This window comes from Pelophylax lessonae (genome assembly GCF_965119305.1).
Source record: "Pelophylax lessonae genome assembly, chromosome: 2".
Taxonomy (NCBI): domain Eukaryota; kingdom Metazoa; phylum Chordata; class Amphibia; order Anura; family Ranidae; genus Pelophylax; species Pelophylax lessonae.
The window spans coordinates 445,100,726-445,389,083 of NC_138769.1; the positions used below are offsets into that span (position 1 = coordinate 445,100,726).

General features: G+C 44.3%; 2 protein-coding genes across 4 annotated transcripts; both read left to right on the forward strand.

The window, feature by feature from the left end:
* The first annotated feature begins 18,797 nt into the window (after positions 1-18,797).
* On the forward strand, positions 18,798-165,649 carry LOC309547230 (interleukin-1 receptor type 1-like). The gene is made up of 10 exons (XM_082247045.1): positions 18,798-18,937; positions 64,106-64,178; positions 111,728-111,953; positions 113,410-113,593; positions 121,309-121,477; positions 128,786-128,851; positions 132,289-132,349; positions 150,072-150,220; positions 156,930-157,073; positions 165,435-165,649. Exons 1-10 carry the CDS (start codon positions 18,908-18,910, stop codon positions 165,632-165,634), a joined length of 1,302 nt encoding a protein of 433 aa, XP_082103171.1. The 5' UTR covers positions 18,798-18,907; the 3' UTR covers positions 165,635-165,649.
* Positions 165,650-240,516: 74,867 nt separating this feature from the next.
* Positions 240,517-274,146, forward strand: LOC309548607 (uncharacterized protein). Of its 3 annotated transcripts, XM_082248581.1 has the most exons (6): positions 240,517-240,586; positions 253,630-253,695; positions 257,264-257,393; positions 262,979-263,130; positions 269,996-270,105; positions 273,928-274,146. In XM_082248581.1, exons 1-5 carry the CDS (start codon positions 240,523-240,525, stop codon positions 270,094-270,096), a joined length of 513 nt encoding a protein of 170 aa, XP_082104707.1. In that variant the 5' UTR covers positions 240,517-240,522; the 3' UTR covers positions 270,097-270,105; positions 273,928-274,146. The 3 variants fall into 3 exon arrangements, with proteins under 3 accessions (XP_082104707.1, XP_082104708.1, XP_082104709.1); XM_082248582.1 differs by lacking the exon at positions 269,996-270,105; XM_082248583.1 differs by lacking the exon at positions 253,630-253,695.
* Positions 274,147-288,358: the final 14,212 nt, after the last annotated feature.

Here is a 288,358-nt window from a genome sequence, read left to right on the forward strand (position 1 = left end):
GCTGGTTGGGACAAAACTCAGTGAGGGCTTATCTGCCCTTTATCCTCGTGGAGAGATATCACTTTAATTGCTTTTCCATTACCTAGTAACACTTTAGAATAGGAAGAAGGGAACAACTCTGTAACAGGGGCATAAACAACAGTTAAATTCTTACACATGTTGTAACCCTAGATAGATAGGGTAGATTTTTGTTTAAAGATGTGAAAATTGCTTCTTTCTACTTTTTTATATTTCTATTGGTACTTCCTTTTTTTTTTTACTGCTGAACATGTGTCTTTGTATTAGCATCCACAAATTAGTAAATTTTAGTTTCAAAGACAAGGTTTTGTGGCATGGGGACATTGTATTATACAGCATGTACTAAGCAGGTTTTCATATATACCCATAGTGCAGCCTTAGTTGTGCTTTGTTGCTAAGTAGTGTTGAGCGAACACGGACTGTATTATTCTTGTTCGTACCGAATAATTGGTTTTTTGTTACCCGAACACGGACACGGACACGAACACTTTACTGTATATTCGGGTAAAAATCCGTGTTCGGTCGTTTTATTTCCGGGTTTTGTATGCATTGGCGCGCTTTTCATGGCGGGCTTTCAACAGCCAATCAACAAGCGTTTAACTGGTGTGCCTTAAGCCATCCCAGCCATGCCTACAAATGTATTAGTAGCTGTGATTGGCCATCTGAAGCATGTGACCAAGTCTTTATAAGTTCGAGACCAAGTGCCGCTGCGTCATTCTGTTGTGTAGTACAGGGACAGAGCACACATCATACGTGCTGGCTGCTGATTAGGGACAGACAGGCAAAAATCATTTGTGTCCAAATAGAATTGAGGGACAGGTCGGAGTGTTTTAGGCAGGGCGAGTTGTAGGGCATTTTAGGTCGAGGCTGCTGATTTTTAGGGTCAGTGTTCTACAATCGATTTTGCTGTGTGTGGGGGGGGGGGGGGTTTGCAGTGACCGATCTTATCAATCCTTTTAGGGAGAGGCTGCTGATTTTTAGGGTCAGTGTTCTACAATCGATTTTGCTGTGTGGGGGGGTTTGCAGTGACCGATCTTATCAATCCTTTTAGGGAGGGGCTGCTGAGTTTTAGAGTCAGTGTTCTACAATCGATTTTGCTGTGTGGGGGGGGGGGTTTGCAGTGACCGATCTTATCAATCCTTTTAGGGAGAGGCTGCTGATTTTTAGGGTCAGTGTTCTACAATCGATTTTGCTGTGTGGGGGGGGGGGGGATTTGCAGTGAACGATCTTATCAATCCTTTTAGGGAGAGTCTGGAGATAGGCAGGTGTCAGTGGTCCACATCGATTTTGCTGTGTGTGGGGGTGCAGTGAACACAATCTTTTTGCCCACTGAGGAGGAGGGAGAAAAGTCTTTTTTTACCAGACAGTCACTTGTGTGCAGCGTTTTTCCTTCAGTGCTGTGCTGACTGATAATACACTGCTGTGTTCACACATGTGCTATTATTGAGTAATTTAAAAAGTTTTACACTCTTTTCTATTCCGCTATTCAATCTACACCTTTGGGTATAAACAATTAAATTGCGGGATAGTCTGTGTCGGTACGTGTGAGATACACCTTTCCAATTTTTGTGGTGCATCTCATACTTCGGAGGATTTGAGGGTGCTGCCTGTTCTGAACTCCTCCTATTCCTCATCCTGCCTTTGGGGGTACAAAAAATAGTAATTGGGGCCTAGTCTGGTTCTGTACGTGTGAGATACATAAATCTTTTTATTGATAATATTTTCTATTCCGCTATTCAATCTACACCTTTGGGTATAAACAATTAAATTGCGGGATAGTCTGTGTCGGTACGTGTGAGAAACACCTTTCCAATTTTTGGGGTGCATCTCATACTTCCGAGGATTTGAGGGTGCTGCCTGTTCTGAACTCCTCCTACTCCTCATCCTGCCTTTGGGGGTACAAAAAATAGTAATTGGGGCCTAGTCTGGTTCTGTACGTGTGAGATACATACACCTTTTTTTTGATAATATTTTCTATTCCTTTATTCAATCTACACCTTTGGGTATAAACAATTAAATTGCGGGATAGTCTGTGTCGGTACGTGTGAGATACACCTTTCCAATTTTTGGGGTGCATCTCATACTTCCGAGGATTTGAGGGTGCTGCCTGTTCTGAACTCCTCCTACTCCTCATCCTGCCTTTGGGGGTACAAAAAATAGTAATTGGGGCCTAGTCTGGTTCTGTACGTGTGAGATACATACACCTTTTTTTTGATAATATTTTCTATTCCTTTATTCAATCTACACCTTTGGGTATAAACAATTAAATTGTGGGATAGTCTGTGTCGGTACGTGTGAGATACACCTTTCCAATTTTTGGGGTGCATCTCATACTTCCGAGGATTTGAGGGTGCTGCCTGTTCTGAACTCCTCCTACTCCTCATCCTGCCTTTGGGGGTACAAAAAATAGTAATTGGGGCCTAGTCTGGTTCTGTACGTATGAGATACATACACCTTTTTTTTGATAATATTTTCTATTCCTTTATTCAATCTACACCTTTGGGTATAAACAATTAAATTGCGGGATAGTCTGTGTCGGTACGTGTGAGATACACCTTTCCAATTTTTGGGGTGCATCTCATACTTCCGAGGATTTGAGGGTGCTGCCTGTTCTGAACTCCTCCTTACTCCTCATCCTGCCTTTGGGGGTACAAAAAATAGTAATTGGGGCCTAGTCTGGTTCTGTACGTGTGAGATACATACAACTTTTGATATCATATTTTCTATTCCGCTATTCAATCTACACCTTTGGGTATAAACAATTAAATTGCGGGATAGTCTGTGTCGGTACGTGTGAGATACACCTTTCCAATTTTTGGGGTGCATCTCATACTTCCGAGGATTTGAGGGTGCTGCCTGTTCTGAGCTCCTCCTACTCCTCATCCTGCCTTTGGGGGTACAAAAAATAGTAATTTGGGCCTAGTCTGGTTCTGTACGTGTGAGATACATACACCTTTTTGATATCATATTTTCTATTCCGCTATTCAATCTACACCTTTGGGTATAAACAATTAAATTGCGGGATAGTCTGTATCGGTACGTGTGAGATACACCTTTCCAATTTTTGGGGTGCATCTCATACTTCCGAGGATTTGAGGGTGCTGCCTGTTCCGAACTCCTCCTACTCCTCATCCTGCCTTTGGGGGGTACAAAAAATAGTAATTGGGGCCTAGTCTGGTTCTGTACGTGTCGGATACATACACCTTTTTTTTGATAATATTTTCTATTCCGCTATTCAATCTACACCTTTGGGTATAAACAATTAAATTGCGGGATAGTCTGTGTCGGTACGTGTGAGATACACCTTTCCAATTTTTGGGGTGCATCTCATACTTCTGAGGATTTGAGGGTGCTGCCTGTTCCGCACTCCTCCTACTCCTCATCCTGCCTTTGGGGGTACAAAAAATAGTAATTTGGGCCTAGTCTGGGTCTGTACATGTGAGATACATACACCTTTTTGATATCATATTTTCTATTCCGCTATTCAATCTACACCTTTGGGTATAAACAATTAAATTGCGGGATAGTCTGTGTCGGTACGTGTGAGATACACCTTTCCAATTGTTGGGGTGCATCTCATACTTCCGAGGATTTGAGGGTGCTGCCTGTTCCAAACTCCTCCTACTCCTCATCCTGCCTTTGGGGGTACAAAAAATAGTAATTGGGGCCTAGTCTGGGTCTGTACGTGTGAGATACATACACCTTTTGATATCATATTTTCTATTCCGCTATTCAATCTACACCTTTGGGTATAAACAATTAAATTGCGGGATAGTCTGTGTCGGTACGTGTGAGATACACCTTTCCAATTTTTGGGGTGCATCTCATACTTATGAGGATTTCAGGGTGCTGCCTGTTCTGAACTCCTCCTAATCCTCATCCTGCCTTTGGGGGTACAAAAAATAGTAATTGGGACCTAGTCTGGTTCTGTACGTGTGAGATACATACACCTTTTTTTTGATAATATTTTCTATTCCGCTATTCAATCTACACCTTTGGGTATAAACAATTAAATTGCGGGATAGTCTGTGTCGGTACGTGTGAGATACACCTTTCCAATTTTTGGGGTGCATCTCATACTTCCGAGGATTTGAGGGTGCTGCCTGTTCCGAACTCCTCCTACTCCTCATCCTGCCTTTGGGGGGTACAAAAAATAGTAATTGGGGCCTAGTCTGGTTCTGTACGTGTCGGATACATACACCTTTTTTTTGATAATATTTTCTATTCCGCTATTCAATCAAAACCTTTGGGTATAAACAATTAAATTGCGGGATAGTCTGTGTCGGTACGTGTGAGATACACCTTTCCAATTTTTGGGGTGCATCTCATACTTCCGAGGATTTGAGGGTGCTGCCTGTTCTGAACTCCTCCTAATCCTCATCCTGCCTTTGGGGGTACAAAAAATAGTAATTGGGGCCTAGTCTGGTTCTGTACGTGTGAGATACATACACCTTTTTTTTGATAATATTTTCTATTCCGCTATTCAATCTACACCTTTGGGTATAAACAATTAAATTGCGGGATAGTCTGTGTCGGTACGTGTGAGATACACCTTTCCAATTTTTGGGGTGCATCTCATACTTCCGAGGATTTGAGGGTGCTGCCTGTTCCGAACTCCTCCTACTCCTCATCCTGCCTTTGGGGGGTACAAAAAATAGTAATTGGGGCCTAGTCTGGTTCTGTACGTGTCGGATACATACACCTTTTTTTTGATAATATTTTCTATTCCGCTATTCAATCAAAACCTTTGGGTATAAACAATTAAATTGCGGGATAGTCTGTGTCGGTACGTGTGAGATACACCTTTCCAATTTTTGGGGTGCATCTCATACTTCCGAGGATTTGAGGGTGCTGCCTGTTCCGAACTCCTCCTAATCCTCATCCTGCCTTTGGGGGTACAAAAAATAGTAATTGGGGCCTAGTCTGGTTCTGTATGTGTGAGATACATACACCTTTTTTTTGATAATATTTTCTATTCCGCTATTCAATCAAAACCTTTGGGTAGAAACAATTAAATTGCGGGATAGTCTGTGTCGGTACGTGTGAGATACACCTTTCCAATTTTTGGGGTGCATCTCATACTTCCGAGGATTTGAGGGTGCTGCCTGTTCCGAACTCCTCCTACTCCTTATCCTGCCTTTGGGGATACAAAAAATAGTAATTTGGGCCTAGTCTGGGTCTGTACGTGTGAGATACATACACCTTTTTGATATCATATTTTCTATTCCGCTATTCAATCTACACCTTTGGGTATAAACAATTAAATTGCGGGATAGTCTGTGTCGGTACGTGTGAGATACACCTTTCCAATTTTTGGGGTGCATCTCATACTTATGAGGATTTCAGGGTGCTGCCTGTTCTGAACTCCTCCTAATCCTCATCCTGCCTTTGGGGGTACAAAAAATAGTAATTGGGACCTAGTCTGGTTCTGTACGTGTGAGATACATACACCTTTTTTTTGATAATATTTTCTATTCCGCTATTCAATCTACACCTTTGGGTATAAACAATTAAATTGCGGGATAGTCTGTGTCGGTACGTGTGAGATACACCTTTCCAATTTTTGGGGTGCATCTCATACTTCCGAGGATTTGAGGGTGCTGCCTGTTCCGAACTCCTCCTACTCCTCATCCTGCCTTTGGGGGGTACAAAAAATAGTAATTGGGGCCTAGTCTGGTTCTGTACGTGTCGGATACATACACCTTTTTTTTGATAATATTTTCTATTCCGCTATTCAATCAAAACCTTTGGGTATAAACAATTAAATTGCGGGATAGTCTGTGTCGGTACGTGTGAGATACACCTTTCCAATTTTTGGGGTGCATCTCATACTTCCGAGGATTTGAGGGTGCTGCCTGTTCTGAACTCCTCCTAATCCTCATCCTGCCTTTGGGGGTACAAAAAATAGTAATTGGGGCCTAGTCTGGTTCTGTACGTGTGAGATACATACACCTTTTTTTTGATAATATTTTCTATTCCGCTATTCAATCTACACCTTTGGGTATAAACAATTAAATTGCGGGATAGTCTGTGTCGGTACGTGTGAGATACACCTTTCCAATTTTTGGGGTGCATCTCATACTTCCGAGGATTTGAGGGTGCTGCCTGTTCCGAACTCCTCCTACTCCTCATCCTGCCTTTGGGGGGTACAAAAAATAGTAATTGGGGCCTAGTCTGGTTCTGTACGTGTCGGATACATACACCTTTTTTTTGATAATATTTTCTATTCCGCTATTCAATCAAAACCTTTGGGTATAAACAATTAAATTGCGGGATAGTCTGTGTCGGTACGTGTGAGATACACCTTTCCAATTTTTGGGGTGCATCTCATACTTCCGAGGATTTGAGGGTGCTGCCTGTTCCGAACTCCTCCTAATCCTCATCCTGCCTTTGGGGGTACAAAAAATAGTAATTGGGGCCTAGTCTGGTTCTGTATGTGTGAGATACATACACCTTTTTTTTGATAATATTTTCTATTCCGCTATTCAATCAAAACCTTTGGGTAGAAACAATTAAATTGCGGGATAGTCTGTGTCGGTACGTGTGAGATACACCTTTCCAATTTTTGGGGTGCATCTCATACTTCCGAGGATTTGAGGGTGCTGCCTGTTCCGAACTCCTCCTACTCCTTATCCTGCCTTTGGGGATACAAAAAATAGTAATTTGGGCCTAGTCTGGGTCTGTACGTGTGAGATACATACACCTTTTTGATATCATATTTTCTATTCCGCTATTCAATCTACACCTTTGGGTATAAACAATTAAATTGCGGGATAGTCTGTGTCGGTACGTGTGAGATACACCTTTCCAATTTTTGGGGCGCATCTCATACTGCCGAGGATTTGAGGGTGCTTCAGTCTGCCTCCTGCCTGTTCCGAACTCCTCCTACTCCTCATCCTGCCTTTAGGGTACAAAAAATTGTAATCGGGGCCTAGTTTGTGTTTGTACGTGTGAGATACACCGTTTTGTAAAATTTGTCCTATTCCGCTATTCAATATTCACCCTGTTTGAGTGTAAAAAATTAAATTGCGGGATAGTCTGTATCGGTACATGTGAGATACACCTTTTTAAATTTGTTTGGCCCATCTCCTTCTACCCCCTAGGATTGCAGGGCGGTTCAGTTTGCCTCCTGTTCCCAACTCCTCCTACTCCTCTTCCTTATCCTGCCTTTAGGGTACAAAAAATTGTAATCGGGGGCCTAGTTTGTGTTTGTACGTGTGAGATACACCGTTTTGTAAAATTTGTTCTATTCCGCTATTCGATATACACCCTGTTTGAGTGTAAAAAATTAAATTGCGGGATAGTCTGTATCGGTACATGTGAGATACACCTTTTTAAATTTGTTTGGCGCATCTCCTTCTACCGCCGAGGATTGCAGGGCGCTTTAGTTTGCCTCCTGTTCCCAACTCCTCCTACTCCTCTTCCTTATCCTGCCTTTAGGGTACAAAAAATTGTAATCGGGGCCTAGTCTGTGTTTGTACGTGTGAGATACACCGTATTATAAAAGTTTTCCTATTCCGCTATTCAATATACACCCTTTTGGAGTGTAAAAAATTAAATTACGGCATAGTCTGTATCGGTACGTGTGAGATACACCTTTTAAATTTGTTTGTCGCAATTCCTTCCACCGCCAAGGATTGCAGGGCGCTTCAGTTTGCCTCCTGTTCCCAACTCCTCCTACTCCTCTTCCTCATCCTCCCTTTAGGGTACAAAAAATTTTAATCGTGGCCTAGTCTGTGTTTGTACGTGTGAGATACACCGTTTTTTATCCTTTTTCCTATTCCGCTATTCAATATACACACTTTTGGGGTAAAAAACATTAAATTGCGGCATAGTTTGCATATTTGACTGTGAGATACACCAGTGTGATACTGTTGTTGTTGTTTTGTTCCGCTATTCAATAAACACCTTTCTAGGGCAAGATCATAAATTACAGAAATATGAGGAGACCGTCAAATAGGGGCCGTGGCCTGGGTCGTGGTGCTGCTGGTAGAGCTCCTGTTGCAAGGAGAGGACGTGGTCGATCTGTGCCAGCTACACGCACAAGTGAAACACCTTTCTCAAGTGTGAGTAGGCGACAGAACCTGCAGCAGTATTTGGTAGGGCATCATACGCCTCTAGAAGTGATGAGGCCAGAACAAGTAGAGGCGATAGTAGATTGGTTTGCTGCTGACAGTGCCTCCAGTTCCTTCACATTGTCTACCACCCAGTCTACTGCAGAAAGGTCAGAGTTGGCACCTGCAGCCGATGTCCAACCGTCTTTCACCTCACACCCTTGCAAATCAGGCAAGCAGTCTGAGCCCCAAGTCATGCAGCAGTCTCTTCTTCTTTTTGAGGACTCTGTCAGCAGGGTTTCCCAGGGCCATCCACCTAGCCCTGATGTAGTGCAGCGATGCCCAACCACTTATTTCTCAAGATGAGTACATGGAAGGACCATCGCAGCACGTCTCCGATGATGACGAAATGCAGGTGCCAACTGCTGCGGCACTCAGAATTGTGGAGACCGACAAGGAGGGCAGGGGTGAAGACTGGGTGGAAGATGATGTGGAGGACGATGAGGTCCTCGACCCCACATGGAATGAACGTCATGCAGGTGACCTGAGTAGTTTGGAGGAAGAGGCGGTGGTCGCACAGAGCCACCAGCACAGCAGAAGAGGGAGCAGGGTGCAGAAGCGGAGCGCCCGTGCCCTAGACACTACGCCCGCTACTGCCCAACGCAGCAAGGGAACGAGTGCACCAAAGCCAACTAGAAGGAGTTCTCAAGCGTGGAAGTTCTTCAGAAAACGTGCTGATGACAGGACACGAGTGGTTTGCGCCCTGTGCAATCAGAGCCTGAAGCGAGGCATAAACCTTCTCAACCTGAGCACAATCTGCATGATCAGGCATCTAAGTGCAAAGCACGAGCTGCAGTGGAGTAGACACCTTCAAAACCAAGAAACGTCTCTGGCTCATCCTGCTTCCTCTTCTGCTGCAGTCTCGGCCGCTCCATCCACATCTGTAGTGATACCGGCACCTGCCACCCCGCAAACAGACGATCTGTCAGCAACACCACCACCTGGGTCACCAACCATCTCCACAATGTCCCGTGGAAGCGTTCAGCTTTCCATCTCCCAAACACTTGAGAGGAAGAGGAAGTACCCCCCTACCCACCCGCGATCCCTGGCCCTGAATGCCAGCATTTCAAAATTTTTGGCCTTTGAAATGCTGTCATTCCGTCTGGTGGAGACGCACAGTTTTAAAAACCTTATGTCAGTGGCTGTCCCACAGTACGTCATGCCCAGCCGCCACTACTTTTCCAGGCAAGCCATCCCTTCCCTGCACAACCAAGTGGGGGAAAAAATCAGGTGTGCACTGCACAATGCCATCTGTGCCAAGGTCCACCTAACTACCGATACGTGGACCAGTAAGCACGGTCAGGGGTGTTATATCTCCCTAACGGCACACTGGGTCAATGCAGCCTGAGGCGGATAGCAATTTGGCGCATGTCCTTCCACCACCGAGGATTACAGGGCGCTTCAGTTTGCCTCCTGTTCCTAACTCCTCCTACTCCGCTTCCTCATCCTCTATCGCCTCCTCATCCGGTCAGCGTAACACCTTCACCACCAACTTCAGCACGGCTAGGGGTAAACGACAGCAGGCAGTTTTAAAACTTGCCTGTTTGGGGGAAAAAACCACACACCGCGCAGGAGTTGTGGAGGAGCATGGAACAGCAGACAAATGAGTGGTTGCTGCCAGCGAGCCTCAAGCGCGGCCTGGTGGTGTGCGATAACGGGCGAAATCTCATAGCAGCTCTGGGCCTAGCCGGTTTGACGCACATCCCTTGCCTGGCGCCATAGGCGTGCGCAGCCTATGGCATTAGGGTGTGCACCTCAAACCAAAGCTCAAACACATGTGCGTGTGTATATATGTGTGCGTGTGTATATATGGGTGTGTGTGTATGTATGTATATATATATATATATATATATATATGAATATATACACACACTTTTATAAGTAAATGTAAACAAACATTTTAAGCGGTATTTAAGTGTGCCCCCATCAATGCACAGTGACCAGCGTGCCCCCATATATGCACAGTGACCAGCGTGCCCCCTTCAAGGCAGAGTAACCAGCGTGCCCCCTTCAAGGCGGAGTGACCAGCGTGCCCCCTTCAATGCGGAGTGACCAGCGTGCCCCCTTCAAGGCAGAGTGACCAGCGTGCCCCCTTCAAGGCAGAGTGACCAGCGTGCCCCCTTCAAGGCAGAGTGACCAGCGTGCCCCCTTCAAGGCAGAGTGACCAGCGTGCCCCCTGCAAGGCGGAGTGACCAGCGTGCCCCCTTCAAGGCGGAGTGACCAGCATGCCCCCTTCAAGGCGGAGTGACCAGCGTGCCCCCTTCAAGGCGGAGTGACCAGCGTGCCCCCTTCAAGGCGGAGTGACCAGCGTGCCCCCTTCAAGGCTGAGTGACCAGCGTGCCCCCTTCAAGGCGGAGTGACCAGCGTGCCCCCTTCAAGGCGGAGTGACCAGCGTGCCCCCTTCAATGCGGAGTGACCAGCGCCCCCCTTTAATGCGGAGTGACCAGCGTGCCCCCTTCAATGCGGAGTGACCAGCGTGCCCCCTTCAATGCGGAGTGACCAGCGTGCCCCCTTCAATGCGGAGTGACCAGCGTGTCCCCATCAATGCAGAGTGACTAGTGTGCCCCCTTTAATGCAGAGTGACTAATGTGCCCCCTTTAATGCAGAGTGACTAGTGTGCCCCCTTTAATGCAGAGTGACTAGTGTGCCCCTTTTAATGCAGAGTGACCAAGGTGCCCCCTTTAATGCAGAGTGACCAGCTGCCCCCATCAATGCTGAGTGACCAGTGCCAGTGATCTGTAAAAAAAAAAATAATAACAATAATTCCACACAACTCACTTCAGGCTCTCTCTCTGGCCTCTCTCCCCCTCCTTATTGCAGAATGCTGATGGGTGATGGATGATTGCTTGCTGAGTCTGACTCGCCGTGCGGCCGGCTTGCTCGTTCTCTGCTCTGCCTCCTCCTGAGTCCTGCCTGGTTCTCTCCCGCGCTGACTGCGCTGGGCGGCCGCTGCACAGGCAGTCCCTCCCCCAGCCCCAGACCCGACAGTCCCTCTCCGGCACGCCTGATTCAGTCTGGAGCTGAGCAGCGCCAAATGAGTCAGCCCAGGGGCAGAAGAGAGCCGCAGCCAGCAGAGCAGACTCAGCGGCGGGCGGCGGACATGGCGGGCACGAGGGTGATTAGGGTGTGCCTGGGCACACCCGGCACACCCCGTGCGCACGCCTATGCCTGGCGCATGTGCTGAATTTGGTGGTGCAGAGGTTCCTTAAAAATTACCCCGATATGTCAGAGCTGCTGCATAAAGTGCGGGCCGTCTGTGCGCACTTTCGGTGTTCTCACCCTGCTGCTGCTCGCCTGTCAGCGCTGCAGCGTAACTTCGGCCTTCCCGCTCACCGCCTCATATGTGACGTGCCCACAAGGTGGAACTCCACCTTGCACACGCTGGAAAGACTGTGCGAGCAGCAGCAGGCCATAGTGGAGTTTCAGCTGCAGCACGCACGCGTGAGTCGCTCTGCGGAACAGCACCACTTCACCACCAATAACTGGGCCTCCATGCGAGACCTGTGTGCCTTGTTGCGCTGTTTTGAGTACTCCACCAACATGGCCAGTGCCGATGACGCCGTTGTCAGCTTAACTATCCCACTTCTATGCCTCCTTCAAAAAACAATTCGGGCGATGATGGAAGAGGATGTGGCACAGGATGAGGAGGAGGAGGAGGAGGATGAATTTCCAAGGCTTTCGGGGCAGTCATTCGCAAGGGGCTCCGAGGGTGGGTTCCTGCACACACAAACGCCAGGGACACAATTGTCCAGCAGGGGCACAGTTCTGGAGGATGAGGAGGATGAGGAGGAGGAGGTGGAGGAGGAGATGGAACCATGTTCACAGCAGGGTGGCACCCAGGCCAGCTCATGGCCATCAGTGGTGCGTGGCTGGGGGATACAGAGGACACAGACGATACACCTCCCACAGAGGACAGCCTTTCGTTGCCTCTGGGCAGCCTGGCACACATGAGCGATTACATGCTGCAGTGTCTCCACAACGACCGCCAAGTTGCCCACATTCTAACTTGTGCTGATTACTGGGTGGCCACGCTGCTGGATCCCCGTTACAAGGACAACGTACTGTCCTTAATTCACTCACTGGAGCGCGATCGCAAGATGCGCGAGTACAAGCGCACGCTGGTAGACGCGATGCTGCTGGCATTACCACCTGACAGCGGGGCCACAGTGGAAGCACAAGGCCAAGGCAGAGGAGGAGGAGGAGGAGGAGGAGGAAGAGGTCGCCAACGCAGCCAAGGCACCGCCATCACCTCAGAAGGCAGGGTTAGCATGGCCGAAATGTGGAAAATCTTTGTCAGCACGCCACAACAAACAGCAGCACCAGCAGCTCATATGGAACGTCTTAGCAGGAGGCAGCATTTCACCAACATGGTGGAGCAGTATGTGTGCACACGCCTACATGTAGTGAATGACGGGTCTGCCCCCTTCAACTTCTGGGTCTCCAAATTGGCCACATGGCCTGAGCTTGCCCTTTACGCCTTGGAGGTGCTGGCGTGCCCTGCAGCCAGTGTATTATCTGAACGGGTATTTAGCACGGCTGGGGGCGTTATCACAGACAAGCGCAGCCGCCTGTCCAGAGACAATGTGGACAAGCTCACGTTCATTAAAATGAACCAGGCATGGATCCCACGGGACTTTTCCGTACCTTGTGCAGAATAGCGATGGATACCGACCTTACCCAGCCATTGTTCTATTTTTGCTCTTTCTCACTCTTTTGGGGTGTACCCTCATTTAAAATTTCTGAAAAAAAGCAGTGTTGGCTACCCCGTCCTCCTCAGGGCCAGATTAACGTAGGGGCTATTGGAGCTGCAGCTCCAGGCCCCTACCTTAATATAGGCCCCGGGTTGGCCATATTCACTGTTACCGCTCTTCTGTCACTTGTAAACACAGAAGTCTGGCTTCTATGCTCGCTTCCCCAGGCAGCTCCCTCAGAACTTCCCCACACAGCACGAAGGCCGGACAAGGAGGGACAGTTGCCGATGCATGGATGTGTTTATGGGCTTCAGAGACATGTTGAATTAGGCATGCATGGCTGCACCCTTCCTCCTCTGGGTGCATGCCAAGGCACGGCCCTTAAGGCCCTTCAAAATCCTCAGCACCAAGCCCATGATGCTCTGAATCCGGCCCTGGTCCTCCTCCACCGCTGCTTCCACCTACACCGCCCATAGGTGTACGCAGCCTATTTTATTAGGGTGTGCACCCCAAAGTTTAAATACACATGCATGTGTTTGCCTACATGTACATGGCCCCGATACATTACTCTCCCTGCTGGCAAAGTGAAATAGAGCAGAGAAGGTCCGAGGGAGATCTTTCCCATCTCCTCACTGGCAAACAGAGCGATAATGCTAATGTGCCCTAGGTGATTAGGGTGTGCCCAGGTACACCCGGCACACCCTGTGCGCACGCCTATGACACCGCCACATCCACCACCACCTCACCCTCCCTCGGGGTTACTGCTTTTGGCTCTGAAATTTAACCCCGAGCCACACTCGGGAATACCGCTAAGGAGGTTAAACCCACAAGTTCTGTTTTTTTTTTTTTACCAGCCAGAAAACGCCCCTGCCAAAAAAACACTGATAAAAGCCTATTTGTGTATGGACACATAGGATAACATGCTGGGGAGTTCACTAGCTGCAGAAAAATGCCTGAAGCCAAAAACAGCAGCTGTAAAAATATCTAGTGTGCATGAGGCCTAAGAGAAAACACACAGCAGAATAAACTGCTATTCCACGTTTATCATTGAACTCTGCAAAAATGGTCAAAAACCATCACTGACAAATCCTGACCTGTCACTGTTTGTTGTTAAAGGGAACGCTTTGCTAATTGGGAATTATAGTTCTTTCATATACAGATGTACTACTACAGAGGTGGCAGAAAATGTACCAGAATGCAAAGGACCAGTTTTTCTGAATTGTGTTCTTGGACACAATGATGCTCCTAAAGAGGTTGAGTCACACAAGCATATATTTCTTGCCAAAAGCAAACAAAAAATTCTGCATGTACCACTTTAGTAAAGCTTATTTCAAATACATTTATGGGCTAAAGAGTCATCAATGCATGTACGCTCCCGAAACCGGGCTGTGTGCAATTAGGCCCCATGCACACGGGGCTTTAGAAAAAACGTGTGTCAAAGCTAGTTCTGACGCCGGGAAAAAGCAGCTGTAAAAACGTGCTTTCAGTAGCTTTTTCCATTGGCGTTATTGCACGTTATGCCACATTGCTTTTAGCAGCGTTTGTTTCTGCCTCCATTGAGTTCCCCCTCAAGATTCTCAGCAAGTCGCCCGCAAGTCGGATCCGACTTCCATTCAAATCAATAGGCTCCCATAGGGAACCATTGATTTTGAATGGAAGAAAAAAAAAATGTATAACGTGGCTTAACGCATGTTAAGCCACGTTATAGCAACGTTATTCAGCCTTCAGCAGCGTCAGGCGTTTTTAACTCAGAACGCGCAGGTCGTGGGTTCTTGTTGCAGCTTAAAAACGCCTAGGCCACTTACAGCTCAAAAACGTCTGTGTGTGCATGAGGCCATAGAATAACATGGAGGGGCGTTTTTAGGCTGCAAAAAGAAAACGCCTGACGCTACTTACAGCGGCGTTAAAAACACCCCGTGTGCATGGGGCCTTATAGACACACACAGCGTCAGAAAGTAACGCCACCACTCCCTCCTCACAGGAGTTTGACTGACAGCAGCAGGAGTCTATGGCTTCCGATGCCCACAGTGACTCCTGTGAGACCAGGAAGAGAGGAGAGCTGCAGCCGAGACAGTGCTGGAGCCATGAGAGAAGCTAGGTAAGTGTTTAGTGACTGGGGTGAGTAGGACAGGCAGCGGGACATTTTTTACCTTAATGTAGAGAATGTATAATGGTAAATAACATTTTGACTTTAACCACTTTAATTCCCCCTGCACATAATCACCAACCTTAGCACCTTTATGACCCAGTCACACTACTCCCCTTACCCAGTTATCCTTGGCCTGCTCAACTTCTCAGTATAGAGCTGCATCATTTGTCCTCCTCATATGTCATCAAGTGTATTGTCTGGGCTCACTCTCTTTTTGGTTGAATCTCATACAGGGGCAGGAAACATCCCAAATCCGAAGTAATGTGTAAACAAAAAAACCCTGTACATGAAGGGATAGACATAGTCAGGGCCGTCTTTAACGCAGGGCAAAAGGGGCGGCTGCCCAGGGCCCAGTCATTGTTGGGGGCCCAAAGCAGCTGCCCCTTGAACCCGCCAGAGTTCGGCCATCTCAGGCGCTGGTCACATGCTGGCTGCTTGCTACTGTCACATGTAAATACAGAAGCGCTGTATTTACAGGTGACAGTCCTCCTCAACCGGCGGCCGCTCTGATCCCTCTCGGGTACACACTGATCTATGAGAGCAGAGGAGGAAGGGGGCGGGGAAACTGCTTCTGGAACCAGAAGGCTGCACAGACATTGGACAACATGCTGTGAGTAGCATTTGGGACAGAGGAAAACTCTGGGAGGGGAGCCTTGTTTTTGGGGGGAGTGGAGCTCTGAACTGAAATCGGGGGTGGAAGGAGGGGAGGGGAGCTCTGTACTGGAATCTGAGGCACTCTGCACCTACCTCCACTTTGCACCTACCTCTACTCTGCACTTACCTCCACTCTGCACTCTGCACCTACCTCCACTCCACCTATATCACCCCCTGCACTCTGCACCTACCTCCACACCACCTATCTCACCCCTGCACTCTGCACCTACCTCCACTCTGCACCTATATCCACTAACAATAAAAAGAAGCAACCAGGGCAAGAAGAGCAAAGAAAAGAGGAAAAGGAAAGAGGAGGGAAGGGAAGAATTGCTGCAACATTCAATATCCCCAGCGAGGACCTAACAGCTTAGGCATGAGGAAGATCAGGGAAGATCTGTACAAGGTGGGTCCTCCCTAAAATGTCATAACTCCCATACTCGGTTATGTGCTTCAAATTTATCGTAAAATCTAGCTGTCAGTTTTTCCATAAGTTCCAACGTCTGTAAATTCATTTTTAATAATTCAAGCAAACTCCCCATCTATTCATGACTCCATGTTTTATTTTGATGAGAAATCACTTTGCAAAACACCCCCTAGAATCTCTTGCCATGGCCATCTTGAGTAAGGGTAGATAATTCATGTAGCATACACCTGGAATCCATCTGCCCTTAGATAGGCATGCAGGCAGTAGGGTGTGCTTAGCTGAAACAACCCTTCAATCCCCTCCTTTAGACTTCTTGGATGTACAACATCACTTATATAGAAATCAGAAGGAGCTGAAGAAGAGTTTAAAACAAGTAAATGTGATATACTTTCCTGTCTGTTTACTAATGCTAGCAGAATGAGGATTAAAAATTAGTCAATGCTGACTGAGAGAGTGAAGTTCCACTTGAATATTATTCTGAGCAGTCTCTGAAACATGAAGTTTAATCTTATTGTCATAGTTATTGGCAATAACAACACACAATGGGGTGTACAAAGTCATCCTCTCATGCTGCCACCTTCATTACACCAGCCCACGTTTGTTATCTAGTGAGTCTAAATCAGTCTTTCTCAACCTTTTTAATATGGCGCAACCCTCAAAATAACTTTCTTGTCTCAGGGAACCCCTGCTAATAATAACTATATCTACAGCTCATCCTGCATTTGGGCTGGTTCATGCCAGATGCAGTCCAGTGCATTTTTCATCTGCATAAAAAACGCATGGACAAGGTTTCTATGCATTCCCGTGGCCCTAGTTCACACCAGTGCAGTGAGTTTCAGCACAGTCAACAAAAATAAAACATGCATTTTTCCTGTATGGAAGGCATTCACAGCAGAACGCGGTGCTGGAAATCCACGTTCTGTGCGAGTTTCTCATACCACGTTAAAAACGCACTACAGTTGCGATCCTCAGTGGGTGTCAATGTTAAGGTAACAGCACCCCAAATGCAGGTTGCAAAGGCAGTGCGTTTGCCTACACCGGATCACATGGAACAGAAGTACCATGCGATCCAGTTGCAATGAGTTTCCAAAAGTAGTGCAAGTACTACTTTTGGTGCAGTGTGATTTGAGGCGGTTAAATGAATGGGCTCAAAGTGCACCACACTGAACCACATATAAGTCGAGCAGGAATGCGTGGTGCATCCCCATGCTTTTACTGGTGAGAATAGGCCCTGAGACAAAGAAAAAAAATGCACCAGAAGCCATAAAAAATGCACTGAAACGCATCACAAATGCACCAGAAAGCAAAAAAAATGTGCATGTAAAAATGCACCTGGAATGCAGAAGTGGCATGAACCAGCCCTAAGGCCTGGTTCACATCTATGCAGGTTGAAGTTGATGCATTTTCCTGGTGAGCTTTTTCATACACACTTTTAATGCATTTTACATTTTTGGGATATATATGGAAAAAGAACCCCCATTGGTGGGACTTTAAATGGCAACCACAGGGAGACAAGATATCACTTCTAAAACCATGTTGTAAAATAAAAGTACAAACAATCTTTATTAGTTACAATAATAGCTACAATAATATTATTGTAACTAAGATAGACCTTTTATTGTAACCATAAAAGATTGTTCGTACTTTTATTTTACAACATGGTTGTAACCAGCAACAATGCAGCAGAAACGCATAAAAAACACAAGCACTGCGTTTTTTTATACATTTCCATTGCCTATGGAATGGAAAATGCAAATTTCTGCAGGAAAAAAAGTCCCTTAGGGCTCTTTCACACGGGCGGTCCGATCAGATCCGCCTATCAGTTTTTTAGGCGGATCTGATCGGATCCTCCATGCAGCTCTATGGGGCAGCGGGTGTCAGCGGAGGTCACCTCCGCTGACACCCGCTGCCATCCGCATCCGATCCTGTGCTGAAATCTGGACGGATGGAAACCCTATTTTTCCATCCGTTCAGTAATCGGAGCGGAGCGGATCTGATGAGAGCGGACAAGCGGTCCGCTCTCCTCCGATCCCCCATAGAGGGCAGCGGGTGCTGAGACACCTCCCTCTCCGCTCTGCAAGCGGAGACGGAGCTGTCATCCGCCCGGCTCAGCGGGGATCGTGGATCGATCCCCGCTGAGCAACACGGATCCGCCTGCGGAGGCGGACCGTGTGAAAGAAGCCTTACCCTTTCCAAAAAACGCACCGGTGGAAAACACACAGGTGTGAATGTAACCCATAAGAAACCATGTATGTTATATTGACTGTTGTGTGTTTCTGCAAAACTGAAAATGCACTGAAAAACGCATAGCTATGAATAGTGTGATAAACAGGGCCCTCTGATTCCTCCTGTATTGAATTGTGTTGTTACCTTACTGTTTGCCCTAACCTTGTAAAGTGCTGTGCAAACTGTTGGTGCTATATAAAAATAATAATAATAAAGGGAAGAAGGCTCCTTACATTTTGGTCATTGGGAAGATACAGATTGATAAATAGATCATTGGTGTCAGTGGTTACTCATTACTCATGTGAGAGGCAGAAGGTGCTCATTGCCCAGGGAACCCCAATAAAGCTCTGAAGGAACCCTGCTTGGGAAATGCTGCTCTACAGAGTTATTAGCAATCTTCTGGAACGTGGACGGTTAATTCTCTTGGCATGCGACTGCTTACAGTCCAAGCCCTGGAAATGCTGGGAAATAAATCTGTACAAACATGTTGAGGGATGTTGAAATCTCCAGCCTCTCCTCCCTCGCAGGAAGAGAAGTATTTCCAGCACTGAGGCCGGACATGAACACGGAGTACAGGAACAGTGCTGAGCACTGACACTACAGGGATGTCCGCTCTGCCCAGGGCCAGCTGATGACACCGATGTCCCAGCACATCCAGGAGGTATATATTACTACATCTATGTACCATGATATAGGAGAGGAGGGGGGGATGTGCTGACATATCTACACACTACTCACCTATTCTATAACTACTGCATTGTACAGGAGAATATCTCATCTGTGCTCATACTTCTCTTATTAGAATGTTTTATTCTTTTCTTCCTTTCCGCTCCTTTTCTATTGTTTTTTTTTCTTTTCTTTTGTTTTCTTCCTTTTCTCTCCTTTATTTTCTTCCCTTTCTCTCCATTTATTTTCTTTTTGTCCCTTTCTCTCCATTTCTTTTCTTCCTTTCCTTTCCTCTCCTTTTCTTTTCTATTGTTTTCTCTTCTTTTCTTTTCTTCCATTTCTCTCCTTTATTTTTCTTCCCTTTCTCCCCTTTTCTTTTCTTTTTGCCCCTTTCCCTATACTTCATCTCTTTCCTTTTCTTTTCTTTCTTTCCTATTGTTTTATTTTCTTTTCTTCCATTCCTCTCTATTTCTTCTTTTCTCCTTTACTTTTCTTCCCTTTCTCTCCATTTTCTTTTCTTTTTGTCCCTTTCTATCCATTTCTTTTCCTTTATTTTCTTCCTTTCCTCACCATTTTCTTTTTTATTATTTTCTTTTCTTCCATATCTCTCCATTTCTTCTTTTCTCTCCTTTACTTTTTTTTTTTTTTACCTTTCTCTCCTTTTCTTTTCTTTTTTTCCTTTCTCTCCATTTCTTTTCTTTTTTTTTACTCTCCTTTTCTTTTTTCTTTATTTTATTTTCTTCATTTTCTTTCTTCCTTTCCTTTCTTTCTTTCTTTCTTTCTTTCTTTCTTTCTTTCTTTCTTTCTTTCTTTCTTTCTTTCTTTCTTTCTTTCTTTCTTTCTTTCTTTCTTTCTTTCTTTCTTTCTTTCTTTCTTCTTGGTATGATCTTTATTATTATTATACAGGATTTATATAGCGCCAACAGTTTGCGCAGCGCTTTACAACGTTAGGGCAAATAGTAAAATTACAATACAGGAGGAATCAGAGGGCCCTGCTCGTTAGAGCTTACAATCTAAATGTTTGCATCAGAGGCGTAACTAGCACCTTCAGGGCCCTGGTGCAAGAAACCAAGAAGGGCCCCCCGACCTCCGGTCCTCGGTCCTTCCCTCCAAGCCCAGAGCCCTTCCCACTGGTCCCAGGAACCTTTATGGTGTCGCAGTGGATCCCTTGCACATGTTGTGCAGCGGACCTCCTTCCTGCAGTCTTGGGCCCCGCCATGGTGGTGGAAGGCCAGGGCCTAGTCGCAAGTGCCACCTGGTAGTTCCGCCAGTGGTGTCAATGTCGACTGTGAATAGTGTCAGTCAGGAGAGCAGTGGATGTGGTCAGTAGAGCAGTGGACGTGGTCAGTAGAGCAGTGGACATGGTCAGTAGAGCAGTGGACATGGTCAGTACAGCAGTGGACATGGTTAGTACAGCAGTGGACATGGTCAGTATGGCATTGGACATGGTCAGTATGGCAGTAAATGTGGTCAGTAGGGCAGTGGACATGGTCAATATGGCAGTGGACATGGTCAATATGGCAGTGGACATGGTCAATATGGCAGTGGACATGGTCAATATGGCAGTGGACATGGTCAGTAGCAGTAGAGCAGTGGACATGGTTAGTACAGCATTGGACATGGTCAGTATGGCAGTAGATGTTGTCAATATGGCAGTAAATGTGGTCAGTAGGGCAGTGGACATGGTCAATATGGCAGTGGACATGGTCAATATGGCAGTGGACATGGTCAATATGGCAGTGGACATGGTCAATATGGCAGTGGACATGGTCAGTAGAGCAGTGGACATGGTTAGTACAGCATTGGACATGGTCAGTATGGCAGTAGACGTTGTCAATATGGCAGTAAATCTGGTCAGTAGGGCAGTGGACATGGTCAATATGGCAGTGGACATGGTCAGTAGGGCAGTGGACATGGTCAGTAGGGCAGTGGACATGGTCAGTAGGGCAGTGGACATGGTCAGTATGGTAGTAGACATAGTCAGTAGGACAGTAGACATTGTCAGTAGGGCAGTGGACATGGTTAGTATGGCAGTGGAAAGGTCAGTATGGCAGTAGACATGGTCAGTAGGGCAGTAGACATGGTCAGTAGGGCAGTGGAAAGGTCACTATGGCAGAAGACATGGTCAGTAGGGCAGTAGCCATAGTCAGTAGGACAGTAGACATTGTCAGTAGGGCAGTGGAAAGGTCAGTATGGCAGTAGACATGGTGAGTAGGGCAGTAGACATGGTCAGTAGGGCAGTAGACATGGTCAGTATGGCAGTGGAAAGGTCACTATGGCAGAAGACATGGTCAGTAGGGCAGTAGCCATAGTCAGTAGGACAGTAGACATTGTCAGTAGGGCAGTGGAAAGGTCAGTATGGCAGTAGACATGGTGAGTAGGGCAGTAGACATGGTCAGTATGGCAGTGGAAAGGTCACTATGGCAGAAGACATGGTCAGTAGGGCAGTAGACATAGTCAGTAGGGCAGTAGACATAGTCAGTAGGGCAGTAGACATGGTCATTAGAGCAGTGGACGTGGTCAGTATGGCAGTGGACGTGGTCAGTATGGCAGTGGTTGGGGCCAGAAGTTTTACATTTTTGTTATTTTGTTTTTTTTTTTATTATTTTTTACCATTTTATTTTACATTTTTATTTTTTTGTTTTTACAATTTTATTTTTAATTTTTTTTACAATTTTTTAGGAGCTCCATTTTTGGAGCTTTACTGAGATATCAGGGGGAGAGGGGATGCCGGTAGTGCTGTGGGGGAGTGGGGGATTTTGAGCTCCTCGTTCTCCACCAACATCCTCCCACTAAACTTGCCACACACAGTTACTGTACACCTTCTGTATTAGGGTGCCTCAATCTGGGTGAGGGAGCACAGGGGGCACCTTCAGAAGGGGGGGCGGTGTGATGTGGAGGGGGAGCGTGGAGGACAGTATGAGGGGGCAGTGTGATTTTAGGGGGTAAGTGAGTTGGGAGGGGCCAATGCGGCTGGAGGGTGGGGCAGTGTGACCGGAGAGAAGCAATGTGATGGGAAGGGAGCAGTGTGATGGGAGGGGGGGCAGTGAAGGGCAGTATGGGGGGGCAGTGTGACAGGAAGGGGCAGTATAGGGGGGACAGCATAAAGGAGGGGGGCAGTGGGGGGCAGTATGGGGGGACAGCATGATGGGAGGGGGGCAGTGGAGGGCAGTATAGGGGACAGTGTGCCAGGGGGGCAGCATGATGGGAGGGAGGCAGTGGAGGGAAGTATAGGGGGACAGTGTGCCAGTATGGGGGGGCAGCATGATGGAAGGGGGACAGCATGATGGGAGGGGGGCATTGGAGGGCAGTATAGGGGGACAGTGTGCCAGGAGGAGGTAGTGGAGGGCAGTATAGGGGGACAGTGTGCCAGGAGGGGGCAGTGGAGGGCAGTATAGGGGGACAGTGTGCAAGGAGGGGGCAGTATAGGGGGACAGTGTGCCAGGTGGGGTCAGTATAGGGGGACAGTGTGCCAGGTGGGGTCAGTATAGGGGGACAGTGTGCCAGGTGGGGGCAGTATAGGGGGACATTGTGCCAGGTGGGGGCAGTATAGGGGGACAGTGTGCCAGGTGGGGACAGTGTGCCGGATGGGGGCAGTATAGGGGGACAGTGTGCCAGGTGGGGGCAGTATAGGGGGACAGTGTGCCAGGTGGGGGCAGTATAGGGGGACAGTGTGTCAGGTGGGGGCAGTATAGGGGGACAGTGTGCCAGGTGGGGGCAGTATAGGGGGACAGTGTGCCAGGTGGGGGCAGTATAGGGGGACAGTGTGCCAGGTGGGGGCAGTATGGGGGGACAGTGTGCCAGGTGGGGGCAGTATAGGGGGACAGTGTGTCAGGTGGGGGCAGTATGGGGGGACAGTGTGTCAGGTGGGGGCAGTATAGGGGGACAATGTGCCAGGTGGGGGCAGTATAGGGGGACAGTGTGTCAGGTGGGGGCAGTATGGGGGGACAGTGTGTCAGGTGGGGGAGGTATAGGGGGACAGTGTGTCAGGTGGGGGCAGTATGGGGGGACAGTGTGCCAGGTGGGGGACAGTATAGGGGGACAGTGTGCCAGGTGGGGACAGTGTGCCAGGTGGGGGCAGTATAGGGGGACAGTGTGTCAGGTGGGGGCAGTATAGGGGGACAGTGTGTCAGGTGGGGGCAGTATAGGGGGACAGTGTGCCAGGTGGGGGCAGTATGGGGGACAGTGTGCCAGGTGGGGGCAGTATAGGGGGACAGTGTGTCAGGTGGGGGCAGTATAGGGAGACAGTGTGTCAGGTGGGGGCAGTATGGGGGGACAGTGTGCAAGGTGGGGGCAGTATAGGGGGACAGTGTGTCAGGTGGGGGCAGTATGGGGGGACAGTGTGTCAGGTGGGGGCAGTATAGGGGGACAGTGTGCCAGGTGGGGGCAGTATAGGGGGACAGTGTGTCAGGTGGGGGCAGTATGGGGGGGACAGTGTGTCAGGTGGGGGCAGTATAGGGGGGCAGTGTGTCAGGTGGGGGCAGTATGGGGGGGACAGTGTGTCAGGTGGGGGCAGTATGGGGGGACAGTGTGTCAGGTGGGGGCAGTATAGGGGGACAGTGTGTCAGGTGGGGGCAGTATAGGGGGACAGTGTGCCAGGTGGGGGCAGTATAGGGGGACAGTGTGTCAGATGGGGGCAGTATGGGGGGACAGTGTGTCAGGTGGGGGCAGTATGGGGGGACAGTGTGTCAGGTGGGGGCAGTATGGGGGGACAGTGTGTCAGATGGGGGGACAGTGTGCCAGGTGGGGGCAGTATAGGGGGACAGTGTGCCAGGTGGGGGCAGTATGGGGGGACAGTGTGCCAGGTGGGGGCAGTATAGGGGGAAAGTGTGTCAGGTGGGGGCAGTATGGGGGGACAGTGTGCCAGGTGGGGGCAGTATGGGGGGACAGTGTGTCAGGTGAGGGCAGTATAGGGGGACAGTGTGTCAGATGGGGGACAGTGTGCCAGGTGGGGGCAGTATAGGGGGACAGTGTGCCAGGTGGGGGCAGTATGGTAGGGACAGTGTGCCAGGTGAGGGCAGTATAGGGGGAAAGTGTGTCAGGTGGGGGCAGTATGGGGGGACAGTGTGCCAGGTGGGGGCAGTATGGGGGGACAGTGTGCCAGGTGGGGGCAGTATGGGGGGGACAGTGTGCCAGGTGGGGGCAGTATGGGGGGGACAGTGTGCCAGGTGGGGGCAGTATAGGGGGAAAGTGTGTCAGGTGGGGGCAGTATGGGGGGACAGTGTGTCAGGTGAGGGCAGTATAGGGGGACAGTGTGCCAGGTGGGGGCAGTATGGGGGGACAGTGTGTCAGGTGAGGGCAGTATAGGGGGACAGTGTGCCAGGTGGGGGCAGTATAGGGGGAAAGTGTGTCAGGTGGGGGCAGTATGGGGGGACAGTGTGCCAGGTGGGGGCAGTATGGGGGGACAGTGTGTCAGGTGGGGGCAGTATGGGGGGACAGTGTGTCAGGTGGGGGCAGTATGGGGGGACAGTGTGTCAGGTGAGGGCAGTATAGGGGGACAGTGTGCCAGGTGGGGGCAGTATGGGGGGACAGTGTGTCAGGTGAGGGCAGTATAGGGGGACAGTGTGCCAGGTGGGGGCAGTATAGGGGGAAAGTGTGTCAGGTGGGGGCAGTATGGGGGGACAGTGTGCCAGGTGGGGGCAGTATGGGGGGACAGTGTGTCAGGTGGGGGCAGTATGGGGGGACAGTGTGTCAGGTGGGGGCAGTATAGGGGGAGCACTGCAGCATGATGGCAGAGGGGCAGTATGGGGCCGGGGGGGGGGGGGAGAAGAGTGATAGCACGACACCTGGAACTCGCTGGGCAGTGTGGGGCCTCGGGACAGGGAGAATTTCTCCTACCTTGCCCAGTGCTAGGAACAGCCATAAGTCAGTCAAGAAGCGGGAGCCGGAGTCGGGGGGCGGAGCTGGGAGGCGGTCCCAGGTACGGATGACTGCTTATCACCGGCGTCCACCCCTGCCTCACTGCATCAGCCTCCTCTGTATATTGGAGGATCGGCAGGGCTGAGGGCGGTGCAGGCAGACACAGACTGCTTTTTAGAAGACTAAAACAGCCAGGCAGCCTCCTCTTAGCAACCGCCCGGCCGCTGTAGACACCTCCCCCTCCCTCCCTGCGCAGTGCAGCACAACGATCGGGGAGGGCAGCCACAATACTAGCCACTAGCCAGAACAGTTAGGTGGACGGACGGGCCCCTCACGCCGCGGTAAGGGAACGGGGGCTGGCGGGCCCCCCCTCAGGTGGCGGAACTCCAGGGCCCGGTCGCAAGCGCGACCGCTGCGACCCTGATAGTTCCGCTACTGGTTTGCATACATAAGTTGGTCTGGTTTGGTCCAGTGTTGGTATGCATATCTCATACCTGAATGATCGCTGGGGAAGCTGACATTCACTGTAGTAATTGCCACTATTTGGGTTTTCTTACATTCACAGGCAGTAAAAACAGGCTCTTTAAGCTGCATTAAACTCCATTTTTTTCTTAGTTTAGCACCAGTTGGTTTATGCCATAATATGCAAGTATACACCGCATATTAGCACATTATGACAAATTTACCTGTCAAACAAAGCCCTACAACTCAGAGCAGTCATCACTCAGGGAGCATCCATCTTCGCTCATCTTCTTTCCAGGATTGCACTCTCCAGGCAATTTGAATGGCGGGGTGATGATTATGTCACGCCCAGGCATTGGTCCAGGAATTTCCATGACGGCACGGCGCTCTCTGCAATCACCTTTCACGTTGCCACCTCCCGGCCCTTTAGGAAGTTCTAAATGCTAGGAGGTGGGCTGTCATAGCTGTCACATGATTGGAAAGCTCCCGATTGCATTTATGCGGCCTCTCTGTGTTATAGCCCACCCACCAAGAGGCTGCAAATATGTATACAGCTGGCGGGAAGAGGTTAAAGAGGTTGTAAACTCCCGTGAGGAAAAAAAAAAACCTGCAACACAAAGGCATAATGAGCTAGTAAGCATCGCATACTACCTCATTATGAAATACTTACCTTAGAACGAAGCCCTGCAGCGGCGCCCGCATGCTGCCGGCACAGCCGGCATCTTCCCCTAGGCTTTTGCGGGCTCCGGCGCTGTGATTGGCTAGAGCCGTAATAACGTCACTCCTGCGCGTGTGGGAGCCGCTGGTCACGGCACAGGCCCTGAAGGAACGGCACGGGCAGTCGTTCCTTCAGAGCACATGCGCCAATGAAGTAATCGGCACAGTATACAGTAAATATCTCCTATACCTATAGGTATTTACAGTACCTATAGGTAAGCCTTAAAATAACTTTTAATAAAAGTTTTGTACGCACCACTGGCAGTGTTGTAGTTGGTCTCAATCTCTGTTAGTTTTACTGTGCACCATGGTCTGTATATGAATGCTGGAAAAAATATAAATAAAGGCATATGAAATAAAAAAGGAATCTCTATATTGAATATCATAATTACATGTACTACCCAAATACAATTATCAGGAAATAATATTTTTTTCAGTAGTGGTCCTGTAACTAAGCTTTGTTTATTCTTTTTCTCTAAGAATACATTCATTTATCTGACTAAGACCCGGTTCACACTTCTGCGAGTGCCGGGTTCGCATGTAATGTCGGAGCGCACTGCTCCGACATTACATGCGATCAGCTGTGCGGTGCGAGTTTAGCCATACAGTTTGTATGGCTAAATTCGCATCGCACCCGGTGCAAACACGCACAGGAGGCATTTTTGCAGCCGCATCAGGATCGGATCGCACAGCGGTTCACACTTGTGCGATCCCATCCTGTGCGAACTGCACGATCGCACTGCGATATGCGATCAAACTGGGGGTGTCGTTAAGATTACATTGACACCCCCAGCGTATCGCATATGGCAGTGTGAACTGCCGGGGGTGCGTGTGCGATGCGGGAAAAGGCTGCGAATTCGCAGCCTTCCCGCATCGCATATATGTGAACCGAGCCTAAATTGTAGCCATCTTTCTAATAAATTCTCCAAATACTTTGAAGGGATTGTTTGCACATGTAATATCAGGTGCGTCAGTCACATGTGTTTTAGACATAGTGGGCTCAGGTCATGAAATGGTATTTACCACTTTAAGCTTAGCTTTTATAATAGCCGCATAGCGTTTTTACAAATATCTTTGTAATTCATCAAAAAATGCTCATAAAATAAGACATGCATTATTCCTTCGAAACGTGCATTCATATCGCCGCGACTCATGGCAGCGATTATAAAAAAACTTTCCTGCACTACTTTTGACTGATTTCATTGCGACTTGCATAGACTTCTGTTAAATTAAGTTGAAAGCCACAATTTCAAAGCTGCACTGGTGTGAACCAGGGCTTATAGTTCAAAAAGCAGATAATCACTACTAAAAGGGGTTAATTTATATTAAAAAAAAAATAATAATAATTATATATTAAGGAGGGGGGGGGGGGACTTATAAATCTTTTGTATTAAAGTAGTAGTAAGGGCTAAGGCCGGGTTCACACACATGCGGCCGTGGGTTCGTGTCTGGGGTCCAGGGCCCTCCTGTTCACCAATTCAGGTGCGCATCAGGTCTGACTTTTTACCTGAATTCGCACCTGAATCGGACCCAAAGACATACAGGACTCTTTTTGAATGTGGCTTGCAGCCACCACGGAGCTGTGTGAACAAACACCTGTCGAGCAAATTGGATGTGGGGAAACCCGCAATCCAATTTGCATGATAGAACCAAGCCTGAGACTCTTTTGTATGGATATAATCATTTTAAATATAAAATGATTTACATATAATGCACAATACTGGTAAGCTTTTACTTTAAATGCAATTGTAATGCCTTAATTTACTTTCAGTCTATCAGCCTCCAGCTTCTCTGGGTTCAGATGCTGACCTTGCCTGCACCTTAAAGTGATTGTAAACGTTGACATTTTTTTTCTTAAATAACAAACCTGTCATACTTACCTGCTCTGTGCAATGGTTTTGCACAGAGCATCCCCCATCCTCATCTTCTGGGGTCCTCCTGTCTTCAAAGTTCCCCTATAACAAGCTGCAAAGTATAGAACAAAGTGCCCCTATAGCAAGGTAAAATAACTTCTGCCTTTAGAATCACTTTCAGTCACTTCCGTCTCTTGCCCAGGACTACATATCCCATGATGCATTGCTCCTTACACATTCACAAGCTCTCAGGCACTTACTGACATGTATGGACGGTGTACTGAGCTGTATGTGTGCTGCACTGTATTTTCTGATATGTAAACGAATAATGCATTCTAGGGATCGACTGATTATCGGCAATGCCGATATATCGGGGGACCGATATGCACTTTTCCCGATATATCGGAATCGGCCCCTGAGGCTACCGATATTGCCGATATTTTGGAAAGTGCTGTACAGGAGTGATGCCTGCAGCTAGAGACATCACCCCGGTACGGCTGTCTTGTAATGACAACCGATGCAGCTGAGAAGCCGCTAAGCTGTCATTACAAGGAGCGGGAGGGGACACCCCCCCTCCCACTGCCTTCCGCGGCTCGCCCGGGTCTCCCGTTCCACCGGGAGACCCAGGCATCCTACCTCCATGGCCGCCGAAGAGAAGACCCGATCAAAGCCGCATTCGGCTCTGATCTGGTCTCCATGTAAGAACCCGGAAGTGATGTCATGACATCACTTCCGGGTATTCGGCGCCAGATTTAAAAAAATGACACCATTCAAAACACCATTCAAAACAATGAATGCTTTTAAGTCCAGAGGAGGGGTTTGGGGTCTTTTAGACCCCCAAATCCCTCCACAACTGTACCTGTGAAAAAAAAAATATTTTTTAAATGTCCGAAAATATCGGCCAATATCAGCCGATACCGATATCTGATGACCAAAATATCGGTATCAGCACTAAAAAAGCGATATCGGTCGATCACTAATGCCTTCTGTATGCAGGCCAACTAATCATTTGTTCAGCTAATAGATAATGAAAATAGTTGGCAACTATTTTTATAATTGATCAGTGGCGGCCCGTGCATAGGGGATGCCAGGGCGCCGCCCCCCTTAAAAAAGAAAAAAAAAAGACAAAAATGAACAATAAAGTTCTAAAAAAAAAAAAAAAATGGGTTCGCCGTCCTATGTGGTGGCTAAAGGGGGGGTGGGGTTTACGACCCAGAAAGGCGCCGATTGGTTGCCTTCTTGGGGCGTAACCTAGGCGCAGGAAAGAGCGCTTGGCCACCCCCACCTTTGGATATCCTGGCTGTGATTGGTCCAGTCTCCAGCCTGGACCAATCATCATCCAGGACATCCGATCCCCGACGTCACAATGGGGGCGGTGCGTGCGTCAGTCACTCACCGTCACCGCCGCTCGGAGGATGAGGGAGAAGCCGCTCACCTTCCCGCCGCCGCCGCCGCAGAGAGTACGAACTGGATCGAGGAGGGAAGAATCCGCCGCCGCCAGGTAAGTGCATAAAATTGAAGGGAGCACGCACGCTGGTCTCTGCATTGATTGGGGGACAATGCTGTGGGCACTCTGCAATCATTGGGGTACAATGCTGTGGGCACTCTGCATTTATTGGGGTACAATGCTGTGGGCACTCTGCATTTATTGGGGTACAATGCTGTGGCACTCTGCATTTATTGGGGTACAATGCTGTGGCACTCTGCAATCATTGGGGTACAATTCTGTGGCACTCTGCAATCATTGGGGTACAATGCTTTGGGCACTCTGCATTTATTGGGGTACAATGCTGTGGGCACTCTGCAATCATTGGGGTACAATGCTGTGAGCTCTCTGCATTTATTGGGGTACAATGCTGTGGGCACTCTGCATTTATTGGGGTACAATGCTGTGGCACTCTGCAATCATTGGGGTACAATTATGTGGCACTCTGCAATCATTGGGGTACAATGCTGTGGGCACTGCAATCATTGGGGTACAATGCTGTGGCACTCTGCAATCATTGGGATACAATTCTGTGGCACTCTGCAATCATGGGGGTACAATGCTGTGGGCACTCTGCAATCATTGGGGTACAATGCTGTGGGCACTCTGCATTTATTGGGGTACAATGCTGTGGGCACTCTGTATTGGGGTACAATGCTGTGGGCACTCTGCATTTATTGGGGTACAATGCTGTGGCACTCTGCAATCATTGGGGTACAATTCTGTGGCACTCTGCAATCATTGGGGTACAATTCTGTGGCACTCTGCAATCATTGGGGTACAATGCTGTGGGCACTCTGCAATCATTGGGGTACAATGCTGTGGCACTCTGCAATCATTGGGGGACAATGCTGTGGGCACTCTGCAATCATTGGGGGGACAATGCTATGGGCACTCTGCAATCATTGGGGACAATGCTGCGGCGCTCTGCATTGAAAGGGGCATGCACGCTGAACTCTGCATTTGGGGGCACAGCACAGTGTTCATTGCATTGAAGGGGGCAGAGCACAGTGTTTATTGCATTGAAGGGGGCACAGCACAGTGTTTATTGCATTGAAGGGGGCACGGCACAGTGTTTATTGCATTGAAGGGGTCACAGCACAGTGTTCATTGCATTGAAGGGGTCACAGCACATTGTTCATTGCATTGAAGGGGGCACAGCACAGTGTTTATTGCATTGAAGGGGACACAGCACAGTGTTCATTGCATCGAAGGGGGCACAGCACAGTGTTTATTGCATTGAAGGGGGCACAGCACAGTGTTTATTGCATTGAAGGGGTCACAGCACAGTGTTCATTGCATTGAAGGGGTCACAGCACATTGTTTATTGCATTGAAGGGGTCACAGCACAGTGTTTATTGCATTGAAGGGGGCACAGCACAGTGTTTATTGCATTGAAGGGGGCACAGCACAGTGTTCATTGCATTGAAGGGGGCACAGCACAGTGTTCATTGCATTGAAGGGGGCACAGCACATTGTTCATTGTATTGAAGGGGGCACAGCACAGTGTTTATTGCATTGAAGGGGGCACAGCACAGTGTTTATTGCATTGAAGGGGGCACAGCACAGTGTTTATTGCATTGAAGGGGGCACAGCACAGTGTTCATTGCATTGAAGGGGGCACAGCACAGTGTTCATTGCATTGAAGGGGGCACAGCACAGTGTTTATTGCATTGAAGGGGGCACAGCACAGTGTTTATTGCATTGAAGGGGGCACAGCACAGTGTTCATTGCATTAAAGGGGGCACAGCACAGTGTTTATTGCATTGAAGGGGGCACAGCACAGTGTTCATTGCATTGAAGGGGGCACAGCACAGTGTTCATTGATGAAGGGATAATGTACTCGCGCCTAGGTATTTTGTTAGATATTACAGGAAGCAGCAAGTAGTCAAAAACACTATCTAAGATAGATAGTGATCTCAAGTATGAAATTGATAAAAATACTGCGCTACCCTGGTATTAATTTAGCAATGAAAGGTGCACATGCAAACGTGTAAACAATGCTTACATATTAACTTATTGCTGATATAAATAATGTATATTATTATATATATTGCTGATATAAATAATATAATAATAGAATAAATCAATAAATATTTATACAAAAACCACTGTGATGAGAGCAAATATGTAGTGAACCTTTAAAGTGCACGTGCAAACGTGTGAACTATAAATATTAAATAGTAAATAAGCTTTGCAATAAATAAAATAGTATATATAATAATACAAAAAGTCCAATGTAGAAAATAGTCCGTGAAGTTCACTTCACGGACTATTTTCTACATTGGACTTTTTGTATTATTATATATACTATTTTATTTATTGCAAAGCTTATTAACTATTTAATATTTATAGTTCACAGTGTTCATTGCATTGAAGGGGGCACGCACGCTGGTCACTGCATTGAAAGGGGGCATGTACCATCTCCTGTACCATGACCTGTGCCATGCCTATACCATATCTGTGCCATGCCTATACCATATCTGTGCCATGCCTATACCATATCTGTGCCATGCCTATACCATCTCCTGTACCATCACCTATGTCATGCCTATACCATCACCTGTGCCATGCCTGTACCATGACTTCAAAGTCACGCAATTTTTTTACTGCGTTTTTTGGCGCGAAGCAATACCTATTACATTTTTCTTTTTGCGCCCCCCCCCAAAAAATTTTGAGCACCAGCCGCCACTGTAATTGATTGTATCAATTTAGTGTAGTTTCAGCCGTACACTGATCAGTATTTTAGTGCATAACATTACTTCTTTTCCAGTGGACACTTCTGAGGGACTGTAAAAATGAAAAAGCAATGGTGGAGCGTCTGGAGGAAAAGCCCAATCAATGTCCTGGACCTTGTAGAAAAAAATGGCCATTTTAGTCCCCGTTCACACATGAGCGATTTTCTGCTTGAAGCTTGTAGCTCTACAACACTCAACAAGCCAAATCCCAATAATTTCAATGGCCCCTGTTCACATCTTAACGTTCTGTCACCTGAAACAAAACAACTGTCACTCAAAAAAGTACATGAGCTTCTTTTTGGCAGATTACAAGCTTTTTTGGCCCATACACTTTAATAGAAACGCATGACTTGAGCGATTTACAAGCGTTTTACGAGCATTTTTCTGCTCAATAGCAGCTCTCCACCCCTAATTTCCTCTCCCTCTCCTCCCCCTAGTGCTTTCTATTGGCTAATCAAAAACACCTCAAGCTGTAAAACGCTTGTAATACACTTCTAAAATGCTTTAAGCCTAGGTTCACAGTGAATGAGGGTTTGAAATCGTGCGAGCTCAGCTGAGCTCACATGATTTCAAACCGGCATTTCAGTCCGACTTCAGGGGCGATTTGAGAGACATCTGTGCGGGTTCATGCACAGATATCTATTGAAATCGCCCCTGAAGTCACCAAAAGTAGTGCAGGAACTACTTTTTGGAATCGGTGCAGTGCCGCAAAGTCAGCGTCGCACCGATTCAGACGGTGCCGTTGCCGACAATAGGCTCTGATTTGGCATGTGATTTGACATGTCAAATTGGCCCGATATGAATGAGGGCTCAAAAAGGTTGTAAAAAGCTGCAAAAAAAACACCAGTAAATCAATACGCTCAGGTGTGAATGGAGTCTTAGACTTCCATGCCCTACTTAACTTTACTGAATCCACTTTAATACTGTTTTATGCAGTATTTACAGCTCCTTTTTTTGCTTTTTGAGGTAAGTACTGTATTAGGGATAGTGAATTGACATTTTCAATACTGCATGTAATATTTGAAAAAAATGTGTTGCGTGACCCACATGGTGGCACGGTGTGAGGTATTTTGAAATATTATGTGCAAGGTTCGTTGTAAAAAAAGTCACAGATTGTACCCAATGATTGCAGTGACCATAGTTTTTAACCACTTGCCGACCACTTACTGTATATATATATATATATATATATATATATATATATATATATATATACGGCAGCAGAGTGGCTCCTACAGGCAAAACCACGTATCAGTACGTTGGTTGCCTGGTGGCAGCTAGGGGGTGAGCGTGCGCCGCTGCCGGCGCGCTCCCGCCCCCGATCGTCAGCGGGGAAGCCGATGCATGTGTCAGGCGGCTCGGATTGCCACCTGACACTCGCCATCGTTCCCCGCTGAGTAAACACAGCCGACCGTCCTTCTCCCTGAAATGAACCTTCTATATAGGATCACGTCTCTTTGGTCATCTCAGAAGCCACGCCCCCCCCACAGTTAGAATCACTCCCCTAGGGTCACATTTAACCCCTTGACCACCTATACTGTTAACCCCTTCTCTGCCAGTGTCATTAATACAATAACATATTGCATATTTTTAGCACTGATTACTATAGTAATGTCACTGGTACCTCTAAAAGTGTCAAAAATGTTAGTTAGGAGTCCGATCTGTCCACCGCAATGTCGCAGTCCCGCAAAAAATCGCAGATCGCCGCTATTACTAATAGAAAAAAAAAACAATAAAAATGACATAAATCTTTCCCATAGTTAGTAGACCCAATAACTTTTGCGCAAACCAATCAAAATACGCTTATTAAACGCTTATATTAAAATATGTAGCAGAAAACAAATTGGCCTAAAATGTTAAAAAATTTTAATTTTTAAATTTTTTGTTTTGAGAATGTCATATAAAAGAATGTGAAAAATATTGTTTTTTCTGTTTATAGCGCAAAAAATAAAAATCGCACAGGTGATCAAATACTACCAAAAGAAAGCTCTATTTGTGGAAGAAAGGGGTACATCGTCACACGACTGCGCAATTCTCCGTTAAAGTAACGCAGTGCAGAATCGCAAAATAGGGCCTGGTCATTAAGGGGGCAAATCCTTCCGGTCTTAAAGTGGAGTTCCACCCTAATTTTATACTTACCTCCATCTTCTCGCTCCGGGTCACCTGAAAAAGAAATGGATAATCGCATTTTTTTTTTTTTTTTACTTACCTCGTAGCGAAGAAAATATACTTACCTTACTTCCTTCTTCCTCCTTCCTCGGCCGCGGCCCGTCGTCACTTCCTGGCTCTGCAATGATTCCTGGGAGCTGAACGTCATCGCTCCCAGGAATCATTGCGCCTGCACCGGCCCCGACGTCAGTTCCGGGGCGCGCGCGTTATCCCCTTCTAAACAGCTTCTGGGCATTACCAGAAACTGCGGAGGGATGACGCGCGCGCACCGGAAGTGACGGCGGGGCCGGCGCAGGGCATCGTGGGACCGAAGAAGGCGGAAGAGGACGCCGAAGGGGATCTCGCTGGCTTCAGGCTGCCCACATCTGAGATGGCAGCGCTGGACAAGACGTTTTCAAGGTAAGTATTTGTCCTAACAGGTAAGTGCAACCCGGGACAGATCAGAGGCTAGCCATTGTGGAATGCACTAGCCCTGACTGTCCTGGGGTATTTAAAAAAAAAAAAAAATCCAGGGTGGAACTCCGCTTTAAAGTGGTTAAATGAGGAAGTGGCATATGTGCCCCTCAGGTGTCCATGAGGTGATTACCACTCAGCAAGCTTCTGAGCTCTGAAGTGCTGAGTGTTAGGAAATTTTTTTTTTTTTCACAGAAACAATTTTGATTGTTAGCTAAGGACAGATAATTCAATGTTGAAATTGTTTGAAGAATTCATGAAAAGTCGGTAGTTTCTGAACTCAGTTCAAGGTTCAGAAGAGGAGCCTGTCAGTGGAATAGCAAATAAGAAGGCGGTATGCCAGGTACTAATACTATACTATTCAATCCAAAAGGAGTACAAAAAAATGTTTTACATCGCTAAAGCCCAATTCCATCCTACCTTTCACTTTAAATAGTTAATTTGGCCAGTAGTTTGGCCTAAACAAGCAATTTAAAGTGAAATTAATGTTGGAGTTGGGCTTTAACAATCCCATTGTACTCATTTTGGATTAAATTGAGTGGTAATAATATACATAATTTCCAAATATGAATAGGAAAATGTGCCACCTACTGCCTGGGGCACTAAAGTATTTATTGTATGCACATATCATATAAAATAAATAGGAAAATCCCAATTTCTGACGCACATGCCGCATTTTACAGAGACATAGATTGTGATTCATTGCCTATTTAGAGCTATAGGATAAATTTCGCAACCTGCTTTATTTTGTTGGCATACTGCCTATAGTTAATTGGGCTCATAGTTTCCAATTGACACTGTACTTACTAACAAGCGGTGCTGCCTACAGATTGATGCTTATGCATTCCATAGGGGTGAATGAGAACATGATCCAATATATGAATCCAATGTATGAATCCTTTCATACATGATCCAATTTTCTTGGATTTTCCTGCGGCAGGACTGGTGAGTCCATTTTAAATATTTACACAGCAAACAAAAACCTTAAAAGGTTAAGGCTACATTCACACCTGAGCGTAGCGTTTTCGCGCGTTTTTTACCGCGATTTTACCGCAATTTTTACCGCGATTTACAGACGTTTTTACAGGCGTTTTTTGTGCAGGCGTTTTTAGATTGAATAGAAACCAATGGAAAACGCCTGTAATCTGCCCAAAAAGAAGCTCATGTACTTTTTTGAGCATTGGGCGTTTTGCTTACAGCGTCAAAACGCTCAGATGTGAACAGGGGCCATTGAAATTAATAGGATTTGTCTTGTTGGGCGTTTTGAGAGCTGATCCTAGAGCAGAAAAACTCCCCAAAAACGCCCCAAAACGCCTAGATGTGAACGGAGCCTAAAAATTGCAAAATTGTAAATATTTTATGCACTGTTCCCTTTAATAAGATTACAGAGACTTGTGCCAAGTGTATTTCTGCTTGTAATACATTGTAGCAGGTTTATGCAAAGTATGTTTAAAGTATGTTTAAAGCATGTTACACTGTTTCTTACTCTGAGCTAATTACCTGAAAGGTATCAACTGTGACAAAAAAGATTCAGCCTAAACTGCTCTCTCCCCCATTTGTTTGTTGTATTAGCCCTGGCGCATAAGCGCTCGCCTCTGCTGGATCGTGTGTCTCGTGTCTATGGCGTAGGCCAATTCGTGCACGCGGGGGAATCTTCGCATTTAAGTACAGGCGTACGCCACATGGTGGGCGCGTTGTAACGCAATTTGGCGTGTACATGGACGCCACGCACCACTCCGCACATGCATAAAAGGGCACGTTCTGCAAGGAACTGTTTCCAACACACAAGCCTCTGTCACAGGCTGAAAGGGGACACAGAGCAGCAGCAGCAGCAGCAGCAGCAACTGGGTTGCGTGAGTCACTGTGGGTGTATGTTACTGGCACAAGGTCCTGTATCTTAGGTAATCAGTGTTGTGTGCATTAGGCTGTATAAACTTGGCACAGACCTTGAGTACACTTTAAAGGTAGTACCTCAAGTTTGTCTTGCTATAAAGCAATGTCTGCCCGAAAAAGGGATGGAGGGAGTTGGAAAGGACACTGTGATGCCACCATCAGGCCCTGAAGGTCCTAGTCGTGCGTCCACTGTGTCTACTCCTCCTGATAAGCCAGAGGCAATTAGCCAACCTGAGCCATTACGGTTGTTAGGCATAGTAGGTACTCCGTGTACTTCTGCCACAGCCTATGTTACCAACGACGATTTGGCATCGGCATTAGCCAGCCTAGAGGGTAGGATTGCTGACATGATTGCAGCACCACATGGAGGAAAGAAGCGGGTTAGATCCCCCTCTCCTGAGCTGCCCCCTGAATCAGTTCAGGATTGGGCAGAGGATGTGGAAGATGTAGCTGAGGGTGACCCTATAGAAGGTCAATCTGAAATTTCCACTTCTGGGGAGTCAGAGTCAGAGGAATCTCTATCAGCCTCTCAATCCCAGAGATTGTTTATCCAATCTCTTGCTGAGATGGTCCGGGCTGAGTTTAAACTCCCGCCCCTAGAGACAACTGAAACCTCTTTTTCCTCTCTAGGCTCATTGTTCCCTCCTCAGAGTTCTTGGTCATTTCCCATGCATCCACTCTTGGAGCAAGAGGTGTATAATGACTGGGATCATCCGGATAGGATGTTTCTTCCTCCTAAAAGGTTTTCATTGTTGTATGCTATGGAGGATATACGTTTTCTAAGAGATGGAAAATTCCCACTGTGAAAGCAGCCATATCTTCGGTTAACAATAATTGAACCTGTCCTGCAGATAATGCCTAGGTTTTTAAAAATCCAGCAGATAAAAAGTTGGAATCTTTATTTGAAAGCCACCTTTGCGGTTGCAGGTTCTCCAGTTCAACCAGCAGCAGCAGCCATAGGAGTGTGTCAGTCTTTGAAAGACCGAATAATGCGAGTGGCCAAGACAGTTCCTTCTCAAGGAGAGTCTGTGGAAGATCTGTCAGATCTACCTCGCACTTTGTGTTTCCCAGTAGATGCTCTTACGGACTCCATAAGGCAAATGTCATGGTTTGCTCTGATGACAGTGCATATGCGCAGAATCCTTTGGTTAAAGAGCTGGTTTGCGCAATTAACATGTAAAAAATGACTGGCTAGCTTCCCCTTTCAGAGAGAACGCCTTTTTGGTGATGATCTGGATAAGTATATCCAAACAATCTCGGGGGGGGGGGGGAGTACATTTCTACCTGTAAAGAGGAAGAGCAGGTGTCCTTCCTATAAGATCCCCAGTTCTGCATCCGGGCCCAAGCCTTCGGAGCAAGGTCAGAAAAATCCCTGGGCCCAGAGATCAGCCAAGTCTTCCTCTAAGCCCTCTCAGTGAGGGGGCATCCCCACTGGGTGGGGGGAAGGCTCTTGCAGTTCTCAGGGGCATGGGTGGTGTTAATTCAAGACAACTGGGTTGTCTCCACCATTTCACAGGGATACAAGCTGGAATTTTGGGTGTTCCCGTATCCTCGGTTTGTGAGGTCAAGTATACCAACAGATCCCCTAAAAGAAAGCTCTCTCTTTCAGGCATTGGACCAGCTGAGATCTCAGAGGGTGATAACCGAGGTTCCAGAAAATGAAAGGTTCAAGGGTTTTTACTCAAACCTATTCGTAATCCCCAATTTAAATGCGGATGTGAGACCTATTTTGGATCTCAAGGTGCTGAATCAGTTTGTGAACGTTCGTTCTTTCCGCATGGAATCAATTTGTTCAGTCGTAGCCTCCATGCAGGGATAGGATTTTCTAGCATCCATAGACATCAAGGATGGATATCTTCATGTGCCTATATTTCAGACCCATCAAAGGTTTCTTTCGTTTTGCAATTGGAAACCATAATTTGCACTTTGTGGCCCTGCCCTGCTGAAAATGAAAATAAATTTGACATGTTATATAGTTGAAGCGATAGTAAACCCAAAAGCAAACATTTAACATATTGCAGGTTTTTTGGTGTCCACATTCGAGGCAATTCCCTATGTTCAATTCCATGCCAGACCCTTGCAGAACAACGTTCTGTCTGCGTGGAATGGAAAAGTTCAGTCTTTGGACTGGTCCATATCTCTGCTACCAAGAGTACCAAGAGTCTGCATTGGTGGTTGTTGACCAGAACTCTGGAGAAGGGAAAATCCTTTCTTCCAGTGACCTGGAAGATGGTGACTACAGATGCCAGTCTCTCCAGCTGGGGAGCAGTTCTGGAGGAAGCCGCAGTCCAGGGGAAATGGTCTTGGGTAGAGAGTCGTCTCCCCATCAACAATTTGGAAATTCATGCAGTCAGTCGGGCTCTGAAATTCTGGATGCCCAGACCTCGGGGGTCACCGTGTCAGGGTGCAATCCGACAATTCCACGGCCGTGGCTTATGTCAACCGTCAAGGAGGCACAGGGAATTGATCAGCCCAGAAAGAGGTGGATATTATCCTGTCTTGGGCAGAGAAGTTTGTGCCATGCCTGACAGCAGTGTTTATTCCAGGAATAGAGAACTGGCAGGCAGATTTCTTGAGCCATCAACAGATGTTTCCGGGGGAATGGTCTTTACATCCCGAGATTTTTCAAATGATCTGCCTACGCTGGGGGGGTCCCAGATGTAGATCTGTTGGCATCCAGGTTCAACAAAAAATTGGAGAGATTTGTGTCCAGGACCAGTGATCCACTCGCAGTCGGAGTGGATGCTTTGGTGACTCCTTGGGAGGAGTATTCCCTGATCTATGCCTTTCCTCCAGTACAGCTGATATCGCGTTTTTTTTGCGCAGGATCCAACTGGAGGGGAAACCAGTAATTCTGGTAGCTGCGGCTTGGCCAAAGAGGATTTGGTATGCACAAATCCAGAGGTTGGCAGTGATGAGGCCCTGGGTTCTTCCACTGCTTCCGGACTTGCTCTCTCAAGGTACGATATTCCACCCTGCTGTACAGTCTCTAAATTTGATGGCTTGGTTATTGAAGCCTTAATCTTGGAAGAGCAGGGTGTATCTGGCCCTGCAGTTCATACACTGATAAACGCCAGAAAGCCAGTCTCTAGAAATATTTATTACAGGGTATGGAAATCCTACATTGCCTGGTGTGAAGCCAGGAAATGGCATCCTTGCACATATATTATTGGGAGAATTCCATTCTTCCTGCAAGCAGGGGTAGATGTGAAAATAGCCCTGAGCACGATTAAAGGGCAGATTTCAGCTTTATTGTTTTTTTTTTTCAGGAACCGATCGCTTCCCATTTGTGGTTCAAACCTTCGTCTGGGGAATATTGCGTTTGCTTCCACTAGTGAAGCCACCATTGTGTCCTTGGGACTTCAATTTGGTGTTGGCAGTTTTGCAAAAACAGCCTTTTGAACCTCTGGGACAGGCTCCCCTGGTCTTTTTGACCAAGAAACTGGTCTTTTTGATTGCGATAACTTCGACTAGATGGGTATCGGAACTAGCAGCTCTTTCAAAGAGCCATTCTTGATATTTTATCAAGATAGGGTGATTTTACATCCTCACCCAGATTTTTGCCCAAGGTAGTGTCCGCATTTCATTTGAATCAGGACATTATACTACCTTCTTTTTTCCAGATCCTCACTCAGAGGAGGAAAGGTTATTGAATTGTCTTGATGTAATGCATGCACTTAAATTTTATTTACAGGAAACAGCTCAGATTCGTGAGAGCTTGTTTGTGCTGCCAGAAGGCCCCAGGAAGGGGTTGGCAGTATCTAAAATCTATGATTTCCTGTTGGATTTTCCAGGTTAGTACCCAGGTGTATTGTTTAGTAGTAAAGGTTCCACCTTTTCCTGTAAAGGCATATTCTACCAGAGGAGTAGGTGCCTCTTGGGCACATCGCTATCAAACCTCTATGACTCAGATTTGCAAGACCGCGACCTGGTCGTTGGTGCATATGTCCACTCATTTCTATAGAGTGGATGTTGGGACCAAAGAGGAGTCTGCTTTTGGCTGCAGTGTACTGCAGGCGGTGGTGTAATCCTTCTGTTAAGGGTCAGATGGCGGTATTTTTTGGTGTCCCTGTCCCCTCAGATGCATTGCTTTGGGATGTCCCATATGTTATGATTTATGGCGCTGTGTCCCGTGATGTATGAAAAGAAAAATGGATTTTTGATTCATACGTATCTGTAAAATCCATTTCTTGAAGTACATCATGGGACACAAAGGTCCCTCCCCTCTTCTATGGGGACTTTTATTGCTTGCTACAAAACTGAGGTACTTCCTGTATGGGAGAGGTTATATAGGGGGTCATCAATTCTGATCATTGGTTGCCAGTGTCCTTCACTTATAGGTGGCTATTAGGGTTGAGCGAACACGGACTGTATTATTCGTGTTCGTACCGAATAATTGGATTTTTGTTACTCAAACACGGACCCGAAAACTTTACTGTATATTCGGGTAAAAATCCGTGTTCGGTCGTTTTATTTCCGGGTTTTGCATGCTTTGGCGCGCTTTTCATGGCGGGCTTTCAACAGCCAGTCAACAAGCGTTTAACTGGTGTGCCATCCCAGCCATGCCTACAAATGTATCAGTAGCTGTGATTGGCCGTCTGAAGCATGTGACCAAGTCTCTATAAGTTCGAGGCAGCGCCGCTGCGGCATCATTCTGCTGTTTAGTTCAGGGAGAGAGCACACATCAACGTGCTGGCTGCTGATTAGGGACAGACAGGAAAAAAAAAAACAGGCAGGGCGAGTTGTAGGCATTTTAGGGAGAGAGTCTGCTGATTTTTAGGGTCAGTGTGTTCTACAAACTACAATAGATATTGCTGTGTGGGGTGGGGTTTGCAGTGACCGATCTACGATCTTAGCAATCCTTTTAGGGACAGAGTCTGCTGATTTTTAGGGTCAGACAGTGTGTTCTACAAACTACAATCGATATTGCTGTGTGGGGTGGGGTTTGTAGTGACCGATCTACGATCTTAGCAATCCTTTTAGGGACAGAGTCTGCTTATTTTTAGGGTCAGTGTGTTCTACAAACTACAATCGATATTGCTGTGTGGGGTGGGGTTTGCAGTGACCGATCTACGATCTTATCAATCCTTTTAGGGAGAGAGTCTGCAAATTTTTAGGGTCAGTGTGTTCTACAAACTACAATCGATATTGCTGTGTGGGGTGGGGTTTGCAGTGACCGATCTACGATCTTATCAATCCTTTTAGGGAGAGAGTCTGCTGATTTTTAGGGTCAGTGTGTTCTACAAACTACAATCGATATTGCTGTGTGGGGTGGGATAGGAGATAGGCAGGTGTCAGTGGTCCACATCCATTTTGCTGTGTGTGGGCTGCAGTGAACACAATCTTTTTGGGCTGCAGTAAACACAATCTTTTTGGGGTGCAGTGAACACAATCTTTTTTGGGGTACAGTGAACACAATCTTTTTGGGGTACAGTGAACACAATCTTTTTGGGGTGCTGGCTGCTGATTAGGGACAGACAGGAAAAAAAAACATTTGTGTCCGGATAGAATTGAGGGACAGGTCGGAGTGTGTTAGGCAGGGCGAGTTGTAGGCATTTTAGGGAGAGAGTCTGCTGATTTTTAGGGTCAGTGTGTTCTACAAACTACAATCGATATTGCTGTGTGGGGTGGGGTTTGCAGTGACCGATCTACGATCTTAGCAATCCTTTTAGGGACAGAGTCTGCTGATTTTTAGGGTCAGACAGTGCGTTCTACAAACTACAATCGATATTGCTGTGTGGGGGGGGGGGTTTGCAGTCACCCGATCTACGATCTTATCAATCCTTTTAGGGACAGTGATATATATAGGGGTGTGTGGCGCGCTTTTAGAAGTGGAGATAGTGATCAATTAAATGTGCTTAAATAAATATTATTCTGTGGTGAGGTTGACGGGTTGTGTTAATTTTACAATTCTTATTTAATCATATAACTCAATTTATAAATTTCCAAAATATTTTTCCATAACAGTGTTAAGTATTGCCGTTTATAAAGTGCTGGGTGCTTATATTTCCCGGACTCTATATACTTATCAATAAATATGTGTAAAAACTTCAATCCATAGGTGAATTAAAATAAATAAATAATTCCATCAAAAAAATATTTTAAACTTCAGTGTATATCCTTATGTAGAAAAAAATATAAAAATATATGTGTGAATAAATAAATAAATTTGTTCTTAAATAAATAAGGTGCAGTCTTCAGTGAATGTCCATATTTGCTTTCCACCACAAATCAAAGTGCTAGTCTATTCAGCTGTGCAATTCCTTATAGAAAATACAAGAGTGCATCCATGCAGAAAAAATAAGGTGCAGTGACTCGTTCCTCCACCAGGTGTCACTTATGGGTGTCCTAACTTCTCACCTCAGCAACCAGGAATAATCGCCTGGATATATATTATCCCTCGATTGGATACTCTTTAGCCCGGATATTCTGTCTATTACTTCCTTCTGATAATGCCTGGATTCTTTCATAGGGGTTTTATCTTGGTGTTTATATGGTCCTTAGTGATCCCGCTCTGACTTCATGACCTTGGGCTCATTAAGCAAAGAGACCCATCATGGTGTAGTACATCAAATCAATTTATTATTAAAAACAAGTGTTACACTTACATTTCGTAGTTAGATTACAAGCATATGAGAAACAAACTCGGCGGCGTTGGGAGACACTTCGTTCCGGTCCGTAACGTCACTTCCGGTACTGTTGGCAGCTCCTCCTACGCATTACGTCACGTCACGTGACTTCCTCAGGGACTAAATTGCGGGATAGTTTGTGTTGGTACGTGTGAGATCCACCTTTCCAAGTTTTTGGGGTTCATCTCATACTTCTGAAGATTTGAGGGTGCTGCCTGTTCCATACTCCTCCTACTCCTCATTCAGCCTTTTAGGGGTACAAACAATAGTAATTGGGGCCTAGTGTGGTTTTGTACGTGTGAGATACATACACTTTTTTTGATCATATTTCCTATTCCGCTATTCAATAAAAACCTTTGGGGATCAATTAAATTGTGGGATAGTCTGTGTTGGTACGTGTGAGATCCACCTTTCCAAGTTTTTGGGGTTCATCTCATACTTCTGAAGATTTGAGGGTGCTGCCTGTTCCATACTCCTCCTACTCCTCATTCAGCCTTTTAGGGGTACAAACAATAGTAATTGGGGCCTAGTGTGGTTTTGTACGTGTGAGATACATACACTTTTTTTGATCATATTTCCTATTCCGCTATTCAATAAAAAACTTTGGGGATCAATTAAATTGCGGGATAGTCTGTGTTGGTACGTGTGAGATCCACCTTTCCAAGTTTTTGGGGTTCATCTCATACTTCTGAAGATTTGAGGGTGCTGCCTGTTCCATACTCCTCCTACTCCTCATTCAGCCTTTTAGGGGTACAAACAATAGTAATTGGGGCCTAGTGTGGTTTTGTACGTGTGAGATACATACACTTTTTTTGATCATATTTCCTATTCCGCTATTCAATAAAAACCTTTGGGGATCAATTAAATTGCGGGATAGTCTGTGTTGGTACGTGTGAGATCCACCTTTCCAAGCTTTTGGGGTTCATCTCATACTTCTGAAGATTTAAGGGTGCTGCCTGTTCCATACTCCTCCTACTCCTCATTCAGCCTTTTAGGGGTACAAACAATAGTAATTGGGGCCTAGTGTGGTTTTGTACGTGTGAGATACATACACTTTTTTTGATCATATTTCCTATTCCGCTATTCAATAAAAACCTTTGGGGATCAATTAAATTGCAGGATAGTTTGTGTTGGTACATGTGAGATCCACCTTTCCAAGTTTTTGGGGTTCATCTCATACTTCTGAAGATTTGAGGGTGCTGCCTGTTCCATACTCCTCCTACTCCTCATTCAGCCTTTTAGGGGTACAAACAATAGTAATTGGGGCCTAGTGTGGTTTTGTACGTGTGAGATACATACACTTTTTTTGATCATATTTCCTATTCCGCTATTTAATAAAAACCTTTGGGGATCAATTAAATTGCGGGATAGTTTGTGTTGGTACGTGTGAGATCCACCTTTCCAAGTTTTTGGGGTTCATCTCATACTTCTGAAGATTTGAGGGTGCTGCCTGTTCCATACTCCTCCTACTCCTCATTCAGCCTTTTAGGGGTACAAACAATAGTAATTGGGGCCTAGTGTGGTTTTGTACGTGTGAGATACATACACTTTTTTTGATCATATTTCCTATTCCGCTATTCAATAAAAACCTTTGGGGATCAATTAAATTGCGGGATAGTCTGTGTTGGTACGTGTGAGATCCACCTTTCCAAGTTTTTGGGGTTCATCTCATACTTCTGAAGATTTGAGGGTGCTGCCTGTTCCATACTCCTCCTACTCCTCATTCAGCCTTTTAGGGGTACAAACAATAGTAATTGGGGCCTAGTGTGGTTTTGTACGTGTGAGATACATACACTTTTTTTAATCATATTTCCTATTCCGCTATTCAATAAAAACCTTTGGGGATCAATTAAATTGCAGGATAGTTTGTGTTGGTACGTGTGAGATCCACCTTTCCAAGTTTTTGGGGTTCATCTCATACTTCTGAAGATTTGAGGGTGCTGCCTGTTCCATACTCCTCCTACTCCTCATTCAGCCTTTTAGGGGTACAAACAATAGTAATTGGGGCCTAGTGTGGTTTTGTACGTGTGAGATACATACACTTTTTTTGATCATATTTCCTATTCCGCTATTCAATAAAAACCTTTGGGGATCAATTAAATTGCGGGATAGTCTGTGTTGGTACGTGTGAGATCCACCTTTCCAAGTTTTTGGGGTTCATCTCATACTTCTGAAGATTTGAGGGTGCTGCCTGTTCCATACTCCTCCTACTCCTCATTCAGCCTTTTAGGGGTACAAACAATAGTAATTGGGGCCTAGTGTGGTTTTGTACGTGTGAGATACATACACTTTTTTTGATCATATTTCCTATTCCGCTATTCAATAAAAACCTTTGGGGATCAATTAAATTGCGGGATAGTCTGTGTTGGTACGTGTGAGATCCACCTTTCCAAGTTTTTGGGGTTCATCTCATACTTCTGAAGATTTGAGGGTGCTGCCTGTTCCATACTCCTCCTACTCCTCATTCAGCCTTTTAGGGGTACAAACAATAGTAATTGGGGCCTAGTGTGGTTTTGTACGTGTGAGATACATACACTTTTTTTGATCATATTTCCTATTCCGCTATTCAATAAAAACCTTTGGGGATCAATTAAATTGCGGGATAGTTTGTGTTGGTACGTGTGAGATCCACCTTTCCAAGTTTTTGGGGTTCATCTCATACTTCTGAAGATTTGAGGGTGCTGCCTGTTCTGTACTCCTCCTACTCCTCATTCAGCCTTTTAGGGGTACAAACAATAGTAATTGGGGCCTAGTGTGGTTTTGTACGTGTGAGATACATACACTTTTTTTGATCATATTTCCTATTCCGCTATTCAATAAAAACCTTTGGGTATAAACAATTAAATTGAGGGATAGTCTGTGTCGGTACGTGTGAGATACACCTTTCCAATTTTTGGGGCGCATCTCATACTGCCGAGGATTTGAGGGTGCTTCAGTCTGCCTCCTGCAGTTAATTTTAGGGCAAAGAACATGTATTTTACTCATATTTTTCTTTTTTTTTTTTAATCTAAAAGTTGAGGTTGCACCAAGTAAATAGATACCCAAGTCAAGCTTTAAATGTTTGTGTGTTGTACCTTATATTTTCTATAGGCAATGCTTTAAAAGCCCCTACAGGTCATCAATTTAGTGTTAACCTTAGATAAAAGAGCCAAATATTTGTTGGTCTCCCCCCTCACCACCTAGTGAAACCTGCCATGAGGGTGGGGGGGCACACTCTAGAGGGTCACAGAAAATGATCGGGCAAGCTGTACAGTCACGGAATTTCATTAATTAGAAAGATGCCTTGTGGAGTGTACACATGTTTCCGGTGGCTGCTGGGAATGTGTGTCAAATCCCCTTCTTCCACCGCTGTAGGACGGTGGGAGTAAAAAGGATTAAAGAGGACCCAGCATGAGGTTTATATTTTCACGTTAAAGTGGAGTTCCACCCTAATTTTATACTTACCTCCATCTTCTCGCTCCGGGTCACCTGAAAAAGAAATGGATAATCAAATTATTTTTTTTTTTTCACTTACCTCGTAGCGAAGAAAATATACTTACCTTACTTCCTTCTTCCTCCTTCCTCGGCCGCGGCCCGTCGTCACTTCCTGGCTCTGCAATGATTCCTGGGAGCTGAACGTCATAGCTCCCAGGAATCATTGCACCTGCACCGGCCCCGACATCAGTTCCGGGGCGCGCGCGTCATCCCCTTCTAAACAGCTTCTGGGCATGCCCAGAAGCTGTGGAGGGATGACGCGCGCGACCCGGAAGTGACGTCGGGGCCGGCGCAGGGCATCGTGGGACCGAAGAAGGCAGAAGAGGACCCCGAAGAGGATCTCGCTGGCTTCAAGCTGCCCACATCTGAGATGGCAGTGCTGGACAAGACGTTTTCAAGGTAAGTATTTCTTCTAAAAGGTAAGTGCAACCCGGGACAGATCAGAGGCTATCCATTGTGGAATGTACTAGCCCTGACTGTCCCGGGGGTATTTAAAAAAAAAAAAAAAATCCAAGGGTGGAACTCCGCTTTAAGTGCATGCATGCAACGTACTGTGTACAGTATGTGTTACAATTACAGGAATTCATTACCGCTTAAAGATCACAATAATCCTAATAATGCCTTTAGCTGCTTTTTCCTTCAATTGTATGGAGTTATCTTTGTTTAGGAATCATCCTGGACCAAACTTTCCTAACCTTGTTATTTCACTTTCAATAAATTTTTAATAAAAACAAGTACAAAACATAGCTTAAGGAAACTTTTCAAAATAGCCAAGAGGATGTTAGGTAGCAGGAATGTGGCTTCAACCTTTTTATTTCCAAGAAACTCTTGAAAAAATGTTCAGGTCTTAGAGAATCTTGCTAAACATATTTATAGCTACAGCTCACAGTACATGAGCATGGTAGTAAGTTGTAGATACTATCATTAAAGCTACGTGTGTATAACCATGAAATAAAACTGCAAATATTGTCCAGAAAAAGAAAAGCAGACAATCAAAACTTTAAATCCAATTGGTGGTCAGGGGGGAACTGCCCCTTACATTGATGGTCAGTGGAGAGGGCCCCCTTACACTGATGGTTAGCAGAGAAAGGTCTCTACATTTATGGTCGGTAGGGCAAGGGACCCCTCACATTGGTGGACAGTTAAAGAATGGCTTTCATACTATTGATTAGTGAAGAAGGCCCTTTCCGTAATTACATTGGTTGTCAGTAGAAAAGTGTCCCCTATATTGAAGGATAGTGGAGAATAGCCTCCTTTACATTGGTGGTTAACAGAGAAAGGCCTCTTACATTTAGGGTCAGTAGGGCAATGGACCTCACACATTGATGGACTGTTGATGAAGATCATACATTATTGATTGGTGAAGAAGACCATCCTTTACATTGGTTGTCAATAGAACATTTCTGCCTATTTGAAGGTCATTGGTGAAGAGCATCCCTTATATTTGCGGCCAGCAGAGAAGAACCCCTTGCATTTATGTTCGAAGGATAAAGACTCTCATATTAGTGGAACATTGGAGGAAAAATGCCATTTATATTAGTGGTTTTGTTAGAGGTTACTCAAAGAACCCTTAGCAACCTCTGAAGGAACCATATGGTTTCAAGGAACCCTGGTTGAGATAGGCTGTCCGAGACCAAGATGCTTACACAGGGTTGACAGAGTTATGTAAACCTTAGTACTTACAGTATGTAGTTCTGACTGTGTTTACAAATCTCAGGCACAGATAGAACTCCTCCTGCAGACTCTCACCTTGCAACTTGCTACTAAGTTTTAATGTACATTTTTGGTGATCACTGGGAGAGAGAAAACCGAAGAAATGTTTTCCCCTGCTTGCAGCTGACTGGTGACATAATTTCAGCCTTGGCAGACTCACTGGAGTAGAGCTCTAGGACTAGTTTTAAATGAAGAAAGGTAGAACATTTTTGAAATTGTATACTGTTGCTCTATATACTGGTGTGGCAGGAATTTTTTTCGTGCAGATTTATACAGGTAATAAATGGTCCACTTGAAGCTATACCACTATTGATGAAACTAGAAATTGCGGCTGCCACTTTTTTATGAAGGAGTCATTGGCAGTAGAATGATTTGGTCCAGCAGTAAAAATGTTCACCCTACCTTCCTGTTTTAGCGGGGACTAAAAAAGGAAGGAACATTTTATTGTACCAGAGAAGAGCAAAACAGCAGATCTAAAAAAATATCAAAAAACCTTTTAGTTTTAGTCATTATCATTCACCTAACACAGATAGATTTAAACAAGTATAGTTACATAACCTAAAAAAAAATGTGTTTTAGACTAGGAATTCCAAGTGATCATTAAGCTAGTATAGATATGTTTATCCACAAACTACTGGTATTGCGCCATGTGCTGCAGATTTTCCATCTCTGAAGACAACTGGGTGTGTAGAGCCACCAACACAGTATCCTGCTTGCAAAACAGGTCAGGTTTAAGTATCGTGCGGAGCAATTTAAGTGCATCACTATCCTAAACCTGAAATGCAACTTACGTAAGTTATAGTATGGTGAACAGGGTGATAATGATGCATTTGACAAATGATAGATGGCTGGTACCTTTATGTTGCAAGATCTAAAGAACAGCTCAATAATGTGCTTTTACAGTCAGTATGTATTAAGCAAAATGCCAGACAAAAAAATAGAAAGATAAAAATTAATACCCTATTTAAACCCTATTTAAAGATAAAATACAAAAAGAAAAGTTTTTGCTGCAATATTCATATTTAACCCAGAGATTTCCCTCGCAATTCTCTTTTTTTTCTGCTGCTAGATGTCCTCAGTCTGATGTCCAGCATCATTCAACACACTGTATCTGGGCCCAGGTTTTCCTGGACCCACCTCAGCCTGTGACTAGACAGTGAATAATGAAGCAGCACAGTGATGAGCTAATCTCTTTGTCACTCCTAGTAGCATGCTTCTTGTCAGCACATGAACTAATTGTCTGTTTGTACTGCTTTTTCCTCTTACACTCCAGCCCTTCTATACAGGGACTACATACCAGGTCAAATTCTAGTACTTACACTGCTTTTATCTAAAAAATATATTTAATGATGTACTAATAGGTATGTTCATTTGTGTTTTTCATATCTACCTGGAGGTAATTGTTTATACAAAGATTTTTTTCATGCTTTGGATACAGTGGGGGGGAGTTAACATTGTTTTTTCTTTACTTCTGTAGCTTTCACTTCTGTTTTTACGATACTTATGGGGATGTAGTTATCTCTAGACAGAAATTTAAAAAAAACAAACAAACAAACAAAAAAACAGGAGCCATCATTTTTTTTTTTACAGTTAATAAAGGGTTGGTCCACCCAAAATTGACTTTTGAGTTTTCTGTAAATTACCACCCACTGTTGTTTATGGCTTCATTCACACGGGCATATGCATCATTTCTGCACAGAATGCAGGTTCTTGCTGGCAGAGCTAACAGAAGATCCTGCGTAAAATAGGTACCTAAAGTTCTCGTTCTTAGATGCGTTTAGATGCGTACGGTATTTAGATGCACACAATGAATTACTTTATGCATAGACACGTGTAAAATATGTTGATATATAAGACCCTAGATGCAGCTGTGTCCTACTTTTTTTCATTTTTAGATGCAGTATGTGCATGGCCCTATTGATTCCTGTAATGCTATGTTAAACTGCGTACAAAACTGTATGCATCCTAATGTGGTATTTTAGACACCCAAGTGAATGTGCCCTATTTCTCACTCCAGATATCCAGAGATCTCTGCTTTTCAGCACTCAAGTACATCTTCATGATAAAGCTTTTATGGGGGATGTATGGGAAGGTAAAACATTTGGCCAGCACAGAAAATTTATTTTTCTGTCCCATTCACACAGAATGAATGTATATGCATTTTCACTGGCCAAATGGCTATATGATTTATTTTATAAATACACATCTTGATCATGGATATATCCCTGCTTTGATAGCCACAGGTTTGCTATTTTTGAAATTATCCCAAGACTACTTTAAAACTGCCCAATGACTAATATTTTATATTTGATGAAATAATTCATATTTTACTATTTCCAGCAAGCTGATAGGCTCCTGTTTACACATTCACCCAGATAATCCTAATTACATTTCTGTTCCTAGAGATTACGCACAAAGTTTAATGAGTCAGAGTGGCTCATATTAGATATCACTTTGCTTTCTATTGTAGTATACAAGCTTTGAATAAGAGACAGAAAGTCTGAAAGGAAACAGATTCTGCTGTGCTCTCTGTTTCAAAAACACATAGCACATATAACAATATGTAGCTGGCCTTATGCCTTTAAACTTGCTTTGTATATTTGTTTATGTGATTTTTTTTAATCTATAAAGGTAAAAAAAAAAAAAAAAAGTTTCACCCTACTACTATTTATTTAGTCAAAATCACTTACCTTGCTAAGATGACGGACTAATTTTCTTGCTTGCATCATATTAAGGGCATTGTCATCATAGTGTGAGCGCTGCCACATGTGTACAACAGGCTTTCATTGCAAAACATGGCATTCTACATGTAATCTTGTCCAGCCAGTACATGCTTTTTTCTGGTTGATAGTGACTCTGGCAGGGAGCAGTGTCAGCCAACAAGGACAAGTTCTGCTGCAGCCCCAATCTGCCTCTAGCCTTTGCATAGTAGAAGACACAGCGATAGCGGTCATGTGACCACTACCATAACCTATTAAATAAAAAGTATTTTGCATAAATGTTAAAATGTAAGTGGTCCCCAGTATTTACCTTACCAACCAGTTTTACATTTGCTTAAATATTACAAAACTAAACCTTTTAATTTAAGTAAGCTGCACACCAACAACGTCACAAAGCCTTATTCCACAGAGACAAAAAACAGTCCCTGTCCATGACACACCCACTCTGAGGCTTTTCACCAACAAAGATTTAGTCATAGACCTCTGACATTCCATGGGCGTTTCATGGGCAGGGACTCTTTTTGGGACTGTAGAATACAATTTTGCTAAAACCTGTGATGTCATTGGTGTGTGGCTGAGTATCTCTTCTCTGGTGTGCATAGAGCACAGACGACACCCATCAGTGTGGCTTTGGAGTGGAGGATCTCTTTTTCTTTTAATTTAAATGTCAGTGCTTCTATATTTAAGACAAGTTGGAATGGTTTTTATTGAGTTTTTTTAATTTCTACAAAGCTGCCCCACCCCATTCAAATGATCTTCTCACACTGGGTAATGTAATTTGTTTTGGCTTGTTAAAGGGAATTCCCATTTTTATTACATTAATCATTCTAAGTATTAATTTATTTTTAGTTTTAATTATTGATCTCTGGAATGTATTATAGAGCAAACAAGGACAAATCTTTACATGGATATTGCAGTGTAAACATTCTAGAATTCCCCTTGTCTTATACAGTCCAGACACAAGTGACAAAGGGAAGAGGGACATTTTCTGATCCTCAGGTCTAATATCATTATGCTTACTTTCAAGCCTTACTAATCAGCAAGTAGGTATTTAATTAATATGACAATTCAGTGTATGTGTCATTACTAGTGTTGAGCGAACACGGACTGTATTATTCGTGTTCGTACCGAATAATTGGATTTTTTGTACCCGAACACGGACACGGACACTTTACTGTATGTTCGGGTAAAAATCCGTGTTCGGTCGTTTTATTTCCGGGTTTTGCATGCTTTGGCGCTCTTTTCATGGCGGGCTTTCAACAGCCAATCAACAATCGTTTAACTGGTGTGCCTTAAGCCATCCCAGCCATGCCTGCAAATGTCTCAGTAGCTGTGATTGGCCGTCTGAAGCATGTGACCAAGTCTTTATAAGTTCGAGGCAGCCGCAGCGGCGTCATTATGCTGCTTAGATTCAGGGACAGAGCACACATCAACGTGCTGGCTGCTGATTAGGGAAAGATAGGCAGGAAAAAACCATTTGTGTCCGGATAGAATTGAGGGACAGGTCGGAGTGTTTAGGCAGGGCGAGTTGTAGGCATTTTAGGGATAGAGTCTGCTGAATTATATAGGGTCAGTGTCTTCTACAAACTACAATCGATATTGCTGTGTGGGGGGTGGGGTCTGCACTCAATCCTGATCTACGATCTCTTCTCAATCCTGTTAGGGACAGAGTCTGCTGAATTTTAGGGAAACTGTGTTCTACAAACTACAATCGATATTGCTGTGTGGTGTGGGATTGGAGATAGGCAGGTGTCAGTGATCCACATCCATTTTTCTGTGTGTGAGCTGCAGTGAACACAATCTTTTTGGGCTGCAGTGAACACAATCTTTTTGGGCTGCAGTGAACACAATCTTTTTGGGCTGCAGTGAACACAATCTTTTTGGGCTGCAGTGAACACAATCTTTTTGGGGTGCAGTGAACAAAATCTTTTTGGGGTGCAGTGAACACAATCCTTTTTGGTGTGCAGTGAACACAATCTTTGTGGGGTGCAGTGAACAAAATCCTTTGTGGGGTGCAGTGAACACAATCTTTTTGGGGTGCAGTGAACAAAATCCTTTTTGGGGTGCAGTGAACAACATCCTTTTTGGGGTGCAGTGAACACAATCTTTTTGGGGTGCAGTGAACAAAATCCTTTGTGGGGTGCAGTGAACACAATCTTTTTGGGGTGCAGTGAACACAATCTTTTTGGGGTGGAGTGAACAACATCCTTTTTGGGGTGCAGTGAACAAAATCCTTTTTGGGGTGCAGTGAACAAAATCATTTTTGGGGTGCAGTGAACACAATCTTTTTGGGGTGCAGTGAACACAATCTTTGTGGGGTGCAGTGAACACAATCTTTTTGGGGTGGAGTGAACAACATCCTTTTTGGGGTGCAGTGAACAACATCCTTTTTGGGGTGCAGTGAACACAATCTTTTTGGGGTGCAGTGAACACAATCTTTGTGGGGTACAGTGAACAGAATCTTTGTGGGGTGCAGTGAACACAATCTTTGGGGGGTACAGTGAACACAATCTTTGTGAGGTGCAGTGAACACAATCTTTGTGGGGTGCAGTGAACACAATCATTGTGGGGTGCAGTGAACTCAATCTTTGTGGGGTACAGTGAACACAATCTCATACTGAAGGTTTGAGGGTGCTGCCTGTTCCATACTCCCCCTACTCCTCATCTAGCCTTTTAGGGGTACAAACAATAGTAATTGGGGCCTAGTGTGGTTGTGTACGTGTGATATACATACACTTTTTTGGGATCATATTTTCTATTCCGCTATTTAATCAAAAACCTTTGGGGATCAGTTAAATTGGGGGATAGTCTGTGTTGGTACGTGTGAGAGAGATCCACCTTTCCAAGTTGTTGGGGTTCATCTCATACTTCTGAAGGTTTGAGGGTGCTGCCTGTTCCATACTCCCCCTACTCCTAGCCTTTTAGGGGTACAAACAATAGTAATTGGGGCCTAGTGTGGTTGTGTACGTGTGATATACATACACTTTTTTGGGATCATATTTTCTATTCCGCTATTTAATCAAAAACCTTTGGGGATCAGTTAAATTGGGGGATAGTCTGTGTTGGTACGTGTGAGAGAGATCCACCTTTCCAAGTTGTTGGGGTTCATCTCATACTTCTGAAGGTTTGAGGGTGCTGCCTGTTCCATACCCCCCCCTACTCCTAGCCTTTTAGGGGTACAAACAATAGTAATTGGGGCCTAGTGTGGTTGTGTACGTGTGATATACATACACTTTTTTGGGATCATATTTTCTATTCCGCTATTTAATCAAAAACCTTTGGGGATCAGTTAAATTGGGGGATAGTCTGTGTTGGTACGTGTGAGAGAGATCCACCTTTCCAAGTTGTTGGGGTTCATCTCATACTTCTGAAGGTTTGAGGGTGCTGCCTGTTCCATACCCCCCCTACTCCTAGCCTTTTAGGGGTACAAACAATAGTAATTGGGGCCTAGTGTGGTTGTGTACGTGTGATATACATACACTTTTTTGGGATCATATTTTCTATTCCGCTATTTAATCAAAAACCTTTGGGGATCAGTTAAATTGGGGGATAGTCTGTGTTGGTACGTGTGAGAGAGATCCACCTTTCCAAGTTGTTGGGGTTCATCTCATACTTCTGAAGGTTTGAGGGTGCTGCCTGTTCCATACTCCCCCTACTCCTAGCCTTTTAGGGGTACAAACAATAGTAATTGGGGCCTAGTGTGGTTGTGTACGTGTGATATACATACACTTTTTTGGGATCATATTTTCTATTCCGCTATTTAATCAAAAACCTTTGGGGATCAGTTAAATTGGGGGATAGTCTGTGTTGGTACGTGTGAGAGAGATCCACCTTTCCAAGTTGTTGAGGTTCATCTCATACTTCTGAAGGTTTGAGGGTGCTGCCTGTTCCATACTCCCCCTACTCCTAGCCTTTTAGGGGTACAAACAATAGTAATTGGGGCCTAGTGTGGTTGTGTACGTGTGATATACATACACTTTTTTGGGATCATATTTTCTATTCCGCTATTTAATCAAAAACCTTTGGGGATCAGTTAAATTGGGGGATAGTCTGTGTTGGTACGTGTGAGAGAGATCCACCTTTCCAAGTTGTTGGGGTTCATCTCATACTTCTGAAGGTTTGAGGGTGCTGCCTGTTCCATACTCCCCCTACTCCTAGCCTTTTAGGGGTACAAACAATAGTAATTGGGGCCTAGTGTGGTTGTGTACGTGTGATATACATACACTTTTTTGGGATCATATTTTCTATTCCGCTATTTAATCAAAAACCTTTGGGGATCAGTTAAATTGGGGGATAGTCTGTGTTGGTACGTGTGAGAGAGATCCACCTTTCCAAGTTGTTGGGGTTCATCTCATACTTCTGAAGGTTTGAGGGTGCTGCCTGTTCCATACCCCCCCTACTCCTAGCCTTTTAGGGGTACAAACAATAGTAATTGGGGCCTAGTGTGGTTGTGTACGTGTGATATACATACACTTTTTTGGGATCATATTTTCTATTCCGCTATTTAATCAAAAACCTTTGGGGATCAGTTAAATTGGGGGATAGTCTGTGTTGGTACGTGTGAGAGAGATCCACCTTTCCAAGTTGTTGGGGTTCATCTCATACTTCTGAAGGTTTGAGGGTGCTGCCTGTTCCATACTCCCCCTACTCCTAGCCTTTTAGGGGTACAAACAATAGTAATTGGGGCCTAGTGTGGTTGTGTACGTGTGATATACATACACTTTTTTGGGATCATATTTTCTATTCCGCTATTTAATCAAAAACCTTTGGGGATCAGTTAAATTGGGGGATAGTCTGTGTTGGTACGTGTGAGAGAGATCCACCTTTCCAAGTTGTTGGGGTTCATCTCATACTTCTGAAGGTTTGAGGGTGCTGCCTGTTCCATACTCCCCCTACTCCTAGCCTTTTAGGGGTACAAACAATAGTAATTGGGGCCTAGTGTGGTTGTGTACGTGTGATATACATACACTTTTTTGGGATCATATTTTCTATTCCGCTATTTAATCAAAAACCTTTGGGGATCAGTTAAATTGGGGGATAGTCTGTGTTGGTACGTGTGAGAGAGATCCACCTTTCCAAGTTGTTGGGGTTCATCTCATACTTCTGAAGGTTTGAGGGTGCTGCCTGTTCCATACTCCCCCTACTCCTAGCCTTTTAGGGGTACAAACAATAGTAATTGGGGCCTAGTGTGGTTGTGTACGTGTGATATACATACACTTTTTTGGGATCATATTTTCTATTCCGCTATTTAATCAAAAACCTTTGGGGATCAGTTAAATTGGGGGATAGTCTGTGTCGGTACGTGTGAGAGAGATCCACCTTTCCAAGTTGTTGGGGTTCATCTCATACTTCTGAAGGTTTGAGGGTGCTGCCTGTTCCATACCCCCCCTACTCCTCATCTAGCCTTTTAGGGGTACAAACAATAGTAATTGGGGCCTAGTGTGGTTGTGTACGTGCGAGATACATACACTTTTTTTGATCATATTTCCTATTCCGCTATTCAATAAAAACCTTTGAGGATCAATTGAATTGCGGGATAGTCTGTGTCGGTACGTGTGAGAGAGATCCACCTTTCCAAGTTGTTGGGGTTCATCTCATACTTCTGAAGGTTTGAGGGTGCTGCCTGTTCCATACCCCCCCTACTCCTCATCTAGCCTTTTAGGGGTACAAACAATAGTAATTGGGGCCTAGTGTGGTTGTGTACGTGCGAGATACATACACTTTTTTTGATCATATTTCCTATTCCGCTATTCAATAAAAACCTTTGAGGATCAATTGAATTGCGGGATAGTCTGTGTCGGTACGTGTGAGAGAGATCCACCTTTCCAAGTTGTTGGGGTTCATCTCATACTTCTGAAGGTTTGAGGGTGCTGCCTGTTCCATACCCCCCCTACTCCTCATCTAGCCTTTTAGGGGTACAAACAATAGTAATTGGGGCCTAGTGTGGTTGTGTACGTGCGAGATACATACACTTTTTTTGATCATATTTCCTATTCCGCTATTCAATAAAAACCTTTGAGGATCAATTGAATTGCGGGATAGTCTGTGTCGGTACGTGTGAGAGAGATCCACCTTTCCAAGTTGTTGGGGTTCATCTCATACTTCTGAAGGTTTGAGGGTGCTGCCTGTTCCATACCCCCCCTACTCCTCATCTAGCCTTTTAGGGGTACAAACAATAGTAATTGGGGCCTAGTGTGGTTGTGTACGTGCGAGATACATACACTTTTTTTGATCATATTTCCTATTCCGCTATTCAATAAAAACCTTTGAGGATCAATTGAATTGCGGGATAGTCTGTGTCGGTACGTGTGAGAGAGATCCACCTTTCCAAGTTGTTGGGGTTCATCTCATACTTCTGAAGGTTTGAGGGTGCTGCCTGTTCCATACCCCCCCTACTCCTCATCTAGCCTTTTAGGGGTACAAACAATAGTAATTGGGGCCTAGTGTGGTTGTGTACGTGCGAGATACATACACTTTTTTTGATCATATTTCCTATTCCGCTATTCAATAAAAACCTTTGAGGATCAATTGAATTGCGGGATAGTCTGTGTCGGTACGTGTGAGAGAGATCCACCTTTCCAAGTTGTTGGGGTTCATCTCATACTTCTGAAGGTTTGAGGGTGCTGCCTGTTCCATACCCCCCCTACTCCTCATCTAGCCTTTTAGGGGTACAAACAATAGTAATTGGGGCCTAGTGTGGTTGTGTACGTGCGAGATACATACACTTTTTTTGATCATATTTCCTATTCCGCTATTCAATAAAAACCTTTGAGGATCAATTGAATTGCGGGATAGTCTGTGTCGGTACGTGTGAGAGAGATCCACCTTTCCAAGTTGTTGGGGTTCATCTCATACTTCTGAAGGTTTGAGGGTGCTGCCTGTTCCATACCCCCCCTACTCCTCATCTAGCCTTTTAGGGGTACAAACAATAGTAATTGGGGCCTAGTGTGGTTGTGTACGTGCGAGATACATACACTTTTTTTGATCATATTTCCTATTCCGCTATTCAATAAAAACCTTTGAGGATCAATTGAATTGCGGGATAGTCTGTGTCGGTACGTGTGAGAGAGATCCACCTTTCCAAGTTGTTGGGGTTCATCTCATACTTCTGAAGGTTTGAGGGTGCTGCCTGTTCCATACCCCCCCTACTCCTCATCTAGCCTTTTAGGGGTACAAACAATAGTAATTGGGGCCTAGTGTGGTTGTGTACGTGCGAGATACATACACTTTTTTTGATCATATTTCCTATTCCGCTATTCAATAAAAACCTTTGAGGATCAATTGAATTGCGGGATAGTCTGTGTCGGTACGTGTGAGAGAGATCCACCTTTCCAAGTTGTTGGGGTTCATCTCATACTTCTGAAGGTTTGAGGGTGCTGCCTGTTCCATACCCCCCCTACTCCTCATCTAGCCTTTTAGGGGTACAAACAATAGTAATTGGGGCCTAGTGTGGTTGTGTACGTGCGAGATACATACACTTTTTTTGATCATATTTCCTATTCCGCTATTCAATAAAAACCTTTGAGGATCAACTGAATTGCGGGATAGTCTGTGTCGGTACGTGTGAGAGAGATCCACCTTTCCAAGTTGTTGGGGTTCATCTCATACTTCTGAAGGTTTGAGGGTGCTGCCTGTTCCATACCCCCCCTACTCCTCATCTAGCCTTTTAGGGGTACAAACAATAGTAATTGGGGCCTAGTGTGGTTGTGTACGTGCGAGATACATACACTTTTTTTGATCATATTTCCTATTCCGCTATTCAATAAAAACCTTTGAGGATCAATTGAATTGCGGGATAGTCTGTGTCGGTACGTGTGAGAGAGATCCACCTTTCCAAGTTGTTGGGGTTCATCTCATACTTCTGAAGGTTTGAGGGTGCTGCCTGTTCCATACCCCCCCTACTCCTCATCTAGCCTTTTAGGGGTACAAACAATAGTAATTGGGGCCTAGTGTGGTTGTGTACGTGCGAGATACATACACTTTTTTTGATCATATTTCCTATTCCGCTATTCAATAAAAACCTTTGAGGATCAATTGAATTGCGGGATAGTCTGTGTCGGTACGTGTGAGAGAGATCCACCTTTCCAAGTTGTTGGGGTTCATCTCATACTTCTGAAGGTTTGAGGGTGCTGCCTGTTCCATACTCCCCCTACTCCTCATCTAGCCTTTTAGGGGTACAAACAATAGTAATTGGGGCCTAGTGTGGTTGTGTACGTGTGATATACATACACTTTTTTTGGATCATATTTTCTATTCCGCTATTCAATAAAAACCTTTCTAGGGCAAGATCTTAAATTACAGAAATATGAGGAGACCGTCAAATAAGGGCCGTGGCCTGGGTCGTGGTGCTGCTGGTAGAGCTCCTGTTGCAAGGAGAGGACATGGTCGATCTGTGCCAGCTACACGCACAAGTGAAACACCTTCCTCAAGTGTGAGTAGGCGACAGAACCTGCATCAGTATTTGGTAGGGCATCAAACGCCCCTAGAAGTGATGAGGCCAGAACAAGTTGAGGCGATAGTAGATTGGTTTGCTGCTGACAGTGCCTCCAGTTCCTTCACATTGTCTCCCACCCAGTCTACTGCAGAAAGGTCAGAGTTGGCACCTGCAGCCAATGTCCAACCGTCTTTCACCTCACCCCCTTGCAAATCAGGCCAGCAGTCTGAGCCCCAAGCCATACAGCAGTCTCTTATTCTTTTTGAGGACTCTGTCAGCAGGGTTTCCCAGGGCCATCCACCTAGCCCTGCCCCAGAAGTGGAAGAGATTGAGTGCAGCGATGCCCAACCACTTATTTCTCAAGATGAGTACATGCAAGGATCATCGCAGCACGTCTCCGATGATGACGAAACGCAGGTGCCAACTGCTGCGGCGTTCAGCATTGTGGAGACCGACAAGGAGGGCAGGGGTGAAGACTGGGTGGAAGATGATGTGGAGGACGATGAGGTCCTCGACCCCACATGGAATGAACGTCATGCAGGTGAACTGAGTAGTTTGGAGGAAGAGGCGGTGGTCGCACAGAGCCACCAGCACAGCAGAAGAGGGAGCAGGGTGCAGAAGCGGAGCGGCCGTGCCCTAGACACTACGCCCGCTACTGCCCAACGCAGCAAGGGAACGAGCGCACCAAAGTCAGCTCAAAGGAGTTCTCTAGCGTGGAAGTTCTTTAGAAAATGTGCTGATGACAGGACACGAGTGGTTTGCACCCTGTGCAATCAGAGCTTGAAGCGAGGCATGAACCTTCTCAACCTGAGCACAACCTGCATGATCAGGCATCTAAGTGCAAAGCACGAGCTGCAGTGGAGTACACACCTTCAAAACCAAGAAACGTCTCTGGCTCATCCTGCTTCCTCTTCTGCTGCAGTCTCGGCCGCTCCAGCCACATCTGTAGTGATACCGGCACCTGCCACCCCGCAAACAGACGATCTGTCAGCAACACCACCACCTGGGTCACCAACAACCATCTCCACAATGTCCCGTGGAAGCGTTCAGCTTTCCATCTCCCAAACACTTGAGAGGAAGAGGAAGTACCCCCCTACCCACCCGCGATCCCTGGCCCTGAATGCCAGCATTTCAAAATTATTGGCCTTTGAAATGCTGTCATTCCGTCTGGTGGAGACGCACAGTTTTAAAAACCTTATGTCGGTGGCTGTCCCACAGTACGTCGTGCCCAGCCGCCACTACTTTTCCAGGCAAGCCATCCCTTCCCTGCACAACCAAGTGGGGGAAAAAATCAGGTGTGCACTGCGCAACGCCATCTGTGCCAAGGTCCACCTAACTACGGATACGTGGACCAGTAAGCACGGTCAGGGGCGTTATATCTCCCTAACGGCACACTGGGTAAATGCAGTGGCGGATGGGCCTGAGGCGGATAGCAATTTGGCGCATGTCCTTCCACCACCGAGGATTGCAGGGCGCTTCAGTTTGCCTCCTGTTCCTAACTCCTCCTACTCCGCTTCCTCATCCTCTACCGCCTCCTCATCCGGACAGCGTAACACCTTCACCACCAACTTCAGCACGGCCAGGGGTAAACGACAGCAGGCAGTTTTACAACTTGCCTGTTTGGGGGACAAACCACACACCGCGCAGGAGTTGTGGAGGAGCATGGAACAGCAGACAAATGAGTGGTTGCTGCCAGCGAGCCTCAAGCCCGGCCTGGTGGTGTGCGATAACGGGCGAAATCTCATAGCAGCTCTGGGCCTAGCCGGTTTGACGCACATCCCTTGCCTGGCGCATGTGCTGAATTTGGTGGTGCAGAGGTTCCTTAAAAACTACCCCGATATGTCAGAGCTGCTGCAGAAAGTGCGGGCCGTTTGTGCGCACTTTCGGCGTTCTCACCCTGCTGCTGCTCGCCTGGCAGCGCTGCAGCGTAACTTCGGCCTTCCCGCTCACCGCCTCATATGTGACGTGCCCACAAGGTGGAACTCCACCTTGCACATGCTGGAAAGACTGTGCGAGCAGCAGCAGGCCATAGTGGAGTTTCAGCTGCAGCACGCACGCGTGAGTCGCTCTGCGGAACAGCACCACTTCACCACCAATAACTGGGCCTCCATGCGAGACCTGTGTGCCTTGTTGCGCTGTTTTGAGTACTCCACCAACATGGCCAGTGGCAATGACGCCGTTCTCAGCTTAACTATCCCACTTCTATGCCTCCTTGAAAAAACAATTCGGGCGATGATGGAAGAGGATGTGGCACAGGATGAGGAGGAGGAGGAGGATGAAGAGGTAACATTTCCAAGGCTTTCAGGGCAGTCATTCGCAAGGGGCTCCGAGGGTGGGTTCCTGCACACGCAAACGCCAGGGACGCAATTGTCCAGCAGGGGCACAGTTCTGGAGGATGAGGAGGATGAGGAGGAGGAGGAGCTGGAGGAGGAGATGGAACCATGTTCACAGCAGGGTGGCACCCAGGCCAGCTCATGGCCATCACTGGTGCGTGGCTGGGGGGATACAGAGGACACGGACCATACACCTCCCACAGAGGACAGCCTTTCGTTGCCTCTGGGCAGCCTGGCACACATGAGCGATTACATGCTGCAGTGTCTCCACAACGACCGCCGAGTTGCCCACATTCTAACTTGTGCTGATTACTGGGTGGCCACGCTGCTGGATCCCCGTTACAAGGACAACGTACCGTCCTTAATTCACTCACTGGAGCGCGATCGCAAGATGCGCGAGTACAAGCGCACGCTGGTAGACGCCATGCTGCTGGCATTCCCATCTGACAGCGGGGCCACAGTGGAAGCACAAGGCAGAGGAGGAGGAGGAGGAGGTCGCCAACGCAACCAGGGCACCGCCAGCACCTCAGAAGGCAGGGTTAGCATGGCCGAAATGTGGAAAAGCTTTGTCAGCACGCCACAACAAACAGCAGCACCAGCAGCTCAGATGGAACGTCTTAGCAGGAGGCAGCATTTTACCAACATGGTGGAGCAGTATGTGTGCACACGCCTACATGTAGTGAATGACGGGTCTGCCCCCTTCAACTTCTGGGTCTCCAAATTGGGCACATGGCCTGAGCTTGCCCTTTACGCCTTGGAGGTGCTGGCGTGCCCTGCAGCCAGTGTATTATCTGAACGGGTATTTAGCACGGCTGGGGGCGTTATAACAGACAAGCGCAGCCGCCTGTCCAGAGACAATGTGGACAAGCTCACGTTCATTAAAATGAACCAGGCATGGATCCCACGGGACTTTTCCGTACCTTGTGCAGAATAGCAATGGATACCGACCTTACCCACCCATTGTTCCATTTTTGCTCTTTCTCACTCTTTTGGGGTGTACCCTCATTTAAAATTTGTGAAAAGAAGCAGTGTTGGCTACCTCGTCCTCCTCCTCAGGGCCAGATTAATGTAGGGGCTATTGGAGCTGCAGCTCCAGGCCCCTACCTTTTATATAGGCCCCGGGTTGGCCATATTCACTGTTACCGCTCTTCTGTCACTTGTAAACACAGAAGTCTGGCTTCTATGCTCGCTTCTCCAGGCAGCACCCTCAGAACCTCCCCACACAGCGTGAAGGCCGGACAAGGAGGGACAGTTGGCGATGCATGGATGTGTTTATGGGCTTCAGAGACAGCATCCCATGTTGAATTAGGCATGCATGGCTGCACCCTTCCTCCTCTGGGTGCATGGCAAGGCACGGCCCTTAAGGCCCTTCAAAATCCTCAGCACCAAGCCCATGATGCTGTTAATCCGGCCCTGGTCCTCCTCCACCGCCGCTTCCACCTACACCGCCCATAGGTGTGCGCAGCCTATTGCATTAAGGTGTGCACCCCAAAGTTGAAATACACATGCATGTGTTTGCCAGCAGGGAGAGTAATGTATCGGGGCCATGTACCTGTAGGCAAGGAGAAATAGAGCAGAGCAGGTCCCAGGGAGATGTTTCCCATCTCCTCACTGGCAATGCTATGTGCCCTAGGTGATTAGGGTGTGCCCAGGCACACCCAGCACACCCTGTGCGCACGCCTATGTCACCGCCACATCCACCACCACCTCAACCTCCCTCCTACTCCATATGGGCCTCGTCCTTCAGAGATGAAGAAGAACATTGTTTTATTTTTCTGTTTTTTTTTGTTGTTTTAAGTTATTTCCCTATCCACATTTGTTTGCAGAGCACTTGCCATGCTCTTAATTACGTTTTGCTGCCATTTGCAGCACTCTAGCCCTTTCCTTTGGTGTTTTAGAGCCATTTTAGTGCCTTAAAGTTCGGGTCCCCATTGACTTCAATGGGGTTCGGTGTCCGGGAAAAGTTCGGTAAAAGTCCGGGACACGGACCCGGACTTTTTTTTAAAGTTCGGCCGAACCCGTCGAACACGGACATCTAGGTGTCCGCTCAACCCTAGTCATTACTCTATCTAGTTCAGGTAAACCGTACCATTGGTTAAGAGAGGTGGGTCACAGCAAGCTCTACAAAACTACTTTCTTTGCACTTTTTTCTTCTTAAACTATGTAAATATTGATAATTTTTATCAGAATACGTAGGCACCTAAAAATACTTAATTTTTCTGTTTTTCAGGTCCAAAAAATGTGGGGACAACTATTTATTATTTTATTTCTTATTAGTCTAAGTCACTCGTGTTTGCTGTCAGGTAAGTGTACATGACTTTTTATGGTAGATATAAAATCTTTAATTACCAATTTATCTTTTTTATAAGCTTAAGTGCCAGTTCACACGTATGCAATGTCAGACATTGCGTGTGATTCACACCGCACTGCTCTGCAAATCACATGTGATGTCTGTGTGTTGCGAATTCAGCCATACAGATTGTATGGCTGAATTTGCATCCCATTCGGACCACAGTCGCACAGGACCCTTTTTATGGTCCGCACCAGAATCAGATCACATGGGTGTTCACACCTATGCGATCCGATTCATGTCTGAAATGACAGTTCGCACTGCGATATGCGAACTTATCTGGGGGTGTCGTTAATTTTGTATTGACACCCCCAACGATTTGCATATGGCAGTGTGAACTGCCTGCGCGAGTGCGATGCGGGACTCCGCAGTGGATTTGCAGGGTTCCTGCATCGCATATGTGTGAACCGGCACTAAGGAATCTTATAAAATTGTTTACAATTAAGGAATTATTTTAGTATAAACTATACATGAATAGAGTATTGTCGTAAATATTGTGCTTTTCAGCATCTGTGTGTAAAGGGTTACTTTTCAAATATTTGAGGTCATTTTTAAGTAAATAGGTTTGCCACATGACCAATAAAAATGTGGTTAATAGAAAATCTGGAAACTGTATTGTACTTTTCATGGTTTCCCTGAGGCTAGTTTCACACATGTGCAGTGCAAATTTCAGGTCCGTTTTCACTGCGAGTTTCCAAAGCAGCTGTTTAGCAGTCCAGCTGTGATTTGAGATACATTTCAGATCCGAATTTTTAGAGTGAGCGGCCACTTTAACAATAGCTGGTTGTTAAGGAGCGGGCCAGGAAGCCGACCACTGCATCCTTAACTGATGACTCATCACCTTTCAGCAGTTCCCCGCTGACAGCTGAATGTAAACCAAAGAGTTACTGGCAATAAAATTTGAGAAAAAAACAGTGTGTCTGGTATGGGTTTTAAGAGAAACCCCACAAAAAAAAATAAATTGAGAAAAAAATGGTGTGAGGTCCCGCCCCAAATCCATACCAGACCCAGACCCCCCTAACCCAAACACACTTGTTACCCCCCTTTCCTGGCCTGCTAGGCTGCATTCTCAGATAAGGGTCTGGTATGGACCCCCACACACCATTTATTTTTATAAACTTTGGCATGGGGTTACCCTTAAAATCCATACCAGACCCAAAGGGTCCACACTTTTTTTTTTTTTGCAATTCATGTTCAAAACTGATGACATGTGTGATTCAGAAGAGTTTCCATAGAAGGCAATGAGACTGGATTTTTCATCTGAACTGCACCGCAGTGCTCAGAAAAAACACAGGACAGGATTTAAAATTGTACTGAATTCGCACTGCCACTGCACTGCAGTTAAGTGAACTGGCTCAATAGAAAGCTGGTTTGGTTCACATGCCATGCGAATTTGATGCTGTTCAAAACGCATTCAATTCGCACATATGTGAACGAAGCCTTAATGTTCCTCTCTCCCCTTTTCATTCCCCCTAAATCTGGCCATACACTGTTCCAGGTGAACCATGTGAAATTTTGCATAGTAGGCATCCCTGTTGGCCTCTCCCACCTAACGAAAAATCCAGTTACATGCAACTGTTGTTTGTGTAATCTGTATTGTATCTGTAATGCTGTATTACGTAGATAAAAGAATCTGTTACTAAAAGTGTTTGACCAGCCCAAGCTGGCCATACACTAGACGAAAAATCATTCAAACTCATTATCGAAAAAAGAAAAATTGGCCGTCAGAGCCATGCCATCATGTAATGACCGAATTTCGAACGATAAATCGTACAATGGACATAAATGAATCTGTTTTTCATTCAGTTTGTCACATATGCCTAGTGCAAACTATTTGGCCGAGAAATACATTACCTTTCAATTTATCGTACGTTCGGCAGAATTTTCCAAACTGTTCCTTTGATTTTTTGGCTCTGAAAATTTAAAAACGATTTTCTATTTGTGCCCATTAACTGGACGAAAAATGAACGATCGGACCAAATGACAGATTTTCGAACGATTTTTTCGGCTAGTGTATGGCCAGTTTTACACTCACAGTTATGCTCCTGCCAGATCCAAGCTGTTCTCCAAACTCTCCAAGCCAGTCTCTTTTTTGTCCATCATTTTATGTGTCTACAGTGCTTGAGGTTAGGCAGCAACTGTCAGGCTGCAGGTAACCCTTGACTCCCTAGTTAAAGTGTCAATCTCAGGCATAGTAAGTCAAATAAATAAGGGGGTGTATATCGTTCAGATAAACACCTAGAGAGTTCTAATAATTAAAGTCTAAATATTCAAATGCCTGCATAAGCCTGCTTGTGACTGGTTTCTTTAAATCCTATGATATAAGTGCCAGTAAATGTAATTATTTCTATAGGAAATGCAGCTGCTATAGGTGAAGACTGCAAAGAAAATGTTTATGCAATCTGTACCTAAAACTGATAAAGTTAAAAAAAAAGTAGTCTATGCATCTGGTAGCCCTTTTAAAATGATCAAACTTTTAGTAATTATTTCTTTGTTTGAAACTTTGAATTTATTGGGTGATTCATGCAGACAACACACATTTTCAACAGTTTTCTTATCAGAATGGCCACATTCATTTTTACCATAAAGATCATTCTTTTGTACTTCTGGGCTGATGACCACAAGTCTACATTCTTGATGTGCTGGCAATTTCCTGTTGCAGCTACATTTTTCCCCTTTTAATGAGCTATTCTTCATATTTCTTTGTAAAATAATCCAAAATGTAGTTCAGTGTATTAAAGGAATATGTTTGGGATAATCAATAAACATATTTGTAACATAGTATGCCCACTAAGTGGTTTTAAAATTGATTATCAAGTGCATTGTTAAAGGCATAGTTATTTATGCAATGTTGCGGTGTGCTGTAAGAAATTGTTAAGATTGCTCTTTATATTTGCTTTACTGTTCCTGTAAAGTCATCATTAAAGTATGGATCAATGTGGGTGAATCATCATTTAGCTACAGCACCACATCCCTTAGTGTTTGGAATAAATGGAAGAGAAATTGATGGGACTTTTCAGGTGTAACATACCAATTAACCAAAACTTCATTAAAAATTCAATATTTATTAGAAAATTGAGTTAAAATATTATATCCATATAAAACCATATACAACCATGACTCAATTCTTATGGTCCTTAATTTCGTAATGGTATTGTGATGATAAATTCTGACACGTTTCGCCTGCTGGGCTTCTTCAGGGGATGTACAGTAGGGAAAATAATTATTTGATCCCCTGAGGATTTTGTACATTTTCCCACTTACAAAGAAATTAAGTCTATAATTTTTATCATAGGTTTATTTTAAATGATAGAGATAGAATATCAAACAAAAATCCAGAAAAAAACACAGTACAAAGGTTATAAACTGAACCCTTGTTGGCAAGCACAGAGGTAAGATGTTTCTTGTAGTTGGCTACCATGTTTGCACACATCTCAGGAGGAATTTTGTCCTACTCTTCTTTACAGATCTTCTCTAAATCTTTAAGGTTTCATGGCTGGCGCTTAGCATCTTCAAGTTTCAGCTTCCTCCATACATTTTCTATAGGATTAAGGCTGGAGACGATGACCTTAATGTGCTTCTTCTTGAGCCATTCCTTTGTTGTCTTGGTGATATGTTTTAGGTCATTGTCATGCTGGAAGACCCATCCATGACTCATCTTCAATGTTCTGGCTGAGGGAAGAAGGTTCTCATCCAAGATTTTACAATATATGGACCTGTCCATTGGCCCCTCAATGCAGCAAAGTTGGCCTGTACCTTTAGCTGAGAAACAGCTCCAAAGCATTATTTTTCCACCTCCGTGCTTGACTGTAGGGTTTCAATCAGCATTTTTCTTCCTCCAAACACAGCGAGTCGAGTTAATGCCAAAGAGCTCAACTTTGGTCTCATCTGTCCACAGCACATTCTCCCAATCCTTCTCTGAATTGTTTAGATGTTCAGTGGCAAACTTCAGACTGGCCTGTACATGTGCCTTCCTAAAGAGGGGGACCTTGCGGGGGCTGAAGTATTTCAATCCATGGCGGCCTATTGTGTTACCAATGGTTTGTTTGGTGACTGTGGTCTAGGGATGATCGAACTTTTGAAAAGTTCGGATTCCAGAACCCCATTGAAATCAATGGGACCCGAACTTCGGTAATCAAAAAACACCATTTTGAAGCCCTAAAACCCAATAAATGCCCCTAAAAAGTGCCTAGGGTTCTGGGTCATGCCCCAGGGACTATTAATCACACAAAAAAAGTTCTTAAAAATTGTCATTTTTGATAGAGAGACAATTATTGAAAAAATTATTGAAAAAAAAATGAGATTTCTTTGGATTTAGTGTCTGGGGGGTCTAAAAAGTGTACCTGTGAAGTGTCAGCTCTGTAGCATGTCCAGAACCAGAAAAAAAAGATTATTTGTATTAGAATTGCAGTAGAGCAGGCATAGGGCTCCGCTATTTTCACACCCGGCCGTTTTTGTTGCAGGCGTTTATTGGGCTTTTTTGTGGACGTCTTTGGAGGCAGGCATGACATCTGAACTTCTGTGTAGGGGTATATATACACACACACATATATGTATATATACACATACACACATATAGGTGTGATAGGAGCGGAGCCCTATGCCTGCAAATAATTTCATTAGCGCAGGCATAGGGTTCTGCTACTTTCACACTTATATGTGTGTATGTGTATATATACATATATGTGTGTGTGTATATATACCCCTACACAGAAGTTCAGATGTCATGCCTGCCTCCAAAGACGTCCACAAAAAAGCCCAATAAACGCCTGCCAGAAAAACAGCCAGGTGTGAAAGTAGCGGAGCCACTACCCTGCTCTACTGCAATTCTAATACAAGTTATCTTTTTTCTATAGCGGTCACCCTGACATGGAAGGGTTTGGTCACCCTGCCATAGCAGTCAGAGTCAGTTCACCCTACACTACAGTCACCCCTGACACTTAACACTTTACCTACAGAAACTAGATTATTGAATCTAACTATAGTGGAATATAGTACCCTAACTACACTAGATATCCCTTTCCTCACACTAATAATTGCTAAATGACACTTTTGAAGCAGGAGTAACAGAACTGCTTCCACTCTCTTCCACAGCCCCTGTATTACAGTGCTAGAGATTTGGCGGGGCTATCTTATATACTGGGGGGCGTATTCACTACTGATTGGCCTCTGGACCCCCTAATCACTCCAATCACATTCCTAGCATCCTCCTGCCCCCTCAATTGGCTTTTACTGATGGTTCTGGTCCAATCACGGGCTTTTAAAGCCCAGTTCCTGCCCAATTGCATTTTGGTCGGTTCTGGTTGCCGAATTCCGAACTTTTTCAGCAAAAAGTTCGGAATTCGGCCAAATTTCGAACAGTCAATGTTCGGGTCGAACCGATGGTCGACCCGAACCGTTCGATCATCCCTAGTCATAACTGCCTTGAAATCATTCACAAGCTGCTCCAATGTAGTTCTGGGCTGATCCCTTACTTTTCTCATGATTATCCTTTCCCTTTATAAAGCGAAATCTTAAATAGAGCTCCAGGCCGAGGGTGATTGGTGCTTATTTTTTATTTCTTCCATTTGCATCATGTGTTTTTTCTAGATTCTTGGTTGATATTCTGTCTTTATATTTTAAATGGCCCCATGATAAAAATCATAGACCCTTCATTTCTTTGTAAGTGGGCAAACTTACAAAATCTGCAGGGGATCACATAATTATTTTCCCAACTGTATTGTCCTTTAAGGGTCATGACACTCTATCAAATAAAGACAAGGTATAAATATTCATAGATACTATTACAAAAATATCTATACATATTCAAGAATGTTTATTCAGCATGCTTACCCCATGGTTACTCATATATAACTAGAGTATATAATCGGAACTATTCAAAAGATGTTCTCAGTGATGTCAAACCGAAAAGGACTCTATGTGGCCACAGGATGCATACAGGGATCAGACTGGATGTAATATAAACAAAGAAAAACAATAGATTTTGATTCCAAATAATTGCCCAGTAGTGTTGAGCGAACACGGACTGTATTATTCGTGTTGGTACCGAATAATTGGATTTTTTGTACCCGAACACGGACACGGACACTTTACTGTATGTTCGGGTAAAAATCCGTGTTCGGTCGTTTTATTTCCGGGTTTTGCATGCTTTGGCGCTCTTTTCATGGCGGGCTTTCAACAGCCAATCAACAATCGTTTAACTGGTGTGCCTTAAGCCATCCCAGCCATGCCTGCAAATGTCTCAGTAGCTGTGATTGGCCGTCTGAAGCATGTGACCAAGTCTTTATAAGTTCGAGGCAGCCGCAGGGGCGTCATTATGCTGCTTAGATCAGGGACAGAGCACACATCAATGTGCTGGCTGCTGATTAGGGAAAGACAGGCAGGAAAAAAACATTTGTGTCCGGATAGAATTGAGGGACAGATCGGAGTGTTTAGGCAGGGCGAGTTGTAGGCATTTTAGGGATAGAGTCTGCTGAATTATAGGGTCAGTGTCTTCTACAAAGTACAATCGATATTGCTGTGTGGGGGGTGGGGTGACTCTGCACTCAATCCTGATCTACGATCTCTTCTCAATCCTGTTAGGGAGAGGCTGCTGCTGCTGAATTTTAGGGAAACTGTGTTCTACAAACTACAATCGATATTGCTGTGTGGTGTGGGATAGGAGATAGGCAGGTGTCAGTGATCCACATCCATTTTTCTGTGTGTGAGCTGCAGTGAACACAATCTTTTTGGGCTGCAGTGAACACAATCTTTTTGGGCTGCAGTGAACACAATCTTTTTGGGGTGCAGTGAACAACGTCCTTTTTGGGGTGCAGTGAACAAAATCTTTTTGGGGTGCAGTGAACAAAATCCTTTTTGGGGTGCAGTGAACAACATCCTTTTTGGGGTGCAGTGAACACAATCTTTTTGGGGTGCAGTGAACAAAATCCTTTGTGGGGTGCAGTGAATACAATCTTTTTGGGGTGCAGTGAACAACATCCTTTTTGGGGTGCAGTGAACAACATCCTTTTTGGGGTGCAGTGAACACAATCTTTTTGGGGTGCAGTGAACAAAATCCTTTGTGGGGTGCAGTGAACACAATCTTTGTGGGGTACAGGGAACAGAATCTTTGTGGGGTGCAGTGAACACAATCTTTGGGGGGTACAGTGAACACAATCTTTTTGGGGTGCAGTGAACAAAATCCTTTGTGGGGTGCAGTGAACACAATCTTTGTGGGGTGCAGTGAACACAATCTTTTTGGGGTGGAGTGAACAAAATCCTTTTTGGGGTGCAGTGAACAACATCCTTTTTGGGGTGCAGTGAACAAAATCCTTTGTGGGGTGCAGTGAACACAATCTTTGTGGGGTACAGTGAACAGAATCTTTGTGGGGTGCAGTGAACACAATCTTTTTGGGGTGCAGTGAACAACATCCTTTTTGGGGTGCAGTGAACAAAATCCTTTTTGGGGTGCAGTGAACACAATCTTTTTGGGGTGCAGTGAACAAAATCCTTTGTGGGGTGCAGTGAACACAATCTTTGTGGGGTACAGTGAACAGAATCTTTGTGGGGTGCAGTGAACACAATCTTTGGGGGGTACAGTGAACACAATCTTTTTGGGGTGCAGTGAACAAAATCCTTTGTGGGGTGCAGTGAGCACAATCTTTGGGGGGTACAGTGAACACAATCTTTTTGGGGTGCAGTGAACAAAATCCTTTGTGGGGTGCAGTGAACACAATCTTTGTGGGGTGCAGTGAACACAATCTTTTTGGGGTGCAGTGAACACAATCTTTTTGGGGTGCAGTGAACAAAATCCTTTTTGGGGTGCAGTGAACAACATCCTTTTTGGGGTGCAGTGAACAAAATCCTTTGTGGGGTGCAGTGAACACAATCTTTGTGGGGTACAGGGAACAGAATCTTTGTGGGGTGCAGTGAACACAATCTTTGGGGGGTACAGTGAACACAATCTTTTTGGGGTGCAGTGAACAAAATCCTTTTAGGGTGCAGTGAACACAATCTTTGTGGGGTGCAGTGAACAAAATCCTTTTTGAGGTGCAGTGAACACAATCTTTGTGGGGTGCAGTGAACACAATCTTTGTGGGGTACAGTGAACACAATCTCATACTTCTGAAGATTTGAGGGTGCTGCCTGTTCCATACTCCTCCTCCTACTGCTCAACCATCCTTTTAGGGGTACAAACAATAGTAATTGGGGCCTAGTGTGGTGGTGTACGTGTGAGATACATACACTTTCTTTTTGATCATATTTTCTATTCCGCTATTCAATTAAATCCTTTGGGGATCAATTAAATTGCGTGATAGTCTGTGTCGGTACGTGTGAGATCCACCTTTCCAAGTTTTTGGGGTTCATCTCATACTTCTGAAGATTTGAGGGTGCTGCCTGTTCCATACTCCTGCTCCTACTGCTCAACCATCCTTTTAGGGGTACAAAAAATAGTAATTGGGGCCTAGTGTGGTGGTGTACGTGTGAGATACATACACTTTCTTTTTGATCATATTTTCTATTCCGCTATTCAATTAAATCCTTTGGGGATCAATTAAATTGCGTGATAGTCTGTGTCGGTACGTGTGAGATCCACCTTTCCAAGTTTTTGGGGTTCATCTCATACTTATGAAGATTTGAGGGTGCTGCCTGTTCCATACTCCTCCTCCTACTGCTCAACCATCCTTTTAGGGGTACAAACAATAGTAATTGGGGCCTAGTGTGGTGGTGTACGTGTGAGATACATACACTTTCTTTTTGATCATATTTTCTATTCCGCTATTCAATTAAAAACCTTTGGGGATCAATTAAATTGCGTGATAGTCTGTGTCGGTACGTGTGAGATCCACCTTTCCAAGTTTTTGGGGTTCATCTCATACTTCTGAAGATTTGAGGGTGCTGCCTGTTCCATACTCCTCCTCCTACTGCTCAACCATCCTTTTAGGGGTACAAACAATAGTAATTGGGGCCTAGTGTGGTGGTGTACGTGTGAGATACATACACTTTCTTTTTGATCATATTTTCTATTCCGCTATTCAATAAAAACCTTTGAGGATCAATTGAATTGCGGGATAGTCTGTGTCTGTACGTGTGAGATCCACCTTTCCAAGTTTTTGAGGTTCATCTCATACTTCTGAAGATTTGAGGGTGCTGTCTGTTCCATACTCCTCCTACTCCTCATCCATCCTTTTAGGGGTAGAAACAATAGTAATTGGGGCCTAGTGTGGTTTTGTACGTGCGAGATACATACACTTTTTTGGATCATATTTCCTATTCCGCTATTCAATAAAAACCTTTCTAGGGCAAGATCTTAAATTACAGAAATATGAGGAGACCGTCAAATAAGGGCCGTGGCCTGGGTCGTGGTGCTGCTGGTAGAGCTCCTGTTGCAAGGAGAGGACGTGGTCGATCTGTGCCAGCTACACGCACAAGTGAAACACCTTCCTCAAGTGTGAGTAGGCGACAGAACCTGCATCAGTATTTGGTAGGGCATCATACGCCCCTAGAAGTGATGAGGCCAGAACAAGTGGAGGCGATAGTAGATTGGTTTGCTGCTGACAGTGCCTCCAGTTCCTTCACATTGTCTCCCACCCAGTCTACTGCAGAAAGGTCACAGTTGGCACCTGCAGCCGATGTCCAACCGTCTTTCACCTCACCCCCTTGCAAATCAGGCAAGCAGTCTGAGCCCCAAGCCATACAGCAGTCTCTTCTTCTTTTTGATGCATCTGTCAGCAGGGTTTCCCAGGGCCATCCACCTAGCCCTGCCCCAGAAGTGGAAGAGATTGAGTGCAGCGATGCCCAACCACTTATTTCTCAAGATGAGTACATGCAAGGATCATCGCAGCACGTCTCCGATGATGACGAAACGCAGGTGCCAACTGCTGCGGCGTTCAGCATTGTGGAGACCGACAAGGAGGGCAGGGGTGAAGACTGGGTGGAAGATGATGTGGAGGACGATGAGGTCCTCGACCCCACATGGAATGAACGTCATGCAGGTGACCTGAGTAGTTTGGAGGAAGAGGCGGTGGTCGCACAGAGCCACCAGCACAGCAGAAGAGGGAGCAGGGTGCAGAAGCGGAGCGGCCGTGCCCTAGACACTACGCCCGCTACTGCCCAACGCAGCAAGGGAACGAGCGCACCAAAGTCAGCTCAAAGGAGTTCTCTAGCGTGGAAGTTCTTTAGAAAATGTGCTGATGACAGGACACGAGTGGTTTGCACCCTGTGCAATCAGAGCTTGAAGCGAGGCATAAACCTTCTCAACCTGAGCACAACCTGCATGATCAGGCATCTAAGTGCAAAGCACGAGCTGCAGTGGAGTACACACCTTCAAAACCAAGAAACGTCTCTGGCTCATCCTGCTTCCTCTTCTGCTGCAGTCTCGGCCGCTCCAGCCACATCTGTAGTGATACCGGCACCTGCCACCCCGCAAACAGACGATCTGTCAGCAACACCACCACCTGGGTCACCAACAACCATCTCCACAATGTCCCGTGGAAGCGTTCAGCTTTCCATCTCCCAAACACTTGAGAGGAAGAGGAAGTACCCCCCTACCCACCCGCGATCCCTGGCCCTGAATGCCAGCATTTCAAAATTATTGGCCTTTGAAATGCTGTCATTCCATCTAGTGGAGACGCACAGTTTTAAAAACCTTATGTCGGTGGCTGTCCCACAGTACGTCGTGCCCAGCCGCCACTACTTTTCCAGGCAAGCCATCCCTTCCCTGCACAACCAAGTGGGGGAAAAAATCAGGTGTGCACTGCGCAAAGCCATCTGTGCCAAGGTCCACCTAACTACCGATACGTGGACCAGTAAGCACGGTCAGGGGCGTTATATCTCCCTAACGGCACACTGGGTAAATGCAGTGGCGGATGGGCCTGAGGCGGATAGCAATTTGGCGCATGTCCTTCCACCACCGAGGATTGCAGGGCGCTTCAGTTTGCCTCCTGTTCCTAACTCCTCCTACTCCACTTCCTCATCCTCTACCGCCTCCTCATCCGGACAGCGTAACACCTTCACCACCAACTTCAGCACGGCCAGGGGTAAACGACAGCAGGCAGTTTTACAACTTGCCTGTTTGGGGGACAAACCACACACCGCGCAGGAGTTGTGGAGGAGCATGGAACAGCAGACAAATGAGTGGTTGCTGCCAGCGAGCCTCAAGCCCGGCCTGGTGGTGTGCGATAACGGGCGAAATCTCATAGCAGCTCTGGGCCTAGCCGGTTTGACGCACATCCCTTGCCTGGCGCATGTGCTGAATTTGGTGGTGCAGAGGTTCCTTAAAAACTACCCCGATATGTCAGAGCTGCTGCAGAAAGTGCGGGCCGTTTGTGCGCACTTTCGGCGTTCTCACCCTGCTGCTGCTCGCCTGGCAGCGCTGCAGCGTAACTTCGGCCTTCCCGCTCACCGCCTCATATGTGACGTGCCCACAAGGTGGAACTCCACCTTGCACATGCTGGAAAGACTGTGCGAGCAGCAGCAGGCAATAGTGGAGTTTCAGCTGCAGCACGCACGCGTGAGTCGCTCTGCGGAACAGCACCACTTCACCACCAATAACTGGGCCTCCATGCGAGACCTGTGTGCCTTGTTGCGCTGTTTTGAGTACTCCACCAACATGGCCAGTGGCAATGACGCCGTTCTCAGCTTAACTATCCCACTTCTATGCCTCCTTGAAAAAACAATTCGGGCGATGATGGAAGAGGATGTGGCACAGGATGAGGAGGAGGAGGAGGATGAAGAGGTAACATTTCCAAGGCTTTCAGGGCAGTCATTCGCAAGGGGCTCCGAGGGTGGGTTCCTGCACACACAAACGCCAGGGACACAATTGTCCAGCAGGGGCACAGTTCTGGAGGATGAGGAGGATGAGGAGGAGGAGGAGCTGGAGGAGGAGATGGAACCATGTTCACAGCAGGGTGGCACCCAGGTCAGCTCATGGCCATCACTGGTGCGTGGCTGGGGGGATACAGAGGACACGGACGATACACCTCCCACAGAGGACAGCCTTTCGTTGCCTCTGGGCAGCCTGGCACACATGAGCGATTACATGCTGCAGTGTCTCCACAACGACCGCCGAGTTGCCCACATTCTAACTTGTGCTGATTACTGGGTGGCCACGCTGCTGGATCCCCGTTACAAGGACAACATACCGTCCTTAATTCACTCACTGGAGCGCGATCGCAAGATGCGCGAGTACAAGCGCACGCTGGTAGACGCCATGCTGCTGGCATTCCCATCTGACAGCGGGGCCGCAGTGGAAGCACAAGGCAGAGGAGGAGGAGGAGGAGGAGGTCGCCAACGCAACCAGGGCACCGCCAGCACCTCAAAAGGCAGAGTTAGCATGGCCGAAATGTGAAAAAGCTTTGTCAGCATGCCACAACAAACAGCAGCACCAGCAGCTCAGATGGAACGTCTTAGCAGGAGGCAGCATTTTACCAACATGGTGGAGCAGTATGTGTGCACACGCCTACATGTAGTGAATGAGGGGTCTGCCCCCTTCAACTTCTGGGTCTCCAAATTGGGCACATGGCCTGAGCTTGCCCTTTACGCCTTGGAGGTGCTGGCGTGCCCTGCAGCCAGTGTATTATCTGAATGGGTATTTAGCACGGCTGGGGGCGTTATAACAGACAAGCGCAGCCGCCTGTCCAGAGACAATGTGGACAAGCTCACGTTCATTAAAATGAACCAGGCATGGATCCCACGGGACTTTTCCGTACCTTATGCAGAATAGCAATGGATACCGACCTTACCCACCCATTGTTCCATTTTTGCTCTTTCTCACTCTTTTGGGGTGTACCCTCATTTAAAATTTGTGAAAAGAAGCAGTGTTGGCTACCTCGTCCTCCTCCTCAGGGCCAGATTAACGTAGGGGCTATTGGAGCTGCAGCTCCAGGCCCCTACCTTTTATATAGGCCCCGGGTTGGCCATATTCACTGTTACCGCTCTTCTGTCACTTGTAAACACAGAAGTCTGGCTTCTATGCTCGCTTCCCCAGGCAGCACCCTCAGAACCTCCCCACACAGCGCGAAGGCCGGACAAGGAGGGACAGTTGCCGATGCATGGATGTGTTTATGGGCTTCAGAGACAGCATCCCATGTTGAATTAGGCATGCATGGCTGCACCCTTCCTCCTCTGGGTGCATGCCAAGGCACGGCCCTTAAGGCCCTTCAAAATCCTCAGCACCAAGCCCATGATGCTCTTAATCCGGCCCTGGTCCTCCTCCACCGCCGCTTCCACCTACACCGCCCATAGGTGTGCGCAGCCTATTGCATTAAGGTGTGCACCCCAAAGTTGAAATACACATGCATGTGTTTGCCAGCAGGGAGAGTAATGTATCGGGGCCATGTATCTGTAGGTAAAGAGAAATAGAGCAGAGCAGGTCCGAGGGAGATCTTTCCCATCTCCTCACTGGCAATGCTATGTGCCCTAGGTGATTAGGGTGTGCCCAGGCACACCCGGCACACCCTGTGCGCATGCCTATGTCACCGCCACATCCACCACCACCTCAACCTCCCTCCTACTCCATATGGGCCTCGTCCTTCAGAGATGAAGAAGAACATTGTTTTATTTTTCTGTTTTTTTTTGTTGTTTTAAGTTATTTCCCTATCCACATTTGTTTGCAGAGCACTTGCCATGCTCTTAATTATGTTTTGCTGCCATTTGCAGCACTCTAGCCCTTTCCTTTGGTGTTTTAGAGCCATTTTAGTGCCTTAAAGTTCGGGTCCCCATTGACTTCAATGGGGTTCGGTGTCCGGGAAAAGTTCGGTAAAAGTCCGGGACACGGACCCGGACTTTTTTTTAAAGTTCGGCCGAACCCGTCGAACACGGACATCTAGGTGTCCGCTCAACCCTATTGCCCAGCAATTTACAGCAAAGGATGATAAATGTGTCTTTCAATGTCTGCTAACAAAGATGACCATACGGGGGCAAAGGATCCTCACAGAGGGATAAACAGTAGTATTAGTATGCAGAGAACTGAACAAAAAAGAACATAGATTTATTTGTGTATTAACCAAAGGAGGAAGATGGCTCATAACTGCTGTAAACAGAAAAAAAGCACAGGCAAGCTCCATACTGGTCCTGCCCATCCTTACTGGAAAACATAACAAGTCTTTATAGACCTACTAAAGTACATTCAAATGCCTGGGTAAAAACCAGATGTCACTATAATTTACCCTCTCCATAGTAAGCGCACATACCCATTCAGTGTAAGAGTAAGAATGGGTCATGACTGTATATGGTTTTTTATAAATATAATATTTAACTCAACTTTCTAATAAATATTGCATTTTTTATGAAGTTTTTGTCAATTGGTATGTTGCATCTGCAAAGTTCCATCAATTCCTCTTGCATTTTTTTCATCATTAAAATAATTGCTGTAGTTGAAGACAATCTACGCAATTTAGAGATCCCAAAAATGTCTGTAGGAAGGTACCATAGTCTTTAGCAGGACAAAAAACTATAACAGAAAATAAATCTCTTTGGCAATTGTTACTGCAACGAATATTCCAATTAAAAGATTTCCCCTTTATTCTAGTTCCAATGGTAACCCAAAATTCTGCATTTTTCCCTTCTTTCATTTCTGGTGACAGTGGTTACTAGGCTAAATAGAGGGGCTGAATCTCCCCAGAAGTTAAACAAACCGCTGTAAACTCTTGATTGGGTTGCTAATCCTTCCCCACTCTGAAACAAATCTGCAAAAAAGTATTTTGGCTTTACATACACTTTAGAGCCAGGCTCACATTGTTGTGTTGTAGTAACCTGCATCAGTGTACGAGGGTGCTCCCAATGCACTAAATCAATGCACCTGCACTGTTATACACCACCCTGTGGTGCTGCACATTGCATTACCGCAAACGAGCCAAGTGGGGTTTTGGCTGTGATCAGGTGTGCTGGCAGCCCTTCAGTTGAAAGGTGTTATGCAATTTAAAGCTTGTTACCATGTTTTAACACACTACACAAGACTGAATCCAACCTAAATCTATGCTTCTATTTTCTGCCTTCTTCTCCTTATGACCCTAGGCATTGTTGAAAAACTGAACTTCCTTCTGTCTTCAAGCCAAAGCAGCATGGCTTCAGAAGACAAACAGTTAATTGAAAGTTTAACCACTTAACCTTTGGAAGGTTTTTACCCAGTTAATGACCAGGGAATTTTTTGCTATTCAGCACTGTGCTACTTTAACTGTAATTGCTCAGTCATGCAACACTGTACCCAAATGAAATTTATATCATTTTTTTCCCCACGTAGAGCTTTCTTTTAGTGGTATTCACCCCCTTTTTTTTTTTTTGCAATATAAATGAAAAAAATACTAAAAATCTTGAACCCCCACTTTTCTTTATCAGGGATTATCTACCACTCTGTAATAAATAACCAAACTCAAGCTACAATTCCTTCATTTCAATATTTCTAAATACTGTTATATATGGTATATATATATATATACATACTGGTATATATATATATATATATATATATATATATATATATATATATACAGGTCCCTCTCAAAAAATTAGCATATTGTGATAAAGTTCATTATTTTCTGTAATGTACTGATAAACATTAGACTTTCATATATTTTAGATTCATTACACACAACTGAAGTAGTGCAAGCCTTTTATTGTTTTAATATTGATGATTTTGGCATACAGCTCATGAAAACCCAAAATTCCTATCTCAAAAAATTAGCATATTTCATCCGACCAATAAAAAAAAGTGTTTTTAATACAAAAAAAGTCATCCTTCAAATAATTATGTTCAGTTATGCACTCAATACTTGGTCGGGAATCCTTTTGCAGAAATTACTGCTTCAATGCGGCGTGGCATGGAGGCAATCAGCCTGTGGCACTGCTGAGGTGTTATGGAGGCCCAGGATGCTTCGATAGCGGCCTTGAGCTCATCCAGAGTGTTGGGTCTTGCGTCTCTCAACTTTCTCTTCACAACATCCCACAGATTCTCTATGGGGTTCAGGTCAGGAGAGTTGGCAGGCCAATTGAGCACAGTAATACCATGGTCAGTAAACCATTTACTAGTGGTTTTGGCACTGTGAGCAGGTGCCAGGTCGTGCTGAAAAATGAAATCTTCATCTCCATAAAGCTTTTCAGCAGATGGAAGCATGAAGTGCTCCAAAATCTCCTGATAGCTAGCTGCATTGACCCTGCCCTTGATAAAACACAGTGGACCAACACCAGTAGCTGACATGGCACCCCAGACCATCACTGACTGTGGGTACTTGACACTGGACTTCAGGCATTTTGGCATTTCCCTCTCCCCAGTCTTCCTCCAGACTCTGGCACCTTGATTTCCGAATGACATGCAAAATTTGCTTTCATCCGAAAAAATTACTTTGGACCACTGAGCAACAGTCCAGTGCTGCTTCTCTGTAGCCCAGGTCAGGCGCTTCTGCCGCTGTTTCTGGTTCAAAAGTGGCTTGACCTGGGGAATGCGGCACCTGTAGCCCATTTCCTGCACACGCCTGTACACGATGGCTCTAGATGTTTCTACTCCAGACTCAGTCCACTGCTTCCGCAGGTCCCCCCAAGGTCTGGAATCGGTCCTTCTCCACAATCTTCCTCAGGGTCCGGTCACCTCTTCTCGTTGTGCAGCGTTTTCTGCCACACTTTTTCCTTCCCACAGACTTCCCACTGAGGTGCCTTGATACAGCACTCTGGGAACAGCCTATTTGTTCAGAAATGTATTTCTGTGTCTTACCCTTTTGCTTGAGAGTGTCAATGATAGCCTTCTGGACAGCAGTCAGGTCGGCAGTCTTACCCATGATTGCGGTTTTGAGTAATGAACCAGGCTGGGAGTTTTTAAAAGCCTCAGGAATCTTTTGCAGGCGTTTAGAGTTAATTAGTTGATTCAGATGATTAGGTTAATAGCTCGTTTAGATATGCTAATTTTTTGAGATAGGAATTTTTGGTTTTTCATGAGCTGTATGCCAAAATCATCAATATTAAAACAATGAAAGGCTTGCACTATTTCAGTTGTGTGTAATGAATCTAAAATATGTGAAAGTCTAATGTTTATCAGTACATTACAGAAAATAATGAACTTTATCACAATATGCTAATTTTTTGAGAGGGACCTGTATATATATATATTCATGTTTCCATGCACCATTGACATACCAGTAGACATCCGGCAAGTAGTCTGTCATTCCACATTTAAGCGATCAGCACAAGAGCCTTGTCAGGTCCCATGTAGACTCCCACTAGATCCACTTTCCAATACAGATAAATATCTGTTCAGAGAGGAGATATTTGTATCCTCTATGTATACCCCAACTAGGGAAAGGAAAGATATTTATATTTATATAAACTATATAGAAAAATGTCTCCCAAGATTCCCCTAAGGGGGCTTATAGGGAGAGACATGTATCCAAAACCAGGATGCCCTTTCCAATATACATGTGATCATAACATGATTGTACTTACAGGGCAAAAATTACTAGATGTCTTGTGGAGAGACAAGGAGAAAAGGAGAAAGATAATGGTGAAGACCTCACCAGTGTAACCCTAAGAAGGGTGAGGGGTACAGGTCATATTCAGACTCCAACCAACTCCATAGTATACAAGAGCACAGATGTCTAATCTTCCATGCTAAATAATCCGGGAATGATCGCTATGACCAATTATAGTGATCACATGATACCCCAGAAGCTCCAAGGAGAAAAATTACCTGTTTGCAATATTTTATAACAAACTATGAAAAATGTTTTTTTTTTTTTTCTGTCTTTTTTCTGTCTTTTTTCATTTGTTTAGCAAAGAAAAATAAAACCCAGTGGTGATTAAATACCACCAAAAGAAAGCTCTATTTGTGTTAAAAAAATGATAAAAATGTCATATGGGTACAGTGTTGCATGACTGCACAATTGTCATTCAAAGTGTGACCGCGCTGAAAGCTGAAAATTGGCCTGACCAGGAAGGGGGTGAAAGTGCCCAGCAGACAAGTGGTTAACAGAAAATTATACAAAAAAAGATTTGTTAAACCCACAAGTGCTTTTTTTAACACTATTATTGCCTTATACTGGCTTATGACATTTACAAATGCAGCAATTTAGAAATCGGATGAATGGTTTAGCTCTTGGAAACACTTTTTGAAAGATAAACAGTGCATTTTATATACAACTACTGTATGTAGATCAGACCAAAATGAGGGACAAATGAAATGAGGGACAGAGGGACTTTGTTCTAAATCAGGGACAGTCCCCGAAAATCAGGGAGAGTTGGGAGCTATAGTGGATAAGGTGGAATTTCACTTTGCAAAGAATACCCAACCATATGCAAGGAAAAGAAAAACAACTGAATCTTTGATGGCACATGCTTGAATGAAGGAAGTCAGAAGAGCTTCTCCGCATTCAATAAGCTCTGGGGAAAGTCTCCTCGCAAAGTTCAACTTTCTTTACAAAGTAAACAGTCTATTTGCCTTTAGTAAATCAACCTCATTGCATACCCAAGTCAGAAGGCTCAGGTTTGGGACCTTTGAGAGTCAACAATGACTTTATTAGTCATTATTGACTTAAGTAATTTATTTTGCAATTCAGCAAGGAGTATTTCTTTACATGTTAACTAACCATAAGAGGTACAAGGTGCTGCTGGCACAATGTATTGGAGGTCTAATAAGACAGCTTTAAAGGAAACCTGTCATGAGAAAAACATGGAGGATGCAATTGATGATATCTCCTCATACAATTACAAGTTACCTGGTAGTCATTCTAATCCTCTTGCTCAACTACATTGTGTCACTGCCCCAGGCCCAGTATACAGAGAAGGGCCTCTGACGTTTATCTGACTTTCCTGATCAGGGCCGTCTTTATTATTGATTGGACCCTGGGCAAACATTTTCTTGGGCCCTCCCGAATCCACCTATCAACTATGTGCGGGATCAAGAGGCAGCTGCTTTGGGCCCCACAACAATGACTGGGCCTGGGGCAGCTGCCCCTTTTGCCCTGCGTTAAAGATGGCCCTGTTCCTGATCCTCATACATGTTCTTGGTCTGTGACTGTGTTTGTGGGATCTTTGTGGAAAACTTTTTTTCTACCTATTAATCTTTTTAAAATGTCAGAACTGATCAAGCAATCCCTGTGGAGAATTTTATTTAAAGTGGAACTAACATTTCGATCTAAGAAACGGCGAGGGGGCAGACTTTTATTGCAGAAGAGACAGAAGCAGAAAAAAATGCCTCTACTTGCCAGCTTGTTGTCTCCTCTGGTGCTGTAAACTGATCTGTGCACATGCTTGAGGTATATTGCATGATGTCATGGCATCAATGGCAGTGAGCTCCTAACATTTTCTGTTCTGGTGTATTTGTATCTGACCTTGGGGACTCAATTGCCAGTGCTTTCTGTACAGTATTAATGTTGTACTTTTTGTTAAATTTGAATGGGTTATATTACTGGTTTACTTGCAAATATTGCTTGCAAAAATTCTTTATCTGCCTATTAGTGTAGCCTGCTCTGATCTAAACCAGGAATGCACATAGAAAGGCTGAATACAAAACATAGGACTACTTGGTTGTTGAATAGTGAACATAAAGGAAATGTGGCAGTTAGGTTGGACAGATAATATTGGGGTGGCATGGGATTCCTTTTAACCACTTCAGCTCCAGAAGGTTTTACCCCCCCTTCATGACCAGGTAATTTTTTGCGAAACGGCACTGCATTACTTTAAACTGACAATTGCGCAGTCATGCTACGTTGTACCCCAACAACATTTGTGTCCTTTTTTTCCCCCCACAATTAGAACGTTCTTTTGGTTGTATTTGATCACCTCCTGCGGTTTTTATTTTTTGAGCTATAAACCAAAAAAGAACGCCAATTTTGACAAAAAGAAAAACGAGATTTTTTTTACTTTCTGCTATAAAACATATCCAATAAAAAATCAATTTAGGCCCATATGTATTCTGCTACATATTTTTACTAAACAAAATCTCAATAAGCGTTTATTGGTTGGTTTGTGCAACGTCTACAAATAATGAGATATATTTATGGAATTTTTATTTTTTTAATTTATTTATTACTAGTGATGGCAACGATCAGCGACTTATAGCGGGACTACGATGATGTGGTGGACAAACCGGACACTAAGTGACACTTTTTTGGAGACCAGTGACACTAATACAGTGATCAGTGCTAAAAATATGCAATGTCACTGTATTAATGACACTGGCAGGGAAGGGGTTAATATCAGGGGCATTAAAAGGGTTAAATGTGTGCCTAGGAAGCGTTTACTGGCTGTGGGGGAGGTGCTTGTACTGTAGGAAGGCAGAGATCCGTGTTCCTGCTTCGCAGAAACATAAGATCACTACCTTCCCTACTGACAACACGGCAATCGGCCTTGTTTACATAGGCAAACCGCCATTCTGCTTCTCTCTTGAACTATCGCAGGCTGCCCTTGGACATCAAGTCCGCCAGACCTGCTGATTGGCTCCCACTGTGATTGTCTAATCACAGCGGGAGGGGAGCGCCGGCGTTGCGCGTGCGCACCCCAGACCTGAAAGTGCAGAATCACGTATAAGTAAGTGATTCTGCGCAGATGAGCCACTGCTCCACAGTATATGTATGTGGGGCAGTTGGCAACAGGTCAACCACTTCAGCCCTGGAAGTTTTTACCCCCTTCATGACCTGGCCATTTTTTTGCTATTCAGCACTGTGCTAATTTAACTGGTAATTGCCCGGTCATGTAAGGCTGTATCCAAACAAAATTTATATAATTTTTTTCCCACAAATACAGCATTCTTTTGGTGGTATATTTTACTCTATAAATGAAAAAACAGCATACATTTTGAAAAAAAAAAAAAAACACAATATTTTTTACTTTCTGTTAAAAAACATATCCAGAAAACTATTTAAAAAATCAAATTTCTTCATACATTTAAGCAAAAATGTATTCTGCTACATGTCTTTGAAAAAAAAATCCCAATAAGTGTATGTAGCACCCTACAGGTAGGTGCTAGGTAAATGTATAGTGGGCCTTCTCTGCCTAACAGCAGGGCTGTGATTTATTTAGCTAGGGTGTCAGGGCTTCCAGATGTGCCTGCTGAGGGGAGAAGTATCCCCACTGGCTCCTGTGAGAGGATTCTCATAGGGCAGTGTGGGAAGCCCAATCAGGGGACACATCCCAGCTTGTAACTACCCCAGAAGGCAGATTATGCTGCAAAGGATTCTGGGAGTGGGTATAAGTTTGGGGGGAAGTGCGTGGCACGGTGTCTTTGGCAGGAGTAGAGTCCCAGGAAGGAGAGTGCGGCTGGCTCTCCTGTCTGAGGAAGGTGGATGCCTAATGGTGTCTCCTGAGTGTCCAGAAAGTGCTGAGCTGAGGGGAGAGAGAGAGGTCCATTCCCAGGAAAGCCTACACAGGTCGTGAGTACTGAGGATTGCCCCTGGGGGGTCTGCCTGAAGTTATAGGGGACCACTCTGGGAGAGGTTCTGGGATCCAGTGTCAGCTAGCTGCGGAAAGGGGGTACCTAGGTTGAGGACCCTGAAGCTACAGAGGGGTACATTGTCAGTGGACCCTGAAGAGTTCAAGGTCAAAGAGGGCACCTGCAGTTTGGGCCCCAAATTGCACAGAGCATGCCAGTTAAAGTGACAGCTATAGAGAGTTCTACCTCAAGCTGTGCCAGGCAGGGGATAGTATTCAGTGACTTTCATAGTACAACAGTGTCAGGAGTTCTACAGTTCTCAGTCTTGGATCTTCTGGACTATAAGTCGAGGCTTCAGCACTTCTTCTGTTCTACAGAGTGTTCTCAGTGTCAGTGAGCGTTGGCTGGCGCTGGCTGGCGTCAAGGAAGCGCCAACGGGCATTTCAGAAGTAAAGTCCCAATTATAATTAGTTTAAGCCTCAAGGAGTATCCCACTCATTCCCTTCTCCCATCCCCTTTATTCCAATAAAAAACCACAAAAAAGATGCCGGAGTTGTCGCTGCTTCAGTTGTCACACCCAGGGTCGCAGCTCACATGGGCTGGAGAGATCACTGGTACTAATGGCAGACCCACATCAGGCCATAGGCCTGGAAACCTTGCTACATGTATATTGATTGGTTTGCGTGAAAGGCATAGTGTCTACAAACTATGACATATATACTGGAATTTTTATTTTTTTTTTTTTTTATACTAGTAATGGGGGGTGGGGGTGATCAACGACTTTTAGCAGAACTGTAATCAGTAATCTGACACTAACAGCAACTTTGTGGGAACTGGCTAACTGCCACTGACATCTCCAGTGACATACAGGGATGAGTGCTAATAATATACACTGACACTGTACTAATGACACTGGCTGGGAAGGGGTTAACATCTGGGGCAGTCAAGTGGTTAATTGTGGGCCTAACTATATGTAATGTATTTACTGTGTGGTTTACTAATGCAGGCCATACATGGGTCGAATTTCCGAACTATTTGTCAATCAAAAATAAAACATTTGTGCATTTTGTAATCCGATGGTGCCACCATTGATTTCAAAATTCGACCAACCAAGCCTTTAATTTCATCTCATGTTGTTATGGAAAATAAATCTTCTGTTCTTTCCAGGTCACAGATCATGCGCATTTATTTTTTGATTATATTTCTTGCACATCTCTCCCATCATTGATTAGAAATTTATAAATTTTTCCAAAAATTTCCAACATGCCGAACACTCAACCTCGACGGCCGCACAAATATCGGCAGTTGCTGTGGCACCGCTAATGGTTGAAAATCAAGCAAATATTCAAAGGTGCAATTTTTGACATGAGTATGGCCGGCCTGTGACATGTGTATGGCCGGCCTGTGACATGTGTATGGCCCTGCTTTGCAGGGAAACAAAAAACCAGAACATCACTGCTGTCAGAAGGGAGCTTTGTGTTATTTACATACACAAAGCTCTCTCCTGTCACTTGCATCGCAGATCGGTGGGTCCTGGCAATAGATCATTGGCTGGGAATCGGTGATTGGCATGTTCTGGAGCCAGTCACAGCATAGCCGGGAGGGTGGGCACGCATATCTTTACGTGATTCTGCATAGCTGGCCCTCATTGTAGAAGTAAACCTACAGTACGCGGTCGGTAAGTGGACAATAAACATCTGTAAACACAGGAATATGTTGTAACTTGTGTTAGCAAACACTTAAAGATTGGTTCCGCCTGGAGAAAATAAATTTAAAAGTCAGCAGCTTACAAAAACTGTAGCTGCTGACTTTTAATATATAGACATTTACCTGTCCGGGGAGCCCGCAATGTCAGCACCCCAGCCGATTTTCAGATTGGCTCCCGGGTGCTGCCACCGCCATTCTTTCTAAGGGAAACCGGCAATGAAGCCTTTCGGCTTCACAGCCAGTTTCCTACTGCGCATGTGCGAAGCGCGCTGCACATTCTTATAGGCTCGGCGGTGGGGGAAAGAGAAAGAGGACAAAACTTCTGGTGGATGGCGCCACGGCGCTGTCTCCCGAAAGTGGGGAAGGGTACTTGTCAAAAACAGGTACCCGTTCCCCCCCTACCCCCTGAAAGGTGCCAAATGTGGCACCGGAGGGGGGGGGGGGGGTAAGCAAATGAACGGAAGTTCCACTTAAGGGTCTATTTGTAAAGCATTTTCTGCCCAAATGTCATAAACTTTTGTGCAAGTTAAACAAAATGTACCTTATACTGTATTTCTTGAGAAATTATTGCCTGTATCATCAGCTCCATCTAGTGGCCAGAATGCAGTATACGTTTCTGAACTATCTAAACCGTGTAAAGGAAAAAAAAAAAAAGTTTTTACCTGCAAGGCAATATCATAATGAAAGACTTACCTTAAAATGAAGCACATTAGGAAAGACTTTCCTTAAAATTAATCCCTACAGCGGCATGCTGTCACCACTGCAGAGGCCTCCATCTTCTCCTGGTTTTCTTCCGGGGGTTCGGGGAGCCGAGATGACGTCAATCCTGCATGCCCTGGAGTCTCGGCCGTGGCACACAGCTCTGAAGGAACAGCGCAGGTATGCCATTCCTTCAGAGCACATGAGCCAGTGATGTCACCAGCTGCTGCTTGCAAGAATTTCTCCTAAACAATGCACGTTTAGGAGATATTCATTTAACCACTTGCCGATCAGCCACCACACATATACTGTGGAAGGTCGGCTCTATTGTGCAAAACAATATACCTGTACGTCGCTTCGTGTAATAGCCAGTGGAGGATTGTGGGGGCTATTTGTGCAACAGCCAGTGATTGGCCAGAGGGGGAGCCAATCAGCGGATCCGGTGGACGCGATGTCTGCCGGCTACCCGCGATTGCTCCCCATAGAAACAGAACGGCGGTCTGTCACAGATGAACATATGGATCTTGTGTTCCTGCTATTCAACAACATAGATCTCTGTGTTCATCTAGTGAGTCCATCCCCCGCACAGTTAGAAAACAACCCCTAGGGACACACTTAACCCTTTGATTGCCCCTGGTGTTAACCCCTTCCTTGCCAGTGTCATTAGTACAGTAACAGTGCATATATTTAGCACTGATTACTATAGTAATGTCACTGGTCCCCTCAAAAGTGTCAAAAATGTCAGTTAGGTGTCCCATCTGTTACGCCACAATGTCCCGCTAAATATCGCGGATCGCCGCCATTACTTGAAAAAAAAAATAAAAAAAAAATAAAAATGCCATAAATCTATCCCCTATTTTGTAGACGCGATAACTTTTGCGAAAACCAATCAATATACACTGTGATTTTTTTTTACCAAAAATTTGTGGCAGAATACATATTGGCCTAAAATGATGAAAACATTTGCTTTTTTAATTTTTTTTATTGGCTGTGTTTTATAGCAGAAAGTAAAAAAATATTGTTTGTTTTTTTTTTTTTTTTTTTCAGAATTGTTGCTCTGTTTTTGTTTATAGCGCAAAAAATAAAAACCACCGTGGTGATCAAATATCACCAAAAGAAAGCTCTATTTGTGGGAAAAAAAGGACATCAATTTTATTTAGGTACAGCATCGCACGACTGCACAATTGTCAGTTAAAACAACACAGTGTCATATTGCAAAAAATGGCCTGGTCATTAAGGGGGTAAAAACTTCCGGTCCAGACCTGTAGGTAAAAATAAAATTCCAGGGTTTACTACCACTTTAATGAGAAAACTTTACTGCGTATTGGCCACTAGTTGGAGCTAGTGTCTTAGAAAAAAAATACAGGACATTTTGTTCAACTGGAACTAATGCTTCTGACATTCATGCACTACGTTTTATAAATAGACCCCTTAATACAGCTTTAAGTGCAAGACGTTTTTATCCTGACTGAAAGATCATGCATTATAGCTATGAATTAAAATGTGTGTCATCAAGGAACTCCATATTCTTTGTAATTAGAGAAATCTATCATTTCAAATTACCACAACTTCTTTTGATACATACTGTACATTTATTTTATTATTTTTAGGTACTTGTATAGCGCTGTCAATTTACACAGTGCGTTACATATACATTATACATTCACATCAGTCCCTACCCTCAAGGAGCTTACGATCTAAGGTCCCTAAGTCACATTCATACATACACACACTAGAGCCAATTAACCTACCAGCATGTCTTTGGAGTGTGGGAGGAAACTGGAGTACCCGGAGGAAACCCATCCAGGCACAGGGAGAACATGCAAAATCCAGGCAGGGGGTGTCGTGGTTGGGATTTGAACCAGCGACCGTTTTGTTGCTAGGGAAAAATGCTAACCACTACACCACTGTGCTGCCTTGTGGGATGTTATGAGAATAGAGTTTGCCAAGTAGTATGGTTGTTTATTTCCAAGCCTTGGCAATAGTTTGCTTCTCTGCTGTGAAGATGTGCGTAAGTAAACGGGATTCAAAAGTGGCGCAATGTAGTTTATTTTTCAGGAGTGCTTCTAATGGGTTCTTACTAGGGATCGATCGATTATCGGCAACACCGGAGATTAGCGATATTGCCGATATTTTGGGAAAGTGCTGTACTGGAGTGATGCCTGCAGCTAGAGGCATCACCCTGGTACTGGCGTCTATAGCTGACGGCCAGCTGTCTTGCAATGACAACTGATGCTGCTGAGAAGCCGCTCGGCTGTCATTACAAGGAGTGGGAGGGGACGTCCCCCCCTCCCGCCGCCTTGCGCGGCTCGCCCGGGTCTCCCGTCCCACCGGGAGACCCGGGCAACCTGCATGGCCGCTGTAGAGAGGACCCAATCAAATCCGCATTCCATGTAAATAACCTGGAAGTGATGTCATGACTTCCAGGTACTCGGCGCCAAATTCAAAAAAATGCGAGCATTCAAAACAGCCAAACTTGGGGTTTTGAATGCTTTTAAGTGCAGAGGAGGGGTTTGGGGTCTTTTAGACCCCCCAGATCCCTCCAGAAGAGTACCTGTGAAAAAAAAAAAGTTTTTTACATTTCTGAAAATATCGGCCGATACCCGATGACCAAAATATCAGTATCGGCAATTAAAAAACGATATTGGTCGATCATTAGTTCTTACTGATCGGTTGCCTCCTTACTGTTGTAATGGTCCCATCCCACCAAATATGTTACAGAAGAGGTCAAATGCAGCCTCTCAACTGTCAAGTATGTTACTCTATTGAAGTCAATGCGAATTTGCTAACCTGCGTTGGACATGCATTTTAACCACTTTACGACCGGCGCACGACGATCTACGTCGGCACTCAGCCCCGGCCAGGCAAACTGACGTAGGCCTACGTCAGCACTTTTTGCCGGCCCTGTGCGCGCTCCCGTGCGCCCCCGCCGCCACCGATGGCTCGATTGGGTTCAGAACCGATCAGTCATCAGGTCCAGGCCAATCATTTTTGGTCTGGACCTGTTGATCGGTCCTGCCCAATCAGATCACCCTCTAAGCCTGTGAAATGTAAACACAGGCTTAGAGGAGATGTGCCCTCCCCCCACAACGGTCTTTTTGGATCCAGCGTGAGAGGAGAGCACATCTTACTGTGAGTAATTGCACCAAGCACCCACACACAGCTAGATAGGCACATTTCACCCCCGATCGCCCCCCAATTAACCCCTACAGCACCTGACACGACACACACTATATACAGCATATAGCAGTTACCTATATACCTGTATAAGTGTGATTTGTGAACAGGTGTAGCACTTGCGACCCCCCCTTTTCCACACAAATTACCCCCACCCCCCCTAATAAAGATTTAACCCACTGATCTCCCCTGACCACCGCCGTTAACCCCTACACCCTCTGTCACATCAGCACTAATACAAACGCAATATACGGTGTTATTGTATTTTTGTATTAGTGTCATTGTGATCAGAATTAGCGCAGGCGACTAAGTTTGTGTCCCAAGGAGGTTTAGGGTCCCCGCCACCCGCCCAATAAAGATTTAATCCCCTGATCCCCCCCTGATCACCCCTACACCCCCTGCCACAACACACACTGTTTACAGTATATAGCATTTTCTATATACCCGTATAAGTGTGACTTGTGACCAGGTTTAGCGCTTGCCACCATTCCTTTTATCCTTAGGATACCAGCCAGTCCCTTCCAATAAAGATTTAAACCCCTGATCCCCCCCTGATCACATCCCGTTAACCCCTACACCCTCTGTCACATTAGCACTAATACACACATAATAACGGAATTTTTGTAAAATCTTACCTGTAAAATTCCTTTCTCTGAATTCTTCCGACAGTCGCCGCCTCTTCATATTCGTCACATATGGGGTATTAGACTTTGCTCCGAAGGAGTAGCTAGGCAACAGAATATGTTAACATTAAAGCTTTTAACATAACCCACCCTCAAGGGGTGGTCCCCTCAGTCAATACCCTCCTACTTCCTGCAACCATATCTCAGTTTCAGTAGAATAGCAGTAGAGTATACAACCAAACCCCAAAAGAGGGGCGGGGGCGGCGACTGTCGGAGGACTCAGAGAAAGGAATTTTACAGGTAAGATTTTACAAAAATTCCGTTTTCTCTTACGTCCTCCGACAGTCGCCGCCTCTTCATATTCGTCACATATGGGGACGTCCCAAAGCAGTGCAAACATGAGGGGTGGGAAACGCATCCGCGCCGAAAGGCAACGCAGTCTCCGCATCAAAGAAAGGAACCTTACCAAAGGAAGGAAACCAGCTGGGCTACAGGAAAAATAATTGCTCAACAGGAGCAACAACCCAGGAAAAGACAAAGAACCAGGGGATAAAAAACGTATCCCAACAGCCAGAGGTCCCCAACAAGGGACCCTAGGGAATTGCCGCACTAAGAACCTTGCGGCCAAAAGAAGCATCCGCCGATGCCTGAACATCTACTTTGTAGAATTTTGTGAAAGTGTGTACGGTCGACCAGGTCGCCGCCTTACACACCTGGGCTACAGAAGCCCCATGACGACAGGCCCAAGATGTACTCAGAGATCTAGTAGAGTGCGCCTTCACAGGCACAGGGGGAACCTTCCCCTGCAAGGCATACGCCTGTTCAATGGTCTGCCTGATCCATTTGGCGATGGTAGAGGCCGACGCCGCCATGCCCTTCCGAGGACCCTCAGGAAGAACAAACAAGGAGTCCGTCTTTCGAAAAGACTCAGTCGATTTAAGGCAAACCCTTATCGCCCGAACAACATCCAAAGAATGTAGTCTCACCTCCTTTGGATGTTTAGGCTTCGCGCACAGCGAAGGCAAGACAATATCCTCATTAAGATGGAATTCCGAAACTCGCTTCGGAAGAAAAGAAGGATTAGGTCGTAAGACCACCTTATCCAAATGAATAACCAGATACGGAGACTTGCAGGACAAAGCCGCAAGCACCGACACTCTGCGAGCCGAAGTGATCGCAACCAAAAAGGCTACCTTTTTGGACAACATAGACAACGAGATCTCCCTGATCTGTTCAAAAGGAGCACGTTGTAACACAGATAGAACGAGATTCAAGTCCCAAGGGGGCAGAGGATCCCTCCTAGGAGGAACCAGATGCCGCACTCCCTGAACAAAAGTGCCAACCAAGGAGTTGGAAGCCACGGGACGTTGAAACAGAACGGCCAGCGCAGACACCTGACCCTTTATCGTAGCCAGCGCTAAACGCTGATCGACACCTGTTTGAAGGAAGGACAGCACTCGGGAAACCGAGTACGTGCGGGGTGAAAACCCCCTGGACTCACACCAGGCAAAATAGGCCTTCCAAGTACGGTAATAAACCTTCCCCGAGGAAGACTTCCTCGCGTTGATCAAGGTATGAACGACCTCTGGGGAGAGACCCTTCTCCTTCAGGACCTCGGTCTCAACAGCCAGGCCGTCAAAGCCAGCGACTGTAAAGCAGGATGGTATATCGGCCCTTGAGACAGGAGATCGTCTCGAAGAGGCAGACGCCACGGGGCGTCAACCGCCAGATTCACGAGGTCTGCGTACCAGGACCGGCGAGGCCAGTCCGGTGCCACAAAAATCACCGTGCTGCGTTCCGAGTGTAACCTGCGAAGGAACCTGGACAGCAACTGAATCGGTGGAAACGCGTACATCAGCTTGTACTGATTCCACGGGGCCACTAACGCATCCGACGCGTCTGCCCGAGGGTCGCGCGTCCTTGCCACGAACCTTGTTGTTGAGACGAGACGCGAACAGGTCCACATCTGGAAGACCCCACTTCGCGCACAACATCTGGAAGACAGCCGGGTGGAGAGACCATTCCCCCTGATCCAGGGTCTGGCGACTCAGATAGTCCGCCTGCCAGTTCTCCACCCCCGGAATGTGCATCGCCGTTATCGCCGGGACATGAGTCTCGGCCCAAGACAGAATGTCGGCCACTTCTCGAGCCGCTCGGGCACTCCTGGTGCCCCCTTGGTGGTTGATGTAGGCCACCACCGTGGCATTGTCCGTCTGCACCCGAACCGGGCAGCCCTGCAGCCGGTCCGTCCAGCGATGAAGACAGAGATTTATCGCACGCAATTCCAGAATGTTGATCAGAAGGGAGGACTCCCCCTCCGACCAAGTTCCCTGGGCGGACAGAACGCCCAGAACACCACCCCAGCCCGACAGGCTGGCCTCCGTGGTGATTACCGTCCACGAGATAGGACGAAACGACTTGCCCCCGGACACCATCGGGGACTGGAGCCACCACAGAAGGTCTCTTCTGGTGCGATGATTCAACGAGATTTGAAGATCCAGAGATTGAGGTCGCCCGTCCCACATGGACAGGATCTCCGCTTGGAGACCCCGCGTGTGAAACTGGGCGAAGGGAATCGCCTCGAAGGCCGAGACCATCAATCCCAGACATCTCATGCACGTCCGCAGAGACGAGTGCGGAACGTCCCTGAGGGACCTGACTTCCTCCTGAAGAGTTCTGAGTTTGTCTTCCGGCAGGAAGACCTTCGCCTGCACCGAGTCCAGGATCATTCCCAGGTAGGGAAGACGAACCGACGGACTCAGTGTCGACTTTGGAAAATTTATCGTGCAACCAAACTCCTGCAGAGTTTGCATCGTGACAGACAGGTCCTTCTTCAGACCCTGGCTGGTCGCAGACCGAACCAGAATGTCGTCCAGATACCCCAGGACAGAAATGCCCTGGGCTCTCAATAATGCCAGAACCGGTGCAAGCACCTTGGTGAAAACCCGCGGAGCCGAGGCGAGACCAAAAGGCAACGCCACGAACTGGTAGTGATCCTCCGCAATGGCGAATCGAAGGTACCTCCGGTGACCCTCGAAAATGGGGATGTGAAGATACGCATCCTTCAAATCGATGGAGGCCATGAATTCCCCCGGAACCAGGGCAGCCACCACCGACCGCAGGGATTCCATGCGGAACTTGCGAACCCGCACCGAGCAGTTTAGAGCCTTCAAGTCCAGAATTGGACGAACCTTGCCCTCCTTCCTGGGCACGGTGAACAGATTGGAATAAAACCCCCGAAATCTGTCCCGATGAGGCACCGGAACCACCACTCCCTGAGCCCTCAGGTCCCGCACTGCCAGGTGCAGGTCCCGTAAACGCTCTGGAGACAGTTGAAGATTTGAGGGAAAAAATCTGCTCTCCGGCCGAGAGAGAAAACTCGATCTTGTAACCAGATCGAACGATCTCCTGAACCCATCTGTCCCGCACGCGGGCCAACCAGGGTTGAATAAAACCGAGCAAGCGTCCCCCCACCCCAAAACTGGGTGAGGGCGCCCCTTCAGGCCGCACTGTTATGGGCTGCGGATCCGGATTGACCGGACTTCTGTTTCCCAGACCAGGGCTACTTCTGAGAGCCTTGACCTTTGAACGGTTTGCCCTTGTAGTGCGACCGAAAGGCACGAAAGGACCCCTGAGGGGGCCGAAAATTAGCATGCTTCTTCCCAGAAGCCCCCTTAGCCTTGGGGAAATGGGGCAAGAGAGTGCTCTTACCTCCGGTGATCCCCTTGATCAACACATCCAAGGACTCCCCAAAAAGGCGAGACCCATCATAAGGCAGATTGGCTAAGGTCTTACGTGAAGATTGGTCCACCGACCAACATTTCAACCAAACCAGGCGGCGAGACAACACCGCCACGCTGTGCACACGTGCAGCCAACGGGACTAAGTCCAAGTCCGCATCACACAGATACATGACACCCTGGTGGATTTGATCCACCATATCCAGGGTCGCCGGCGAGGCCGAATCGGCCACTAGGACGCGCCTAAGCATCTGCGTCCAACTTGCGACAGCCTGGGCCGCCATGAGAGAGGCAAACAGAGCCTTAAGCATAGAACCCGTAACAGAGTAAGTATGACGGGCAAGAGACTCCAATCTCCTATCCGTGGCATCACGGAACACTGGGGAATCCTCTGCAGGAATCGCAGTGGATTTGTTCAAAACCGCAATTGCGTGATCCACCGGGGGTGGCACACACCACCGTTCATCAGTGGAAGGCAAGAAAGGATAACGCAGCTTGAACCTACTTGGCACAGCAAAAGGTTTGCGTAGATTGCACCATTGTTCCTTAACAGCGCGCTGAAAATCATCATTGCAGGGAAAAACCTGCGGCGTCCTGCGTTTTCTCTGCGTCCCATAAGCCACCAAGGCAGCGGGGGGACACACTTCATCCTGCAAACGCAGCGTTTGTTTTATGGAAGCAAACAATTCATCCATGATTGCAAGCTCTTCAGGCGAGCCAGGGGGAGAATTATCAACCCCTTCAACTTCAGCCTCCACCTCGGACCCCACTAGATCCAGGGGGGAGCGGGACCCCGATAAGGAGACCCCCGCCATAACAGCCCCATCACCTTCACCCTCAGAATCAGAGGAAAGAGAAACTCTGGGTCTCTTAGTAGATTGAGCAGCCACCAGCATCTGCACCTGAGCAGCAAGGCCAGCCACAATAGTGGCTAAATCCCCCCCTGAGGGGGAAACAGCGGTCCCCTGGCTTTCCACCAAGGCGGTAGGAAATTTGCCCTCCTGAGAATCCATTGCCCCAATATCAAATGCCGGATAATAAAGGGTTAACTGCCCCTTTAACAAGCGCGGCGAGCGCAGCCCACCGCACCACACACAAGCACAATGAGACCCCCACAGGGACAATAAAACTGACACAGGCAATGGATAAGAAGGATATAACCTGAGGAGACCCTCGCCGCTGCTGCTGCCTCGATACTCTATTAAAGCCTATGGGAGGCTACAAGAAAATGGCCGCCATGCATGTAGAACATGCGGCCGGAGCGAGTGTAGGCAAAATGGCGCCGTTTGGCACCGAAACCGCCGCTCCACAGTACAGTAATGCACACATTTCATCCATATATAAAAAAACATGGTAGATCGCCGCAGCGATCGCTGTATAGTGCCCAAACATGCCACAAAACATGCCCCACAGCACACAGCTTCTCACACTGACAAAGCTGACACAGATAGTGTCACACAGCTCCCCCCCCCTTGCAGCCCACAGCATGCAGCCGAGTGATAGGGAGACAAACAGTGAGAACAGAGGCAGGTTACACAGTCCCAGACTGACACCCCCCCAGACAGACAGGTCCCCACATAGATACACTTACCTCACAATGGCGTGGGGGACCCGCACAGGCGAACAAGCCGCTGCACATGAGGCAGGGAGAGTCGCATACAAGACGCACAAAATGGGGGTTAAGAAACCGCACAGCGTCCAGTGAGGTAGCCACCTCACCAATCATCCCTGCACCGAACAGGGATGGGTCGTTCACTGTGCCAGGAGCGTTACCTGGCTGAACGCTCGATGGCAGGCTGGGAAGCCACTGACCCACGACCTGCGACCAGGGGGATCAGCCCGAGACCCAGCCCGCATGATCCTCTTCATCAGAAGAACTAACTAATGCTGACAAAAAGAACAGCTAAGTAAAGGTAGAGAGAAAACTCAAACAAAAAATCAAAAAAGAAGAAAGAGTCTGGGGCACAAAGCCCCAGCACAGAGAGAGCCAGCCACTCCTGACAAGCTAGACATTGAAACTGAGATATGGTTGCAGGAAGTAGGAGGGTATTGACTGAGGGGACCACCCCTTGAGGGTGGGTTATGTTAAAAGCTTTAATGTTAACATATTCCGTTGCCTAGCTACTCCTTCGGAGCAAAGTCTAATACCCCATATGTGACGAATATGAAGAGGCGGCGACTGTCGGAGAACGTAAGAGAAATACTGTTTTTACTGTTGGTGTCATTGTGACTTGAGGTTGCGCTAGTGAGCTAGTTTCTTTCCCAAAGGAGGTTTAGGGTCCCCGCCACCCCCCCCCCAGATCCCCGGCGCATAGTTTAGAAGTAACCCCTTGATTACCACACACGCACGCACGCACATACACTTCCATTTCTAGTATAGTGTTTGAACAGATCAATATCTGATCTGATCAGAACTATACTAGCGCCCCCATAGTTTAGGGTTCCCAAAACGCGGTGTTTGCACGATCAGTACTGATTCCGGCCAGCACCTGCGTTTAACCCCTTCACCCAGGCAAGTGTAGTAATCAATAGATTACTGTCACTTGCAAAAAAACACAAGACACAAAACCGCTGTGTTAGCAGAGTCAGGCCTGATCCCTGCTAGCATTAGCAGTTTTTTTTGTAGCGCTTGAAATAATCTTCGACAACCAGGTGCTTTTATTACCTGTGAGTCGCATCACTGTACGGGTAAATTTAGTTACCAAAATGTCTAAACGTTCGTACAGTGATGAAGAGCTTATCAGTTATATGCTGACCGGGTCATCTGATAGCGAAGGGGAAGCTACAATGACCGAATTAGTGTCAGTATATGAACCTGATGACGGCAGCGGCTCCCTGACAGATAGCTCCGACGACAGATGGGTCCCTGTTAGACCCAGGCGTACCCGACCCCATTCTGAAGTTGTTGAGATGCAGGAATCGCAGGGTGCTCGTATGGAGCAGAGTGTGGGTACTAGTGCCCCTCATCCTTCTGACGACCTGGCAAGCGCCAGCGGCCTAGTACAACCTGGACCTAGTACAACCAGCACTGCAGTAAGACCTGGTGACGTGGCGAGTCCCCTAAGTGCAGTTGAAGCTGGTGCGGTGGCTAGCACAAGTAGTGGCCCGCAGCCACCGCGTATTCGAAGACAGGCCCGTAGAGCCCATAGTGCCCTCCCTGATGCGCTGGCATTTCCTAATTGCCAACCCACTGATACTACAGCGCCAGTACTTCCCCCATTCACCGCCCAACCTGGAATCCACGTGGAGACAGCTGGTTTTACGCCCCTGAACTTTTTTCAGCTGTTCTTCACGGAAGATCTTTACAGATCTATTGTGGATCAATCAAATTTATATGCACAACAATTCATCGCCGCCAACCCAAATTCGCACCTTGCCAGACGATTGGGCTGGAAACCTATAACGGTTTCCGAATTTAAGATCTTTCTGGGCCTTTCCCTCCACATGGGCATAACTAAACAGAGTGAATTGGGGCTATATTGGTCCACTAGCCCAGTTCACCATATGCGCATGTACTCTGCCTCTATGTCCAGGACGAGATATGAGCAAATTCTGCGATTTATGCATTTCAGCGACAATGAAATCTGTCGTAATCGGGGAGACCCTGCATACGATCGGCTCCACAAAATTCGGCCCGTCATAGACCACTTCAATCAGCGGTTTGCAGCCTTGTTTACCCCCGAACAAGTCTGCGTTGACGAGTCCCTGATTAAATTTACTGGCCGCCTTGCTATGAAACAGTACCTCCCCAACAAGCGTGCCAAGTACGGGGTCAAACTGTATAAATTGTGTGACAGGGCCACAGGCTATACAGTTAGTTTCCGGGTCTATGAGGGAAAAGATAGCTGTGTGGAGCCCCCCAACTGCCCAGACTACATAGGGAGCAGCGGTAAGATCGTTTGGGACTTGGTGTCACCCTTATCCGGAAAGGGGTACCATTTGTACGTGGACAACTTTTACACAAGCGTGCCACTATTTAGTCACCTTCTCGATTTACAAATTGGCGCATGTGGCACCGTGCGACCTAATCGCCGGGGCTTCCCCCAACGGCTTGTAGATTCCCGTCTTAGTCGGGGGGCGAGAGCCTGCTTGAAAACGGACAAATTGCTTGCGGTGAAGTGGAAGGATACACGGGATGTTTATGTTCTGTCCTCCCTTCACCCAGACACGACGATCCAAATTCCTACGGCAACTGGCGTTATGGAGAAACCCCTCTGTGTCCACGAATATAACCTTAATATGGGAGGGGTGGACCTTAATGACCAGCTTTTGGCGCCGTATTTAGTTGCCCGTAATGTCAGACGCTGGTACAAAAAAGGGTCTGTTTACCTATACCAATTGGCTATGCTGAACGCCTTTGTCTTATACAGGGCATCAGGACGAACTGGATCTTTCCGGGAATTCCAGGAAGAGATCATCCTTGCCTACCTGTACCCAGGAGGCATGCCTGCCCAACTTCCCCTTCCAGATGCAGTGAGCCGGCTGCATGAGAGGCATTTTTCACATGTCCTCCCGAGTACCCCTACCCAAAGATGGCCCCAAAGAATATGTCGTGTCTGTAGCAAGCGCGGATTTAGGCGTGACACCCGCTATTATTGTCCCAAATGTCCTGACCAACCTGGTCTCTGCATCGGGGAATGTTTCGAGCGCTACCATACACTAGTGGATTATTAACGTAGGGTACAGCACGACACAGTGTAGGGCACATAAACACAGGGTCTCGAAGGATGTTGGATGTCCATTGACATTTTGAGAGACCCAAGCTGGAAGAGAAGATCGCAGAAGATCGCAGTCCCTCCCAAATCAAGAAATAAAGGAACAGTTAGAAAGAAAAATAAAAGGATCCAAAAACTGTTGTGGTGTCAGTAATTTTATATGTCCTTCTACTCCTTCCTACTATACTTTTTTGAATGTCCTTTGTTTGTTTTTTCATTCTTTTGTGACCTGTTTCTCTTGCAGGTACTCGTCGGCTACCACGCATTGATTTTATATATTCTGACACAAACAGTGTTTGCGCTCAGCATATATGGATACCTTTGCTGATAGCAGCTGTGGTGATTTTCTGATTTCAGCACGGCAGTTAAAATCCTATTTTGGTATACGTGGATAGTGCCGTGTATACCCATCATTAAATTCAGTGGGTGGTTGTTTGGGCGGTTAATGATGAAGATCCAAAAACTGTTGTTGTCAGTCATTTTATATGTCCTTCTACTCTTCCTACTGTACTTTTTTTAATGTACTTTTTGTTTTTTCATTCTTTTGTGACCTGTTTCTCTTGCAGGTACTCGTCGGCTACCACGCATTGATTTTATATATTCTGACACAAACAGTGTTTGCGCTCAGCATATATGGATACCTTTGCTGATAGCAGCTGTGGTGATTTTCTGATTTCAGCACTGCAGTTAAAATCCTATTTTGGTATACGTGGATAGTGTCGTGTATACCCATCATTAAATTCAGTGGGTGGTTGTTTGGGCGGTTGATGATGAGTAATACTACGCATTATTCCTGTGCTGATTTCTGATAGGTTCTCTTTTTTTCCGTTCAGCCCACAGGCTGCATGAAAAAAAAAAAAAACCTATATGCCAAACAAGGACCAGCAATGTACTGGTACGTTGCTGGACTTTGAGTGGTTATACCAGGATGATGCCTGCAGATTTAGGCATCATCTTGGTATCGTTTTTTACAGCCAGCGGTCGGCTTACATGTAAAAGCAATCCTAGCAGGTAATTGGCCGCTAGACTGCTTTTACATGCAGTGGGAGGGGCCTCCCCCCCCCCACCGCCACCTTCCGCAGCCTTCCGTGGTTTTTCTCGGGCTCTCCTGTCCCACCGGTTAACCCGAGAGTGCAGCCGGTGGTTCAATTATCTAACCATAGAGCTAATTGGAGATGAGAATGGCTCCAATCAACTCTATGGCCTAAGATGCCGGAGGCTACGAGCATTTTATGACTTCTGTTTCGCCAGAAATAAACAGGGCCATTGGGAAATTGGGAAAGTATTTTATCACACCAATTTTGGTGTGGTCAGATGCGTTAAGGTCAGAGGAGAGATCTAGAGTCTAAAAGACCCCAATTTTTTTAAAAAAGAGTACCTGCCACCACAGATTGCTATCATAGGGGATATTTAAATTCACTATGATAACAATAAAAATGATTTAAAAAAAAAAATTAAAGGAAAGGTGTCAAAATAACATAAAAAAGCAAAAGAAAAAAAAAATTGAGCCCCCCCCTTTCCCCCGGTGCTTGCGCGCAATGGCGCACGCAAGCGGTGGTCTAGTGTCATATGTAAACCGCAATTGCAGCATGCATGTGAGGTATCGCCGCGATCGCCAGATCGAGTGCAGTAATTCTTGAAGTAGACCTCCTCTGTAAGTCTAAAGTGGTAACCTGTAGAGACTTTTAAAGGTTTTTAAAAATGTACGTATGTTTTTGCCACTGCGCAGGCATGCGCAATTTTTAAAGCATGTCATGTTAGGTGTCTATGAACTCGGCATAAGATCATCTTTTAAATTTTACCAAAAAAATTGGAATTATATAGTGTATTTGTGCAATAAATTAAAAAAAATGTATTTCTTTCGCAAAAACTGCGTTTGGAAAATCTGTGCGCAAATACCGTGTGACAAAAAAATTTGCAACATCCACCATTTTATTCTATAGGGCCTCTGCTTTAAAAAAATATATAATGTTTGGGGATTCAAAGTAATTTTCTAGTAAAAAAAAAATATTTTTTCATGTAAACAAAAAGGCACAGAAAAGGCTTGGTTTTCAAGTGGTTAGAAGAGTGGGTGATGTGTGGCTAAGATTGAGCATAAAATGCCGGGACTATTCAAACACCCCCCAAATGACCCCTTTTTGAAAAGTAGACACCCAAAGCTTTTTTCTGAGAGGCATGGTGAGTCCATGGAGTATTTTATATTTTGCCACAAGTTTCAGGAAAATTATTATTTTTTTTTTTTTTGTTTTTTTACAGAAAGTTGTCACTAAATGATATATTGCTCATGCATGCCATGGGAATATGTGAAATGACACCCCAAAATACATTCTTTTGCTTCTCCTGAGTACAGGGATACCACATGTGTGAGACTTTTTGGGAGCCTAGCTGTGTACGCGCCCCCGACAACCAGTCCACATCTTCAGGTTTTCTAATGGCGTAAATTGCTGATTTTACCCCTGACTACCTGTCACAGTTTCAGAGGCCCTGAAATTTCAAGATAGCACAAAACCCCCCAAAATGACCCCATTTTGCAAAGTAGACACTCCAAGCTACTGGCTGAGAAGCATTGTGAGTCCATGGAATAGTTTATATTTTGCCACAAGTTTCGGGAAATTTTTTTTTTTTTTTTTTTTTTTTTTTTTTTACACAAAGTTGTCAGTAAATGATATATTGCTCACACAGGCCATGGGTATATGTGAAATGACACCCCAAAATACATTCTGCTGCTTCTCTTGAGTAAAATGATACCCCATGTGTGAGACTTTTTGCCAGTCTAGCCGCGTACAGGACCCGGAAAACCAATGCGCACCTTTTGGCTTTCTAAGGGTGTAAATTGTTGATCTCACTCCTTACTACTAGGGTTGAGCGGACACCTAGATGTCCATGTTCGACGGGTTCGGCCGAACTTTAAAAAAAAGTCCGGGTCCTTGTCCCGGACTTTTACCGAACTTTTCCCGGACACCGAACCCCATTGAAGTCAATGGGGACCCGAACTTTAAGGCACTAAAATGGCTCTAAAACACCAATGGAAAGGGCTAGAGTGCTGCAAATGGCAGCAAAACGTAGTTGAGAGCATGGCAAGTGCTCTGCAAACAAATGTGGATAGGGAAATAACTTAAAACAACAAAAAAAAAACAGAAAAATAAAACAATGTTCTTCATCTCTGAAGGACGAGGCCCATATGGAGTAGGAGGGAGGTTGAGGTGGTGGTGGATGTGGCGGTGTCATAGGCGTGCGCACAGGGTGTGCCTGGTGTACCTGGGCACACCCTAATCACCTAGGGCACATAGCATTATCGCTCTGTTTGCCAGTGAGGAGATGGGAAAGATCTCCCTCGCACCTGCTCTGCTCTATTTCTCTTTGCCAGCAGGGAGAGTAATGTATTGGGGCCATGTACATGTAGGCAAACACATGCATGTGTATTTCAACTTTGGGGTGCACACCCTAATGCAATAGGCTGCGCACACCTATGGGCGGTGTAGGTGGAAGCGGCAGTGGAGGAGGACCAGGGCCGGATTAAGAGCATCATGGTCTTGGTGCTGAGGATTTTGAAGGGCCTTAAGGGCCGTGCCTTGGCAAGCACCCAGAGGAGGAAGGGTGCAGCCATGCATGCCTATTTCAACATGGGATGCTGTCTCTGAAGCCCATAAACACATCCATGCATCGGCAACTGTCCCTCCTTGTCCGGCCTTCGCGCTGTGTGGGGAGGTTCTGAGGGTGCTGCCTGGGGAAGCGAGCATAGAAGCCAGACTTCTGTGTTTACAAGTGACAGAAGAGCGGTCACAGTGAATATGGCCAACCCGGGGCCTATATAAAAGGTAGGGGCCTGCATGGAGCTGCAGCTCCAATAGCCCCTACGTTAATCTGGCCCTGAGGAGGAGGACGAGGTAGCCAACACTGCTTCTTTTCACAAATTTTAAATGAGGGTACACCCCAAAAGAGTGAGAAAGAGCAAAAATGGAACAATGGCTGGGTAAGGTCGGTATCCATTGCTATTCTGCACAAGGTACGGAAAAGTCCCGTGGGATCTATGCCTGGTTCATTTTAATGAACGTGAGCTTGTCCACATTGTCTCTGGACAGGCGGCTGCGCTTGTCTGTTATAACACCCCCAGCCGTGCTAAATACCCGTTCAGATAATACACTGGCTGCAGGGCACGCCAGCACCTCCAAGGCGTAAAGGGCAAGCTCAGGCCATGTGCCCAATTTGGAGACCCAGAAGTTGAAGGGGGCAGACCCCTCATTCACTACATGTAGGCGTGTGCACACATACTGCTCCACCATGTTGGTAAAATGCTGCCTCCTGCTAAGACGTTCCATCTGAGCTGCTGGTGCTGCTGTTTGTTGTGGCGTGCTGACAAAGCTTTTCCACATTTCGGCCATGCTAACCCTGCCTTCTGAGGTGCTGGCGGTGCCCTGGTTGAGTTGGCGACCTCCTCCTCCTCTGCCTTGTGCTTCCACTGTGGCCCCGCTGTCAGATGGGAATGCCAGCAGCATCGCGTCTACCAGCGTGCGCTTGTACTCGCGCATCTTGCGATCGCGCTCCAGTGAGTGAATTAAGGACGGTACGTTGTCCTTGTAACGGGGATCCAGCAGCGTGGCCACCCAGTAATCAGCACAAGTTAGAATGTGGGCAACTCGGCGGTCATTGTGGAGACACTGCAGCATGTAATCGCTCATGTGTGCCAGGCTGCCCAGAGGCGACGAAAGGCTGTCCTCTGTGGGAGGTGTATCGTCCGTGTCCTCTGTATCCCCCCAGCCACGCACCAGTGATGGCCATGAGCTGGCCTGGGTGCCACCCTGCTGTGAACATGGTTCCATCTCCTCCTCCAGCTCCTCCTCCTCCTCATCCTCCTCATCCTCCAGAACTGTGCCCCTGCTGGACAATTGTGTCCCTGATCAAAAAAAAGTGTATGTTTTTCACACGTACAGAAGCACACTAGGCCCCAATTACTATTGTTTGTACACCTAAAAGGATGGATGAGGAGGAGGAGGAGGAGGAGGAGGAGTATAGAACAGGCAGCACCCTCAAAGCTTCAGAAGTATGAGATGAACCCCAAAAACTTGGAAAGGTGGATCTCACACACCGACACAGACTATTCCGCAATTTAATTGAGGCCCAAAGGTTTTTATTGAATAACGGAATAGGAAATATGATCAAAAAAAGTGTATGTTTTTCACACGTACAGAAGCACACTAGGCCCCAATTACTATTGTTTGTACACCTAAAAGGATGGATGAGGAGGAGGAGGAGGAGTATAGAACAGGCAGCACCCTCAAAGCTTCAGAAGTATGAGATTGTGTTCACTGTACCCCACAAAGATTGTGTTCACTGTACCCCACAAAGATTGTGTTCACTGTACCCCAAAAGGATTGTCTTCTCTGCACCCCACAAAGATTGTGTTCACTGTACCCCACAAAGGTTTTGTTCACTGTACCCCACAAAGATTGTGTTCACTGCACTCCAAAAGGATTGTCTTCACTGCACCCCACAAAGATTGTGTTCACTGTACCCCACAAAGGTTTTGTTCACTGCACCCCACAAAGATTGTGTTCACTGTACCCCACAAAGGTTTTGTTCACTGCACCCCACAAAGATTGTGTTCACTGTACCCCCCAAAGATTTTGTTCACTGCACCCCACAAGGATTGTTTGTCTTCACTGCACCCCACAAGGATTGTCTTCACTGCACCCCACAAGGATTGTCTTCACTGCACCCCACAAAGATTGTGTTCACTGCACCCCACAAAGATTGTGTTCACTGTACCCCACAAAGATTGTGTTCACTGCACCCCAAAAGGATTGTCTTCTCTGCACCCCACAAAGATTGTGTTCACTGTACCCCACAAAGGTTTTGTTCACTGCACCCCACAAAGATTGTGTTCACTGTACCCCACAAAGGTTTTGTTCACTGCACCCCACAAAGATTGTGTTCACTGTACCCCACAAAGATTGTGTTCACTGTACCCCACAAAGGTTTTGTTCACTGCACCCCACAAAGATTGTGTTCACTGTACCCCACAAAGGTTGTGTTCACTGCACCCCACAAAGATTGTGTTCACTGCACCCCACAAAGATTGTGTTCACTGTACCCCACAAAGGTTTTGTTCACTGCACCCCACAAAGGTTTTGTTCACTGCACCCCACAAAGATTGTGTTCACTGTACCCCACAAAGATTGTGTTCACTGCACTCCAAAAGGATTGTCTTCACTGCACCCCACAAAGATTGTGTTCACTGTACTCCACAAAGGTTTTGTTCACTGCACCCCACAAAGATTGTGTTCACTGTACCCCACAAAGATTGTGTTCACTGCACTCCAAAAGGATTGTCTTCACTGCACCCCACAAAGATTGTGTTCACTGTACCCCACAAAGGTTTTGTTCACTGCACCCCACAAAGATTGTGTTCACTGTACCCCACAAAGGTTTTGTTCACTGCACCCCACAAAGATTGTGTTCACTGTACCCCCCAAAGATTTTGTTCACTGCACCCCACAAGGATTGTCTTCACTGCACCCCACAAGGATTGTCTTCACTGCACCCCACAAGGATTGTCTTCACTGCACCCCACAAAGATTGTCTTCACTGCACCCCACAAAGGTTTTGTTCACTGCACCCCACAAAGATTGTGTTCACTGCACCCCACAAAGATTGTGTTCACTGTACCCCACAAAGGTTTTGTTCACTGCACCCCACAAAGATTGTGTTCACTGTACCCCACAAAGATTGTGTTCACTGCACTCCAAAAGGATGGTCTTCACTGCACCCCACAAAGATTGTGTTCACTGTACCCCACAAAGGTTTTGTTCACTGCACCCCACAAAGATTGTGTTCACTGTACCCCACAAAGGTTTTGTTCACTGCACCCCACAAAGATTGTGTTCACTGTACCCCACAAAGATTGTGTTCACTGCACTCCAAAAGGATTGTGTTCACTGCACCCCACAAAGATTGTGTTCACTGTACCCCCCAAAGATTTTGTTCACTGCACCCCACAAGGATTGTCTTCACTGCACCCCACAAGGATTGTCTTCACTGCACCCCACAAAGATTGTGTTCACTGTACCCCACAAAGATTTTGTTCACTGCACCCCACAAAGATTGTGTTCACTGTACCCCCCAAAGATTTTGTTCACTGCACTCCAAAAGGATTGTCTTCACTGCACCCCACAAAGATTGTGTTCACTGTACCCCACAAAGGTTTTGTTCACTGCACCCCACAAAGATTGTGTTCACTGTACCCCACAAAGGTTGTGTTCACTGCACCCCACAAAGGTTTTGTTCACTGCACCCCACAAAGATTGTGTTCACTGCACCCCACAAAGATTGTGTTCACTGTACCCCACAAAGGTTTTGTTCACTGCACCCCACAAAGATTGTGTTCACTGTACCCCACAAAGATTGTGTTCACTGCACTCCAAAAGGATTGTCTTCACTGCACCCCACAAAGATTGTGTTCACTGTACCCCACAAAGGTTTTGTTCACTGCACCCCACAAAGATTGTGTTCACTGTACCCCACAAAGGTTTTGTTCACTGCACCCCACAAAGATTGTGTTCACTGTACCCCCCAAAGATTTTGTTCACTGCACCCATCAAGGATTGTCTTCACTGCACCCCACAAGGATTGTCTTCACTGCACCCCACAAAGATTGTGTTCACTGCACCCCACAAAGGTTTTGTTCACTGCACCCCACAAAGATTGTGTTCACTGTACCCCCCCAAAGATTTTGTTCACTGCACCCCACAAGGATTGTCTTCTCTGCACCCCACAAAGATTGTGTTCACTGTACCCCCCAAAGATTTTGTTCACTGCACCCCACAAGGATTGTCTTCACTGCACCCCACAAAGATTGTGTTCACTGTACCCCCACAAAGGTTTTGTTCACTGCACCCCACAAAGATTGTGTTCACTGTACCCCCCCAAAGATTTTGTTCACTGCACCTCACAAGGATTGTCTTCTCTGCACCCCACAAAGATTGTGTTCACTGTACCCCCCAAAGATTTTGTTCACTGCACCCCACAAGGATTGTCTTCACTGCACCCCACAAGGATTGTCTTCACTGCACCCCACAAAGATTGTGTTCACTGTACCCCCACAAAGGTTTTGTTCACTGCACCCCACAAAGATTGTGTTCACTGTACCCCCCAAAGATTTTGTTCACTGCACTCCAAAAGGATTGTGTTCACTGCACCCCAAAAAGATTGTGTTCACTGCAGCCCACACACAGAAAAATGGATGTGGATCACTGACACCTGCCTATCTCCTATCCCACACCACACAGCAATATCGATTGTAGTTTGTAGAACACACTTTCCCTAAAATTCAGCAGACTCTGTCCCTAACAGGATTGAGAAGAGATCGTAGATCAGGAGAACTAAGTGCAGACCCCACCCCACACAGCAATATCAATTGTAGTTTGTAGAACACACTGACCCTATAATTCAGCAGACTCTATCCCTAAAATGCCTACAACTCGCCCTGCCTAAACACTCCGACCTGTCCCTCAATTCTATCCGGACACAAATGTTTTTTTCCTGCCTATCTTTCCCTAATCAGCAGCCAGCACGTTGATGTGTGCTCTGTCCCTGATCTAAGCAGCATAATGACGCCGCTGCGGCTGCCTCGAACTTATAAAGACTTGGTCACATGCTTCAGACGGCCAATCACAGCTACTGAGACATTTGCAGGCATGGCTGGGATGGCTTAAGGCACACCAGTTAAACGATTGTTGATTGGCTGTTGAAAGCCCGCCATGAAAAGAGCGCCAAAGCATGCAAAACCCGGAAATAAAACGACCGAACACGGATTTTTACCCGAATATACAGTAAAGTGTCCGTGTTCGTGTTCGGGTAACAAAAATCCAATTATTCGGTACGAACACGAATAATACAGTCCGTGTTCGCTCAACACTACTTACTACCTATCACACTTTTGAAGTCCATAAAAAGCCAAGATTGCACAAACCCCCCCCCCCCCCCCAATTGACCCCATTTTGCAAAGTAGACACTCCAATCTATTTGCTGAGAGGCATGGTGAGTATTTTGCAGCTCTCATTTTTTTTGGAAAATGAAGAAAAAACAGGAAAATGCATTTTTTTTCCTCTTTTTCCAATTTCCAAAACTTTGTGACAAAAAGTGAGATCTGCAAAACACTCAACATGCCTCTCTGCAAATAGCTCAGGGTGTCTACTTTCCGAAAAGGGGTCATTTGGGGGGGGGGGGGGGTTGTGCTGTCTTGGCATTTCATGGCCTCCAAAACTGTGATAGGTAGTCAGGAGTGAAATCAACAATTTACGCCCTTGGAAAGCCTGAAGGCGATGATTGGTTTTCGGGGTCCTGTACTCGGCTAGTCTGCAAAAAAGTCTCACACATGGGGTATCCCTATACTCAGGAGAAGCATCAGAATGTATTTTGGGGTGTCATTTCACATATACCCATGGCATATGTGAGCAATATATCATTTATTGACAACTTTGTGTAAAAAAAAAAAAAAAATAAAAAATATATATATATATATATATATATATATATATATATATTTCCCGAAACTTGTGGCAAAATATAAAATATTCCATGGACTCACCATGCCTCTCAGCAAATAGCTTGGGGTGTCTACTTTCCAAAATGGGGTCATTTGGGGGGGTTTTGTGCTATCTTGGAATTTTAGGGCCTCCGAAACTGTGATAGGTAGTCAGGAGTGAAATCAACAATTTACGCCCTTGGAAAGCCTGAAAGCGGGGACTGGTTTTCGGGGACCTGTACTCGGCTAGACTGCAAAAAAGTCTCACACATGGGGTATCCCTGTACTCAGGAGAAGCATCAGAATGTATTTTGGGGTGTCATTTCACATATACCTATGGCATGTTTGAGCAATATTTCATTTACTGACAACTTTGTGAAAAAAAAAAAATATATATATATATATATATGTATTTCCCGGAACTTGTGGAAGAATATAAAATATTCCATGGACTCACCATGCCTCTCAGTAAATAGCTTGGGGTGTCTACTTTCCAAAATGGGGTCATTTGGGGGGGGGGGGGGGTTGTGCTATCTTGGAATTTTAGGGCCTCCGAAACTGTGACAGGTAGTGCAGAGGTGACATGCACAATTTACGCCATTAGAAAACCTGAGAGTGTTGATTGGTTTTCGCGGTCCTGTACACAGCTAGGCTCCCAAAAAGTCTCACACATGGGGCATCCCCATACTCAGGAGAAGTGGCAGAATGTATTTTGGGGTGTCATTCCACATATACCCATGTCATGTGTGAGAATTTTATCTTTTAGTGACAACGTTGTGTAAAAAAAAAAAAAATAGTAATTTTCCCAAAACTTGTGGTAAAATATAAAATATTCCATGGACTCACCATGCCTCTCAGCAAACAGCTTGGGGTGTCTACTTTCCAAAATGGGGTCATTTGGGGGGGTTTTGTGGTATCTTGACACTTCAGGGCCTCCTAAACCGTTAGAGGTAGTGAGAAAATGCAATGAAAAATGTACGCCCTTTGAAATTCTGATGGTGGGGATTTGTTTTTGTGGTACACAGCTAGGCTCCCAAAAAGTCCCACATATGTGGTATCCCTGTACTCAGGAGAAGCAGCAGAATATATTTTGGGGTGTAATTACACATATACCCATGGCATGTGTGAGCAATATATCATTTGACAACTTTGTGTAAAAAAAAAAAAAAATTTTTAGTCATTTTTCAAACAACTGTGACAAAAAAATGAAATATTCAAAGAGCTCAACATGCCTCTCAGAACATTCCTTAGGATGTCTACTTTCCAAAAAGTGGTAGTTTGGGGGGGGTTTTTGTACTGCCCTGCCATTTTAGCACTTCATGAAATGAGATAGGCAGTCAAAAATTAAAGCTGCGTAAATTTCAGTATTTACACCATAGTTTGTAGACGCTATAACTTTTGCGCAAACCAATAAAAATACGCTCATTGAATTTTTTTTTGTCAAAGATATGTAGCTAAATATATTTTGGCCAAAAAAAAAATACATAAATTGAGTATATTGGATATTTTTTAAAAGACAAAGTTGAAAATGTCATTTTTTTGCAAAATTTTCGCTCTTTTTTTATTAATATCGCAAAAAATAAAAAGCGCAGAGGTGATCAAATACCACCAAAAGAATGCTCTGTTTGTGGGAAAAAAAGGACGTAAATTTCGTTTGGGTACCACATTGCATGACCGCACAATTGTCAGTTAAATTCACGCAGTGCCGAGTCGTAAAATACCCCCTGGTCGGAATGGGGGTAAAATCTTCCGGGGCTTAAGTGGTTAAACGTACGTCAAATGCAGGAAAACAGTTCATCTGTGCATGAACCTTAATGATATTTTTGATGTTCGAAGCTCGGGCATAACTACATTTTCTAGGACCTAGGCAATTTTAGGATAGGATTTATTGCATCAGTGGTTAACATATGATTTTTTTTACTCATAATACATTTTGTAAACATGTTTTATGGAGGGTTTTATTTATATATCACGTTTTCACTTGCAGGTGGAAAGCCTACAAAAACTTTAGTCCCTAATGGAGAACCATTTTTTGTCAGATGCCCACTTGAACCCCTAGAGTCCAACAACAGTTACAACATAACCTGGTTTATAAATGGCTCAAAGATAGAAATATCCACAGACCTACAGGCAAGAATTCATCAAGATAGCAACTACCTGAAGTTTTTCCCTGCAAGGCTGGAAGATTCAGGCTTTTATTTATGTGTGTACAGGTAAGAGAAAATGATGAGACCCTGGTACTGTATATGGGTGTGTCTATATAGAAGTACATTCCTTCTAAAAAGTATTGAAAAAAATATTTGTCAGTTCATCAAATGATTTCCAAACATCAACAGGGGCAGCAAAGAATTCCACCCCATTGGGGTAAAGCATTGGTGTGACATGCTGTTTGACAGAAAAATCCAAATCCTTTTAGTTTTTCTCTTTTTACCCTTGTAGGAAATGATTCAGTCTTGCCTACATTTAGGTAAAAAAAAAAGATAAAATAAAATAACACAAAAGACAATACATTTAAAAGGCTTAATTAACCTTTCTGGAAAAATAATATGTCCCCAAGTACTGCAATATATTTAAATTTTGTTTTTGGGCTTAGATACAATCTATGCAAAATATACATGGTTGTCATCGAGGTATTCAGGAACTAACATAATAACTTAATAAAAATGTTGCAGCAATGGCACATTTCCATGTTTACCCATTTACTTATTATTCTTTTTTTGGAATTACTTTCAAACTTATACTATATTACCAAAAATATTGGGACGCCTGTCTTTAAACCCACATGAACTTTAATGACATCCCAGTCTTAGTTCGTAGGGTTCAATATTGAGTTGGCCCACCCTTTGCAGCTATAATAGCTTTAACCTTTCTGGGAGGGCTGTCAACAAGGTTTAGGAGTGTGTCTATTGGAATGTTTGACCATTCTTTCAGACTTTTCGGCCGAAAAAAATCTGGTGTGCAGACTATAAAGTTTTTGTTCTCCGTCAAAACATGGCCGATTTCCGTGCAGTCAGTACAGATTTCGACAGGGAAAAATCTTATGCGCAAGACTGGGCATGCTCAGAGAAGAAAGAACACAAAGAAAGCAAACCAACACATGACATCACTTCTGAAGTAGAATTTTGTCGGGCGGGAATATTCGTGTGCAGTCTAGGCTCATTCCAACCAACAAAACACCACTCTGGACAAAAGATGGACGACCAGTCGGCGGAAATTCATTGCGTGTGTACTAACTAGGCTTTAAGAGGTCATCAGTTAATAAGGAGGACATCAGGCAACTACCCCTCTCCTTCAACCCCAGGGTCACTTTAGGTGAGTGAGGGAGAGAAACCGTGGGAGAAGAGAAACATTGGAATACTAATCAGTACCAGTGTGCAAAGGTGTATTTGCTTTGGAAGAATAAATCACTGCTAATGTTGGGTGTCCTATGTGTGGGTGATGCTGCATTATGCAAAACTATTTGTTTCATTTTTTAAATTTTAGAAGGGGGTGCCTTTAGAATTGTGTGGAATTTAAAGGATGCCTTGACTAAAAAAAGGTTGAGAAACACTTTTCTACATAACCAAATGATCCTATTTTATGTGACTTGGTTTCCATTGGGAACATGTGGTCTCATTCAGGTAATAAGTTTATTTCTTACAGTAATGCTTTCTTTTCTTACATACACAGAGATGCAAAAGAATGTTTGCAAGAAGTTGTAAAGGTGGACGTGTTTCAGAATGATAATGGTTTGTGTTATAAAGATGAAGCATTATACAATTATCTACAATCAAGCGAAAAATCGCAGATAATTCAATGTCCATATGTAACTGACTATGTTGATGCTGAGACTGCACAGTTCTACTGGTTTAAGGTACCTCTATATGTGAACTAAAGCCCCGTACACACGTACCGATGGTCGGCATACAAATGTTCCTCTTTTCTCCCCGGGATGTCGGTGTCTGCTGAAAAGTGCAAAGACAGCACAAGGACAGCACAAGAATTTTGTCCGCCGACTGCAGAAGTGATGTCATGTAATGGTTAACTTTCCCTGTGTTTTCTATTTTCTGAGCATGCCCAGTCTTGCAAATCTGCGGTCTGTCGGCCGAATTGTGTACTGACAGGCGAACAATCGTCCGTTCTGGTGTCGGCATACAAAAATTTTCATGTTTGCAAGAAAGACTTTTGTCCGCGGATTGTGCGCAGACATCTGTCGGAGGCACCATACTAACACGCGTACAATCGGCAGATCCTTCGTCCACCGACGTTTGTATGCCGACGATCGGTACGTGTGTACGGGCCTTAAGAGTTGCAATTTTTACTGCAGGAAATGAAATTATAATTATTTTGGGATCTATAAAGAAGTGTATATGGACAAATGTTCGCCTCTTAGGGTTTGTGGGTCAGCAGTTTTCAGTGGACTAAGCACAGTGAAAAAGGAAGTCTTCCTTTGCTTTGATTAGTCAAACTAAAGCAGTTGCTGTTCTGTGCAGTGCAGTACTACCCAGTGCTGTAACATGAACTGCATTACTGCCATGTGCAGAAATTTACAGAAGCTCCAAGACAGTGATGGCCAACCTTTTTGAGCCCGAGTGCCCAAACTGCGACACAAAACCAACTTATTTTTTTCAAAGTGCCAACATTGCAATTATTAACAGCCACAGATATTGGCTGCAAGGGCCTCTCACCAATCCCAGCGACACAGCAACACTTCCTCCGAACAGATGTCCACTCACTTTCGGTTGCCTGTGGCAAGGCCCGTAACTGGCACTGCAGGGGGGTATCCTCTCAGCCTCTCTGTCCCTGGCTTACAGTGTGGTGCTCCAATCTTTCTCACGATCTCTATCTCTCTCCCCATAGTCTTCTGGGACTAAATGTCCCATGGTGCACTTGTCAACCTCCTCATTGGTGCTTGGCTGCAGCCAATGGGGAGGCAGGAGGAATCAGTGTGGGCGGCGATCACTGCAAGCGTTGCTCTGTCCCTGTCCAGCGCTGCTTGACAGAAGGGCGGCGAGCGGGGAAATACACTGACCATCCAAGCTCGCTTCCCCCCTTGTCACAGCATCGCTGCCATTCGGGGGGAGGGAGGATTAGAGAGCCCAGGCATCAGCGGCGGCAGCTTCCCAGTATAGCTGACGTGCCCACAGAGAGAGCCCTGCGTGCCAAGCGGGGAAATACACTGACCATCCACGCTCGCTTCCCCCCTTGTCACAGCGCCGCTGCCATTCGAGGGGAGGGAGGATTAGAGAGCCCAGGCATCAGCGGCGGCAGCTTCCCAGTATAGCTGACGTGCCCACAGAGAGGGCCCTGCATGCCAGCTGTGGCACGCGTGCCATAGGTTCGCCATCACTGCTCTAAGATAAGGATCATAGTTAGGGGGGATGGGTTAACAGTTGTGGTCGCCCTCTGAAGAGTGATCCCGGGAGAGTTTGATAGGTAGAGATGAGGCATTATGTTGTCTCCTAACCACCTAGTTGTGGTGAGTCTCAATTCACTTGAATAGGTTGTTTTTGCAGGCCATGTTGCATATAACATACCACATATATGTATGCCAACTGACTGTTTTTGCTGCCCCACCTGACCACATTAAGATTGAACTATGGATAAAATAAAACATTACATATGTAGTGCATTTTGTAATAAATATTAACACAATAGTGTTTCTTTTTCTCCTGTAAATTTTTTTTACATGTTGATCCTGCCAGTAGAACCATTATTTTCCTACTTCATTTAAAGCTGAAGTTTAGTTATGATTTTTTTTTCATAGTTACATTGATCCAGCTTGAACCATACTAAGCATGTTTATCTCATACCTGACTGAGCGACCTGCCCATCAGTAATAATAGCAGTTTTCTTGGTCCTTTGAGACTTCATTTCCGCATAGTAACTGCAGAGGGTCTTTCGCTCGGCACTGCTGCCATTCAGAGAAAACCTTGTTTCAATGAATACAGGGCGTTGTCTAATTGGATACGATGGAGATTGTGATAATACTGTTCTACATCTCCCCCACGTGCAATCAGAGAACACCTTGTATTTCTTGAAAAAAATACAAGACTTTCTTGGAATGGAGGCAAGTGACCCTCTGTGATTACTATGCAATACTACAGCCATTTGGCACTAGACCTAGAAAACTCCTGCTATCACTGTAGTAGTGGCAACTACTACAGTGATTTGCAGGTTACACAGGGATTGGTCAAATGTTAGATTTGCATACAGGACTGATAAAAGGAGGTCAGAGCCAGCCCTCCTGTACCAGCCAATGCCCCATCAGTTCAGCAGGAAGGGATGTCATGACATAACTTCCGGAAGTTCCGGGTACTCGGCGCCAGATTAAAGAAATTACAGCATTCAAGTGCAGAGGAGGGGTTTATGGTCTTTTAGACCCCCAGATCCCTCCACAACAGTACCTGTAAAGTAAAAAAAAAAAAATACTAATTTTAAATGTACAAAAATATCGGCCGATACCCATACGTGATGACCAAAATATCGGTAATGAAAAAACAATATCAGTCGATATCACTAGTGCATATATCCTCCGATCGTGTCTACCTGAAAAACTGACAGGGGTACCCGATCGGATTGCTCTTCTGAAAGGGACCTTGGAGGTTTATTCATTAAATGCAAATAGACTGTGCACTTTGCAAAGTGCAGCTGCACTCTGCAAGAGCAGTTGCTCCAGAGCTCCGTAAATGAGGATCTCTGCTGACTTCCATCATCCAATCATCTACAACTAAAAATGCTTTTTTTTTTTTTTTCCTTGCATGTGATTGGGTATCCTTTGCAAAGTGAAGCTTTACCAAATTTTCTAAGCTCTAGAGCAATTGCACTTGTAGAGTGCAACTGTAATCTGCACAAACTGTACACAGTGGCACTGACCAGGAAGAGGGAGCGCTGGAGCCCCAGCTCAACATCCTGACAGCCCACAGCAAGAGGAGCAGCTTACACTCCTTGCAGTGCCACGTATACCAGGGGGCCCGGTTCTTTGTACCTGAGGGGTAGTCTTAATATTGCAGTACATGGCATTAGAATATACCCTCTGGATTCATCCAGTATTGCACACAACACTGTACAAACTGAGTGCTCTGCAGACACATTTTCTGCTCTAATGCCCCATACACACGTGCAGATTATCTGCAGACCTTTGTCTGCAGACTTACCAAAACCATATAATATGAGGTCAAACCTAAACACTTTCAATTTGTATGCAATCCGGCAGGCCCTTGAACTACATAGAAAAGGTAAGTCTGCAGACAAAAGTCTGCAGATAATCTGCACGTGTGTATGGGGCATTAGGAAACTTACTATCTAAGAATACTGATTTGCTGTGGTATTAAGCCATGTCAAAATTAAATGTATATGAATATTATATCACTGTTTATATATTAAAATATGTACATGGAAAGCTGCAGTACAATATACACTGCAGTTGTGTCATGAATTATGGATTACTATACATTGTTGTAAGGGTCACTTTATTTGTGTTTTCATAGCTGTACATAACCAGTCTATGTTTTTTTTTTTTTTTTTTAAAGAACTCCTACTTTACAGCCCATTCAGACTGGCGCGATCCGACTTTGTGGGGTGACCTGTGAAGTCGCGGTGCACAGCGCGACTTGTACAGACTTCATATAATTGAAGTCAATGCAAGTCGCCTCCAGGTCGCCCCAAAGTAGTACAGGACCCTTTTTCTAAGTCGGAGCTACTTGTGCCGCTCCTATTAGAACGGGTCCTGTGCTAATCAATGGCGAGCGACCGAGCGCGACTTGTCAGGCTGACAAGTCGCCTGACAAGTCGCGCTAGTCTGAATGGACCCTTATACAATTTTGTTTAACTTTTCATCAAAAATATACACTGATCAACCATAACTGTATGACCGCTGAAAGGTTAGTCGAGTAAAATTCATTAATTTGTTTCAATGGCTTCTGTATGTTGGTAAGATATACTAGGCAGGAGACAAACATGTTGTCCCTAATACTGATGGGCTGAAGCAGAAAAAATGGGCAACGCAGCTTGTTGTGTATGGGGCTGCATAGCCACAGACCAGTCAGGGTGCCTTACAAGGGTAAAAGAATGGCACCAGGATGCAGTGTTGGGAAGAAGGCGAGCTGGCAGAGGCAGTGTGATGCTTTCATGTGATAATGGGAAACCCTAATCCTGCCCTTCATGTGGATGTTACTTTGACACATACCACCTACCTAAACATTGTAGCTGACCAAGTACACCCCTTCATGCAAACAGTACTCCCTAATATAAGGACGACAAGGAGGTAAATGGCGCTGCCAAAACTATAATACAGGCACAGAAGAAGTATTAAAGTGTCCACAGTATAGAAAACCAGTTACAAGTAAGCGTACAATTATTAAAGTGACCTTTAGGTGAAATACATAATTAAATATTCAATACATATTATGTAGGACAAATAACTGATAAAAACAATGATACTTGTGGTTTTAAAGTGCATATAAATGAGGTGACCGAAAACCTCAGTGGTAGAATAATTGATATATCCAATATAGTTGGTGTACCATAGAAAGTGCAACAAACAATAAAGGTGTAATTATAAAGTGCTACAGTGACTATATGTGCATAGGCTCTATGCAGAGCAAACCCCACAAAGGAAAGCAAGGAGGAGCAAACCTCACAAAGGGGCAGGTGTGGGTATATAAAGGTCAATACCCAAAGATGTAAATAACAGTGCAGGGGCAGGTGTGGGTATATAAAGGTAAATACCCAAAGGAAATAAATAACATTTCTATTTATAAACAAAAGGAATATGCTATAATATTAGTGTAGTACAGTTTGAATAATATAAAGTTTAATAAATGTACTCACATCTACACAGTTAAAATCAGGCAATGTACACAGCATGAGCCAGGGAGGTCCGCCGTGATCTATCTGTTCCGGAACGCTATGCGTTCCACGTGGTCCGGAAGTGCATTCCAAGTGAAAAGGCGGAATTGACGTAGTGAAGCTCTATGCGTTTCGTCATAAAGACCACTCCTGATGACGTCTTTATGATGAAACGCATAGAGCATCACTACGTCACTTCCGCCTTTACACTTGGAACGCACTTCCGGAACAGATAGATTGTGGCGGACATCCCTGGCTCATGCTGTGTACATTGCCTGATTTTAACTGTGTAGACGTGAGTACATTTCTTTAATAAACTTTATATTATTCAAACTGTACTACACTATACAAGTCTCCTTCCTTATATATATATCCGGGACACAAATGGCCCTTTGAGAGCATCCACCTTAAGACCCCCAATGATATTTCCAGCCAAACAAGGGTGATATGACTTCTACTGACACCAGAACCAGAGGAACCCAATAAGGATCTGTGAGGGATATAGGAGCCACATCTTACTTGGAGTATAGGCCTATTACCCCTGTAGGGGTACCCCCCTTCTGGTAAGTGTGGTCCTGGGAGTGTGGGGAGCACCTTGACCCATCACACTGGCCACACTTGAAGAGTCACTGAGGTCACACCAGTCACCCATGTTGGGAAGCGGCACTGAGTGAAAATCTGCACCGGAGTACTTTATTTTGCCATTTGGACTAGCATACCAATATAAACTGCACTAAGTTATAATCCTGCACGTTAGCACTTTTTGTGCGTGGGACTAATATTATAGCATATTCCTTTGAGGATTACACCTCACTCTATTTATGATTGTTACCATATTACCTTTTTGTATGTTTTGGGAGTACTCCCTTCTCTCGCCACATATGCGACTTGGTATCCCATTTTTTTCACTATCCATTATTTCATAAGAAGCACAGTTATTTATTCCCTTTGGGTATTCACCTTTAGATACTCACACTTGCCCCTGCACTGATTTTTATCCCTTTGGGTATTGAATTCTATATACCCCCACATATGCGACTTGGTATCGCATTTTTTTCACTATCAATTTTTTTATAAATAGCACTGTTATTTATTTCCTTTGGGTATTGACCTTTATATACCCACACCTGCCCCTTTGTGAGGTTTGCTCCTCCTTGCTTTCCTTTGTGGGGTTCGCTCTGCATAGAGCCTATGCACATATAGTCACTGTAGCACTTTATAATTACACCTTTATTGTTTGTTGCACTTTCTATGGTACACCAACTATATTGGATATATCAATTCTACCACTGAGGTTTTCGGTCACCTCATTTATATGCACTTTAAAACCACAAGTACCATTGTTTTTATCAGTTATTTGTCCTGTATTCTATGTATTGAATATTTAATTATGTATTTCACCTAAAGGTCACTTTAATAATTGTACGCTTACTTGTAACTGGTTTTCTACACTGTGGACACTTTAATACTTCTTCTGTGCCTGTATCATAGTTTTGGCAGCGCCATTTACCTCCTTGTTGTCCTACCTTCACTGCACATTTTGTGAACAGTTTAGAGGTAGGCTGCAGCCAATTTTTCATATCAAACGTGCGGATTCTTTCCCTTCCCTAAAGGGACATACACACTATAAGATTTTCTGAAGACTTTTTCCTTTAGACTTACTAAAACCATATAATATGAGGTCAAACCTAAATACTTTCAAATTGTATGCAATCTGGCAGGCCCTTGCACTACATAGAAAAGGTAAATCTGAAGGAAAAAGTTTTCAGAAAATCTTATAGTGTGTGCCCAGCTTTACACACTGCAAAAATGGTTCAAGAACGGTTTGAGGAACACAACAATGAGTTTGAGGTGTTTACTTGGCCTCCAAAATCTCCATACAGTATCTCAATTCAATCAAGCATCTCTGGGATGTGGAAAAACAAGTGCAATGCATACAACTTACAGGACTTAATGGATCTGTTAATGGCTTTGTGCTAGATACAACAGCATACCTTCAGAGGTCTAGTGGCATCCATGCCTCAGTGGTTCAGGACTGTTTTGGCAGCAAAAGGTAGGAAAATATAAGGTGGGTGCTCATAAGGTTATGGCTGATTGGTGTATATGACAAAATAACTTACTGTTTTGCTCCATTTGTGCATGTATAGGGATTTCCCACTTCTGTTGTCCGTATGTATTGGCACAGTACATTTTATATGTAAAATGAATACAGTTAGCATTAGACATGGTATTCCGCAAACTATTGTTGAACAGATCTGGTGATAATCTCGGATCTTCTGCATTAGCAGATATATGGATCAGAAAAGCATTACCACATGTGTTGTGAACAATCCTTCAAAGGTTTGCCTGCTCTCATACAAACAACCCCACTGTTGGGAAAACTTTAACCTGCCTGCCTTGGCTTATGATTGTGTGCAGTGCACTATACACATTGTGAATGGATTCCTCTCTTTGGTACAATTACCAAACATTCCAGCATGCCATACCATAACCATGCCATAACCGTGTGCTAATGAGCACTTATCAGCCCACTGTTGTTAATTCCTGGGCCCTAAAGGTAGGTGGCAGTCGGAGGGTTGCCGGCAAATAGGTTTTATGTGGCCCCAAAATTTCTAATGGCTGCTTCATATGCATACTGCATACTTACATTGGTCCAAGCTGCACCATAATACCAACTAGTAACAAGGAAAAGCTCTTATTATGTATTTATACAAAAATTGCTGTTGTAATTTTGTACAGGAATGCAAGCCCTTGGATATGACAACAGACAAATATTTTACAATAAAACAAATTTTGAGCATCTCAAATGTGATTCCAGAAGATAACGGAAAGTACACATGTGTAACTTCGCTTATACACAATGGGACCAGCTATAACATCTCACGGTCCATCACTAATACCATAAAGGGTAATTATAAAGATTTACTATCACAAAATTATCTTTCTAAACTTGTTATGTTTGACGGCTTACAAAATACAAGATATGCTTCTGTTACTGCAAATATAGCAAATTGCAATCCATAAGTAGTATAAAAAAGAGACACAGGAAAGAAAGTGAGAGTTCATGTTACTCATTAGGGGAGATTTTCTAAAACTGTTGCACACAGAATCTGGTTCAGCTGTACATAGTAACCAATCAGCTTCTAATTTCAGCTTGTTCGATTAAAGCTGGATACACACTATATAATCTCCTATTGATTTTTTCCTTTAGATTTACCAAAACCCTATAAATATAATATGAGGTAAAACCTAAACACTTTCAATATGTATGCAATCCGACAGACCCTTTCACTACATAGTTGAAGGTAAATCTAAAGGAAATCAAACAACAAAAGTTGTATCGTGTGTATCCAGCTTTAGCTTTGACAATAAAACCTAGAAGCTGATTGGTTGGTTACTATGCACAGCTGTACTAGATTTTGTGTGCACCAGTTTTAATTAACCTCCCCTTTTGTGTTAATTGTTATCCTACAGACATAGAAATAGTGTTGGGATAAATAGTGTAGATTTGATGATATATGTACATGATAAGAATAAAGCAATGTAAAGCATTGTTGTGATTTTCAATAAGATGGCTTGTAGATCCCCAAAGGCATATCCCACGCATGTGGAATGTTGTATATGACTGTGGGCATGCTTGCACATTTTGTATACCCTGCAAGGTGCTGCACCTTCTCCCTTACATCTCCTGTGATATATATTTCACCAACCATTCACGGGCAGACCTGCGCCTGTGGTGCACTGGTGAAATTGGAATCAGATTGTACAGTGTATGAGAGAGTAACTTGGTCAGACAGATCAATAGATGCAATCGTTGTCCAATCAGATTGTACAGTGTATGGGGGAGTGACTTGGTCCGACAGATGAGTAGATGCAATCGTTGTCCAATCAGATTGTACAGTGTATGGGGGAGTGACGGGATCAGAATACACAATACACAGACATGTATTGAGAAGATATTTTCATGGAAGTTTAAGATCCACCAATGATTGTAGTCCATCTCCATAAAATGCACAGTTTTGGAGAGGGCCACATATACATGTACAATTACATTTAGGCAAATATGACTTTTCCATCCAAGTCAAGGGGATCATCCGCACAAATATTGATAAGAGGAAGATCTATAAAATAAATATTGCATTGTTTCAAAAGGAAGTTAATGAATGGAATAAAGCTGGAAGCAATTACTTCATCTGCTAATCAAAAGCTCATTAAGATGTGCTACCTGCAGATCAGAATTACACTGAGCAGGTGCCTAATGCGCGTTCACTTGTATTTAAGAACGTATCTGTGCTAGTGTGCAAAACGATTCTGCGCATCCGGTGCAAGTTGCAGCTGTTTTCCATTTATTTTAATGATGTGCCATCACACAAACTTTGTTCTTGCGCGCGCAAATGTGCCAACATGTTCTTAAATCAGCCCCCTAGTGTCTGCCACCCCTCCATTGGCTGCCACTCACCCAAGGAATTAAATTCAAAATACTAGCAATAACTTATAAAGCCATCCACAACTCTGCCCAAGCTACATCACTATCCTACCTTCAAAATACCAACGGAATTGTCCTTCATTCCTCCCAAGACCTCCTTCTCTCTAGTTCCCTTGTCACCTCATCCAATGCTCGCCTCCATGACTTTTCCAGAGCTTCCCCCATCCTATGGAACTCCCTTCCCCAATCTGTCCCACTATATTCTACTCTGTCCACTTTTAGGCGATCCCTGAAAACTTTTCAGCGAAACCTATCCTCCACCTAACAAATTAACTTTTATTTTCTCCATTGCTCCTGTATTGAATTGTATTGTAGCTGTACTGTCTTCCCTCATGTTGTAAAGCGCTGTAAAAACTGTTGGCACTATATAAATCCTTTATAATAATATCTATTATTCTGCGCAACCCCACATGCAGGATTTCATCAGAGGGTTGAAGCCTCCACAAGATGAGAGCCACAATACACTGCGCATGCTTGAGTATGACAAAGCTGCACATGTGTCCATCACAGTGGTATTTAATTGATTGAGGGATGCTCCCAATATTGACGTTCAATATGTTTTCACTCCGCTTGCATGAACATCTTTATGTATTTTAGAAGTGCATCCTCTCTTCCCCTCGCTTCCCTCACCACTCTGCCAAATCCCTCTGCTTTAAAATTCTGCTTACCACCACAATTACTCTGATTATTCCCATCCACCTGCCCCTGCTATCACTATTCCTCTGATCCCCCACACTCTTAACATTCTGTCTCCCCTCTTGCTCTCACCACTTTGCCACCCTGATACACCTTGGGTCAACTCTCTTACAACTCCACTCTTACCACTTTGTCACCTTGCGGGGAGGAGCTCTGACGTGATGACATGTGCACCCGCTATGGAACGAGCTGCTCATCGAGTCCCCATTGCTGCTCGCCGCCTGCCGCCCGACCCCCGCCACATGTATCCGAAGAGCTGATGGATACTGAGCCCGAGGTCTCCACCTGCCGTGGCCATGGATGAAGAGCCCTGGCTCACTGGAGAATTGCTCCATTATGGGATAGGAGTAGCCTGCTTACAAGAAACACATATCACACATGCTTCAGGGATTCAATTAAATTAAATTATCCTCTCGCCACTTCCCTATGTGGTTTTATGGTGACACGGTTTTGAGCCACTCACGAGGAGTGGTGTTTGGATTCAATAGAAACACCATATTTATGCTAAAAGAACAGCTGGCAGATCCTGAGGGAAGGTTTCTGTTTATTCGGGTAAAATATCTGAAACGGAGTGTACTTTTGCAAACATCTATGCACCCAATAGAGAGCCAAATACGTTTTTGAGGAAAATTCTGAAAAAATGTATGATATTTAAAGAAGGGAAGCTCATTGTAGCTTCCCTTCTAAAAAGGGAGACTTTTAATATGGAGTTGGACCCACGTATAGATTAATCGATGGGACTCTCTAGTCTCCCACTACAATGGCAGAAGGAAATTAAAAGCTTATTGGGGGAATGTCAGCTGGTCGATGCTTGGAGGATCAGACATCCAAAGAGAGATTATACTTGTTATTCCCCAATACATGGGTCTTATTCAGGGATTGATTACATCCTAATAGAACATCAATTATTAACCTCCCTTAAGGATGTGACTATTTTGCCTCTCTGACCATGCCCTAGTGTTGACCCAGTTGGATTTCTCAACAGTAGCACCTAGAGAAAGGGCCTGGGAACTGAATGAGTCTCTTATCCAGGACCCCAAAATAACAGAGAAGGTGGAAAAGGAATTGGAGAGTTTCTTTGTGATTAATGATACACCGGAGATTTCACGGACTATTCTATGGGAAGCGCATAAGGCTTACATAAGAGGGATATTGATAGGCATTGGGACACAAAGAGGTAAAAGAAGGAGAGGAAGAACCAGTTATTAAGGGAAGTTAATATTTTGGAACAGGCCAGATCCAATGGCATTCCAGAGCAGCGAGAATTAATTGAGAAGAGAGGAGAATTAACGGCGCTTATGGAGTACGAGACAAAAACTGCATTTCATATAGTGATGAAGGAAAAATATCAATGGGGAAATAAACCCAAGAAAAGGCTAGCAAAAGCAGTAAGGGAGAAAAAAAAAATCTTTCAATATTCCTAAAATTAAATACAAGAATGGGCAAATAGTAAAGGCAGCCCAGGATATTGCTTAGGTATTCCATTCCTATTTTACCAGCTGTACAATGTCAGACAGAATAAGGAAGGCAGTGAAAGTAAAAAAGGAGGATCCAGTGGTGAGGGCATACCTGCAAGAACTTGACCTCCCTAGGCTGCCTGAGGAGGAGCTAGAGGATCTAGAGGCCCCGATTGCACAGGAAGAGGTAGGATAGGCAATAAAGAATATTACCTTGGGGAAGAGTCTGGGCCCTGATGGATATTTTATTAGGTATTATAAAAGGTTCCAAAAGATTTTAGTCCCTAAATTATGCATATATTTTAATACAATTGGGAAGGATAACATTTGAGACAAGAATCTCTTCTTGCTTACATAACTCTCATTCTGAAAGAAGGGAAAGACCCATCGACACCGACAAGCTATAGATTAATCTCCCTTTTAAACACTGATATAAAAATATTCACAAAAATCATAGCAGAAAGGCTAAAACCCTTATTGCCAAGATGGATATATAATGATCAGGTAGGCTTTGTTACTGGGCGAGAGGGGAGGGACAATTGCCTTAAGTCACTCCTTTTAATCCATGAAGTGAAAGAGAAGGGCACCCAACCATTTTACTGTCAGTAGATGCTGAAAAGGCTTTCGATAGGGTTGATTGGAGCTTCATGTTGGAGACTCTGAGGCACCCAAATATTGGAGATAGGATGATGTATTGGCGAGAATAAGAGTGAACGGCAGTCTGTCCTCCCCTTTCGAGCTTTATAATGGAACTAGGCAAGGGTGCCCCCTTTCCCCTATGCTGTTCGTCTTGGCTCTAGAACCCCTACTGGCAGCAGTGCGCAAAAATATAGGTATTAAAGGGGTGCGAGTGGGGAATATAGAGAGTATAAAGTGGGAGCATATGCGGATGATGTATTATTTTGTATGACCAACCGTAGATGACTCTCCCATTGGTGCTAGGAGAATTAGGGAGATATGGGGAATTATCAAATTTCAAAGTTAATATTGCCAAATCGGAAATTTTCAATATTACAACATCAAAGAAAGAACAACAGGCAATCCAGCCCAAATTCCCCTTTGTATGGTGTAGAGAGGAATTGTGATACCTTGGTGCTAACTAACTAGATCCACAGCAACCCTATTTGAGGCCAATTACATACCCATATTGAATAGGGCAAAAAAACAACTGAACCGCTTGAGGCATAGACCTCTCTCATGGTTGGGTAGAGTTAATGTAGTAAAAATGAATATTCTCCCCAAATGTATTTATATATTCCAAATGGTCCCAATCACCCTCCCCCAGGATAATTTCAGAAAATTATGAGCAATTATAATAAAATATATGGGCGCATAAACATCCTAGAATTGCCTATGCAGTATTAATAAAGGAAAAAAGGTCCGGGGGATTGCGGCACCCAATTTTAAGAAATATTATCAGGCAATCTCCATAGCACGAATAGCAGATTGGATTCATAATAAGGAAGGCAAGAGTTAGGTGGGAATTGAAGATACACAAAGTAGGACAGATTTGGGAAAGATGGCCTGGATTCCATGGGCATATCGGGACTTGGGTAATAGCACAACTACTAGAAACACTTTAAGAATATGGGATAGCTTATATAGAAAAGCACACTGGGATTATAATGTGCCTTTGATTTTATTATTAGACACAAATTATTTTAAACCCAGGAAAGAATATTATTTATATTTCGTTAGATGGGCAAAAAAGGAAGTGATACAATTGCAATATGTAATGGTAGGGAACAGAATGTGCACATTTTCAGAAATAACACAAAAATAGGGGAATATGCCACTTGATAAATGGAGATATACACAATTGCACCACTTTGTGCACTCCCTACCGCAGCCTCTGCGGGGAAGGGGCAATATGAGACCACTGGGAAAGTTATGTAGCTCCTCCACATGTGTTAAGCATAGCATATCAAAGATATATAAGATTTTACTGAGGGAATTAGAACCTGTATACCCGCCCTATTTAGAGAAATGGGAACAGGAATTAGGGACCCTTCAAGATTAAGAAAAGAGAAAAAGTCTTAAGATTAGCTTGCTATTCTTCAGTAGATCTAAGGACAACAGAGATGTGTTATAAGTTGTTTGCTAGGTGGTACCTTACCCCACAGAGAGACCAGAGGTTCGGTGCAGAGATATCCTCAACTTGTTGGAGGAGATGTGAAGCCCCTGGAACGTTTGCGCATTTGTGGTGGGAGTACACAAAGGTAAAAGTTTTTTGGAATGAGATTATCAGGTTAATACACCAAATTAAAGGAGACTGTGCTCAGGTGGAACCTTGGGTTTGTTTGTTTCATAGCACGGAGGAAAAAGTGACAGTATACAAAAATATGCTAATGCCCCACTTATTGAATGCTGCTAAAAGTTTGATTCCAGTGCTCTGGCGAGTCCCAGAAGCCCCGAGACAGAGGGAATGGGCCCGTAAGGGTGGATTGGGCAAGATCCATGGAGAAGATGATATCCGCAGCAGAGGACTCTTGTGAGAAATACATGGAAATTTGGGGAGATTGGTTAAGATAAAAAAAAACAGAGGAGTATATAAAGATGTTGGGTATGTTAGATGGTTGGGGATATACCCTAGGAGCAAAACAACCCGGACCTTATAGGCCCAGGATAGGAGTAGGTGAAATAAAATACAAGAGAGAGTGATGTCGGGATGTAAAAAAAAACACCACTCTGCCACCTCATCCTCAACACTTTTTTTCCATGCACACCCACCCTTATATGCCCTTACCATTCTTCCCTGCTCTTACTACTCTTCTGTGCACTTACCACTCTTCCCTGCCCTTACCACACTTGCCTAACTCTACCTTACAGTATTCTTCCCTGTGAGTTACCGTCCATTTTTGGAAGGTTTCTCCTCTCCGGGGGATGTGAGAAATAATGTAAACAAGCCAATTATGGGTGTAAGGATCTACACACAAATGTAACACCTGGTCTCTGTAACTACCAATCTTCCCTTCCCTTACCAGTCTTCCCTGCCTTTAATAATTCCTTTTTTTTTCCCCAAATTTAATAATTCCCCCTACCCTCATCATTCTTCCCCTGCCTTCACAACACCTCCCTGCCCTTACCACTCCTCCCTGCCATAACCACTCCTCCCTACCACAACCTCTCTTCAGTAGCATCAATGTCAGAGCCTTTCTAATATACTATAAAAAAAATGTTAAAATATTCTAAATGTACATTTGATCTTAATGTTTTCTGTTTTCTCAGATTGTCCTGGGATGATCCAAAAATGGATAGTAGTCATAGATTTCAAATAGTTTTATATAAAGAGAATGATTAAGAAAAGTCATGGTCAAATACTTTATACACTATATTAAGGACCAATATTGCAACAGATTGTCTATTTATTTGTCTATTTATACCATAGAGAAAAGCTAGCACTTCTTTTTCTCATTATGTGGTGTCTAAAACAGCATAAAGCCTTCAGTACAAAAGTAAATATAAAATGTATAATTGTATATGCAGAGCATACAGTACGATGGTATAATAGGCATATATAGGTACTGAAATCTAGAATGCATTATATGTAATAGGATTTTTTATTTTTTTTTTGCAGAAAACCCACTTAGGGTGAAACCCAATATAACATATCCAACAGATAACTTCATAGATGCAGAGATAGGTGAGTTTTGCTGTGTTATTAAAATTGCACAAGATAACATTCTACCCCAAACTGAGACAGAAATTAAAGCGGATGTAAACCCTCACACATACTCTGTGAAGTGAACAGCCTCAGATGATACACAGAGATGGAAAAAAATCCTCCTAAATAAGTTCTACTTGTATATGTGCTGTCTTCAGCTTTCTAGACTGTTTAGAAAGTGCACCTCCTGTTAGAATTTTCTCTTCCTAAATTCACATGTGGGAGGGAAATTTGGCCATACACTGTGAGCCAGCTGATTGGAGGAAAGGCACACACCCTCTCTCCACATTGGCAGAGGAAGGAAGAGCTGTGAATAGACCAGTTTCCTGCTAATCTATTTTTAGCACCCAACCCGACACAAAATTCAGCCTGGTTTTATCTCAGTTGATGGAGAACTTTTAAGAAGTTATAATGCTGATAACAGAAGAACAGAGCAGGAGAAAGCCACGGGACTTAGAGTTTTGGAGAGAGATAGGTAAACGCTACAGCTATATGGGCCCAGGTCAAATTTTATGAATCAGGTTTACATCCACTTTAATTACACAATATCTACCTCTTCTTCAACAGTCTGACACTCCCTCACTGTCACAAGAATCTTCTACCTGGCTTCTTCCAGGAGCTGGGCTGGGGTCATCTTCATTAGCTGTGCGGGATGATGTTGCTCCTGCACATGCTCAAGAGTGCAGTCATCCCGTTACATAGGCACTGTGCAGGAATGTAACAGCTCACTGTACAATCTAAAGCAGACTGCAAGCAGGCAGGTAGGTTACTTTTTTTGCAGAATGTTGCATATCTTTTCTGCAATAAAGAACTTTCTGCTCACAGTTTGTAAAAATGGGACTTTAGTTACGTTTTAATTGAAAGAAAAAAAAAACTCTAATAAAAGGTGATGTCTCAAACTGAATGCATACACTTAAAGAAGACTTATAATCAGAAGCAAAAGTTGGTAAATCCCCTGTGGAGTCCTGTGCACATAGTACTTGTCCCCATTAAAATCAGAGTAACGGATAATAAAAAAAAACCCCAAAAACTTTTTTCTGCCATTGGTGGTTGTAGCTCCACCCCTCCTGAAGCCTAAAAATGTGGGCGCTTCTAGATGGGAAGTTGCAACAAACACTGAGCCCCATCCCATGAGGCCAAGGCTTACTTGCCCTGCACCTGGGGTGTACCTCTTCGCATGTATGTGCTCACCAATTCTCGGGACCAGGCAGGGCCGCATTCATGTGAAAGTCAACATTAAAGGGGAAACCCAGCTTAGAGATGAGCTGTACACTGTGTGCAGTTGTGCAGCGACATACAGATCCCTTCTTTGCAACACTTGTTTGTTATCACTTCACACCTACAGTATCTTCCAGAATGTATCTTCCAGAAAATACACTATATTACCAAAACTATTGGGATGCCTGCCTTTACACACACACACACACACACGTGAACTTTAATGGCATCCCAGTCTTAGTACATAGGGTTTAATATTAAGTTGGCCCACCCTTTGCAGCTCTAACAGCTTCAATTCTACTGGGAAGGCTGTCCACAAGGTTTAGGAGTGTGTCTATGGGAATGTTTGAACAATCTTTCAGAAGTGCATTTGTGAGGTCTGGCACTGGTGTTGGACGAAAAGGCCTGGCTCGCAGTCTCCACTCTAATTCATCCCAAATGTGTTCTATCGGGTTGAGGTCAGGACTCTGTGCAGGCCACTCTAGTTCCTCCAACCCAAATCCATCCATGTATTTATAGACCTTGCTTTGTGCACAGGTCCAAATCATTTGGTGGAGAGAGGATTATAATGTGTGGTTGCTTTTTAGGGGTAGGGCTTGGCCTCTTAGTTCTAGTGAAGGGAACTCTTAGGGCGTCAGCATGCCAAAACATTTTGGACAATTTCATGCTCCCAACTTTGTGGGAACAGTTTGGGGATGGTCCCTTCCTGTTCCAACATGACTGCACAGCAGTGCACAAAGCAAGGTCCATAAAGACATGGATGAGCGAGTTTGGGATGGAGGAATTTGACTGGCCTGCACAGAGTCCTGACCTCCACCCGATAGAACACCTTTGGGATGAATTAGAGTGGAGACTGCAAAGCCTTCTCATCCACATCAGTGCCTGACCTTACAAATGCGCTTCTGGAAGAATGGTCAAACATTACCATAGACAAAGTCCTAAACATTGTGGACAGCCTTCCCAGAAGAGTTGAAGCTGTTATAGCTGCAGAGGGTCTGCAAACTCAATATTGAAACCTACGGCCTAGGACTTGAATGCCATTAAAGTTAATGTGCGTCCCAATACTTTTGGTAATATAGTATAACATTTAGAGGGGGGACACCGCTGAGCCTGTGTCCTGCTCTACCAGTCCAGCTTTCCTGTCACCTCACTCCCAGTGACAGTATAGGGTCCCACCGAGCACTAAGCGAGGGCCTCATGCGTACACTTAATTAACTCCTTTAGCCATGCGACTAGGCTCTTTGGGTCTCTGTACCATGGGTTTGGTCCTGGTTGCTTTTGGGGAACCGACCACTGGGAAGGAAGCCAGAGCACCAACACCCTCGCTACCAGAGGACCCGTCACCCAAGCCTGGTGCCATTCTCCGCTGTCTGTCTGCTATTAATTCCCACCAGTTCATAATTACCCGTAGCAACTACATTCCTTCCTCCAACTCCATTGTTCAGTGAACCCTTTGTGGTGGCCTTCCGTTCCTTCCTTTCCAACAAGTTGATGTTATGCAAGCTTGGATTTGATAATTTTTTTCCAGTTGCGTTTATCACAAAATTATCTTATTTTCATCCCTTTTGTTCTCGTACATGTATAGCAACGCCTGGATCATATGTTTATATGGGAATTACCATAAATTGTTGGGAGCAGCACATCAACTTTTTAGGTGGCTTGCTGTTTTAAGAGTGGGAACACAGTATTGGTGTATGCTGCAACTCCTAAAGTGATTGTAAACAATCACCTTGTAAAACAACCCATTCAGTTTAAAATAGAAATGAAAGGCAAAATATTTGTGTATTAATATAAAATAGCATTATAAATACATTTTTACCCATATAATAATTGATTACATTCTCTCTATTCTCAGTTACATAAGAGGTAGGGGAGGAGAAACAGCAGCACACTGAGATTTCCAGTTAAAGTCTTTGCAGGAGCGGTCTGTCAGTAAAAGTTTGATCATTGGAGGAGAGCACACTGAGTTCCCAGCATAGCTAGAGAACTGACCACGATGTGTTCTCTTGCTTAGTGTGGTCAGTTATTAATAGGAAAGCAGAGGGACTGGCAGGAACACTAGGGATTTCACATAAAGGAAGCCATACAAAGAGAACAGGATACATTTTCATAGTACATGGTGCAGCAGGCACATATCAGGAATATGAAATGTTTTTTAATGTACTCTATATTATGGTGTATTTATATCTTCTTTTTAGGAACTTCTGTAACTGTAACCTGTGAAGCTCTGTTAAGTAGAAACCTCTTTTTGACCTGGAAGTATAATGATTCTTCTATTCATGAATATTTTGATGATGACAGAGTGATAGAGGGAATGCAATAGTAAGTATATGTAAATCACATAAAATGGTATGTTTGCATTATAGGGAATAGGTTTCTTTTTCTTTTTTTTTGTAAAGGCAATTTTGCAATACTTGGTTCAATATTTGAACAGTGAAATCTGTCTGAAGAGTTCTATCACATAAGTACTTACCGAGAATCAAGCTGCAGTTAGCCTATAGAAGAATGTTCAGGTCAGTGTGGTATACTGCATTTGTTAATAAACAAAAAAAACATTTAATTTTCCTCTTTTAGATAATACTGACAGTGTCCATTAGCTTTTCCTCTCCCGGCTAACAATAAATGCAGCAGAGGTCCTAAGGTCACCAGGTGGTCTGCACTTAGGAAAATCGGTGGGGGGGATACTTCACTAATTCTCACAAAAGTTTAAGTTGCCCTTTAAACTGACAACTGAATGTAAACAAAAGTTTGCCAACATTAAAAAAAAAAAAAAAAAATGCATTCCCTTTGGGCCTTGTAAGGATTTTGTTGGGAACCCCACACCAAAATCTTCCTAAAAATGGTTAAGTTCCCCCAAAATCCATACCAGACCCTTAGGATTTGGATTTTGAGAGGAACCCCACATCAATTTTTTTGTAATAATCTACGGGAGGATCCCCCCAAAATCTATACTAGACCTACAGTATATCTGTGCAAGCAGCCCGGCAGGCCAGGAAAGGGAGGGGGGGGTGAGCAAGAGCCCCCCTCCTAAGCCAAACCAGGCCACATGCCCTCAGCAAAGGTGGGATTCTCTGGGGAAGGGGGGTTCCCCCCAAAGCACCTTGTCCCCATGTTGATGAGGACAAGGGCTTCTTCTCCACAACCCTGGCCTGGGGGTTGTGGGGGTGCAGGCAGGACCATCTTTAACACAAGACAAAAGGGGCAGCTGCCCTGGGCCCAAGTCATTGTTGTGAGGCCCAAAGGAGCTGCCCCTTGAGTCCACACTGCCTGCAAATAGTTGATAAGTGGATTTGGGAGGGCCCAAGAAATTATTTGCCCAGGGTCCAATCAATATTAAAGACGGCCCTGGGTGCAGGGATGACTTATCAGAATCTGTAAGCCCCGTTTAACAAGAGGGCCCAAAGATTTCGCCCCCCCCCCCCCATGTGAATGAGTATGGGGTACATAGTACCCTTACTCATTTAAAAAAACAAAAAAATAGTGTAAACAAAGACAGGAACCAGTTTTTGACAAGTCCTTTATTTTAAGAAAGAAAATATCCCCCGGTGTATATCCATTGTCATTCATGATGAAAGCCGCTCCACCGACTTGAAAAAATAAATAAAAGGTCCACACCCGATGCTGGCTCCCACCGACTGACAGTTATGCTTTATAGCTGCTGCTAAATGAACTAAGGGGTTAATTTAGCAGCACCCGGCAACCCGGCCCCACCCTTTGGTTTCTGTAGTACCCCCCCCCCCTTTTCCCTGGTACATATACTGCGATGGTCAGCCCCGTGCAGGCAAAGCGACGTATGGGTACGTCACTCGCCTGCGAGCCAATAGGGGACAAGCGCGTGCCGCTGGAGGCGCGCTCCCGCCCCCGCTTGCTCACGGGCATCCCCGCGCGCGTGACCGGTGGCTCCGATGTCCGCCGGTCACTCGCGATCTCCCACTGAAGAGGGAGAAAGGCAGGCTGCTGATGTAAACATCCCTGGTGTAACAGCAGAGATCATACGATCCTGCTATGTAGGATCGTATGTCTCTGTGGTTACATCAAAAGCCACACCCCTTTACAGTTAGAATCACGCCCCTAGGGACACACTTAACCCTCTAATAAAGTTAACCCCTTCCCTGCCAGTGTCATTTTTACAGTAACAGTGCATATGTATAGCACTGATTACTGCAGTAATGTCACTGATACCCCCAAAAGTGTCAAAAATGTCAGTCAAGGGTCCGATCTGTCTGCCACAAAGTCGCAGTCTCGCAAAAAAAAAGATTGCCACCATTACTAGTTAAAAAAAAAAAAACAATAAAAATGACATAAATCTTTCCCGTAGTTAGTAAACGCAATAACTTTTGCGCAAACCAATCAAAATATGCTTATTGCGATTTTTTTCACCAAAAATATGTAGCGGAAAACAAATTGGCCTAAAATGTTAAAAATTTTTGATTTTTAATTTTTTTTTTTGTGAATTTCATATAAAAATATGTGAAAAATATTGTTATTTTTTCAAAATTGTCGCTCTATTTTTCTCTATAGCGTAAAAAGTAAAAATCGCACAGGTGATCAAATACCACCGAAAGAAAGCTCTGTTTGTGGGAAAAAAAGGACGTTAATTTCATTTGGGTACAGCATCGCACGACCGCGCAATTGTTTGTTAAAATCACGCAGTGCCGAATCGCAAAATAGGCCCTGGTCTTTGAGCAGCCAAATCCTCCGGGGCTTAAGTGGTTAAACGGTGTCCCTTTAAAATCCATAACAGATTTCAGGAGCCTGGTGATGGTCAAGGGGCAAAGTGGCCATCTTTAGACACATGCAGAGATGTATTGATATGCAGAGCTGTCCTGTAATGCTGTACAGAGAGTCCTGAATAAACATCCGTTGTTCCAGACCAGAGTCCTGTGTCTCTCACAACATGGAGAATATAACAGTGGCGACGAGGATGGGATTTACAAGGTTACTATCCGTGTGAGAAAGAGAAAAAAAAAAAAAAAAACCTGGATTGTCAGCTGAATACAAACACCCACAGAGCCCAGCAGGAGAATGTCATTGATCGGGACATTAAGTGAATTTGATGGAGAACAGACAACGTGGATCTCCTGGATTGAAAGACTAGAACAGTATTTTGCTGCTAATGCCATCCCAGGCGACAGGCAAGTAGCAGTATTTCTGACAGTGGTTGGTGCTAGGACATATGACACTCTTAGGGATCTCCTTTTCCCTGAAAAACCAGCAACTAAGACTTTGGCAGAGCTCCTGACACTGTTAGGGAATCACTTCCAGCCTAAACCACTAGAGATTGCAGAAAGATTCAGGTTTTATCAGCGGCAGCAGCAGCCAGGTGAAGATATTAAGGCTTATGTGCTCGCCCTTCGCAGACTAGCCTCAACCTGTTCTTTTGGGGAGTATTTACCGACTGCACTGAGGGATAATTTGTCATGGGACTGAATAGTGAGTCTAGCCAAAAGAGACTGTTAACAGAGAAATACCTTACCCTTACAAAGGCAATTGAGATAGCTTCAGTGATGGAAATGGCTGTGAAAGATACAGAGGCATTGAACCCCCAGAGTAGAAGGGAAGAGGTTAAAGAGGAAGTTTTCAGAACAGCAGTCAAGCAAACTGCAGCTAACGGTAAATATAGAACCTCACCAACCGGGACGTCAGCTTGCTACCGTTGTGGGAATACAGTCTGCCGGTTTAAGGATTAGCTCTGTCATAATTGTGGTAAGGCAGGCCATCTGAAACGAGTCTGCCGTAGTAAGAAGGTGCGAAATAAACAACCTCTGAACCCCAGGACAAAGGCATATATGGTGGGAAGATATACATCATCATCGGAATCAGAGGATGAGGAAGTGCTCCACAGATTGGACATACATCATATGCATTCAGCACCCTCAGCAATGACTGTAGAGGTAACCGTGGAAGGAAAGAAACTCAAGATGGATGTAGACACAGGAGCAGCAGTTTCAGTTATCACCCAGAAACAATGGAGAAAACTTCTGATCCGAACAACTGTCCGTCCAACACCAATAAAACTGCAGACATACTCAAAGCAGATACTCCACCCACTGGGGTACGTGAAAGTGCAGGTATCCTACAAGGGTCAGACAAAGAGAATGCCATTGTATATCCTAGAACATGGGGGACCCCCTCTTTTTGGGAGAGACTGGATTGCTCACTTTGGCATGCCAGACATCGCCATTAACCCCTGCAACACCGTGACCATCCCATCAGGGGATGAAGAGGGATGGGTGAAGTCCCTGAAACAGCGATTCCCACAAGTCTTTGATAACCATTTGGGAAAAATACAGCATGACTGTGTGAGACTCAGGCTGAAACCCAATGCCCAGCCTAGGTTCTTCAAAGCTCGGACGGTACCTTTCGCACTCCGAGCAGGTGTGGAAGCTGAACTAAGCCGGCTGGAGGAACAAGGTGTCATCTCAAAGGTAGAGCACAGCGAGTGGGCATCACCAGTTGTACCAGTAAAGAAAGCAAATGGGGACTTACGCATTTGTGGCGATTTCCGCATGGCACTAAATTCTCAACTGGAGATAGACCAGTATCCCCTACCCAGAGTAGATGACATTTTTGCCTCTCTTGCAGGAGGTCAAAAGTTCACCAAGCTTGATCTCAGGCAAGCTTATTTACAGTTTGAGGTCCACCCTTCATCCCGCAAGTTTCTAACAATCAACACTCACAAGGGACTGTATGAATACAATCGGATGGTGTTTGGGGTAGCCTCCGCCCCAGCCATTTGGCAACGCAAAATGGATGAGATTTTGGTGGACATTCCTTTCACACAGTGCCTGTTAGATGACATGCTCATCACGGGCCTGACGGACCAGGAACACAAGCATAACGTGGAGCTTGTGTTGGCGAGACTGCAAGAGCAGGGTCTAAAAGTGAACTTGGCGAAATGCCAATTCATGGTACCTAAATTGGAGTTTTGTGGCCACCTTGTGGATGCTGAGGGTATACACACCACGGAAGCCAAAGTTGATGCTTTAGTAAAAGCTCCAGCCCCGACCAACGTCCAGCAGCTGCGATCATACCTGGGCTTGATGAACTATTACCACAAATTCCTGCCGGATCTAGCACACACTTTATTTCCGTTGAACAAGCTTTTGGAGAAACACTCTAGATGGAACTGGTCGGCTGCATGCCAACGTGCTTTTGAAGTTTCTAAGCGAAAGCTGTTGGTGTCACGCATGCTCATGCACTATGACCTCCAAAGGCCTCTCACCTTGGCTTGTGATGCCTCACCCTATGGTCTAGGGGCTGTACTATCTCACGTTTTACCAGATGGGTCAGAGAAACCTGTGGCATTCGCCTCCAGGTCCTTGACAAAAGCAGAAAGCAATTACTCTCACATTGACAAAGGCTCTGGCGCTCATATGGGCAATTAAGAAGTTTCATCTTTACCTGTATGGTAGGGAATTCACCATACTGACTGATCATAAACCACTCCTTCAGATCTTTAGCCCTGACAAAGGCATCTCTCAGACGACTGCGGCCCGTCTTCAACGCTATGCCCTATTCTTGGGAGCATATAGCTACAAAATCCAGTATCGCAGCCATGATGCCAATGCTAATGCAGTCGCCATGTCCCGTCTGACAAGGACATTAACAGACTCTTCTCCACCTGTCAAGAGTTGTCGTTACACCAGCCTGTCCTTTCTGTCTTCCGGGGAAGTAGCAGCCCATACAGCCAAGGATACCTTCCTTAAGACAATACTCTCCTGGGTACGGTACGGTTGGCCTGCAACTGTCACACAGGATTATGAACCTTACTTCCGTAGGCGTCTGGAATTAACTGTGTCTGGCAACTGTGTTTTATGGGGAGACCGAGTGATCGTTCCACAGACCCTCCGGAGACACATTCTGGACTTGCTACATACTGGTCATCCTGGGGGCACACGTATGAAACAAAAGGCCCGAGGCTATGTGTGGTGGCCGAACCTCGACTCCGATATCACGACATATGTGAATGCATGTGCTGGATGTGCACAAACTGCAAGAGACCCTCCTCGAGGGTGCGTCCAGCCCAGGACTTGGCTCACAGTTCCCTGGTTTCGTCTACGCTTGGACTTTGCAGGCCCGATCAGAGGACACACCTTTTTGATCATTATTGATGCCCATTCAAAGTGGCCTGAGGTCATTCCTGTTACCCAGCCAACGACTAAGGCGACGATTTCCATACTGTTACATCTCGCTGCTACGTTTGGATACCCCAGAGAAATTGTCACAGACAACGGTGCACAATTCACAACCCAGGAGTTTCAGGGTTTCCTGACTGCCCACAACATCAAACACAAGTTGGCCGCACCTTACCACCCGGGTACAAATGGTCAAGCAGAAAGGTTGGTACAGACCTTCAAACGCTATTTCAAAGCTACTGTGGCTACAAGTAAACAACAGTCCCTGTCACCCCAGCAGCTGGACTCCTTCCTTTCTGCTTACAGAACCACACCACATGCAACCACTGGGAAAACTCCAGCTGAACTTCTTTTGGGTCGGCAGCCATGGACTATTTTGGATATGCTCCGCCCTCAAACGGTCCAGGAACATGTACGGCAGTCCCAAGACAAGAGGGTCGAACACGACGAGATTCCCCAGTTTACAGCCCAGCAAAAGGTATGGGCCCGATCTTATGGCGCTTCCAACACTCGTTGGCTTCCTGCTATCGTCGCAGAGACTTTGGGACCCAAAATGTATAGGGTCTGCCTGGAAGATGGTTCCATTTGCAGAAGGCATGCGGACCAATTGCATCCTCGTTCTCAGCTGCTCGAATCCCTGACATCAGCTGCACCTCCAGTGTCTCAAGGATCTTCTCCTACCGGATCAGGAGGCATTGGGACTGATGCTTGGGAGGACTCTGAACTTTTGAACTCAGCTCCAACAGAGCCCTCCAGCCCTGGTCCAGAGGTCTACTCACCCTCTGAGCTAGGGGATCCCCTCTTGGCCCCGCCGGTGTCCATTCCGGCCAGCCCTGCTTCCTCCGGCCCCGAGTCGCTGGGTGCCCGTCCTCAACGACACTGTCGCCCTCCTGACCGGTTTCAAATGCAAGACCGGTTACGAGACTTTCGACGGGCCCGCCGAAAGTGATCCGCTGCCATTTTCTCCCCGTAGCGTCCCTGAAAGTTGTTCTCACATCCGGACGTGGAAGAAGCCATGTAAATCGCCTGAGTTGGAGGACTGTATTGGACAATTATGAGTTACTGTTTTATGCCTGTTCTTGTTTGTTGTTTTTTTTTTTGTTTTTTGTTTTTTTTTTAGGGATGGATGGAAGGTGTTATACCTGAAGGGTTTCACATGTACTGTCACTTTAAGGCTGGCTCCACCCAGGAGTGATGACAAGGGTCAAGGGGCAGAGTGGCCATCTTTAGACACATGCAGAGATGTATTGATATGCAGAGCTGTCCTGTAATGCTGTACAGAGAGTCCTGAATAAACATCCGTTGTTCCAGACCAGAGTCCTGTGTCTCTCACAACACGGAGAATATAACACACCAAGCTTTTTTTTTAATTTTTTAATGCTGGCATTCCTGCTGACAGCTGTTGAGTCAATGGTTGTTAAGGACATGGTAGCCGCCCGCTCCTTAACAACCTCTTATTCACTGGTTGTTAAGGACGCAGGCGGCCATCTGCTCCTTAACAACCATGTTGTGTACTGGTTGTTAAGGATGCCGGCGGGTGCTGGCTCCTTAACAACCAGGATGTGCCCCCAAAGTCTGAAAAAACTGCAGCATGTAAATTATTCAGGTGCGAATTTCATGCGACTTTTTAGAAATAACATTGAAGTCTGTGACCCTCAAGTTGCATGAAAGTCAGACCAAAGTAGTGAATAAACTACTTTGAAGTTTCTGCAAACTGTAAGTTGCATAGATACGAACGATTCTCATTGGAAAACACGGGGTGCGAATTGTAATAAGACTTTGATGTCCAAAGATACATGACAAGTCGCACAAGTGTGAATGGAGCCTTATGCTGCCTGTGGATGCTGCCATGTCAGCAGGTGGTCATACTGTCTGGAGAGAGTTTTGTCAATGCATAAAGTGGTATTTGAAACAGAACAGAAACTGCTCCTTTAGTAAATGTTAAAGTGATACTAAAGGTAAAAAAAAAAAAAATAATAATAATAATAATAAACATGTTATACTTACCTGCTCTGTGCAAAAGTTTTGTACAAAGCAGCCCCAAACTCCCTCATTTCAGTTCCCCTGATGGCACTCTGGGCTCCTCCCCCCTGGTGAGTGTCCTCATAGCAAGCCACTTGCTCTGGGGGCACTTGTTTGTGCTCACTTCCGAACCCCCTCTGTGTGTTCATTGACACACAGAATGGGGCTCAGCCCGCCCCCCAGTCCCTCCTCACTGCCTTTGATTGGCAGCACTGGGAGCCAATGGCTCCCGCTGCGGTGTCTGAGCCAATGAGGAGGAGGAGAGCCGATAGAGCAGATGCTCTTGCACATATTGCTGGAACTAGTCTGGGCTCAGGTAAGGATTTGGGGGGGGGGGGGGGGGGACAGCTGCATATAGAATATAGAATGTATAAAGGTAAAAACCCTTCACCCTTGAGAACAACTTTAACTGAGCTTACTGAATAAAGTGAAGCTGTGTTTTATCTGTAAATGACTGGATGATTAAAGAGAACTTGGCCATAACAGATTCACTAAGCTAAGCAGATAATCACTTTGCTAAAGTTTACTATGCATAGTATATTTTTGGGCCAGCTTCTGCTGAATTGGACAAAATTCAAGCCATGTGTGGCTCTGTCGGCACTACCTGGATCGTCAAAGGTAAATTGAAAAATCTAAAAATTGAAAAATCAAAGGAGATGAGTTGAGTAATGTCCACTGAACAGTGACTGCAGTGACATGTGGGGGTGTCGCGCTGCTTAAATACAATAGCTGACAGTGGAAATTTCTCCATCCATAGTTTAGCATGTATAGCTAGCCTCAGTAAACAGCCTCTGTGTCAAGTCTAATGTACTATGTCTGTACTCATTTAGATATTAGCCATTACATTTATTTTTGATACACAGGTGCATGTTGTTCTTCATATTCAGCAATTTTAGGCTAAAGAAGGTTACACACCTTTTTTATTTTTGTCTTGTTGAAGCTTAATTGAACAAGCTAAAATAAGAAGCTGATTGACTATCATGCATAGCTGCACCAGATTTGGTATTGGGCTTAATAATAAAACTCATATAATAAAAAAAAAACAAGTCAAAGTTGAAATTAAGTTAATTAACCACTTTACCACCGGAGGATTTTGCTGTCTTCCGTCCAGGCCACTTTTTGCGATTCGGCGCTGTGCGAATTCAACTGACAATTGCGCGGTCGTGCGACGCTGTACCCAAACGAAATTTACGTCCTTTTTTTCCCCACAAACAGAGCTTTCTTTTGGTGGTATTTGATCACCTGTGCGATTTTTACTTTTTGCGCTATAAACAAAAAAAGAGCGTTTATTTTGAAAAAATAACAATATTTTTAACATTTTTTTATATGAAATTCCCCCCAAAAAAGATGTAAAAACCAATTTTTTTTAAATTTTTTGGCCAATTTGTTTTCTGCTACCTATGTTTGGTAAAAAAAATCGCAATAAGTGTATTTTGATTGGTTTGCGCAAAAGTTATTGCGTTTACTAACAAAGGGAAAGATTTCTGTCATTTTTGGTGTTTTTTTTTTTAACGCGTAATGGCGGCGATCTGCGATTTTTTTGCGGGACTGCGACATTGCGGCGGACAGATCGGACCCTTGACTGACATTTTTGACACTTTTGGGGGTACCAGTGACATTACTGCAGTAATCAGTGCTATATATATGCACTGTTACTGTAAAAATGACACTGGCAGGGAAGGGGTTAATTTTATTGGAGAGGGAGGGGTTAATGTATGCCTGGTGCTTACTAACGTGTAGGGGGGGAGGTGACTGAGTGAGTCATGGACAGATCGGATGTCCAGCTATGCTGAACAGTCCGATCTGTCACTCCCTGTCACTATGGAGATCCGCCCGCTGTGTTTACACACAGCGGGCGGATCTCCAGACTCGATCCCCGACGATCGGGTAAGAGCAGCGGCGATCGCCGCTGCTCCTCCCCTGGCCCGACTCCCGCTGTGAATGAAAACAGCGGGAGCGAGCCTCCGCCGGCGCGCAAGCGCCGCCCAGAAGGGGGAGTGTCTGACGACGTAGTACTACGTCGTCAGACGATAACGAGCCACTCTGCCGCAGTAATATTACTGTGAGCAGAGGTAAAGTGGTTAAGGGGGTTGTAAAGCCAGAAGGTTTTTTTTTTTTTATCTTAATGCATTCTATGCATTAAGATAAAAAGCCTTCTGTATGCAGCAGCCCCCCTCAGCCCCCTATCTCTTTCCAGTAATGTACACAAATGCTTCGGCTGCCCGGGACTCTCCCTATTGATTGGCTGAGACATTGGCTTTCACTACTGTCAATCAAAGTCAGTTAAGACCAATCAGGAGAGAGGGGGACGAACCACGGCTCCGTGTCTGAATGGACACATGGAGCTATGGCTCGACTCGGGTGCCCCGATAGCAAGTTGCTTGCTGTGGGGGCACTCGACAGGAAGAAGGGGCCAGGAAAACCGAAGAGGGACCCGAGAAGAGGAGAATCTGGATTGTTCTGTGCAAAACCACTTCACAGAGCAGGTAAGTATAACATGTTTGTTATTTTTATTAGAAAAAAACAAACAAACCTTTGTATCACTTTAATGTACAGAATTAGTGTTGAGCGAACACGGACTGTATTATTCGTGTTCGTACCGAATAATTGGATTTTTTGTACCCGAACACGGACACGGACACTTTACTGTATGTTCGGGTAAAAATCCGTGTTCGGTCGTTTTATTTCCGGGTTTTGCATGCTTTGGCGCTCTTTTCATGGCGGGCTTTCAACAGCCAATCAACAATCGTTTAACTGGTGTGCCTTAAGCCATCCCAGCCATGCCTGCAAATGTCTCAGTAGCTGTGATTGGCCGTCTGAAGCATGTGACCAAGTCTTTATAAGTTCGAGGCAGCCGCAGCGGCGTCATTATGCTGCTTAGATTCAGGGACAGAGCACACATCAACGTGCTGGCTGCTGATTAGGGAAAGATAGGCAGGAAAAAAACATTTGTGTCCGGATAGAATTGAGGGACAGGTCGGAGTGTTTAGGCAGGGCGAGTTGTAGGCATTTTAGGGATAGAGTCTGCTGAATTATATAGGGTCAGTGTCTTCTACAAACTACAATCGATATTGCTGTGTGGGGGGTGGGGTCTGCACTCAATCCTGATCTACGATCTCTTCTCAATCCTGTTAGGGACAGAGTCTGCTGAATTTTAGGGAAACTGTGTTCTACAAACTACAATCGATATTGCTGTGTGGTGTGGGATTGGAGATAGGCAGGTGTCAGTGATCCACATCCATTTTTCTGTGTGTGAGCTGCAGTGAACACAATCTTTTTGGGCTGCAGTGAACACAATCTTTTTGGGCTGCAGTGAACACAATCTTTTTGGGCTGCAGTGAACACAATCTTTTTGGGCTGCAGTGAACACAATCTTTTTGGGCTGCAGTGAACACAATCTTTTTGGGGTGCAGTGAACAAAATCTTTTTGGGGTGCAGTGAACACAATCCTTTTTGGTGTGCAGTGAACACAATCTTTGTGGGGTGCAGTGAACAAAATCCTTTGTGGGGTGCAGTGAATACAATCTTTTTGGGGTGCAGTGAACAAAATCCTTTTTGGGGTGCAGTGAACAACATCCTTTTTGGGGTGCAGTGAACACAATCTTTTTGGGGTGCAGTGAACAAAATCCTTTGTGGGGTGCAGTGAACACAATCTTTTTGGGGTGCAGTGAACACAATCTTTTTGGGGTGGAGTGAACAACATCCTTTTTGGGGTGCAGTGAACAAAATCCTTTTTGGGGTGCAGTGAACAAAATCATTTTTGGGGTGCAGTGAACACAATCTTTTTGGGGTGCAGTGAACACAATCTTTGTGGGGTGCAGTGAACACAATCTTTTTGGGGTGGAGTGAACAACATCCTTTTTGGGGTGCAGTGAACAACATCCTTTTTGGGGTGCAGTGAACACAATCTTTTTGGGGTGCAGTGAACACAATCTTTGTGGGGTACAGTGAACAGAATCTTTGTGGGGTGCAGTGAACACAATCTTTGGGGGGTACAGTGAACACAATCTTTGTGAGGTGCAGTGAACACAATCTTTGTGGGGTGCAGTGAACACAATCATTGTGGGGTGCAGTGAACTCAATCTTTGTGGGGTACAGTGAACACAATCTCATACTTCTGAAGGTTTGAGGGTGCTGCCTGTTCCATACTCCCCCTACTCCTCATCTAGCCTTTTAGGGGTACAAACAATAGTAATTGGGGCCTAGTGTGGTTGTGTACGTGTGATATACATACACTTTTTTGGGATCATATTTTCTATTCCGCTATTTAATCAAAAACCTTTGGGGATCAGTTAAATTGGGGGATAGTCTGTGTTGGTACGTGTGAGAGAGATCCACCTTTCCAAGTTGTTGGGGTTCATCTCATACTTCTGAAGGTTTGAGGGTGCTGCCTGTTCCATACTCCCCCTACTCCTAGCCTTTTAGGGGTACAAACAATAGTAATTGGGGCCTAGTGTGGTTGTGTACGTGTGATATACATACACTTTTTTGGGATCATATTTTCTATTCCGCTATTTAATCAAAAACCTTTGGGGATCAGTTAAATTGGGGGATAGTCTGTGTTGGTACGTGTGAGAGAGATCCACCTTTCCAAGTTGTTGGGGTTCATCTCATACTTCTGAAGGTTTGAGGGTGCTGCCTGTTCCATACTCCCCCTACTCCTAGCCTTTTAGGGGTACAAACAATAGTAATTGGGGCCTAGTGTGGTTGTGTACGTGTGATATACATACACTTTTTTGGGATCATATTTTCTATTCCGCTATTTAATCAAAAACCTCTGGGGATCAGTTAAATTGGGGGATAGTCTGTGTTGGTACGTGTGAGAGAGATCCACCTTTCCAAGTTGTTGGGGTTCATCTCATACTTCTGAAGGTTTGAGGGTGCTGCCTGTTCCATACTCCCCCTACTCCTAGCCTTTTAGGGGTACAAACAATAGTAATTGGGGCCTAGTGTGGTTGTGTACGTGTGATATACATACACTTTTTTGGGATCATATTTTCTATTCCGCTATTTAATCAAAAACCTTTGGGGATCAGTTAAATTGGGGGATAGTCTGTGTTGGTACGTGTGAGAGAGATCCACCTTTCCAAGTTGTTGGGGTTCATCTCATACTTCTGAAGGTTTGAGGGTGCTGCCTGTTCCATACTCCCCCTACTCCTAGCCTTTTAGGGGTACAAACAATAGTAATTGGGGCCTAGTGTGGTTGTGTACGTGCGAGATACATACACTTTTTTTGATCATATTTCCTATTCCGCTATTCAATAAAAACCTTTGAGGATCAATTGAATTGCGGGATAGTCTGTGTCGGTACGTGTGAGAGAGATCCACCTTTCCAAGTTGTTGGGGTTCATCTCATACTTCTGAAGGTTTGAGGGTGCTGCCTGTTCCATACCCCCCCTACTCCTCATCTAGCCTTTTAGGGGTACAAACAATAGTAATTGGGGCCTAGTGTGGTTGTGTACGTGCGAGATACATACACTTTTTTTGATCATATTTCCTATTCCGCTATTCAATAAAAACCTTTGAGGATCAATTGAATTGCGGGATAGTCTGTGTCGGTACGTGTGAGAGAGATCCACCTTTCCAAGTTGTTGGGGTTCATCTCATACTTCTGAAGGTTTGAGGGTGCTGCCTGTTCCATACCCCCCCTACTCCTCATCTAGCCTTTTAGGGGTACAAACAATAGTAATTGGGGCCTAGTGTGGTTGTGTACGTGCGAGATACATACACTTTTTTTGATCATATTTCCTATTCCGCTATTCAATAAAAACCTTTGAGGATCAATTGAATTGCGGGATAGTCTGTGTCGGTACGTGTGAGAGAGATCCACCTTTCCAAGTTGTTGGGGTTCATCTCATACTTCTGAAGGTTTGAGGGTGCTGCCTGTTCCATACCCCCCCTACTCCTCATCTAGCCTTTTAGGGGTACAAACAATAGTAATTGGGGCCTAGTGTGGTTGTGTACGTGCGAGATACATACACTTTTTTTGATCATATTTCCTATTCCGCTATTCAATAAAAACCTTTGAGGATCAATTGAATTGCGGGATAGTCTGTGTCGGTACGTGTGAGAGAGATCCACCTTTCCAAGTTGTTGGGGTTCATCTCATACTTCTGAAGGTTTGAGGGTGCTGCCTGTTCCATACCCCCCCTACTCCTCATCTAGCCTTTTAGGGGTACAAACAATAGTAATTGGGGCCTAGTGTGGTTGTGTACGTGCGAGATACATACACTTTTTTTGATCATATTTCCTATTCCGCTATTCAATAAAAACCTTTGAGGATCAATTGAATTGCGGGATAGTCTGTGTCGGTACGTGTGAGAGAGATCCACCTTTCCAAGTTGTTGGGGTTCATCTCATACTTCTGAAGGTTTGAGGGTGCTGCCTGTTCCATACCCCCCCTACTCCTCATCTAGCCTTTTAGGGGTACAAACAATAGTAATTGGGGCCTAGTGTGGTTGTGTACGTGCGAGATACATACACTTTTTTTGATCATATTTCCTATTCCGCTATTCAATAAAAACCTTTGAGGATCAATTGAATTGCGGGATAGTCTGTGTCGGTACGTGTGAGAGAGATCCACCTTTCCAAGTTGTTGGGGTTCATCTCATACTTCTGAAGGTTTGAGGGTGCTGCCTGTTCCATACCCCCCCTACTCCTCATCTAGCCTTTTAGGGGTACAAACAATAGTAATTGGGGCCTAGTGTGGTTGTGTACGTGCGAGATACATACACTTTTTTTGATCATATTTCCTATTCCGCTATTCAATAAAAACCTTTGAGGATCAATTGAATTGCGGGATAGTCTGTGTCGGTACGTGTGAGAGAGATCCACCTTTCCAAGTTGTTGGGGTTCATCTCATACTTCTGAAGGTTTGAGGGTGCTGCCTGTTCCATACCCCCCCTACTCCTCATCTAGCCTTTTAGGGGTACAAACAATAGTAATTGGGGCCTAGTGTGGTTGTGTACGTGCGAGATACATACACTTTTTTTGATCATATTTCCTATTCCGCTATTCAATAAAAACCTTTGAGGATCAATTGAATTGCGGGATAGTCTGTGTCGGTACGTGTGAGAGAGATCCACCTTTCCAAGTTGTTGGGGTTCATCTCATACTTCTGAAGGTTTGAGGGTGCTGCCTGTTCCATACTCCCCCTACTCCTCATCTAGCCTTTTAGGGGTACAAACAATAGTAATTGGGGCCTAGTGTGGTTGTGTACGTGTGATATACATACACTTTTTTTGGATCATATTTTCTATTCCGCTATTTAATTTAACTGGGCCTCCATGCGAGACCTGTGTGCCTTGTTGCGCTGTTTTGAGTACTCCACCAACATGGCCAGTGGCAATGACGCCGTTCTCAGCTTAACTATCCCACTTCTATGCCTCCTTGAAAAAACAATTCGGGCGATGATGGAAGAGGATGTGGCACAGGATGAGGAGGAGGAGGAGGATGAAGAGGTAACATTTCCAAGGCTTTCAGGGCAGTCATTCGCAAGGGGCTCCGAGGGTGGGTTCCTGCACACGCAAACGCCAGGGACGCAATTGTCCAGCAGGGGCACAGTTCTGGAGGATGAGGAGGATGAGGAGGAGGAGGAGCTGGAGGAGGAGATGGAACCATGTTCACAGCAGGGTGGCACCCAGGCCAGCTCATGGCCATCACTGGTGCGTGGCTGGGGGGATACAGAGGACACGGACCATACACCTCCCACAGAGGACAGCCTTTCGTTGCCTCTGGGCAGCCTGGCACACATGAGCGATTACATGCTGCAGTGTCTCCACAACGACCGCCGAGTTGCCCACATTCTAACTTGTGCTGATTACTGGGTGGCCACGCTGCTGGATCCCCGTTACAAGGACAACGTACCGTCCTTAATTCACTCACTGGAGCGCGATCGCAAGATGCGCGAGTACAAGCGCACGCTGGTAGACGCCATGCTGCTGGCATTCCCATCTGACAGCGGGGCCACAGTGGAAGCACAAGGCAGAGGAGGAGGAGGAGGAGGTCGCCAACGCAACCAGGGCACCGCCAGCACCTCAGAAGGCAGGGTTAGCATGGCCGAAATGTGGAAAAGCTTTGTCAGCACGCCACAACAAACAGCAGCACCAGCAGCTCAGATGGAACGTCTTAGCAGGAGGCAGCATTTTACCAACATGGTGGAGCAGTATGTGTGCACACGCCTACATGTAGTGAATGACGGGTCTGCCCCCTTCAACTTCTGGGTCTCCAAATTGGGCACATGGCCTGAGCTTGCCCTTTACGCCTTGGAGGTGCTGGCGTGCCCTGCAGCCAGTGTATTATCTGAACGGGTATTTAGCACGGCTGGGGGCGTTATAACAGACAAGCGCAGCCGCCTGTCCAGAGACAATGTGGACAAGCTCACGTTCATTAAAATGAACCAGGCATGGATCCCACGGGACTTTTCCGTACCTTATGCAGAATAGCAATGGATACCGACCTTACCCACCCATTGTTCCATTTTTGCTCTTTCTCACTCTTTTGGGGTGTACCCTCATTTAAAATTTGTGAAAAGAAGCAGTGTTGGCTACCTCGTCCTCCTCCTCAGGGCCAGATTAATGTAGGGGCTATTGGAGCTGCAGCTCCAGGCCCCTACCTTTTATATAGGCCCCGGGTTGGCCATATTCACTGTTACCGCTCTTCTGTCACTTGTAAACACAGAAGTCTGGCTTCTATGCTCGCTTCCCCAGGCAGCACCCTCAGAACCTCCCCACACAGCGTGAAGGCCGGACAAGGAGGGACAGTTGGCGATGCATGGATGTGTTTATGGGCTTCAGAGACAGCATCCCATGTTGAATTAGGCATGCATGGCTGCACCCTTCCTCCTCTGGGTGCATGGCAAGGCACGGCCCTAAGGCCCTTCAAAATCCTCAGCACCAAGCCCATGATGCTGTTAATCCGGCCCTGGTCCTCCTCCACCGCCGCTTCCACCTACACCGCCCATAGGTGTGCGCAGCCTATTGCATTAAGGTGTGCACCCCAAAGTTGAAATACACATGCATGTGTTTGCCAGCAGGGAGAGTAATGTATCGGGGCCATGTACCTGTAGGCAAGGAGAAATAGAGCAGAGCAGGTCCCAGGGAGATCTTTCCCATCTCCTCACTGGCAATGCTATGTGCCCTAGGTGATTAGGGTGTGCCCAGGCACACCCAGCACACCCTGTGCGCACGCCTATGTCACCGCCACATCCACCACCACCTCAACCTCCCTCCTACTCCATATGGGCCTCGTCCTTCAGAGATGAAGAAGAACATTGTTTTATTTTTCTGTTTTTTTTTGTTGTTTTAAGTTATTTCCCTATCCACATTTGTTTGCAGAGCACTTGCCATGCTCTTAATTACGTTTTGCTGCCATTTGCAGCACTCTAGCCCTTTCCTTTGGTGTTTTAGAGCCATTTTAGTGCCTTAAAGTTCGGGTCCCCATTGACTTCAATGGGGTTCGGTGTCCGGGAAAAGTTCGGTAAAAGTCCGGGACACGGACCCGGACTTTTTTTTAAAGTTCGGCCGAACCCGTCGAACACGGACATCTAGGTGTCCGCTCAACCCTATACAGAATACATAGAAATGCATCATACACTTAGTCAGCAGTAGAAAGCAGGGACACGGTTTCCAGCATGGGAAATGAAAGGGAGGTTTATGGATATTAGGGATAAGTAACAGCTGCAAATGTTATAAAATGCTGATGTACCTGAAATCTGTTTGCTTTAGTAGAAAAATTACATTTTTTTAGAAGCTTTAATCATTAGCATGACGCATCTAAAGAGAAGGATTGAGCTAATATTAATATGAATTCTCTTCTTACAGTACAGCAGTCAAAGATGGACAAAATGTGCTATGCCAAAATTTAACCTTTTTAAGTGTTAAGGAAGAAGATTATGGTCTACGATTTTATTGTTATGCTGACAACAGTAATTCACCATATAGTCGGGCATTTTTTATACTGAAAAGACCAGGTATGTATTCACATATACTGTAGTAATTTTCTTTTAAGAAGCAAATGATCAATTATTTTCAGACCAAAGTACATGAGTAGAATACTTTTTGAAGCTAATTATATAAAAAGACACAAAGTCAGTCCTTGTGATAAAGGAAAATAAATCGTATAGGAGACAGAAAAGGCTTTTATGGTTAAAATTTAGATTGCTTATTGTAATTTTTGCTCTTAGAACTATTACTAAAAATTAAGTACAACCAAAAATGAATGCTGAACTCCAGGCAAATAAAGACAAATATCAGTTCCCCTCTAGAGTAATTGTTTTCATTTTTCATACTAATGTTGAAATCCAGATTTTTTTGGCTAAAAAAACTACTTATACTTCACTGAATATAATGGTTGAAATTCAAAATGGCTCTAACGCCACTTTTCTGGAGGGAGTTCCCTTAAAGCATTATTAAACTCCAAACCAAAAATGTATTATATTGGATCTTACCAATCATTAGATGTGGTGGCTGCATTAGTTTTCTTTCTTTTTTCTCTCTGCTTTCACCTGGTAATCTGGCCAGTAACACACCTCCTGTATTAGGGTGCCAACACTTTGGATGAAGGAGCAGCAGAGGACAGCAGCATTGGCAGTTGGAGGGGAGGGTAGTGTTAGATGCACTAGCAGATTTAGACACACTAAAACATTTAAGCCAAACTCCAGCTAATACTTTATATGCAGTTACAGCAACAGTTTTGTAACCTTTGGGATTAATGTTTTACATAAAAAAATAAATAAAAGCTGATCATTGTAAGTACTCTTGACAGTGGTAAATGGCTTGCTGCAACACTCTAACTGCTATATTTGAAGGAGAACTTGTTCTATTAAAAACAACAGACTTACTGACCAGATCACCAGGTTAGAATAAATGAAAGAAAGCCTAAAAAAAAACGAAATATCGAAGCTTTTACACACAAGAATTGATAAGCTACAATATAATAAATGTTTGCTTTTGGGTTTAAGTCCCCGTTCACATTAGGTCGCTCCGACTTCGGGGGCGACCCGTGAAGTCGCGTGCACCGCGACTTCGGCGTGACTTGCACAGACTTCATACAATGAATGTCTATGCAAGTCGCCTCCAGGTCACCCCCAAGTAGTACAGGACCCTGTGTCGCTCCTATTAGAACTGGTCCGGTACTACTCAATGGACCCGACGGTGCGCGACTTGCCAGGCTGACCAAGTCGCCTGGCAAGTCGTAATAGTGTGAACCGAGCCTTATACCTCCTAAGAAGTGCCAGTGTCAGTGCAAGGTACAACAGTACTCAGAGCAGGCCATGCCTGTGCTGGAAAACTGTAATGTCTATGACAGCTTCCCACACAGAGCTGTTTCCTTGTGCTCATTTAGCTGTCAGCTGGGAGATTATCTAGCTGAAAGCTAAATGGAAACAGTAGAACAGGGATACAACTGAAAGTATTACCCAAATATGTGCACGCTCTATATTTGAAAAATGACTTGTCACAGGGTGGGCAGGCCTGATGGGGAACTCTGAGACTAGTTCTCCATCAGGTCCATTCCCCTTTGAGTGACAGTGCATAGCAGTGGGTGGATTGGAAAGCCACTGTTATAATAATATAACATATATTATATAATATAATGAATAATTGAATTGTCAATTGAAATTAGGGTGGACCTGATGGGGAACTAGTCTCTCAGATGGGGATCTCGTCTCTCTAGTATAAAAATATTCTGCCATTTTCCTGTCAGTGTAACTGGCACAGTGGCTGTGGAGGGAGGGTGGGAATGCACTGGGGAAGGGGTGTGGAATGTGGACACGCTTTCCCCAGTGCAAACACCGACAACCTTTATGAATTCCCCTAAAAATATTTTCTGAAAGCAGAGGCCTTGTAGTATTAAAAAATGGTTGTTGCATATTTTATTTCGCACAATATTTGTGCAACTGTTTAATCTTAAAAAATGATTTTGCAGAAAACTACGGTACCTAAAATTCTCCATAGGCAATACTTTAAAAGAATTTACAACTTATCAGTTTAGAATTAACCATGAATTATGGCCCTCAAACTATTGCTCCTACTTTATTGATTGTGCTTATACTTCACACACATGATGCAAACTCGTACTACATATATCTGTACACCCTATGCGAATGTTTGCATTTGTGGGTATGTGCAGGGCGATTGGGCTGCATTAATTTTATTTTTTATTAAATTATATTATATTTTATATTATATAAATATTTCCCCCCCTCCCTATGTCATTGGGCAGGAGACAGAGTCTCATTATGGAGACATCGGGGGTCTAGTAGACCCCCAATGTCTCCCTTGCACCCCCAATGTCTCCCTTGCCCCCCCCCCCCCAGTACAGCTATATGGATTACTTTTACATGACAGATGGGAGCTGGTTGAACAAAAAAGTAATGAACTCATGGCTGCTACAGCAACAAGCTTGTTTTACTGTTAACTATAGTATTAAAAAAATATCAGGTCTCCTGCCCTGCCAGACAGAGCTGTGCTGTGTGACAGAGCTATCTAAATATTAGAAGCAGATACATACAAATTATTTGGCAGGTAAAACAGCTAATTTATATGTATTTCATCTGTGTATTTAGCCTTTGCCTGGATTTCAGCTTTAAATGCGTTTATTTAAAGTGGAGGTAAACTCTACTTTTGAACTTGTACCTACAGGTAAGCCTATTGTAAGGCCTACCTGTAGGTACAGTGAATATCTCCTAAACTTGTATTGTTTAGGAGTTATTCACACTGCACGCAGCCGGTGATGTCACCGATGCATGCGCTCTGAAGGAACGGCATCCTGTGCGCGGTAGTGGTGTCATCGTGGAAGATGGCAGCCCCGGAAATCCATGACAGGGCTGCATGGGAGGGATCCGGTTTACAGGTACATCTGCTATAATGTACTAGTATGCAGTTCATTATTAGGGATGATCGAACAGTTCGGGTCCACCATCGGTTCGGCCCGAACATTGGGTGTTCGAGGTTCGGCCGAATTTAGAACTTTTTGCCCAAAAAGTTCGGAATTCGGCAACCAGAACCGCCCAAAATGCAATGCTTCAGGAAATGGGCTTTAAAAGCCCGTGATTGGACCAGAACCATTAGCAAAAGCCAATTGAGGGGGCAGGAGAATGCTAGGAATGTGATTGGAGTGACTAGGGGGTCCCTAGACCAATCATTAGTGAATACGCCCCCCAGTATATAAGATCGCCCCCGCCATATTCCCAGCATTGTTATACTGGACATGGAAGAGAGTGGAAGGAGTTCTGTTAATTTTACTTTAAAAGTGTCATTTAGCTATTTATTAGTGTGAGGAAAGGGATATCTAGTGTAGTTAGAGTGCTCCTTTACACTTAAGTTAGCTTCAAAAATTTAGTTTCTGTAGGGAAAGTGTTAAGTGTCAGGGGACCGTAGTGTAGTGTAGGGTTAACTGACAGTGACTGCTATGGCAGGGTGACAAAACCCTTCCATAGCAGGGTGACCGCTATAGAGAAATGATCATTTCTCTGAATAGCTTCGTAACTGGAATATGGCTTCTCACCAGCCAAGCATTTTTTATGCTGCAGGGGCTGCCACTGCCAGTGTTTTTTTGAGGACATGTTTGATGTCAGACATGACATCTGAACATGTGTATAGGGGGTATATATAGACATATATGTCTGAATATATACCCCTAGACATATATAGGTGTGATAGTAGCAGAAATAAATGCTTGCGCTAATGAAATCATTTACAGTAATATATTTCTGCTACTATCACACCTATATATGTCTAGGGGTATATATTCAGACATATATGCCTATATATACCCCCTATACACATGTTCAGATGTTTTGCCTGCCTCAAAAGAACCCCAAAAAATGCCAAAAAAACGCTAGCGTCAAAAAAAAAAAAAAATGTCCAGGTGTGTTTTTGCTGGCATTTTTTGGGGGGTTTTGGAGGCAGGCAAAACATCAGAACTTGTGCACAGTACCACTATACACAAGTTCAGATGTTTTGCCTGCCTCAAAAGAACCCCAAAAAATTCCAAAAAAAACGCTAGCGTCAAAAAAAAAATGCCCAGGTGTGTTTTTGCTGGCATTTTTTGGGGGGTTTTGGAGGCAGGCAAAACATCAGAACTTGTGCACAGTACCACTATACACAAGTTCAGATGTTTTGCCTGCCTCAAAAGAACCCCAAAAAATGCCAAAAAAAACGCTAGCGTCAAAAAAAAAATGCCCAGGTGTGTTTTTGCTGGCATTTTTTGGGGGGTTTTGGAGGCAGGCAAAACATCAGAACTTGTGCACAGTACCACTATACACAAGTTCAGATGTTTTTCCTGACTGCAAAGAACCCAAAAAAATGCCTTCTATTAAACCGGCAAGGTGTTACAGCAGAGAAGCCATATTCCTGTGCTTAAAGTTTTCTAATACAAACGATCTTTTTTTTTTATGGTTCTGGACATGCTACAGAGCTGAAACTTCACATGTACACTTTTTAGACCCCCCAGATCTGAAATCCAAAGTAAAAATAAAAAAATCTCCTTTTTTTTTTTTTTTTTAAATTTTTCAATCATTGGCTTTTTTATCAAAAATGACAATTTTTAAGAACTTTTTTTTGTGTGATTTTGTGTCTGGGGGGTCTAAAAGGTGTACCTGTGAAGTTTCAGCTCTGTAGCATGTCCAGAACCAGAAAAAAAGATCATATAGGTGTTAAAGTTAAAGGAGGCTCCCGAACCACATCCCTGTTCTACTGAAAAATTATCTCTTTTTTTTTTCATGGTTCTGGACATGCTACAGAGCTGAAACTTCACATGCACACCTTTTAGACCCCCCAGATACTAAATCCAAAGTAAAAATCAAAAAATCTCTTTTTTTTTTTTTTTTTTTAATTTTTCAATAATTGGCTTTTTTATCAAAAATGACAATTTTTAAGAACTTTTTTTTGTGTGATTAATAGTTAATGGGGCATGACCCAGAACCCTAGGCACTTTTTAGGGGCATTTATTGGGTTTTGGGGCTTCAAAATGGTGTTTTTTGATTACCGAAGTTCGGGTCCCATTGATTTCAATGGGGTTCTGAAATCCGAACCGAACTTTCGTGAAGTTCGGGTGTTCTGGTCGAACCGAACTTTTCAAAAGTTCGATCATCCCTATTCATTATGACTTAACCCTGCATTATGACTTCAGCCCACTTTATTTCTATTTATTATAGTGCCGGTTTACTACCTCTTTAAGAAATTTTGTTGTTAAACACGAAACTAACATTCATGCCAGTGAAACTGAAATTAATTTATACTATCTCTTAAGTATTAAATATTACTAATGCTATTGATCAGTAAGAATATACATGTAAGTTACCTGTTCCCTACATAAATATTAGAGCTGGAGGTTTCTTCATAGCCAAAACTTTAAGAGTGAATAAGTAAGAAGAAGAGAGAATTGTGAAATTAAAAAAGAAAACTAAGTATTCCCAGCCCCTTTCCCCCACTGCACATGAAGAGAGTTTTTGTTGCTTACCTTTCAGCTGTGACCTTATATGGTTTATATATATTTGATCCATGGTCATGAAAATCTCTTGTATCTTTTGGTATATTGTCCAGGTTCTCAAGGGCAAGGATCCAGAATAGTTTGGCATTTATAGTAAGGGCATTAACCTCTAGGTTTACTGGGTCTATTTCCAGGATCTAGCAACATTTCTGGTCCAAAACCAATTGATCTTGGAACAAGCCCAGCAGTTAAGGTACATGAAGCCTATCTGCCTAGGGAGAATGTTAAATTTTAAAAGTTTGGTTGAAACTAGATACCATCAGACTTTATATTTTGCCTTATTAGGAGATTTGTTGATTGTATTCACATTAGTTTAATTTGCCCCAGTGTTCCAAATCTGTGTCATTGTCTGGATCTAGTGTCCATGCCATCATATAGGTTAGGCTGTCCAATACCTAGTTTATTAGTTACTATAATGAAGAGATGCCTCTTCTTTGAACGGATGCCACAATTGTGTTAATGTCTTCTTTTATTATTTTGAGGAAGTGGAGAGTTTGGTGCATCTAAACCATTTCAGAGGCAGGCATATCATGTTTATACATTTATCTTGTGTGAAGATCACTTTTTTTGTACAAAAATGTACATATTATCCCCTGATTATCTATCACTTAATGTATAACTAAAGGCAAAACTTTTTTTTTTTTCGTTTTGGATAGAGTGAAGAGGGATTAAAATGCTTGTCAGTTTTCATTGCTGCCTATACCTTGTTAGGGAGATTCATCCTCTCTATTTGTCCTGTTTACCATTATCATTAAAAGTGAAAGTAAAAGAAAATCCCAAATTTAAGTTGTCTACAGGAAAGTAATATATGGGAAATCTTCCAATGGGGACACTAGTTCTGAGGATCTAGGGGTCCCCAAGGAATTATTTTAATTTGCAGAGATTTCCTCTTACTTCCTGTTTGGATATGGGACAGGTAGTAAAGGAAAAATTCCGCAACGGGACACAGATGGTGAAAAAAAATCTGACCAGGGTTATACTCCCCACTTGTTCTATTCAAAATGAAAATAAAAAGTTTTGCCTATTCTACTTTAAATTAGCTAGGCTTTATTTTGTGGGAATGTCCATTTTGTATCTTTAATTTTTATGTTTTTTAACTTAGTGATTTTGTCAACAAACTGTGTGTTTCTTTAAAAACAATTAAATGTATTTGACTAATTTATTGTATTTTATTTTAATTTCCACAGGTCCTAACTTACAGGGATTCTTGATTGCGTTTTTTGTGACAACAGCGTTTTTAATTATTGCCACCCTAATTATCATTAAACTTTTTAAAGTTGACCTCGTTCTTTGGTACAGGAGTTCCTGTTTTTCCCATCCTCACCAAAATGGTATGTTTTGATATTAGTAACTGCAATAGCAAGGGGTAATATAAAAGGAATGATACAGATAAGGTTGATCCACTTAATGAGGCTGACTTACTGTAGGAGTTGATAATCTTTACACAATAAACATTGTGAAAATTCCCTTTAGTTATCCAATCACGTGAAAAACAAATTCCCGTTTTCTTACCAACTTAGAAAATTAAGTTTCTCTTTGCAATCATAGAGCTCGTCATGACGTTTTATGGTTCCTGGGGTGCGCTAAAGGGTATGTGACCATACATGTTGCTACATTTGTCAGTCTTTCATTTGAGAGAATTGGTAGTAAATACAAGTTTACTTCAAGTCATGTAAACTTTAAATCAATCAAAATCTGAAAGGAAACAATACAAGTCAAATAATACAAATAAATCATACATATGACTTTGGCAACTTTTCAGCAGGTATATATGCTGCAATGCAAGATTGTGTGGGCTTTTTTTTACTTGAAAGTCTAACCCCAAGCATGTATAAAACACCAATGTTTAATACAGTTATGTATTCCTAATGCATAATATAAATAAATATAATACATAAATGTATTTCAAATTACAAATAATGGTCCTCTAAACAGCAGGACCAGGGGAGACACAACAGCACTGTGAGCTGAAAAGCAGGTTGATAATCAAGGTGTAGTGCTTAAAATGGTTGTGAAACCCTATTCGTGAAATTTGAACTAAGCACATATATCTGTAGTGTTTACTTGTCTGTCTCCAAAGCTGTAAGTGTTGTTTCTCTCTGGTGCTTTGTTCCTCATTATTACTTATTATCATGAGTCACTTCTGACAAGTTCTCTGACATATGAGAGAACAGTAGCTGAAAATTTGTGTTGGGGAGGGAGCTTAGAGGGAGATAAGCAGGGAGCTTGTCTATTCAGAATACAGCTCTGCACATTCCTTCATTCCTCTGCCTATGTGAAGGGGGTTGTGTCCCGTTCCTCCAATCAGCTCTCACACAGTGCAAATACAGTCTCTTCACCCACCCCTAAGAACTGCTGAATAATGAAGAAAGATTTTTAAGACGATCTGCACTTTTCAAAGGGTGTAGAGATGGGAAGACTGCAGATATACAAGTAAAACTTATATAGGAGGATTTATTTATTCTTTGTGTATCATCTGAGGCTGTTCACTTTACTTAGTATATGTGAGGGTTTACAACCACTTTAACTGCAGTTTAGAAAAACTGGGTAGTTGACCTGGCTTTGCTATGTAACAGGGATGCAGATTCTCAAGAGTGCCTAAAAAAATGTACAAATTCTATGGCAAGCAAGACAGTTTACAAATATGGCACACTCCAGATGCCAGGACACTACAGTTGAACTCTAAAAGTATATTCACTGATATACAGTGCAGAATCTGCAGCAGAAAAGACACAAAGAAACTATTTTTCTTTAATCCTTGCTCAGATGTGCTCTTTTCTTGTCTTTGCTTAATCAGTATTTGGTATGTGATAGAAAAAGTTTGATATGGAGTAAAAGATCAACAAGAATAACAAAGCATTATGGCATTTTTTAGTCAGTCACTATATTATAATTGTGTACCAGAGTTAATTTTGCCGTCAAATTTCAATTTAGTTTTTCTATCGTAGGCTTTTGACTAAAATGCCATTTTAATTTTAGTCGCATTTTAGTCATCTACAGAGGTTTTAGTTTTAGTCATATTTAGTGGACTAAAATCTGCAGTACATTTTAGTCAACTAAAATCAGGGGCCTGTAATGCACACAGTGCTCTGGATGGTCTGAGGAGACTTGTAATGCACAGTGAGGGCTCTGGACGGTCTGAAGAGGCCTGTATTGCACACAGTGCTCTGGATGGTCTGAGGAGGCCTGTAATGCACACAATGTTTTAAATGGTCTGAGGAGGCCTGTAATGCACAGTGAGTACTCTCTGGATGGTGAGAGGAGGCCTTTAATGCTGCAGAGTGCTCTGCATGGTGATCTGATGAGGCCTGTAATGATGCATAGTGCTCTGGATGGTGGTCTGAGGAGGCCTGTAATGATGCACAGTGCTCTGGATGGTGGTCTAAGGAGGCCTGTAATGCACAGTGCTCTGGAAGGTCTGAGGAGGCCTGTAATGCACACAGTGCTCAGGATGGTGTGAGGAGGCCTGTAATGCACACAATGTTTTAAATGGTCTGAGGAGGCCTGTAATGCACAGTGAGTACTCTCTGGATGGTGAGAGGAGGCCTTTAATGCTGCAGAGTGCTCTGCATGGTGATCTGATGAGGCCTGTAATGATGCATAGTGCTCTGGATGGTGGTCTGAGGAGGCCTGTAATGATGCACAGTGCTCTGGATGGTGGTCTGAGAAAGCCTGTAATGCTACACAGTGCTCTGGATTGTGGTCTAAGGAGGCCTGTAATGCACAGTGCTCTGGAAGGTCTGAGGAGGCCTGTAATGCACAGTGAGTACTCTCTGGATGGTGAGAGGAGGCCTTTAATGCTGCAGAGTGCTCTGCATGGTGATCTGAGGAGGCCTGTAATGATGCATAGTGCTCTGGATGGTGGTCTGAGGAGGCCTGTAATGATGCACAGTGCTCTGGATGGTGGTCTGAGGAAGCCTGTAATGCTACACAGTGCTCTGGATGGTGGTCTAAGGAGGCCTGTAATGCACAGTGCTCTGGAAGGTCTGAGGAGGCCTGTAATGCACACAGTGCTCAGGATGGTGTGAGGAGGCCTGTAATGATGCACAGTGCTCTAGACAATGGTCAAGGGAGGCCTGTAATGCTTCACAGTGCTCTGGACAGTGGTCTGAGGAGGAGGCCTGTAATACACACAGTGCTCTGGACAGTCAGGAGGCCGGAAACGCTGCACAGTGCTCTGGATGGTGTTCAGACGAGGCCTTGTGCTACACAGTGCTTTGGACAGTGGTCTGAGGAGGAGGCCTGTAATGCACACAGTGCTCTGGATGGTTGGGAGGCCTGTAATGCACACAGTGCTCTGGACCATTGTCTAAGGAGGCCTGTAATTTGCACAGTGCTAAGCACACCACACCACTAAGCATGCTACGGTTGCTACCTTGCTTGCTGGGAGGGGAAATGTGGACTTTACAGACAGAGCTCCAAGGAAGCCGGAAGTTCACGTAGGTAAACATCCCTCACTCACATTTTCTTTCTATTTTCATTTGTTAACAAAAATGAAATTCATTTTCATCATAGTTGTCGTCGATTGATGAAAAGGTGGGGAAAATGTAGGCGAACTATACTCTGACTCATATTAACTGGTGAGTCTGTAATTGGGTCAGGGTTACTAAAGGTAAGGGTTGGATGACTTATCCTGGCAGCTCTATGGTGCCCCACCCCCTTTCTAGAATGTTTGAGAATGTTCTAGAATTAGAGGGTAGAGGCTAGGAGGGGCTGCCATAAATATTTATGGGGCCTCAGCCATTCCCCAGGAATGGGCCTGGCAGGGGACTGGGAAAACCCATAAATAATATGATGACTCTGCACTGCAATGGTGCCAGTATGTGAAAAAAATATTGGGAAAAGAAAAAACATTTTTGTTTAATTTCTTCATATACGTCATATTCCACAAAGTTGTGACAAAAAATTACAACTTCAGAAAACTGAATACCCTGGACTGTATACTATCCAAAAAACGGGGTAATTTGGAGGGTATTTGTACTGTCCTGTCATAATTGAATTGATACATTTTCAAATATATATACCATAGTTTGTAGACTCTATCACTTTTCCACAGACTAAATATTATGCACTGATTGGATTATATTTACCAAAGAAATGTAGCGGACTACATTTTGGCCTACATTTATGAAGAAAGATTATTTGTTTGAAAATTTCAAAAACAGAAACTAAGAAAAAAGTGTTGTTTTTTTTTTTTTTTTTTAAATGATTCGGTAATTTCTTGTTTATTTTGCAAGAAAAAAAAAAAACCCCAATGGTAATCAAATACCACCAAAAGAAAGCTCTATTTGTGTAAAAAAAATAACAATTAAATTTGCGTACAGTGTTGCATGACCGTTCAATTGTCAGTTAAAGTAGCACAGCGCTAAATAGCAAAAAATGGCCTGGTCATGAAGGGGGTAAAACCTTACGGAGGTCAAGTGGTTAAACTAATTAGCACAACCACAAAAAGAGGAGCGTCCACAGCCATGCCACCCAGTGGGACCTTTTATACAGTATATATGCCCCATACAGAAAATAGACATTCTGGCTCACCCCCCAACCATGAAAGAGTGGTGGGCCATGTAGAGTATCCCATCATAGTACCTCTGCTGCAGGGGGCGCATAAAGCACCCTCATATGGGTCCCCCACCGTGCCAAAATGACATTGATGACATCGGCATTAGGCAGTCATCTTTGGAGCCATACATGCTCCAGTGACCAGAAAAGGGAGAACCCAAGCACGCAGGGGAGGATTTCGGTGCGCCACACACAAAAACTTTGCATGCAGACCACCCAAGGCCAGCCCTTCAAGGCCAAAGGTAACTCCCAAGCCCACAATTTGACATTAGAAACATGGGCTTTTCCTGCCGAGCCAAGCCAGTCATCCGCCAAAAAAGAAACCCCCGACAAAGGACCGATGGACGTATGCCCCTCATCACAAAAGTGAATCTGAGATACCCATGCACCATCTAAGAAAGACAAACAAAGTTTCTTAACAGTAATTCTTAACATTTGGTGTGACCACCCTTTGCCTTTAAAACAGCATCAATTCTTCTAGGAACACTTGCTCACAGTTTTTGAAGGAACTCGGCAGGTAGGTTGTGTCAAACAGCTTGGAGAGCTAACCACAGATCTTCTGTGCATGTAGGCTGCCTCCTTCAGTCTCTTCATGGAACCCCAGACAGACTCGATGATGTTAAGATCAGGGCTCTGTGGGGGCCAAACCATCACTTCCAGAACTCCATGTTCTTTGTTAAAGACATTTACTGTATGTTTGGAGTCCTTGTCCTGCTGCAGAATACATTTGGATAAGTATCTGCCTATATTTCTCAGCAATGATGAGACAACATTGATATTGACCAAATCTCCAACTCCATGTACAGATATACAGCCCCACACTTGCAAGGAACCTCCACTATACTTCACTGTTGCCTGCAGACACATATTATTGTACCGCTCACCATCCCTTCGGTGAAAAAATTGTCTCTTGCTGAAGCCAAATATTTCTAATTTTGAGTCATTAGTCCAGATCACCTACTGTCATATTTCTGCACCTCATTTTGTTTTCATGCATAATTGAGTCGTTTAGCCTTGTTTCCATTTTGGAGGTATGGCTTTTTGGCTGCAATTCATCCATGAAGACCACTTTTGGCCAGACTTCTCCGGAGATAGATGGGTGTACCTGAATCCCACTGGTTTCTGGTATTTCTGTGCTGATGGCACTGCTGGGCATCTTCCGATGTCAAAGGGAAGTAAGCATGTGGTATCTTTCATCTGCTCATCAAGTTTCCTCGGCTTACCACTGCGTCTATGGACCCTAACATTACCCATTTGGTATGTGGCGCTACCTGCTCAAGTGGAATATAAAATTGAAAATGATGAAGTGCACTGTGTGTATATATGTGTACCTGAATCATATGGTTTTTACCAATCCTAAAGGTACATCCCTAGTGCATATATTGTATACCATCCAATAAGTGACCATATGTAATAAAGATAAACATTTAAAGTGCACCGTGCTAAGTAAAATACATTCTGGGTAATTGACAATACCCTCCTAAAAAGTGCTGGGTGCTTGGTGCAAGTGCAACTGTGCAATTAATAAAAGATTTCTTTGTGCTCATGAACTGTGCTGTTTAATACAATATTGTTATATTAATCCACAAATTAAATAAAATAAATAAATACTCGTGCTCACTGTGATTTGAGGAATATCACATCTATTTGCTTCGTAACTATCCACCAGTACTGGGTGATACCCCCTATGTGCGGGGGTGTAGTGATTTGATTAACGAGTGCTGTGGTGCTGACCAGTTAAAAACACATATAGGATGTGCTTGGTGTGAGGCAGTGAAGTGTGCCAATTAGTCCGTAGTAGGAACAAGCCAGGTGCCCGTGCAAGTGCTGAGGTGCTTTTACCCGTGGCCCCCCACTAGGTATTGCGCTCACCCCACAGACGTCCCCTTACAACAGGGGTGCTAGCTGTGTGTGCAAAGTTTTGGGTGTGCTTGCTTCCATGGGGTCCTGGATGTCCAGACTATCTGCGGCTTCTGCGGCTGCGAGTCCCCTTCTGAAAATCCACTTGGTCTGGCAGACTCAAGATACAAGCAGACATTGCCCCATAGTGTAGTACGTTCTGTATATTGCAAGACAAGTGCAGATAAACTCACAGTTAGTAGTTCACCAATCAGTTTGGGGATGCTGGGATGCTTTCGCGTTCCACGGTCCGAGTCCCCTTAACCGGAAGTGACGTGTGACTGTGTAAACTCCGCCCTACGCGTTTCATCACATCAACGTCATCTGGAGCGGCGACATCTTAGCGTCCTCCCGGTTCATATACTGTATATAGCCGCCCCGTGTCCTAGCAACCAGTAATTAACAGTCGCCGTGTTGCTACACCTACTGGAGCTAACCGGAAGACATCTTACTACTCCTGCTGTAAGTTCCGGGATCTGGACATACACGGGCATTAAGGGCCATATCTATTGCATCATGTGAACACTAACTGATTGCATATATGGCAAATTGTATACTGCCTTAAGTAAAACCAATATTTATTAAGTCATTTAAAACAAAGCCTGGTATGCTTCTCATATTCAAGATTAAATATAAAAAATATATAAGATAACTAAATTCCAATTAAGGAAATAAAATTAAAAAATATAAAAAGAAAAATAAAGATAAAAATGAAGAATTAAAAATAAAACCCAGACAGAATATGTGTATATATATATATATATATATATATATATATATATATATATATATATATATATATATATATTTATTTTTTTTATATATATATGAGGGGGGATATATATGAATATAAAAATATATGTATATAAGACCACATAAAATTCTAAATGAAGCTGTGTTAGGACATATATAAGCATAAAAATATAAAATTAAAAAAATGTATAACTTGTGAGGGAAAATGTATTGTAGTATAAAAATATATATTTAAGGCCACATAAAAAATGTGTATATGTAAGGCCACATAAAAAAATATTATTCATTCTAGGTGAGGCTGTGTGAGGAGGTTTTTAGAAGGAAATTAATTTCACTTGAGGTATGTTTATAATATATAACCTGGATCAAGTTATTGATACTGGGCCCTTCTAGGAGGGACAAAAATACATATGTGGAATTTATGACGTATAAAATCATGAATATTACATGTGTAGTGGTGTGTTAAATTAGATGATATAAGAGTTAATGAAAAGATAAAAAGAAAAAAAGAAAAAATGGACCTTACAAGATATATTAGTCTGTGAGAGATCTGGTACGTACGATCTGTAGAAAAATATATTTCTCGCTAGACGCCTAGCGCGGGATCTTTTTTTAAAAAAATTATTTGGGAAACAAACAAAAAAAGGGGGAAAAAAGGGAAAAAATTGGAAGAGATACATAGAGAGTATTTTAAGAAGGGACCTTAAAAACCTTACAATGGCGTTGAATTAAAAATCATTAAAAATCAGGGGCAGTAAAATGTGTGTTGGAAGGTTTTATATATCCGAAATGAAGCAGTTCAAGTCTATGTCATTATTGAGACCCTCCGGCTATAGTGTATGCATCAAGTAAATCCACCTGGTCTCATTGGTCCCCAGATTGCTTTGAAATCTTTGCCTGGGAGAGACCTTGCTAATGCAGTATAACTACCTTGTTTCTTGCTGCTGTGCTCAGTCTTGCCATGGTATATGACCTGTGACATGAAACTGTCTTCCTCAACCTCACCTTAGTAGCAGAGATTGGTTGTTCCTCACCCAGTTTTAAGCATCCTATACAGCTGTTTGTGTTCCAGTTAATAACTGTGTTTCAACCTTCATTGGAAATTGATGATCATTAGCACTTGCTTGGTATAATTGGTTAATCATACACCGGAATTTATTCCTACAAAATCTCTGACTTTATGCAAGTATAAGAATTTTGTTTGCTCACTTTGCATTTTGTAAATTGATAAAAATAAACAATACTTTACAGCATTTCTTCACACCTGACTAAAATATTTGCACAGTACTGTATTTTATCAGTATTTTAAGATTTTTGAATGTTGTATTGCTTTAATGAATTTGAGGAGAGGGGGGCAACTAGCTCAAGAGAAAAGGCACTTTGAGTGATTCTGATTTGGGAAACAATGTAGTAATTATGATTTGGGAAACAATGTAGTAATTATGACTTAATAATTTGAAATTGTTACATTATATTTGCAGATGGCAAGATGTATGATGCCTACATTATGTATCCAAAAAATGCTACGGGAAACTGTGCATATGACATGGACTTATTTGTGCTCAAGTTGCTTCCTGAAGTTCTTGAAAAGCAGTGTGCTTATCAACTGTTTATTCTTGGAAGAGATGATTTACCTGGGCAAGGCAAGTTTCCTCAAATAGTATTCTCTGTGTTATATTGATTTCCACACACACTGATAGTCACCCATTTGTTTCTTCTTTACTTTTGGCATTAGCTAAATGGACATTTTCTAAAAGTTTATATAGATGAGGTTTTGGATGGAAGAGAATAGGATAACTATGGGGTTGGTTCACTAAAAATTGAGAGTGCAAAATCTAGTGCAACTGTGAATTGTAGCTAATCAGCTTTTAACTGAAAAAAAAAAAAAAATTGGACGCTGATTGGTCTCTATCCACTTAAGCAACGGAAGATTTTACCCCCTTCCTGACCAGGGGGTTTTTTGCGATTTTTTTACTGCGTGACTTTAACGGACAATTGCGCGGTCGTGCGACGCTGTACCTAAACTAATTTCACGTCCTTTTTTTCCCACAAACAGAGCTTTCTTTTGGTGGTATTTGATCACCTGTGCGATTTTTTGATCATGCGCTATAAATTTTGCAAAAATAACAATATTTTTCACTTTTTTTTTATATGAAATTCCCCCCCAAAAAAAATTAAAAATCAAAATTTTTTAACATTTTCAGACAATTTGTTTTATGCTACATATGTTTGGTAAAAAAAAATCGCAAAAAGCGTATTTTGATTGGTTTGCGCAAAAGTTATCGCGTTTACTAACAAAGGGAAAGATTTTTGTCATTTTTGGTGTTTTTTTTTTTTAACGAGTAATGGCGGCGATCTGCGATTTCTTTTGCGGTACTGCGACATTGCGGCGGGCAGATCGGACCCTTGACTGACATTTTTGACACTTTTGGGGGTACCAGTGACATTACTGCAGTAATCAGTGCTATACATATGCACTGTTACTGTAAAAATGACACTGGCAGGGAAGGGGTTAACTGTATTGGAGAGGGAGGGGTTAAGTGTGTCCTAGGGGCGTGTTTCTAACTGTGATGGGACATGTCTCCTATTGTAAAAACAGAGATCAACGGTTCTACATAGTAGAACCGTCTGATCTCCATTTTTACACAGGGGAGAATGACAGGCGGCTTGTTTACATAAGCCGCCCGCCTTTCTCCCGCTCTACCGACGATCGTAGTGTGACCGGCGGACATCGGGTCCACCGGTCACACGCACGGACTCCTCTGTGAACGAGCCGGGGCGGGCGCGCGCCTCAGCGGGCGCGCGCTCGCCCGCTATTGGCTCAAAAGCCGGTCACAGGCTAGCGACGTAGATCTACGTCACTCTGCCTGGCCGGGGCTGACTGCCGCAGTAAATATACTGTGCGCAGTCAGCAAGCGGCTATACAAAGCTGCTCCAGGTTTTGCACTTTTCTAGTGTTATTGAATCAACCTCTAGATGTCTTATGGTTAATTCAGGGATTATTTACTTACTCGCTCATCCATGTCTTTATGAACCTTGCTTTGTGCACTGGTCCATATAATTTGGTGTAGGGGGGATTATAGTGTGGGGGTTGTTTTTCAGGGGTTGGGCTTGGCCCCTTAGTTCCAGTGAAGGGAACTCCTAAAATGATACTAAAGTCTTGTTTTTTTTTTTTATTTGTTTCAAAATTACAAACATGTCACACTTACCTGCTCTGTGCAGTGGTTTTACACAGAGCAGCCTGGATCCTTCTCTTCTGGGGTCCCTCACTGGCACTACTGGTGCCTCCCTCCTGTCGAATGCCCCCACAGCAAGCAGCTTGCTATGGAGGCACCCGAGCCAATACGCAGCTCTGTGTGTCCATTTAGACACGGAGTCCCGCTCCTTCTCTCTCCTGGTTGGCTAACTGACTTTAATTGACAGCAGCAGGAGCCAATGGCGCTGGTGCTATGTCTCAGCTAATTAAGAGGGAGAGTCCCAGACAGCTGAGGCACTAGTGCAACATCCCTAGCTAGAGATGGGCTCAAGTAAGTATTAGGGGGGCTGCTGCACATTGAAGGTTTTTTTTATCTTAATGCATAGAATATAATTACAACCACTTTAGGCATCAGCATACCAAGACATTTTGGACAATTTCATACTCCCAATTTTGTGGGAACAGTTTGGGGATAGCCCCTTCCTGTTCCAACATGACTGCACACCAGTGCACAAAGTAAGGTCCATAAAGACATGGATAAGTGAGTTTGGAGTGGAGGAACTTGACTGGCCTGCACAGTCCTGACCTCAACCCGATAGAACACCTTTGGGATAAAGTGGAGACTGTGAGCCAGGCCTTCTCATCAAACATCAGTGCCTGACCTCACAAATGCGCTTCTGGAAGAATGATCAAACATTCCCATAGACACACTCCTAAACTTTGTGGGCAACCTTCCCAGAAAAGGTAAAGCTATTATAGCTGATATGGGTGGGCCAACTCAATATTGAACCCTGCAGACCAAGAATGGGATGTCATTAAAGTTTATGAGTGTGTAAATGTAGGTGTCCCAATATATAGTGTATTCCTAATTTATTGTGCTTAGCCATTCTGAAATGTTTAACTCTATCTGCCATATGTTGCTGGTGGAAAGGCTGTAGTCTGACTTTGAAAACTTTTGTCAACAAAAGTTCTTCTCTTTGCTATCTTGCCCAGATTTTGATTTATTTAAAGTCCTGAAGCAAGCACATTTGTAAAAAACAACCCGGGGCTTTATCAATGTGCTGGAAAATTATATTTTTAGTATATATTTAAAAAGCAGGTGTATAGCCATCATAAGGATACTCCACTCCTTTATAAATATGCCCCTGTGCCAATAGGTTAATGAGGTAAGACTGTAAGGTGTATTATATATTTCATTCAGCAATATTAGTTACAGAATTTTACTCTTCTATTCTTAAATTAAGCATGATATTAGGCATGAGTATATTTTGAACAGATATGCAGTATATAGATCATGCAAAACTATTAGCCATTAAGGTCTAAAATGACTTATTCTTCTAAATATTCAGAACTAAAAGCTTTATAAAATCTGATCTGTAAGCAGTGCTTGCTTATTTTGTTATATTCAGCTTTTTAGACATTTTTATATGAATAAAACCCATTTTTATGTGATTACAGCAATGGCAGACCTAGTTGATGAAGCCATTTCACAAAGCAGAAGACTGATCATTGTCCTGGGACAGGTTTACAATGAAGGTAACCTTGGAGAAGACTTTGAACAAAAAATCACCATGTATGATGCTTTAATCCGGAATGAAATAAAAGTAATACTGATTGAGATGGAAAAAATAACTGATTGCACTTTCATGCCAGAGTCCATTAAATATATCAGACAGAAACAAGGTGTTGTCCGATGGAAGGGGACATTCACAGATGATTCACTATCTCCAAACACAAGGTTCTGGAAAAATATACGATACCGAATGCCTCCAGCTCGACGCCATTCTGACAAAGATTTGGATTACATATGCACAGAGAATATATGACAATGATATGTCAATATATGAACTATGAGAACTCTGACTTATACACTAAAAAATTTGCATTCATGAAGAAGTCTTCAAAATATGGACACATTACTGAATACAGTATTAAACCTTTAACTTGCATTTATTAAAGCTTAAGTTTAGTTAAATATATCTTTTTTAAATCAGCATCAGGGATGATACATACATTGAATGAAGTGTCCCTTGTGCTCGTGACTGCTATGTTCATTGAAATGTGCATTCCTCTGCCCCCCCTGGAAACCCCCATAGCTGTGATCTTTCAGTGTTGCAGGGGTTAACCACATAACGACCGCCCACCGCAAATATACTGCGGCAGGCAGCCGCTGCTGGGCAAAGTGACGTAGGGGTACGTCACTCGCCCACTCCCTCCCCCGCTCGTTGTCATTCTCCCTGATGTAACTGCAGAGACTGTACAATCCTGCTATGTAGGATCGTATGTCTCTGTGGTTACATCACAAGCCATGTCCCCCAAAGTTAGAATCACTCCCCTAGGGATACATTTAACCCACTGATCACCAGTAAAGTTAACCCCTTCCCTGCCAGTGTCATTTTTACAGTAACAGCGCATATGTATAGCACTGATAACTGTAGTAATGTCACTGGTACCCCCAAAAGTGTCAAAAATGTCAGTCAAGGGTCTGATCTGTCCGCTGCAATGTCGCAGCCCTGCATAAAATATCGCAGATCGCCGCCATTACTAGTTAAAAAAAAAATAAAAATGACATAAATCTTTCCCGTAGTTAGTAAACGCAATAACTTTTGCGCAAACCAATCAAAATATGCTTATTGCGATTTTTTTTTACCCAAAATATGTAGCAGAAAACAAATTGGCCTAAAATGTTAAAAAATTTAGATTTTTACATTTTTTTGGGGGAATTTCATATAAAAAAATGTGAAAAATATTATTTTTTCAAAATTGTCGCTCTTTGGTTTTTTTTATAGCGCAAAAAAGTTAAAATCGCACAGGTGATCAAATACCACCAAAAGAAAGCTCTGTTTGTGGGAAAAAAAGGACGTAAATTTAATTTGGGTACAGCGTCGCACGACCGCAAAATTGTCCGTTACAGTCACGCAGTGCTGAATCGCAAAATAGGCCCTGGTCTTTGAGCAGCCAAATCCTCCGGGGCTTAAGTGGTTTTAATATAAGCCCTGGACCTGTAACAGGCACTCACAGCTGCGGTAGTATTCGGGGGGGAGGAGGAATGAAGATTTCAACAAACAGCAGACACCAGCACAAAGGACACTTATTATTCAATGTAAGTGCCGTCTCAGGTGCTGACTTTAAAGAAAAAAACGTAGCCTGAGCTTTAAGGATTAAAGACATTTTCAAGTGACAATACTACAATGCAACATTTTTAGAAGCTATGTTATATTATCATTTCAGTAGAAGATTTTACAAATGCAGCCATTGTATACCTACCTCCTTTCATTTACAGTTATACCTAAGTAAGTCCCAAGCTGCTCAAAGCTGATCACTTCAGCCGAATGTGCAAGCCAAGCTCCAGGCTTCATCACCTACCCTTACACCAGTGGTGTATTTTGTTTTTGTGCTGCCCTAGGCAAGACTAAAATTGGGTGCCCCCCTTATGTAAATTTGCCCCACTCCTTTTTTACAGATGTGACTTCCTCCAAAATTGAAGGACTATAAGTCCTAGCATGAGCCCCTGAGATCTCACGAGAGGGGGGGTGAGAGGAGGTGGGAGGGTGAGAGGGGGGTGGGTGAGGGAGAGAGAGAGGGGGGTGACTGAGGGAAGGAGAGAAAAAGAGAGGGGGGATAGGAGATAGAGAGAGGGGGGAATCAAAGAGAGAGAGAGAGAGAGAGAGGGGGGGGATGAGAGAGAGGGGGGGGTGCGAGAGAAGGGGGTGAGAGAGAGGGGAGATGAGAGAGAGAGGGGGGATGAGAGAGAGAGGGGGGGGATGAGAGAGAGAGGGGAATTCAAAGAGAGAGAGAGAGAGGGGGGGTGAGAGAGAGGGGGGATGAGAGAGAGAGGGGGGTGAGAGAGAGAGGGGGAATGAGAGAGAGAGAGAGAGAGAGAGAGGGGGAATCAAAGAGAGAGAGGGCATGAGAGAGAGAGGGGGGTGAGAGAGAGGGGAGATGAGAGAGAGGGGAGATGAGAGAGAGGGGGGTGAGAGAGGGGGGATGAGAGAGTGGGGGGGATGAGAGAGAGGGGGAATATGAGAGAGGGAGAATGAGAGAGAGAGAGGGGGGGTGAGAGAGGGGGGTGAGAGAGGGGGGATGAGAGAGAGCGCGAGAGAGAGAGGGTTGTGAGAGAGAGAGGGGGATGAGAGGGAGAGAGTGCGAGAGAGAGCGAGAGGGGGGAGAGAGAGAGGGGGGATGAGAGAGAGAGGGGGGATGATAGAGAAAGAGAGAGGGGGTGAAAGAGAGAGAGGGAGAGAGAGAGGAGGGGTGAGAGAGAGAGAGAAGGGGCTGAGTGAGAGAGAGAGGGGGTGAGAGAGGTGGTTCTAGCAACCAGTGGCCAATAGAGTCTCAGGTGGAGGGGGGGTGGCTTTTTTGCTGCCCCCCTGAAAAGTGCCGCCCTAGGCCTTGGCCTTGTTGGCCTAGGCCAAAATACTGCACTGCCTTACACCTACCCTTACTGTGAATATAGAAATGCAAGCCTCTCACAGTGGCAACAACACTCCACCAGTTCCTCTTCTTTGATGTGTTTAGTTCCCATTAGGGCCTAGTTGTACAACTATTCATTGTAGTTAACATTATGATTAAATCTTAGTAAGAGGTGAAATCTCAGTGAAGAAGGAATGGCTGGAGTGTTTCTGCCACTTGTTCAATAAAGTTTGAATGTGTGATTTGAGCATTGTGTGAGCATATAATGGAGTATATGAGCTTAGAAAAGCTTAAATAATGTTTCTGTTACAGCTCAAAGTAGCTGAGCCGGTTAACACTGAGGCGACACGACTCCTTACTACTTTGGGGGCGACTTGTGCATTCCCATGCACCACGACTTCGGAGCGACTTGCAGGGACTTCACATAATGGAAGTCTATGCAAGTCGCTCCGAGATCCCCCCAGAAGTAGTACAGGACCCTTTTTCTAAGTCGGAGCGACTTGTGTCGCTCCTATTAGAACGGGTCCTGTAGCGGTCAATGGACGGCGAGGGAGCGCGACTTGTCAGGCTGAACAAGTCGCCTGACAAGTCGCGATAGTGTGAACTGACAATTTATAAAATGTTGCAGTTTTTGGCATCATTTACTACACTTATTCCTGTTGGTAAACTTTTTATATTTTTACCATTTACCTGAAAGATGTCCAGCAAAGGGCCAAGAAAACTCCCACATTCAATGTCCCCCATAGGCTCAGATGACTAGGCAGAGCATATAGGACAGCTTCTGGGGAGCCAGGACCAATAAGGCTGATCCTAACAGAAACACTATGAAAAGTTTGTGGCATTGCTGATTTCTCGATTTTATTAATAGGAACCAATAAGTAAATAACTGGTGGTGAATTTTTTTTTTTTTTCTGATAGTACACTTTGCCTTCACTTGAGGTAATATAGGTCATATTACTATGATGGGTGGGCAGCAATGTTTGATCCGTTATCTTCTCTGAGACCCGTCCTCTTACTGTAGATTGGTACCTCTAAGAAGTCCATTTGTGGTGATATATTATAATTCTGTACATTACAGAAATTTGTATTACATTATTTACAAAAGAAACCCAGTATCTTTTGCCTTTTAGTAGCTTGTCAGCATGTTGAAATATATCTAAAGCCCAACTTTTCTTTTTTTTCTTTTTGCATTTTGAATAGAGTAAGGCCCCTTTCACACGATCAGACTGATCAGGTCCGCTGTTCGTTTTTCAGATGGACCTGTTTGGGCAACCCATTCTCCTCTATGGGGAGGCAGATTCCACTGACACCAGTCTGCCATCCGATCTGCCAAGATCCACTGAAAACAGTTGGATGGCGATACGTTTGCTATCTGTCCAGCGGGTCGGATCGGATGGGATCAGATGAAAATGGACATACTGTTCATTTTCATCTAATTTCCCCATAGAGTAAAGCGGGACTCTGACAGGTCAGTCTCTGCACAGTGACTGGAGACAGAACTGTCTGCTCAGCGGGATCAACGGAGCAATCTGAGCTGAGTCTGCTGAGTGGATCCGCCCAGTGAGAAAGGAATGTAAGGGTTGGTTAAAATCGCGGTCAGTTTTTTTTGCCATTTGTCTCATTAGGAAGGTTTATCTTCACTTTCTGTCCTGTAATAGGGGATAGCTTTCCAATGTGAGAAAAAAAATAATTCTTAGACAGTTGTTTTAGGATCAAGAGTCTCCATTGGAAGATTTTCCCTCTTTTCCTGTTCTAACAGCAACTAAAAATAGTGGATTTACCCTCACTTTTTTACTGGTGACACGTGGCAGCACAATTAGAGAGAGTAAATCTCCCTCACAGGGACATGGACAGCAATAAAAATCTAGAAGGGGCCTGTAGCACTATAGGGTATGATAAAAGGCATTGATCTACTGGCAATGCACTGAAAAACATTGACCATATCTGAATAGCAGCTTTCTGTGTAAATATGTATAAAGTTACCAAAGGTTAATATTTAGAGACATTCTAGTCAAATACTGCATTTTCCATTTGAAAGCATGCAGTTGCGTTTGAATGGGAAATGCAGCGCCTGACAAGAAAAGGCTGCATTTAACCTGCTTTACCTGCAGTTTAGACATATCCTATTATACCAACCTGCTTCCAAAGAAATGCAGGTTAAACGCAGCCTCTGAACTGCCATGTGTACTGCCGACATGCATTTGAGGTTCATTCAAAATGAATAAAGTGGTATAAAACCAGCATTGTCAGTCTGGGGCGAGGGGAGTGTTAGATGAACTAGCAGATTTAAATACACTAACAAACTGAAACCAAACTCCAGTTCACATTGCAGTTACACAAGCAGTTATAGCAACAGTTTTCTTTCATTTGGGATAAAGGGTTTACATGAATAAAAAAATCTGATCATTATAAGCACTCCTGTCAGTGGTAAATGGCTTGTCGCAACACTGTAATTGCTATATTTGAAGCAGAACTAAAAGGAAAAGAAGCCTAAAAAAGAAAACAAATGCAGCCATAACATCTAAGAATTGGTAAGTTGCCATAAAATAAATGTTTGCTTTTGGGTTTAATACCACTTAAAGGATGCTGTAGCTGTAAAAGACAGGCAGCCTATTATGCAGTACTTAACTGTTTTGCAGGATGTAAATAATTCTTAACATTCCGTAGCTTTATGATTTTTGAAGCATTTTACTTGCATGTTGCATATTAGAGATGGGCTCAGGCGTGTTCGGGATCATAGTCCCAACCCACCTGCCCGATCCCTCCAGGAAATCGACACTGCGCATCGCTAATCACAGACAGATCTGCAGCTGCGGACAGTGTCTCATTGCCTGTGATCAGCGGTGTGAAGTGTCGGCTTCCTGGCGGGATCAGGCAGGTGGGTTTGGACTAGGATCCTGAACACACCTGAGCCCATCTTTATTGCATAGGTTGCCTGATTTGAGTTCCTCATGTCCAAGCAGTGTTTGCAACTGGTAGTTTTAATGTATCATGAATCTCAAAAAAAAATACATGATTTTCTGTAAACATTTTGTTGGTTGTGCTGTGCTTATTATTGTCTTTAACTATATTATTTTTTACTGCCATATGTATACACTAAAAACCTACTCCACCCAAACTGAAATATGAATCATTGGGTAACCATAGTGAGGTGTATTTATACACTGTATTTCAATGTAAATGTGAATGCATGGAGAAAAGGCCAATATATTGATCTGTGAGTTCATTAAAGACAAAATAAAGGATAGTAACTATGCCACAATTACAACAACGTAATCCTGAACTGTGAAAAATGTTGGAGCTCAGTTAACAAAGGTACATAGAGTACAAGGAGATCTTTGAAGTGTAGCCAACACTTTATAAAATAAGTCCTAAAAATGTTTAAAATAAAAGGGATATCAAGGGATAATCCCTTCTTTGAAAACTACCACTGTGTAAAGAATATTTTGCTTTTTTGTTTGCAGTTAGGTAAAAGCTCAGCTGAACTTTAAAAATCAGCTAAATGCATTTAATGTGCATTCAAAAAAATAAAAAAGGTCATCTCTAAAATCTCAAAACGCCCAACAAGTAAAATCCTATTCATTTCAATCTTCCCTGTTCACATATGAGCATTTTTTCGCCTGAAGCAAAACGCCTGAAGCTCAAAAAAGTACATCAGCTTCTTTTTTGGCAGATTACTACAAGCGTTTTTGTAAGATGTCAATGCCTGCCCCCAAGCACTTGCAAAAAACACCTGAAAAATGCCTGAAAAAAGCCCCAAAAAAAGCCTGAAAAAAAAACCGCTTGATAAAAGCCCAAAATAACGCCTGAAAATGATACGCTCAGGTGTGAATGGAACCTTACAGTTTGTTTTCTTTAGAATGGAGCATCAGTAAAAAGCCTATACCCTGTCAGAATGATGTAGAGAAGACCCTTGAAATGTGTGGAAGTGGTGGTCCTTGGACTTGAATAGCGTTCTTTTAGTGTCCACCAGGGAAGTCACCCAGCAGTCACCTGGTGCCAGCAATTGGTCAATAGTGCTTGAACCTGGTACCAGTTGTGGCCCCCATTTCTTGTGAACAGAAAAAAGCTTACTGCGCTACCCTTTTTAACTAGTGAACAGCTGTTGATATGGGTTCTTACCTGTCTTCTTCTCTTTTACTTTGTACTCCTGCCTGACTCTGCTCTACCTTATTACCCTTCTTATCTGTGTCTATTTAGGTAGGTTGTTTCGATTTTTTTATGCATTTACTGTGTTGTCTAGATCACTTGTGTTCTTGTGCTTATAATACATTGCGTTAATTTAGGTTTGAGTATGGTTTTCTCAGTGTAGTTCCCATGTGTTGCTGCTGCGGGAAGAGAGGGAAGTTTCTGCCAGTTATTTCAGGACCAAACTAAACTACAAACCCGATTCCAAAAAAGTTGGGACACTGTACAAATTGTGAATAAAAACAGAATGCAATGATGTGGAAGTTTCAAATTTCAATATTTTTTTCAGAATAAAACATAGATGACATATCAAATGTTTAAACTGAGAAAATGTATAATTTTAAGGGGAAAATAAGTTGATTTTAAATTTTATGGCATCAATACATCTCAAAAAAGATGGACAAGGCCATCTTTACCACTGTGTGGCATCCCCTCTTCTTTTTATAACAGTCTGCAGACGTCTGGGGACTGAGGAGACAAGTTGCTCATGTTTAGGAATAGGAATTTTGTCCCATTCTTGTCTAATACAGGCTTCTAGTTGCTCAACTGTCTTAGGTCTTCTTTGTCGCATCTTCCTCTTTATGATGGGCCAAATGTTTTCTATGAGTGAAAGATCTGGACTGCAGGCTGGCCATTTCAGTACCCAGATCCTTCTTCTACGCAGCCATAATGTTGTAATTGATGCAGTATGTGGTCTGGCATTGCCATGTTGGAAAACGCAAGGTCTTCCCTGAAAGAGACGACGTCTGGATGGGAGCATATGTTGTTCTAGAACTTGGATATACCTTTCAGCATTGATGGTGCCTTTCCAGATATGTAAGCTGCCCATGCCACACACACTCATGCAACCCCATACCATCAGAGATGCAGGCTTCTGAACTGAGCCCTGATAACAACTTGGGTTGTCCTTATCCTCTAGTCCGGATGACATGGCGTCCCAGTTTTCCAAAAAGAACTTCAAATTTTGATTCGTCTGACCACAGAACAGTTTTCCACTTTGCCACAGACCATTTTAACCTCTTGCCTACAGTGCAATTTCACCCCTTTCCTGCCCAGACTGATTTTCACCTTTCAGCGCTCTCACACTTTGAATGACAATTACTCAGTCATGCAACATTGTACCCATAAAAAAATTGTGTCCTTTTTTTCACACAAATAGAGCTTTCTTTTGATGGTATTTAATCACTACTGGGTTTTTTATTTTTTGTACTATAAATAAAAAAAGACTGAAAATATTGTGAAAAAACAAATTTTTCTTTGTTTCTGTCATAAAATTTTGCAAATTAGTAATTTTTCTTCAAAAATTTTGGCCAAAATGTATACTGCTACTTATCCTTGGTAAAAATAACTCAAATAATTGTATATTATTTGGTCTTCGTGAAAGTTATAGAGTCCACAAGTTATGGCGCTAATCATTGAAAATTGATCACACTTGATCACACCTGATGTACTGAAGGCCTATCTCATTTCTTGAGACACTAAAAAGTCAGGAAAGTACAAATACCCCCCAAATGACCCCTTTTTGGAAAGTAGACATTCCAAGGTATTTAATAAGGGGCACGGTGAGTTTTTTGAAGTCGTAATTTTTTCCCACAATTTTTTGCAAAATTAAGATTTTTTTTTTTTTTACAAATTGACGTATTAATAGGTTATTTCTCTCACACAGCATATGTATACTTGCAACTACACCCCAAAACACATTCTACTACTCCTCCTGAGTATGGCGATACCACATGTGTGAGACTTTTTCACAGCCTAGCCACATACAGAGGCCTAACATCCAAGTAGCACCGTCCGGCATTCTAGGAGCATAAATTACACATATAATTTCCTGACAACCTATCGCACTTTTGAAAGCCCTGGAGTACCAGGACAATGGAAACCCCCATAAAATTACCCCATTTTGGAAAGCAAACAGCCCAACGTATAATTTTTGAGGCATAATGAGTCTTTTGAATACGTCATTTTTTTCCACAAGTTTTTGGAAAATGTGGAAAGAAAATGAAAACGCATTTTTTTTTATACAAAGCTGTACATTTATGCAATATTTCTAACACATAACATGTACATAGCAAAAATTGCACCCCAAAATACATTCTGCCTGAGTATATATGCCTGAGTATATACATATTCCTCCTGAGTATGGCGATACCACATGTGTAACACTTTTACACAGCCTAGCCACATACAGAGGCCCAACATCCAAGTAGCATTTAACACAAAGTTGTCCATTTATCCACTTTAAGTGCCGGTTCACACTGAAGCGGTACGACTTCGGGGGCGACCTGTGAAGTCGCGTGAACCGCGACTTCGGCGCGACTTGCATGGACTTCATAAAATGAATGTCTATGCAAGTCGCTCCAGGTCGCCCCGAAGTAGTACAGGACCCTTTTTCTAAGTCGGAGCGACTTGTGTCGCTCTTATTAGAACCATTCCTGTACTACACAATGGACCGCGACGGTGTGCGACTTGCCAGGCTAATCAAGTCGCCTGACAAGTCATACTAGTGTGAACCGGCACTAAGACTGGGCCTATTTTTGACACTTACAAGCTAAAATCATTTTTTTTGCTAGAAAATTACTTAGAACCCCCAAACATTATATATTTTTTTTTAGCAAAGACCCTAGAGAATAAAATGGAGATTGTTGCAATATTTTTTATCACACCATATTTGCGCAGCAGTCTTCCAAATGCAATATAAAAAAAAAAAAAAAAATTAACTTTTTTGAATTAAAAAATAAGAAAACAGTAAATTTAGCCCAATTGTTTTCCATAATGTAATTAGATACCCAACATGTCATGCTTCAAAATTGTGCACGCTCGCGGAATGTCGCCAAACATTGGTACTTAAAAAATCCCCATAGTCAACATTTTAAAAATCTCTACAGGTTACCAGCTTAGAGTTACAGAGGAGGTCTAGGGCTCAAATTATTGCTCTCGCTCTAATCGCGGCGATACCTCACATGTGTGGTTTGAACACCGTTTACATATGTGGGCGGGACTTGCGTATGCGTTCGCTTCTGTGCGCGAGATAATGGGGACAGGGCACTTCATTTTTTTTTCCTATTTATTTTATTTATTAATTTTTTATTTTTACACAGTTTAAAAAAATATATATTTTGATCATTTTTATTCCTATTACAAGGAATGTAAACATCCCTTGTAATAGAAATAGACATGACAGGTCCTCTTTATTGTGAGATCTGGGGTCAAATAGACCTCACACCTCACAACTACACTAAAAAATAAAAAATAAATAATTGCAAAAAAAAAACGGCCCTTTAAACGACTTTTGACGTAGCTCCGGTCCACCATAGAGTCGAGTGAGGGCCATCTTGCTCTCACTCGACTTCCTGTCTCTGAGGATCTGGGACCAGATAGTTTTCCCCGCTGTCGGCGGGTCCGGTAAGCTGGGAAAACGTCTGGGACGCAGTGGAAGGGGGGGGGCACCTCTTCCCCTGCACCGTAAGGGTAATTCTGTGGCAAATCCGCCACAGGGACCACCCTTATCTGAAACCCGACCGCCCGCCGTTTAAAAAAATACCGGGATTATGGCAGCTATCTGCTGCCATAACCCCAGTATTTTGCTTTAAATGGCCGACTTATATAGTCGTTAGGCGGTCGGTAACTCGTTGCATGTATATAGCAAAAATTGCACCCCAAAATACATTCTGCTACTCCTCATAAGTATGGCAATACCACATGTGTGAGACTTTTACATAGCCTGACCACATACAGAGGCCCAACATTCAAGTAGCATCGTCAGGCATTCTGAGAACATAAAATACACATCTAAATTCCGGACAACCTATCATTTTTGAAGGCCCCTCATATTTCTAACACATAGCATGTACATACCAAGAATTACACTACAAAATACAAATAAAGGAAAGTGTACAGGAAAAGTCCGAGTCCATCTCCGATCCGCTACTATTAGCGATTTCAAATTCCGAATCGGAATGGGAATTGGATTCGGATACTGATGAGAGCTCCCCGGTGCTCTCAACAGTCATGGAGAGGACCTGCAGGGCCTCCTCGCTGCTGTACATCCTTTTTGACATGCTGGCTGTAATGGGCTGTGCGACGGGTGACGGTTGACTGCAGATGATCACTAATGGGTGGCAGGTGACTGATAGGTGGCAGGTGACGGTCACTGATGGAGTGACGATGACTGATGGGGTGACAGGTGACGATGACTGATGGGGTGACAGATGACAATGACTGATGGGGTGACAGGTGACAATGATTGATGGGGTGACAGGTGACGATCACTAATGGGGTGACAGGTGACGATCACTGATGTGGTGACAGATGACGATGACTGATGTGGTGACAGATGACGATGACTGATGGGTTGACAGGTGAGGATGACTGATGGGGTGACAGGTGACGATGACTGATGGGGTGACAGATGACAATGACTGATGGAGTGACAGGTGACGATGATTGATGGGGTGACAGGTGACGATCACTAATGGGGTGACAGGTGACGATCACTGATTTGGTGACAGATGACGATGACTGATGTGGTGACAGATGACGATGACTGATGGGTTGACAGGTGAGGATGACTGATGGGGTGACAGGTGACGATGACTGATGGGGTGACAAATGACAATGACTGATGGAGTGACAGGTGACGATGATTGATGGGGTGACAGGTGACGATCACTAATGGGGTGACAGGTGACGATCACTGATGGGGTGACAGATGACGATGACTGATGGGTTGACAGATGACGATGACTGATGGGTTGACAGGTGACGATGACTGATGGGGTGACAGGTGACGATGACTGATGTGGTGACAGGTGACTATGACTGATGGGGTGACAGGTGACGATGACTGATGTGGTGACAGGTGACTATGACTGATGGGGTGACAGATGACAATGACTGATGGGGTGACAGGTGACGATAATTGATGGGGTGACAGATGACGATCACTAATGGGGTGACAGGTGACGATCACTGATGGAGTGACAGATGACGATCACTGATGGGGTGACAAGTGACGATGATTGATGGGGTGACAGATGACAATCACTGATGGGGTGACAGGTGACGATGATTGATGGGGTGACAGATGACGATCACTGATGGGGTGACAAGTGACGATGATTGATGGGGTGACAGATGACAATCACTGATGGGGTGACAAGTGACGATGATTGATGGGGTGACAGATGACGATCACTGATGGGGTGACAGGTGACGACGATTGATGGGGTGACAGATGACAATCACTGATGGGGTGACAGATGACGATGATTGATGGGGTGACAGATGACAATCACTGATGGGGTGACAAGTGACGGTGATTGATGGGGTGACAGTTGACGGACGATGGTCACCGATGGGTGACAGGTGACGGGCGATGGTGCACGGCGGTACTGATGGCAGTCTCTGGTGGCAGGTGCACTTTATGGGTGGCAATTTCTGGGCACTGATGAGGTGACTGTTGGGTGACAGGTGCAATTGGGGGGGGGGGGGCTGAGGACTGTGTGGGGACAGGTGCTTGTGCTTTTACATTGACAGGTATACAGAGTAGTAACTCACTGTTTCTGGCTCTGCTCTCCTCACACTGGAAACAGTGTGTGAGTGGAGAAGAGCTAGCAACAGTGAGTTACTGCTCTGTATTTACATTTGTGATCGGCTGTGAATGGATTCACAGCCGATCACATAGTAAACAGCCACTGTCAGTGGCTGTTTACTACTGCCAGTGACTAGCTGTGTTCCTAGGGAACACAGAGCCACCGATATGATCACGCAGCGCGCTCCCGATCGCGCATGTGCGGTCTTCTAGTGGGCTGCACTATTGTGATCGGCTGTGTGATTAGATCACAGGCGATCACGTGGGAAACAGCCATGCCCATTGGCTGTTTCCCCCTTGCCGGTGACGCGCTGTGTCTCGGGGACATGCCGCCACCGACAGTGCAGGGTGGCGCGCACACGATCGCGTGCCTGCCCTGCCTGAATGGGCCACCATCATATAACGTCGGCCCAGAACAATGGCCGCACCGCTCCGCCGTCATTTGACGGTGGGCGGGCGGCAAGTGGTTAAATGTATAAGGTGGGTGTATCTGCGCTTGTGGAGGAATGGATTGGCTGCAGCCTACCTCAAAAATATAGACTAAGAAGTCAATATTCAATATAGTATAGGGGTGATGAGGTAATTGGCGCTGCCTAAATGTGTAGTGGTGTAATGAGTTCTATTTAATACAATGAATCACAATACAGTCATATACAAATATTTAAACCAGGTATAAATTACTATAAATATAAAGTGCAATGATGTGAACAATAAATAAATAAAAAAATCTATATAAATTGCTTGGTGACCAAATAAAGTGGAAAGGTATTAGAAGGACTACATAACGGTCATTAAAAGGTGTAAACAGAATATTAATAAAGCAAGTGATCCCGTGTATCAGCAAAGGTTGATAAATTAAAGAATCGGTGATTCCAATATAAGTGAGTGTGGAATAAAAAGATATAAATATATAAAAAAATATATATAAATAAATGTAAATAAATATCAGAAAAAGTGATTGAGTGCAAAAAATGTCCTAAAATGGACAGGTGAGACTGAGAAATGGCAAAGAAACTGTTGTGGTGATGAGTAGATATATCCAAAAAGTGATTGAGTGCAAAGGACCCTACCAAAAAAATTGGTAAAAGGGACCAATGAAAAGGTATAAAAAAAAATCAGAAAATTGGCCAAAGAAATATTCAAATACAAAATCGCACAAAAATGGCAAACAAGTCCATAAAATTCCTAAAAATAATTGGGGTGTCAAATTGACAGGTGACTCTTGAAGTGATCCAAGTGCTGGGTGCCGGGTGAGGAAATAGTGATCTCCCTTCAATTTCTCCCGCACTCACCAAAAGGCGGCACCGCCAACAGGGGTAACCAGTGTGTTGGCAATAAGGTATGCCCTCAGTAAGGAGTAATCCCGTGTGCCGATCCCTTCAGTGGTTAATCCTGGATCGTCTTTCCCATGTATATCAGGTATTCAAAGAGCCTCAAGTACGGTACATATTCATCAATAAATATCCAGGGTCATATACAGGAGAAAAGAGCCTCATATAGAGTAGTACTGCTTTAAAAATATCTTCCTTTATTGTAAAATAATAGTGGTACTCACATTTAAAAAACAGGTAAACAGGCAAGCAAAGTTAGGGACCGCAAGACCCTCTTTCGTGGTAATTTCCGGGACGCTGTGTAAACCAACCGCCGGATCTGCGTTCCAGTAATGCGGAAATGAAGTAGTTACGCCCTACGCGTTTCGTCATCAATGACATCTTCAGGAGCCTTCTTGTGGATCACTTGCTTTATTGATATTCTGTTTACTCCTTTTAATGACCGTTATGTAGTCCTTCTAATACCTTTCCACTTTATTTGGTCACCAAGCACTTTATTTAGATTTTTTTATTTATTTATTGTTCACATCATTGCACTTTATATTTATAGTAATTTATAAGTGGTTAAATGAGCCTTGGCCCAGAGAAAACGCCTGTGCTTCTGGATCATGTTTAGATATGGCTTATTTTTTGACCTATTGAGTTTTAGATGGCAACAGCGAATGGCACGTTGGATTGTGTTCACTGACAATGTTTTCTGGAAGTATTCCTGAGCCCATGTTGTGATTTCCATTACAGTAGCATTCCTGTATGTGATGCTGTGCTGTCTAAGGGCCCGAAGATCACAGGCATTCAGTATGGTTTTTTGACCTTGACCCTCACGCACAGATTTTGTTCCAGATTCTCTGAATCTTTGGATGATATTATGTACTGTAGATGATGATAACTCCAAACTCTTTGCCATTTTTCTCTGAGAAACTCCTTTCTGATATTGCTCCACTATTTTTTGCCGTAGCATTGGGGGAATTGGTGATCCTCTGCCCATCTTGACTTCTGAGACACACTGCCACTCTGAGAGGCTATTTTTTTACCCAATCATGTTGCCAATTGACCTAATAAGTTGCAAATTGGTCCTCCAGATGTTCCTTACATGTACACTTAACTTTTCTGGCCTCTTATTGCTACCTGTCCCAACTTTTTTGGAATGTGTAGCTCTCATGAAATCCAAATTGAGCCAATTTTTTGCATGACATTTCAGAATGTCTCACTTTCAACATTTGATATGTTATCTATATTATATTGTGAATAAAATATACGTTTCAGTTGACCCAGGGAGGAGGTATAGATTGAGAATAGGAGAGGTCCAACAACAGAACCTTGGGGGACCCCAACAGAGAAAGGGAGAGGAGGAAGTAGAATTGTAAGTAACGCTAAATGTGTGGTTGGATAAGTAGGAAGAGAACCAGCAAAGAGTACAGTTATGGAGACCAAAGACATGGAGTTTTTTGAGGAGGAGAGGGTGTTCAACCATATCAAATGCAGAAGAAAGGTCCAGGAGTATACAGAATAGTGCCCATTGCCAGAAAAAACCGACCTTTAATAATAATCTTTCATTCAGGAATCTCCTTTGATAAATTTATTATCGGCTGTTGCTGTCCCAGGCGGAGTGCAATTGGTATCACTCCGCCTGTGATAGGAGCCGACCCCAGAGCAGGAGGTCGCAGGTCAGATCAGAGGGTTCCGTGGGCAAGGGGTTGGGCACCCCTGCTTTAGTCAGACAACTGAATCGTTGGTTACATTTTGTTCAACCTCCACTTCACACCTTGACAGACATGTCATCCTCAGCCAACCTTCCCAAATGTCTTCATCTCTGTTACCCATAGCAACCACAGCTGTAGTTAGTTACAATCAGTATCTTACTACACATTCTTCTTTTCCTGTTCACACTAGTTGTAAAGCCCCTGTAACTGGTCACTTGATGTTTCTTTCCACAGCCTATGGCAACCCCTCAGGCACCACTGCTACTATGCTACTATGTACTCTCAGCTTCTCATTGCCAAACAAAACAGTCTGATCAATTCCCACCAAATATCAGTAGGAGTATTTTCCAACCCACATAATTCAGCCACTGTCCACTTCAGCCTCAACCACTATTCAGCCAGATATTGTGCCATCTTTAGTATTCATCCAGTCTGACTTTGTTCTGCTTTAGAACAGCATGTTACTGCAGGAACTTCTGACCAGTCTTTGTCATTATGAACCTGTGCCAGCTGTTCCTACCCAGCCTGCCTCTGTGCTAGCAGTTCAATCCAGTCTGTCCCTGTGCCAGCTGTTACTGTTCAGCATTCCTCAATGTCAGTCTAGCTGCCTCTGTGTGCAGTCTAGCCTGTCTCCTACCAGCTGTTCCAGTCCAGTTTTTTCAATGCCAGTTGTTCCACTTCAGTCTGTCTTGAGCTGTTCAGGCTGTTTCAGTCCAGCTTGACTGTGAGTAAGCAGTTCAAATTCAGCTTGAATCTCTGTCAGCTGTTCCAGTCCCACCTGTCTCTGTGTCAGCTTTCAGGCAGTCTGCTCCTGTGTCAGCTTTTGCTCTGGCTGCTGCCACTCTACATTTGAAACTCTCAGCACCCCTGCTTTTCTTTTCTACTATAAATTCTTCCCACTTCATCTTCCTAATAAGTAAATTGTATAATTATTTTGGATAAACTTGCTCATTTAGCGAAGTGAGGTCCTCAACCATTCCTCCAAAGGCTCCTTCCAAATGCTTTTCACCTCATATCTGCTCGAGAAGTTGTGCCCCTCATCTCTGTTTCTAAAGTTATGCACCAAAAAATGTCTTCACAAGTACAGCTGTTGGACTCCCATAACACTTGCACCCTATCTCTGCTTTAGTGATTTTGCATCTTGATTCTGCTCCAAAGACTTTGCACCCTGTCTCCGCTAAAAAAAGCCATGCACTTCCTCTTTGTTTCAAAGATCCTGTATCATATAACTATTCCAGAAGTTTTGCACTTCTCCCGAGGTTCTGTATTCCGATTTAGCTCCCAAGGTACTGTACCCTGATTCAGCTTCTGAAGTTCTGCATTCTCTGCTGACTGCTGACTCCCTACTGCTCAGCCTGACACCAGTATTAATGTTATGGTTCTGCAAATGACTGGTCCGGTTATACTGAGTATTAGGGATGGGCCGAACACACCCCCTGTTTGGTTTGCACCAGAACATCTCGAACAGGGTAAAAGTTCTAGTGAATATGCATACTGTATTAACCACTTGCTGACCGCCGCAAGTACATTTACTGCGGCAGTCAGCCCCTCCAGGGCAAAGCGATGTAGTAGAGAGGGAGAAAGGCAGACGGCTGATGTAAACAAAGCCGCCTGTCATTCTCCCTGGTGTAACAGCAGAGACTATACGATCCTGCTATTTAGGATCGTATGTCTCTGTGGTTACATCAAAAGCCACGCCCCTTGACAGTTAGAAGCACGCCCCTAGGGACACACTTAACCCCTGGATCTCTAATAAAGTTAACCCCTTCCCTGTCAGTGTAATTTTTACAGTAACAGTGCATATGTATAGCACTGATTACTGTAGTAATGTCACTGGTACCCCCAAAAGTGTAAAAAATGTTAGTCAGGGGTCCGATCTGTCCGCCGCAATGTCGCAGTCCCGCAAAAAAAAATCGCAGATTGCCGCCATTACCAGTTAAAAAAAAAACAATAAAAATTACATAAATCTTTCCCTTAGTTAGTAAACGCAATAACTTTTGCGCAAACCAATCAAAATACGCTTATTGCGAATTTTTTTTACCAAAAATATGTAGCAGAAAACAAATTGGCCTAAAATGTTAAAAAAATTAGATTTTTACATTTTTTTGGGGTATTTTATATAAAAAAATGTGAAAAATATTGTTGTTTTTTTTTTTAAATTGACTCTCTTTTTTTGATTATAGCGCAAAAAATAAAAATCACACATGTGATCAAATACCACCAAAAGAAAGCCCTGTTTGTGGGAAAAAAAGGACATCAATTTCATTTGGGTACAGTGTCGCACGACCGTGAAATTGTCCGTTAAATTCACGCAGTGCCGAATCACAAAATAGGCCCTAGTCTTTGAGCAGCCAAATCCTCCGGGGCTTAAGTGGTTAAAGTCTATGGGACACAAACATGAAAAATCAAAAGTCCTCATTTTAAAGGCTTATAAGCAAGTTATTGCCATAAAAAGTGTATGGGGACCCGGGTACTGCCCTGGGGGATATGCATCAATGCAGAAAAATGTTTTTAAATTGATCGTTTTTACAGGAGCAGTGATTTTAATGATGCTTAAAGTGAAACAATAAAAATGAAGAATTCCTTTAAATACCATGCCTGGGGGTCCTCGTAGTCTGCCCATGGCGCATTTGTATGATGTATAGATCTTGCTGTAGCAATACTGAAATTTCTAAAGGAAAAAATTTAATTTAAACTTGCTCATGGCTGTAATGTATTGTCGGCTCCGGCAAAACAGATAAAAAAATAAAAAAATAAAAATGGCATAGGGTCCCCCCCTTTCCCAGTCCATACCAGGCTCTTTGCCAAAATAAAAAAAATGGTCCCCCAAGCTATTTTTACCCCAATTTTTTTTTCATTTACATTTTCCTTTTACAATTATTTTTTTTAAATTCGGCTCTCAGCAGGGAAGCCTTAACAACCTATTGACTGCGCTCGGCGGGCGAACATCCCGCTAAGTGCTGAGAAAATTCAGGTGTTAAGCGAGTACCTGAATGGGCGATGTTTAAGTCAAACGTATGCTCGGCCCAAACTGTTCACCCATCCCGAGTGGTGCCTGAACACTGTAACCCCTCACAGTTACTCCTACTGGGCGCAGGAACGGGCCCTGTTGTAAAAAATTTGAAAAAAAAATTGAAATTACATGTACTTGTCATACAGGTGCAGAAAAATTGGGCCTTGGGTGTTGGTGGTGCCTAAACACTGTAACCCCTCACAGTTATTCCTACTTGGCGCAGGAACAGGCCCTGCTGTTAAAAATTAGAAACAAAAATTGAAATTACATGTACTTGTCATACAGGTGTAGAAAAATTAGGTCTTGGGTGTTGGTGATGCCTGAACACTGTAACCCCTCACAGTTACTCTTGCTGGGCGCAGGAACCAGTCCTGCTGTTAAAAATTAGAAACAAAAATTGAAATTACATTTACTTGTCATACAGGTGCAAAAAAATTGGGCCTTGGGTGTTGGTTGTGCCTGAACACTATAACCCCTCACAGTTACTCTTGCTGGGTGCAGAAACAAGCACTGCTGTTAAAAATTAGAAATAAAAATTGAAATTAGAGTGGGTACGGAAAGTATTCAGACCCCCTTAAATTTTTCACTCTTTGTTATATTGCAGCCATTTGCTAAAATCATTTAAGTTCATTCTTCTTCCTCATGAATGTACACATAGCACCCCATACTGACAGAAAAACACAGAATTGTTGACATTGTTGCAGATTTATTAAAAAAGAAAAACTGAAATATCACATGGTCCTAAGTATTCAGACCCTTTGCTCAGTATTTAGTAGAAGCCCCCTTTTGATCTAATACAGCCAGGAGTCTTTTTGGGAAAGATGCAACAAGTCTTTCACACCTGGATTTGGGGATCCTCTGCCATTCCTCCTTGCAGATCCTCTCCAGTTCTGTCAGGTTGGATGGTAAACGTTGGTGGACAGCCATTTTTAGGTCTCTCCAGAGATGCTCAATTGGGTTTAAGTCAGGGCTCTGGCTGGGCCATTCAAGAACAGTCACGGAGTTGTTGTGAAGCCACTCCGTTATTTTAGCTGTGTGCTTAGGGTCATTGTCTTGTTGGAAGGTAAACCTTTGGCCCAGTCTGAGGTCCAGAGCACTCTGGAGAAGGTTTTTGTCCAGGATATCCCTGTACTTGGCCGCATTCATCTTTCCCTCGATTGCAACCAGTCGTCCTGTCCCTGCAGCTGAAAAACACCCCCACAGCATGATGCTGCCACCACCATGCTTCACTGTTGGGACTGTATTGGACAGGTGATGAGCAGTGCCTGGTTTTCTCCACACATACCGCTTAGAATTAAGGCCAAAAAGTTCTATTTTGGTCTCATCAGACCAGAGAATTTCTCACCATCTTGTAGTCCTTCAGGTGTTTTTTTAGCAAACTCCATGCAGGCTTTCATGTGTCTTACACTGAGGAGAGGCTTCCGTCGGGCCACTCTGCCATAAAGCCCCGACTGGTGGAGGGCTGCAGTGATGGTTGACTTTCTACAACTTTCTCCCATCTCCTGATTGCATCTCTGGAGCTCAGCCACAGTGATCTTTGGGTTCTTCTTTACCTCTCTCACCAAGGCTCTTCTCCCCCGATAGCTCAGTTTGGCCAGACGGCCAGCTCTAGGAAGGGTTCTGGTCGTCCCAAACGTCTTCCATTTGAGGATTATGGAGGCCACTGTGCTCTTAGGAACCTTAAGTGCAACAGAAATCTTTTTGTAACCTTGGCCAGATCTGTGCCTTGCCACAATTCTGTCTCTGAGCTCTTCAGGCAGTTCCTTTGACCTCATGATTCTCATTTGCTCTGACATGCATTGTGATCTGGAAGGTCTTATATAGACAGGTGTGTGGCTTTCCTAATCAAGTCCAATCAGTATAATCAAACACAGCTGGACTCAAATGAAGGTGTAGAACCATCTCAAGGATGATCAGAAGAAATGGAAAGCACCTGAGTTAAATATATGAGTGTCACAGCAAAGGGTCTGAATACTTAGGACCATGTGATATTTCAGTTTTTCTTTTTTAATAAATCTGCAACAATGTCAACAATTCTGTGTTTTTCTGTCAGAATGGGGTGCTATGTGTACATTCATGAGGAAGAAGAATGAACTTAAATGATTTTAGCAAATGGCTGCAATATAACAAAGAGTGAAAAATTTAAGGGGGTCTGAATACTTTCCGTACCCACTGTACATGCACTTGTCATACAGGTGAAGAAAAATTGTTGCCTTGGGGGTTGGTGGTGCCTGAACACTGTAACTCCTCACAGTTACTCTTGCTGGGCACAGGAACGGGCCTTGCTGTTAAAAATTTTAAACAAAAAATGAAATGACATGCACCTGTAATACAGGTGCAGAAAAATGGGGCCTTGGGTGTTGGTAGTGCCGTAAACCAAAAACATTGTTGGAAGCTAGCATAATCAAGATTCAGGAATAGGATAGACAGCATAGGCAGTTTTCAAGGGATCCCAGATCCCTAGCAAATTCAATCAGTTACATCAGCATCGGGTGCTTGATAGCTGCTGTTGATCCAGGACTGATTCATTTTGATAAATATCAGCAGGTCAACGGAGTATGTGGACAGACGCACTCTTTTATCTGTCACAAAACCTCCAGCAGCACTGAATGTCTGTTCAGAAAGCACGCTGGTAGCAGGACAGGCCAGTAGCTCGATTGCATATTGAGCAAGTTCTGGCCAGTGGTCCATCTTCAAGACCCAGTAAACCAGTGGATGCTCAGTTTGAAAGGTCTCCAAGTCTGCTCTTGCCCCTAGATAATCCTGCACTATATGCTGCAGACGCTGCCGATGGTTGCTTAAACCTAACAGCCCTGGGCGCTGAGGACTAAAGAATTGTTTAAAGGCATTGGTCAGCCAGCCACCTTGTCCACCGCTCCTCCCTTGACCTCCCAGTGTCTGGAAAGGTGTTACATGAATTTTTTTTCAAGGCGTCCTCAAGATGTTTCATCCTCTGTCACCTCTGCGAAGGCAGGATGAGCTCTGCAAATTTACCCTTGTAACGTGGATCAAGAAGGGTTGCCAACCAATGATGATCCCTCTCCTCGATACCACAAATCCTCGGGTCCTTTCGAAGGCTCAGCATCAGAGAGCCCATGCAGCATAAGTTTAAGGAGGCATAAGATTCTGAGTCCTCTGGATAACCAAGGATGACGTTGTCAGGAGCAACCTCTGCCCAGCCATGTAAAACTCCCAGGGTTTCTGGGGAATAAAAACCATCCCTTGAAGACTGCTGTTGGTTATCCTCTACATTCGTGCTGCCACAATCCTCCTCCTCTTCCTCCTGTGTGTTTTGTAGCCCAGCAGGAATAGTATCTGCAAAAAGGGGGCCTTGTGAGGAAAGGAAGTCATCCTCTACATCCTGCTGTTCTGCCACAAATGCCCTGTCCATGATTCCACAAAGCGTGTGCTCCAGCAAGAAGACTAGAGGGACAGTGTCACTGATGCATGCATTGTCGTGACTCACCATCCTTGTGGCCTCCTCGAATGTTGATAGGACAGTGCATGCATTCTTTGTCAGCAGCCACTGGCATGGCGAAAAGAAGCCAAGCTTACCTGAGCCTGTCCTTGTGCCATACTCACACAGGTAGTCATTGATGGCCCTCTGCTGCATGTGCAGCCACTGCAGCATTGCCAATGTTGAGTTCCACCTGGTGGACATGTCACAAATGAGGCGGTTGGTGGGCAGGTTGAATTCCCGTTGAATGTCAGCCAGCCGAGCACTCGTATTTTAGAACCGCCAGAAATAGCCACAGACTTTTCTGGCCTGCCTCACAAGATCTTGTAAGCCCAGGTACCTGTTCAAGAAATGCTGCTCCACCAAATTCAGGACATGTGGCAAGCATGAAACACATGTCAAGTATCCCTGTCGGAGGGTAGAGAGAAGGTTGGTGCCAATGTCGCATACAACCATTCCTGGCTCAAGCTGCCAAGGCGTCAACCACCTCTGAGCCTGCCCCTGCAGAGCCGACAGAATCTCTGCCCCGGCGTGGCTCCTGTCTACTAGACAGACCAACTGAAGCACTGCATGACATCTTTTAGCCTGACTGCTTGCGTAGCCTCTTGAATGCTTAGGGAGCACTGCCATAATCCCTCTCAGTGCATGTTTTTGAGACGACTTGAGGTATAGTAGGGGTAGAGATCCCAGATGAGGAGCAAGGAGAAGTCTGCATTTTATTATGATGTGGGTTTTTCATGTGCTGTTGCCAATGGACTGCATGGCAGGTTGTCATATGTCTTGTCAAGCATGTGGTGCCCAAGCGGCTGGTGCTCAGGCCACACTTGACCTGCTTCAGAAAGAGATTGAAAACAGCAATGCTGCGGTCTGCTGCACATGTGTTGAAAAAAACCCACACCAATGAACTTTTGGAAGTCAGCGGGGAGTTAGCAGCGCCCTGCACCTGTGGAGCTTTGTGTTGTGATGCAATAAGGTGGTATAAAATTCAGCAATAAATATATATATGCAAAAATTGATAAACAAGTGATGATGCCAATACAAGGTAATGGTGAGGCTAAAAGTGCACTGTGCTCTGGAGATCAAAATTAATATTAATAAATGTCAAGGTAAAAAAAGTGTAAACGAGTTAAAACTTCACTCAACACTTTCAAAGTAAATGCTAGAACATGGACGTAGCAGTTAGAGGGTGACAGCGAGTGTAAAGTGCACTGTGCTGAAATGATCAAGTATAAATGTTGATCAGAAAAAAGGTATATCATAAGAGAAAATACCATTAATTAAGCAATGCTACGGCATAGAAGTAGCAGTTAAAGGGTGAAGTCAAAAATAAAAGTGCACTGTGTAAAATAATAGTAAGCAACCACAAAGATATGTAAATAAAAACATCAGTGGTAAAACAGCGCCGAACTATCCTTAAATTTAAAAGAAGGGATACAATATGTCGATGAATAAAAAGTGTCCTTGTGCATAAAAAATGCATAAATGTTTGTGCGCTCTCAAACAAGAGAGATAAACTAGAAATAGGTAGTGGTGTCTTCACGGGTTGCTGGTAGTGAGGGAAAATATATCACTAAGTTGTGAGCATTTATCCATAAATAAGTGAAATGGTCGCTCACCTCCAAATCACTCAAAAAGAGCGTTTGTAGTAGTTAACAGTGTGATCTCTGCTGCAGATAATTTCTCCACATTCCGTGACCAGGGGGGGGGGGGGGGGGGGGAGGTCACTGTTTCTTTTCTCCTCAATTCCTTTAGTTAGAAAGCCAGTAACGATTATCCAATGGGTAAGAGGAAGGAATCCTGGTAAGGTTTGAACTCAAACCATAGATAGAGGAGGGGACTTCATAGTGTAGTAAATTCACGTATATTTATTATAAAACATAGTAAAAACTCACATTTCAATAAGGAATGAACAGCATAACAGGGTAACAGCCGCTCACAGCGGTAATCTCCGATTACTTCCGGTCTCGGTCTGGACCGGAAGTGACTCCTTCTAAAAACAATAAAACAAGGCCTTCGGAAAAATTTTGGCTGGTGTCTCTTTCTTTCTTTCTTTCTTAAATTGTATAACTTACCTTCATGTGTCTCATTTTTTTCTGTCAAGCAGGCGGTGAAAGGATATAAGAAAAAAACTTTTAGAAGGGATGGGCGCTTGCCAAATACAACTCAAATTTTGGGTAATTTATGTGAGGTTGCTGGTAAGGTTTGCTATTCGCAATTTGAGACCCTTCTTTTTCAGACCGCATTTTCAGCTGCATTTTTTGCAGCTTTAAGGATTTCTGAAATGATTAGCCTTAGGCAGGAATGTGTACAAGTTTCTCAAGGAGAGGCGAGAATTTTTTTGGAGGTGTCTAAAACTGATCAATTAAGAAAAGGGGTTTGGATTATATTACATGGGCTACAGGGTTCTCATTATTGTCCTGTACAGTTATTGGACAGATACGTGAAAAGTAGGCCGGTGGGTGAATTGGGTGCATTTTTTGTACATGCATCTGGTTCTTTTTTGTTTAAATATCAGTTTGAGAAAGTTTTTAAACTATGTATTATTCAGCTGGGTTTACAGTCACATAATTTTACTTCCCATTCTTTCAGGATAGGGGCGACACCCGAAGCCGCCAGAGTAGGATTAGATTCAGCAGTTATTAAGAGGATGGGTAGGTGGAAGTCGGACTGTTACAAGCTATATATACCTCCTAATTGTGTTGTTTGATTCCTCCTAGGTGGCAATAAAGTGGTCTGGATTGTCGGCCACTCCTTTATTTATTGGGCACAGCAGAGAGTGAGACAGAGGGTTTATTCTGAGAATTTGGGACTGGATCCACAAGAATACTAGGTTTTTTGGTGTGGTAGGAGGGGTATGATTTGGGAAGACTTTCTTTTTGAAATTTGCAGGCTTTCCCAGATGCTTCCCTCCCCAGATGTGCTAGTGGTACATCTGGGAGGGAATGATATAGGTCAGGTGAAAACTTTAGACCTAGTCTTTCAGATCAGGAATGACCTTTACAATTTTAGCTTATCATCCCCAAAAACTGTTGTGGTTTTTTCAGAAGTGGTGCAGAGACTGAGGTGGGTTTCCTCGCCTTCACTGCGCCCTTTTGAGAAAATAAGAAAGAGGGTTAACAGGGCCTTAGCGAAGTTGTTGAACAGCGGTATTCACAATTTGCACATGAGCCAGTAACCAGTCAATCCTTCTAAAAACAATAAAACCAGGCCTTCGGAAAAAGCATCCTGCTCTTTTCCTATACTATTTAAGAATGTCAACCACATCTATCTAAGGATGCAGCTAGGCTGCAGTTTCACTTTGCCACTAGATGAATCTGAGGTAAAGTTCCTGAATAGACAGCTTGCTTAGCACTTATCTTCAGGGTACTCGCCTAGCACCCCCTTTCTATCCACCAGCTGACACCCATCCTCTGACGAATCCACTCCAGGTTAGCCCCCTTCCTGGTCAGGCCCTTAAACACGATCCCCTGTACTCACGATACTGTTTTTCCGGGTTCTCCAGTGTCTCAACCCCTCTAGTCAGCTCTCCTAGACCTCTGGGCTCAGCTCCTTCCTTCTGGCTCACCAGGCCGACTGCCCGTGCCAATCACTGGGACTGTATCAAAGCCTGTGTACTTATTGGCCAGCTTTCCTCCACTGTCCAATGTGCCTCCCCATTGGACCAGTGGGGACACCCCCCAGACTAGAAGAATCCCACACTGAGCACATTGAGCAGGCATAACTCACAGATTCTGCTCCCTGTTAAGCAGAAAGCAATATAGAATTTACCTGCTGCTCCTCTAATAGGCAGACAGAGCCAAAAACTATACTCACTCTCTAGCACCTACCTAGGAGGGTACTACATTTATTTGAATTCCCTGCAATGTTAGGCAGTGCGATGTGCTGCACTGTCTGACATTGCAGTGCGATTCAGGCCGGTGTGCTGCTAGCATGTTTGCATTTTATTGCAGCATGCTGCAGTGCAACCCTAGGCAATCAGCCCCTTTTATGTCAGTTGATCTGTTGGGGGGGGGGGGCTGTAACCTTACTGCAAATGATGGGAAATATGTTAACCCTTACAGCTTGGTTACCTCCGGCAATCAGGTCAACCCAAGGACACAGTGCAATATCAAGACATTGTAACCTAACTAGTGCAGTTAACATGAGGTCACAAGCACAGACAGGAAAGAACAAGAATTTACACAGGAAGACATGTTAACCCTCTTGTATGCACCTGCCTATATGTTTGTTATAAAAAATAAAATAAATAGTCTTTAGAATGACTTCATTAAAAGTCTGTCCGTCTGTCATCTTCACCCCCCCTGTCAGCTTCCTACCATCCCACCCCCTGTCATCTTCATCCCCCCTGTAACCCACTGTCAGCTTCCTACCATCCCACCCCCTGTCATTTTCATCCCCCCTGTACCCCACTGTCAGCTTCCTACCATCCCACCCTCTGTCATCTTCATCCCCCCTGTACCCCACTGTCAGCTTCCTACCATCCCACCCTCTGTCATCTTCATCCCCCCTGTACCCCACTGTCAACTTCCTACCATCCCACCCCCTGTCATCTTTATCCCCGTCATCTTCCTACCATCCCACTCCCTGTCATCTTCATCCCCCTGTACCTCACTGTCAGCTTCCTACCATCCCACCCCCTATCATCTTCCTACCATCCCACCCCCTGTCATCTTTATCACTGTCATTTTCCTACCATCCCACCCCCTGTCATCTTTATCCCCGTCATCTTCCTACCATCCCACTCCCTGTCATCTTCATCCCCCCTGTACCTCTCTGTCATCTTCCTACCATCCCACCCCCTGTCATCTTCACCCCCCCATACCTCCCTGTCATCTTCCTACCATCCCACCCCCTGTCAGCTTCCTATTCCCTGTACCCCCCTGTCAGCTTCCTACTATCCCACCCCCTGTCATCTTCATCCCCCTGTCAGCTTCCTACCATCCCACCCCCTGTGATCTTCATCCCCCCTGTACCCCAATACCAGTTTCCTACCACCCAAGCCCATTAAATTTACTGGTGCACATCATATATGATGGACGCAGGGAAAAAAAGTTTCTTCCAGTGACAACACGGACACAAGGACATTTGTCCCTCCAGTGAAACCACCAATGCAGGGAATCTTTTATTCCAGTGACACCAAGGATGCAGGGATAATCTTTTTTCCAGTGACACAACAGATGCAGGTGCATTTCTACCCAAAACCCTGCTCCCCCATAGTGCAGTGACCGTGTTTTAAAAATGTTCTAAAGTCTTTTTGGTTTTTTTTTCGGGGGGGGGGGGGCGCAAGCTGTCTGTCTGTCTGTCTGTCTATCTATTCTGATCCATGCTGTGATTATCCGAGTATGCTTTTAAGGTATGTTAAATAAATCACATTTCATTATGAATGGGTTAAAGCTGAGTTCCACCCAAAAGTGGAAGCTCCCCTTATCGGCTTCCTCTTACCCTCCGGTGCCACATTTGACACCTTTCAGCGGGGAGCAGATGCCTATCAAAAACAGGCACCCACTCCCACTTCCGTGTAAGGTTGCCGTGACGACCTATGTCATTTACAGCCCCTTCTCCTTTCCCCTGCTGCCTTCTGGGAGACACAAAGGTCCCAGAAGACAGCGGGATTATTCTGAAAGCGGGGCGTGACTTGTACATGCGCAGTAGGAAACTGGCTGCAAAGCCGCAAGTCTTCACTTCCTGTTTTCCTTAGTACGGATGCTTGTGCCTGCACCTGAAGCCGATGGACTGATCAGCTAGGGGTGCCGACATCACGGGATACCAGGACAGGTATGTGTCCTTATATTAAAAGTCTGCAGCAACAGTATTTGTAGCTGCTAACGTAATTTTTTTTTAATACAAGCTGGAACGCTGACACCCACTGCTATCTGATTTCGATCCTGTCCGTGAAATCCGGATGGATGGAAACCCTATTTTCCATCCTTCCAGCGGAACGGATGGGATCGAATGAGAACGGACAGGCGAACCGTTCTCACCCGATTCCCCCATAGAGGACAGCGAGGATCTGACAGCTCCCTCTCCACACACAGAGCAGGGACGGAGCTGTCATCCGGCTGCTCAGCGGGGATCGGCGGATCGATCCCCCGCTGAGCAACACAGAGTCCGCCGACGGAGCACACCAACCTGGTGGCGGACCGTGTGAAAGGGGCCTTACTTTTTTCAGTTGTAAATCTTGTTTTTCAGTAATAATTGTTTCTGTGTATAATTGGTAAATACAGCGTATATGTACATAAAGGCAGTATTTTAGGGCATTAGGCATGAATGATTTTGACAGCCTTTGGCTGTAAATAGTTGCTAAGGAAGCAGCGAGGGCTTCTTTGATGCCAAAGAGCGAGGGCTTCTAACCCTGCTCAAACCAAACCCAGGTTGGTTCAGCTCATCTCTAGAGGGCAGCCATAGTTTGCTCATTGCATAGGCATACTATACAATATGCTTCACTACTCTTTTCTCTGCAAGCCTGTGTGCTGAGCTAGGGGCTGTTACTCCCATGTTGTAATCACATTTACCTGAGATAATCTGTACAGATGACCAACAGGGTGAGCATTTACAAACCAAAACTATGTAACTATGTACATGCTGTATGTAAATTTGGTTAGCCAAATAGATTTTGGCGTAACATAATTCCTCCAAAGTCTCCAAACTGCATTCCCTGAGAACATGCGCAATAATATAGGACTACACTGTACAGGATGGAAACTTCATATTGGTTAGAGATAACAAAATAAATTCACTAACTAGGCTGGAAGAGGTCTGCTGGGAAGGGGTATGGTGTGTTTCTGAGAAACTGTAATAATCAGCGGCTATTGGGATACTGCTGAGACTGTGATTTGTAAAGAAGAAGCTGCCCTCTCAAGGGCCTGTTGGAACACCTGCAAACCTTGGGCAAGGGCCAGCTGGAGCATGTTGTTTCCAGAGAGACCATGTAAGATGGAAGCTTTGGCAAGTATAATCTACTGGGTTCTAGACTACAAGGTGCATCTCTACTTATCTACTTCATGGGTTCTCAACCCGGGGTATGCATATTCCATGGAAATATGGGAACCAGTGATAGGAGTATGGGACTGTATCACTAAAGCATACAAAAAATAGGATTTTTGATCATATTCAGTATGGATTAATGTGGCAAGGCTGCTAACTAATCAGTGATAAGATCATTCAAAATCGATATCTTGCCAACCATTAGAGTGCCCAAACCAGGGTTTTGTATCCTTACCAGCTGTCAGGATCTAATCAACATGCAAGGAAAGACAAAGCTACAGTATATGGAGTGATCCTTGTACATTAAAAATTATTATTATTATTACAGATACTTATATAGTGCCAACAATTAACTTAATTAACTTACGCGCTTTATATATGTATTGTATATGCACACATCAGTCCCTGCCCTCAAGGTTCTTCAAATCTAAGGCACCTAACTCACATATATATATATATATATATATATACACACACACACACACTAAGGCCAATGTAGACAGGAGCCAATTCACCTACCATTGTGTCTTTGGATTATAAAAAGTGAAACATTTCAAAACATTAAAATTGTGTCATTACTGCATACTCAATTCATTTTGTTCATCAAGACTTTATCAAGATACCTGCTAATTTTTATTCTGTAAGTGGAAAAGTTGTTAGGGCTGGAAAAAGCTGTAGTGTACAGCTTGATGTTGCAGAGTATTCCAAATGACTCATTCATGCTGTGAATGGGGAACTGCAGCCACGAGGACTTGAGGGAAGCACAGTGGATGTTACTGCACCATGATTTCATTGTACAAAAACAACAGCAAAATCTCATTAGGTATTACTAGCTTGTGTATTTGTAATTTGTTGTCTTATATGAAGAAATTTTCAAATCTTTAGGATTTTCTTTCAGTGCCTGTGATCCTAGCTATTCATATATAAAGTAAAAGCAAGCTTTTTTTAACCACTTCAGCACCTTCATGACCAGGCATTATTTTTTTTTTTTTTTTTTTGCGATACGGCACTGCGTTACTTTAACTGACAATTACCCTGGTCCTGACGAATACACCATCAGTTATTACAAGAGTTTTAAGGAAATATTGGTCCCGAAACTCTTATATTATTGAGATAGGCGAAAAGGGGGAGATGAGAGTCGAAGCACTGAAGGCCCATATAACTAATACCTAAAGATGGGAAAGATGCAACCCTGTGCTCTAATTATAGGCTAATAGCACTGGTAAATACAGACACAAAATTATATGCAAACATTTTAGCAGCTCGATTGAAGGACTTGATGGCAGAATGAATCCATGCAGATCAGACAGGATTCATCCCAGGAAGAAAAGGTAAAGATAATGGGATTAGAACCCAATTGTTGTTACATAAGTCTAAAGAATGGAATGTCCCGGCCCTTTTGCTGTCAATCGATGCTGAAAAGGCATTTGATAGGGTGGCCTTGGAATTTATGGCTGAAACAATAAAGGACCTGGGTGTTGGACCCAAGATGAACCAAAGGATAGGAGCCCTATATAAAAATCCATCTGCAGCGGTAAAAGTAAATGGTAATTTATTAACTTGGTTTAAGATGTGTAACCGGACGAGACAGGGATGTCCTCTTTCGCCCCTGTTTGTCCTATCATTAGAACCTTTGTTGGTGTCTAACGTAGACATAAAAGGGGTGAAGATTGGTCAGGAAGAACATAAAATAGCAGCATACGCAGATGATGTCTTGTTTTATATTAGTAATCCTAGAATAAGCCTCCCAAATATTATAAAAGAATTAAAGAGATATGGGGAACTGTCAAACTTTAAGATAAACCCAATAAAATCAGAAATTTTAAACATCGGACTGAATAAAAAAGAAGAAGAGCAGGCTCTGAAGAAGGAATTCCCATTTACTTGGGCTAAATCTAAACTAAAATATTTAGGGATAAATATAACACCTTTATCGGAAAATCTTTACCTTGCCAATTTTATACCAGTGTTAGAGGAGATAAAGTTAAACATAGGAAAAATATCAACTCTTCCAATCTCTTAGTTAGGTAGAATAAATATGTTTAAAATGATAATCCTGCCCAAAATACTATAATGATTTCAAATGTTATCTATTGTTATCCCATCGGCATATTTTAAAACAATAAGAACAATGTTGTTAAATTTCATATGGCAGGGGAAAAAACCTAGGGTGAAGTATGCGGCTCTTAGTAGAGATAAAACACAGGGAGGATTAGCGGCACCTGACATTAAAAGATACCACACAGCAGCATTGATATCCCGGATGATAGAATGGACAAAAAAAAAAAACTCAGAAAAAAAGATGGGTCAAGTTGGAAATCAGGTTGAGTCGAGCAAAATTGGATAGGAACATTTGGACCCCACCAAAGTGTAGGGAAATACACAAAGATACACATGAAATAATGAGAGCTGTATATAAGACTTGGGATATGCTATATAGGCAGGCCGGGTGGAAATACAACTCTCCATTATTACCACTAGTAGGCACAACATTTTTTATAAACGGAATGGAAAAACAGTTTGGTGGTGGGATAGGGGATTTGCAACTAAAAGAAGTAACACATAAAGAAAAATTAGATCACTTCACAAATTAAACACAATTAGAAGGTTGACACGAGTGGAGTTATATGCAATTAAAACAAAAATAAAATATACTAGCGTAAAGAGGATCTGTACTGGCCCCTGTAGGGGATGGGACAGGGTGGGTGGCCAAGAGTAAATATTGTCATACATTAATGCATATGAGACCATTTGAGCATGGCAAGTCTAATGCAATAGGTATGTCATACATAAAGGAAAGTGCATAAAAGTCCATCAATGCGTGGCAAGTCTAATGCAATTGGTATAGGTGTGTTGATAGGAGATGGGCGCTTTTGTTTTTCTCCAGTTACTGAATATGCAATAAAACACTTTGTAGGTTCTTTGCCCCAACCCATCAGATCAGAAAAAGAGTTGAACCTTGTGGAAAAACTCTGTAATCCGTTAACAAACATAAGACATGGTTTGTCTCAGATATATAAGATGCTAACTGATCTGGCGGGAATGAGGAAACTTACATATATAGAAAGCTGGGAAAGAGAAATAGGATTTGGTTTGAATGAGCAGAGAGAACTGTGTTGAAAGCTGCACACTGCACCGCGAGAGACATGAGCACCACTGAGATGAATTATAAGTGCCTTTCGAGATGGTACATAACGCCGGTTATTGACACAGCTGTCAGCCAGAAAAGTCAAATCTGTGTTGGAGGGGCTGTCAGATGGTGGGCACAATGTTTCATGTCTATTGGAATGGTCCCAAGATCCGGGAGTATCGGTTAAAGATACAACAATTTATCAATAAAATTACAGGGGAGATTATTACGGATGACCCCTGGACATGTTTTTTACACAGAACAAATAGATCTTTAAAGTTTTACAGAAATTCGATAGTCCCAAACCTGCAATGCAGCGAAGGGGACTATCCCAAAAAAATGGCTTGAAACAAAAGCCCCTGCCGCAAGAGAATTGTATGGCAGAGTAGAATACATATATGAAATGGAATACTTGTGTAGTAGAGACGATAAAAAAGTAGACTGCTTTTCAAATAAGTGGAGAAAATAGATTGACTTAAAAACAGAGAATACATAGATTTATGGAAAGATTAGGGGAGTGACTAAAGAGTGGGACATGCTAATATATTAAAGAAAGGAGAAGTAGGACCGAAATTCAGGAATGGGGTAAATATAGGGGACTAGGGAGATAAGGGGAGGGGGAATTTAGGGGAGAAATTATGATTTTGCAATATTTGGAAAACTGATTTTTCTTTTTTCTCCATTTGTAACTGTGAAGAAAATAAATAAAAATGATTGAAAAACAAAAAATTGCACGGTCATGCGACGCTGTACCCAAATAAAATGTATGTCCTTTTTCCCCACAAATAGAGCATTCTTTTAGTGGTATTTTATCACATCTGCATTTTTTTTATTTTTTTGCGCTATGTACAAAAAAAGACTAACAATTTTGAAAAACAAAAAAACAAAAACAATATTTTTTATTTTCTGTTATAAAACATTCCCAATAAAAAAAATGTAAAAAATCTAATTTCTTTATCAATTTAGGCCAATATGTATTCTGCTACATATTTTTGGTAAAAAAAATCCCTAAATCTGTATATTGATTTGTTTGCGCAAAAGTTTTAGTGTCTATAAACTATGGTGTATTTTTATTTTTTACTAGTAAAGGAGGTGATTAACGACTTATAGCGGCACTGTGATATTGTGGCGGACAAATTGGACACCTAACTGACACTTTTTGGAGACCAGTGGCACTAATACAGTTATCAGTGCTAAACAATATGCACTGTTACTCAGGGCCGGCCTCTGGGGTGTGCGAGCTGTGCGACTGCACAGGGCGCCATGGGCAACAGGGGCGCCGTGCGGCCATCACAGCTCGCAGATGATCAGGCAGCACAGCGGGAGGTAAGCGGTGACCGCGGCCTGGACAGGGTTAACACAGGCCGCGGGCGCTGCTTACTTCCCGCTGTGCGGCTGTGCCTTGGTCTCCTAGCTGCAGGGCTGAGCTGTGCATCTCACACAGCTCAGCCTCCGATCCACCGCCGCTGACAGATCCCTCCCCTCTGCTGGGATTCCAGAGGAGAGATCGTCAGCTCCTCCTCCTCCCGCCCCTTCTCCTTCTCCTCCTGCCCCGCCCACACTCCCCGGGGATGTGTGGGCGGGAAGTTTAAAGAAAAAAAGAAAAGCTGCAGACAGCGTGTGCCTCCCTACTGAGGTAAGTAAACTCTCTGATGTAAGGGGGGTGATGTGTAGGGGGTCTCTGATGTAGGGGGGTCTATGTGTGGGGGGTCTCTGATGTAGGGGGGCTCTGTGTGTGGGGGGGTCTCTGATGTGTGGGGGTCTCTGATGTAAGGGGGCTCTGTGTGGAGGGGTCTCTGATGTAAGAGGGGGCTCTTTGGGGGTCTCTGATGTAAGGTGGGCTCTGTGGGAGGTCTCTGATGTGAGCGGGGGCTCTGTATGGGGGGTCTCTGGTGTAAGCGGGGCTCTGATGTAAGAGGGGGCTCTGTGGTCTGTGGGGGGTCTCTGATGTAAGGGGGGCTCTGTAGGGGTCTCTAATGTAAGGGGGTCTCTGGTGTAAGGGGGTCTCTGTGAGGGTCTCTGATGTAAGGGGGGCTCGGTGAGGGTCTCTGATGTAAGGGGGGCTCGGTGAGGGTCTCTGATATAAGGGGGGGGGGGCTCTGTGTGGAGGGTCTCTGATGTAGGGGGGCTCTGTGTGTGGGGGGGGCTCTGATGTGTGGGGGGCTCTGTGTGGAGGGGTCTCTGATGTAGGAGGGGGCTCTGTGTGGGGGTCCCTGATATAGGGGGGTCTCTGATGTGTAAGGGGTCTCTGATGTGTAGGGGGGCTGTGTGGGGGGTCTCTGATGTAAGTGGGGCTCTGTGGGGGGGCCTCTGATGTAAGGGGGTCTCTAGTGTAAGGGGGGGCTCTGTGAGGGTCTCTGATGTAAGAGGGGGGCTCTGTGAGGGTCTCTGATGTGAGGGGGACCTCTGTGAGGGTCACTGATGTAAGGGGGTTCTGTGTGGAAGGGTCTCTGATGTAAGGGGGGCTCTGTGTGGGGGTCTCTCATGTAAGGGGAGCTCTGTGGGGGAATCTCTAATGTAAGGGGGGGGCTCTGTGGGGGTCTCTGATGTGAGGGGGTCTCTGATGTAAGGGAGGCTCTGTGAGGGTCTCTGATGTAAGGATACACAAAATGAGGTTGAAGGATTGTAAGAGGTGCATGAAAGTTAGCCAGCCCCCAGTCTGATGTACTCACCCTCCAGTCTGTCACCAACCAAATAAAACCTGTCTCTTGGTACAAAGAACAGGGGTTTAGTTGACACACATTTGCAAACGCATGTGAAAGCTGCAGAGCCACTTCACGGCACCCTGTTATATCTGCAGTCCTACACTCTTAATTTAGTGTCCTCACACTGGAGGCACATGGCCGCTAATGGGTGGATGGGGGAAAAGGTGAGAGGGAGACAGCCCAACCTCCCCCAACCCATCCTCACCCACAACTGGCTGTTGTCTCAAAGACTCAAATGATTAGTTTTATAACCATGGTGCAAACTGGAAAAGACCAGCTGAAAAGCATTACACCTCCATCCCCTTGGTGGATGCAGCATATAGATAGGAAGGGATTTTATGTATGGGGCATGGCCTGTAAAGCACACTGCCTTTGAAATCCCTAATTTCCTTTTGGGACTTTATGTGAGACAAGCAGGTCATGCTATTGGTCTCCATCCCTGTATACGGAAAACACTAGGGTCAAATCAAAACTGCATCCACCAAAAACGCACGAAAATCGCACGGTGGGACTTTATATGAGGCACCAAGCTGTAAGCAAGGCGTCTCCATCCCTGGTTGCTTAAACATATTGGACTAGGTGGGACTTTATATGAGACCCAAGCTGGTGTTGCCCGGAGTCTCCATCCCTATAACTGATGTAAGGATGGCCTCTGTGAGGGTTTCTGATGTAAGGGGGGGGGGGGTCTCTAATGTAAGAGGGGCTAAGTTATTAGTGATCATATAAAATAAAAGTAAAATAAAGTGCAAAAAAGGTGCAAGAAAATGTTCGGGGGGTCATACGCGTGCGGTGGGGGGGGCGCCACAGGATTAGCTCGCACAGGACGCCTAAACACCTAAGGCCGGCCCTGCTGTTGCTGTAATGACCCTGGCAGGGAAGGGTTGCCCCAGACCCAGAAGTGTCAGATCACATACTAGAGCTCATTTTCAGGGGATGTCTTATTTATTTACGGTATGTACAATAATCTACATTTATTCAAATACAGTCATGTCATTTTTTTTCTGGATATATATATATATATATATATATATATATCCTGATCCTTTACCCACTTTAGCTCCGGAAGGTTTACCCCCCTTTATAACCAGGCCATTTTTTGCGTGACGGCACTATGTTACTTTAACTGACAATTGCGCAACACTGTACCCAAATAAAATTGATGTCCTTTTTTTCCCCACAAACTGAGCTTTCTTTTGGTTGTATTTGATCACCAGTGCATTTTTTTTTGCCCAATGAACAAAAAAGATTGACAATTTTGAAAAAAAAAAATAATATTTTTTTACTTTCTGCTATAAAACATATCCAATAAAAAAAAAAAATAATCGATTTTTTTTTGTCATATTAGGCCAATATGTATTCTGCTACAAGTTTTGGTAAAAAAAATCCCACTAAGCGTATGTTGACTGGTTTATGCAAAAGTTACAGCATCTACAAACTTTGGGATAGATTTAAGGATTTTTTTTTTTTTTTTTTTACTAATAATGGCGGCGATCAGCGGTGTTTAGCAGGACTGCGACATTGCAGTGAACAAATCTGATACTACGTGACACTTTTTAGGGACCAGTGACACTAATACAGGGATAAAAAATGCAAAGACACTGGCAGGGAAGGAGTTAACTTCAGGGGTGATCAAAGAGGTAAACGTATTCCCTGGGAGTGCTTGCTAACTGTGTGGGGGTTGCTTTGACTGGGGGAAAACAGAGATCTGTGTTCCTGCTTTCCCTCTGACAGAATGGCGATCTGCCTTATTTGCATTGGCAGTTCGCCCTTTTTACTCTCTTGAGAATGATCGCCGGGTGCCGGCAAACATCGGGCACACTGGACCTGCTGATTGGCTCCCGCTGTGTCCAATCACAGCGAGAGCAGGTTGTCACCACAGTATATTTTTGTGGGGCGATCTGGAAGCGGTTAATGAATGATGGACAGCACAGTGCTTGTGCTGTGTAATATACCCTTCTATATGTTCTAAAAAACTTGGAATAAAATAATAAAATGTTTTAAAAAAGTTCCTGTGTTCCCTCCCCCTATCAGCTCAGGAGTCAGCATTATGAAATTCTGTAATCCCAAAATCTTGGTTAAAGTCCTTGTAAAATCATGTAATCCGTTCTGTAAAGAGATTATATAATGTGCAGTGTGTCTTCTTGTGTACATTTGTTGTGGAAAATAACTTTTTTTTACAGCGCTGCTGGGCGCTCACGTGACTCGCCGGAGCTCTTCTACTCCGTTCCGAATACTGCAGAGGGAGGGGCCGAGATCCCGCTGACATCAGCCCTGCTCCAAGCACTTCAGAGGGAGGGGCCGCTGACATCAGCTGGGAGGAGAGAAGATCTCCGGCGGTTAATGTGAGCGCCCAGCAGCGCTGTAAATAAGGTATTTTCCACAATAAAGTTACACAAGGAGACACACTGCACATTATATAATCTTTTTACAAAACGGTTTACATGTTTTTACAATTACCTTAACTAGGGCTTATTATCTCCAAAAATCATGATAGGTCTTTTTTTTAGGGTAGGGCTTATTTCCGGGAAAGCAAGGTACTTACCTCTCCCTCTGCCAACATTCTCTGTAGATGATGTATGATGATAAAAGTGAGGCCTTTACCTTCAGGGATAGGTATGCATATGTGTCTCTGTGGATATTCTGTTATTTATTTGTATTCTATTCCTGTGCAACTTTTTAGGCTCCGTTCACATCTAGGCGTTTTGGGGCGTTTTTGGGGAGTTTTTCTGCTCTAGGATCAGCTCTCAAAACGCCCAACAAGACAAATCCTATTCATTTCAATGGCCCCTGTTCACATCTGAGCGTTTTGACGCTGTGAGCAAAACGCCCAAAGCTCAAAAAAGTACATGAGCTTCTTTTTGGGCAAATTACAGGCGTTTTCCATTGGTCTCTATTCAATCTAAAAACGCCTGCACAAAAAAACGCCTCTAAAAACGCCTGTAAATCGCGGTAAAAAAACGCGCGAAAACGCTACCTTCTACCCACTTCCTATACAATCCGATTGTACAATCTCATTTAGATGACCCATCAGCTATGTAGTACAGGGGGTTTGTCTGATTTGGTGTGTCCGCCTATTCCATAGTTCTGGTAGATGTAAAATAAATTGTACAGAGATTGTACAATCGGATTGTATGGAATATGACCATCCTTATTCAAGTACATAAGAGGGAGTGGACAGAAACACTCAGTTGTCAGGCCTCGTTCACATCTCCACGTAGTGCAAATAAACATTCGCGCATGCGTTTGTTTTTGACGTTTTGGAGCATTTTCACTCGCCATGCATAGGGCTGCTCTATGTATAACAATCACCCCAGAGAAGCTCAAGAATATTTTGGAGTGGTGTATAATGTGTTACCACAGTTTTTGATGTGTTTGCTTCACTTGGGGTGCCTTTAACATGTAATGACAACACAAGCACGATGCACATTTGACGCATTTCTGAAACGCATGGCAAAGCGTGCATTTTCTGTGCAGTTTGCCATGCATTTGGTGCCTCATTGTTTTTGTGTAAATGCACACATTTCACTTTTAGGTCCTATTCACACCTAGAGTAGCAGGAGCACATGTCTTTTGGCTCATTTTTCCAGTGACACACATAGGGCAGCCCTTTGATTTCAATGGGCTGTGCTACATGTGACAAAGTAGCTAACTGGACATTTTTGCATGTTTTTTACTTCATTTGGTACCTGTTTTTTTCATGTGGAAAAATGTGTGTTTGCTTCTGTGTTTGTTGTGCTGTTAATAATTAATGACACTGAAAGCACAACTAGGCAATTTTAGGTGTATGCATGTGGCCATACACTATACAATCTGATTGTACAATCGATGTACAATCTCCTAGATTAGATAGATTTACCAAAACTATATAACAGGAGGACACACCATCAATCCAACCACTCTGTATCCAATCAGGCAGGCTCTTGCACTATATCAGGGGTGTCCTGTGGGCTGGATGTGGCCCCAGGGAATTTAGAATGCAGCCTGAGACAGTCTGAAGGGACGCTGGGGAAGCCAGGCAAATGCTCGCTTGGAGAGGTTCTGGGGATGCTGTGAAAACTTAGTTGATGGGTGAAGGTGTATTAATGAGGTCAGCTGGTAAACCCCTTCCTGCGTTTTACTAGCTAGTCTGTCTGTGTCTGTATACCAGGGAGTCTCTGAAGTGATCTGTAAAATATAGCCATGGCTGAGGTAAGGCCTTGTTTTCAAAATCAAAGAAAACTTGTATTTTTGTGCAATCAAGGTACATTAACGGTATATTGGTACATAGGCAGTGCTGTATCTTGGCCTAGGCCAACAAGGCCCAGGCCTAGGGCAGCACTTTGCGGGGGGGGGGGGGGGCAGCAAAAAAGCTGCACCCCACATGGAAAAAAAACAGCCTCCTCCTGGCTCCCACACAAAAAGGGTCCCCACCGGCTTTTCACTTTTAGTATAGTGCCAGTCCTATGGGGCAAATCCCATAAAGCAGTCATACTGCTACCTGCTGGTACTGATGGGCACTAGTAGGCTTCACTGATAGCCACTGATGAGGTGGCACTGATAAGCTGCACTGATGGGCACTTATAGGCTGCATTAATGGGCACTGATAGGCTGCACTGGTGGCCACTGATCGGGCTGTACTGATGAGGCCGCACTGATGAGGCTGCACTGATGGACAGTAATGAGGCTGCACTGATGGGCACTGATAAGGAGGCACTGATGAGGTTGGACTGATGGGAACTGATAGACTTACAGTTGACAGGGCGGGTCATAAGCTGGAAGGGGTGTGGCATTTACAGGAAGAGGTGGGCTATATTTAAATTAGGGGCTGCACAAGTTTAGTCAGGCCTAGGGCAGCACAAAACCTAAATACACCCCTGTACATAGGGAAGCTGAATTTTAGAACAAAATAAAATGTAAACTCAGCCTTTAAGCTGGCTACACACTATACAATTTTATACAATTTTCTTGTACAACTTTCCTTTAGATTTACCAAAACAATATAATAAATTGTATAACGTTTATCCAGCATTACAGCCTGACACTTCTGCTCTAATGAGCAGAAACTACAAGTAATAAAAATATATAATCCCTGAGTATTAAAGTGTTACTAAGCCCAGGAGCCTGCAGTCACTATATCTGACCACCCACAGTACACAGGACATGGAAATGCAATTTTTTTAAGTAAATATAAACTGCTAAATACCTTTTCTCATCAGCGGTATATACAGTCAGGTCCATAAATATTGGGATATCGACACAATTCTAATCTTTTTGGCTCTATACCCCTTAGGTTCCACAGTGAGTATAGAAAACATGTTTTATTGCATATACAGACTGATTTTACTGAAGTGGGTTTAGTAACACTTTAAGTACGCCTTTGTTAATGAGGACCAAGTAGCAGTTAAATCACAACTATTGTTTAAACCAAAGAAATTAAAAAGTATTTCTATATTTTTACACTCACATTTAAAAGGTTATTTAACTTAGGCTGGGTTCTACTGCTGTGGGTTTAGTAACACTTTAAGACAGTGTAACTCCACTTTTGTTAAGAAAAAAACATTCCCCTCTGGGTGATCTATGTACATTACAAGGATTTTAATAAACTTTGTTGCAGATTCCTACCTTTTGTTATTCTGAAGAAATTATTGTTTGTTCCTCTGTGCCTCTGTGTTGAGTGGGTCAAATGGGAGTGGTTTTATAATTATCTATCAGCTGTGGCAGCTGCAGGGCTCTAATGAGGAAATCTGCTGGGCCTGCATCCCTTTAGATGTTTTCCCATTGGGAGTATCTCACCAAAAATGACATTTTTGTTGCAGGAGATGCCAGAAACCTGACTTGTATCTTAGTGCAAACTTCTGTAAAAATTGGTGATCCAATCAAACAAGCAGGAAATTATGTTTCTGGGGTGTGGTCAGTATACATTCTGTGTACAGAACACCTCCAGGTAGCCATCTTGCATTAAATTTTCAGAAAATTACAACAGCTGCAGATTGAAAAGGAAAGGTCATTTTTAATACCATTCAATTACAATATGATTTGTGTCGCAATTGTTTACGCTATATTGTTTTTTTCTTTATTTGCTGATTTTTTTTCCCCATGAAAGTGGAGTTACCCTTTAACTATCCAACAGTTCAAGAGAGCAAGAGAGTCAATTGAGACTACAAGTTCCCTTTAGTGACTGATTTTTCTTTAAAGTACAGTAGAGTACAGTAGCTAGGTATAAAGTCAAATGTTTTGTCTTTCTCAGTATTTCATGGATAATTTGAATCTTGAAAATGTAATCTTCCTGGTCATACGTTTAAAATAACACGTTTTAAGTGTTTGTGCTCTGCAAGTTATACTACTTCTGCTTTCTTAAGTAAAAACATATTCAGCATATTCATCTTCTTCCTAAAAGTGAGGACATGTGACACACACAGGGTACAAAATGAATGTAAAAGGCCAGAAGACTTTTTTCTGTACCAGCCAAATTCAGTATATCCTCACTACCATGTAACTTCTGCAACAGTAAGTTTATATACTTTGTATTTTGCATAACATAAAATTGTGTGTTTAGTTGTAGGATCTAGGTTGTTGTGTTTATTCGTTGTTGAGTTTATTCTGATTTAAAATAGTAAACTGTCTTCACATCTTCAGAACAGTAAAATACAGAATTTGAGATTTGCAATTATTTTGCTCTAAATACTAATGTTATTTAAAACTGACAGTCAAGTATTATTCCGGGGTGTAATTAGCTCCAGGAAAACTGGACAGATGCCTGGGATGCTGTTGGAGTAATGAACTGAGCTTTTAGTTGTTCAAAGGGTGGCAGGAGTATTTATGGATTATTTACGCTGGTGATTTCACTAGCATACTTGCACTTAGATTGAGTTGGGCCGTTGCAGTCTAAAGCTGGATACACACTATCCAACTTTTGTGGTTAGATTTCCTTTAGATTTACCTTTTCTATGTAGTGCAAGGGCCTGGCAGATTGCATACAAATTGAAAGTGTTTAGGTTTGACCTCATATTATATGGTTTTGTTAAGTCAGAAGGAAAAAGTCTTCAGAAAATCTTATAGTGTGTATGGCCCATTAGATCTGCTGAGTGGTTGACCTTCTAACAGCTGGACATGTAAGACTCTGGAACGTTGGTCTGTTAGGAGTTGTAATGAGCAATCCAAGTGTTGAACAATGCATCTCCAGATACACACTGCATGTAACCAGTCACAAACTGCTTACAGAAGACAACAATCACTTGCTACTTAACCACTTCAGCCCCGGAAGGTTTTACCCCCTTAATGACCAGGCCATTTTTTGTGATTCAGCACTGCGTTACTTTAACGGAAAGTTGCGCGGTCGTGCAATGCTGTATGCATATACAATTGATGTCCTTTTTTTCCCACAAATAGAGCTTTCTTTTGGTGGTATTTGATCACCTCTGTGGTTTTTAAATTTTGCGCTGTAAACAAAAAAAGAGAAACAATTTTGAAAAAAACGCCATATTTTTTACTTTCTGCTATAAAACATTCCCAATAAAAATTTTTGAAAATTCATTTTTTTCATCAGTTTAGTCCAATTTGTATTCTGCTACATATTTTTGGTTAAAAAAAATCCGTATTTTAATTGGTTTGCGCAAAAGGTATAGCGTTTATACGGGATAGATTTTTGGACTTTTTATTTATTTATTTTTTTATTAGTAATGGCAGTGAACTGCGATTTTTAGCGGGACTGCGACATTGCAGCGGACAGACCCCTAACTGACATTTTTTACACTTTTTGGGGACCAGTGACACTAATCCAGTAATCAGTGCTAAATAATTGCAAAAGGAAAAAGAATGGGCGCTCTTGCTGGGTCCCTTGTTCCAGACAGTCTTGATAAGTGAGATGTTAACCAGACTGATGGTGAATGTTCCATAAGCACAGTGTTAGTGCTATCATCGAGGGCAGCTCTTACAGGGCCGAAGCGAGATCCCACATGTAAGCAGAATAAAGAGAAGGAGCCACTCAGTGAAGCAGTAATAACAAATTTATTAAGCTCATATCAAGACTTACATAAAAGCAAAAAGTGGAACGTCATGACCCGGCGTCCTTCCTAATTCACCGTGTACCCGATGTGGAAGCTGCCAGCTGCCTAAACCAATCCGGGGGCTGAATCAGAGTGTGGCTGCAGCAAACCGCATACCTCACAGAAGAACTGTACGGCCGTAAACGAGGAATGAGGATTGGGCGGTGGAATTCCACCGCCCATTCCTCGTCTACTTGCACCGTATATGTGAATAAATAACTTCTTCTTCATCCAATCGTTTGGTGGTGTGTGACCAATTTCATCATGTATGCTGTTAGCGGTGGCGACCCGAGGTTCAGCACCCACCCTGGAATGGCCTGAGCGGTGTTGTTCCTCCTTACATTACAGGGTTTATATACTAAGTTTATGCAAGTTTAGCAGCAGTTATGAGCATTTGAGGTTAGATGCGTTTTCTTTAACCGCTTCCATACAGAGTAGTTAGACACCCTTCCTGCCCAGACCAATTTTCAGCTTTCAGCACTCTCACACTTTGAATGACAATTGCTCAGTCATGCTACACTGTAACCAAACAAAATTTTTATCATTTTTTTTCACACAAATAGAGCTTTCTTTTGGTGGTATTTGATCACAACTGGGTTTTTTTTTTTTTTCGTGATATATGCAAAAAAAGAGCAAAAATGTTGAAAAAAAAAAACACTTTTTTTTTAGTTTCAATTATAAAATTTTGCAAAAAAGTAATTTTTCTTCATACATTTGGGCCAAAATGTATACTGCTACATGTCTCTGGTAAAATTAACCCAAATTAGTGTATATTATTTAGTCTGTGTGAAAGTTATTGAGTCTAGAAGCTATGGTATCAATTACTGAAAATTGATCACACCAGATGTACTGACTGCCTATCTCCTTTCTTGAGGCCCTGAAATGTCAGGACAGTACAAATCAGTGGCGGCCCGTGCATAGGGGGCGCCAGGGCGCCGCCCCCCTACCCCTAAAAAAAAAGAAAAAAAAAAAAGAAAAAAGAAAAAAAAAAAAAACAAAAACGAACAAATAAAGTTTTACAAAAAAAAAATTGGGTTCGCCGGCCTTGCCTGAAGGAACTGGTGGCTAGCGGGGGGGGGGGGGGGGGGTGGGTGTAGTTACGTCCCAGAAGAGGCGCCGATTGGCTGCCTTCTGGGGGGTAGGGGGGTATCCTGGGTGCAAGTCTTTGCGATTGGACACCCCCACTTTCTGATATCCTGGCTGTGATTGGTCCAGTCTACAGCCTGGACCAATCATCATCCAGGATATCGCTGACGTCGCAATGGGGGCGGTGCCGGTGCGTGCGTCAGTCACTCACCGTCACCGCCGCTCAGAGAAGAGGAGAGGCCGCCCGCCGGTTCCCACCGCCGAGACGAGGGAGAAGGACCTGCCGCAGAAGAGGAGGAAGAAGCTGAGCCGCGCCGCCGCTAGGTAAGTTTGAAGGGAGCAGGCCGCCCGCCGGTTCCCGCCGCCGAGACGAGGGAGAAGGACCCGCCACAGAAGAGGAAGAAGCTGAGCCGCCCCGCCGCCAGGTAAGTTTGAGCAAGCACACTGGTCTCTGCATCGATTGGGGTACAATGCTGGCACTCTGCAATCATTGGGGGACAATGCTGGCACTCTGCAATCATTGGGGGACAATGCTGGCGCTCTGCAATCATTGGGGTACAATGCTGGCACTCTGCAATCATTGGGGTACAATGCTGGCACTCTGCAATCATTGGGGTACAATGCTGGCACTCTGCAATCATTGGGGGACAATGTTGGCACTCTGCAATCATTGGGGTACAATGCTGTGGCGCTCTGCAATCATTGGGGGACAATGCTGGCACTCTGCAATCATTGGGGGACAATGCTGGCACTCTGCAATCATTGGGGGACAATGCTGGCGCTCTGCAATCATTGGGGGACAATGCTGGCTCTCTGCAATCATTGGGGGACAATGCTGGCACTCTGCAATCATTGGGGGACAATGCTGTGGCGCTCTGCAATCATTGGGGGACAATGCTGCTGCTCTGCAATCATTGGGGTACAATGCTGGCGCTCTGCAATCATTGGGGGACAATGCTGGCACTCTGCAATCATTGGGGGACAATGCTGGCACTCTGCAATCATTGGGGTACAATGCTGTGGCGCTCTGCAATCATTGGGGGACAATGCTGGCACTCTGCAATCATTGGGGGACAATGCTGGCACTCTGCAATCATTGGGGGACAATGCAATCATTGGGGGACAATGCTGTGGCGCTCTGCAATCATTGGGGGATAATGCAATCATTGGGGGACAATGCAATCATTGGGGGACAATGCTGTGGCGCTCTGCAATCATTGGGAGACAATGCTGGCACTCTGCAATCATTGGGGGACAATGCTGGCGCTCTGCAATCATTGGGGGACAATGCTGGCACTCTGCAATCATTGGGGGACAATGCTGTGGCGCTCTGCAATCATTGGGGGACAATGCTGGCGCTCTGCAATCATTGGGGTACAATGCTGGCGCTCTGCAATCATTGGGGGACAATGCTGGCGCTCTGCAATCATTGGGGGACAATGCTGGCACTCTGCAATCATTGGGGGACAATGCTGGCACTCTGCAATCATTGGGGGACAATGCTGGCACTCTGCAATCATTGGGGTACAATGCTGTGGCGCTCTGCAATCATTGGGGGACAATGCTTTGGCGCTCTGCAATCATTGGGGGACAATGCTGTGGCGCTCTGCAATTATTGAGGGACAATGCTGTGGCGCTCTGCAATCATTGGGGGACAATGCTGTGGCGCTCTGCAATCATTGGGGTACAATGCTGTGGCACTCTGCAATCATTGGGGACAATGCTGTGGCGCTCTGCAATTATTGGGGGACAATGCTGTGGTGCTCTGCAATCATTGGGGGACAATGCTGTGGCGCTCTGCAATCATTGGGGTACAATGCTGTGGCACTCTGCAATCATTGGGGACAATGCTGTGGCGCTCTGCAGTGATTGGGGACAATGCTGTGGCGCTCTTCAGTGATTGGGGACAATGCTGTGGCGCTCTGCATTGAAAGGGGCTCGCACGCTGAACTCTGCATTGATGGGGGCATGGAACAGTTGCATTGAAGGGGGCACGCACGCTGAACTCTGCACAGTGTTTATTGCATTGAAGGGGGCACAGCACAGTGTTTATTGCATTGAAGGGGGCATAGCACAGTGTTCATTGCATTGAAGGGGGCACAGCACAGTGTTTATTGCATTGAAGGGGGCACAGCACAGTGTTTATTGCATTGAAGGGGGCACAGCACAGTGTTTATTGCATTGAAGGGGGCATGCACGCTGAACTCTGCATTGTTGGGGCACAGCACAGTGTTCATTGCATTGAAGGGGGCATAGCACAGTGTTCATTGCATTGAAGGGGGCACAGAACAGTGTTTATTGCATTGAAGGGGGCACAGCACAGTGTTTATTGCATTGAAGGGGGCACAGCACAGTGTTTATTGCATTGAAGGGGGCACAACACATTGTTCATTGCATTGAAGGGGGCACAGCACAGTTGCATTGAAGGGGGCATGCACGCTGAACTCTGCATTGTGGGGGCACAGCACAGTGTTTATTGCATTGAAGGGGGCATAGCACAGTGTTCATTGCATTGAAGGGGGCACAGCACAATGTTCATTGCATTGAAGGGGGCACAGCACAGTGTTCATTGCATTGAAGGGGGCATGTACACTGGTCTCTGCATTGAAAGGGGGCATGTACGCTGGTCACTGCATTGAAAGGGGGCATATACCATCTCCTGTACCATGACCTGTGACATGCCTATACCATATCTGTGCCTTGCCTATACCATCACCTGTGCCATGCCTGTACCATCACCTATGCCATGCCTATACCATCACCTGTGCCATGCCTGTACCATGACTTCAAAGTCACGCAATTTGTTACTGCGTTTTTTGACGCGAAGCAATACCTATTACATTTTTCTTTTTGCGCCCCCCCCCCAAAAATTTTGAGCACCAGCCGCCACTGGTACAAATACCGCCCAAATGACCCCTTTTTGTAAAGTAGACAGTCCAAGGTATTTAGTAAGATGCATGGTGGGTTTTTTGAAGTTGTAATTTTTTCCCACAATTCTTGGGAAAATGAAGAAAACAATTTTTTTTCTTTTTTTCCCCACAAAGTTGTCAATTTATAAGCTATTTCTAACACATAGCATGTACACAGCAAAAATTACACCCAAAAATACATTCTGCTACTCCTTCCGAGTATGGCGATACCACATGTGTGAGACTTTTACACAGCCTGGCCACAAAAAGAGACTCCACGTCCAAGTAGCACCATAAGACGTTTTAGGAGCATAAATACACATAAAACTTTCTTACTACCTATCACACTTTTCAAGGCCCTAGAGCACCAATACAATGGAAAAGTCCACAAAATGACCCCATTTTGGAAAGCAAACACTCCAACGTATATTCTATGAGGCATTATGGGTCGTTTGAACATATTTTTTTCCACAGGTTTTTGGAAAATGTGGGAAAAAAATGAAAACTTTTTTTTTTTACACAAAGTTGTCAATTTATAGGATATTCCTAACACATAGCATGTACACAGCAAAAATGACACCCCAAAATACATTCTGCCACTCCTCCTGAGTATGGCAATACCACATGTGTGAGACTTTTACACAGCCTAGCCATATAGAGGGGCCTAACATCCAAGGAGCATCATCATGCATCCTAGCCACTTGCCTAGGCCTATTTTTGACATTTGGTGTTTACAAGCTAAAATCAGTTGTTTTGCTAGAAAACTGCTTAGAACCCCCAAACATTATATATATTTTTTTAGCAGAGACCCTAGAGAATAAAATGGAGATTATTGCAATATTTTTTATCACACCGTATTTGCGCAGCGGTCTTCCAAACGCAATTATTTTGGAAAAAATTCACTTTTTTTAATTAAAAAATAAGAAACCAGTAAAGTTAGCCCAATTTTTTTCCATAATTTGAAAGATAATGTTACGCCGAGTAAATAGACACCCAACATGTCATGTTTCAAAATTGTGCACGCTCACGGAATGGCGACAAACTTTGGTACTTAAAAATCCCCACAGGCGACAATTTAAAAATTTCTACAGGTTGCCATCTTTGAGTTACAGAGGAGGTCTAGGGCTCAAATTATTCCCCTTGCTCTAACGATCGCGGTGATACCTCACATGTGTGGTTTGAACACCGTTTACATATGTGGGCGGGGTTTCTGTGTGCGTTTGCTCCTGCGCACGAGCTCACGGGGACAGGGCGCTTTAATTTTTTTTTTTTTACTATTTATTTTATTTATTATTTTTTATTTTTACACCGTTTAAAAAAAATAAAAATTGATAATTTTTATTTCTATTAAAAGGAATGTAAACATTCCTCGTAATAGAAATAGGCACGACAGGACCTCTTTTTTGTGAGATCTGGGCTCAAAAAGTCCTCAGATCTCACAAGTACACTAAAAGATAGAAAAAAAAAAAAAATTATTATATAAAATGAAAAAAAAAAAAAAAAGGACCTTTAAACCGGTTGCTAGGCAACAACATTTTCCGTAGCTTCGGTCCTCCAAGACCATAGAGTCAAGTGTACTCATTGATGGAAAGGGTAAACTGGGACCAAACCCTGGGATCCCTGACCACAGAGGAAAAATGGGAATGCTTTAGGAACATATTAAGCAAAGGCATCTTGCAGTGCATTCCTATGGGAAATAAATTTAGAAGAGACAAAGCCAAACCTGGCTGGCTAAACCGTAGTGTCAAAAAACTTATTAGGGGAAAAAAATTGGCCTTCAAGAAGTATAAATCAGAGGGCACAGTATCGGCTTTCGAGCAATACAAGGAGGCAAATAAGAAAAGTAAACAAGAAATCAAGATGGCTAAAATCATCTTTGAGAGACAAATAGCAGAGGATAGTAAAAAAAACCCAAAAAAATTCTTTAAATATATCAACAGCAAAAAAACTAAGGCAGAGCATATTGCACACATAATTAACAATGATGGGAGGATGGTTACAGAGGACACTGAAAAAGCAACTGTGCTGAATGCTTTTTTCTCGTCAGTCTTTACACAGGAAACGGAGGGGTACACGGACCATGACTGTATGGCTAGTAGTAATACACAGGACTTGCCACTATGGCTAACAGAGGGTGAAATCAGGGAAAGGCTGGATAAACTTAACACAAACAAATCACCAGGCCCGGATGGCGTACATCCGAGAGTACTCAAGGAACTCAGTAAAGTTATATCGAGACCACTGTTCCTGATCTTTGCTGACAGTATTAGGACAGGAGATGTACCAGGGGATTGGAAGAAAGCTAACGTGATTCCATTATTCAAAAAGGGCCAGAGGCATATCCCGGGAAATTATAGGCCTGTCAGTTTGACATCAGTAGTATGTAAACTTCTGGAGGGGATGATAAGGCACTATATTGTAGAGTTTGCTAAAGACAACAACAACATCAGCAGTAATCAGCACGGGTTTACAAATGGGCGTTCTTGTCAAACCAATCTCTTAATATTCTACGAGGAGGTGAGCTGTGAGCTTGATATGGGGAGACCAGTGGATGTGGTGTACTTGGATTTCGCTAAGGCGTTTGATACAGTTCCCCACAAGCGCTTAATTTATAAAATAAGGTCTGCAGGTATCGATAGCAGGGTTTGCTCTTGGATACGGAACTGGCTTAAAAGGCGTGTCCAAAGGGTAGTAATAAACAGCGCACACTCAGACTGGTCTGAGGTGGTAAGCGGGGTCCCCCAAGGCTCAGTCTTGGGACCAACCTTGTTCAATTTATTCATAAACAACATTGAGGTCGGGATCAGTAGTTCGATATCAGTTTTTGCAGATGACACAAAATTGGCCAGGGCAATAACTTCACAACATGAAGCAAATATCCTACAGAATGACCTGGACAAAATTACAGAGTGGGCAACGACATAGCAAATGAGGTTTAACGTGGAGAAGTGTAAGGTTTTGCACTTGGGGACTAAAAACATAAAAACACAATACACGTTAGGAGGGGAACCCTTGGGGGAATCAAAAATGGAGAAGGATCTGGGAGTCTTGGTTGATGATAGATTAGGCAACAGCATGCAATGTCAAGCGGCAGCTGCCAAAGCCAGCAGAACATTAGCATGCATAAAGAAAGGGATGCATTCCAGAGATAAGACTATAATCCTTCCACTTTATAAAACTCTGGTCCGACCGCATCTGGAGTATTCCGTCCAGTTCTGGTCGCCAGTCCTCAGGAGGGATGTGTTGGAGCTGGAGAGAGTCCAGAGAAGGGCAACTAAACTAATTAGGGGATTGGAGGACCTTGACTATGAAGAGCGTCTACAATCGCTCGATTTATTCTCCCTGGAGAAGAGACGTCTGAGGGGGGACATGATAGCAATTTATAAATATCTTAATGGGGATCCCAGCTTAGAAAAAAAGCTGTTCATTGGAAGGGATTGCATGAGGACTCGAGGGCATACAATGCGATTAGAGGAGAAGCGTTTTAACCTCAGGCAACGTGGGGGGTTCTTTACTGTTAGGGCTACAAGATTGTGGAATTCTCTACCACAAGAGGTGGTTTCTGCGGGTAGTATGGTGGCTTTCAAAAGACTCTTAGACTTACATCTCAAGGATCAGAACATTCAGGGGTATGTGAGATGATTACAGCCACACACACTTACACAGGTTGAACTAGATGGACTATTGTCTTTATTCAACCTCACCTACTATGTAACTATGTAACTATGTAAAGTGAGGGCAAGCTTGCCCTCACTCGACATCCTGTCTGTGAGGATCTGGGACCGGATCGTTTTCCCCGCTGCCGGCGGGTCCGGTAAGCGGGGAAAAGGACCGGAACGTGGCGGGAGGGGGCGCCTCTTCCGCCATCCCGGAAGGGTGATCCCACGGCGAATCCGCCGCTGGGACCACCCTTATCGGAAAGCCAACCGTCCACCGTTTAAAAAAATACCAGGGTTATGGCAGCTATCTGCTGCCATAACACCGGTATTTAGGTTTAAACGGAGGACGTATATAAACCTTTTTGGACTTGGACATGGTGGCTGTATGAAGGGTGACAGGTACTCGGGTACTTTGTTGGGCAGGTGACAGGTACTCTGGTACTGATGAGCAGGTGGCAGGTACTCGGGTACTCCGATAGGCAGGTGACAGGTACACGGGTACTCTGATGGGCAGGTGACAGGCAGGTGATAGGTACTGATGAGTAGTACTGATACTGATAGGTGATACTGTACTGATGGGTACTGATGATCAGTACTGATACGTGATAGGTACTGATGAGTAGTGATGGGTACTGATGAGCAGGCGGCAAGTACTCGGGTACTTCAGGCGTCAGGTACTCTGATGAGCAGGTGGAAGGTACTCAGGTACTCTGATGGGTAGGTGACAGGTACTCAGGTACTCTGATGACGGGTACTACGTTGACAGGTACTCAAAGTACCCGAGTACCTGTCATCAGAGTACCCGAGTACCCGTCATCAGAGTACCCGAGTACCTGTCGTCAGAGTACCCGAGTACCTGTCATCAGAGTACCCGAGTACCTGTCATCAGAGTACCCGAGTACCTGTCATCAGAGTACCCGAGTACCCGTCATCAGAGTACCCGAGTACCCGTCATCAGAGTACCCGAGTACCCGTCATCAGAGTACCCGAGTACCTGTCATCAGAGTACCCGAGTACCCGGCATTAGAGTACCCGAGTACCCGTCATCAGAGTACCTGAGTACCTGTCAACAGAGTACCCGAGTACCTGTCAACAGAGTACCCGAGTACCTGTCATCAGAGTACCCGAGTACCCGTCATCAGAGTACCCGAGTACCCGTCATCAGAGTACCCGAATACCTGTCACCAGCCCATCAGAGTACCCGAGTACCTGTCATCTGAGTACCTGATGCCCTGGTGACAGGTACTCGGGTACTTTGATGGGCTAGTGACAGGTGCTCTTTATTGGGGGGGGGGGGGCAATCAGTGTGTTTAGCGTGCACTGTAATCGGTAACTAGCTGTTACCACAATCTCCTCCTCACACAGGATCAGTGTGTGAGGAGGAGAACACGGTGACAGCTAGTTACCGTGTTCTCTGTTGACATTTGTGACCGGCTGTGATTGGACACAGCCGGTCACGTGGTAAAGAGCCAATTTCATTGGCTCTTTACCTAGATCGGGGATCGACTCTGTCCGAGGGACGAGCCTCGTCCCTGATCGCTGCTCTGCGCGCCCCCGGGGGCGCGCATTGCAGAGAGAACGAGCGGCTCGCGCTGGAGCCGCTCATGTGATCGGCTGTGATTGACACAGCCGATCACATGGTAAACAGCCAATTTCTATTGGCTGTTTACCTTGATCAGGGATGGGCTATGTCCGAGGGACGAGCCTCACCCCTGAACGCCACGCTGCGTGCCCCCGGGGGCGCGCAGTAGAGGGGAGATCCGGGCGACGTCATATGACGGCGGCCCGGATCCTTACAACCACTTTGCCGACGTCATATTACATGACTCGGTATGGAAGTGGTTAAAGATAACCTCAGGAGACCCTCCCAAATGCCCACAATGCATGAAATTAAATATTACTTAAAAGTAAATAATTAAATATTTCAGCCATTCTGTGAGAGGAGAGAGAGCAGCAGCGAGAGCAGTGTGCTTGTAGATAGCTGTCTTATTTTTTGTGTTTTCACAATGAATCCCATCATGAACATGTGTGAGGAAATGCTCGTGATGTTGCTGATACTCCAAAGATGTAGAAAATTGCATAAGATGTTGCTGAATGCAGGCAACAACATGTGGTGAAACTTGTGTTTTTTCCAACAATTTAATATGTTCAAAAATGATCAGAAATGTTTTCCCCTTTAAAAACGCTTATAAACACAAACCTGCATAAACGCAGTTTACCATGGTTCCAAGTGTTTGGTGTTTGAAATGCCGGTAAACTACCTCCCTAAATGTGATTTTTCTGCTTTCAAAAAAATGCCTGTAACCTCAACTGCCTCTAAACTACTATAAATGACTGAGTGTACATCAGGGGCGGATCCAGGAGGGGGGGGGGTGTGTTAACGGGGCAATTACTCCCCCCCCAGAAAATATTAGTGACTCTCCCTCCTGCTCTGGGATGGCGGGTCAGTAAGCCCAGATTGCGGGTTCCTGACCCGCCATCCCCCGAGCATCACTGTAAATAACGGAGGCGGCACTAGAGGAAGCAGAGCTGATGCTTTCTGTATAGCGCCGGCTCCTGTCACAGGCGGAGTGATACCAAATGTACTCCGCCTCCACCTTTGACAGGAGTGATACAGGAAGCAGCAGCTCTGCTTCCTCCAGTGTGGCTCCTGTCATGCTGATCCTCATGAATGGTGGGTCGGGAACCCACCAACAGTACCCGCCAGCACCAGCCAGCAAAACCCATCAACAGTAACCGCCATCAGTAACAGCCAGCAATACCCACCAACAGTACCAGCCAGCAGTACCCACCAGCAGTACCCACCAGCAGTACCCACCAGTACCCACCAGCAGTACCCCCCAGTACCAACCAGTACTAGCCAGCAGTACCCGCCAGTACCAGCCAGCAGTACCCACCAGCAGTACCCACAAGTACCAGCCAGAAGTACCCACCAATACCAGCCAACAGTACCCCCCAGCAGTACCCACAAGTACCAGCCAGCAGTACCTGCCAGTACCAGCCAGCAGTACCAGCCAGCAGTACCCACCAGTACCAGCCAGCAGTATCCACCAGTACCAGCCAGCAGTACCCGCCAGTACCAGCCAGCAGTACTTGCCAGCAGTACCCACCAACACCAGCCAGCAGTACCCACCAGTACCAGCCAGCAGTACCCACAAGCAGTACCTGCCAGTACCAGCCAGCAGTACCCGCCAGATGTACCCACCAATACCAGCCAGCAGTACCCACCAGTACCAGCCAGAGGTACCTGCCAGTACCAGGCAGCAGTACCCACCAGCAGTACCCACCAGTACCAGCCAGCAGTACCTGCCAGTACCAGCCAGCAGTAACCGCCAGTACCAGCCAGCAGTACTCACCAGTAGCACCCACCAGTAACAGCCAGCAGTATCCGCCAGCAGTACCCACCAGCCAGCAGTACCCACCAGCACCAGCCAGCAGTATCCACCAGCACCAGCCAGTAGTACCCACCAGCACCAGCCAGCAGAACCCACTAGAAGTACAAGCCAGCAGTACCTACCAGCAGTACCAGCCAGCAGTACCCACCAGCACCAGCCAGCAGTGCCAGCCAGCGAAACCCGCCAGCAGTACCCACCAACAGTACCAGCTAGCAGTATCGGCCAGTAGTACAGGCCAGCCGTACCCACCAGCACCAGCTAGCAGTACCCACCAGCTATACCAGCCAGCAGAACACACTAGCAGTACCAGCCAGCAGAACCCACCAGAGGTACCAGCCAGTAGTACCCACCAGCAGTATCAGCCAGCAGAACCCACCAGCAGTACTAACCAGCAGAACCCACCAGCAATACCAGCCAGCAGTACCCACCAGCAGTACCACGCCTGTAGGACAGCCAGCAGCAGCCATCAGCCATACCCACCTTTGGGACAGCAGCAGCCAGCAATACCTGCAGTAATCCTGTGGAAGAAGTGAAGATTGAGGTCAGTTGAGGTGCAGGTAAACAACATCCATGTGAAAGACCCCTTTCACACGATCGGTCTAATTGGGTCCGCCTGTCTGTTTTTCATGTGGAACCAATTGGACCCTTCATTCATCTCTATAGAGCGGCAGATGCAAAACAGATTTGTGTCCCTTTACACCCGCCTATCTCCAATCCGATCCACTTAAAAAAACAGGAGGGGATCCATCCCCTTCTGTCTCGGCGGATCAGAGGGCTCATAGAGTAGAGAGTGTCTTCTCTACATATGCTGAGTATACATAAACCTGTCATCTGCCCGCTCCGCTCATTGTGGCCCATGACCGGTTACCAAGGCGCTAAAGTGTTCCTATCTACTCAAAAGGTTGGGCCCCCCTGCTGGAGGGGCATGAGTCCCGCATGGAGAGGTGTGCTGTAGCAGCCTTCCCCCTTAGTTTTGCCGCAGTGTGTGGTGGAAGGAAGGAGTCCCAGATGGAGCTACAGTATAGCGCATCAGGAGACCCTCGGGGAAAATCATAAAGATCTCCTGTGAAGTTGATAAGTGTTAAGACCGCTGCCACTGTTGTGGCTGGCCTCAACATTTTATTTAATGTGGTTGGCAGGTGTCACTATTCTTCCCTACCTCCTCCGCGCTGAGAGGAAGTGGCATAATTTTAAACGTGTCACTGTTTTAAACAAGGTTAGGACCAGTGGCGTCGGCAGGGGGGGGCTGACCGGGGCTATAGCCCCGAGTGTGCCCGCAAAAAGCCCCGGGTCTCCTGTTGCTTATATAAAATGATTAGCCCCGAGTCCCAAAGCCTGGAACTCGGGGATAAATATCTCAGCAGTACATCCACCATCCAGTGATTGGAGGGCAAGCGGGGGGCGCAGGACTCCGGCAATGATGAGAGTGAGTGGAGCTGTCAAAATGATGTCGGGGTGGGCGGGGCCGCACGCCCGGCGTCAGCATAAGGAGCGGTAAAATCTGACACCCAATTCCGCAGGAGGAGTGCCGAGGACTGTATAGCCCCTGGGACCGCCCCTCTCCGTTCTGCAGTTCAGTTAGGGAGAGGGGCGGTGCATGCTTCCTGGACACTTTTCGGCTTCTTCATAGGCTCCAAAGAGTTCCTGTACAAAGTAATCACACGTGGGCGGGCTTAAACCCTCTAGGTCCGCCCTCAGTGTGCACTGCTGTCTGTCCTCTGATACACACCAGGTAAGAAGATGAGGGAGGATAATATTTTCACAGGTGTGCTGGATGGGGGGGGGGGGGGTGATTGGAGGCATAGGTGGGTGTGCTGGATGGGGGGGGGTGATTGGAGGCATAGGTGGGTGTGCTGGATGGGGGGGGGGTGATTGGAGGCATAGCTGGGTGTGCTGGATGGGGGGGGGTGATTGGAGGCATAGGTGGGTGTGCTGGATGGGGGGGGGTTGGAGGCATAGGTGGGTGTGCTGGATGGGGGGGGGGGTTGGAGGCATAGGTGGGTGTGCTGGATGGGGGGGGGTTGGAGGCATAGGTGGGTGTGCTGGATGGTGGGGGGGGGGGGTTGGAGGCATAGGTGGGTGTGCTGGATGGGGGGTGATTGGAGGCACAGGTGGGTGTGCTGGGTGGGGGGGAGGGGGTGATTGGAGGCATAGGTGGGTGTGCTGGATGGGGGGGGGGTGATTGGAAGCATAGGTGGGTGTGCTGGATTGGGGGGGGGGTGATTGGAGGCATAGGTGGGTGTGCTGGATGGGGGGGGGGGTTTGGAGGCATAGGTGGGTGTGCTGGATGGGGGGTGATTGGAGGCACAGGTGGGTGTGCTGGGTGGGGGGGGAGGGGGTGATTGGAGGCATAGGTGGGTGTGCTGGATGGGGGGGGTGATTGGAAGCATAGGTGGGTGTGCTGGATTGGGGGGGGGGTGATTGGAGGCATAGGTGGGTGTGCTGGATGGGGGGGGGGGTGATTGGAAGCATAGGTGGGTGTGCTGGATTGGGGGGGGGGTGATTGGAGGCATAGGTGGGTGTGCTGGATTGGGGGGGGGGGTGATTGGAGGCATAGGTGGGTGTGCTGGATGGGGGTGGGGGGGTTTGGAGGCATAGGTGGGTGTGCTGGATGGGGGGTGATTGGAGGCACAGGTGGGTGTGCTGGGTGGGGGGGAGGGGGTGATTGGAGGCATAGGTGGGTGTGCTGGATTGGGGGGGGGGTGATTGGAGGCATAGGTGGGTGTGCTGGATGGGGGGTGATTGGAGGCATAGGTGGGTGTGCTGGATTGGGGGGGGGGGTGATTGGAGGCATAGGTGGGTGTGCTGGATGGGGGGGGGGTGATTGGAGGCATAGGTGGGTGTGCTGGATGGGGGGGTGATTGGAGGCATAGGTGGGTGTGCTGGATGGGGGGTGATTGGAGGCATAGGTGGGTGTGCTGGATGGGGGGGGAGGCCCTCCACCTGATCCCTGTTCTCCTCTCCTCTTCTCTCCTCCTGACCCCCTGTTCTCCTCTCCTCTTCTCTCCTCCTGACCCCCTGTTCTCCTCTTCTCTCCTCCTGACCCCCTGTTCTCCTCTTCTCTCCTCCCCTCTCCTCCTGACCCCTGTTCTCCTCTCCTCTTCTCTCCTCTCCTCTCCTCTCCTCCTGACCCCCTGTTCTCCTCTCCTCTTCTCTCCTCTCCTCTCCTCTCCTCCTGACCCCCTGTTCTCCTCTCCTCTTCTCTCCTCTCCTCTCCACCTGACCCCTGTTCTCTCCTCTCCACCTGACCCCCTGTTCTCCTCTCCACTCCTCCTGACCCCCTGTTCTCCTCTTCTCTCCTCCTGACCCCCTGTTCTCCTCTTCTCTCCTCCTGACCCCCTGTTCTCCTCTTCTCTCCTCCTGATCCCCTGTTCTCCTCCTCTTCTCTCCTCCTGATCCCCTGTTCTCCTCCTCTTCTCTCCTCCTGACCCCCTGTTCTCTCCTCCTGACCCCCTGTTCTCCTCTCCTCATCTCCTCCTGACCCCTGTTCTCCTCTCCTCTCCACCTGATCCCTGTTCTCCTCTCCACCTGACTCCCTGTTTTCCTCTTCTCTCCTCCTGACCCCCTGTTCTCCTCTTCTCTCCTCCTGACCCCCTGTTCTCCTCTTCTCTCCTCCTGACCCCCTGTTCTCCTCCTCTTCTCTCCTCCTGACCCCCTGTTCTCTCCTCCTGACCCCCTGTTCTCCTCTCCTCCTGACCCCCTGTTCTCCTCTTCTCTTCTCTCCTCTCCACCTGACCCCCTGTTCCCCTCTCCTCTCCACCTGACCCCCTGTTCCCCTCTCCTCTTGACCCCCTGTTCTCCTCTCCTCTTGACCCCCTGTTCTCCTCTCCTCTTGACCCCCTGTTCTCCTCTCCACCTGACTCCCTGTTCTCCTCTTCTCTCCTCCTGACCCCCTGTTCTCCTCTTCTATCCTCCTGACCCCCTGTTCTCCTCTTCTCTCCTCCTGATCCCCTGTTCTCCTCCTCTTCTCTCCTCCTGACCCCCTGTTCTCTCCTCCTGACCCCCTGTTCTCCTCTCCTCATCTCCTCTCCTCCTGACCCCCTGTTCTCCTCTTCTCTTCTCTTCTCTCCTCTCCACCTGACCCCCTGTTCCCCTCTCCTCTCCACCTGACCCCCTGTTCCCCTCTCCTCTTGACCCCCTGTTCTCCTCTCCTCTTGACCCCCTGTTCTCCTCTCCTCTTGACCCCCTGTTCTCCTCTCCTCCTGACCCACTGTTCTCCTCTCCTCTTGACCCCCTGTTCCCCTCTCCACCTGACCCCCTGTTCCCCTCTCCTCTTGACCCCCTGTTCTCCTCTCCTCTTGACCCCCTGTTCTCCTCTCCTCTTGACCCCCTGTTCTCCTCTCCTCCTGACCCACTGTTCTCCTCTCCTCCTGACCCCCTGTTCTCCTCTCCTCCTGACCCCTGTTCTCCTCTCCTCTTCTCTCCTCCTGACCCCCTGTTCTCCTCTCCTCTTCTTCTCTCCTCCTGACCCCCTGTTCTCCTCTCCTCTTCTCTCCTCCTGACCCCCTGTTCTTCTCTCCTCTTGACCCCCTGTGCTCCTCTCCTCCTGACCCCCTGTGCTCCTCTCCTCTGTTCTCTCCTCTCCTCTCCACCTGACCCCTGTTCTCTCCTCTCCACCTGACCCCCTGTTCTCCTCTCCACTCCTCCTGACCCCCTGTTCTCCTCTCCACTCCTCCTGACCCCCTGTTCTCCTCTTCTCTCCTCCTGACCCCCTGTTCTTCTCTTCTCTCCTCCTGATCCCCTGTTCTCCTCCTCTTCTCTCCTCCTGACCCCCTGTTCTCTCCTCCTGACCCCCTGTTCTCTCCTCCTGACCCCCTGTTCTCCTCTCCTCCTGACCCCTGTTCTCCTCTCCTCTTCTCTCCTCTCCTCTCCTCTCCACCTGATCCCTGTTCTCCTCTCCTCCTGACCCCCTGTTCTCCTCTTCTCTCCTCCTGACCCCCTGTTCTCCTCTTCTCTCCTCCTGACCCCCTGTTCTCCTCTTCTCTCCTCCTGATCCCCTGTTCTCCTCCTCTTCTCTCCTCCTGATCCCCTGTTCTCCTCCTCTTCTCTCCTCCTGACCCCCTGTTCTCTCCTCCTGACCCCCTGTTCTCCTCTCCTCATCTCCTCTCCTCCTGACCCCCTGTTCTCCTCTTCTCTCCTCTCCACCTGACCCCCTGTTCCCCTCTCCACCTGACCCCCTGTTCCCCTCTCCTCTTGACCCCCTGTTCCCCTCTCCTCTTGACCCCCTGTTCTGCTCTCCTCTTGACCCCCTGTTCTCCTCTCCTCTTGACCCCCTGTTCTCCTCTCCTCTTGACCCCCTGTTCTCCTCTCCTCTTGACCCCCTGTTCTCCTCTCCTCCTGACCCACTGTTCTCCTCTCCTCCTGACCCACTGTTCTCCTCTCCTCCTGACCCACTGTTCTCCTCTCCTCCTGACCCACTGTTCTCCTCTCCTCTTCTCTCCTCCTGACCCCCTGTTCTCCTCTCATCTTCTTCTCTCCTCCTGACCCCCTGTTCTCCTCTCCTCTTCTTCTCTCCTCCTGACCCCCTGTTCTCCTCTCCTCTTCTTCTCTCCTCCTGACCCCCTGTTCTCCTCTCCTCTTGACCCCCTGTGCTCCTCTCCTCTCCTCCTGACCCCCTGTGCTCCTCTCCTCTGTTCTCTCCTCTCCTGACCCCCTGTACTCCGTTCCATAGCACCCCATGACTGACCCTTGACTGAGGGGGGCGTTGGGTGGAGGTCATTTTTAAATGTAGGAGGAGCTTGGGCGGGACTTTAAAATGTGGGAGGGGTTATCAAATTTATCTTCGGGCTGAAGCCCCTGGTCTTTTTCCCACCTAGCAACGCCCCTGGTTAGGACTGTATGATACCTTAAAAACAGTTCTGTAAGCAACACCCTATTTTCTGGCAGTGCCGCTCCTGACATAAGACTCTGGATCTGCCCCTGGTGTACATGTACACATAAGATAACATTGAGGAGAGTTCAGGGGTTGCTGAAAAAAAACACCCAACTGCTCCTAAACATCTGTTTAGCAGTTGTAGTGTACAGGAGACCTTATGGTGTACATACTAAATTTATTTCAGGTACTTATATAGCACTCTCAATTTACCCAGCACTTTACATATACATTGTGCATTCACATCAGTCCCTGCCCTCAAGGAGCTTACAATCTAAGGTCCTTAACTCAAATTCCTACACATACTGGGGCCAATTTAGACAGGATTCAATTAACCTACCAGCATGTCTTTGGAGTATGGGAGGAAACCCATGCAGGCACAGGGAGAACATGCAAACTCCAGGCAGGTAGTGTCATGGTTGGGATTTGAACCAGTGACCCTTTTGCTGGTAGGGGAAAGTGCTAACCACTACACCACTGTGCCACCTAAATAAGTTGTTGTGGGGCACACAAAACAAAAATTTGCTTTGTTTCTCTGTACTGGTTACTGAATTTCTTGAGCAAAAATTGCACTCATTCTTTATTATGAAAAAATACACCTTTACTAGTTCTTTCATACTGTATTATATGCAGACACATTGCAAGCTACTAAGGAAAACACATTTACAGTGCTTTCATCCTGTGCTGCACACTGTACATCACAAATTTAGAGGTAACTCCATGTCAACTACATGTCCTTATTACTGCCAGTATCCTGACCAGTGCCTGCCTGCGTTACATCTCAAGAAAACGTAATTTATATTGACAAGTGCATTTTACGGTTTATACTGAACACTCTAATTTGGATATTATGAACTTAAATCTGATTTGAATATTTCAGATTTTTTAGGCAGGCCATACACGGTTCGATCCTTGGCCTGTTTAACAGGAACCTGCCGCTATTCGAACCGTTGATGGGAAGATTGAATCTACCAAGTTGATTAATCGATTGATCAGCTTGAGTACAACCAGCCTGCTGTATTCTCTTACGATTATCTCTAGCAGTAATCACTGTCTTTTCCTGGCGAAGACAATTTCCCCCGTCCATCCCGTCCCTGTGCCGGGAGAAGACAATTGTTGATTCCCCTGTGAGCACTCTCATTGTTGATGGGGGAATCATGATTACAGGAAAGAAATTTGCACAGTGTATGGCCGGCCTTAGATTCTGCAGTTATTGGTAACGGCTAAGTAGTTGTTATGTATCAGCAGCTTTGGGGCATGGTGGTGGTGGACACTTTATTACTGAAAGCCTTAAAAGCCGCACTCACTAGAAAACACCTAATTACTCAGGAATTAGTGAAATACTGTAAATCAATCATTATTTTCATCAGTAGAACCTGTAGTATAACATGCAGCTGCACAAAAAAAAAAAAAAAAAAAAAAAAAAAAAAAAAAAAAAGATATGCAGGTGTTGATTTGCTGAAATTTTTACTTAGACCCAACAAAACATCTGCTAACTCTATAAAGCTTGAAAGTATAAAAAAAAAACAGTATGGAAATGCATAGTATACAGCCTATCTGTCCAGAGACCTTGTGTTTTATCTTAGAAAGTATACCAGTTACACAATATTTTAGGAGAACCTAATTCTGAGCATGTGACACTGAAGGTCAGGAAATCTCATTTCTAACTAGTAACATTTTTGCACCCACATTATGCACACCATTGATGCAGTTCAAATACAACCCATGAGTGTCGAAAAAATAAATTGTTCACCCTCTACTTTAAACCCACTGTAGTCTGCAGAAAGCATTTCTTCAAAGCCTACATGGCAACATACATATTATACTAGGCTTGGTCCCTATGCAAACTCACAGGACCAGTGATATCTATAAGTAGCTGTTTAGTTAGAAGGACCTTCAGGCTATTTTCCCATTCAGGCGAATACTTGTCCACTGTTTAAAGTTCCAATGTCGCCTCTGCTCTTGTCACGCAATAGAAAACTTCATTCATGTCCAGAGGGACTTTCGTTGGGTGTTTGGAAATTGGGAGTGGAAAATTACAAAGACTTTGATGCTCTCTTGCAGCAGTAGATTCTTGTAGACTATCCAATAATGCTGCATGCCGTCGAGTGTGGGAAAAAGTTTATCATACTTGCTTCATCCAAATAATTTGATCTTCTGCAACCTAATCCCACTAATCTCCTAGAATTTTTGCAGTCAGGCCTATCTAGGTCTTGGCATAAAACAAACTAAAGACGAAGTTCACCTGGGCGTATAAGACGACCCCCCTAATTTTCATCTACCGGTAATACTTATACTTAGGTTACCTTGGAGATATTATACTCGGCGTATAAGACGACTCCCCATTTTTGGGGGATTTTTTTTGAGGTTCAAAAGTAGTCTTATACGCCAGAAAATACAGTACCTCTTTTTGCAGAAAAGAAGAAGTCTTCTATTTGTCCTAGACAAGGATGTACCTCAGCCTCCAGTTTGTTGTATAACAAATTCCTCCACTACTTTCTGGAGGTTGGGAAAACCTTTATGACACAGGAGGGAGTTCACCAGCTGACCTCATAAACACACCCTGAACCTGCCCTCCTCCTCTTGGAGACTACTCCTGCCCACCTCTGCAGGTTCATGCTTTTCCAATGCAATCAGCAATCACCGTTCTCACTAAATACACAGCCATCAATTTTTTTTCCACCTTACATCTTCTTGCATAGATCATTCATTTAGCGGAGTGTGCAGGAGCATAGCGATCAGATAACATTCTATGTGGTGCAGAGCTGTAATATTGAAAACAGGAGAAGTGTGTCCCTGGAAGTCTGTAAAGCTCCCCATACAATACAATACAATCTGATTGTACTATTTCCTTTAGTTCTATCATCAACAACGTAGTCAGGTAGGCAAAGGCCTACCTGATTGGATACAGAGTGATTGGATAGATGGTGTGTCCTCTTATTATATAGCTTTGTACAGAGATTGTACAATCAGATTTAGTGTATGACCAACTTTATACACCTAAAATCAAATAGCCATACGCTCAGCCACTAATTGTTAATTGTACCCCAAATGCAGAAGCAAACACATTTTGCCACGTAAAAAAAGTGATAAACGCAGCAAAATGCACAGTAAAAACCGTGCAAATGGCAACACACCAAAATGGCTTATGAGCTACTTTGCCATGTTACAAAATGCCTATTGAAATCAATGGACTGCCCTATGCGCGTTGTGGGAAAAATGAGCCAAAAATGTGCGCTCCCACTACACTAAGTGTGAAAAAATTGATAACTGGCTTCTGTTTACATCGTGTGATCAGCTGTCATTAGCTGACAACTGATCACGTGGTAATGGCCCATGATTGGCCTGTGATGAAGTGGTAAAGGGGTATACCCAAACTGAGCTCAAGGAGCAGCTTGCAGTGGTGACCAAGTGTTTGGAAGACACTGCAAACAAGGCAAATGATTTAGGAAATAGGGCACTCAAAAGGTAAACCTCATCACAAGCAGTATCCCGCAAACCATTCTCTCCACCATGCTCACAATTTATTTTCCTTTTTCTCTGTTGTGTGATTATTGGACGTGCCTGACACTCATCAAGATCATCACTATCATCAGAATAGGACACATACTCATCTGAAGACTGGAGCAGATCTTCAGGATTCCATGTGGGATCTGCAATCATCTTTCTCTCTTTACAATTCTCCTCTAAGGCAACTACTCGACATGCATTACTTTGCATATATTCTTTGGTCATAACCAACATCTCTTTCACTTCCTGCAACTCTTTCTTAAGCTCATTCTTCTGCACCTCGCGGCAAAGGGCCTCCATGCCTAACCACCCTGTAGTGGCAGCAGCTTTCCTCGCCTTCTTAGAATATACGCTCAAATCTAAATGCAAAACCTGCGTGCCAAGTTCACCACCAACGTCTGGATAGATTTGAGCAGCATATTTAAATAATTCCTCTGCAATAGGTTTCCAGTATCCAGAACAGACCCATATTGGAATCACCCCATACTTAGAAGTTGATTTCTTCCCTCCTGCTCTCTTGCTTTTTTCAAACAGAGTATGTATCTCTGCTCTCAGGGGGGAACACAAATGCAAAAACAACAATCACAATCTTTATGTATTGTCCTGGCTCAAAGTTACTGTGCTAAGGGCTTATTCACTAAACTGCTGACTCTAGCAGCAATTCAATGAATAATCCTCATACACCCTCTTTAACACAATATTTCATCCAAATATTCCATATTTAGTGACCATGCAAACTACGCCAGTTGTAACAAATGTGGAAAATATCAGGCTGTAATTAGATTATAAATATAGTTGAGCTGTATAGTTTGGGTTCGTACCAAATTTCGGGGTGTTAGGGACACGGACCCAAACCCGGACATTTTCAAAAACGTTCGGGTTCGGGTTCGGGTCCGTTATTCAGCGATTTCTTCCTGCTTTCTGAAGGGCTGCACAGCAGCCATTCAGCAAGTGTTTTACTTCTTGCCCTAAGAAGCCATCACAGCCATGTCTACTAATGGCATGGCTGTTATTGGCTGAGTGCAGCATGTGACCCAGCCTCTTTATAAGCTGGAGTCACGTACTGCCGCACGTCACTCTGCTGATTTGAGCTTAGGGAGAGGATTCTGGTGCCGCGATCAGGGACAGACTAGGGCACAAATCAGAAGAACCTGTGCTATTTTAATCCACAAGATACAGCAAATAGATAGGGAGGGAGGGAGGGATCTTCAGCAATCCAAAATTTCTGTACCCAGCCACTGCAAGGGAAATCTTTTTTTGTAATCCATCTGTTACTGAGGTGGTGCTTGGCGGCCATATTAGCCCAGACAGCCAGGGACATCAGCCTAATCGTATTTTGTAGCTCAGTGAAGGAAAAAAAACTTTTTTTTTCTGGCTGCTCAAGTCGATTTGTCTAGCCTGGGATCTGTGGGGCCACAGAGAACTTGTGTATGCAATGCACATTCCATTTCAGCTATCAAATAGTGCATCAGTGTATTTTAGTAAAAAAAAAAGGTGTTCATCCTGATCCACCAAGCCTATTTTACAGCACCAAAATACATATTTGACATTTCTGCGGTGAAATAGAGAATCCGTATAATTTTGGGGGAAAAACCGTATTTCTTGTCCACCAAACAGTTCTGCATACACCGTCCAAGGACATATTTTATATTTCTGCAGGGAAATAGTGCTTCTTTGTTTTTTTATAGAAAAAAAACTTTATTCAAGGTCCACCAAACAGTCTGAAATACCCATTCCAACCACCTATTGTACATTGCTGCTGTGAAATACAGCATAAGTGTATGTTTTTTGACCAAAAATCCTGATAAATTAGATGGTAATCCTGATCCACAGAGCATCTTGAAATACACCGCTGAAATACCGATTTCACATTACAGCTGAAAAATATTGCATTATTCTTTTTTGCTGGAAAAAAGCAATATTCTTGCTTCACAAAGCAGTTTTACATACATATATATAAATAACTAATTTAAATTTACAGCAGTAAAAAACTGCATTTTGGGGTTTTATTGAAAAAAGCCGTGTTTTAGGCTGAAAAAACCGTGGTGCATCCGGCGTTTAAATAATTATTTCCAATATATAGCAGTTCACTACTGCATTTGTTAATTTTGGTGACCAAATCTGTACTCTGGGTCCACAAATCTGGTGTCCATACATAGTATAAATATATACTGTTAATGTACAGCAGTTAAAAGCTGCATTTTGGCGTGTTATTGAAAAAAGTCGTGTTTCAGGCTGAAAAAATAGTTGTGCATCCGGCGTTTAAATAATTATTTCCAATATATTGCAGTTCACTACTGCATTTGTTAATTTTGGTGACCAAATTTAATTGTGCAGCTGGCGTATAAATAATTAATTTCAATTTACAGCAGGGAAATACTCATTTTCTGTATTTTATTACAAAAATACTTGTTCTTGTTCCACAAACCACTTGTGCATACAACGTACCAAAAATTTTTTTACATTTCCGCATAGAAATTGAGAATCAGTGTATTTTGGGCACAAAAAAAACATTATTCTGGGTCCAAAGAGAATTTTTATGACACTTGCACTGCCTTAGCGAACGTAATTATCGACTACTGCCAGGTAAATTGACACTGGGGAGAGACCAATCTTTCAGCTTGGTGGGTGAACGCCAATAATGAGGAGAACATCAAATAAGGGACGTGGGTATGGTCATGGTGGTGTTGGTGGAGTTCCTGTTGCTGGTAGAGGACGTGGCCGTTCAGCGCCAACTACCGCTCCAAGTCAAACATCTTCATCTGGTGCGAGTAGGCGTCAGAATCTGCAGCGTTATTGATAGGCCCAAATGCCGCTCTACGGATGGTGAAGCCAGAACATGTACACGCGATAGTAGATTGGGTGGCTGACAGTGCCTCCAGTTCCTTCACAGTATCTAACACCCAGTCCTCTGCAGAAAGCTCAGAGTTGGCACCTGCAGCCCATGCCCATCAGTCTTCCACCTCACCCTCTTTCAAATCAGCCAAGCAGTCAGAGCCCCAAATCATGCAGGAAAGTCTTATGCTTTTTGATGACTCTGTTGGCAGGGTTTACCTGGCCCATCCACCTAGCCCTGCCCCAGAAGAGGGAGACCTTGAATGCACTGATGCTCAACCACTTTTGTTGCAGGATGAGGACATGGGAATACCGCCAAAAAACGTCTCTAATGATGACGAAACACAGGTGTCAACTGCTGTGGCTTTCTGCAATGTGCAGACCGACGAGGAGGGCAGGGGTCATGAATGGGTGGAAGATGATATGGAGGATGATGAAGTCCTAGACCCAGACTGGACTGAAAGTTGTGCTAGTGAGGCATGCAGTTATGAGGAAGAGGCGGTGGTCACACAGAGGCAACAGCACAGCAAAAGAGGGAGCAGGGTGCAAAAGCGCAGCGGCCGTTCCAGAGACAGTACGCCTGCTACTGTCCACCGCACCCAGCACCGAGCACACCAAGGCCTGCTCCAAGGAGTTCATTGGCATGGCAGTTCTTCACACAATATCCTGACGACAAGACACGAGTGGTTGGCATGTTGTGCCATCAGAGCCTGAAGCGAGGCATAAACGTTCTTAACCTGAGCACAACCTGCATGACCAAGCATCTACATGCAAAGCATGAACTGCATTGGAGTAAACACCTTAAAAACAAGGAACTCTCTCATGCGCCTCCTGCTCCCTCTTCTGGTGCTGCCCTGGCCTCTCCCTCCACCTCTGGCACCTGGCGACCAGCAAACAGAGGATGTTCCACCAACACCACCACATACAACACCATCACCAAGCATCTCCACCATGTCACACAGCAGCATTCAGCTGTCAATCTCCCAAACATTGGAGAGAAGGAGGAAATACCCACCTACCCAACTTTCGAGCCCTGGCCCTGAATGCCAGCATTTCAAAATTACTGGCCTTTGGGTGACAAAACCCACACCGCACAGGAGCTTTGGAGGGGCATAGAACAGCAGACTGATGGCTGGTTGCTGTCGGTGAGCCTCACGCCCGGCCTGGTGGTGTGCGATAATGGGCAAAATCTCATTGTAGCTCTGGGACTAGCCAGTTTGACGCACATCCCTTGCCTGGCGCACATCCCTTGCCTGGCGCATGTGCTAAATCTGGTGGTGCAGAAGTTTCTTAAAAACTACCCAGACATGTCAGAGCTGCTGCTGAAAGTGCTGTCCATATGTGGGCGCTCTCGGCGTTCTCACCCTGCTGCTGCTCGCCTGTCTGCGCTGCAGCGTAACTAAGGCTTTCCTGCTCACCGCCTCTCATGTGACATGCCCACCAGGTGGAACTCCACCTTACATATACTGGAGAGACTGTGCGAGCAGCAGCGGGCGATAGTGGAGTTTCAGATGCAGTATGCACGGGTCAGTCGCTCTGCGGATCAGCACCACTTCACCACCAGTGACTGGGCCTGCATGCAACACCTGTGTACCTTGTTGGGGTCATTGGAATACTCAACCAACATGGCCAGTGCTGATGACACAGTTGCTAGCATGACAATACCCCTTCTTTGTCTCCTTGAAAAAAATATTACGGCGATGATGGAAGAGGATGTGGCACAGGAGGAGGAGCAAGAGGGGCCATTTCACAGGGTTTCAGGCAGGTCATACAGAAGTGGCTCAGAGGGTGGGTTCCTGCACCAGCAAAGGCCAGGTAAACATGTGGACAGCCAGGGCACATTTCTGGAGGAGGAGGAGGATGAGGTAGAGGAGGAGGAACCGGTTTCACTGCAGGGTGGCACCCTATGCAGCTCAGAGCCATCACTGGAGCATGGCTGGGGGGATACGGAGGACACAGATTATACACCACCTACAGAGGACAGCTTATCGTTACCTCTGGGCAACCTTGCATATATGAGCGACTACATGCTGCAGTGCCTGCGCAACGACAGCAGAGTTGCCCACATTTTAACTAGTGCTGACTACTGGGTTGCCACCCTGCTGGATCCCCAGTACAAGGACAACGTGCCCACCTTAATTCCCGCACTGGAGCATGATAGGAAGATGCGCGAATACAAGCGCACGCTGGTAGACGTGCTCCTGAGGTCATTCCCAACTGACACGGGGGGACAAGTGGAAGCACAAGGCGAAGGCAGAGGCGGAGGAGGAGGAAGAAGAGGTCGCCAATGCAGCTGTGTCACGGCCAGCTCCTCAGACAGCAGGGTTAGCATGGCCGAGATGTGGAAACATTTTGTCAGCGCGCCACGGCAAACTGCACCACCAGCTGATAGGGAACGTGTTAGCAGAAGGCAGCATTTCAACAACATGGTGGAACAGTACGTGTGCACACGCCTCCACGTACTTACTGATGGTTCTGCCCCATTCAACTTCTGGGTCTCCAAATTGTCCACATGTCCAGAGCTTGCCCTTTATACCTTGGAGGTGCTGGCCTGCCCTGCGCGACATTAACCTCTTTTTGCTGTCAAATGACCTCTCCTCTGTCTGGGTGTCAGGGGCCTAAAATTCAGTTAATCGCCTGCTGCTTTGGTGCGTGACATTAACCTCTTTTTGCTTTTAAATGACCTCTCCTCTGTCTGGGTGTCAGGGGCCTGAAATTCAGTTAATCGCCTGCTGCTTTGGCAGGTGACATCAAGCCTGATTTTCTGCTATGGGACCTCTCTCCTCTGTCTGGCTGCTGGGGCCTAAAAAACTGAAAGTGGCCTTTTCCATTGCTGGGTGACATGAAGCCTGATTTTCTGCTATGGGACCTCTCTCCTCTGTCTGGGTGTCAGGGGCCTACATAAATGATAATGGCCTGTTCCATTGCAGGTTGACCTGAGGCCTGTGCTGCTGTTACGGGGCCGCTCTCCTCTTTGCGGGTGCCATGGTCCTGAATTAGTGAATGAGGCCTGTGGCATTGCTGGGTTAAATCAATACTGTCTTGGCGTGATTTTAACTCTCCTCTTTGTGGGTCCCGTGGGCCTTAATGTTTGAATGAGGCCTGTGGCCCTGCAGGCAGACATGATTCCTTCTTGGCTGTGAAGACAACTTCAACTCCCATGTATGGTTGCCATTGGCCTGAGTCTGTGAGTGAGGCCTGTGACACTGCTGGCAGACATGAATCCTTCTTGGCTGTGATGTGAACTTCAACTCCCATGTATGGTTGCCATGGCCCTGAGTCTGTGAATGAGGCCTCTGGCACTGCAGGCAGACATTAATTCTTTTTGGCTGTGATGAGAACTTCAACTCCCAAAGCATTCCCACCTGACGCCACCCGACCTCCTATTCCACCCCCTCCTCCAAGTTGCCAATTGATATTGGTTAATTTTTATTTATTCTATTTTATTTTAAGTCATTTCCCTATCCACATTTGTTTGAAGGGGATTTACCTACATTGTGATGCCTTTTGCAGCCCTCTAGCCCTTACCAGGGCTATTTTACAGCCTTTTTAGTGCCCAAAAGTTCGGGTCCCCATTGACTTCAATGGGGTTTGGGTTCGGGGTGAAGTTCCGGTTGAGTTTGGATCCCGAACCCGAACATTTTCGTGAAGTTCGGCCGAACTTCTCGAACCCGAACATCCAGGTGTCCGCTCAACTCTAATTATAAATATTATTCTAATAACAGTGGGAAACATCAAGAGTTATAAAAAGCAAAAGACTGCATACACTTGAGCAGATTATCTACTAATTGTTGCAGCACAATAAACTGAAATTGCAGGTATACCGGACAGCTACGCAAATATCTAGTGAATATATAAAATGAACAGACACCGAGAGCAATTTTGATAAAAACCATAAAACAAAACTTTACTGGACATCAAAATACATAAAGCTTCTTACACATAAAAGTTACCATAAACATTACACAAAATACCATGACTTAAACATACACTCCTATTCCCAATATCCCAAAATATCAAAAAAATACTTAACTCTGGTAGTTGAATGTCAACAGTTTACACTGGATAGCAGGAGGAACAGGACAATAAGAAATTCTGGCTGCATGCTTGGTCTTTCCAAAGCTCAAAAAAACAGACAGTTCCTCATGCTGTGGACTCTTTTTATAGTCCTGTATACCAGAGACCACCCACAGGATGTAATCATTCCTTTTGACCACTCACAGGTCATTTTGTGAGTGAGGTCAGCACTAGGTTACATTTCCCCCCACAACCACATGGTCAATTGGATATGCGGCAGCCATCTTTACACGCGACGTCAAAGCTCCCAAAACTACCTGAGATATTATTTCACATGTATGGGAACATTTGTCATGAATCATTTAAAAAATATCCATAACTGATATAAAGGAAACCCTATTTATGACTCATAAAGTGAGGTGGATGCAATTGTCTACTTACTACTTTATACCGATTGATCATGTTAATTAACCAAATAATTCCATATAAAAAAACTAAGCCGCCCGTGCAGCATGACTTTAATCATGGCTTGCAAACCACTTCTCTAATAGAAGTCAATGCAAGTCGCTCCGACTTCGCCCCAAAGTAGTGACTTGAGTCGCTCTGCTTAGAATGGTTCCATTGCACATAATTGAGCGCTACTTGTCAGGCGATCACGTCGCCTGACAAGTTGTGGCAGTGTGAGCCGGTGTTCCGTGAAAAAACCCTACCCGTGAAAATTCCCTACCCTCGTCACTTCCTCTTCACACACGTCATGGAACAGCTGAGCTGCTTCCCACTGCGCATGCTCACAGCTCCAGAGGGTAGGGAATTCTCACAGGGTAGGGTTTTCTAACGTTACACCGCATCAGCTGTTGCCGTGGGTACAGTAAATCATCTCCGCTGCCACATTAAATCTTCTCCGCTCCTACCCCTGTGACTTCCCTGATCTCGGCTACTAAATGTAAAAGCGGCGGTGGGTCTATGAAAATATAAATCACGGAGCCGAGATGTCTGTGATTTATATTTTCATACACCCACCGCTTTTACATTTAGGAGCCGAGATCAGGGAAGTCACAGGGGTAGGAGCGGAGATGATTTAATGTGGCAGCAGAGATGATTTACTGTACCCGCGGCAACAGCTGATGTGGTGTAACGTTACACATCACTACCCCGTGAAAATTCCCTACCCTCCAGAGCTCTGAGCATGCGCAGTGGGAAGCGGCTCAGCTGTTCTATGACGTATGTGCACCGGAAGTGACAAGGTTAGGGAATTTTTACGAGGTATGGTTTTTTAACGTTACACCAGTGTTAACTCTTGCAGACAATGGGGTTGACTGTGCACTTTGCTTGTGCAGTTGCAGTTGCACTCTGCAAGTACAGTTGCCCCAGAGCTAACATTGTACAAATTACTTGAAAGTGCACTGTCCATGATGTTTGTCCTGATGTAATACATATTATTTTAAATTTACAGTATAGGATATGAAAGCCATGAATAAGAGTGCTGCATATAAATGCTCAGATGTTCAAATGCTACAAATGTTCACTTTGTTTTTATAGATAAAGACACAACATGGATATGAAGTTGATATTTTGCATTTTCTTCACCCGGCTTTTTTTAAATATTGTTGAATCTGGTAAGTAAGATGTATAATATGACACTTTTATGGGAAACTGATAATTCTCTTCAAGAAAATCTCAGCAAAACTCCATCTACGCTGATCATTTGAAAAAACAAAAATAGAAAAACAACACATCTTTTCTTTGATTAAGTCTTGAGGAAATATCCAAATATCTGCCTGACAAGCTACAGTCAGTTTTGTGATATTTTCTGCACTGCGTAGCCTGAAAAGTGATACAGGAATTTCCTAATTAGGCAATTTATTTTCCTGATTTATAAATTCAGATTCCTAGGCCAATAATCTGAGATACCTAGATTGTGAAACATTTTGTTTTTGAGGTCCATTCTACTGTATAGTATTATTTTTTTTAACCCCTTCAATACTGGGCACTTTTACCCCTGCCCAATTTTCAGCTTTCAGCGCTGTAGCACTTTGAATGACAATTGCACGGGCATGAAACACTGTGCCCAAATTACAATTTTATATTTCTTTCTTTTGGTGGTATTTAATCACCACTGGGTTTTTTATTTTTTTGCTAAATAAACAAAAAAAAAAGACTGCATTTTTTTTTAAACGCTCTTTTCTTTGTTTCTGATATGAGATTTTGCAAATAAATAATTGTTTTTCATAAACTTAGGCCAAAGTGTATTCTGCTACATTTCTTTGGTGAAAATAACAGAACGGAGCGTATATTATTTAGTCTGTAGGAAAGTTATAGAGTCCACAAACTATGGTATATACCGTGTTTCCCCGAAAATAAGACCTACCCTGAAACTAAGACCTACTGTGATTTTCGGGGAGGGCTGCCATATAAGCCTTACCCCGAACATAAGCCCTAGTTTAGTGTTTGTAAAATCCTAGAATCCATTCTATTACTGTTTTATATAATGTCCAATGTGTGTGTTTCTGTAATATTATTGTGCCAAATACCTTTGTTACAGCGCTGCTCGGCGTTCAGCTGACTTCCCGCTGCTCTCCTTCTCTTCTTCCAGTTGTCAGCGGGGGATATTGGCCCCTCCCTCTGCAGTGCTCAGAGCGTGGAAGAGAGCTCCAGCGGGTCACGGAAGCGCCGAGCTGCACTGTAACCAAGGTATTTTGCACAATTATAATACAGGAGCACACATTAGACATGATATAATACTAATAATAAAGTGGATTCTAGGATTTTACAAACACTTTTACTTGGTTCACACTGGGGATTCCTGATAGGCAGGGAGAAGGAGGGGGAGAGAAGACAGCACATTACATCATAAGACCTACCCTGAAAATAAGCCCTACTGTGTCTTTTGTTGCCAAAATAAATATAAGACCCAGTCTTATTTTCGGGGAAACACGGTATTTGAAAATTATCAATCCTGATGTACTGACAGACTAGATTCATGAGGCTCTAAAATACCAGGACAGTACAAATACCCCGCAAATGACCCCTTTTTGGAAAGTAGAAAGCCCAAGGTATTTAGTAAGAGGCACGGTGGGTTTTTTGGAAAGTTAAAAAAAAATGTTCACATTTATTCTTACATACTGTCACCAGTGCAGTATAGCATCATCATATAACTGGTTTGGTGGTGATCAGGGACACTGACTAGTGACAGTACAAAACAAAAATGTACCGTAATCATTTTTTTTTTAAATATATTTTTTATGACATTTTTCTCTTTTTTTTTTTTTTACAATTTTTTTTTTAAACACACTGTGACCAGGGTAATATAATGTTATCATAGTAACAATGGGGTTGATTTACTAAAGATAAATAGTCTGTGCACTGCAAGTGCACCCACAAGTGCACTTCTTATGCACTGCAAGCCCAGTTGCTCTAGATCTGAGGGGAAAATGCAAGGAAAATGAAAAACTGCATTTTGGCTTGCACATTATTGGATGATAGTAATCAGCAGAGCTTCCCCTCATTTTACAGCTTCCCATCAGATCTAGAGCAACTGCACTTGCAGTGCGCTTCTAGTGCACAGCATATTTTCCTTTAGTAAATCAAACTTGTGTACTACTTCATGGAAGTGATCAGAATTTTTTTTTTTTGCACATTATGATTGCTTATAGCAGTGAACTACATTTCTACAAGCATTTTACTGAATGAAACAGATTCATTCAGTTTGTTTTGTTGTGATTAGTTGTTATTGATCAAAGCTAATCACATGGTACAGATGGGCTGTGATTGGGCCTGTCTGTACCATGTGATCACATTGACCAATCACAGTTAGCAACACAATTGTACACAATGGATGGCATGAAAGTAAGCCATTGGTTGATTACAACTGTCATGTGACCTGCTGTGATTGGTCACAGCAGTCACATGGTACTGGCAGTGAGCCGGTACACTGATCATGACAGATTGCGCCGCTGCGTGGCCCTGTGGCCACGCGAGCGGCGCTTTCTGAGAGGACCTCATATGATGTCCACTCAGAACAGGAAAGCCACCGCTCAGCCATCATTCTGCTATAGGCCGGGAGAAAAGTTGTTAAGGTGGGGGAGGAGGAAGGAAAGAGATGGCTTTAATATGTTACTTATGTAACTTTACTTAAAATAGTATCTCATAAGAGATGTGTTTATACAACGTGTCTGAAAGCCAACCCGCGATCGCTCCCCGTGGAGAGAGAACAGCAGTCTACTGTTGTTCTCTCAGCAATCAACACAGAGCTCCTGTGTTCCTCCTATTTAGGAACACAGGTCCCTGTGTTGATTCCATAAGCGCACCCCCCCCACACAGTTAGAAAACACCCCCTAGGCTCACATTTAACTCTTTGATCGCCCCCGGGTTAACCCCTTCCCTGCCAGTGTCATTAGTACAGTAACAGTGCATATTTTTAGCCCTGGTTACTGTAGTAATGTCACTGGCCCCCCCCCAAAAGTGTTAAAAATGTCAGTTAGGGGTCAGATCTGTCTGCCACAATGTTGCAGTCCCGCTAAAAATCGCTGATCGCCGCCATTACTAGTAAAAAAATATAAACAAATAAAAATGACATAAATCTTCACCCTAGTTTGTAGACGCGATAACTTTTGACAAACCAATCAAAATACGCTTTTTGGGATTTTTTTACCAAAAATATGTAGCAGAATACAAATTGGCTTAAAATTATAAAATAGATTTTTTTTTTTTTTTTTATTGGGAATGTTATATAGCAGAAAGTGAAAAATATTGTTTTTTTTTTTTTTTTTTCAGAATTGTCGCTCTTTTTTTGTTTATAGCGCAAAAAAAAAAAAAAATCTCACAGGTGATCAAATACCACTGAAAGAAGGTACTTATTTGTGGGAAAAAAGGACATCAATTTTATTTGGGTACAGTGTTGCACGACGGCTCAATCATCAGTCAAAATAACGCAGTGCCGAATCAAAAAAAAAAAATGGCCTGGTCATTAGGGGGAAAATCTTCCGGTCCAGAAGTGGTTAAGCTCAGCAACTAGAGGCAGAAAAAAAGCAGTTTTCTGGCAGCAAAAACACTAAAGGTGTTTATATGCACTGTAAGGGATTAGCTCGGTGGTAGGCGTAGATGACTCCTTGGGGGGTGCGTTTTCACAGAGAAATAGCCCAAAAGTGCTTGCAAACAACAGGTTTATTCTTCAAACAAGTGCATGCAGCAAAAACATCAAAATAAAATAAAACAAAATAAATCCTTGCCTCTGTGGGCGGCTACCTTCTCACAACTGGAACCTGCCTAAGTGTCTGTCTCCAACCTACCGTCGGGCAGACTTCCTTGTCCTACAGCGGACACTCAATAGTCCTTTTATAATAGCTTCACAGGGCAACACAGTCCTTTGTTTCTTTCACATCAACAGTTCGTCTTCTCACCTTTGAGACGATTTCACCCTTGGTTACCGTCCCGGGCACACATCACTCCGGGGGGTCTTCTCCCAGGCCCACACATCCTGTCGGGAGGCACACGCTGACTGTCCTCCTGCTCCCAGCCCACATGGCTTCAGGACACAGCTTCTGGAGGCAGCAAACAATAGGACTTTCTCTGAACAAATTATAGAGCCTTAACTCCCTCATTCTGAACAGGTGAAGGCCTTTCAACTTCCTGCTGGCTAGCTCTGTAGCCAACACCCTAAATTAATTAATGGACTTCTCAATCAGGTGGAAATGTATCTCCTTCCTGTGACTACATTCCCAGATTTAGCTGACTTCCTGTCACATACCCCCCCCTCTTGTTTCAACCCTAGGGTTGGGACACATATTTCCAGGCACGCATGTGTCAGGCACTGCTGACTCACTGATAAGCCTCCTATTATCCTCAAGCTTCCGGATGAAACTGTTTTGTCATCTTCATTGACAGATTTCTCATAAATGCCACACAGTTTGTCTCTCATCTCATATACACATTCTTCAACTGCATTTTTGGCATCATTTTGCTCCTTCTCGTTTCTGTCATCTTCATTGACAGCTTTCTCATAAATGTCAGACAGCTTGTCCCTCATAACCGTCTGTCCAATCCACCATGGAGGACCGTGATCCATAGGCAACTCAATTGGGCTAGTCTTAATGTCTTCAACATTCTTAAGACGCCTCTCTCTGCAATCCATAAATGTTTTCCACAAAACTTTGAGAACCTTTGCTTCACTAAGCTTTGTTCCAAGTAGGGACTCTTGACATCCCTCTGTGACTTGAGTTGCCTCTCCATACATCTGTACACAATCATTGACTTTTTGTTGTAAAAGGGAATGATCTTCCTTCTTGAGCTTTGCTTGCTGTAAGATGCTGTGCAGAGGATTTTCCAATTGAGACAACAGGCTGTCACACATTTCTTCAAAGTGACCCCTGTTCCTTTTCCCAGAGATATCAATATCATTCACCAAACATTTCATATTCATAGGCAGATCTGAAGCATTTGCACTCATCAACTTCTTAAACTTTTCGCCCTCCTGAGCGAGTCGCAGTAAAGGCCTACTATTTGATTTGATATTCAGTTTATATTTCTTGCCAAACTCTTCACAGAAGAAGCCAACCAGAACATCATCAACTTTCCTTCCACCAACATAGGGGTCAAAGGCAACAACACAGTTGAACCCAGCGATCTGGGTGGTATCCATTATAGACCTCCTCTCTGCATCAGTGAAGAAGCATGGAACTGCAACACATTCTTTTACAGGTTTCTTCAATGCACTTTCTGCTGAACTATTTGACCGCTCAAGGTCACCTAGTTCTTTTTCTCTATCTGAATTCCACATGGAATGCATCTCAAGATCACGATCAAACTTCTGCCACCCGTCTTTCACCAGTTCCATTTTGGAAACACTCCCTGAAAGGCACTTATTCATTTGCTTCATGTTTTCACCAACAGCCTTAGTTTTCTCCACTAGGTTTTCAGCCTGAACTGAGAAATCACCACATTTCTTACTCAGCTCCTTTGTTTGCTGAAGTTCTAATGATACATTTTCCAATGCTTGAAGTTTTTGAAGGAACGGTTTATTCCAAAGGGGTGATTCAAGCCACATGTCGTCACATTTCTGAGGCTCACTCAGGACAGACCCCAAAACACTGATCCTTTTAAAAACTGCATCAGGCACACTATCCCCTCTTTGGGACAGATCCTCTGTTGCCTGGAATTCCTCTTCCAGTTCCTGCAACGGAATCTTCATCTCTTCTACTTGCTGTTCTAAGGCTCGCTTAGACTTTTCTAGCTCCTGAACGCTTTTCACAACATCATCCTTGGAGCTGACCAATTCTTCCATTTCTGTACGCAGCTGTTTAACACTTTCTAGTTCAGCCTTACACTCTAGAGCTTCCTCCAAAGAGCGAGCCAAGAACAGGGCTTTGCTCTCGTTATCACGCACCTCCGTTTTTGCACGGTCGCGTTCTTCTGCATATTTTGCAGACACAGTCTTCTCTTCACCAAGCATCTGATCAAACTTCTTTTTCACATCTTCAACACACTGTAATGAACCAACGCTTTCTTCCATGCGTTTTTTCATATCCGCTATCTGAGCTTGCAATGTTGCGACTTGCTCTGATAGGTTTTTCTTTGCTTCCGCCTCCTCTTTTAATTGTTCCAGGAAGCCATTTTTCTCATCTTCCATTTGTTTGAGCTTTGTGCTAAAACTCAGCCTTTGACACCTCTCTTCCTGTAAGAGTTCCTGCGTGTCTTGCAGCTGCGATTCCAAGATAGAAAAATCCTCCGCAATTTCTCTAGATTTGCTGTCTGCTTGAGAAAGCTGATTTGTAACATTGTCCAACTCAACCTGCAGTCGGTTTGCCTTCTCTGACAGCTTAGCACACAATCGGTCACCTTCTGACACCTTGACTTGCGATTCCAGAAGCTGTGCCTCTACTTTTTCCCTCTTATGTTCACAATCTCCTTTTCCCTGCATAAGATCCTTCACCTCATTGGCTAGCATCTGGGAATAAGAATGTAATTCTGCCACACAGGCTTCTTTCTCCTTTAACTGCTGCTGGACACGTTGGGCTTCCCCTTTCCAACTTTCACAGTCCGCACGCCATTCATCTACCACATTGCTCAAAGTAGTGAGCTCATACACAGTACTCAGTAATTTAGCCTCTCTTTCACTTTTCTCTTTGTCGCTGAGAGACAATGTCGCTTTCAGAGCAACATTCTGTTCCTGCGACTCCTGCAGGTCTATTTTTGTAACTTCCAAACACTGAAGACTTTTTTTCAGCTGATTACGCAACTCCAACATATCAACCATACTTTGCTTCTGCAAAGTCTGAATTTCACTTTCCTTTTCCATGAGGATGGTATCTTTCTCCATTATAGTCTCTCTGCGTTTTTGCAACTCGACCAAAAGAAGAGCAGTGGATTCTTCCCACTGTGACACATGAGACTTGAGTAGTTCATTCGTTTCCTGCAAGTTTCTATGCTCCATTTTAAGCAATTCCAAGGCTTGTTCCTTTTCTTCCATTTTCCGTTGCAAGGCATCCAACTCAGCCCTGCACACATACTCGGTTTCCTCCAAACCGATGGCCTCCATTGGCTGCTGGCGTCTCTGTTTCCAGCCTGCCATGCTCTCTTGATGAGCCTTTTGTTGAGCTGCAAAGCTCTGCTGAAAATCCGCATTTGCCTGCTGTTGAGCTGCATTTGCTTGCTGTTGAGCTGCATTTGATATAATCAGATGTTTCAACATCTCCTCCATTTTGAGTTTACTTTTCATCTGAGCACACTGCGTCTCCATAGCAGTTTCATCAGTGTTGCTAGGGACAACAACCTTCCTCTTTAGTAGACTCTCTTTAGGCATGGATGGGGCTGGTTCAGACGGCAACATCCCCTCCATCCATAGAATCCGGTCTCTCATTTCATCTATCTTTGCATTCTTCAGGCGTTTTGAACGCCCCATCTTCAATAACTCCACAAACAAATTTTTCACAGTCCAGCAAAAATTTTTCAGACCACTGTCTCTTTAACACATGTAGTTTTTCTCTCTCTCTTGCAAGATCTCTTTTCCTGCACACACAGTTTGTGCAGTCACTTGCACCAGACACAACAAAGTTCATCAAATAATTTTGAGACCGCTGTCTCTTTAAAACACTTTTTATTTTTTTCTGTCAGGATCTTCTCTCCTGCACACATAGATTGTGCAATCTCATGCACCAGATAAAGTTCATCAAACATTTGCACTTCCTTGCAGGGATCTCTGCTTATGCCCACTGCATACCTCCACCATATGTAAGGGATTAGCTCGGTGGTAGGCGTAGATGACTCCTTGGGGGGTGCGTTTTCACAGAGAAATAGCCCAAAAGTGCTTGCAAACAACAGGTTTATTCTTCAAACAAGTGCATGCAGCAAAAACATCAAAATAAAATAAAACAAAATAAATCCTTGCCTCTGTGGGCGGCTACCTTCTCACAACTGGAACCTGCCTAAGTGTCTGTCTCCAACCTACCGTCGGGCAGACTTCCTTGTCCTACAGCGGACACTCAATAGTCCTTTTATAATAGCTTCACAGGGCAACACAGTCCTTTGTTTCTTTCACATCAACAGTTCGTCTTCTCACCTTTGAGACGATTTCACCCTTGGTTACCGTCCCGGGCACACATCACTCCGGGGGGTCTTCTCCCAGGCCCACACATCCTGTCGGGAGGCACACGCTGACTGTCCTCCTGCTCCCAGCCCACATGGCTTCAGGACACAGCTTCTGGAGGCAGCAAACAATAGGACTTTCTCTGAACAAATTATAGAGCCTTAACTCCCTCATTCTGAACAGGTGAAGGCCTTTCAACTTCCTGCTGGCTAGCTCTGTAGCCAACACCCTAAATTAATTAATGGACTTCTCAATCAGGTGGAAATGTATCTCCTTCCTGTGACTACATTCCCAGATTTAGCTGACTTCCTGTCACAGCACCTAAACATGTCTAAACGCTGGTAAATGTTCAAAATTATCATTTTATTCTGCCACGAGAACTGCCATTATTTAAGCTAGTATGCATGGACCCTTTAATTTAGGAGAACCATTTTATCCTTTACAAAATTTGTTGCAGTGTGCAAAGAAAAAACAAATCTGTTTGCATAAATCATTAGCAGAACATTAAGATAAGATGAACACAAATTAGCACAACAGCTCTATTTTTACAGGCTTGCAATTGCTAAAATTCTGAAATGCAACTGTCATCCAGAGCATCCAATTGAATTGCTGGAAATTGGATATTGAAGAATGACGGGGCATTTTTTGCTTAATATTTATTGACTGATTTGTTAGGACTTCACTCACATGGGCAATGGCATCAATGTGTTTATTTGCGTTTATAGGACATTTATAAATATATATTAATTAAGGTAATCATTTTAACCACTTTACCGCTGAGTACTGGAATAGTACTGCGGCAAAGTGGTACGATCCCGTCTGACGACGTAGACCTACGTCGCCAGACTCCTCCCCTGTAGGCGGCGCTCGCGCGCCGCCGAAGGCACGCTCCCGCTGTTTTCATTCACAGCGGGAGTCGGGCCTGGGGAGGAGCAGCGGCGATAGCGGGCAGATCTCCTCAGTGACAGGGAGTGACAGATCGGAGTGTTCAGCATAGCTGGACATCCGATCTGTCCCTGTCTCACACAGTCACCTCCCCCCCCACACGTCAGTAAGCACCAGGCATACATTAACCCCTCCCTCTCCAATAAAATTAACCCCTTCCCTGCCAGTGTCATTTTTACAGTAACAGTGCATATTTATAGCACTGATTACTGCAGTAATGTCACTGGTACCCCCAAAAGTGTCAAAAATGTCAGTCAAGGGTCCAATCTGTCTGCCGCAATGTCGCAGTCCCGCAAAAAAAAAATCGCAGATCGCCGCCATTACTCGTTAAAAAAAAAAACCAAAAATGACATAAATCTTTCCCTTTGTTAGTAAACGCAATAACTTTTGCGCAAACCAATCAAAATACGCTTATTGCGATTTTTTTTTTACCAAACATGGGTAGCAGAAAACAAATTGGCCAAAAATTTTAAAAAAAATTGTTTTTTACATCTTTTTTGGGGGGAATTTCATATAAAAAAATGTTAAAAATATTGTTATTTTTTCAAAATAAACGCTCTTTTTTTGTTTATAGCGCAAAAAGTAAAAATCACACAGGTGATCAAATACCACCAAAAGAAAGCTCTGTTTGTGGGAAAAAAGGACGTCAATTTCGTTTGGGTACGGCGTCGCATGACCGCGCAATTGTCAGTTAAAGTCGCACAGCGCCGAATCGCAAAAAGTGGCCCAGACGTAAGACAGCAAAATGCTCTAGTGGTAAAGTGGTTAAATTGTTTAATTCACACTGCACTGTATGTTTAATTCCGTTTGAGTACATTCAGTTTATTTGCGTCTAGATAAAAAAAGATTTCTGTGAGTCCAGGGGCAGATTAGATGTAAATGTGTCCAAAAGCATAAAAAAGTAAGTACATTTAGTGGAGAAAGTGATCTGGGAGATATAAATAAACACTATATTTACTGTATATTTTATTTAAACAACGAATGCCCATGGGAAAAAAAAAACAATTTATTTAACCGGTTGCCGACCGCCGCAAGTACATATACTGCGGCGGTCAGCCCCGGCCAGGAAAAGTGATGTACCGGTATGTCACTAGCCTGGGAGCCAACAGCGGGTGGGCGCGCGCCGCCAGAGGCGCACTTCTGCCTCGGCTCGTTCACGGACACCTCCGTGCGTGTGACTGGCGGACCCAATGTCCGCCGGTCACTCGCGATCGTCCGCTGTGAAGGGAGAAATGCAGGCGGCTAGTGTAAACAAAGCCGCCTGTCATTCTTCCTGTGTAAAAGCACTGATCAAACGGTCCTGCTATGTAGGACCATTGATCTGTGCTGTTACACACACAGCCACATCCCTGCACAGTAAGACGCACACCCCTAGGGACACACATAGTCACTGCATCTCTAATAACGTTAACCCCTTCCCTGCCAGTGTCATTTTTACAGTAACAGTGCATATGTATAGCACTGATTACTGTAGTAATGTCACTGGCACCCCCAAAAGTGTCAAAAATGTCAGTCAAGGGTCCGATCTGTCCGCCACAATGTCGCAGTCCCGCAAAAAAAAAACGCAGATCACCGTCATTACTCGTTAAAAAAAAAAACAACAAAAATGACAAAAATCTTTTCCTTAGTTAGTAAACGCAATAACTTTTGCGCAAACCAATCAAAATACGCTTATTGTGATTTTTTTTACCAAACATAGGTAGCAGAAAACAAATTGGCCAAAAAATTTAAAAAATTTGATTTGTACATTTTTTTTTTGTGAAAATGTGAAAAATATTAATATTTTTGCAAAATTGTCGCTCTTTTTTTGATTATAGCACATGATCAAAAAATCGCACAGGTGATCGAATACCACCAAAAGAAAGCTCTGTTTGTGGGAAAAAAAGGATGTCAAATTCGTTTAGGTACAGCGTCGCACGACCGTGCAATTGTCCGTTAAAGTCACGCAGTGCCGAATCGCAAAATACCCCCTGGTTAGAAAGGGGGTATATTCTTCCGGGGCTTAAGTGGTTAATTAAAGAGTATATTACCTAAACATTTTTTATTCCTCATATGTATTTGTTGTACCATGTACTTGTGCTAAAAAGTATCCTGCTCTCTCTGCATTGCTTCCTTTGTGTGAAATACCTGCTGATCCTGCCATACCACCTGCTTTTCTATTTCATACTGACCACAGCAGGCATGGAAGTTCATCCATCCTAGCGTGATCAGTTTTCTAGCTGTGCTAGGAGCACAGTGTGCTTGTCCTTCAATGGTTAAACTTGTACTGAAACACCCCTCTGCAAATCTAATCATTGAAAAGATCAGTGTATAGCTGTTTCTCTGCTTCCTGCTTACATGCACCCCCTGCAGTCTCTACTCACACCTCTCCAAGCCTCTGAAGCTGGATACACACTATCCAACTTTTGTGGTTAGATTTCCTTCAGATTTACCTTTTCTATGTAGTGCAAGGGCCTGCCAGATTGCATACAAATATATGGTTTTGGTAAGTCTAAAGGAAAAAGTCTTCAGAAACTCTTATAGTGTGTATGGCCCATTAGGCTCTTTCACATGGGGCGGATTCCACTGCAATCAGCAGGAGATCTGTGAGGTGATCCCCTGCTCATCACAGCAGAGTAGGCAGATGACACATCTGAGTCCACCCAGTATCTGCAGAGCGGACATGGACAGAGTCCACTATGCTCTATGGGTGGCTGAGAGTAAACAAACTCTGCTGTCCGTTTAGACCCGGTTCACACTAATGCGAGTGCCGGGTTCGCATCTAATGTCGGAGCGCACTGCTCCGACATTACATGCGATCAGCTGTGCGGTGCGAGTTTAGCCATACAGTTTGTATGGCTAAATTCGCATCGCACCCGGTGCAAACACGCACAGGAGGCATTTTTGCAGCCGCATCAGGATCGGATCGCACAGCGGTTCACACTTGTGCGATCCCATCCTGTGCGAACTGCACGATCGCACTGCGATATGCGATCAAACTGGGGGTGTCGTTAAGATTACATTGACACCCCCAGCGTATCGCATATGGCAGTGTGAACTGCCGGGGGTGCGTGTGCGATGCGGGAACAGGCTGCGAATTCGCAGCCTTCCCGCATCGCATCAGTGTGACCCGAGCCTTACACCCGGCTACCTCCGATTTGCTCTGCTTAAACAGAATCTACCATTTTTATTAGCAGGCCTGATCAGACCCAGGGGTAAACGAGTGTAAACAGGCACAAGTCCTATTACACCAGACTGTCTATAGCAGGGGTCTTCAAACTATGGCCCTCCAGTTGTTCAGGAACTACAATTCCCATCATGCCTAGTCATGTCTGTGAATGTCAGAGTTTTACAATGCCTCATGGGATGTGTAGTTTTGCAATAGCTGGAGGGCCGTAGTTTGAGGATTCCTGGTCTATAGGGATGAATCAGGATCAGGTCCGCCTGGAAAACTGACAGCCGGACTTGAGCAGAATGCCTGTTTAAAAGGGGCCTTATGCAGCTGAGAACAGAAGTTATGTGATTTTATAAATAAAAAAGAAAAAAAAAAGGTATTTATAATATAAATGTATATATACACACATACAGAAAAACATTTTGCCTTGCATTTCTATTTTAAACTGAATGGGTTGTTTTACGAGCTAAAGGTTCACAAATATTTTAATCTATTATTACTTTATTCTACTATTACAGCTCTTCTGTACCAAAAGATTTCTTATAATAGTGATCTTATGTTCACTGTTATCAGAAGGCAATATATTACTACTACAGTAATTTGTTGCTATGTAAGAAGTTATCTTAAAGATGGCTAATGGAATCACAGGAAGTGCTGTTGATGTCACAGCTGACATCATGGCACCTCCATATAAAACACAACGAGAAAGCATTTGTGTTATACTTTGCTTTGAAGGAGCTCTATTATTGAGTGCTTTATAGCAGCATCACAAGTCCAAATGCTGACAGCCATTGGTTCCATCACCAAATCCTGCCATAACCCATCAGTGATGATGAGACTGGGTGTCATTTTATAATATGAGACAAATACTGTAGAAATATCCTAAATTGTTTTCACTATCTGCCTTTTAAATATACTAACATACCTATTCTACAGTGCGGGGAATTTGTTATAAAACAGAAATGTAATTTTTATTCCAGCCAGTATAAACATGTTTCCCAGGATTACTGAGCCAAAGCAAAATACAATGCTTCCAGTGCTACCAGGTAAGATCCCATAAAAAAAAGTCTTGTTAAATGTTTTTTTTATTTTGACAGCAATTGACTATGTCATGAGCATTACAACGTTTAATACAAGTTTTTAACATGTGAGTGGACTGGATGAAAACGTTGAGGTTTGACAATATCACACTAGTGGAGCCTTTCTCTTTTATGTATACTCACAGATGTATACCTCTACTGCAAGAGGGGTGGAGAAGTGGATTGGCTTACTAAGGAATTTTCCATCAGTTGATTTGTCTAGCCCATTTGCCCAACCATGAGAATGGGGGGCATTTTTATTGGGTGAGTTGCCATCTGATTGGAGTGGGTCGGAAATGACACAGCGTTGGTGGAGTTTTTTGGTGATCAGTCTTAACTGGATATCACTTTGGTCTATCCTTTCCGTTTGGAATTATTATTTTTCAAGATGACAGTTATGGGACTATTTCTTTTTGTTTTTCATACTATATAATTATAATTTTTTACTATTATTCATATTAAGATCACTGATTTGATTTGGTGATACTATTGCTCTACTGTGAATTCACATGTATGAGAGAATTTCATATGCTTGTATTTAACCTATTTTGGTATTTACTATTTTAAGTAGCAGCATTTGATGTATTATTTGTTCACGTTTTTCTTTAATTGTTTTCAAAGCGCGGGGGATTTCCATTGTTATTATCACTTAGGGCGGTTCACATTTCTGCGAGTGCGCCGATCGCATGTAATTCGGAGCGCACTGCTCCTTCATTACATGCGATCGGAGGTGCGGATGCGAATTCAGCCATACACTTTGTATGGCTGAATTTGCACTGTATCCGCACCAAACACGCACATGACCCTTTTTTCCAGCCACATCAGGATTGGATCGCACAGTGGTTCACACTTGTGCGATCCGATCCTGTGTGAACTGTCAGATCGCACTGCAATATGCGATCAAACTGGGGGTGTGTGAACTGCCAGATGTGCGTTTGCGATGCGGGAACAGGCTGCGAATTCGCACAAGTGTGACCCGGCACTTAAAGAGGAGTTCCGCCCCCAGGAAAAAAATTAAAGTCAGCAGCTACAAATACTGTTGTCATGTCGGCACCCGAAGCCGATTTTCGTATTGGCTCTCGGGTGCTGCCACCGCCATTCAGTGTAAGGGATCCCGGCAGTAAAGCCTTTCGGCTTCACAGCTGGTTCCCTACTGTGCATGTGCGAAGTGTGGTACCCGTTCCCCCCTCCCCCCTGAAATGTGCCAAATGAGGCACCAGAGGGGGGGAAGCCAATAAGCGGAAGTTTCACTTTTGGGAGGAACTCTGCTTTAAGTCATAGCTGTACCTAGCATCAGGTGAGTGTACCTTATATGCCCACTCCATCAGAGACACATTTTCTGGAGTGCAATAGAAATGCCAAAGACACTACAAATATAAACCACTCATAAAAAGACAGAACAAAAACATATATCATGTTTCCCCAAATTTCTCTCTTTTCTAGGTAATTCAATATATACACTAACATGATTATATGTGTAAATTCAATACCTAACTATAGTTTGTACCAGAGGCATAACTAGAACCTTCAGTGCTGGTTCACACTACCACTACCAGAAAGTCGCCCCGTGACTTGAAGAGACTTGTTTAGAGACTTGTTTAGAGACTTGTTTAGAGACTTGTTTAGAGACTTGTTTAGAGACTTGTTTAGAGACTTGTTTAGAGACTTGTTTAGAGACTTGGAAGAGACTTGGAAGAGACTTGTGCACTACTTTGAAGAGACAGGCGACTTTGTCTGTGGGGAATGCCTGGCTAATCTCTTTCTTCTCCCTGGAAAGTCTGATAACAAGTCATGTCAATTAAAGAGGAAGTAAACCCTCCTCAGGAAGTTGTACCTATAGGTAAGCCTATGATAAGGCTTACCTATAGGTACTGTAAATATCTCCTAAACATGTACCGTTTAGGAGATATTTACCTTTAATGCAGCCAGTGACGTCACTGGCGCATGCGCTCTGAAGGAACGGCTGATCGTGCCGTTCCTTCAGAGCCCCGTGCCGTGACCGTCGGCTCCCGCGCGCGTGCGTGGGAGTGACGTCACCGCGGCTCCGGCCAATCAGATGACCGGATGCCGCGATCCCGGAAGACGAGCGACATGTCATGTCGCCCGTCATACAGGTAAGAGAGCGGCACGGCGGGGGCTCGTTCTAAGGTAAGTATTTCATAATGAGCTAGTATGCGATGCATACTAGCTCATTATGTCTTTCTTTTGCAGGTTGTAAAAAAAAAAAAAAATTTTTAAACAAGTTTACAACCTCTTTAAGATAAGGAGGCGACTCCCATTGAAGTATATGGGACAGTCGGATCACAGGTCGCCTCAAAGTAGTACAGGACCCTTTTCTGAAGTCGGAGCAACTTCAGTAGTGCCAATTAAGACGGCACTGATTGATTAACATTGCTTTTGTTATGTCAAGCTACCTGGGGCAACACAAGTTGCCTCACAAGTCGCGCTAGTGTGAATGGGCTCTCAGGGTGCAAGAAACCATGAAGGGCCCCCTGGAACCCTGGCCGGGGCCCTTCCCTTCAAGTCCGGGGGTCTTCCCACTGATCCTGGGGCCCTTTACTCTCGTTGCGTGGTCCTTTATTACGGTCCCGCAGTGGGACCCTTTCACAAGTTCTGCAGTGGGCCCCCTTCCTGCCATCCTGGGGCCTCCCCACGGGGGTGGAATGCCAGGGCCCGGTCGCAAGTGTGACCTTTGCGATCATGGAAGTTTACCCACTAGTGTGAGTAGTTTTTATTTTTTGGTATTTTAATTGTATTATTATTATTTATCATTTTATTTTATTTTTTTACATCGTCCCTGACTATGACTCTGTCCATTCAGAAAAGGAAGGAGCTGGTGAATTACATATTTACTGACCACTGCCTGGTTTTCTATTGTGACACATCCTCAGCAGTAGTCGTCAGGAGTAGGAAGGGAGCACAATGGGGGGGGGGGGACCAGGGGAGCACACAGGGGCCCAGAGACGGCAGAACACAAGTGAACTGGATAGGAGGAGTGGCGGGGCAGCATACAGAGGAACCAATCTCCTCCATTTCCTCCCGCAGCTACGGGAGGAAAAAAGGAAGACAGTGATTTCCCTACATACTGCCCCCGCCGCCTCTCCTATTCATGTACAGGGGAGCCACACAGGCCCCTGGAGCATAGAGCCCGGTTGCAATTGCAACCCCTGTAGTTACGCCCCTGGTTTGTACCTAATAGAATTCTCATTCACAACTTAAAGCTGTAAGTTTTGATTAGAAATTATATGGCTATAGACCAGATAAGCCTAATGCATAAGCTGGTGTTTTTATTTAATTATGCACTTCATGTCCTGCTATTTGATGAAATAAATGAAGTAAAGTGAGGACTAAGTTTTACTTTTAGAGATGCTGCTGTTCACCATACCACACAGCAGGACAAGTAATGACAGTTCAGGTAGTGTCTAGAGTTTTGCTCCTGCTCCTTTACAATAATAGTGATTATTTTAAGAAAGATATTCCCCATAGTATCAAATTAGATTAATTCTATCATTTTCTTTTTTTTTATAATGTTAAGGTTCAGACGTTGAACTCAATTGTTCTGCTGATCTTGGAGATATGATTTCTGAAGAATTTACAATGATTTATTGGATTATCAATGGGAATTTTACAGACTATTATGATAAAGCCAATGAAAGCAGCCCTATGTAAGTACTTCTGTCAATTAAAAAATAAATGTGACTTCTGTCAATTAGCCTTTTTGGTACTAGGTGTAAAGGCGCAGGGTTGGAATAGTGTCTGTCAGGACGACACTAGCATTAGTACAGCTGAAGCCTCTAGGCGTCTATGGGTTCACAGGCACAGATGTGCGGGTGCCTATTTTCCTGTGCATAACCGTGCGTGAATGCGCATTCTCGAATGCGCACCCACACCGCTAATGTTGGCGCCAATAACACTATTTAGACTGCAGCAATTCTACAAGCCAGTGCTGCCTAATCTGCAGCTATTATCTGTGTCCCTGCCACCGTTCCTGGTTTGACTCCTGTTATTGACTTGGCTTGCCTTGACCTTGATTGAACGCTTCCAGCCCTGATGTTAGTCTGTCCCTGGCTTTGCTCTTGTCTCCTGTTATGTGCCTGATTCTATGTTGCCAACCCTTGCTTGTACTCTGACCATTCTCTGCCTTCCGTTTATGCCTGTATCTGACCATCTGTTGCTGACTTGGCTTGCCTGATCTTGCATCTAGTTATTCTCCAGCTCTACCCTGCATGCTACCTGGTCCCCTTGTGCTACACCTGAGGGGTACCCATCCTGCTGCATCAGCTTCTTGTCGAGCATCTGCTGCCTGCTGCCTGCCCAGGCTTGGGTCTGCTGCTATCTGCTGTTCCAGTGATCTGACCTGTCCCTGGCAATGCTCCTGCTACCTCCTGCCACGGTTGATGGAACATCTTATAGGCACTTATAGGAAAGGTATATTAAAAAAGAATAGCGCACACATGCAAAAGAAATGACTATCAAATATGGAGACAATCCATAAATAAAAATGGGGATTTAGTCCCACCATATGGCCATATCGTGCTCAAGCCCACCACTGCGTCAAACTACCCCATTATCAGTGGGTCCTACACTATCCATAAAAAAGGGTTTTTTTATGGATAGTGTAGGACCCACTGATAATGGGGTACTTTGACGCAGTGGTGGGCTTGAGCACGATATGGCCATATGGTGGGACTAAATCCCCATTTTTATTTATGGATTGTCTCCATATTTGATAGTCATTTCTTTTGCATGTGTGCACTATTCTTTTTTAATATACATGTTGCTTGGTCCATAGCTGCACTGGCTTTAGATATACATGTTCAGGGTTTGCTCCCCCAATTTTTTGCTTGTTTATAGGAAAGGTATGTCTATGCTCCTTAAAAACAACTCTGTTCATCAAAAGGCTTGGCTTTGTGCACATCTGTGCAGTGCAGTATGGTCATTATACCCATGCTGCTTTTGAAATGATAATGTACACATATGGCATATTATACTGATTTTATATTTTCTACTTTAAAGGAAATCAATACAAAGAGAAATATGTAGACTATTCCTGTATTGTACAGCCCAATGCCCAAGTCAGGAACTAAAGCTGTTAAGTGTTTCTTCTGCCTATAGTAGCCACTGTTCACTGTTGTAAATCTCAGACATGAAAAATGAACAAAGCACTATACACTATAGAGTGTACCATCCTGAATCCAAAGCACTGAGTCTAGTTCCTCTCTGATTTTTCCTCTCTCTGCTATCTGCATGATTCACTCCTAAGAGATTAAGCTGAAACCTCAGCCTCCTGGGAAACGGCCTTCCCCGCCCTCTAGAATGCAGCAGATGACTCATACCCTCAGCCAACGCTGTATCTTGACCTAGGCCAACTACGCCTAGGGCGGCACTTTACAGGGGGGGGCGACAAAAAAGCTCCCCCGCATTAAAAAAACAGCCTGCTCCCAAACAAAAATAGTCCCTGCCGGCTTGCGCTAAACTTTTAGTGTAGCACAAGCAGTATCAATGCTATGGGGTGTGTGTGTGTGTGGGGGGGGGGGGGGTGTGCAGACCACACCCAGGTGACATCCACCAGAGGAATGACACCCATCCGTCGGGCCGCATGTCCTCACTACTGGTTGTTGTGTGTGTCACCAGAGCTGAGGGGGCTGTCCGCATAATGACAGGATGGGCTAGACAGAATCTGATTGGCCAACGCCATCCATGTGGTGGTGCTGACCAATCAGAATGCCTCTTCTGCTGAGATTTACAAATTTAGGTGATCAAGTCAAATCCTCTGACTTGTGAAGCGGCGTCCTGACAGCAGGGGATCACAGGACATTGGAACAGGGGGACTGAGGGGAAGGGGATGGTGGCCAGTGAACTTACGCTTTAATGTCATGCTAAGAACAAAGGACAGCAGAGGAATGGAGGGCTGTGCTGTGTACACAGTGGACGAACCTCACTTCTCTGTACCTGGGGCCGGCTCCATCAGTCCTCCTCATCTGACATTGACACCACTGACATGGATCTTAAGGGGTTCCTATCTGGGTGACCCAGGATGTGTCCCCCCATAGGAGAAGCATGTAGGATGCCTGGTTTAGGGGTGTGCTGCCATATTACATGGGCTCTCCTCTGCCTACTAGGAATAATACCCTGTGACCAACCCCTCTCTGCTGAATCTTCCAATATGTTTTCCAGCCTGTGGTGACCTGTTGGGATCTTCCAGGACTGGGAGTGATGGGAAAGTCCTAATCCCTCTCCCCTCCATTATCCTAGAGAAGAGTATAGGGAGTACTCCTGCAGCCTTCCCCACACCGACTATGGCTGCGGCCTTAGCCAGCTTTCTCATCCGACAGAAGAGACAGGCAAGGGAATCCAACAGTGATCGGGTGTGTGCCTCCAAGAGATGCAGCATCCCACAGAAAGGACTACCGGTCCCTGTGCGAAAGGGGTTCACTAAAGTCCACTTTTGCAGTGGGGGGAGGGGGGGCAAGAAGCTGGTCCAGGGAAAACCAGGTCAGTGCGTGACAGCTACTTACACTCATTACAATCCTCCATACATCTGTCCCCCCATCCACCCTTCCCTCCTTCCATTCATTCCTCCATACATAAATATATCCATTCTTCTGTTCATTCACCTCTACTTCCATCCACCCATCCATTAATCCCTCTATCCATCCATCCATCCATCCCCTCTTCCATTTCTCCAACAATCTCCATAAAGCTGACCCAACACTAAAGAAAATCAAATTGGACATTCTCCTTTATGTTTACCAAAACCATGTAATATAAGGACTAAGCTAAACATACATTCACTCTGTATCTTGTACTACACATTTGATGGTAGCTCAAAAGGAGATTGTACAATCAGATTGTATAGAATATGGCCAGCTTAAGGCTCCCCATGCATGTTACAAAAGGTGGGGCCTAAAGAGGACGGAATGTGGTTTGCAGATAGCAGGGCGGATCTTAAATGGGAAGGGGCATGACCTTGACAGGAAGGGGTGGGTCATATTTAAATTAGGGGTTGCACAAGTTTAGTCAGGCCTAGGGAAGCACAAAAGCTAAATACACAACTGCCCTCAGCTCTGTTTCTCTGAGCCTTGTGAAGAGGATGTGTGTAGTTTTTTTCTAACCAGCTCTGTGCTCTAGCTCTGCAGTGTGTGTGACATCAGATCCTTGCTTCCTGCTGCTGAGAAAAATCCTTTCATATTTGTGTTGTAGAAGGCTGTACAGGACAGATTACTGCAGATAAAAACAACTTGTAGGAGGATTTTTTTTTCATCTCTGTATTATCTGAGGCTAGCCACTTCACTGGGTAAATGTAGGGGTTTACAACCACTTTAGGAAGGAGCTTCCCTCAGATTTCCATAAATGAAGGAAGTCAGCATCTACAAAAACTGTAGCTGCTGACTTTTAATAAACAGACACTTACCTGTCCAGGGATCCATTGATGTCCTCACCCAGGACTGTTTTTGGGGAAGAATAGGCAGTAATCCGAGCAGGGGTCAGCAATATGGAATCCAAGAAGTAGACAGGGCAGGAACTAACAGGGATACAGGTGGGAAGCCAGGAAGCAGGAACACTATCACAAGCCCAAAACCCCTGGGCTTGTGATGCCTAAATAGGTGCAAGAGCAGTGCAGCCAATCAGGGCAGGGCAGCCAGAGGGGTGTGTGGCTGAATGACAATGCAAAGGAGGAGGAAAGCTAGGTACAGTAGCTGGCACAACTCACTGCCTTGCAACAAGGACAGCCAGCACAGACCTTCCGCCCCAGCCAATTGGAATAGATGTTGTCCCAATTGCTCAGCATTGAGGACACAAACACCATCGAGAGTGGCTAGGCAGGGGTGGCGGAGGTAGGACCATACGACTGACACTACTGACAGTCCCATAAATGTCTGTTATGAAAATGCCAACTGATCAGATTATGCTAATATCATGGTTTTAATACTTTCAGAGCCACTGACTTGGAACATTTATGCTCATGAGTCCTAACTTTGCTTTGGCATCTGAGAATGTTTAGGGGGGGAGATGCATTTTGGCTTCAAAAGATTTTAAAGGGAGCACCTGAAAAACACATAAAAGTGTTTAGCATTTTTCTTGTTCAAATGTTTTATTAAAGTATATCAGAGTACAAGGCGAAAATCCAAGACAAGAAAAAAAAAGTACACAATACAAGCTGTCAACAGATATCTTACTATGGTAAACATCAAATGTGAAGCCACCATTCATATGTAAGGTAATAACACTTGTGACAGGAAAATGCAAACCTCAAACAGAGGGGGTTAGAGTAGACTTACTGTCTAGGAATGGTATATACCGCAACATCAAGTAAACCGGTTGAGTGGTACATACTCAATAACTGGTTAGGACAGGAGTCTTGGCATGAGATGTTAGGGATGCATTTTGGTGTCCTGCCCTGGTATATTCTCTAAAAGTGCCTCAGGGAGATACCGGGGGAGTGGTACCCAGTTCAGCTCATCCTATTAGTCCCACAAAAAGGAGGGGGGGGGGGTCTGTGGTCTAGCTATGTCCAGGCTAAATACAGTAAGGTTGCACCGTAGCTTAGATAAGAATGAAGTAAAAGGCAGTAGTGAGAAGGTTAGTCTGCAAAAGAGGAGACAGAAAGAAGGCAAGGAGGGCCGAAGAGCATCAGGGTGGAAAAGAAAAGAGGGGGGATACAGAGAAGGGAAGGCCAATGGGAAGCAGGTCCCTAGAGAGGACCATGGCCAGTGTAACAGGCAGGTCGTATTTAGTCATTGTAGGAAAGGTTAGCACTTGACTATCATGGCAACAGGAGAAAGTCATCAAAGTCTGGAGGCAGGTAGTGGGTGATCCAGGGCCTCCACAGTTTTTAGTTTTGTGCATTTTTCACACAATTCCTTGCATAGTAACCAGCTTTCCATTGGGTAAAAATAAAAAATAAAAATACTAGAAAAGTCTGAAACACATCAAAATGAGCAAATTTGCCTGCACAAACACTCCAAAAGAAAGCTGAAAAATTACTAAAGATGCTCAGCTCCAGTGTGAATGGAACCTAAATATTATATGTTCTGTGATATATAAAAATAATGGTATTAACATTGATAGAAAAACTAATACCAATAATATTTTAGCAGTTTTAATAATGTTTGCTATACTAAAGAAGCATTTTGGGAATAAATAATACAAGATATAACAAATATGAGAATTAGTCATGTAAGCCCTGTAAAATTACCCATCTAAAGTGCTATTTATTTCTGTAATTCTCTGATATTTCACATTGCAGGGTAACCAAAAAAGGAAATTCCACTTACATAAGTTTAGTCCTTCATTTATACAAAATTGCTGCAGAATTTTACAACATTCCCATCACTTGTGTATTGATGACTGTAAGTGGAAATGACACATCCACTCTTTATTTTACCTCATTAACAACAGGTTTGTATACCATTGAATGTATTCTGATCAGACTGTGTGACTTCCCATCTTAAGTGAGTGGGTTAAGATAAAACAAAAACGTTGTTCTCCTTAAAGGAATATTGCTTGCTTTTTAAGGTACTTGAAGTATAACTGAAGGCAACACTTTTTATTTAGTTTTGGATTTGTTTTTGGAATGCAGAGGGATTAGAATGCTTGTCAGGCTTTTATTGCCGTCTGTGCCCCCGCTAGGGAGATTCCCCCTCTCTAAATGTACCATTTATATTGGAAGTGAAAATAGAGAAAATCCCAAATTTTGGTTTGTCCCCAGAAAAGTAATAGAGGGGTAATCTTCCAATGGGGACCCTAATTCTGTTTATCTAGGGGTCCCCAACAAATTACGGTAATTTCCCAGGCTTTCCACTCACTTCCTGTTTGTAAATTTTCCAGTTAGTAAATACATGTGTAGCACGATCCCCCTGGGGGCTGCTGGTTAGTGGAACATCCTCTGCCCTCCCAGGACCCTGAAAAATATCCAACCCGCTTGGTACTACAGGTTCAGTCATTTTCTGTGAAGTGATGCAAAGTTACGCTCAACACAAAGATACCAGTTTAACCATTTACTGGAATAATGGAATAAAATGAGTAAAGCAGGCATAAAAATAAGAAACACCAAATACTTATGTGATGTTTAGTGTGGTGTCACCCTTCTAAATCTCAAAAATAGAGAGAAACCAGCAAATATGCAACACTCAAACAATATACATATATGCTAGGTGAGAGTGACAGTAATGTATTATAATTGTAACTGTAATACTATAACTCAGATACAGTACCTTCAAACTGTAATCTGTTTCTACCTGCTCAGTTTAGTATTCAGTCTAAATCAACTGGCAGGGTTATATTCTGTAACTGGGAACCCCCTTTAAGAACTAACAAAAGTGTAGTCTCTATGCTAGCAAGGCCTTGCACTTCTTCACCGGCAGTTGGAGCTCTTTATCACTCTTCACGTGATATTTGTAATCCAAGGATAAAGATGTTACTAAGATCCTAACTGCTGTCAGTATATTCTGTGTGCAAACGTATACTTGCGATTCCAAAAGGTCACCAGGCACTTTTGTGAAACGTCAGTGTCAACGAGTGACTCTTCTTCCAACAACAGAACCTCTCCTCCTGATGCTGTATCACAGGGAGACTCTCAGCATGTGCCATACCAGGCTGCTCTTTCAGCGCTGCTCGCTGTCCTTTCAGCTCTCACTCTGGACCATTCACTTCCACAGGACTTCCGTCATCCACTCCGCTGAGGACCGGCTCTCCTCACTCTAGGCCACACTCTCAGGCCTCCGTCTCCGTCAATCCTTCTCCAGCTCTCCTTCTCCGATCCGCACTCCACGAGTCCCAGAACCAAAAGAGCCTGCACTTGGCCACGCCCCAAGTATATACCTTCTCCCATGATCTCCTGCTGGTCCTCAAAGCTCCCTGGGAGTGTGGTTAAATCAGTCATCCGTCTCATGGTTTACGCTCTTTTTTAGACTACATCCTCCATAGTCCAACTCGACCACTCCTGGGGAGAAGCCAATTCTACTTATAAAACTCTTAAAGGGGCATCCTAACATTGTCCAGACAGCAAACCAAATACAAATGCACAGTAATTCCAGCCCAGCTACATCCCCCCACTTGAAATCCTTTGGTCCCCAAAGATGGAGGAATTCTCTTATGAGAATAAATTGCACAGTAACTTAATAAAATGAACTAACAACAATTATGAGTAGAATTTAGAACAGTTGACAGCTGATCAATACAAGAACTTTCAAATAACTGATTGTGCAAAATATTAGAAAAAACTGGGTCATTCTCACAACAGGCCAGTAACAAATTAGTGGCCCACCTAATAGTGTCAGCGGTGGAACAGGGTCATCTTCCACCAAAACTTCAGTGGAAGAGGTCAATACTTGACTAGGGCATTGAGTAGTTATGATACGCTCATCCGAGCTTTCTCCCAGAGCATTGTAAGTAAGTCTTTTTGGAGGATGGATCTCTCTTCTGAGCCTCGAGGGCATTTTTCCACTCAGCTCAAGTTAAGACTCATGCCCCCATCAACTACACGTTGGCTGTGGCTCCCTTGATTTTTCAAAAGTATTTCCCAAGTCTCTTGCTGGAGGTGACATTAGATCCTCATCCACCATAGGAGTCTCCACATCCTCTACAGGTTCATCGGCAATTAACAGTCCAGGATTAAAAGATGAAGGAGCAACTGGAATTTCTTCACACCCTGGTGTACTCAAATGCTCATCCCTCTCAGTCTCCTGAATCTCCCCATCCACTATCACAACTGGACTCTTTGAATGCTGAGGTTGCTGTAAGTCTTTCACTTGAGATCTCTCCCTTTCAGGTAACGGCAACAATGGCCAATCCCCTATAGGGGTATGACTTCTCCTAGTTGCATCCTCTCCTGGGGAAGGCCATCACCAATCAAAGATTACTTCATCTTCACTGTCTTCCCCTCTTCTTGCTGGCTTGAAAACTTGGACGCCCACTGTGTCACAGACCTTAAAGTGGGAGTCCTGGGAGCACTCTCATCAGACACAGCTGGCACACTAATGGCATCAGAGATAGGCAATAAGTGATTCCTATGACAGGTTATTACGGGCCCAACCTTCCTCTCTGGATGGATCTGGTACACAGGCAGGCCTGGCAGTTTCTTGCAGATGACAAAGGGTTGTGAGCGCCACCGGTCAGCTAATTTATGCTTCCCTGGCACACCCAGATTTCTCAACAAGACTCGATTACCAGGCTGTAGATCTTGTATTCTCACTTTCAGATCAAAATTTTTCTTATTCCTTTGTTCTCTCACTGCTGAGGCTTCCGGCTGAGTGAGGATAAACCTTTTCATTAAACGGCCAGGCGAATACCGTTGAGTGATCTGGAAGATCTCAGAGAACAACTGGCTGAACTAAAGAAGTCTGGTGTCATCCAAGAGTCCAGTAGTACATACGCTTCTCCTATTGTGGTGTTCCGGAAAAAAAATGGGACTATCAGAATGTGTTTTGATTCCAGGACAGCTTAACGGTGGCTTTCATACACGTCCTTTCACCTGGCTGCAACACCTGCTCAGGAGTGTCCAGCCGCCACAACTTCCCTACGCCCTCGGCAGGGGCCTTCTGCTCTTGAATCACTCGCTGGAAAGCCCTCCTTAGTTGGGGATGCACTTCTTCAGCAATGCTAAAGGGGTAAGCATTCTCCTCACCAAGTCGGTATTCGTCCCAATGATTAGGGAGTTCTGCTTCGCTCCAGGAGGTCAAGGACACACTACTGCCAAAGTGTCAAAAACTTCCACCTTCTCCTCTGCTGATGGGTTGAAAGCAATCTTCACTGTTATGTACCCATCATAAGGAAATTTCTGGGATCCTAGGCCCCAATTTTCCAGCTCCTCTAGCTTGCACAATGGAATATGCTTCAGATATTTATTGTAAAAGTCTCTGTATAGCAAACTTATTTGGGCTCCAGTATCTAGTAGTGCCTTAGTGTAAATGCCTTCCACCTGTAGTGAGACTATTGGAGACGGCCCCACTAGCCTCTTGGGACTGCGGACATAAACAACTTCCGCCGTGCAGTTGGTACCGACCATCTGCATGGCGGAAAGCGTAGCAAAGCATGGCATACATGATACAGATTCTACTCACAATTTCCATCTGCACAGCAAAGGTTCCATCTCCAAGAAAGCGTGGCAGTGTCGCATGCGTAGGCATGTTTAGTCACATAGGATGTCATCTGGGGTATCTACACCGCACCACCCCACGCTTATTTATAATATATTCAAAAAGGAAGGTAACCATTTCATAATTTAATAATAAAAAATGAATGGATAATCCCATGGTTAAAAATGGCTGACTCCGTAGGCCAGTCCTCGTTTTCGATTAAAGATGACTGCCCGACAGGAAGTACCAGGGTTAAAATGGCCACTCGACAGGATATAGAGACAACCAAGCCTCATTTTCAGATCAAAATGGCCGGTGGATCCTCATGTAAAGCAACCTCAGGGAGTTTATACATAGGAATGAAAGGAAGTGATCCAACCAGCTCAGCATGAACCAAGCCTAACTTCCGAGTTAGGCGAGTGTGGGACACCGCTTATCAGGCCACACTATTGGCCAAGAGCCAATAACTGGCCTTTGATGAATAATCGCCCAGCCGATACAGATCTACCGATCGCAAAAAAGTATGGCATTGAATTAAAATCAATAAAAATCTTTGTAAATGTAAAATATAATTGTATGACCATAGAGTCCATAAGGACCCAAGAAAGTGTGTAAAACATGGAAAAAATATGAAAAAAAAAAATTATAAATGTGAAAAATGGAAAAAAAGGACAAAAATGTTTTAAAATATTGTTATTAAAAAAATAACATAGAAAAGTACTGGAAAAATATTAGAAAAAAATATTGAGTGAGTATTGAAAATAATGAATGAATGTTAAAAAAATAGGGGAAAATACTCTTGTTGAACACTGACACAAAATATTGAAAATACATACACACAAGAAAACTAAATATAATCACACATCACTTAAAGGGCTCAAATAATGGACAAAAGTGGGTTCACACTCAATGTTCATGCCAAATGGACTATAAGACTTAAGTTCGTAAATCCATCGGGTTTCTATTTAGTAGACACCTCCTTTTTATAGATCCACCCCTCAATGGTGCTTCATATTTATCTTTTGCGATAAAGAGGGTTCCCCTAGGATCTCTATTATGCCAGTACACATAGTGCTTCAGAACACTATACTCCCACATCCCTTTTCTGATATTTTTAATATGCTCATTAACCCTTACTGAAAAGGAGCGGCTAGTCCTCCCTACATATTGTTTGCAGCAAGCGCAACAAATGAGGTAGACAACGTTTTTGGAAGCACAGGTGATGAAGGATTTGTAGTTGTGGAGGTGAAGCTGTAAATTTTTCTACCCATAAATTGATTAAGTTGGCAAACCGAACACTTTCTGCAGGGGTAATATCCCTTCAGGTCATAAAAGAAGGATGGCTTCTTCGGGGTGTCAAGTACATTCGGGGCCACCTTGAGCTGTAAAGATGGAACCCCTCTATAAATTACATTAGGTATATTTGGTAAAAGCGGGCCCAAAATGTTATGGTTTGTGAGGACCGCCTAATGTTTAGTAATTATGTTCTTGATTTGTTTGTGTTTGTGTATCCATCGACCATTTATGTTGGTTGGAATTATTCTTGGAGTTGGAACCTTTGCTGTACAGACAGAAATTGTGATTTTTTTTTATGCGCATATTCGTTTTTTACTATGTGATTGGATCTGTATCATGTACAGTGGAACCTTGGTTTACGAGTATAATTGGTTCCAACAGCTTGCTTGTAATCCAAAACACTCGTATATCAAAGCAAGTTTTCCCATAGGAAAGCATTGAAACTCAGATGATTCGTTCCACAAGCATTTAATGTTATAAATAAAAAGATATGCTGTATTATATATAAAGTACATAACTGTACAGTATAAGTATGCCATATCCTCTGTTAGATAACATTATGTGCCCCTGTGTCTGTATTGTATATAACAGCCGATTTATAGTGTATTAGAGCTTGTCTGGCTCTGTGTGACTCATCAGCCCTGCTCTGTTGCTCTCCTCCCCCTCCTCCTCAGATGACGTCAGGAGGAGTGATCGGCCCCTCCCGCCGGGGAGAACAGAGAGGACGGAGACCAGAGAGTGACAGGAATCGTACAAAGTAAGTGCAGGGAAACACTCTAAAACAGTATATAGGCATCTTTATATACAGTAGAAGCACTGGGACACATAATGTTATGTGACAGAGGGGCATTAACAGAGGGGATGGCATGCTTTTAGTGGATAAAACTGCTCGTATATCAAGACAGTGCTCGTAAAACAAGACAGATTTTTAAAAAAAATGTTGCTCGTCTTTCAAAATGCTCGTAAACAAAGGTACTCGTAAACCAAGGTTCCACTGTATTTGCATTAAAGTTTTTGCATTCATTTACTTTATGTGGTTTCCTTTGCTTTGATTCCATGTAGATATTTATTATTATATGGTCACCACAGACTTCACGTACCTTGGAGAGAGAGCTAGTCTGATATATTGGAACCAATTGGTGTGAACTGAATGTTCCCTGTGGAAAGTGTTTATAACAGGTGAATTAGACTCGGTAGTGGGGTAATTTCAGTCCGGTAAAAGTGCATGTTATACATTGGTGATGGCTGTGGTGTTTTTCTTCAAGACACACATTTGGACTTTGAAATCTTCACATATTTTATTTATTTTGCTAGGTTTCATCCCGACATGGACTTTTGAATTCATCACTTTATTATTACTGTGTTAGTGCGGCAACATACAGTATATGATTTAAATTGTTATTTTGTTTCTCCTACTAACGGTTGCCAGCAGCTGTGTTATATCATCATCATTTACACCAGTGCGTTTTCTATTTCTGTTTGTTATAGTGTTTCCCTTGCTCTTTCCAAAAAAAAAAAACGTTTTGCCTATAGTTCTACTTTATAGCTCTACTGTATAGTGCATATAAACCTATGGCAACGTATCTGATTTCTACTATCTTTTTTCCAGGAGACTTTAAACAAATAATAAAAAAGGGTTTCATGGATTTTACATTTCTTCATATATATATATATATATTTTTTTTTTTTTAAGGCAGCAGCTTTAGAGTACTTTGCCAGCAATGTGTTTCTTAATCCTTAGGGTTAGGTATTTATTAGGAGTGAAACACTTGGGTATACAATGTTTAATCAAGAGGCTGTTATATTTTTATAACTAAAAACAAGATTTGTCAAGGGTGGTGCAAGGATTTTTACTATTTTTCCTTATGAATGTAAATATTATCTTTTTACAGAACCTTGGACAATTATAATTCCTGTTATCCTTATCGTTTTGTGCTTATTGGCAGTGTTTGCATGCTTGTATTACCGAACTGTCAAAGATGCTGCACATTAATTAAGCAAGGTTTGTAGCCTTCCACTTCATTATTAGTGTAAGATAGCAAAAAAGATCTCTAAAAATTGAAATTTGGAGACAACAGCCAAGTTGTTTTTAAATAAGAACAAACCCAGCAACAAACAATAGGAACACACACAAATCTTGAATAAGTACAAATCTGTTGAAACTTCTTATTATAGCTCAATACATTTACAAAAGACTTAATTAATGGAAGATCAGCAAGTGGTCTTAAACTTAAAAAGAAAACAAGGAAGGATGTACAAGTACTCATACATGTTAGACCATGGCTGTTCGCTGGCATATTATTTTACAACTGAATTTGAATTTACGTACTCCATCCCTGCCATTGATTTCTTGTCCACGCTAATGCAAATCGTGTAACCAATATGATCAATCAGATCTCAGTTTACTGAAATCAATTTATTGACATATTAAAGCTGAAATTTAGCTATTAAAAAAAAAAAAACATTTGCTACACTTTTAATTACATTGCTTACCTGTAATAAGGTATGTCTCACAATGTGCAGGCTGCTGGATTCTGTAGAAATCTTTACTGCAGGATTGCCCTGTACTCTTCCTGCTGCTGAACTTCCAGCAATATTGGGGTTAACAGACTAAAGTCTCTGGGCTTAAGGGCCATACACACTATAAGATTTTCTGAAGACTTTTTCCTTTAGACTTACCAAAACCATATAATATGAGGTCAAACCTAAACACTTTCAATTTGTATGCAATCTGGCAGGCCCTTGCACTACATAGAAAAGGTAAATCTGAAGGAAAAAGTCTTCAGAAAATCTTATAGTGTTTATGGCCCTTAAAGAGGAAGTAAACCCTCCTCTACAACTTGTACCTATAAGCAAGCCTATGATAAGGCTTACCTATAGGTACTGTAAATATCTCCTAAACATGTACCGTTTAGGAGATATTTACCTTACATGTCGCCAGTGACGTCACTGGCGCATGCGCTCTGAAGGAACGGCCGATCGTGCCGTTCCTTCAGAGCCCCGTGCCGTGACTGTCGGCTCCCGCGCGCGTGCGCGGGAGTGACGTCACCGCGGCTCCGGCCAATCAGATGGCCGGATGCCGCGATCCCGGAAGACGGGCGACTAGACATGTCGCCCGTCATAGAGGTGAGTGAGCGGCACGGCGGGGGCTCGTTCTGAGGTAAGTATTGCATAATGAGCTAATATGCGATGCATACTAGCTCATTATGTCTTTATTTTGCAGGGTGTAAAAAAAAAAAAAAAAATTAATACGAGTTTACAACCTCTTTAAGTTATCCTAGAGATGATCCGATGGGACACACCTCCTCCCACCCTGTTTTCCATTGAGAAAAGTTCTTTCATTTACATGATCTTTGAATGGGGGAGAGAATCCTGTGATTGATTAGACTCTCCTCCCTCAGTTTCTTCTTTAAGGCTGGGTTCACACTAGTGTGAATCGGATGTGGATTTCCCTGCATCCAATTCACATGGCAGGAGAGTGTGACCGGCTCTCAATGGGGCTGGTTCGCACATCTACGTGGCGGCTGCAGAGCTGATTGCACAGGGGTCCTGTACATCTTTGGCCATGTTTCAGGTCTGAATTCAGACAAAAATTCAGGCCTGATTAATCCCTGAAATGGAGAACACTGGACCCTCTGCTGTGAGCCGCATCCACAATAAGTGTGAACCCAGCCTAAGGCAAATATATACCTAATAGGGGATACATATATAAATGTACCTTTTTAAATGTGTGTGTGTGTGTGTGTGTAAAAATATGGAAATACTTTTTCATTTCCTTGGTTTAAACACTAGTTCTATGTCCTCATTCACAAAGCCATACTTAAAATGTTACTAAACCTACTTCAGTAAAATCAGTCTGTATATGCAGTAAAGCATGCTTGTTATACTCACTGTGGAACCTAAGGGGTTTATCCTATGCATTGTGTAAAAAGGCTGTTTGATCCTGTCTTACCTCATACTCCCCTTCTTTTATTGTCCCAAATCCAACTGCTGAATACAGAGCTTTGGAGGCACTCTGCACATGCTTAAATTGGTGTGTATTGCTAGAGAGTTTTTTTTCTTCTTCTTGGGAGAGTGCATGTGATCAGCACAGGGCCAGTCAGCACTGTCGAAACAGAGGGTCAAGGGTCCTGCATCCTTATAAGACATTCATGGGAAAATAAAAACTCCTCTTACAAGCTTTAACCAGACACAGATAGAAGGAACTAGACTGCTATACACTGCTGATGAGAAAAGGTATTTAGCAGTTTATATTTACCAAAATTATTGCATTTCCATGTTCTGTGTACTGTGGAAGACAAGATATAGTGAATGCAGGCTGCAGGGTTGAGTAACGCTTTAAGAGTACACCTGTGTGAAAGCTGTGTTTTGTCTGCACATGTTTTCAGTGCATCCACATGCAGGTTGTCCTATTCATGTCAACTGGGATGCTGTGGCTGCATGGAAACAGCCGCTGTTCCCAGTTTAACCACTTCCCACCCGCCCTATAGGCGATTGACGACGGGAAGGTGGTTGCATTATCCTGACCGGACATCATATGACGGCAGCAGGATAATGCACTCTGACACACCACATCTCCGATCTCTGTAAAGAGCCTACTGACTTAGGCTCTTTACCATGTGACCAGCTGTGTCCAATCACAGCTGGTCACATAGTAAATAGGAAGTGCCGTTGATCAGCTTTCCTCAGTTCGTGCCTGACAGGCATGAGTAGAGGTGAGCCAATTTGCGGCCCTCCTGACAGGGGGGGTCAGTGCAGACCCTTGGGGGGGTGGTGCCACTAGAACCACCATGGATGCCCACCCATGACCCAAGGGATGCCCACCATGGCCACCAGGGATGACAATCAGAGCTGAGGGAGCCCGCCAGTGCCCTCCCCATCAGTGCTGCCCACCAGCGCCCATTATTCCCATATATCAGTGCCGCCCACCAGTGCCCATTATTGCCCATCAGTGCCGCCTATCAGTGCCCATTAGTGCCCATCAGTGCAGCCCATCAGTGCCCATCAGTGCCACCTATCAGTGCCCATCAGTACCCATCAGTGCCACCTATCAGTGCTGCCTATCAGTGCCCATCAATGCTGCCTATCAGTGCCCAGCAGTGCCGCCTATCAGTGCCCACCAATGCTGCATATCAGTGCTACCTATCAGTGCCCATCAGTGCTGCCTATCAGTGCCGCATATTAGTGCCACCCCATCAGTGCCACCCCATCAGTGCCTGTCAGTGCTGCCTCATTAGTGCTCATCAGTGCAGGAAAAAAACTATTTACAAAATTGTATAACATAAGCAAAAACATTTTTTTTATTTGTTTAGCAAAAAAGAAAAAACCTTGCAATGATGAAATACCACCAAAAAAAGCTCTATTTGTGGGAAAAAAATGACATAAATTTGGTTTAGACAAAGTCTTGGTTCAGACAAAGTGTTGCATGACTGCACAATTGTCATTCAAAGTGTGAGAGCGCTAAAAGCTGAACATTGGCCTGGGTAGGAAGGGGGTGAAAGTGCCCGATATTGAAGTGGTTAACATCAGTGTTGATGCAGGTCCATGAAAGGAGGCAGTGTGCATTCGGAGACATGCAACTGTACCCACATGGATGTCAAATTGAGAGCAGTGGCTGTATCCATGCAGTTGCTGCATCCCAAATGACATGAATAGGACTGGGGAAACAGAACAAAACAATGCCCCCACACGGGTGTACACCTAATTTCCCCCATGTGAATGAGGCCTAACTGATTGAGTTATCCCTACTTCATTGTTGATATAAACAACTTTCAACTAAATGTCTAAATATGTATATTTAACCTCATCTCTGATTTCTCCTTAGAATATCCTGGATTTACAATTGATGAACATGGAATCAGCATAGCACAAGTAGTTTTTACATTAGATCATGGCATATATAACCCCCTATAATATGTGCCATAGTTTCATCTCACCCAGTGATGCTTGTCTGAATTTAGATATGGTGACTGCGTCTATCTCACTTCACTGTCATGATGCTGCTGGTCTGCGGCATGGAATATTTCATTTCTGGAGAAATACTGGAGTTTATTATTACTGGCGATATACATAATCAGTAGCAATGCTGAGATATCTGAAAATGAACTGCTTTTCCACCAGGAGGGAGAAGAAGAAGAGCTAATGGCTGTTTCCAATGTGGTGCTTATAAGGCCAATTGCTATAAATGTATTTGTCAAGACAAGGTTGTGGACTGTAGATCATAGCATATGTCACAGGTTCAGTTATCTTCTAGGCAGAATCTGGTGAATCTGATGAATTAATGTGAACACCTCTTGAATACTCTTATTAAAACTAAAACACTAAAATTTGTTTTCTTTAATTGAACAAAAAAATCAATAATTATATATATATATATATATAATATAATGTTATATATATTACTAAAACTATCTTGGGGAAAAACATGTAAAGACATCCCAATGAAGTGATTCTAATGTATGATATTAATATTAAAGTCGTGAAGTCCAATATGGTATAAAAAGTCCTTATAGTCTTTTATATAGTCCCATATACAAATAAGGTCCAAAAGGAGAAGGGTGCACCTACTTCATATGTTGCGATAAATATATATAGAAAAAGACAGTCCACTTCAAGGTTAAAGTGGTTCTAAAGGCTCAAGGTTTTTTTTTTACCTTCATGCATTCTATTCATGAAGGTAAAAAACCTTCTGTGTGCAGCAGCTCCCCTAATTCTTACCTGAGGCATATCCCGATCCAGCGATGTGCACAAGAGCCTCTGCTCTCTGGGGACTATCCCTTCTCATTGGTTAAGACAGTAGCAGGAGCCATGTCTATCACAGCCAGTGAGGCAATGAGGAGAGAGAGGGGGCAGGGCCAAGCCACAGCTCTGTGTGTGAAGGAACAAGCAGCGGCTCAGGTGCCCCCATTGCAAGCTGCTTGCTATGGGGCACTAGGCAGGATTAGCCGACGGGGGACCCAAGAGGAGGAAGATTGGGGCTATTCTGTGCAAAACTATTCCAAAGAGCAGGTAAGTATAACATGTTTTTTTTTTTTTTAAATGCCTTTAATATGAAATGAATGCATTGCCTATAGCGCCAAGCGTCCATAGGGAAGCTCCCGTATTGCTCTCTCAAGGACTATAAGGGGAGAAGGCATTCTCTTGAAAAAAACTGCTGCATCCTCCCTCCCCATCCGCCACCCACAACCTTAAGAAGGAAAGGTGCTCACCCGGCTCAAACCCCCCAAGAGTTGTTAGAGGGGAGGTCAGAGGCGAGCGTTTTCCCCACTCATTGAAGATGTCCCACAGACATAGAGCGTTGGTAGTAGTAGGGGGAACGAGATCCGCCATGCCCGATGAGCATGACTCAACCATGGAGCACGGGACAAATTCAGCCCTGCTGAAAGTTTCACTAGGGGTACCCAGCATTTGTTTTTTTACGTGATGAAGCAAATCTAAGATTCTTTGTAGAGCTACGGCTTCATAATAACAGTGGACATCTGGAATGCCCATACCTCCAAGCTTTTTAGTTCACTTTAGTATAGAGAAAGCCAAACATTGACTTTTAACGCCCCAAATAAAACAGATAGAGATAAAGACTTCGGAGACTCAGAACAAATGATCTGGGAAGAGAAATATGTATCATTTGTAAATAAAATGACTCTCAGGACAGTCATGATGCCTGCATTCTGGTCAAGCAGGACATTGATATGAATGGACATCCTAACACACCAAAAATTTGATATGACCTTTTTTTTTGTAATATAAAGCACAGCCTTGGGCTGGGGCATGCTGCAAAGCAGTGCCATATGTTTTGTGAATTACTACACACCAGAGGTGGGGGACTTGAGTCACATGACTTGACTTAAGTCAGACTTAACCACTTTACCTCCGCCCACAGTAATATTACGCGGCAGAGTGGCTCGTTATCGTCTGACGACGTAGTACTACGTCGTCAGACACTCCCCCTTCTGGGTGGCGCTTGCGCGCCGCCGGAGGCTCGCTCCTGCTGTTTTCGGTCACAACGGGAGTCGGGCCAGGGGAAGAGCAGCGGCGCTCATCCCCGATCGTCGGGGATCTAGTGTGGAGATCCGCCCGCCTGTGTAAACACAAGCGGGCGGATCTCCCAAGTGACAGGAAGTGACAGATCGGAGTGTTCAGCATAGCTGGACATCCGATCTGTCCCTGGCTCACTCAGTCACCTCCCCCTCCACACGTCAGTAAGCACCAGGCATACATTAACCCCTCCCTCTCCAATAAAATTAACCCCTTCCCTGCCAGTGTCATTTTTACAGTAACAGTGCATATTTATAGGACTGATTACTGCAGTAATGTCACTGGTACCCCCAAAAGTGTCAAAAATGTCAGTCAAGGGTCCGTTCTGTCCGCCGCAATGTCGCAGTACCGCAAAAAAAATCGCAGATCGCCGCCATTACGCGTTAAAAAAAAAACACCAAAAATGACAGAAATCTTTCCCTTTGTTAGTAAACGCAATAACTTTTGCGCAAACCAATCAAAATACGCTTATTGTGATTTTTTTACCAAACATAGGTAGCAGAAAACAAATTGGCCAAAAATGTAAAAAAAAATTGTTTTTTACATCTTTTTTGGGGGAATTTCATATAAAAAAATGTTAAAAATATTGTTATTTTTTCAAAATAAACGCTCTTTTTTTGTTTATAGCGCAAAAAGTAAAAATCGCACAGGTTATCAAATACCACCAAAAGAAAGCTCTGTTTGTGGGAAAAAAAGGACGTAAATTTTGCTTGGGTACGGCGTCGCACGACCGCGCAATTGTCAGTTAAAGTCGCACAGCGCCGAATCGCAAAAAGTGGCCTGGACGGAAGACAGCAAAATCCTCCGGTGGTAAAGTGGTTAAGTAACCAGTTTGAGAACTTGAGACTTGCTTAACTAAAATTAATAAAAGACTCGACTTGACTTTGACTTGGTATTCATGACTTGAGACTTGACTTTGACTTGAGACATATGACTCAAAATGACTTTAGTTTTTTAAGTTATTAAATATTTGCATTTTCTCAAGATGTATTAAAGCAAAATGAATGTGCCTGTTATGTTTCTGACACCACAGTCACTTAACCTCCCTGGCGGTATGATTGTTTCCGATTTTAAGTGCTGAAAGCGGTATCATTATTTTGCATGTAATTCTTAAGAATGAGCAGCCCAAACCAACTATTTACATATGATTTTTTTTTACTGTGCGTTCTTCTTTATAACATCTCGTGTATGATAAAGTTTGAAGCACAAAATCATAAATTATAATATAATAAATAGCTATAAAGAAGTTAAAGTATGTATGTATGCATGAATGTATGCATACATACAGTGGGTACGGAAAGTATTCAGACCCCCTTAAATTTTTCACTCTTTGTTATATTGCAGCCATTTGCTAAAATCATTTAGGTTCATTCTTCTTCCTCATGAATGTACACATAGCACCCCATACTGACAGAAAAACACAGAATTGTTGACATTGTTGCAGATTTATAAAAAAAAGAAAAACTGAAATATCACATGGTCCTAAGTATTCAGACCCTTTGCTCAGTATTTAGTAGAAGCCCCCTTTTGATCTAATACAGGCAGGAGTATTTTTGGGAAAGATGCAACAAGTCTTTCACACCTGGATTTGGGGATCCTCTGCCATTCCTCCTTGCAGATCCTCTCCAGTTCTGTCAGGTTGGATGGTAAACGTTGGTGGACAGCCATTTTTAGGTCTCTCCAGAGATGCTCAATTGGTTTTAAGTCAGGGCTCTGGCTGGGCCATTCAAGAACAGTCACGGAGTTGTTGTGAAGCCACTCCTTCGTTATTTTAGCTGTGTGCTTAGGGTCATTGTCTTGTTGGAAGGTAAACCTTCGGCCCAGTCTGATCTCCAGAGCACTCTGGAGAAGGTTTTTGTCCAGGATATCCCTGTACTTGGCCGCATTCATCTTTCCCTCGATTGCAACCAGTCGTCCTGTCCCTGCAGCTGAAAAACACCCCCACAGCTTGATGCTGCCACCACCATGCTTCACTGTTGGGACTGTATTGGACAGGTGATGAGCAGTGCCTGGTTTTCTCCACACATACCGCTTAGAATTAAGGCCAAAAAGTTCTATTTTGGTCTCATCAGACCAGAGAATCTTATTTCTCACCATCTTGGAGTCCTTCAGGTGTTTTTTAGCAAACTCCATGGAGAGGCTTCCGTCGGGCCACTCTGCCATAAAGCCCCGACTGGTGGAGGGCTGCAGTGATGGTTGACTTTCTACAACTTTCTCCCATCTCCTGACTGCATCTTTGGAGCTCAGCCACAGTGATCTTTGGGTTCTTCTTTACCTCTCTCACCAAGGCTCTTCTCCCCCGATAGCTCAGTTTGGCCGGACGGCCAGCTCTAGGAAGGGTTCTGGTCGTCCCAAACGTCTTCCATTTGAGGATTATGGAGGCCACTGTGCTCTTAGGAACCTTAAGTGCAGCAGAAATCTTTTTGTAACCTTGGCCAGATCTGTGCCTTGCCACAATTCTGTCTCTGAGCTCTTCAGGCAGTTCCTTTGACCTCATGATTCTCATTTGCTCTGACATGCATTGTGATCTGGAAGGTCTTATATAGACAGGTGTGTGGCTTTCCTAATCAAGTCCAATCAGTATAATCAAACACAGCTGGACTCAAATGAAGGTGTAGAACCATCTCAAGGATGATCAGAAGAAATGGAAAGCACCTGAGTTAAATATATGAGTGTCACAGCAAAGGGTCTGAATACTTAGGACCATGTGATATTTCAGTTTTTCTTTTTTAATAAATCTGCAACAATGTCAACAATTCTGTGTTTTTCTGTCAGTATGGGGTGCTATGTGTACATTCATGAGGAAGAAGAATGAACCTAAATGATTTTAGCAAATGGCTGCAATATAACAAAGAGTGAAAAATTTAAGGGGGTCTGAATACTTTCCGTACCCACTGTATATAAATATACTGTATATATACATATATACATATATTATATATATATATATATATACGTGTCAAAAATGTCACTTAGGGGTCCGATCTGTTCACCGCAATGTCACAGTCCCGCAAAAAATCGCAGATCGCCGCCATTACTGGTAAAAAAAACAAAAAAAAAACAATAAAAATGACAAATCTTTTCCGTAGTTAGTAACTTTTGCGCAAACCAATCAAAATACGCTTATTGCGATTTTTTTTTTACCAAAAATATGCAGCAGAAAACAAATTGGCCTAAAATGTTAAAAAATTTTGATTTGTAAATTTTTTGGAGGGAATGTGAAAAATATTTTTTTTTTGTTTTTTTCCAAAATTGTCGCTCTTTTTTGTCAAAAATTAAAAATCGCACAGGTGATCAAATACCACCAAAAGAAAGCTCTGTTTGTGGAAAAAAATGGACTTAATTTTGTTTGGGTACAGCATTGCATGACCGTGCAATTGTCAGTTAAAGTCGCGCAGTGCCAAGTTGAAAAAAGTGGCCTGGTCATTAAGCAGCCAAATCCTCCGGGGCTAAAGTGGTTAATATGCCAAATAAAAAAGCACTAAGCAGTTTTGTTAATGTTGAAAACTTTTCCTGACCACTGACTTTTAACTGATTTAAAGGTGAAAATTGGGGTAGATCAGTATTTTGACTTGATTTGTGACTTGACCAAAATAAATGACTTGACTTGACTTGCTTGACTTCTAGCAGGGACTCGACTTGACTTTCTTGCTTTTCGCCACAGTAACTTGGGACTTGCTTGAGACTTGAAGGTTAGGACTTGAGACTTGCTTGTGACTTGCACATGTGTGACTAATGCCCCATACACACGTGCAGATTATCTGCAGACTTTTGTCTGCAGACTTACCTTTTCTATGTAGTGCAAGGGCCTGCCGGATTGCATACAAATTGAAAGTGTTTAGATTTGACCTCATATTATATGGTTTTGGTAAGTCTGCAGACAAAAGTCTGCAGATAATCTGCACGTGTGTATGGGGCATTACTCCCATGTCTGCTACACACTGTATATACAAGCACAATAATGGGCCCTAAAAGTTTTAAGAATCTAAATTGAAGTCAGTGCAGTACCATTTTAGATGGATTTGCCCCTTTGTGGGCTGCTAGACAATTTTTTGTCATCCAAATGGCATTTTTTTTGTGCATTTTACTGTTAAATGATAAGACAATGAACTAATAGTATGACAATGATAAGACACACTAATAGTATAATGCACTGTCTCTGCACTGTCTATTTTAAATTTGCTTTTTGGACTTATGCTTACTGCTAGCCTGTGTAAAGATGAGTGACAAATAACACCAATAAAATAAAAAACACATTAGGCTGACTGGTTGCTGTTCCAGCAGTCATTTTTTGCAGGACGATTGAATAAAGTAGGTGTGCATTTAGTTACATTTTAAGGGTCTGTGTTAGCTGGGCTATGGAATTGTGTAGTTATTCAAATGCAGCTTGCTTTTGACACCTGTTTGATGATATGATTTTGATATAATTCATTATTCATTGAATTAAATTGAATTATGCTGCAGCTCCGAGCTGTACCTGTAGTATCTGCAGTGTTTAGTCTTTTGTCTGTAGCTGCTCCTGTAACCTTATATTACTGTACATGTAGAAAATGTACTTGGCTTGAAAAAAAATAAAATGAATGCAGTCACCATTAGAGGAGATCACAGGAGAATGAAATATCATCTTTGTAATAAGTGCACATTAATTATATATATTTACAGAACAGCCTGCATTTTATTAGATAAAAATACATTTTGCTGTATAAGTCTCTGAATTAGGTCAAAGATTCAAAATGACTAAGTTGGCAGATGATGTTTATCTCTAGCTGTTATCAATATTTCGGATTGTTAAAAAATCTAGAGATGTGTGGTTTTTCTGTGTGTATGGTTTTTAAGAGCTTGTACCTATTTTTCTTAGATGAAATACTCTTTAAGCTAGTTTTGTGACCCGGTCACTTCCTGGTCAGTAAATTCTTACCATGTGAATCAGGACAGGTGAGTGTGCAGGTCAGAGAATATGGACACGAAACACAATCACAAAAGAATTCCTGTTTAACAATATCCACACTACTGCATAATGCCATAAAACAGAAAAAGCTTGGTTAAAGTACCAAAACGTAGAAAATGAGTGCAAAAAGTGCATAGTTTATTTTTATTGGTTTTGAATGGTCCATACAACAGCTCTTTGGGGGGGGGGGTGCTATTATATTGCAGCATTATTGTTCTATACACTTTCTGAACTAATTTTCATTCTTTACATATATATATATATACAGGGGCGTAACTACAGGGGTTGCAGGGGTTGCAATCGCAACCGGGCCCCATGCTCCAGGGGGCCCATGCAGCTCCCCTGTACACCTGGATAGGAGGGGTGGTGGGGGCAGCATGTAGAGGAATCACTATCCTCCTTTTTCCTCCTGTAGCAGCAGGAGGAAAATGGAGGAGATTGGTTCCTCTGTATGCTGCCCCTGCCACTCCCCCTATCAAGTTTACTTGTGTTCTGCTCTCTCTGGGCCCCTGTGTGCTCTCCTGGTCCCCCCACTGTGCTCCCTCCCCTCTCCTGCCAGCTGCTGCAAGGGATGTGTCACAATAGAGAACCAGGAAGGGGTCGGTAAATATGTAATTTACCAGCTCCTTCCTTTTCTGAATGGACAGAGTCGGTGACATTGTAAAAAAATAAAATAAAATGATAAAAAAGAATACAATTATAATACCAAAAAATAAAAACTACTGACACCAGTGGGTGAACTTCCAGGATCGCAAAGGTCACACTTGTGACCGTGCCCTGGCATTCCACCACCGTGGGGAGGCCCCAAGATTGCAGGAAGGGGGCCCAGTGCAGAACTTGTGAAAGGGTCCCACTATGGGACCGTAATAAAGGGCCCCTCAACGAGAGTAAAGGGCCCCAGGATCAGTGGGAAGAGCCACAGGCTTGAAGGGAAGGGCCCCGGCCAGGGGCCTGGGGGGCCCTTCATGGTTTCTTGCACCGGGGCCCTGAAGGTTCTAGTTACACCTCTGTATATATATATATATATATATATATATATATATATATATATATATATATATATATATATATATATATTATATATACAGTATCTCACAAAGTGAGTACACCCCTCACATTTTTTGTAAATATTTTATTATATCTTTTCATGTGACAACACTGAAGAAATTACACTTTGCTACAATGTAAAGTAGTGAGTGTACAGCTTGCATAACAGTGTACATTTGCTGTCCCTTCATACAGGGCCATCTTACCAAATGGGCATGCTGGACAGTTGCCCGGGGGCCCCACTTGCCCAGGGAGCCCCACCTGCTCACCGACCCAGCTCCAGCCAAGCATTATTCCCGATTCTCGTGTGCGTCCCACCACTGAACTTAGCAGGTGGCAAGCGCTTGTCGGCCCTGTGCTGCTGTCAGGCCACTTGGGCCGTGGAGGGGGAGCCCACAACTGCAGGAATGGCTGTCCGCCTCCACGGGAACGCGCACACAGGACAGTCGAGACTGACTCCCGTCCGCGTGTTCACCCGACCCAGCTGCTGAACTTTGAAGCTGTCATTAGCCTGGCACTGCTGTACCAATAAATATCACCTTATTGATAATTTGCATTTTTATTCTCATGGGTGATTGTGTATGGGCGGGGCCCCAGTGCACTGCATTGCCCGGGGCCCTTTAATGCTTTTAAGATGGCACTGGCCTCATAATAACTCAACCCACAGCCTTTAATGTCTAAACCGTTGGCATCAAAAGTGAGTACGCCCCTAAGTAAAAATGTCCAAATTGGGCCCAATTAGTCGTTTTCCCTCCCCAGTGTCATGTGACTCATTAGTGTTAGAAGGTCCCAGGTGTGAATGGGGAGCAGGTGTGTTAAATGTGGTGTTCAATTTGATCTCACTCTCTCATACTGGCCACCTCATGGCAAATAACTCTCTGAGGATCTGAAAAAAATAATTGTTGCTCTACATAAAGATGACTTAGGCTATAAGAAGATTGCCAAGACCCTGAAACTGAGCTGCAGTATGGTGGCCAAGACCATACAGCGGTTTACCAGGACAGGTTCCACTCAGAACAGGCCTCGCCATGGTTGACCAAAGAAGTTGCATGTGTTCAGCGTCATATACAGAGGTTGTCTTTGGGAAATAGACTTATGAGTGCTGCCAGCATTGCTGCAGAAGTTGAAGGGGTGGGGGGTCAGCCTGTCATTTCTCAGACCATACGCTGTACACTGCATCAAATTGGTCTGCATGGTCTGCATTATCCCGGAAGGAAGCCTCTTCTACAGATGATGCACAAGAAAGCCCACAAAAAGTTTACTAGAGACAAGCAGACTAAGGATATGGATTACTGGAACCATGTCCTGTGGTCTAATGAGACCCAGATAAACGTATTTGGTTCAGATGGTGTCAATTGTGTGTGACGGCAACCAGGTGAGGAGTACAAAGACAAGTGTGTCTTGCCTACAGTCAAGCATGGTGGTGCGAGTATCATGGCCTTGGGATGCATGGGTGCTGCCGGCACTGGGGAGCTACAGTTCATTGAGGGAACCATGAATTCCAACATCTACTGTGACATACTGAAGCAGAGCATGATCCCCTCCCTTCAGAGACTGGGCCACAGGGCAGTATTCCAACATGATAACGACCCCAAACACACCTCCAAGATGACACTGCTTTGCTAAAGAAGCTGAGGGTAAAGTTGATGGACTGGCCAAGCATGTCTCCAGACCTAAACCCTATTGAGCATCTGTGGGGCATCCTCAAATGGAAGGTGGAGGAGCGCAAGGTCTCAAACATCCACTACCTCTGTGATGTCATCATGGAGGAATGGAAGAGGACTCCAGTGGCAACCTGTGAAGCTCTGGTGAACTCCATGCCTAAGAGGGTTAAGGCAGTGCTGTAAAAAAATGGTGGCCACACAAAATATTGACACTTTGGGCCCAATTTCGACATTTGCACTTAGGGGTGTACTCATTTTTGTTGCCAGTGGTTTAGGCAATAATGGCTGTGTGTTGAATTATTTTGAGGGGACAGCAAATTTACACTGGTATACAAGCTGTACACTCACTACTTTACATTGTAGTAAAGTGTAATTTCTTTAGTGTTGTCACATGAAAAGATATAATAAAATATTTACAAAAATGTGAGGGGCGTACTCACTTTTGTGATATACTGTATATATATTATTTTCTGTTTTATGTCATTCTGTAGTAGCAAAAATGCTGTTTGGAATGGGAATTATTGCATTCTGTGCTTATTGAAAAATATTGGTGGTAAGCACCAACAGTACCCGCGCAATGGAGAGTTGTGACTAAGAAAACCCAAGTGGATAAATGTTGTGATTGATTCAAAGAATTCAAAATATCAAAAATTCAAAAAAATCAAAAAAATTCAAAATTCAAAGAATTGGGAGCCCCAGCGTAAACATACAGAGATATAGAGAGATTATATAATAATATATAATAGCTGCGCTCGACCAATTAAGTGAATTAAATAAATAAATACATTTGAATAAAGTGACAAATGTGACAAATGTTTAAATTAAGCACATATAGCAAATATCAAAATATTGGTGTCAAGTGAATGAATAAGGTATAAATATCAAGTGCAATAACTTATTAAACAACACTCATAAAAAGTCGATGTGCACATAGATATACCGTATATACTCGAGTATAAGCCGACCCGAATATAAGCCGAGACCCCTACTTTTGCCACAAAAAAGTGGGAAAACTTATTGACTCCAGTATAAGCCTAGGGTGGGAAATGCTGCAGCTACTGGACCCAACTGGACCACCACGAGACACAAAATAGGGGCTGCGGGCATGGTAGAGGAGATGGCGCAGGTCATAGTACAGGCATTGCACAGGTCATGGTAAGGGCATGGCACAGGTCAGGGCACAGGTGATGGTACAGGCATGGCACAGGTGAAGGTATAGGCATGGCACAGGTCATGGTACATGCATGTTACAGGTCATGGTACAGGCATGGCACAGGTCACAGTACAGGCATGGCACAGGTCATGGTACAGGCATGGCACAGGTGATGGTATAGGCATAGTACAGGTGATGGTACAGGCATGGCACAGTAAGTACAGGCATGGCACAGTATGTACAGGCATGGCACAGTATGTATAGGCATGGCACAGTAGGTATAGGCATGGCACAGTAGGTATAGGCATGGCACAGTAATTACAGGCATGGCACAGGAGATGCAGTGCTGCGGGCATGGTACAGGAGAATGTCCTGTACCATGCCCGCAGCACCGCATGAGGAAATACAGGGGCTGCGGAGGCATCTCACTTACCTGTCGGTGAGGCGCCGTCTTCGATTTAAAAATCGCGCCACCCGGCGCCGCCATACGTCACCGCAAATGCGCCACCGATGCTCGGGAAAAGCCGAACACGTTCGGCTATTTCCGGACATGCGGCACATGCGCAGTGACACGTCGGCGCCGAGCGGCGCCATTTTTAAAAAGACACTCCAGTCAGTGACTCGAGTATAAGCCGAGGGGGGCATTTTCAGCATGAAAAACATGCTGAAAAACTCGGCTTATACTCGAGTATATACGGTAAATAAATGTAATAGTAGATAATTAATAAAATATTAAATAAATAAATATGTGTTCTAAAGTGCAAAGTGACTGATAGAATAAATATGTGCAAACAAAAGTCCCAACAATAGATGATAATGGACCACAGGAAACAGCACCGTCCAAGTATTAATGGAATAACTGAAGGGTCCTATGATAGTGATTCTTCTGATACCAACACCTCCACCAAAAAGCAGGACCACCCGGTATGTCAAACTGCTTACCAGAAAAGTCAGACCCCTAAATTAAAGGGGGTCAGTAGAAGCCTTATTGCAGAAATGTAGGACAGGGTATAGAGCCAATCTCCACTGTTTAATCTAACCGAGTCTATGTCATCCACCTTGGAGTGTTTTCAATGCAAGGATACAAAGCTCCCATAGATCATGTAGAGATGACAAGAAGAGACTCCATAGTGAAGTATATCGGTACAACAAAATTTATTAAAAGAATAACACTTAGTGTGGTTTCTTGATTCAAGCGGATAAAAGACAATACAAGCTGAAAGCCATTCCATTCCCCGTTCCGGTTTGCATTTCACCCGGAGCTGGAAATGACGTGGCAATGTGATTGCGATCAGACATCCCAACGCGTTTCGTCAGAGAGCAGCTGACCCTTGAGAACAGGACAAAGAAGAAAAAGCATTGTGTAAGCATCAAGTTTGATTTGTACTTAACATATTGTCAAGGACTTTCTGACAGCTGTTATAATCAATTTGGAAACCTCCCCAAAATCTTCACCAGACCCTAATGAGGGTCTTGTATAGATTTATTTATTTTTTTAGAGGAGGGGGGGGGGTGCATGCTGCATTAAAAAGAGGCAAGCTAGCAGCAAATTATCATTTACCACAATTTTGTTTTCACAAAATGTCAGTTTATATCCAACACATACTATAGGTGTGTCACTTCACAGGCAGGATTAAGGTATGCCCCAAGCATGCTATGTAAATAATTTTCCATTGTTAATTTTCCACTTTAAGCTTTATTAAAATAGTTGTTTCCAGCTGAATGGAGTTTACAAAACCTTTTTTTTTTGTGTTGGTACATGTCCTCAGGGCAGTGCATAACTTCTCTATTAGATTTGAAAATGGCCACATATTCAGTCCCAATTGACTTTAATAGGATTTGGATTAACATCTGAACTTAGGAACGGTTAACTGAACATCATGCAAATCAAACCTAGGTACATTTGACTCATCACTACCAACCACTTCCCACTATTTAATACATTGTCTTGAAACTGAGACAAACCAAGCATTTCATTGCAGAATGTGGTGGGTGTGGTTATTTTACCAGGGAGTTGTATAATTCAAACTGAGTTTGGAGGATCACGGTATGGAATCCATGACATCAAGTCTACAGATAGCAAATGGGCCCCTTGTTGGTAATTTTTTCTAAACTATATTACAGCAAAATATTACATGAAATAAGTATTGTATTCCATGGAAACATGGTTTAAGCTGTAAGTCAAAAAATAATCCATGTTTAAAATAGCATCTAATGGCGCTTTTCCACTGCATGGAACCGAACGGTTTGGCTTGCTTTTGTGCTTTTCCACTGCTGGTACCGCATGGTATGGTGTAGGAACGGTTCGGTACGGTACGGTGGCGCTTTTCCACTGCATGGAACCAAAAGGGTACGGCTCTCAAAAACAGTACCACCTCGATTGTGGTTCCAAGAGGTACCATACCCGGTACCATATCCCACAATCCTTTGCATGCAGTCACTACTAGCCACTGATTGGTCAGAGAATCGTTGTTATCCCACCCACTTAACTTTAGTACTACTTTAGTGGAAAAGCAAAACATACCGTACCGAACCGTTCCAACACCGTACCATGCGGTACCAGCAGTGGAAAAGCAAACCGGCCAAGCAGGGCCAGCAGGGCCGAGTAGAGCCGAGCCGGTACTTGCAGTGGAAAAGTGCCATAAATGCTCTATTGGACAAACTGTCAGCTTCTTGGTGACTCTTATATTCTTCTGCTTGCAATATAGGGCAGCGGTAGGCAATCTTAAACAGGGGGAGATCTACCTGAACAACATGGAAGAAGTCAAAGATCACCGGGCACAGTGTTGCCCAGTGTCCCCTCCTCACACCTGATTTCAACCCTTAATTGCCATACTAACATGTCGCAATTGCGTGCATTGCACGGCAATCATAGGTTTAAAACAGGTGGTGAGGAGGCAACATATCACCTTCTCACCACTTGTCAAATACACCCAGATTGCTTTTCAGAGGAGCAGTAGTGCCTGCTGCACTTGTAAAAGAGCCCTTAGTTTCATTCGGCAGCAACAAATTTAGGGCTCGTTTACACATAAAGTCAGGGGGTGGTAAAACCCTGTGGTTGAGTTTACCACCCCCAATCCCTGAGGCAGCAGTCAAAGGTGTACACATGCTGCACCTAGAATTAAACACTCTGTTGCTTTTGGTGGGTGCTACCGCCTGCCAATCGTGACCCATTGTAACAGACTTACCTGACTTCCTGTTCCTCGTTCATGGTGTGGCCCCACCCATCCTTTACTTAAGGTGTGAACTTCATTCCCTCAGTGTCTCAGCAACACATCAGATGCCTATGATCTGCTCCTTCAAGCCGTTCAAACACCTGGTGACTGTACTACAATTTCAGCTAACCTGCAGTTTCCCATTAACTCAGCTAAACCGCAAGTATTTTGTCTTGGGCTAAATTGTTTTCTCT

Excerpts from the sequence above, each read along its gene's own strand:
- LOC309547230 (XM_082247045.1), top strand. The coding sequence starts at position 18,908 with ATGACACCGATGTCCCAGCACATCCAGGAG. Across the intron at positions 18,938-64,105 it reads TGTCCCAGCACATCCAGGAG|GTCCAAAAAATGTGGGGACA; the intron begins GTATATATTACT and ends TCTGTTTTTCAG. Across the intron at positions 64,179-111,727 it reads TCACTCGTGTTTGCTGTCAG|GTGGAAAGCCTACAAAAACT; the intron begins GTAAGTGTACAT and ends TTTCACTTGCAG.
- LOC309548607 (XM_082248581.1), top strand. The coding sequence starts at position 240,523 with ATGGATATGAAGTTGATATTTTGCATTTTCTTCACCCGGCTTTTTTTA. Across the intron at positions 257,394-262,978 it reads GCCAATGAAAGCAGCCCTAT|GGTAACCAAAAAAGGAAATT; the intron begins GTAAGTACTTCT and ends TTCACATTGCAG. Across the intron at positions 263,131-269,995 it reads TTTTACCTCATTAACAACAG|AACCTTGGACAATTATAATT; the intron begins GTTTGTATACCA and ends ATCTTTTTACAG.